Source organism: Chionomys nivalis, chromosome 13, assembly GCF_950005125.1.
Source record: "Chionomys nivalis chromosome 13, mChiNiv1.1, whole genome shotgun sequence".
Lineage (NCBI taxonomy): Eukaryota > Metazoa > Chordata > Mammalia > Rodentia > Cricetidae > Chionomys > Chionomys nivalis.
Window position 1 is genome coordinate 9,185,540 of NC_080098.1, and position 288,358 is coordinate 9,473,897.

Sequence of the window (288,358 nt, forward strand, 5' to 3'; positions counted from 1 at the left end):
TATTAGAATTTTGGTGGAAATTTTATTAAATCTGTAGATTCCTTACTGTAAGATATTCCTTTTATAAAGTAAGAACTTTTTACCCCGGTCTCATCTGTGAGGAGAGTTTACAGACTTTTCATTCCAGCCTCCTCCCTTGATAGCAAGATTTTCATTCAATCCCAAAGAAACCTGAAGTACAGAATCTCTCTTTCCCTTCTTAAAGTTGCTAACTTGAACATTTAGATGAGAATCACCTTTATTCTTCTTGGAACTAATAGAAAATGATGAAGATTATGCTATTTATGCAATAATCTGTGAACATGTACAGAGTTTTATATAAATTTAAACCAATTTTTAAAACAAAAGTGAATTCAACCACCATAAAATGGACTCAAAACAAAGTTAATTTATGAGATTAAGAGGTCAGCAGAGGGCTGGAGAGGTGGCTCAGTGGTTAAGAGCATTACCTGCTCTTCCAAAAGTCCTGAGTTCAATTCCCGGCAACCACATGTTGGCTCACAACCATCTGTAATGAGGTCTGGTGCCCTCTTCTGGCTTGCAGGCATACACACAGGCAGAATATTGTATACATAATAAATAAATAAATAAATAAATAAATAAATAAATAAATAAATAAATAAATAAAAGAGGTCAGCAGAATACATACTACAGTGCTGGAAGGCACCAGGGAGGATATTTTAACTGAATGAGAACGATCTGGACTGAAGAATATTATCTGGTTTTACAACAGCTCCCTGTTTATGACAGAGTGGGCCCTGTCTTATCTGCAGCTGAGGAACAGTGGATTCTGATTAGAAAGAAGGCCGCCTAGAAACCAGTAGGCAGCTCCTTGGCTCTTACGCACAAACTTAGACCATCTGAATCGGTTTTATGCTTAAATCGAAGTGCTTTGGTCAAATGCGTAATTTGTCATAGCTTTACATATTTGTTGTAGTAATTTGTATGAACAGAATCACAAGTGCAAATAAAAAGTCATCTACCATTTGTTTAACTGTCTTGGTTTAGAGTTCTTAAAAAGTTCTTAATTAAAACATTGAAACATTCAAAAATATAAGAACTTTTGCATTTATTACTCATTTCTGTTATTTTTAACATTTTGGGGTGTGTGTGTGTGTGTACAGATCAGAAGATAAATTTTAGGTGTTGACTCTTACCACCACGTCGGTTTTAGTTACTTGGATCTAGTTAAAAATTTTTTTCATTTAATTTTTTATATGTATGGGTGTTTTGCCTGCATGTATGTCTGTGCAGACAGTGCATCCCTTGGGCTCACCGAAGTCAGAAGAGGGCAATGAATACCCTGGACCTGGAATTACAGACAGCTGAGAAATGCTGTGGCTGCTGGGAGTTGAACTCAGCAGCAAGTACTCTTAACTGCTGAGCCAGCTCTCCAGTCTATCCCTAGGCTTTAAATTCAGCCAGCCAGTCTGTGTTTTGTTTGTTTGTTGTTGTTTTTAAATTGTGATTTGAGACCTTTCCATTGAAGGTTATTGCTGAGAGGTGCTGACTAATTTTTATCATTTTAATATTAGTTGATCTGGTGGACTGACTTTGCTATTATTTTCTTTATTCCTTATTAGTGTTGGAAGGTTTTCTGTGTTAGACGTGAGGTGTCCTTTGTCCTTCTATTCCCCTCATGAAATTTGTGTTTTTTTGTGATCTTGTGCCTGAGACTCTATCTCCTTGGTATGTAGTTTTCCTTTAAGTGTCTACTACAGTTAATGTGAATTGTTTTTGTGTGAGCTTGTCCTGAAATGCCCTAATTTATCTATCAATTTTACAAGATGGCTTTTCTGGGTTAGCAATCTTGGTTGGCAGCGTTCACTTCCAGGGCTTGGGATATAACCTTTTATGCTTTTCTGTTCTTTAGGTTGTCAATGAGAAATCTGCTATTGGTTTGGTGTGCTCATCTTTGTAGGTGTGTAGGTGTTTTTCTAGTACAGCTTTTTTTTCTGAAGTTTGCTTTGTATTCCTGACAGCTTATATGTCCATTCATCTCCCTAGACGTGGGGTATCTTTAATTAAAATTTCATTGACTATTTTTCCTTTATCTTTGGCATGTATCTCAATATTTTCTTTTATCCTGTGAATTCTCTTGGTTGTATTCCGGAATTCTTGGATGTTGTTTGAGGTCATGCTCATTTTTTCTCTTTTTGATATTTGAATGTTTAGTATTGCTTCATTTGTTTCTGCAATATCAAGCACACTGATGCACATCTGGAACTGATACTGTTTTCTAAGTTTTACATGAATTGGGGCATAAGAAGGCAAAGTCTTAGTCATATCTCTCACAAAATTGAAGTCAGGATTCAGAGTCTGTTTTTAATCCTTATGTGATTGGATGCCTTTGATTTACTGGCATATTCTAATTAATTTCGGCCAATTTTCAGTGTTGTCATAGAAATAATTACGTTGCCTAGATCACCCTGTGGCGCCATCTTCCGGTCTAGAGTAGATTCTAGATTTAAAACTGAATGATCTGCCTTGGTTCTTTAAATTCCTTCCAGTTTCGGGAGCTTCCTTGGACGCATGCGCAGTCTAGCTTTGGCGAAACTACAATTCCCAGAAAGCAATGCCACGGGAGGGGGTGGAGTCTCCTTGTCAAAGGGGGAAATGATTCTCGCGAGAAAGTGAGGCTCTGGCGGCGGCGAGTCCCGGGCGGAGGAGGGCGGGGAGAGTAAGGAGGAAGAGGAGGAGGTGCAGTCCCACAATACCCGGCGGAGGGCGGGTGGGTGGTTAGAGTCTGGTCTGTGCGGCGCTCCGGTCCCCGGCGGACCCAGCTGCCTCTGTTTCTTGAACACGAAGAGGAAGCGATGCGGAGGGGTGGAAAATGGCAGAGCTGCAGATGTTACTAGAGGAGGAGATCCCGTCTGGCAAGAGGGCGCTGATAGAGAGTTACCAGAACCTGACCCGGGTGGCGGACTACTGTGAAAACAACTACATACAGGTGAGAAGCGCGGGCGGGCTGCCGGCGGGGGTGGCCGGGGCGACGGGCAGGCTGGGCGCGGTGGGAGCTGCCCTACTCCGCCACCCTCCGCCCCGGCCGCCGCGATACAGGAAGTGGCCGCCGCGAGAAAATGGGCGAGGAGCAGGGCCGCCGCGGGCGCCGCCGGCCTCGCCGCCGCTCCCAGTGTGCCCAGCCGGCTGAGGTCCCGGCAGCCTGCCCCGGCCCGGCTGTGCTCCCGGCCCGGCTGTGCTCCCGGCCCGGCCGTGCTCACCGCAGCCTGCCCGGACCGCCTGCCCCCGCCGAGCTCTGAATCCCGCAGTCGCCTGCCCTGGCTCCTAGACCCCGCAGTTTCTCTGCCCGGTCTCTGTTGCCTGCAGCCTCTCACGGCCGGGTCGTGCTCCCCGAAACCTCTCCTAGCCAAGTCGTACGCCCTGCGGCCTCTCCTGTCCGGGTTTGTGCTCCCGGTAGTCTCTCCTGTCCGACCAGGTCGTGCTCCCTGCAGTCTTCCCCTGCCCGGGCTCTGCTCCCTCTGCTCTCCGCAGTCTTGGCCGGGCTCTACTCCGTGCCGCCTCTTTTGGCCCAGGTTCGTCCCAAGACCCCGCAGCCTTCCCTGGCTGGAGACCCCGCAGCCTTCCCTGGCTGGAGACCCCGCAGCCACTCTTCCCCTGTCCGAAGCCCTTTCGGAGATCCCGCATTCTCCCTTGGTCACCTTGGTCCCCCACACCTTGCTGTCGCCCCTCTGCCAAATGTGATGAGTCTAGTACCCAGACAGCTGCGAGAGGAATGGGCAGGGAAAAGGCGCTGGGAAAGGAAAAGCGGGATGTGTGAGGGTGGGGTGGGGGTGATTATGTCAGTTCATCCTAGAGGGTGTGCCTTTTATTTATTTTTAAAAAATGTCACGAGTCACATTTATACAGACCCCTCAATCAGGTGCAGGGAGTGAGTCTAAGGGTTTGATAGAATTCATCTTAAAAATCTTTTAATTGAAGGTTTGGAAATCCGCGTGCTTGGCGGTTTTCAAGTCGGGTTTTTCCTCCTCATCATCATATTTACTTCCGCTTTAGGATAATGTATACTCGTTATTATAAAGCACGAATGATTCATAGGGAAATTCATTGGGAAAATGTCTTATAGTTATCTTCCTCCAAATGTTATTGGATTGTTGGATTGACACTCAGTAATGTCATAGTGGTTGCTTTATTTTCTTGACATTTCTTTCTAAGACGAGTTAGTGTAGAGAAGAATATGAATAAAAAAGATTAGCAGACATTATTTAGTCTTTAAATACAATGTGAAATTGCTTACTAATTTATCTAGAAATTCTTGGCATTTTGACTATGACAGATGCTTGCTTGTGTTTATTACTGATTGTAAGTGAATTGTATGCAGTAGTTTGTGGTCTCATGATTGTGTAAGAACTAACAGTTTGCAGGAGATGCAAATGAAGTAGTAGATTTCTTTGTATCGGAGAAGACTAGAAACTCACTTCTGGTTCATAAGGCAAGACCGGAGCAGTCTTTGAGAAGTTAGGGTTAGGTTGCTTGAGACCTGCAGTATGTAAACGTGCCTTCCGTGTGATTATCATTTTCAAGAGCCAGTAGTTTCTGTGCTAGCACATGCTTTAGGTTTTATTCTCAGAGGGAGATACTGTTTTGAGAATTGTTTGAATATTTGTCACTGTCCATATTAGTAACATTTAATCTGGAGCAGTCCTCCAAGGAATTTGTCTTCATGCTTTCTTTTCCAACCTTTGACTTTGGTGATCTGCCGATACACTTGTTGAATGCCTGCTGTGCCTACTGTGTTACTTGTTTTTGAAAACTATATATAGCTGATTAAAACCACATTTTAAGGCCTGGAGGAATGGCTCAGTGGTAAAGAGCAGTTGTTGCTTTTGAAGAGGACCTTGTTTCAATTCCCAGCACCCTCATGGTGGTTCACAACCATCCTTAAGGACTTTTCCAGGGACTCATGGGCTTTTCTCACCCCTGGGGGCACCAGACACACACGGTCTGCCTATATGCATGCAGGCAAAACACTTAAAAAATGAGTAAATCTAATAATAGATACATTAAATACACTTTAAGATCTTACAGAAATGTGGATATAGTGTAAAGATAGAAAAGTGATCTTATATTTTATAGATACTAAAAAATGTGCAAGTTATTTTAGCTTGAAAAGCCTTGAAATTGCTGCATTTTGGGTTCACTGCACTTGTAACTCCAGCTTGTTTCCTGCACTGCAACTCCACCTCCAGGGGACCCAACACCCTCTTCTGGACTACATGGGGACCTGCACAAATAAGTGTATAGACACACCTACTTAAGCACAACCCATCTTAATTGATAATAGCCCTAATTAGGGTAAGTTGTTAATTTTTCTTTGCTTTGTATGTGTTTGTTCTCAGACACACCTCATTCTAGCCCAGGCTGTTGGAACTGTTTAGCCTCCAGGTGCTGTGATTGGAAGTATAGCTACTCTATTTTTGTGAAAAAAGTTTATTAAGGGGACAGGGTCTCATTATGCAGCCGTGGCTGGTCTGGAGTCCAGGCTGGACTACAGAGATTCACTGTCTCATCAAAATTATCATACCTACTGTGAGATATTAATTTTGCTGTGTGAGTTTTATCATGATAATTATTTTGTTGTTTCCTTATATCTCGAGAATTCAGGCCTGTTCTGCTGAGAAGTTGAGGGAGTATTTGCAGTGCTTTGTGCCCTGCTGAGTTTAGTTCTTAAGTGAGTCATTAAAAGCCAAATTTATTAAAAGATTTCTTAAGTTGCCTTAAAAAGGATGGAGTTTAAAAGTTATAAATAGGGCTCGAGAAATGGCTTAGCAGTCAAGAGTACATGTTACTCTCACAGAAGATCAGACCAGAGTTCAGATCTCAGCACCCACATCAGCTCAAAATGCCTGGAACTCCAGCTTCAAGGGCTCTCATGCTGCTTCTGGCATCTGTGGGCATATGCTTACACACACCACACACACCACACACACACACACACATATCTTAATGTTATAGGGAGGTGGGGTGTGCTGTGCATACCTTTAATCGCAGTGTTTAAGCAGCAGAGGCAGGCGGATCTCTGAGGCAAAGCCTGCTCTACAGAGCAAGTTTCAGGACAGCCAGGGCTGTTACACAGAGTAACCCTGTCTTGAAAAATCAGACAAACAAAATATTAAAATTCTCAGCTATTTTTATATTGGTGTTTAGGAAAGCCTTTGCTGTTTCTGTTTGGTGTAAGATTGAGTACATTTTCTCCCCCTGGTAGATTTACCCTAGGAACATTGAGCCTTGAGCATAGATAACTTTAGAGTTATTACTGTTTTGACCTTGGGGGACTAGGAAGGAAAGAAAATTAAATGAGCAGTAGATATAAAGGAAAAGTTGCTGGGATGAAGATTGTGCTGGCTCAGGAAAGGCTAGAACGGTCTTTGAGAAGTTAGGGTTAGGGTACTTGAGACCTGCAGTATGTAAACGTGCCTTCCACGTGATTATCATTTTCAAGAGCCAGTAGTTTCTATGTTACTGTTCCAAGGAATTGGTCTTCATACTTTCTTTTCCAGCTTTTGCCTTTGGTGATCCTAGAACTTCACTTTCTAATTTTTCTGGCTAAAATTTTATCAACTTCATTTGGACTGGCAAATGCTTTTTTATAAAAAAGTATTTTTATTGATTTAAATTATGTGTGTTTCTTGCTCTGTATATATGTTTGTGTGCATGCATCACCAGAAGCTCCTGCAAATTACATTTTAATTCTTAGTCTTACATGCTAATGTGAAATAATCAAGCTCTCATAACATTTGCTTCATTAATGCACATTAATTTTGGAAAGGAGGTAACTTTTGATACTCAGGAATAGTTTGAGGTTGGCAGAAGCTTAACTGTTGGTATTGTACAGTTTATGCTTGTTTATAAGTGGTATTCATTGTTAAAAGTGCTATTCCTGCTTTAAACTTTTTATTTTGAAATGGGGAAGGTGGTAAACACCTGTAACCCAACACTCAGGAAGCTGAGGCAGGAGGATCATAACTTTCACATCAGAAATTTGAGACTAATCTGCCTAGCCTTCACAGCAAGACTTCATGTAAAAAATCTAAAGAAACTTAAAAAAAGTAGTGTTTGAAAAACAGTTTCATTATGTTGACTAAGGAGATTGGCCTCAAACTTCTGGGCCCAAGTGGTCGTGTTTGTGTTCGTTTGTGTTCTTGTGTGTGTGTCCACCAATGCTTGCTTTCTCTTCCTCCTCTGCTTCTGCTTTTCCTTTTGTTGTGTGCCCTTTCCTCCTCATCTTCCTCTTGTTCTTCCTCCCGGACCACAGACAAGCCATCTAGGTTCAGAGACATTAGATATCTAAATAAAGTTCAATAGCTAGTAATAATTCCTGGAACAAACATGAATCTTCAGATTCCAGTACTAAGTTCCTTTTAAACTTGAATTGGTTGCTTTCTGCAAGAAGTTTCCTCAAGAAGAATGTGTGAGCTTAGCAGTGGTGACACACACCTTTGATTCCAGTATTTGGGAGACAAAGACAGGTGAATCTCTGAGTTTGAGGCCAGCCTGGTCTACAAAGTGAGTTCTGGACAGTTAGGACTGTTACACAGAGAAACCCTGTCTTGTGTGAAGAAACTAATTAGAGTAATGAAGGGTAACATAGGTGTCCTTCTTTGACCTTGCATGCTCAATTCTTCTCCGTGGTTTGGCCTAGATTTGCATCCAGCCTACATATATACTCTTGTGTGTATTACGTTCTCTCATTTCTAGATTACAGTCTAAGTTCTGCGAAAATATTTTTTAAAAATTGCATTTACTATTTGTGTGTTTGTACACATGTGCCACTGTCAATTTATGGAGATCAGAGAACAACTTGTAGGAGTTAATTTTCTCTTTCCACCTTAGAAATCCTGGGTATTGAACTCACAGGCTTGGAGGCAAGCACTTTTACCTGCTTAGCTATCACACTGACCCGAAATTTTTACATTTTCCTGATGGAGGAGTTAATTTCATTGGTTAATAAAGAAACTGCCTTGGCCCATTTGATAGGCCAGTCCTTAGGTGGGTGGAGTAGACAGAGCAGAATGCTGGGAGAAAGAAGCCGAGTCAGTGAGTCGCCATGATTCTCCCACTCCAGACAGACACAGGTTAAGATCTTCCCTGGTAAACCAGTTTGTGGTGCTACACAGAATATTAGAAATGGGTTAGGTCAATATGTAAGAGCTAGCCTGTAAGAGGTTAAAACTAATGGGCCAAGCAGTGTTTAAAAGAATACAGTTTCCGTGTAATTATTTCGGGTAAAGCTAGCTGGGTGGCGGGACGCAGCCCCGCAGCTCCATACAACATTTTCCTGTTGTGGGAGCTGCAGGCTGCGTTCTTACTGCCCAGCTCCCGTCTGCCTGGCTAGCTTATGCCCCAAAATAACAACACACAAACTGTATTCATTTAAACACTGCCCATTATGTCTAGCCTCTTCTTGGCTAACTCTCATATCTTGCTTAACCTATTTCTAATAATCTGTGTAGTACCATGAGGTGGTGGCTTACTGGGAAAGACTTAGCATAACTGACCTGGTGGCTGGCTCCATGGCATCTGATCTGGAGAGCAGAGGCATGGCATCTGCCTCACTTCCCTCCTTCCCAGCATTCTGTTCTGTCTACTCCACCCACTTATGTTCTGACCTATCAGGCCAAGCAGGTTTTTTTATTAATTAACCAACGAAACAACAGATAGATAGAAGACCCACATCATTTCCTACATAATAGTTTTTAGGACATAGTGATGAGAAAGTGTGTACAGCATATGGAGATTCCTTTAAAAAATAGTTTGGCTCAGCTGTAGGTTTAATACATGATTGTTGAACACACAGATAAGGAGAACCAGTCCTGATTGATCCTGCTTATTGAGGATCAATAATCTGTTATAATGTCTTCTAGTTTGTGTTTACTCCTTATAAACAGTCTGTCATAGGGAGTGCCCTTGTACAGATGAGGAATTTAAGACTCAGAAGAGTGAAATAAGTTTTGGTTGGCCGTACTATTAATGACTCAGATTCCTCAGCTGTGACAGACTCCATGGGTGGAATAGTTTGTGTATCAGTTTTTAGGAGTATTACTGCAGTAGGTAGACCTGTTGGACAGGTGTCGGAGCCTCTCAGATCCTGCGCTAGTCTTAAAATGCATTCGAAGTTTTTAGCTGCAATCAGAAGAGCAGGTAGGTATGTGGTATGGAGATTTGCCAATAAGTCTTAGGCTAGCTTTTCACTGAGCTCAGCAGTTAGAGTAGACTGCTTTTCCAGAGGACCCAAGTTGATCCCTATCAGGAGGCTCACATCTCCTGTAATTCTCTCCAGCTCCAGGGAGCTCTCATGCCTCTGATTTGTATAGGTACCTGCACTCAATTGCAAATGCTCAATATACAGGCACATATACATACACATGATTTAAAACAATAAAAAAAAAATCTTAGCTGGGTATGGTGGTGCACACTTTTAATCCTAGCACTAGAGAGGCAGAGGCAGGCAGATCTCTAGGAGTTTGAGTCCAACCTGGTCAACATAGCAAGTTCCATGGCTACCTAGTGAGAGCCTATCTCAATGTGTGTGTGTGTGTGTGTGTGTGTGTAGTGAGATCCTATCTCAATATATGTGTGTGTGATACTCCAATCAAGACTTTTCAGATATTCTCAAATTTACATTGAACTGAAATTTTTATGTTTTTTATATGTACACTGTTCTCACTGAATTTATAGAATGATATTTCCATAGTCTAATATTAGATTCAACCTCTTACCCCAGTTTTTTAAATGTACTTTTTGTTGACTCACAGCTATCTAGGTCTTAGTATTTAACTTCACTAAGAGTAAGTATGTACTGTAAACAGCCGTATCCTGGAGGAGCTAAGCGTGTCTTCTAGGACACAAAGAAGTATAGAGAAAGTACAGTGTAGAAGAGGAATTAAGAGCCTGGTGTGGTAGTACTTGTTTTTAATCCCAGCATGAGGGAGGCAGAGCCACATAGATTTCCTGTGAGTTTGATGCTAGCCTGATCTACAGTCTTTGTGTAGGGCCTGTCTTAAAAAAGAAAGCCAGACCACGACTAATCAGACGAGTACACACACAAAAAAAAAACCCAAAACAAAACAAAAAAACCCAAAAACTTTCAATATTAAAATTACAAACGGAAAAAGAGTAAACATTAGTTTTAATACAAGCTTCCAGACAATAGTTTGCACTAAAATATACTCAGTAAGTCTCTTTGGGATTATTACTAGCGAGAACTGATGGAACTTTTTAAAAATTTTTTAAAAAATATTTTTATTTATTTTTATGTGGAGGAAATGTTCTGCTCTAGGTTTTGACCCATCGTTGCTTGCCTTTGTGCCTGTGATGAGGCAGCACATTGCAGTGGAAAGTATGTAGAAACTGACCCTCAACTCATGATGGCGGGGCGTGTTAGTCAGGGCTCTTAGAGAAAGACTCAATTGCGTGAACATGAATTTCAAAGGGAACACAGTATGGGCTGTGTCTGCTCTGGAGAAGCTTCACACTAAGTAGCTGCCCAGCCCACAGGATCGACTGCCCCAGCAGTCTCAGTGCTGGAAGCCTGGAGTATTCCTGGAGAGCAGTGACTGTGGTTGAGGAGGCTGTGGTCTCTTGTTAACACAGGATGCAGCAGCAGTGAGTAGTACCAGCGGGCTTGATGGGTTCAGCAATAAAGAGCAAAGATGGACTTTTCTCTCAGACCTCTGTGTATCTGGGTCACTGCCGGGAGGTGCTGTTCGTTTTAGGGAGGATCTTTCCCCTCAGTCTTTTCAGAGTGCAGCATTGAAAGGGTAGTAGTAAAAATAACAGTTAATGAATTTTGATGTAAAAAGAAATAGCTGACTTGATAATTTTAATAGTATATACTTATCTTTAGAAAGAAGACTTTGAGATTGTTTTTTGTGGTATCATTATGTTGACTCATCTACTCTTACTCTTGGCTCTACTAATTTTTTTCACTTAGAAAAATTTTCAGGATTAATTGATAGTGTATCAGTGTTTGTAAGAGAATCTGAGAGCAAATAGAACATCCAGGAAGGGTAATGTGTTATTGTTGGTAAGTGTACCGTGATGGCTACTACCTGTAAATCCTGTCACTTAGGCTGTGGTAGGAGGATCATCACCAGTTCATGGCAGTCTGTGTTACAGGGTGAGTTCCAGGCAGCCTAGCCTAGACTAGAATGGGACCCCGACTCAAACAAATGCCCCCCCCCAAAAAAAGCAACTACAAAGCAAGTAACTTCTTTCTTCCTCTATCCCTCTTTTTCTTCCTCCCTTCTATCTCTCTCTTCCCTCTTATGTAGCCCAGGCTGGCCTCTAACTTGTTAGGTAGCTGAGAATGACCTTGAACTCCTGATCTTCCTGTAGCAGCTGTGCTTGGTTCCTCGCAACTGTGTTGTCCTTCAACTTGTTCCCGCCCCAAACTACTACTAGTTGACCTGACAGGTTCTATTATTATTATTTTTTTCCTTTTCCTTTTCATCAGGTAGGGGTGTGTATGTGTGTAGGGAGGGAGGGAAAGAGAGTTGTGCGTGTGCCAGTGTCCATTTCAAGAGTTAGTCTGTTCCTTTCACCGTGGGTTCTGAGAACCTGGTTTTCAGTTTATTATGCTTTCACTGGCCAGCACTTTCCCCGGCTGCACCATATTCAGTCTCTCAATTATTTTTAAATGACTTAAAATGATTTTTCTTTTATTGGGGCTGGGTGGGGGGATTTGTTTCTTTGTTTGTTTGGTTGAGACAGGTCTCATCTTGTAGCTCAAGCTGACCTAAAACTCAGGGCACCCTCCACCCTTTATCTCCCGAGTGCTGCTTGCTGGGACAGTGGTGTGAACCACCACACCTTTTAAAAATGGAATATAATGCTCCAATATGAGGAGAGGCGGCACTGGAGAATGTCTCCCAGCTGACTCACTAAGTGAGTCACTTAAAAAAAAGAAAAAGCAGTCTGTTGGCCTTCTGGCCTGCTTCACAAGAAGGAAATCATGCCTGGTTCTGGAAACCGAGCCAGCTCCCCAGAGCTGGTGAAGTCATGGGTCTTGGAAGAGCACCTATACCCACCCCTTTCTAAACCAGCACAGTCCCTAACTACATTCCAAATAATTTCTTCATACAATATATTTCGATCATATTATCCTTCTCCCCCAACTCTTTCAGATCCATTTTATGTCCTGACCAGTGTGTGTATATGAGCAGGGCACCTCCAAAAGCAAAAAGCAAAAGAAAAGGAGAATATCAAAACAACAACAAAAGATCCTAGTAAGGCAAAAAATGACAACAAAACAAAACAAAAGGTGAAAAAACCCCACATGGAGTCTGTTTAGATTTTTGTGTTGGTAAACTTGGTCAACTACTCTTGGGCCTGGACTTGCCCTGGAGTATAGTTGATATACCCAGTAAAACTTGATTATAGAAAATAGATTTTCCTTTTCTCAGCAGGTTTCAATTGCAAATAGCCTCTTAGTTTGTGTGGAACTTTGTCCATTTCACTTTCCCTTTTGTTGGCTCTTTGACTGGTTTGATACTGTGTAGGTTTTGTGTGTGCCGTCACAGTCTGAGTTCTGTATCAGCCTGCTGTGTCTGGAAGACACTGTTTCCTTGGAGTCATCTGCCACCTCTAGCTTTTACCAGCTTTCTAGCTCCTCTTTTGAATAGGTACAGTTCACATAGATACATTCTAAATATTGATCTTATTTGTAGTCCTCACCTCTCAACAAGGAAACTTCTCTTTGCAAAAGAGGCGCATTACAGAAAATGTCAGTATTTGAGTGCCCAGTTCCAACGGTTACATCTACAGCACAACTCGTGAGCCTAAGGCTCGGGATCATTGTAGAGGAGAGGGTGCAAAGATTGAAAGAGCCAGAGGAACAGGAAGTTTGATGTGGGATTGTTTCTTAGAAATGGCAGAAGCTACACTCGTGAAGTCTCACCAACACGCCTGCCTACAAGTGACCAGAACAGCTAAGGGGAACAAGAAGGGGAAAGCCAACAAGGCCTCAACTCCAGGCAAAAAGGAAAACAAAACAAACAAAAACCCCAAACCTACAGGCAGTTAAGGAATTGGGGAGAAATAGTCTTCTTCAGAGAAGAGCCACTTCTGTGTCCTCTAATTGGTTATCAAATACCAAAGGGCCAGCCCTGAAAACATACATACAAGTAACATAAGGACTAAACAGGTTGTATTTATGTATTTACGAATACACACACATACAGAGACTCCAACAATGAAAGAAAAAGAGGCCATGAGTTTGAAAGAGAGCAAGGTAGGCTGTGAAGGTGGGAGGGTTTGAAGGGAAAAGGGCAAGGTGGAAACGGTAGAACTTTCCTTTTTCCCCCCAAGACAAGGTTTCTCTGTGTAGCAGCCCTGGCTGTCTGGAACTCGCCATGTAGACCAGGCAGGACTCAAAACTCACAGAGGTCCACTTGACTCTGCCTCCCAAGTTCTGGGATTAAAGGCGTGCGCCACCACCGGCTATAACTGTACTCTTACAAAAATAGAAAAGAAAAAAAAGCAACATGTTTTTGTTGTAAGACAAAAAGTGCTTGGAGCAGTCACAGTCTGTCCCTTAACATCAGTTACAGTCATTAGGCCTTGTGTTTTAGACGAGCTGTGGCAGGGTCATAGTCCCTATCCTGGGCCAGCACTCTTCCTCTGACATGTGATAGTAAAGCCTGGTCCCAGTATTTCAGACAGCCCTGGCTGGGACTGTTCCTGGCATGATTATCTCAAGTTGTCTTGGCTGGGGGTGTTGGGAATGGGGGTGGTCAGACAGCTAGTGCCAGCTTATGGGTGCACACCTGACTCTTAAGTAACTTGCTTTGGTTATTTTTCTGTTTTTGTTTTGTCTTTTGTGCCAGATCGTCTGGAACTGGAATTATGAATGGTTGTAAGCCATTATCTGTGTGCTGAAATCTGAATCTGGGTCCTCTGCAAGAGCAACAATTGTGCTGAATTGCTCCAGCCCTCCACCCCACACCTAGCTTTTAAAGAGACTCTTAAGCTTGCCTAATTTATATCCACTGCATTAGCTGATGATTAGACACACTTGCTAAAAGTTCCCAGTTATCTCCTTCTTATCCACATTGAGCTTCTGTTGGTGCTATTGTACTTTTAAAGTAGAAATCTGTGCTGATGAGATGAGATGGCGCATTGGCTCAAAGAACTTGCTGCCAAGCCTCATGACCCGAGGTGACCTTCGGATCTGTGTGGTGCATTGAAATGATTTACTCCCACCAGTTGCCCTCTGACTTCCACATTTACACTATGGTATGAATACATGCAAACAAATAAATATTTTTAAGAAAGGATGGTGAGCTGGGCTCAGTGCTGCACACATTTATCTCAACACTTAGGAGGCAGAGACAGGTGGATCTCTGTGATTTCAAGGACAGCCTGGTCTACATAGTAAATTCCAGAACAGCCAGAGCTACCTAGAGAAACCCTGTCTCAAAACAAAACAAGCCAGGCAGTGGTGGCCTGTACCTTTAATCTCAGCACCCAGGAGGCAGAGGCTGTGGATCTCTGTGAGTTCAAGGCCAGCCTGGTCTACAGCGTGAGTTCCAGGACAGTCAAGGCTTCATAGAGAAACCCTATCTCAAAAACCCCAAAACCAAACTAAACCACAACAAAACAAATCACTGTCTGCTTAAAATTCACTAAGGATTTATCATAAATATACTGCTGTAGTTTGAATTATGTTACCCCTTCAATATTCATGTTGCTGGGGCCTTGGGAGGTGCTTGTCATGGGGGTTCTGTCCTCATAAATGAAGTTACTACTCAAGGTTTAGAGGGAGTGTGTTTGGCTTGTTTGAGACTCACTATATATAAAATAAATGTCTACGGCTTGACTTTTGGGTGGTCTCAGATTTTAAAACTGAAATAAGAGCTGGAGAGGTGGCTCAGTAGTGGTTTTGCTGTTTTTCCAGAGGACTCAGGCTCTTCCCAGCACCCACGTGATGGTTTACAGCTGTGTGTTCCAGGAGACTGGAGCACCCTCTTCTGGCCTCTGCAGGCACCATGCACACATGGACACACACTCTTCCACATCAAATACATTGTTAAATTAATTTCTGTTATTTATGTATTACCTGGTCTGTGATATTTTGTCATAGCAACGCGTATTAAGACCACAGTGAGGTCTGGGAAGGTCTGTATATAATAGTTGGATTTACCTCATTGTTCTTATCTTGCCTGCCATATTGATTTTCTTAGTTACCTTTCAATTGCTGTGATACAACACCATGACCAAAGCAACTTATGAAAGAAAGAGTTTATTGGGGACTTATAGTTTCAAAGGATGATTTTGTGTCCATCATGGTAGTATGATGGCTGGCAGGCAAGCAGGCATGGTGCTGGAGCAGTAGCTGAGAACTTGCATCTGTGATTTATAAGCAAGAGGCATGCGTACATATACACACACACACACTCTGAATGAGATTTTGAAATCTCAAAGCCTGCCCACAGTGATACCACACTTCTCATAAGACCATACTTTAACCAACTGGACCAAGTATTCAAATATATGATTACATGATTCTGTGGGTATCATTCTCATTCAAAGCACCACATTGGCTTTCAGTTTTCCTATTTTTCTGTTTAAACTCACTTTTATATCTTAGTTAATGTTGTTCTCTGACTGAGAAACTTTGTTTCTTTTGATGGATATTATGTACTAGTGCTTTCCTTGTCTAGATGAAAAGTTGTCATACTCTTTCATACATTAATACTTGCTTATTGTGTCTATTCTGGGCTCCTGAGATAAGAGTGACTTAGACAAAGACTGTGCCCTTAGGAAATTTTCAATTAGGGGGACATGTACATGCATGTACATGTACACAACCAAAAAACCGGAAATGAACTAAAAGCTGCTCATTTCAAATAGATCCGTAAGCAGTAAGATGGGAGCTAGAAGATCAGGATTTGGAAGGACGGACTTCTTTAGCTTTGCGGTTATTTTTTTATTTTTATTATTTTTTTTTTTTTTTGGTTTTTCGAGATAGGGTTTCTCTGTGGCTTTGGAGCCTGTCCTGGAACTAGCTCAGTAGACCAGGCTGGTTTCGAACTCACAGAGATCCGCCTACCTCTGCCTCCCGAGTGCTGGGATTAAAGGCGTGCGCCACCATCGCCCGGCTAAGCTTTGCGGTTATTATTACTCTTTGAAAATAACTTCCTTTTTGCCTAAATATTTTTTTATGTATGAGTGCCGAAATGTGTGTAATGCCTGCAGAGGCCAGAAGGGGGCACCAGCTTCCCTGGAACTGTGGTTACAGGTGGTTGTGAGCTGCCCAGTGTTGATGCTGGGAATAGAAGAACCTGGGTCCTTTAGAGGAGTCATGCCTTTAACCACTGAGCCCCTGTGAAAGTGACCTTCAAGCAGAAATTTGCAGGATTCAAAAGATTCCTGCTTTGTGAAGATCTAAGGCAAACAAAGTGGGACTGTTAGGAAATGAGAAAAACATGTTTCTAAGGATGATGTATTGGGGATGGAGAGGGAGATAACACAGAGAGAGAATGATCCAGAGCCATTCGCAAAGGCTGTGTGGGCCACAGACGGGAAGCTGGAGTGTATTTAAGTTTAATGAGGTGAGTTTATTGTTGGAGTGCTTGGTTCACTTCTCTCTCTCTCTCTCTCTCTCTCTCTCTCTCTCTCTCTCTCTCTCTCTATTTGGTTTTCGATACAGGTTTTTTCTGTAGCTTTAGAGGCTGTCCTGGAACTCACTCTGTAGACCAGGCTGGTCTTGAACTCACAGAGATCCGCCTGCCTCTGTCTACCGCCTGCCCTGCCTCTGCCTACCCAGTGCTGGGATTAAAGGCTTGCACTACCACTGTCCTGTTCACTTTTTAAACTTTATTTTATGTACATTGGTGTGAAGGTGTCGGATTCCCTGGAAATGGAGTTACAGACAGTTGTGAGCTGCCATGTGGGTGCTGGGAATTGAACCCAGGTCCCCTGGAAGAACAGTCAGTGCTCTTAACCACTGAGCCATCTCACCAGCTCCTCACTTTTCTTTTGTAAACACGGGATCTCACTATGTAGTTCTGGCTGGCCTGGAGCTCAGTATGTAGACCAGACTGGCCTCAAACTCACATAGATCTGCCTGTCTCTGCTTCTTGAGTGCTAGGATCAAAAGTGTGTTCTACTGTGCTGGGCTTGATTTAATTCTTAAGAATTAGGCTGCTGAGTGGGAAACAGATTGAGGAGGTGAGAGCAGAATTAGCCAGCAGGGAGAGTATAAGCAGGTAGAGAGTATGAGAATGAGGAGTTGTACCATGCATGTTTTTCAGACACACTGGAAGGATATGCTGGTTGCATATGGTGTAAGAGAAAGGAATCTAAGGATGACTCGTGTCTTAAGCACCACCGTGTTCCTTAAGCATGTGGTTAGATGGTAGCAGATGGTTGGGCCCTGGGGGTGGGTTGCAGGGAGAAGAATATGAAGGTGTCTGTTTTGGTTATGTAAACTATGAGATACCTATTAAGCACATGGACCAGTTGGCCATGCTGGAGCTCAGGGAAAAACTATATGTAACATGAAAAAATCATATTCACTAACATTACCAAGATATCATAGAAAAAATTTTAAATATTGAAAAGCTTTCGAGCTCAAGTTGACAAATATGTTTTCATAATTTTTTTCTTTTTCTCTTTTTTTTTTTTGCTTCAAAGCTTTATTGTGACAGGTCTTGCTTGTTGTTTTTCTTTAGCCAGCTGGAGACTGTCTACCAATACTCAAGCCTGAAAATAGTAGTTTGTGTGTCAGTTTTTTAAAAAATGATAAAAAAAATGGTCTCGTTTTACAATAAGTTGTATAGCTGTTTTTTCCTAAAGGCAACAATCACGTAACAAGGACAGCTTTTGTGTATTTAGCAGCATTGTGGGGAGGAATTGGGATAGGGTCTTGCTTATGTATCTGTCGCCAGCTGGCCTGGAATTTGTTGTATAGACCAGGCCAAACTCACAGAAATCCATCTCCCTCACCCTCCCAAGTGCTGGACTGTAAAGTTAAGGCGAATTTGAGCTACATAGGGAGACCCAGTCTGGGGAAAAAGTTTGACTTTGATCTTGTGAATATCTCCTTCCTGAAGCAGACCACACTAAAGAACCTTTGTTATAGCAGGTTAATTTAGTAGACCATGGTAATGGAAGCCTGAATTTTAAATATCATAAGATACTGGCTATATGACTTTAGTCAGAGATGATAAATAATCTTAAATAAGCTTAAATAATCGCATAAAAATTTAACATTACTTGTGCATGAATCTTCTTGGCATACTACTAATAAGTATGTATTATTTTAATAATTTTAGATAGAGGGATTGGAGATGGCTAAGAGAACAGCACTAGGTACTCTCCTGGAGGACCTGAGTTCGGTTCCTAGCACCCACGTTAGGTGGTTCACAGCCACCTATATCCCCAGCTCCAGAAAACCCAACATTCTCTCTTGGCGTCTGAGGGCACTTACATATGCACATACCACACACATACATATAACTAAAAAATAGGAGCTGGAAAGATGGCTCAGTGGTTAAGAATACTTGATGTTCTTCCAAAGGACCTGAACTCAGATCCCAGCATCCATGTCACATGGCTCATAATTGCCTGTAACTCCAGTTCCAAGATCTGACACCTTCCTCTGGCCTTGGTGGACATCTTCTCACTTGTCACATGTGGGAGACATTCAAACTACCACACATAAGTAAAAATGATAATTAAAAAAAAAAAAACTTGAGTAGATATTTAGATCCAGAGGCTTTTTGTTCTGTATATTTAAAAATTTTTCCTGTATCTGTTTTCTACAGGCTGTGTCTACCAAAACTTAGTTATATGGTTAATTTTAGATGTGTTCAAAATGATTTTTAGGAAAGAGTGAGAAATAGATTTTTACTGTAGAATGAAGTAGTCATTTTTAATTTGAGCATGTTTCAATTTGGATTTAAAGGAATCTTTTATTGGACTGGATAGATAATTATGATCACTGCTTCTTCCTCTTCTTCTTCTTCTTTTTTTTTTTTTTTTTCGAAATAGGGTTTCTCTGTGTAGCTTTGGAGTCTGTCCTGGCATGAGCTCTATAGACCAGGTTGGCCTCAAACTCACAGAGATCTGGGATTAAAGGTGTGTGCCACCACCACCCGGCTGATCACTGCTTATTTTTATAGAGGATCTGAATTCAATTCCTGGTACCCACATGGTGGCTATCTCCAGTTTGAGAGGATCTGATGGCCTCTTTTGGCCTTCACAGTCATCAGGCATACATAAATTAAATAAATCTGAAAATTAAAAAGAGAAAAGAAATCTGATGTTGGGAGCCAGTGAGCTAAACACTTTCTCTGAAGCCTGAAGACCCGAATTCTTTCTCTGGAGCCTATATAGTGGAAGGAGGCAACTAACTTTCATTTCTTATCCTCTAATTGCCACAAACATTTATACATCCACAAATAAACGTAAAAAAAGAAACTCCATTGTAAATATCCATGGTACTTATAAATCTCTCTTTTCACCACACACATACCCCTACATCAAAAAATAGAAGTGACTAAATGAGAAAGTAACTGAGGGTATTTTTTGTTTTAGCTGTGTAGTGATGAGGTGAGCAGGCCTGCTTTTCATCCTGCCCGGCTTCTGCACGGCTAGCTTTACACCTGAAATAACAACACACAAACTGTATTCATTTAAACACTGCCTGGCCCATTAGTTTCAGCCTCTTATTGGCTAATTCTCACATTTTGCTTAACCCATTTCTAATAATTTGTGTACCACCACGAAGTGGTGGCTTACTGGGAGAATTTCAGACCAGCTTGGACTATATAGTAGACCCTGTTCAAAAGCACCCTCTCCCAGCAAACAACCGAGAAGGCTCAACGATGGCTTATTTTACTTGAATCTGCCCTCTTCTGTCATAAAATGATTATGTCTGCAAAAGCAGCTTGCACGTAGAAAAGACGCTGTAAGACCCCCTCTTTCTCAGCCATTAGTACTCAGTTGGTTTCTGACACTTTCTAGTTTTCACTCCTCCACAGTGGGGTTGATTGGCAGAGCAGTGGGTTGAAGAATAGAAATAAGGCTTGACTATTAACTGACTGTGTGGGCAGAAGAGGGGAGAGGGAGGGAAAGAGAAAAAGGACTCCAAGGTCTCTGGCTGTATACAATTGTGACATGAGGTTAAGCTATACAGTCTTTGTCTTTTAACGTTAATTTTGATATTCTGCAATAATTTTCTGTATTATAGATCCCTGGCCCTTTTATATCTTTAGTAACTTTTTAGAAATAATTTAAAAAGCATATGTCTTCTACATAGATTGAAAACTATCTCCCTTTGAAAGGAACTTCCAGAGTATTCTAAAGAACCATAGCACAGTGTCTGGAGAGCGAGATGTCTCAGCAGGTTTAGCTGAGTCTTGAATTTAGAAGTTGAGGAAGAGGAGGTTTGAGAGGCACCAGATGCAGATTGTGGAAACAGCAGCATGACAGAAAGTGTGGTCGTGAGACCTGAACAGTGGCGATGCAAGGGAGGGGAATGGAGTTGAGGAAAATGGAAGGTAAAAGGGGAACCCTGGGTTAGGGCAAGGCGTTTAATTTTAATTTGGCTCACATAATGTTAATTAGGGTAGCCAAAGGAGACTTTTGATTGCTTGACTTCAATACTTTGTTAACTGGATCTTGGTAGTTAGCTTCAGGAGGAAGAAGTGGTCAAATAGACCTTGGTGGCTAGTTTGGAATGTAATCTAACTTTTTCTCTTCCTTCCTTCCTTCCTTCCTTCCTTCCTTCCTTCCTTCCTTCCTTCCTTCCTTCCTTCCTTCTTTCTTTCTTTCTTTCTTTTAAAGCAAGGTAGAGGGAATAGGGGAGAAGGGCAAGGCCTGACAGCTGTGTTTGCCTTGCTTTAGTTGGCAGAATCCCTTCAGTCACTTTGAGCTCTTCTGTCTTCTTGCCTTCACTCACTTCTCAGATGCTAGAGTTACATGTGTGTAACCTCACTGGTCTTTTAAATGTTTTGACCTCATTGATATTGTTATTACCCCCCCCCCCTTTATTTTTAGTGAGATGACATCTCATTCTGTAGTCCTGACTGGTTTGGAACTCACCACGTAGATCAGGCAGGCTTCAAACTCACAGAGTTCTACCTGCCTCTGCCCCCAAAGTGCTGGGCTCAAAGGCGCGTGACATCACTGCACTGACGATAGCTTGTAATGGTTTTTGTTACCTATTTTTTGTGGAATCGTGGAAGAAAGAGCCAAATATAGGGCTAATTTATTATGAGGAACTTTTTAGTCTCTGTTAACCTACTGCTATTATCTTTAAAACATTAAAAAAAATTGTATGGGTGTTTTACCTAGGTATATGCCTATGTACCAACTAAGTTCCTGTGGAGACCAGAAGAGGTGTCAGACCCCCCTGAATACAGATTGTTGTGAATTACCATGTGGGTACTGGGGATCAGACCTATGTCCCCTGGAAGAGCAGACCACAGTGACCTTAACCAGTGAGCATTTTCTTTAGCCTGCCATTTTTTTAACGTTATTATATATCCTGAGTTATATATTTTATTTGATTACACATTTTGTACTAGTGTAGATTATGAGCCTATCCTATACCAAAGGAATTTGAAATTTACATTTTTGGGAGAGGGTTAAATTGAGTTCAAGGATCTGAATTTGCATGCCCCCACCCAGTAAAATAGACAACATTGTTTTGTGCTGCCCAGGCTCGTACTTCAGGGATCAAGAATCCAACTCACCAAAGACTACCACGCCACTCCTTGTCTGTTTGTACTTAATGTACAAATTGTGTGAACACACCCAAAGCTACCTGCTTTCTCTGTCACATAGAGATGGAACATGGCACTGAGTGCATAGTCCTAAAGTGGAAGACTGGGTGCTTCTGAAAAGCATGCTGAGATGTGGGGATCCATAGATTTTTATTTATTTATTTTTTATTTTTCAAGATATAGATTTTTATTTATTTATTTTTTATTTTTCTCTGTGTAACAGTCCTAGCTGTCCTGGAACTCAATCTGTAGACCAGGCTGGCCTTGAATTTATAAAGATACGCCTGCTTCTGCCTTCTGAGTGCTGGGATTAAAGGTGTGTGACATCACCACCTGCCAGGATCCATAGAATATTTTAATGCCTTTGAGTTCCCTTTAAAGTTGGATAATGAGGCCTAGCTAGTCCAGCATTTTCAGGAGTTCAAGTTCTGCAATATCTAAAACTACCATGAAGACTTCTTGTGTCAAAGTCTAAGGGAAGGGATGTTTAAAATAGACTGACTACATTCAGATCCCAAGGCCCGGGTACTCTTCATTGGAATTAGACCCGTGTAAGTGACTTTGCATTGGTAAAGTGGGCCTTGTTTTGAGACACCTTCTGTTTTCTTTCAGCCAAGAAATTTAAGAGACTTAGTGGCCAGGAGGATTACTTCTCAGGGCCCACCCAAGAGAAGGCCATCCACATATTTGGTAATGTGTTTGATCTATCAAGTCCCGAAAGAGGGATAGATAGCCCAAACAGATGGGGTGTGTTTCAATCCCTGTGGCCTAACAGTCTAGGTGACTTGTCCTGTGGGTTTCTGAAATGCAGACGAGAGTTGGCTATTATGCTGTAATGGAGTCGGGGAGGCATTCTTGAGGTCTTAACACTGAATAGAAGGTGATGCCTGAGGGAATCTGAGCCATGAGAGCCTAGGAGTTGGGGACTGCAGCCTTGTTAATGAGAATGAAATTTTGACCAGTTTCTGGTTAATTGATCCCTTCTTGACTCCTAGGATTGGTGTGTTATAGAGATGTAAGCTTTCAGCCAATAAACCTCTTTTGAACCTCTTGATTATGGGATTAGTCTCTTCCTACCCTCTTGTTTCAATAGTGGGTGTTTTGAATGAGCATGGTCCCCACAGACTCGTACACTTGAATGCTTGGTTCCCAGTTAGGGGGACTATTTGGGAAGGGTTTGCGGTGGGAGTAGGTGTGACCTTGTTGGAAGCGTCTTGTGTCACCGGAGATGGGCTTTGAGTTTTCAAAAGCCCATGCCAAGCCCAGTCTCAGTTCCTCTGACTCTTGTCTGAGAGTCAGGATTTTCTTGAGAGAATTCTCTTGTCTGAGGATAAAGCTCTTGGCCACTGGGGCACCTTCCTGACCTGCTGGTACCATCTGTTCGGACTTCAGCATCAGTTTTGGCTGCCATCAAGAACAAGTAATAAGACTGTTCTGAGGGAAGGAGTTTAACCTTCATTTTAGCCAAGAGGTCTCTCCCCATGAGGGGATTTGGGGGTCTCAGGGATTATTAAAAAGGATAGAAATGGAGACCCAGGAGCAGGCAAGAAGCTGAGTAAAATGTCTTTCAAGGGTGTGGCCCATATATGCCCTACAAATAGTAGCCTTTTGTTGGGTTCTAGGGTCAGGAAAGCAGAGGAGGTTGGGAATTGGGCTTCTGTGTGGACAAGGAAACCGCTCTGGTGCTCTCCCACAGTCAAGGTTGTCTAGGTCTCCTCAAGTAGACTGGCGTAGAGAAGATGACTTCAGTCTAGACAGTCTGCATTGAGTCTTTTGGTGATTGTCCTTACAGATGGAGTGGGTCCTGGGGGTGGCCTTAGTCTCTGAGGGCACTGTTGGATATGGCCCTTCTGCTCACAGAGGAGGCAGACCTGGGGCTGGAGAGATGGCAGCATTTTAGAGCATTGGTTGCTTTTCCAGAGGATTTGGGTTCTATTTCCAGCACCTATATCACAGCTAACAACTGTCTGTAACTCTAGTTTTAAGGGTCTTACATCCTCTTCTGGCTTCCTCAGGAACTGCATGTATGTGGTATGCAGACATATGTGAACTCCAAACACCCATTCACATAAAAAACATTAAAAACCCCATTTTCCCCCCTAAAGGGAAGCAGGGCCCTCTGACCTGGACACTATTCCTGGAAGAGTTCCCATAGCAGCGAGCAATTCCTATGATACTTGTCTTTGCCTTTTTTCTCCATTTTTTTTTCCTACTTCTGATCTCAGTTATAAAATGCCTGAGCCAAATCATTTAGTGGCTTGCTTGACCCAACAGTCAACTTCTGAAACCTGTTTTGAATATCAGGGACTGAGTAAAAACAATGTATCCTTTAAGAGGTTGTCTTCCTGTGATCTCACCATTGTGTTGGTATACTTTTTATGGCTCAGCCTCTACAGGAAAGCTAAAAGGGCCTCTTTATTCTTCTGGCAGATAGTAGTCATTTGTGAATAATTTAAAGGCTTAACTTCGGTCTTTCGGAGACTAAGACAGAATAGAGATGATGCCTTATATTCCAGAGCCCCATCTATCATTAGGGTTCCATTTAGATGCTTGTATAGGGACCATTGCTGACCAATTGGGAAGCTAGTATTTCTCCCTTTTCCCTTGAATATTGAGTAATTGTTTCCCCTCCAGATAGCATTTTCTATTACCTTTTGCTTCTCAGATGGAGTCAAAGTTGTTTCAAGTAACATCACCTCTTTCCAGACCAAATTATAATTTGTTCAAAACTTTGTATATACTTGTCTCACTTATTCGTGTTACCTAAGTCCAGCCTTATCTTTGTTAGCTCTAACAAGACTCATGCCTATTCAAAAGTGATGTAACTGGGTCATGTGATAGTTATGATTTTAAAATTTATTAGTTACTCATATGTGTGTATGTGTCCATGTGCATACTACAGCACAGCTGTCGGGCTAGAGGACAGCCCGAGGGAGTCCATTCTCTGCTTCCATAGTAGGTGCTAGTGAGCCCACTCAGGTCAGCAGACTTGGCAGTAAGGTTCCTTTTTCCTCACGTCCTTACTGGTATTTGTTGTTTGTTTTCTTGATTTTTGATTTTACTTTTTGCCATTTTGATTGGGGTGAGATTGAATATCAGAGTAGTTTAAATTGGATTTCATTGATTGCTAAGTATTTTACACTTAAAGTATCTATTGGCTATTTCTTTTCTTATTTTTGTTTTTAATTAGCATATATTAATTTTGTATAATAATGCCCTTCATTGTGAAATTTTCATACATGTATATATTTTTGAACATATTTACCCTCATTATTCCTTATTGTTCCCCTCCCACTCCTGATTACCTTCTCTTCACACCTTGGCAGGCCCAGTCTTGTGCAAGTCAGCATCCTCTGGGAGTGCAAGTCTCACGGCCTTGTCACACCTGCAGGACATCTCCACAGCACCCGCCTCATCTCCACTGCTGAACCAGTGGGCGTGCATTGACTTGCCTGTCAGCAGTGTGGTAGTCAGAGTGTCTATGACAGTACTTCCTGTTGTCGACTGGACAAAAGTTAGAGTTATCTGGAAAGAGGAACCTCAGTTGAGAAAATGTCTCCATCAGACTGCTTGTAGGAGTGCTTTGATTTCATTCTCTCCTATTTGTGGCCTGACTTTCTCTGTATTAATGCTCTAGCTAATACTTTGAATACTACATTGAAACAGAGGAAAGAATGTGCACACTTGTTTCTGATTTTAGCTTCTTTCATTTAGTATGTTTGTTATAAGTTTGTATTATAATACTTACTAAAGGATTTTTTTCTTTTTTGGTTTTTCAAAACAGGGTTTCTCTGTGTACCATCCCTGGAACTTGCTTTGTAGACCAGGCTGGCCTCAGATTCACAGAGACCTGCCTGCTGCTGCCTCCTAAGTACTGAGTAAAGACATGTGCCATCACACCCAGCCTGAGGCATATTTTTTTAAAATATTTTAAAATTAAATTTTTTTAATCATGAAGCGTTGTTGAACCTTTTTAGAGGCCTTTTATGTAACCACCGAGATGACCGTGTGGTCTCTTTCAGTGGGTGTTTAGGTGGTTATATATTGAATCTTCCTTGTAGCATTTGGTCATTTTTTTAAATGTAAGTTTAAGTATGAAATTTTCTTTTAGCTGTAAAGAAAGATTCTGGGAAATTGTGCTTTTGTTTTTATTTGACTCGAGGAGTTTTAAGAGAGGCTTCTCTATTACGTGTGTTAGTACTCTGCTCCTGTATGTGCGCCATGCGTGTGCCTGGTGCCCAGATGCCAGAGCAGGGACTTGGCTCCCTGGAACTGCAGTTAAGTGTGGTTCTAAGCCACCAAATAGTTGCTGCGAGATGAACTTGAGTCCACATGTGCTCTCATGACTGTTGATCCATTTCTCCTGTCCCTGATTCTAGGAATTTTAACATTTTATTCCTAATTTCTTCATTGGTCTATTGGTCATTCATGACCAGGATATGTTTCAGTATGTATATGTAGTTTCTGTATTTTCTTGCCATTTTCTGTTTTGTTGCACTGTGACCTGATAAGAAAATTTTGATATTTTGTATTTTTTGATTTGCTTTGTAAACTACAATGTTGCCTATTTAACTTAGCTAATTAATTATCTTTTTCTCACCTTATTTCTGTGTGTGGGCATGTATGTGCCCTGGTAGGAGAGTAAGGATCAGAGGACAACTTGCTGGAATCAGCTCTCCCTTCTACAGTGTGGCTACTGGGATGCAGCTTCAGTCAACAGGCAGCAAGTGCCTTTACCCACTGAGTTGTCTTGCTAGCTTCCAAGTCTAATTTACATGCTTTTTTGGACTGTTGAGAATGAGTGTTCTGATTCTGTTGGGTGGAATATTATGTGGGTACTGTAGATCCATTTGACCTTTGGTGTAACTTAATTCAGATTTTTTTTTTTTTGTTGTTGATTTTTAGGTTGAATGTCTTACCCAATGATGAGAGTTGGTGGAAAACTCAACCTTACTAGTTGTTATTGAATTAGGGCTTTTGTGACCTTTTATGCCCACTAATGCTTCTTTTATGAAATTGTGAGCCCTCAATGTTTGGTGCATATAGACTAACAGTTTTGTATACTTCTTGATGAATTGTTTCACTTATTCATATATAATAAAACTTTTTAAAATCTTTTGTATAATTTTGGCTTGAAATATACTTTATCAGCTATCAAAATAACTATGCCAGCTTGTTTTGGTTTCCATTTGCTTGATAAGTCTATTTTTTGCTGCTCTCTGTGGGTATTTTTGCTAGTTAGGTGCATTTCTTGGCAACAACCAAGAGCTGGATCTGTTTTTAGGTACAGTCTTTTTGTTGGTGAGTTCAGCCCTTTTACATTTAAGGTTATTTTTGAGAGAGGTTTGTTAATTCATGTATTTATGTCGATTTTCTGGTTGATTGAATTATTGCTTCTTCTTTTCTTCCCATTAGTGTTAGGAGTTCCCTCATTTACACTGTTGAATATCCCACAGTGTTGTTACCTTGGTAGATATAAACTGCATTAGTTTGTTCCTGTCTTGATGCCCTTATTTCTCAGTCTGTTTTATGAGACAGAGTTGGAGATCTTCATAATTCCTTCCATCCATCTTCACAAAGTTTATTTAATAAAAAGTTTTATATGAAAATGTACAGCCTCAGTTCTACGTCATAATTAAACAGGCCCTTTAGGGAGGGATGCTTAAAGCTTTCCAAGATTTCTCACATGATGCTGCTGTTTCCGGTGTGAGCACCGTTCCAATGTGATTCTGTTGCCCACTAGTTGCCATTACCACCCACTCAGCGCAGATTCATTGAGGGAGCAGAGCCCTGCAGTATTTCTTGGACATGCCTGCCACTCACTGTTCAACTTCAGTGATAACTTCTTGTCCATTATGTTTTTAAGCTTGGGAGGGTGGACCTTGCTCATGGCGCACCTTTGCAGGTTTGGTGTGATCTCACACTCAGGCAGACTCCAGAATTGACAGGCTGTTATCTCTTCTCATGCTTTTTTGTAGGTTTGGTAATGAGACAACTGAGTTTTTTTCTGTTGAACTTACCTTTCTTGCTCTGTGTCCAGTTCCTTTTCCTGACTGTGATAGTGACCCCATCCATCTGACAGATCTTCAGGTGTAGTTGGCAAATCTAGAGTGGCACAGCTTCCGCAGTAGCTTTTCCTTTGTAGTCCGGTTTCTGTAGCTGGATGCGTTAGCTTCTCAAGTTGATTGATTTATTACTCTCTGATTTTGCATCTTCCCTTCCACATCTTCATTGCTTCCTCAACTATTACTATTAATGTAAAGTGAAATTATGTAGTGAATACTTTATCTATAAATCGCATTGGACTGCTTCCTGCTTTAAATCCTCACTTTAATACACTTTCCTTGTTGGTAAATATCTATATAATTTTTGATTACATGATAGTCAAAATGAGATTTTTGTCACCTGTCATTGGTTCTTTTTGGTTCTAGTTTTTCTTTGCTGTTACAAATTGAAGTGATATGAATATTGTTTGCACTTGCCCTTTTCTTCTGGGCAAATTCCTAGACATGAAGAACACAGATTTTAAGCAGTTGTGATATATGTTGTCTGGTTGCATTGTCCAGTATGTGGACTGTTTTGCAATCATTCTTTTTAAGAAGAACTAAAATTGTTTGGGAAGTGAATTAGTTGATAGCAAAGGAAGAAGTGGAAGGAAAGCCAATATCATGGGCTAAATATAAAATCTTTTATATGAACAGTACATAAATATGTAACATGTCAGGTATTTAGAGGAGTTTGAGAAGGCCATGGAGATGGATTGTCCTTCCAGGTAAAAGATTTTGTCAGTACAGCTGTCAGCAGGGGCCTGAACCTGTCCCCCCTGGCTCTCATGGTGAGCAGTGGTGCACGTAAGACTTCTTAGGGGAATTGAGGCTTGCGTGTTACCTGTACTATGTGACTGAAGAAGGGGAATGGATGGGCATAATCTAGGTCGCATGATGGGGCATTGCTTCCCTGGGCTGGGAGGGACGTGGTGACCAGTGCAGCCTGCACCACCACCAGGGGGTGGTTAGTGAATGCACACTGTGGATGGCGGGCTCTGCGGCCTCACTTATTTAGTCCTCTTGGTTAGGGCCTATCTTGTCTATCAGTGAATTTTGTTTGGTTTATTTTTTGATGTGGGAGGTCTCACTGTGTAACTCAGGGTTTCCTGAAATAGGGTTTTCCTCCATTGTGTCCTAAGCCTTTTCAAGTTTAAATGCTTTGTGATATTGATAATAAAGGGATTATTTGGATTGTAATTATGATACAACTTAAAATTTCAGAGCTGTATTAACAATCTGTCTACTAGAAATGCCAGAAAGATAAATTGACTGTAAAGGTTTAAAAGTGTTTTTGAGAATACAGTTAACTATGAAGATATGTGTAAGTGTAGTTGGAGCTGATTGTTGTGTGTAAGCTTTCCAGTTAAAGACAGACTATGCCACAAATCCTATTCCTGTCCCCATATCTCCAGTGTCGCTCAGTCTGTCCTCAAATTTGGTGCTCTTCCTGCCTCCCAAATGCTTGGATGATAGTTGTTTGCTGTCACTCCTGTTTGTGTTAACTTTTGAGCGGCAGTCATGACAAGGATGACTTTTTTTCTTTTGGGAGTCAGATATTGACATAATAAAATGGGAGAAAGATTTCACCTGAGGGGAAGGAAGTGAGGAAGAGGAAAGGAGTGAAGTAAGGGTGTGGATGGGGGTCGGTTTTCAGTGGAAAGGAGGGAGGAGGGGTGATAGAAGGGTGTGGAAGAGATTGAGGTTGCTTATAGCCAGCAATTTTTTATTTAATGCAATGAAAAGAACCCCCGCCCCCTTCCATTTGAAGAAACTGTGATGGGACAGAAAGGATTTAAGGAAGCAGATGCGATTGAAGGTTTCTACCCCAGCTAGCAGATTCTAATTAGTAAGTTGGATTTCTGCAGGTGGATAAGGAAGGAGGAAGAAGGAAATGGGTAGTGGTTGAGATGGTCACAGAGTTCAGTTATGTCCGGAATTTCCGGCGTGGTTTATTTAAAGTGCGTATTTTAACTGCAGCTATTTTAAACAACTAACTTGCCTTTTAAAGCTGTGTATGTTTGCTAGGCAGTGGTGGCGTGGTGGCCACTTGGGAGGCAGAGGCAGGCGGATCTCTGTGAGTTCGAGGCCAGCCTGGTCTGCAAGAGCTAGTTCCAGGACAGGAACCAACAACAACAAAAAAAAGCTATGGAGAAACCCTGTCTCGAAAATCCAAAAACAAATATTTGATTCCCTTTAAGGACACTTAAAGGACAGGGATGACAAATGGACTTCATATGTCAACTCCCAGAGCCATTAATTAACAGGGAGCCTAATTAATTAGTGTAGTTAATGCTGATCTTAGTTCTGTGGACACATTCTTAGTTGTCTATAGTCTGTGACCCGTTTTGTTTGCTCCTTTGACATGCTTAGGTGATTGATTAGTGATTATGAGGGAGCTACAGACAAAATAACTGGCAGCAGTAATTTTCAGCAAATTTGAGTGGAAACTAATGGTGACTTGAAAGGCATTCTTCAGTAAGGCTGTTACACCCACGCATGGCTTTCTTTTTCTTTCTTTTTCTCTTTTTTATTTTGATTTTTCAGAACAGGACCTCTCTGTTTAGCCCTGTCTATCCTGGATCTCTGTAGACCAAGCTGGCTTTGAACTCAGAGATCCGCCTGCTCCTGCCTCCCAAGTGCTGGGATTAAAGGCGTGAGCCACCACCATCCAACCACACAAGTCTTTTTAATGCTTCAAATTCTGCAAATCAGAGAAAATGAAAAAAAAAATTGTGGGGAGTAAGGTGTCATACAACCCAGGTTGGTTTTTAACTCACTGTGTAACCAAAAATAACTTTAAATTTGACACTTCTAAATTACTCTTGTTTTGAATGCTAGCTTCATAGGTATGCATCACTACTCCTAGATTTCTTTATTTTGGGCAGAGAGGAGGGATATAGCACCCAGGCCTTTGTGTATGCTAGGCAAGCACTCTGCTAACTGAGCTAATCCCCAGCCCCCAAGAAAATGAAGTTTAAAATTTAGTTTCTTTGATGGGCTGAAGACATGACTTAGCGGTTAAGAGTACTTGCTGCTCTGCAGAAGAACTGAATTCGATGTGCAGCATGCATACATGGTAGCTCACACTGTCTGGGCACCAGATGTACATGTACTGTAAGTATGTACACACACATCAGGCAAAACATTCACGCACATAAAAATTACTCCCCAAAATTTAATTTCTTCAATTTTTTTTAAAGATACTTCGTTTTTATTGTTGCCAGTGATCTACATAAAAAATTTCCATTTTCTCTGTAGCATTGCTAGCACTTGTAATATTTAAAAAAATTTCGTAGATTATATTTCTACTTTTCCTTTCTTCCCTCCAAACCTTCTTCCTATATATATGTCTCTCCCTTCTCTACTTCAGATTCATGGCCTTTGAAAAAATCAATCGTTATTACATGCATATATGTATATATATATATATATTCCTAAAAAATAATTGGTTGAGTTCATATAATGTTACTCATATGTATGGCTTTAGGGCTCAGCATTTGGAACTGGACAACCAGTGTTGTACTCTTCCCTTACATTAGAATTTAAAATGGAGGCTATGTAAAATACTGTTTTTGCTTAAGTATGACATTACTGTTTGGGTAAGAGTGCATTGCACTTTACTGTATCAGAATGAAAGGGTTCTTATGTGTAAGTTTATAAGTAGAATAATTTCTATTAGCATTTAATTGACTCTAAATAGTTATATGATTCTATAATAAAGAAAACTGGAAAATAAAATACAAGCTTTTACATGGGAGGAGAGAAGAAATAGATGTTAACCCAAACCTGGCATTTCCTTCCACTCCTGCGTTGGAAAAATGTGTGTGGTCTGTAAACTGAAAGCTAAAGAAACAGGCAGATGAAATTCTAGAATATATTGGATGATTGAAAATAATTATCTTATTCAAGTTTGTCTACCTGACTTTGTAAACAGATGTTTATTTTTCCTCTTTAATTGTAGAAATTCCCGTCTCCCCCAGTTCTGAATTTTAATTCTAGAACAAATGTCCTTGAACATTCTAGACAAATGCTCTACCATGGAAGAAAGTTCCTAGCCTAGATTCTGTGTTTTAATGCAAAAAGACTTTGTTTTCAATAGTGTGGATGACTGATTCTATTCAAGATTGTATTTGTATTCCAAGCCACTAAAAGAGCAGAAAAAGAAACAAGACAGAAGACAGTTTCAAAGAAAAAAAGTAAACTTGCAAAAAAAAAAGCAAAGTTGTTTAAACATCCTAAATAATCTATAAAAGGTGGCTAAAGTTGACAAATGAATTTGGAAACATTGCAGAATTATAAGTTTGTGTGTGTGTGTGTGTGTGTGTGTGTTTTGTTTTTTTCTGAGACAGGGTTTCTCTGTGTAACTAGCTGTCCTGGAACTCACTCTGTAGACCAGGTTGGCCTCGAACTCACAGAGATCCACCTGCCTCTGCTTCCCATGTGCTGGGATTAAAGGCGTGCGCCACCATTGCCTGGCCTATGACCAGTGTTTTAAAGCCAGTTACCTGTAAATTTTTCTGTAATCCCAAAACTCATCAGATTAGTTCCAAGCTTTTTTAAAAAAAATCACTCTCACATCCAATTTATTATCATTACTGTGTGTATATACTTTGCGCAAGTGTGAGGGTGCCAGTGCTGCAGCATGAGGGAGGTCAGAAGACAACTCTGGAGCTGTTTTTCTCCTTTATGTTTAAAGGGGTTCAGGGAATTGAACTCAAGCTTGCACAGCAAGTGCTTTCACCCATTGAGTCATCTTACCAGACTGATTTGGGCTGTCTTTCTTCCCTCCCTCCCTCCCTCCCTCCCTCCCTCCCTCCCTCCCTCCCTCCCTCCCTCCCTCCCCCCCTCCCCCATCCACTCCTCTTTTTCTAGTCAGGCCTTTCATGGATATCAACAAAACATGGCATATCAAGTTGCAGTAGGACTAAGCACCTCCCCTTGAATGTAGACTGGACAAGGCAATCCAGTATGAGGAATAGATTCTTACGAGTCAGCCAAAGGGACACTCACTGTTCACACTGTTAGGAGTGCAACAAGATAAACAGCTGTCACATGTATGTAGAGCCATATGGGCTCCCTGGTTGTTGGTTCAGACTCTGTGAGTTCCTCTGAGCCAGGGTAGTTGATTTTCGTGGTTTTTTTTTTTTTTTTTTTGGATTCTTTTGTTGATGTCCTTGACCCCCTTTGGCTCCTGCATTCCTTCCTGCCTCTCTTCAGCAAGATTCCCTGGGCTAGGGGGCTGGAGAGGTGGCTCAGCGGTTAAGAGAACTGACTGTTCTTCCCGAGGACCCGAGTTCAATTCCCAGCACCCACATGGCAGCTCACAACTGTCTGAAGATCCAGTTCCAGGGGATCTGACACCTTCACACCAATGCACATAAAATAAAGTTAAAAAGAAAAGATTCCTTTGGTTAATGTTTTGCTGTGGATCTCTGCCTCTGTTTCCATCAGTCACTGGATGAAGACTCTCTGATGACAATTGGGTTAGCCACCAATCTGATCACAGGAGATGGCCAGTTCAGCCTGTATATTCGCTATTGCTAGGAATCTTAGCTAAGGTCATCCTTTTAAATTCGTGGGAGTTTCCCTTGCACCAGGTTTCTACCTAACCCTGAAAACTACCCCCTTTCCAATCATCTTTTTCAGTACTCTCCCTCTCCACCCACCGTCCACCCCTCAAGTTCCCATCTCCATCTGTCCCCAGTCCCCTTTCCAGGGAGATGAATGTGACCCTGTTTGTTAGCTAGCCTCTCTGGGGCTGTGGATTAGCATGGCTACCCTTTACTTCACAGCTGATATCCACTTATGAGTGAGTACATGCTATGTTTGTCTTTCTGGGTCAGGGTTACCTCACACAGGATTTTTTTTTCTAGTTCCACCCATTTGCCCTCAAATTTAAGATGTCATTTTTTTTAACAGCTGAGCAATACTTCATTGTGTAAATAAATCACATTTTCTTTGTCCATTCCTCGATTGAGAAGCATCTAGATTTTTCCAGGTTTTGGCTATGACAACTAAAGCTGCTGTGAACATAGTTGAACAAGTGTCCTTGTGTTATGGTTGAGTATCCTTTTGATATATGTCCAAGAATAGTTTAGCTGGGTCTTGGGTAGATAGGTTTCTAATTATCTGAGAAACCACCATTTCCAAAATGGATGTACAAGTTTGCACTCCCACCAGCAATGGAGGAGTGGTTCCACTTGCCCCACATCCTTTCCAACATAGGCTGTCATTAGTGTTTTTGATCTTAGTCATTCTGACTGTGTAGGATGGTATCTCAGAATTGTTTTGATTTGCATTTCCATGATGGCTAAGGATGATAAATGTTTCTCTTTAAGTGTTTCTCTGCCATTTGAAATTCTGTTGAGAATTCTCTGTTTAGGTCTGTACCTCATTATTAAGTTGGATTATTTGGTTTTTGAGTTCATTATATATTTTGGAGATCAGCCCTCTATCGGATGTGGGGTTGGTAAGGATCTTTTCCCACTCTGTAGGTTGCTGTTTTGTCTTATTGACTATGTTCTTTGCCTTACAGAAGCTTTTCAGTTTCAAGAATTCCCATTTATTAATCTTGGTATTTGTGCTACTGGTTAGGAAGTTGTCTCCTGTGTTAATGTGTTCAAGGCTACTTCCTACTTTCTCTTTTATTAGGTTCATTGTAACTGGATTTCTGTTGAGGTCTTTGATCTACTTGGACTTGAGTTTTGTGCAGATGATAAACATGGATCTGTTTGCATTTTTCTACATGTGGACATTCAGTTATGCCAGCACCATTTGTTGAAGTTGCTTTTTTTTTCTCTGTTGTGTATTTTTGTCAAAAATCAGGTGTTCCTAGGTGTGTGGATTTATGTCTTGGTCTCTGTTTGATTCTCTTGATCCACTTGTCTATTTGTATGCCAGTACCATGCTGGTCTTGTTATGACAGCTTTGCAGTAGGTCTTGAGAGCAGGGATGGATGGTGAGACCTCCAGCAGTTCTATTGTACAGGAGTTTTTGTTTTCTATCCCGGGGTTTTTGGTTTTTTTTTTCCATTTAAAGTTCATTATTGTTTTTTTTTTCAAAGTCTGTAAAGAAGAGAGAGAGAGAGAGAGAGAGAGAGAGAGAGAGAGAGAGAGAGAGAGAGAGAGAGAGAGAGAGAAAGCATGCCATTTGACTAGTTTGGTATTTCTGATTTGGGCTTTTTAAATGGAGGAAAATAGCTCTGTATTTGTATAAAATGTGTGTTTAATGAATGTCAACTAACTATTGCTTATTTTTGTTCTTATTTCAGGCTACAGACAAGAGAAAAGCTCTAGAAGAGACCAAAGCATATACAACCCAATCTCTAGCTAGTGTTGCTTATCAAATAAATGCATTGGCCAACAATGTACTCCAGTTGCTGGATATCCAGGCATCTCAGCTTCGGAGGATGGAGTCTTCCATCAATCACATCTCACAGGTATCAGCTTATAAAGTCTTTTAGGTTTATAGTTAGTCAAATGGTAGCACATGTCTTAATTATAAGGGTCATACGTGCTAAGAAATGTGTTGCTAGGAGATTTTGCTGTGGTGTGAACATCTTAGAGAGCACCTACATCAATCTTCATGGTATGTAAGTCTACCTACTGTTCCCTATGGATGGTTGATGTTGTTAAGAGTGGAAAATGCATGATTCACAAGGCTGTTGCTGGTGTAGAAAAAAGTTTTTAAAATAATTTAAAAAATAGTGTTAGGGCTGGAGAGATGGATCAGCAATTAAGAACACTGGTTGTTTTTCTAGAGGACCTGGATTCAATTCCCGCACCCACATGGCAGCTCAAAAGTGTCCGTAACTCCAGTAATGAAGGATTTGATACTCTCACAACAGACATGCAGCAAAACACCAGAACGCTTTAGATAAAAAAGATATCATCTAAAAAGTTACTCCTAAAAAGAAAAAAACATAGTAGTAATGTTTTTTAATACAGTGGTAACAAGTACTGTAATCTATAGACCAGTAAGAATTTATTATCATTATCAGGCATTATACAGCATAAAAGTGTGACGGGCAGTACAATAATAGGTATGTTCACACAGCCACTGCCATGAAACAGATGAGTAATATACTGTTCTTGGACACTGATGTAAAACCCTAGTAGACCTCAGGTAATATGCAGTCTCAGACAGATGTGATGTAATAATGGTATAGGTGATCTGGGAATATAAGATCCTTACCTAGTATTTTACTGATGATTGTAGGCATGATCACTCTTAGCTTTGTTGTGAGTCGAGTAAGCTTTAAGTCTTGAAATAGTCTCACTGTAGCCCTGGTGGTCCCTGGGCTTAACCTCTTTTTAAAAAAGTTATTTTTTTTTTTTAATGTATGATAGTGGCTTACAAATATGTCTGTGTACCATGTGGGTGCCTGGTGCCCACAGAAGCTAAAAGAGGCCATCAGATCCCCTAGGACTGAAGTTATAGATGGTTAGGTTCTCTGTAAGATGATCCAGTGCTCTTAATGGCTGAGCCTTCTCTCCTGTCTCCAGCCTTAGCCCTTTAAATGCTGGGTTCATCGATATGAACCACCATGTTTGCTTATACTGTTTTTTAAAGTTTTCCTTTTATACAACCATAGTCTTTTGAATGCTGGGTTCATAGGTATGTACCACTATTCTATTTTTTGTAAGTCTTCTTCTTCTTCTTTTTTTTTTTTTTTGGTTTTTCGAGACAGGGTTTCTCTGTGGTTTTGGAGCCTGTCCTGGAACTAGCTCTTGTAGACCAGGCTGGACTTGAACTCACAGAGATTCACCTGCCTCTGCCTCCCGAGTGCTGGGATTAAAGGCGTGCGCCACCAACGCCCGGCCTGTAAGTCTTCTTTTTACATTTGTAGAAAAACAACACAAAACTGAACATTTAAGGTGTTTTGTTGTTTTGACTAGGGATAGAACCTAGGGCTTTGTGTATTCTAGTCATGCATTCTACTACTGATCTCCACACCCTTTTTTTTTGTTTGTTTTGTTTTGTTTTGGTAAGCTGCCCAGGCTGGCCTTAAATTTTCTTCCTCACCCTACCTTAGCCTCCTGAGTAGCTGGGATTATAGTTATATCCCACCATGCCAGCCTATTGACTTTTGTTGAGGTAAACTAAATTACATTTAATTAATGCTTATAATAGCACTTGTCAATTTTTACATATTCTCAAAAGGTCATCAGCATAAAGAAAGGAACATGTGCTTTTGTAAACTTTGCCTCCATCCCATCCCTTGTTCTCAGGTTTTTTGTCATTATAGAATAGTTCATATTTTCTGGAAATTTGTGTGAATGCATTCATGTACCTATCCCCTACCATTTTCATCTTGATTTAGCCCTTTTTACATAGCACACTTACTTTGAAATTTACCCATACGGTTCCCATATAAGAGTCTGCTTTTATTGCTGAGCGGTTTCATTTGATTTCCCTCCCCTCCCCCCTTCTCTTCTTCCCTCCCTCCCTTTCTTTTTTTCCTTTCTCTCTCTCTCTCTCTCTCTCTCTCTCTCTCTCTCTCTCTCTCTCTCTCTCTCTCTCTCTCTTTTGTTTTTGGTTTTCAAAACAGGGTTTCTCTGTAGCTTTGGAGCCTGTAGACCACACTAGTCTCAAACTCACAGAGATCTGCCTGTCTCTGCCTTCCAAGTGCTGGGATTAAAGATGTGCACTACCACTGCCCGGCCTGTTGAGCAATTTCTTGTTATCTGTTTGTGTATCTGTTGTTGGAAATATAGGTTGTGTTTATATTTTGCTAACTGCACATTAAACTTCTATAAACATTTATATATAGATCTTCCTATAGTCAAATGATTTTCAATTTTTAGAAATTACATTTTTATTTATTTTTTTTTGTGTGTGGGTGCATATGTGTCTCAGCATATTTTGTTTGGAATTAGAGGTGAATTAGCTCCCTTTCAGTATGTGGGTCCTGGAGTGTGCTCAGATTGTCAGGCTTGGTAGCAAGTGCCTTCATGTTCTGAGTCATTCTCATTGGTCATGCTTTTGTTTCTTTAAAGAAGATATGTGTGTGGAATGAATAGTTTACATGGTAGATGTCTATTTATAAGAAATTATCAGATTTTTTTAGTGTTTACTGTCTAGTCTGTGAGAGATAAGGAACAAGATCATAGGTTTTGTTACTTTTTATGCATTTGTAGAAAGGAACAAGGTTGTTTGTTTTATCTCCTAATAAAATGAATTACTTTGGTTTTGCATTATTTTAAATGTTATCAGTCTTTACTGGGATTAAATTCCAGCTAACTGATGTATTTCCAGTTCTATACATTGTTAGATTTAATTTGATAGAATGTTACGGGAATTACTTTATGGTCCTGAGAATTATTGGTTATGTTTTGTAGTATCTTTGGCTTTGGTGTCATTATTGTAATTCTGGTTTTTATATGAGTAGTTTTCCATTTGACCCTAGACTTTTCACTTGGAAGTTATGAGTGTACACGTGTGTGTATGAGTGTGAGTGTGTGTGTGTGTGTGTGTGTATGTAGATGGAAGTTTCTGTCCTATTCAGTCCCAGAGAAACACACAGAGACTTATATTAATTATAAACTGTTTGGCCTATTAGCTCAGGCTTATTGTTAACTAGCTTTTACAACTTAAATTAACCCATAATTTTTATCTATGTTTAGCCACATGGCTTGGTACCTTTCATCAGTGAGGCATTCTCATCTTGATTCCCCTGCTTCTGGATGGTGACTGTGTCTCTGCCTTTTCTCTTCCCAGAATTCTACTAGTCTGTTCACCCTGCCTATACTTCCTGCCTGGCTACTGGAATCAGCGTTTTAATACGAATGACAAATCTTTACAGTAAACAAGAGCATATCCCACAGCGTGTGTGCATGTGTGTGTGTGTTTGAAATACTGATTAAATTTGTTTGGCAGCTTCATACATGTTTGTAGTACATTTTGTTTACTCTCACCTCCCATCTTCTCATCTCCCTCCACTCATGTCAAGCTGCTGTCGGCCTCACAGGTCTCCTTCCCACATTCATACTTTTTTTGTTTTGTAGTCCTCTGTTTTTTAAAAGGACTGTCTATGTGACCATGAGTTTAGAACTATCCATTGGGATCTTTATGACTGGTATTATTCTTTTGTTTTACGACGGACTCTCCCTAGCTGGCCTGGATTTCACTGTATATCTTAAGGTAGTCTTAAACTCAGGGTAACCCTCCTATTGCAACCTCCTGAATGCTAGGGTTGATTTCTTTAAATAAGGAGATTAGGACATAAGCATGCACAGAGGCAAGACCGTAAAGATAGAAAATAAAGACGAAATGGCCATGTGTGAGACAAGAAGCCAGCCGTGGGGTTGTGGTGGTCCTAGATGACCAGGTGCTGGATTTTTAAGACATCCAACTTTGTGAGGGCAACCCCAACAAATTAGTTTTACTATCTTTAGGGCCCTCACTTTTGTCAACAATTATTGATTTTTTAAAAGTAGGGTTCTGATATATAATTCCGGCTGGCCCAAGACTTGCCATGCTTTTGCTTTACCTTCTCCAGTGCTGAGATTATAGGCTCGCACCATTGCCAACCTAGATGAAAAGTTCTTACCAAAACTGATTCAGGCAGAAAGATCTACAAATTGATAATTGTCATTGAAATGAGAATAGTGTGATTATCAGCAGGACCTAAAGGTCATACAAACATTTAGTAGAGGGGGCTGGATCAATGGCTCAGTGGTTAAGAGCACTGTCCACTCTTCCAGAGGTCCTGAGTTAAATTCCCAGCAACCACATGGTGGCTCACAACCATCTGTAATGAGATCTGGCGCCCTCCTCTGGTGTGGGCATACACGGAGGCAGAATGTTGTATACATAATAAATAAATAAATCTTAAAAAAAAAACATTTAGTAGAAGTCACTTGGTGGACTAGTTTTCTTTTAATGATATGGATACTTAACCTGCATGTATATGTTTGTGTGCTGTGTGCCAACCAGAAAAGGCCTTTGGAGCCTCTGGAACTGGAGTTACAAGCAGTTGTGAACCACTCTGTAGGTTCTGGGAATTGAAACCTGGTCCTCTGGAAGAGCAGGCGGTGTACTTGTTCCTAAGCTACCTCTCCGGCCCCAGATGCAGTTGGTATTTTAAAGGATGGCTTTTCACAGTTGATAGTTTCATAACTGGGGTTTAGTCCACTTGGTTTGATTCCCCAGGGCTGCATAGATCAGACAAGTTAGTATAGACCTGTGAACACTGGGGAATTGGAAGAAGGAGGTTTTGGAGTGAGAGGTCATCCTTGACCACAGCAAGATGAAAAACAGCCTGAGCTATTCGAGACTTTGTCTCAAAGAAGAAAAAACAAAGCAGGGCAATGGTGGTGGTGGTGGTGGTGGTGGTGGTGGTGGTGGTGGTGGTGGTGGTGGTGGTGGTGGTGGTGGTGGTGGTGGAGGAGGAGGATCTCTGAGTTCGAGCCTGGCCTAGTCTAAAGAGCAAGTGCCAGGACAGATTCCAGAGCTACACAGAGAAACCCTGTCTTGAAAAATCAAAAAAAGAAAAAAAAAAGTCCAAACAAAAAACCCAAGGGCAACAAATGTGAAAAGCAAACCACCAAAACTCTAATAAAGTGTTATTTTCTTCTTTGAAAACACCCAGATTGTCTGCAGCACTGCCTCCTCTTCCCCTGTCCTTCCTGTCTGTCCTCTCAACCCCCTTCCCTCCCACCTTTTTGAGACCAGGTTTCATGACATCCAGGCTGGTTGTAGCTTCTGCTGCTACTTTTCTTCCCCTTCTGTTTACTTGTAAATTCTTTTAATTCCATGTGCACGTTTGTGTTTGTAAAGATCTCTTGGAACTGGTGTTACAGAGAATTGTGAGCACCGTGGGGGTGCTGAGAATTAAGCCTATAGGTGTTTGTTTTGTTTTTTGTTTTGTTTTTTTCTTCGAGACAGTGTTTCTCTGTGTAGCTTTGGAGCCTGTCCTGCAACTCACTCCATAGACCAGGCTGGCCTCCAACTCACAGAGATCCACCTGTCCCTGCCTCCCAGGTGCTGGGATTAAAGGCATGTGCCACCACTACCAGGTGACTATAGGTATTTTTTAATGTTAATATAATACATATGGGGGCTGGAGAGATGGCTCAGTGGTTAAGAGCATTGCCTGCTCTTCCAAAGGTCCTGAGTTAAATTCCCAGCAACCACATGGTGGCTCACAACCATCTGTAATGAGGTCTGGCGCCCTCTTCTGACCTTCAGGCATACAAGCAGACAGAATATTGTATAATAAATAAAATATAAAAAAATTTAAAAATTATACTTTAAAAAATATATTACATATGGACAGAATATATCTTTCAATTTTTTGGTTGTAACTGTTTTCTCTTTTAAAGATTTGCCATAGGCTAAGCATGGTGGCACAGGCCTGTGATCCCAGCTACTTGGGAGTCAAGTTCAAGACCTGGGAAAATGGAGCCAATAAATGATGTGGGCTAAAGCCTCATATCAATAGCCAACTTTATTTAGAGCATCAGACAGTTTATACTCTGAGAGTAAAGAGAGTCATATGAGTAAAGTGTCCAAGCACAAATGCAGGCTGCGTGTGGGCGGTGAGCTGCATATGGCAGAAGGTGTTTTTCCACAGCGGCATATGAACAAGTGACAGCCAGTTGTAATGAGTAATCTGAGGTAAAGTCACTCTATCTGTGACACCTGGCAGGGGCAAGAAAGCATAACCCAAATCCCATTACATGTTCTTGAAGAAACTGAGATCACAAGTTCCTTTTCTTGTTCCTTGGAGTTTTCTCACAAGAAACCTTACAGGACTCCGTTCTTGGAGCGTGTTCTGTCACCCTGTGTGTCTTTCTGTAAACTGTGGTAGTGTTGGGGTTGGACCCCGCCTTTAGACTTCCTAGGCTAAGTGCTCTTTCACTGAGCTGCGACCCCAGCCCTTGGTGTTCGGATTGTTGTTACTGTGTGACTGAGACTGCCCTGGGACTGTGCTGCTTCTTCCTCAGACCACTTGAGTGCTGCAAGCCTTAGCAGGCTTCCCTTCCTGTTACTCCTCCACCAGGCTTCCTCCTTCTTAACCCTTTTCCTTCCTTTTCTCTCCCTCCTGCCTCTTCTTCCTCCTAGCTCCTCTCTTCTTCCTCTTTTTCCTTTCTCCCCCTTTCGTACCTCACTCTACCCTCCTTTTCCTTTCTTCCCTTCTTCACTCCTGCTGTCTTTCCCTGCTTCCTTCTGTGGTGTTGTTATTTTTTGAGGCAGAATCTTAACTCTATACTCAGGCTGGCCTAGAATGTGGTCTGTGGCCTAGGATGATCTCAAGTTCACTGTAGTGATCCTGCTTCTGCTGCTCCAGTGCTAGGATTGTGTGTGTGTGTGAGTGTGTGTTTGTGACATAGCTGTTATCATTAGACTTTATTTCACATATCCCTCCCCAAATTGTGTACTCTGTGAAGGTTGCGAAATGCCAGTCAGTATTGCTTGGGATTATAATAAAAGTCCAAAATCTGTTCTGTTTCTTTCCTTGGTCTTCCTTTCTCCAGTGCTTGTATATAATACATGCTACATCCCAGTTTTTTTAAAATCTTTTTTTAAGTTGATATTTATTAAGCTCTACATTTTTCTCTGCTCCCCTCCCTGCCTCTCCTCTCCCCCTTTCAACTCTCCCCCAAGGTCCCCATGCTCCCAATTTACTCAGGAGATCTTGTCTTTTTCTACTTTCTACTTCCCATGTAGATTAGTTCTATGTGAGTCTCTCTTAGTGTCCTCATTGTTGTCTGAGTTCTCTAGGATTGTGGTTTGTAAGCTGGTTTTCTTTGCTTTATGTTTAAAAACCACCTATGAGTGAGTACATGTGATAATTGTCTTTCTGTGTCTGGGTTACCTCAAAATAATGTTTTCTAGCTCCATACATTTTCTTGCAAAATTCAAGATGTCATTATTTTTTTCTCATGCTTGTTTTTTTTTTTAATACATGTGAATAACTATGAATTAATTTATCCTCACAACAGCCTCATTAAAACGCCTAGTGTGGTGGCACAACCTTTATTCCCGGCACTCAGGAGACAGAGACAAGCAGATCTCTGAGTTCCACACTATCTGAGGTTTCATTGTAAGACCCTGTCTCAAAACACAAAAACTCAAACACGAAAGCAAACAAATAGCACCCAATCTCATTACAGATGCAGAGGCTAGATAATTCACTTAGGGTTATGTACATTATAAATGGCATGTTCACCAGACACAGTTGGCCTTAGAACCTGTTATTACTTGTTGTATTATCCTTGTTTTTCCTAGACATTTTTTTTGGTAGGGATAGTACTATACTTTAAACCTAAGGCCTTACACATGGCAAACAAGCACCCATCTACTGAGCTCCCTAAAGACCCCCTTAAACTCTAAAGGCAACCGTTCTCTCATCTGTTCTACCACTGTCATCATCATAGAGAGCCGAAGTCTCTGGGTCTAGGGATTTTTTTTTTTTTTTAAAGACAGGGCTAAGGTCGATCTAGAACTCAAGATTCTCCTTGCATCCCCAAGGATTACAGATGCAACCCATCATTTCTGGATGGTTTTAGTGTTTTGTTTTTAGTTTGCCTTTTCTTCTTTCAGACAACTTTTGAATATTTTATTTAGTGATTGTCACGTGTTTGTGCACGGTAGGTGGGAGGGCGGAGGAGAGAGCTGTCTCACAGGGCTTGATTATGTGTTGGTTTTCTAAGAGGATACTGTGCTGCCACTTGAGGCCTGTTTCTGTTTGGAGATGAGGCTACTGTATCTCTGGATATATATATCTTCTGTGTTACCCTCTCTTAAAATTATTTTCTAAATATTTCTAAATTATTACTCATCTCAGGAAAGTTGCCTCAGTTTTATTTTCTGGTTATGTCTATTTTTTCTTTTTAAGTTTCAGTGGTCAAAAGAATTATTTTATTTATTAGTTTTTGTTTTGTTTTTTTAAATTTTTATTTCTTTGTTCCTTATTAATTTTTTGTGGTTTATTTTTTAGATTTGTTTCAGGTCCCCCTTTCCTTATGAAATCTGGTAGTCATTTTTCTCAGTATTTAAGAATTAGAGACTCAGCTGGGTGGTGATGGTGCATGCCTTTAATCCCAGCACTTGGGAGGCAGAGGCAGATGAATCTCAGTGAGTTAGAGGTCAGCCTGGTCTACAAAGTGAGTTCCAGGACAGCCAGGGCTGTTACACAGAGAAATCCTGTCTTGAAAAACAAAACAAAACGAAACAAAAAGAAAAAAAAAAGAATTAGAGACTAAAATGCCTACGTAGAGCCTTCTTGTTGTTATATTGTTGATGTTCTTGTTTTTATTTTTCTTTTTAAAATAAAAATATTTAAGCACTTGTGTGTTGTGTGTGCATGTGTGTGCCTGTACTCATGTCTGTGTGCATGCACATACCTCGGCACTTGTGTGAGAAGAGGAACTTACTGGAATTGTTTTACCCCATGGGTTCCAGGAATTGAACTCAGATTGTTAGGCTTGGTGACAAAGCCTATTTACTGAGCCATCTGGCCATCTAGCTTTTCATTTTAAAAATCTTTGTACATGTACGTATTATATGTTGATAATATTTTCTAACTACCTTCCCTCTTTTTTCCCATCACCCTCTCATAATCAATTTTTCTAGATGACTTTATTTTTTTATTTATGTATTGTGATTGTGGCGTGGTGGCATGGTATGGTGTGCATATGGAGGTAGGGGACTACGGGAGTTGTTTTCTCCTTCTATCTTTACGTGGTGTCTTGGTTAGGGGTTACTATTGCAATGATGAAATACCATGTCCTAAAGCAAGCTGGGGCTGGGGAGGGTTTATTTGGCTTATACTTCCATATCATAGTTCATTATTAAAGGAAGTCAAGACAGGAACTCAAACAGGGAAGGAACCTGGAGGCAGGAGCTGATGCAGGCACTATGGGTGAATGACTGCTGCTCACTGACTTGCTCTTCATGGCTTCCTCAGCCTGTTTTCTTTTAAAACCCAGGACCACCAATCCAGGGGTGGTCTCACCTGTAGTGTTCTGGACCCTACCCCATCAGTCACTAATAAGAAAATGTCCTACAGCTTGCCTATAGGAATTTTCTTAGTTGAGGTCCTCTGCTTTCAGATGCCTATAGCTTATGGCAAATTGACATAAAACTGGCCAACACACATGGGTTCCACTTACTGATTTCAGGTTGTCAGGCTTTGCCTAACAAATAGCCTTCCCTACCAGGCCACCTCACCCTCTCTTCTGCTTTCAAGTCTTGGCCCGGGACTTGGGATCCTCCTGCCTTTGCTCCCAATTGTTGCTATTATAGGCATGAGCCACCATGCCTAGTTATTTAATAGTAATTCTGACTCAAGTCTTTCATTATGTGTTCCCATGGAGTCTGATTTTTCAGTTCATATTTTCTTAAGAAATTTAATTTGTAGTGTGCATATATAGGTTGTTCCGAATCAAGTTAATTTCGGAGTTGATTGGAACTTTGTTTCAGGCATATTTAACAGAGCTCTGTAGCAGGATTTTGGGCACTGGGCCATTTCCAGAGTCTGGCCTGTTTTAAATAGCAGGAACAGACAAAGGTTGTCTTATTCTTTGCTGAAGGCTTTCTCTGTGTACTTGTCTGTGTACTCTGTGTACTTGTCTTTCTCTGTGTACTTGTCTGTGTACTCTGTGTACTTGTCTTTCTCTGTGTACTTGTCTTGGGACTCTTACACTTTTCCTACCCGTCTCCGTTTGCTATTCAGGGCAAAAGGCTTTAGATTTTATTTCCTAGTTGTTTTCAGCAAATATATATTGTGGTTTTATTTCTATGTAAAAGTCTTTGGTTGAAAGCCATGTTACCCTCTCTGTAGAGGCAGTTGAGGTTCAGTAGGCCTCCTGATAGATACAGTGTAGGTTAAGGAGAGATCAAGTAGTATTGCTATAAGACAGCTCTTCCCTGCCTGCTTTTCTGTGTTTGAACATCGGGACAAGTTTTTGTTTTTGTTTTTTTAAAGAAGCTTATCTGTGTTCTTTAACCCACCAAAGTAACAAGGACAGGAAAGAGAACACATTTAAAACAACATATTTCTTTGTGGTGATTTCACATAATCAAGTATTTGTTTTTTTGTTTTAAAAAGATCTATTTTTTAAATTATGTACATTTGTGCATATATGTACAGAACGTGTGCAGGTTCCCTCAGAGACAGAAGAGGGTTTCTAATCACATGGAGCTGGAGTTAGAGGTAATTTCCTCTGATGTGAATTCTTGGAACTGAACTTGGTCTTTTGCGAAGGCCAGGCCATCTCTCTAGCCCATACAATCAAATCTTAGAGGATACTGTGAACTGAAGTTCCCAGAAAAACAACAAAGCCATGCCTATGTTAAAGATTTACAAAGGCAATTGCCTGGTTAGAACTTGCTAAGTAGGAGGAGAGCCTCAGTGTTGTTGCTTATCTGGAGCCAGATTATCTTATGCTATTACCAGCCAGCTGTTGTCTTCCTCTGTTTTACCTAGCAACCATTCTTGTGACTTCTAGGTTAATTCTTTTCAAATGTACTGTTAGACCACTAACTTTCACCAACCCAAAGGCTAAGAAAGTTACAGATAATTCTCTATCAGATTCCCCACCTTTCTATAACCAACCTACTTGATGTTTCCATCAATATATTTGAGAAGTGCTATCATTTCTTATATTCTTTGTTCTGTAACAATAAAACTTTCATGAAAATGTTACCATATGGGAATTATATGATTTTTTCATATATGTATTAGGGTAACCTGAGTGTGTTGCAGGCCATGGTCTCTCATACTTGGCTGCAGAGTAAACTGTCTCATGTTCTCTTGGATTCTAGAGCAGTTTCTGTTGCTGTTGTTTTAAAGACGGAGTCTCACTGTGTATCCCTGGCCTTGAATTCCTTTCAAAGAGGTTCACACAATCCTTGCTTTGTGGTCCACCATGCTCACCTCAGCTGTGTGTGTGTGGGGTGTGTGTGTTGTAATCAAAAGATAGTTTTGTTTACTTGTAAAATTTACCAGTTTGCTTATAAATTGTGTATTTGGATTTTTTGTCACTTGTAGTCCAGGCTAGCCTCCCATTCATAACCTAGCTAGGGATGACTTTGAACTCCCAGTCATACTGTTTCTATACAAGTGTGTGTATACCCATTCTTCCAGATTGTCCTAGAAAATTGCTTTGGTGATATTTCATTCATTCTTTGAAAACATTTACTTACCATACAATTTATTTTGCCTAATTTCTAACATTAATTTAATAAAGGCTGGCTTTAAATTAGTGTGGCTCAGTAGGTATGTGCACTTACACAAGTGGCAGAACTCATGTTCAGATCCCAGTACCCACATAAAAAGCCTGTGTGGAGCCGGGCGATGGTGGCGCACGCCTTTAATCCCAGCACTCGGGAGGCAGAGGCAGGCGGATCTCTGTGAGTTCGAGACCAGCCTGGTCTACAGAGCTAGTTCCAGGACAGGCTCCAAAGCCACAGAGAAACCCTGTCTTGAAAAACCAAAAAAAAAAAAAAAAAAAAAAAGCCTGTGTGGGCTGGCTAGGTGGCCACCTTAACCTGTACAAGTAGCAGACTCAGGATTCAGCAAGAAGCCCTGTCCAGGGGAGGAGGAGAGTAGAGCAGGGTGGCCGATGTCCTCCTCTGCACCCACATGCTGGGCATGTTCCTGCACACATACTGGCACACATAACAAAGAAAGAGAAAGAAATTGACAGCCAGGCATGGTGGCACGTGCCTTACGGTCAGGAGTCTGGGGGTGACAAGTTTAGGGCCTGGACTGCATAATGAGACAGGCCACCCCACCCCGCCTTGTGTGTGTGTGTGTGTGTGTGTGTGTATGTGAAGGTAGAGAGATGGAGAATATGAATTAGTGAATTAGCTTGTTAATGAATAGTAGTAAAGCGACTATGGATATCAATAATAGTCTATTTCAAAAGTCTAGATAAACAAAAGGAGAGTTACAAATGATTTTTAAAGTTTTTTACCATAAGGAAATAATAAGTGTTTAAATAAATAAACATTTACCTTCATTTAAACATTCAGTTTGAGCACCCATCAAAAAATTAGCACTGTACTGTTAATGTGTATAGGAGAAGAGAGGTTTGGGGTTTATGTCAGTGTGTTCTTTTTTTTTTTCTTTGGTCTTTTTTTCCTCGAGACAGGGTTTCTCTGTGTAGCTCTGGCTGTCCTGGAACAACTTGCTCTATAGGTCTACTAGGCTGGCTTCAAACAGTTTCTCTCTGCCTCCTGAATGCTGGGATTAAAGGCGTGTGACTGCCCGGCATGTCTGAGTGTTCTAACAACACTCATTTTTTGGGTAGAATATTTATTATTTTTTAATTAAAATTTTGTGTGTATGGGTGTTTTGCCTGCATGTATATAGGTGTACCATGTTTGTGCCTATTGCCAGTGACGGTCAGAAGAGGTTCTAACCAGAATTACGGATGATTGTAAACCACCAGGTGGGTGCTGGGACTGAAGCCTGGCTCCTGGAAGAGCAGCCAGTGCTCTTCACTGCAGAGCCATCTCTCCAGCCCCCACCATTGTTATTTCAGTGTCTGTTCACCTTCTCCTCGTATGTTTTCATTAGACAGAACCTGGTGCTTATCAAGCTAGCTCCGAGATGCTGTTCAAAATCCTGTTGCTGGTGGAAAAACTGAAGTTTGAACAGGATTTCCATTATTTTTACAGTACATAGCATGATGTGTATAGGTTCTTACATCTGAGAAATTCTCTATTTAATTTTATTATTTGTTTATTTTTATGAGACAGTTTTTCACTGTATAGACCATGCCCAGCATGAAATGCTTTTATTTTAATCTGGGAATGTAGAATTGGTTAGTTTGATAAATGAGATTTATATTTGTTGTATTTTTTTTTTTTTTTGTGGTCTACCTGCCTCTGCCTCCTGAGGGGATTAAAGGAGTGGGCCACTGCTTTGATCCAGATTTGTAAAAAATTTGAGTGCACTTTGTATTAAACAGTATAGATTCTGATACAATAATCAGAATGGGTGGCTGTGCACACATGTGTGTTTTATATACCAAATCAAAGACCTTGCATATGCTGTCACTTTGTTACTTAGCTTAATTGTCAGCCCTATCAAAATAGAATCTTAATGGGTTAAAAACTGTATAAAATTTTATAACAATTAAGTGGAAGAGCCAGTATTCAAACCTGAGTTTTCTGACTTCATGCCCTTTCGGGGGGGGGGGTGTTAGTGTTAAATCACTGGATCTCATTGTTCCAGGCCCCTTTCTATTGGGATAACTCTTATTAGTGGGATGTACATTTCTGGACAGAATATGATTTGGATTCTTGTGAATCAGAATACTGGATAGGAGAAATTTTCAAGTCATTTAAACTAATATATTCAGTACATGTGTAGTATGTAAGAGGCAGGAGAGTGAGCAAAAGCTGACTTTCAGAAGCATCATGTAGACACATAGGGAAGGTAGGTGAGCCTTCTTGAACTTACTTTTCCCTTGAAGACCAGAACTGTATGGGATGTTCTAGGGGCTAAGAAACTTGTTTTCTTTCTGGGTGCCATCTTTTGGCAGGAAGTAGATAAAATTCATGTGGTTATGTTTTAAAGAATAGATTGGGAAAAGTACAAATTGCGTGTCTGTGGACCAGTTAGAAGACTAGTGTAAGAGTTGATGTGAGAGACATGTAGTAACTTAGGATTGAAGTATTTGAAATAGAAGGAAGCAGGTTTCTGACATTTAAAGGTAATGTGGCAAGATGTAGCAAAATATAACTTACTAGAGAACTGAAGTAGAGTGAGTCTTTAAAAATACACTCGAGCAGATGCATGTGTTTGGTTTATGCTGTATTTGTTTTGAGGCATCACCAGAGGAACAAGAGGAAAGTGTCTATATGTACATTGCAGTTTGTCTGAGTGTGGATGAGTTTACTAAGCAGAGTTGACAAAGAATACATCTCAGATTAATATTGTAAAGTGCCCTCGTGACGGAGATGGAGTAAATATTCAGGACAGTTAGGAAAAAGTGAAAGTAAGTAGTGTCTATCTCTTCTACTTCCAAACAAGATTTCATTGTTTCCCCTTTGAGGAGCTGTAGATTCCTTAATTTCTTTTTTTTTTTTGGTTTTTCGAGACAGGGTTTCTCTGTGGTTTTGGAGCCTGTCCTGGAACTAGCTCTTGTAGACCAGGCTGGTCTCGAACTCACAGAGATCCGCCTGCCTCTGCCTCCCGAGTGCTGGGATTAAAGGTGTGCGCCACCACCGCCCGGCTAGATTCCTTAATTTCATGGCAGGTAGAATTTAACTACAATTAGTGCTTAGCTAAGTTGCACTGCATCTCCTGAAAATGACGAAACTGAGATGTAGCTCAGTGGTGGAACACTTAACTCACATGTGTGAGGCTATGGTTTCTATTGCTCCACCATAAAAAAGAAAGTTTACAACCTGGTGGTGAAGGTGGGCGCATGATTTAATCCCAGCTCTCTGGGAGGCAGAGGCAGGTGGATCTCTTTGAGTTCAAGACTAGCCTTGTCTACAGAGTTCTAGTACATCCAGGGCTACACAGAGAAACCCTGTCTCTAAAAAAGAAACAAAAGAAATAAAAGAAAGTTTAAAGGCATTCTAGGAATACTACTCTACATCTTATAATACCAATAACTTATATTAGGTAGTTCTCAAAATTACTGAGGGAATCAAAGGGTATGAATCTTTTCTATCACAAAAGTCATCTTTAAAAGATTAATTTTATTTGCATTTATATGTATGTATGTATGTTCTCTGTGTGAATGGCATGCGTATCCAGAGTCCAGAATAGGGTGTTAGCTTCTCTGGAGCTATAGTTACTAGGCAGTAATGAGCTGTTTGATGTGGATGTTTGGAACCAAACGTGGACCAATAAGACAGCAATACTCGAGCCGGGTGGTGGTGCCTTACGCCTTTAATCCTAGCACTCGGGAGGCAGAGGCAGGCAGATCTCTGTGAGTTCAAGGCCAGTCTGGTCTACAAGAGCTAGTTCCAGGACATGCTTCAAAGCTACAGAGAAACCTTGTCTCAAAAACAAAAAACAAAACCAAACAAAAATGATAGTAATAAGCATTCTTAAACCACTAAGCCATCTCTACAGCCCTTTTCTCTTCCCTGCAAAATCATGTTCAAACAAAAACCACAAACAACTGTGAAATGTCTTAAGATTTTGCGCTCCATGCAGACAAGCAAGGTAGTTCCCTACAGTTTCATAGATGTTGATAGAGGACACAGGACTTCACTCATGAGAATAACAGAATGTTAGCATTTGTGCCCTCAGCTCCATGGAAGAGTGAATAGGATCAGGACATCCTGTAATAACTTCTTTTATTTTTTAATTAAAAAAATTTGTGTGTGTACATAAATATGTCTCACCATGGAGATCAGCTCTTTCCTTCCACTATATGGGTCTCAGGAATCAAACTTAGGTCATACAGCTTGGTAGCAAAATGCAGTTACCAGCTGAGCCATCTTACTGGCCTTGACACCACATCTTCAGTGATGTAGTTCAACGTGTTGCAAGAATGTCATCTCTAGGGAACACATGTTAGAGAAGACAGACTATTGGAATGTAAAGTGAACTCTGCTTTTACCTTGACACCTTTGCCCTCAGATGACATCTTTAATACACTATACAAGAAGCAAAACCTTCCCAATCTCCAGAGGGATACATTATTTGTAGACCCCAGGACTGTATCCAGTACAACTGTGCTCTAAGAAGAAAATACGGAGCAAAGAGTCAATGCCTGTCTTCACAAGATAGATAGAAACACTCAGGTCCAAGTATACATAAGATTACCTTTTACCAAGGTTCGCCCCTGCTTGCTGTACTTTCTTGATTTCTGGTAAAAGTTCTCATGATTGCACACTTGTTGGTCACTGATAGGGGCCAGTACCAGATCTGTTCTGTTTAACTTAAAAGAAGAAAGACATTATAATTGAGGTTATTACCAACCGAATGCTGAACTCGCACTACCCAGGATTTAAGAACCAGATAGCTGAGTAAATGCAGAATGCTGTCTTCGAGAGCCAGGTGGCTTTCTCTGAGTTCTTGTACTGACTTTCCACTTGGCTTAAAGCATGAATCTAGGTATTGCAGGATACATTTTGCACACATGGCCTTGTCTTGCAGAAGGAATTGCTATTCTGTCATCCAGAACAAACTGACACAAATGCTCCTAGGGCCAAGGTGGTTGTCCAGTGACAACCAGTATTGCTTTAGCTAGCCAGGGACAAATTGCAAATCTAATTGGATGATTTCCAGTTTCTGAATAATTGCCTCAGAACATACCTAATTAACTTAGTAGTTTTCCTGTGGGATTCCTCTACTCCCTCAAGAATAGCCTTTCTTAAACACTTGAAGGTCTCTTATGACCACCTCTAATTACAAGCCACAATGTTCCTTGTTAATCCTTGATTTTTACACAAGAAGTATTCTACAGCTGTACATTCTTTAGGATTGTTTTTTTAAACAACGGGCTGTTTAGAATTGCCCCCTGCCTGCTTCAGTTGGAGAGCATAGGATGACAGTTTCTCTAGTGTGCCATCTTGGATAGCCGTAGGCTTCTCACTTCAGTTCGTGTTATTAGTTCCTTATTTTGGAGAGTGTACCTGAAGGCAAGCAGTACAATCTGTTCTTTTTTATCTGTGCCACCAGTTAGGTGGCATTCATTTGTCCTTTGGAATGATAGGATAGATGTAGGAATGGGGATAGAACGGATACCTGGAGGTATTGACAGGTGTTTTTCATGAAAGAATCAAGGACTTTGAGCATCTTCTTTTCCTAAGAGGCTGTTGTATGAGGTTAAGGAAAATCATAGTCAGAACTGTCTGTGAGGGCTTGAGCAGGTCATGCCAAGTCAGTTAAATTTAGAATGTTCGCATGGTTTGTGGTAATTGTACCAGAGGATTTTCTTTTGGGAAGATCCAGGTGTGATCTCAGAGATAGATCCATATCTCCCTTCTCTTTCCCTTTTGAGATGTGTCTCTCTCCTAGGTGCCGGGTTGTTGACTTACTCTCACTGTCACAGAGTCAGTGTATCACATATCAATATTTAAAGCCTATTGTTGGAAATATGTAGATGCAAGAAGAAAAAGGATATTTTAATTAAACTTATAGAGGTCTTTTTATGCTGGACACTCTGATTCCCATAATGCCATCACCGGGAGCCATGATGAACAGTGTACTTAACCAAGCGAGCATTATCTTCCCTATCTTCTTTGGAGAATTGTCTGTTTACAAACTTTATTTTGCCCCTCTTGTGGTGCTGGGAATCAGACTCGGGGCACACTAAATACATACTCTTCTACTGAGCTATACCCCAGGTCCTCCTTTGCTGAGTTATTGGTTAAGGGCTCAGGTTTTGTTTTTGTTTGCTTTTTGAGGCTGGGTGTTACGTAGTTCAGTCTGGTCTCTTTCCTTAAGTTAGCCAAGGCCTTGAATGTCTCATGTTTCTGTCTCTACCTCCTGAGTGTATGTATATGGTAGGCAAACACTTCCAACCAAACTGTATCATACCTGACCCTTTCTGTATTTTGAGGCACATGTTTTGGGGGTAAGCTTAAGGGCAATTTTATTAAGAGTTTAAAGGAAAAATCCTAGAGCAAGCAAGCTGTAAATTGTGGAAGCTGCCTAGAGGAAGAGAATGGAGAAGTCTTTGAAGAGGAGAAAAAAGTGAGCAGCTTGATTTGTTTTAGGGTTAAACTATGTGGCAGCAGGCAACCACATGGCATAGTGGGGGCTTTAGGGAAACCTATGGTATTAGGGAAGGCACATTTAGAACAGAGACAGAAAGATGATGAAAAAGGAACATTACCCTTCACAGTATCTTAGAAGAGTAGACAGACTTACAAAGCAAAGTGGCTGAACACCGTGTGAGACTCTTGAGTTTTTTTAAGTTAGCTGTTCCAGCATTTAGCAATATAAGATGCTTGTGAGTGGAGAATGTAGAAGGCCACCAGTACCTCAGCTAACAGTCCATTCTTGAGTGACTCTTGTCATTTAAAAGCACATTGTCAGATTGTTACCATAAAAAACCTGATGCTATCAAGGGTTGTAGTAGTATGGCTGGCTGATCAGGTGCTTCTTTTGGAATAGCCAATACCAGACCCTGCAAAAAGAGTCTTCAGGAGTGAGGACCAATGAAAGCTAGAAGGACAACAGCCAGAGTCCTATGGAGCCGGTCTGCTCCTAGCATGTAGAATGCCTCTTTCTAAGACTCGGTTCTGAGAGGAGGTGGTAGCCCGTGGTAGGAATGAAATAAATCATTTTAGATCTACTTTCATGGTGGATGTGTTGTGTTTGGTATGAAGTATGACTGACAGCAGTGGCCAGTGCAGACTTCATTTTTATTAGACAGTGACTCCTTACTAATGAGTATATGAATGCCCGTATGGGTTGATCTTTACTGAATTAATCTTCACAGTTTGTGAACAGCACAGGATTCAGCAAAATAAAAGAATGTGCTCCAGGAGAATTGGGGCTAGGTCCATGCAAATGTCTTTAAGTTCTGCCCACAAGACAGAGCAACAACATTTATTTTCAATTCTGTCTCACCTGCATGAAGACTGAACAATATGGAAGCCTGTTTGACACCTATTGGACGTTTATAGGCTTTGAGCCTGGTTGAATCATCACTGACCCAGGCCCAGGCCCTTAGGGAACCACTGAACCAACAGCTGCAATGGGCCAGGAGGGTTGGCCTAGACCAAATAGAATAGGTGGAGCAGCCAGGCTTTCATAGGAACCTGAGATGCCTTAGGAGAGAGCCTGACTCTATTATCTCCCTCAGAACCCAGGGCCTTTGACATGCTAGAAAAGTGCTCTGCCTCTGAACTGTATTTCTATCCTTAGCTGCATTCTCAAATATGCCTTTTCTTTGTGATGTGAGAAGGTTGTTAGCCCGTTCCAATCTTGTTGTCATTGGATTCCGACAACCTAAATTAGGGGTCTTTTCAACACAGGAATACTTAGTAGTTGTGTCAGGGAGGTATAGGATTTAAATTAGAGGCCACTGCAGTAGAGATTGCTCTTACCAGAAGCATTGGTGAGTAATATCTGTGCACAGAGAGACTTGTATTGAAAGGGGTCAAAATAATGTAAAATGTTAAAGCCACTAGTGCGTTTCTGCACGGACTCTGTGTAGTGGCCATAGAGTTTATGAACGTTCACAGTATAATCATGTATCATACACACAGCAGTTACGTGTATTCAGCAGTGAAGGGCACAGTGGAAGTACATTAAATGGCTTCCAAAGGCTCTACCAAGAAAGAATGCTCACTCGCTTCCCTTCCCCACTGAGAACTCCACTCGAAGCAGGAATTTATCCCTCTGAAGAAGTTGCTTTTCTCTATCCAGTAGTGTCATACATTGCTCAACAGCCGCCTAAAATGATTTACATTTGTTTAAGTGATAGCTCTAATTTTTCTCTGAGGGAGAGTTATAGAGGGTGGTAGAGTCTGTAGGTCAGGGTGATACTGGAGAGAACAACTTTGCACCAGTTCATAGAAGCCATTTCCTTTTTGTTTGGAGTGGTCTGGTGACTTCATGCTAGTTAATGGAAACTTATTTTTTTGGTCCGCCCAAAGTCCCATATACTGCGGAAAGACCTGAGTCAACAGCTATAGTCATACTACTTTTTGGCAGAGACAATAAGGTTTACACCCTTTCATTGACTTGGGCTCAATCAGTATGTAATATCATTGTTTTTAAAGTCTGTCTTAATGTTGCATATTGCTTATGAACAAGGTAGCATCTCTAAATTTTTTTTTGATGAAAATCAGACATGGTGGCTTTTACATGCATTTCAAATCCCAGCGATTAGGAGGTCGAGAAAGAAGGATTGCCTTAAGTTTGAGGTCAGTATGGGCTGCTTATGGTACCCTGCCTTTAATTTTTTTATTTAGATTTATTTATTTTTTTAAATGATTTTTTTCTCACTTTACATACCTATTCTAGTTCCGGTTCCTTTTCCTCCTCCTGCTCCTTCCATCCTCCCTCACCCCACCTCCTTATCTACGCCTCAGAAAAAGTACCCTCCTTTAAAACACAGAAGAGAACATTTCTTGATTTTTTTAAATAGAAAAGTTAGAGCTGACATTAAGAATTTTCTAGATTCTTTGATCTAGTTTCTTATGTTCCAGTTACTTTCAGCAGCGTTTTGATATCTGTCTATATTGTAAAGTCCATAGACTGATCAGCATGCAGATGGCTTATGTTAGGAAGTTTCTCCTAGTGGGACTTGTCACAGGAGACAAGTCTTCTGTAAAAACATGGTTGAGGTGTTCCAAAGGATCGATGGTAATAATTATCCCAACACAGTGTTCCTCCCCCCCTTCCTTTTTTCTGCTTTTCTTCTTGTATTAATTTTTATGTGTATGGGTGTTTTGCCTGCATGTATGTCTGTACTTTGGTTGTGCCTCATGCCTTTGGAGGCCAGAAGATGGCATTCAGTCCCCTGGAACTGTGGTTACAGACAGTTGTGAGCTTCACTGTGAATGCTGGGAATTGAACCTGAGTCCTCCAGAAGAGCAGCCGGTGCTCTTAACTGCCCAACCGTCTCTCCAGCCTCTTTTCCCTCCCTAAAAAAAAATTATGTGTATGATTGTTTGGTCTTCATGTGTGTAATACATATGTATGTGTACATCGTGTGTATGCCTAGTGTCCGTGAAGGCCGTAAGCAGGTATCAGATCTTTTGGCATTGATGTCATAGTGGTTGTAAGCAGTCACGTGTGTGCTGGGAACAGGAACCTCTGCGAGAGCAGTACTTGTTTGACTGCTGGGCGTCTCTCCAGCCCAGTTGTTGCTGTTTTTTAACAAGTTTTCCATACCTTACCTGTCACCTTTCAAAACATTAGCCAAAGATTTGCCTGGCTCTAACAACAGTAGGTAGGTACACACTTTTCTCCTTTACATTCCATTCAGTTTCTAATTGTTATCTGAAAATATTTAGAGCATTACTTGCTCCCCTTCCACCAGATAAATCTTAGTTCTAGCTGCTCATGGGGCAGACCTCTTGAGGCTGTTAGCACGACACATGTTTTTCCCAGCTGGAAGGGAGTTGACATTAACTAGGGAATTATTGAGGCTTTTGTCTACAGATTTGCCTACTCCCAGGTACTCATCCTGAAACTATCTCTTTTTTAAAAAAATAATTTTTAAAGTTTTATTTATTTTATGTATATGAAGCACTATCTGTATGGACACCTGCTTGCCAGAAGAGGGCATTAGGTCCCATTATAGATGGTTGTGAGCCACGGTGTGCGTTCTGGGAATTGAACTCAAAACCTCTGGAAGAGAGCCGATGCTCTCCAGCCCCTGAAACTGTCTCTTAATTTAGCTTCATTATAAATAATAAAATAGAGGATCATTGATAGTTCTCATGAATTCTTTTCAATCTCTGTTAATCAGTTTCTTCCATTCTCAGCAAGCTCTGTCTTTGCCAGTGTTTTCATTCTTACTATCCAAATCCAAATTTAAAGAATCACGGATCAGGGTAATAGATTAATTTAATACTATTTCATGGATTCTGTTGGAAGATAGGAGGCTCTAGGTCAAAGAACACATCACTCATGGCAACTGCAAGAACCAGTATATTGTGCCTGGCATGGTTGCACACACCTTTAATTCCAGCACTGCAAGGTAGAGGCAGGTGGATTTCTGTGAGCTTAAGGCCAGTCTGGTCTACAAAGAATTTCAGAATTGCCAGAGAGCTCTGTAGAGAGACTCTGTCTCAACAGGGAAATAAACAATCAGCATTCAGTATTTGTTCAGGTGACTGAGTCCTGTTCCACTAAGGTGCTGCAAAGAGGACAGGAGATGCCTCCATACAAAGCTGGACACGTTTTATAGAAAGACTCGGGAGACAAAAATGCTGGCAGGTGGATCTTTGTAAATTTGCGGCCAGGCCAGCGTGGTCAGCATAAGCAAGCTCCAGGCTCAACAGGGCTACATAGTAAGAAGTGAGTGTCTCACAAGAAAAACAAAGCAAGGATAAAGAGAATATGTTGCCCATTCAGTCATTATTTCCTCTTCAATGGAAGAAATCAAACCCAGGACCTTGTCTATGCTGGTAACTGCTGAGCCCTTCCCAGCCTACTATCCAGTGTCTGGATTTTGATGACTAAATGAAAGTTTTAAATGTATTTTTATTTGCTGAGGTGGAACCCAGGGCCTTGTACATGCTGGAAGTGAGTTATATTCTCTGATTCTCCACAAATGTATTTTAAAAACAGTTTCATAAGCTCCCACTAGGAAAGCCGAAGCAGACAGGATGTAGGAGGCTGACAGCCATAGCCTTTGCTCTTAAAGGTTTCCTTTCACAACTGCCGTGTGCAGTTCTTTCTGCCTTCAGTAATTTCCATATTTGCCTTTTATACTTGTGTTTATCTTTTAAAATTTGTCAGTCTGTAAAGCCTTCATGTGAAACCTTTTCAACTTGCTTGCACTGCACACATTTATAGTAATTCAGGTAATCTGCGTGCGTCACTACAGCGCTCGTGTCATTGTGCTGAAATCACTGATTTAGTGTTGTATCCATTAGTATAGTAAAAGTGAGCAGGTAGCCCTTCTCTTTCCTTCCACACAGTCCAGATTTCTAAGAGACAATTTCTTCCAACAGTCGCTTTAGAAAATCTATTATTTCCGATTGGAGCCTTAAGGAAATTAATTTACCTAATTAATTTTGAAAGAAGAGACATACTCATTAGAAAATAGGTACAAGAGCACACACCTTTATATCCAGCGTCAGAGGCAGATGGATCTACAAGAGCTAGTTCCAGGACCGGCTCCAAAACTACACAGAGAAACTCTGTCTAAAAAAGAAAATACAGCTCCATGGTCCAATGCATATGGACAGCGTATATATTATCTACTACACCAAATAATATTTTCTTGCTCTATTTAAATTTAAAATATAGACTGTGGATATTCATAAAGAAAAAGTGGCTCGAAGAGAGATTGGTATTTTGACAACAAATAAGAATACATCAAGAACTCACAAAATAATAGCACCTGCAAATATGGAGCGCCCTGTCAGGTATATTCGGAAACCTATCGACTACACAGTTCTGGATGATGTGGGCCATGGAGTTAAGGTAAGCATTTTGTATTTCATAAGTGTGGATTACTTTGAATTTTCAATAAGGATTTTGCATAGAAATTGTGATAGGATTTCTTATTTGATAGATTCCCTTTAGCTAGCAGTTAGCATTTACAGTTTTCATAGAATATTTATTTATTTTAAAGATATAAGTGTATGGTTGTTTTGCCTGTATATATGTATTTGTACTACATGCATGTCTGGTGCCTTCAAGGGTCAGATGAGGGCGTTGGATCCTCTAGATCTTCTGGAAATGAGTTATGGATAGTTGTGTGTGAGCCACTGTGCGAAGGGAATCTGGGTCCTCTGCAAGAACAGCCAGGGCTCTTAACTGAGCCATCTCTCCAGCCATCTAGAAGATTAATTTAATGTGAGTTAAATGTTTCACTAAGCTTGGAGCAGAATTTTTATTCACAGAATAGGCACCACTCAGAAAAACTTGAAAAAGCTGGGCTGCTGAGAAGGCTTAGCAGGTGAAGGGCACTTGCCACCAAAAACCTTTAAACCTGAGTTCTGTTCTTAGAACTTTCATGGTGGAAGGAGAAAGCAGACTCCCCAAAGTTTTCTCCTTCACACATAATGCTGGATTACTTTACAACAACAATAAAAGCCCAAATAGACACAAAACTTGACAAAACCATTTTTTTAAAAAAAAAAAAAAGATTAATTGATTGATTTAGAAAATAAATTGTAAATAATTTGTCCTTTTGTTCCTAAATGTTTGTGTACCTATATGGTTTTCTAACTACTAAAAAATGCAAACTTTAAAACTGCTTTTTAGAAAAGTGCTTATCATGGTAAGATACATATTATCCCCAACTTTTACTAATCAGTTTTAAGTATATACTTCTGAAATATAATCACATTGCTTTTGTAACTAAATATTTTACATCAAGACTTATAGAAGGGTGGGTGGCCAGGGAGAACAGTATATGTTAGAAACTGACATGTTTGGTAGAGTGCTTGCCTAGCGTGAACACAACTCTGAATTTAAGCCCCAGCAACACAGTGGTGGTACAACAGTATTGCGGTCCCCAGCACTTGCATAGGGAGACAGGAGTATGAGAAATTTGGAGCTCAACACCATCCTTGCTCACATAATAAGTTTGAGGTTAGTCTGATCTAAGGGAAACCAATATGAAACTGATGAATGTCACATTTATCTGTACATATACAAATTATACACATACACAGCTACTTTTTTCCCATGTCTTATCACTGCTTTTTCCCTTGGTTTTATGACTTCTGTAAGTTTTCATACTCTTAACTTACTTTTCTTCTATAGGATCATAGTTTTGTGTGAAATTAGGAAATAATACCAGAGTTGGGTGTGGCAGGTGCATCTCTTGAGTTGAGGCTAGCCTGTTCTAGTAAGTGGGTTTTGTGGTTAGATTCTATCTCAGAAGAAATACTACAGGACCAGGAGGCAGAAGGAACAGGGTGACCACAGACTTAAAGACAAGCCTGGTCTACATAGTGTGTTCCGGGTCAGCTGGGTCAAACAAACAAGAAACCTGACCAAACTGACCAACCTTGCTGCTTAAAAAGATCTGAAGAAACTTGGCCGTTCATTAATGATAAATTATGCATCCTAAAATTATGAGGCAGAAAGAATTAAATTTATTTTAAAATGAGCATTTTAAGTATAGACAAACTCTACCAGCTCCTGTAATTATTTTTTTTTGGTCTTTGGTTCATATTTCTATTTAGGAATCTGATTTCTTTTTTAATTAAAAATTTCATACATTGTATTTTGGTCTGTTCTCTTTCCTCCCCAACCTCAACTCTTCCCAGATACAGTTTGATTTCTTAATGACTTGTTAAGTTTATGCTCTCACTGGGCATTGTGGCACACATCTTTGATCCCAGCACTTGGGAGGCAGAGGCAGATGGATCTCTGTGAATTCCAGGACAGTCAGGACTGTTTCACAGAGAAACCCTGTCTTGGAAAAGTAAAAAGAAGGGGCAGGGGAGTGTACGCTCTCTGTTAGGGAAGATGACATCTGATATTGTTTCTTAATGGTGCTTTTGTCATTTAACTTCCTGTTCGGATTTTTCAGAATACATAATTTTAAATACCATATCTAAATAGATTAATCTTATTTTTGTAGCTACCACATTTTATACCCAAGGTTTTGAGTCATACGTGGGCTCCTACAGTTTTCATACTCTTAAGGTTAATATTCCATCTTATTTGCAATACAAATTTTAGTGTTTTGGAATTTGTGTATGCTATACTTGGGCTTTCTTTTACTGAATTATGCATATTTAAATAGAATGTAAATGTACTTAATACATTTTATTCTAAAAGTATATGGTATCTCTAATTTTATTAGAAATTTAAAATAAAAGTAAACTAAAGTAAATCTGGCTAGATTTTGGGAAACCATAAGATACTGACAGGAGAAATCAGTGTGCAGAGTACGCACATGGAGAACAGTAATACACGATGATCGTAAGCCAGCCCTGCATTTTCAAGTGAGCATAGGGAAAGAAGGCTTGAATACTAGTAGAGAAATTTAGAATTATTTTTGGTAAGCATAACAATGAAGAGTTTTCTTTCTTTTTTTTTTTTTAAAGATTTTATTTATTTATTATGTATACAACATTCTGCCTCCATGGATGCCTGCAGGCCAGAGGGCTCCAGATCTCATTACAGATGGTTGTGAGCCACCATGTGGTTGCTGGGAATTGAACTCAGGTCCTCTGGAAGAACAGTCACTGCTCTTAACCGCTGAGCCATCTCTCCAGCCCCCCAATGAAGAGTTTTCTAAATTAGTTTTCAACTTAAAGAGGAATGTCTGTTGTGTATATTGTCTGTGTGGTGAAAACGGGTGAAGACCAAGGAAGCAAGGCAGAGACATTTTACTGGTTATAATTAGTTGATATTTTCTAAGGTAAAGTCTCTAAGATTAACTCTGGATTTCTGGTCAGTTATGGAATTTAGTTTCAGTTTGCTTTCTAGAAATACAGAATACCAGGACTTTCTCAGCTTTAATGATCTCTCAATTATTCTTCTTTTAAACTTTTTTCAGATTTATTTTTGTATCTTGAGTGTTTTTGCCTATATGTGTATCATGTGTGTAGATCATGTGTGTACCACTTATGTATGCTATGCGTGTGTGTGTGTGTGTGCTGTGTGTACCGTGTGTGTTTGGTCCCTCTGGAGATCAGAAGAGGACAGAGATACAGTCATTTGTGAACCACTTTGAATGTAGGTGACAGAAACTGAGCTCTAGGGCCTCTGTAAGGGCAACAAGAGCTCTTAACAGCTGAACTGTCTAGCCTACCTCTTCTGGTTTTACTATTTTTAACAGTACAGACATTAATTTTTTATAGTATCTGTGCTGGACTGTGATCTTTAAACAGCTTCAGTTTTATTAAGATGAATGAGAGCTAATCAGTTACTTCAAGGAAAGAATTTGTCTCATTGCGAGAACAATAGTGTACTCAAAGAATTCTATTGCCTTTGAATTCATATTCCAGGTAAATGGTGAAATTACTCATTCATAAATTTAAATGTTTGGAGGAAGAGAGATTGTAAGGCAATACAAAAGTCTTATTTTGTTTATGTTTAGTTTGGGAAGACTTAAGTAGACATTTTATATACAGTATTGCCAGCTGCTAGCAATTATATTTTGAGCCTTAAGAGTCAGAGATTAATTAGCTGGGGTTAGGGGTCGCGGTGACACACACCTTTAATCCCAGCACTTGGGAGGCAGAGGCAGGTGGATCTCTGTGAGTTTAAGGCTAGCCTGGTCTACAGAGCGAGTTCCAGGACAACCAGAGCTGTTATACAGAGAAACCCTGTCTTGAAAAACCAAAACAGACAGAGATTAATTTTACAACACTTTTCATTTGGATACATAAACTGTTTAATTCAGAGAAAGCTAAACTTGAGCAAAGGTTGAAAGTTACACAGCTGTGTAGTTGCAGGGTTATATAAAGACTCATTTCCCATTTAATTTTATTGTTCCTTTATTTGGGAACAGATTGCATATAAATATTGAGCTTTTTTTGTTTTTGTCTTTGTTTTTACAGTTGAAAGAAAGAAAGATGCAAGAATGCACTTAGAATACCTTTTTTGCACAACTATATATTATGCGATAAACTGTATGCACACATACATGATACACATAGGTCATGCAACACATTAGTAGATCCTATCAAGGGCCTTAACTAAATGTACTACTTCATATCTAGGTGTGTGATATGGTGATTAGCTAGGGTTCCAGACAACAGTGAGAAAGAATCATTTAAATAATGAGGAATACCAAAGTTCTAGTACTGTAGATAAATGAGAAGACATCTGAAATCCTTCCGTAGGATTTTACCTAATGTTGCCTTTGAGGTCATCTGAAAAGTGTGGATACTGTGAGAACAACAGATGTTATTGATAGAAATCAAAATCTCAAAACTTTATAGACAAACTCTAGAAATAGAATTTTTTTTCTTAATGGTATGACATAAGGATTGGCATTATAGAGTCGTGCACATTGTCTCAGGTGTGTTAGCTGGTCATCTCTCACAGAAGTAATCTTTACAATCAAAGTACCATTTCTATACTTTAGAATGTTGGCTGAACTGCTCAATAAGCACATAGCAACGTATAGCTTCCTAGTAGTGTAGGTTTGCTCAAGACTTACATAGTCTAGAAATGAGAGTTTCTGGACTGCAGTTAGAATTTGGCCAAGCTGCTATTAGATGATTTCAGTGTGTGTGTGTGTGTGTGTGTGTGTGTGTATTTTAAATGTTTTTATTACTTGTCAGTTTTATACGTGTACATATCTTTTTCATAACACACCACCCATATATTTTTTTGGGGGGGGGGATAGGGTGTCTTAAATCCCGAACTGGTGTAACACTTCCTTTGTAGCTACTCCAACCTCCCTAATTCTGGGTTTTCAGAAGTATGCCACCATACCTGGGCTATATGATGCTCGGAATGAAACCCCATGTTGCTGCGTGCTACACAGAACTCTGCCAAGTGAGCTGCATTCCCAGGCTTTAGCCAGGGCTTAATGATTTTATTTTGAAACACTGAGGTGTGCTTGACCACATTCTTTTCTGAATTTGAAAACAACTTGTGAGTTTTTATTTTTATTTTATTTTGAGACAGAGTCTTACTATGTAGCTCTGACTGGCTTGAAACTCCCTCCATAGACCAGGCTGGCTTTGACTGAAGACATCTGATTGTTTCTGTCTCCCAAGACCTGGGATTAAAGGCACCATACCCAGCTCCTCCTCAAGCCTCTTCTAAAGCAGTATGCACTCTTAATAGCTGTTGATGTTTAAACATGTGTGTGTTCATTACTTATCTACTTTTTTTTGTAGTATTAAAGATTTAATTTAGAGACTTCCACATATTAAAAATCTTCTGCTTTATTGTCGCTTATTTATGTCAAATGAAAAATTTTTATTTTTAATTATGTGTATATGTGTGTACAGGGTCTGTGTACACATGAGTGCAGTGCCTGTGGAGGCCAGAAGAGAGGGCATTTGATCCCTTGTCACTAGAATGCCTCATGTGGGTGCTGGATGCTGTCACCTGTAGAAGCCACTGCAGACTTAACTGTCGAGATGCCTTTCCAGCTCCCTATGAGCTGTAATTCAGTTGGATTGGATGCATGGGTTAAATGCTAACCTAAGAAATTTTTAGGCCTGCTCGAGATTGGCTTAATTAGTAGTTTCTTTAGAAAGTTACTTCTTTTTAAAAGTACTCATAAGTTAGACCTGGTGACAAAAGCCTGCAATCCCAGCTGCCTGGAAGGCTGAAACAAGGGAATCATAAACTCAAGTCTTGTCTGGACCACAAAATCAGTTCAAGTCCAGTCTGGGAACTTAGTGGCTGGATGTAGCTCTTTGGTAGAGTGCTTGACTAACGTATGCAGTCCTGAGTTCAAGTCCCAGTACTGTTGGAAAATAAGTGTAACACACAAGCATTTCCCTAGTTCCTATAGGTACTTTTCTTCTACAATGTATAAGAAATATAGCTGGATAAAGCTTGTTAACATAAATTCAGTAATATAAATGTCAACCTGTCCTGTTAGATACAACTTGCCTAGAATTAATTTCTACTTTTTCCCCTCTTTTTTGTTTTTGCCAACATAAAGTGGCTAAAAGCCAAGGTAAGACATATTACTTCTCATTTGATCCACAGTACTTCTTCTATGTTGACAGAGGCTGCAGAGCCACTAAAATGTGAAAACTCTTATGTCTGTCTGCTTTTTTCCTGTAGGATTTACATAGATTAAATATGCTGAAACTTAGATCAAATCAGCGTTAGCTTGGCTGTGTTAATATATCCAAGATATATTGACGTTTGCACTTTAGGAACATTAATCTTGCTAACAGTTTCTGCTTTGCTCATGTTTTTACAGTTGCTTTGCTTCCATTGACTTAGAGATAGGTTTCCCAGACGTCATGTGATTTTGTTGTTGAATTATCAGGATAAAGATTATACTTGAGATGAGTATTTTAGCAGATTGATAGCTTTGTGGTTTACATTTATGCACATATAAATGTTTATTGAAGTATTTTAATAATCCTGATTCTTGAATACAAATAAATTTGATATCAGTGAATATCTAATAATTATAAAATCTAGTAGTCTCACCTGTATTTTGCATAAATTGATATGAATAGCACAAAATGACAGGAAGAACTGAATGCAGGTGGCTTTTGAACTTTTAAAATATAATGACAAACTGTATTAGTACTGTCTGGGAATCCTTATTTCACATTCTGTTGTTAAGGAAAAGACATCATGTTAAAACATCAAGAGAACAAGTTGCTACAAAAATAAAATCTTTCTTTCCACATTTTAGCACGGAAATAACCAGCCTGCAAGAACTGGCACATTGTCGAGAACAAATCCTCCCACGCAGAAACCACCAAGCCCTCCTGTGTCAGGCCGAGGGACTTTAGGGTATGAATTTAACTGCATTCTACTAAGAATTCCCGAGACCTAAGTGCATGTTCTCTCTGGTAGTACTACCCTTTACATTCATTTATTTTGTGAGTGCGTGTATGTGCATGTGTGTGCGAAGGTCAGAGAATAGCCGGTAAGGCCCGTGGGTCCCGTGATGATGCTCTGAGTGTCAGCTTGGCAGGATACCTCAGACTGATTCTTTCTTCCCTAAACAGAATCCCAAACGAAATCTTCCTGCTTTACAATCTCTGTCTCTCTCTCTGTCTCTCTCTGTCTCTCTCTGTCTCTCTCTGTCTCTCTCTGTCTCTCTCTCTGTCTCTCTGTCTCTGTCTGTCTCTGTCTGTCTCTGTCTCTCTCTGTCTCTCTCTCTGTCTGTCTCTGTCTCTGTCTCTCTCTCTCTGTCTCTCTCTCTCTGTCTCTCTCTCTCTCTGTCTCTCTCTCTCTCTGTCTCTCTCTCTCTCTGTCTCTCTCTCTCTCTGTCTCTCTCTCTCTCTCTCTCTCTCTCTCTCTCTCTCTCTCTCTCTCTCTCTCTCATGTTCAATGTGTACATAAGTGTGTGTTTAGCCCAGAGGACAACTCCTCAGGTTTTACCCTTAGGAAAGCTGCACACCTCCTTAAAGAGAGGATCTCTTATTAGCCCGAAGCTCACTAATGAGGTTAGATTGGCTGGGTAGTAAACTAGATAGCCTGTCTTCACCTTCTTTGCATTGGAATTGTCGGTCCCACCATGCCAAATATTAATAATCTTTTGTATATGTGTAAATGAATACCATTTTTGTTTGTGTATTAAAAAATGTTAATTGGCTTTACAATTTACTTTAAGTGGATTGACCAGAGCGTTCCTTATGGTGCCTCCACTTGCATTTATGATTTGTTGAATGAGTGGTGTGCTTTGTGTAGTTTGCCTTAGTAGTTAGTCTCCATCTTCTGCTTCTCCTGTTCCATGGCATCTTACACCGAGGACTGTACTCAGGTGACTCTTAAGTGCACAGCTCGTCACAGGCATCTGCATACTGGAATAGCTTTGTGGGAAGCTGGAAAACGTAGTGGTGACTTCTCGTCCCCTGTCGTCATATTAATTGTATCCATATTTTCCAAGATATTTCTGAAGGATTAGTTACTTGGAAATACCATATTAGATTTCTTGCTTTTGTGGAGGGGATCAATTAGCCAACTTTCCTTTTTGTTGTTTTGTTTTTTGTTTTTTCTACCCCATGTAGAAAGGCTTAAATGACTAAGCTGAGTATAATGTATTTTAATATTACATGTTATTAGGCATTAAAGATTATAACCATCATTTTTAGTGATAATGTTAGAAATTTAAATGTGCCTTTCCAATAATTTTCCCAAGAAAGAGCAACAAATTTTATTTTTTGATTTTTCGAGACAGGGTTTCTCTGTGTGACAGCCCTGGATGTCTTGAAACTTACTCTGTAGGCCAGGCTGGCCTCGAACTCAGAAGGATCTGCCTTCTTCTGCCCCCTGATTGCTGGGATTAAAGGTGTGCGCCTAGCCGGATTTTAATTTTTATGTAAAAATAGCAAAATTTGTCACAATTAAAGTTTTTGTTTATATTACTCTTAAAGTTTTTTCTGTTTGTCATTAGAGAGAGAGAGTGTATGTGTGTAATGCTTGGTATGCACTTTTTAGAGGTCAAAGGACAACTTTGTGAAGTGTGTGTGTGTGTTCCCCTATGGATGCACCCTCACCATGTGTAAATAAATGGGTTCTAGGGACTGAACTAAGTAAGGTCTCTAATTTGAGTGACAAGCACCTTTACCCTCTGAGCCATCTTGCCAGTCTTTTTTAAAATTAAAATTGTAAAACAAAATTCTGTTACAATTTATATCTCAGAGATTATTATTATTGTTATTACAGTTATAATCTCAGAGATTATAGCAAATTTGGGAGGGGTACTACTTTGTTTCTCTCATTCATTATCCATTTTTCCATTTTTCTTCTTTAGGCGGAATACTCCTTATAAAACGCTAGAGCCTGTCAAGCCCCCAACAGTTCCTAATGACTACATGACTAGTCCTGCAAGGCTTGGAAGCCAACATAGTCCAGGCAGGACGGCTTCTTTAAATCAGAGACCAAGGACACATAGGTAAGCCTTCTGTCTGAACATTTGAACTCTGAGAGTCTTTGCTGCTGACTGGTGAGTGAGGCTTTTTAAAGATGCAGAATACAAGTGAGGTTCTGTGTTAATGCCAATAGTGGATGTAAAAGGTGAGGGCATTCGTATTTCTGATCCTGTCAAGTTTCAGTTTTTATTTTGAGGTTGTTTTCATTTGTGTATACTATTAGTAGGATATATTTCCTCTTTTTGACAGAAGTACATGCCGGGATTAAAACTAAAGAGTGTTTTAGAGACTGAAGATGTAGCTAAGATGGCATAGTGAGGCACATCTGTAATCCTAGCACTTGGGAGGTGGAGGTAGGAGGACATGAAGTTGAAGGTCATCCTCAGCTACACAGTGAACTTGAGGCTGGCTGGGACACAGGAGACTTTGGCCTCATTTACTAGGAACTCCTGCCCATTATTGAGGGCACAGGGCAAATACTCTTAAATGCTTAGACAAAGGGTTAAATGCCATAGGAGTTACACAGCATAATGGAATCTGAGAGGTCAGAGGAAGAACACTCAGCTTGTTTCTGAGAAAGAGTTCTGAACAGAGCTGGTAAACCAGACTGTGTAAGTGAGATTGTGAAGTCCTAACTTGGTTTATATATGTTGCTGCTGAATTTTGGGGTCAGAATATAGTTCTACCGAAGTGGAGGCGGTATTAGTTTCATCTTATTCAGCCACTAGTTATTTAAATGGTTTTATTAAATACCAGTCAGAAACAAGTAAAACATAGTATTGTTTTTTCTAGAAGCTCATTGTGTTGAAAAAGGAACATCTATTTTTAAAGTACATTTCTAGAATGTCATTAGGTCAGGATTTCTGGGTTATTTACTTAGTCACTGTTACAGATGTAGTGCCATGGCAGCCATAGACAATATGTAAATGAATGAGCATGGCTATGGCCTAGTAAAATTTTACTTATGGTACTAAAATTTGAATTTCATATACTTTTAATGTTTTGCAAAATATCATTTCTCTTTTTGAGTTTTCCCCAACTATTTAGGAAAGAAAAGTTAGCTCATAAGCAAAAATGTGGGCTGATGTTCAGTTTTAGACCACAGGTTGAAATTTGCCACCTCTTATCCCTATGTTAGAAAAGCACTTAAGTCAGAAATTGTAGGTTGAGCTTAAGTATACAACTATTCCTAGGTCTAAATACAAAGTTGAGTGTTGAGCTCCTGGCTTGAATGAGTTGAGAATTCCATATTTAAGCTAGTTTGTTCTATCAGTGGCTTTTTTCTACCTTTTATTACAATGTGATACCCTAATTATAAATTGATCATATTGGAGAATAAAATAGTCTTATCCAGGCAAATCTTTGCTTTGTTGGGTTTGTGGGCATATTGAGCAAACTATTGCTTTTAAAATATAATGTGAGCTGGGCACTGTAGTGTGTACTTGGAAGACAGAAGCTGGAGGATCCTTTGAGATCAGAAGTTTGAAACTAGCCTGGGTAACTAGTGAAGGGCAGGTGCGCTACAGTAACTAGTCTCAGCTAGGACAGACCGTTGACTCTGAGGGAATTGAGGAGAGTTTATCAGAAGCAGCTGTTCTAGTCAGTGAACCCTAACCCTAACTGCTTCTAAGCTTTGTTCTCTTGTTGCTGTGTTAGGCACATTGTCTTACACACTGCTCTATTGTTGTGAAGAGACACCATGACCATGGCAGTTCTTATAAAGGAAATCATTTCGTAGAGGCCTGCTCAGTTTCTGAGGGTTAGTTCATTATCTTCCTGGCGGGAAGCATGGCAGCATGCAGGCAGATATGTGCTGGAGAAGGAAATGAGAGTTCTGTGTCCTGAGCAATAGGCAGCAGGATGAAAGAGCCACTGGGCTGGCTTTGATGCTTGAAACCTCAGAGTCTCCTCCCATTGACACACTTCCAACAATACCACCCTACTCAACTCTGGAAGACCCTTCCCTCGTAACCTTCTCAAGTAGTGTCACTCCCAAACGACTGAGCATTCGAATCAGTGAGCCATGGGGGCCATTCTTATTCTTATTCAAACCACCACTCATTTTCCAGAAAATTCCTTCAGTTTGCTTTTCTATATTATATTTTATTTTGTTTGTTTGCTTTTGAGGCAAGGTCCCACAGTACGTAGTCCTGGCTGGCCTGGAACTTGCTATGTAAACCTGGCCTCAAACTCATAAAGATTCACCTGCCTCTGCCTTCCCAGTACTGGATTTAAAGGCGTGCACCTGTGTGCCCAGCTTGTTTATGTTTTGGAAGTTGTGATACTCCTTTATCAGTCTCCTGAGTGCAGAGATCTCAGGTGTACCCACCATGCCTGTTCCACTTTTCTTTGTGTCAGGTAGAAATTTTAATGCTGATGTTCAGACAAGGGATACTTTACTCCTCCACCCCCTTTAATTCATTCCCCATGTCTTGTACGTTCCCTTTTGTATTATCTGTCACACTGAGTTTTGAGCCTGTGTTCTCATGTTCTGTTATTAGGTTTGGTTGTTAGTGTTCTTTGCTGAGGAAGAAGGAGGGGAAACAAGAGCTTCACTGGTTTCAGACTTAAAGCCTGTAGCCGTATCCAGTGCTGAAGCTGTGTGTGCCACCACAGCAGGTTCTTCATTGTCGGTCACATCAAGCTTTACATAGGCACCTGGTGATATACTCTACTGTGAGATATTAATGCTCATTCATTTTGTCAAGATTAATATTATCTTATTAAGACAAGGTCTCATTATGTAGCCTCTCTGGCCTTGAACTTGCAAAGATCCGCCTGATTCTGCCTTCAGATTCCTCGTGTTAAAGGGCACATAGGGATCTGAGTGCTACTATATATTGGTTCCAGAGTTTGAGAGGAACAGTGAGACACAAGAACAGGTTTACGTATTAGGGTAAAGGGTTATAACCAAGTTAAAATTAATGTTTAGTAACCCCGTTTGTGATTAATATTCTTTAAATGTGATTTTCAAATGCTTCTCTCCTGTGTAGTGGGAGCAGTGGGGGAAGCGGAAGCCGAGAAAACAGCGGGAGCAGCAGTGTTGGGGTTCCCATTGCTGTGCCTACGCCTTCACCTCCCACCGCTGGCCCAGGTATGCTACCTCGTGCTCTCGACTTCGTGTTTATTCGTATTGGATAAAATTCTTTATTAGATTGTGGCTATAGCTATAATAAAGGCGAATAACATATTTTAGATTGATTTTCACAGAGTTGTTGGTTGTACCAGCTGTTTGTGTGTGATACTGTCTTAAGTCAGTTTTGGGCTGTTTTGCTTTTAGTAATGCTTATCTTTGTGAATAGTTAAGATTGATCAGAAGGAAATCTATATTATATTTCATTCAGAAGGTCAGTATTGTTAAACTAATTTATTTGTGACTTTCCTATTTATGGATGAGATTCAGCACCTATTCTAGTGTAATGCAGTGACTATAAGATGAGATTTAAAAATAGGGAAATTTATTTTTCCTTTTTAGAAAGTATATAAATGTAAGATATTCTGGGAGAGCATTCAGTTAACCCTTTGGAATTTAGTCAGTGAAATGGAGACTTTTGAGATAGGTTGTTTCTGTGTAGTTCAGGCTGTCCAGAAAGAAAGACTTTACAGTATTCAAAAACATACATTTGAAAGATAAGCATAATGAAAAAATATTAGAGGAAAAATATTCTTAGCTTCTCATATATTATTGAAGGAGAATAATCTGGGTATAAACAGGTTCATTTGCAGTTTTTGCACTTATGAACTCAAAGGCCTTTTTACTTAGTAAAATACTTTCCATTTGAATGTGTTCTGCATTTGGATGTTTCTTTTTTGTTTGTCTTCTTTGTAGTATGTTGCGTTTTCCTGTCATTTTAGAAAGTTTAATTCTGTTTTCTTATACTCTGGCCTATTTTATTGGAAAACATTTCTGTCTTGATTCCCTGTGAAGTCCTGATTCTCCCAGTGAGCACTGTGGGGGGTGAGACTGCATAGGCATCTGGGAGCCATTAAATTACACTTTGTACAGTTTCAATAAACTCCTATAGCCAAAGATTGCAGGTTGTTACAGTTATTAGATTGTAGATGATAATGCTAAGTTAAAGAATTAAATTAAATCTGAGCTGGGCAGTGGTGGCGCACGCCTTTAATCCCAGCACTTGGGAGGCAGAGGCAGGTGGATCTCTGTGAGTTTGAGGCCAGCCTGGTCTACAAGAGCTAGTTCCAAGACAGGCTCCAAAGATACAGAGAAACCCTGTCTCGAAAAACCAAAAATAAATAAATAAATAAAAAATAATAAAATAAAATAGATAAAAAAATAAAATTTCAAACTGAGTGGTAGTGTTGTCTTCTGGTGAAAGACCTATTTTCATTGTTCTTCATTACCCTGCAGAATGGTCCTGTGTGTGGTTTATAACCAACTTAATGGACTTTTTATTTATTTATTTAGATTGAGGGAAACTAGCTCTTATTGTTCAAAAAATATTTTAAATTAACAGTGTCTCTGATGTCCTTTCACTGCGTGCTGCATGTTTGGAACTCTATTTGTGTTCAGGCAGTCAGAGCCCCGGGGCAGAGGTGGAGACAGGAAGCGAAACATGGAAAGGAAAATGCAGTGTGTGTGATAGAGGGGTTTGCTCTGATGCTGGCCTTTGGCTCATACTTTGGAAAAGTTTGATGCAGCCTAGGTTTTAAGATAGCTGAGGATGTTAAGAAATAACTTTCTTAATATATGCATTCAAATTGTTTTCTAGTTGGGAAGGATTAGACTAAGTTATAAAGAATTCTACATTCTGTAGAGTTTTTTTTTGTTTTGTTTTTATTTTTTTAAAAACTCTTTTATTCTTTGACTCCTTGGGGGCCTGCCACCCAACTCCCAAATAAATACATGAAGACTTTTACTTACTTGTGAAAGCTGGCTTTGGCTTGACTTACTTAGCCAGCTTGTCTTAACTTTAATTATCCCATCTACCTTTGCCTCTGGGCCTTTAACTTGTTTATTCTATATAGCTTTCTTTACTTCTTACTCTGTAGCTGGCTGTGTGGTTGGGAGGCTGGCCCCTTGGCGTCCTCTCCTTCTCTTGCTCCCCCATTCTGTTTTCTTCTATTTATTCTGTCTGCCGCTCCTATTTGTCTCTCTTGTCCAGCTTTTGGCCATTTAGGTGTTTTTGGCTGGCAAAGCAACACAACTTTATAGAGTTAAATACACATAAAAGAATGCAACACATCTTTACATCATTAAACAAATACTCCACAGCATAAACAAATATAACATATACTAAGCTAATATTCCACAGCAACATTCAATTTAGAAGTATGCAGTAATATGGGTAAAAATAATGTGATGTCTTTTATGAGAACTGGATTTCCATGTAGGTTAAATAAACTGACAACATTTACATAGACTGAGGATTAAGCATAGAGGTAGAGAGGGAAGGAGATAATACAAACATGTGGCTGGCAACAGCACTGAAAGACTCTGTGAAAACAACATACTCTCAGCATATGTAATACCTGGAAAACGGTCATTGGAGCCACATGAGATGCCCTTTTTGTGTTCACTGGATAGTAACAGTGTAGGTGTCTCTGTGTGCCAGTCCTGATGGAGATCCGGACATTCTGGTGGAATTTGTTGATGTGTGCACTTTATAGACTCTTGTTACCTATACAGATGAAGCCAGCACCTACTCCAATTTCTCAGTTCAGTTCTAGATTAACCTCAGAATACCTGTTCTCAAAATACTAGTTCTCAAAAAAGATTTCTCCATAGATTTTTGTGGTCAAAGCTTTATTCATTGTTCATATTTTTTGTTCTGTTAGAGATTTTTATTCTAGAGGCTCCATGCAGTTGTCGCTTGACAGCTATGCGCTGTGAACTTGTGTATTAATGCATCTCACAGCTGTGTCACTTTGGATTCGAATACAGTCATTTTATAGGTGTAAGCCACTCCAAGGACAGCTTTTCGGGGTCCTCCAATTTTTAATTTTTAAGTGTGGATTCAAAGGCAAAAACATTTGTAAACCATTTATTCAGAGCATTGACTTTGAGAGCAGCAGGACCAGTCAGTATCGACTGGGAGGAATTAGGTATAAATTTCAGTTCATAGAACCTATCCTAGACCTACTTAGTTAAAAACTCTGATTTAAGATGGGACCCAGAAATCTACATTACAACAACCCTTTCAAGGGGAGATTTTCATCAGCACTGACACTTAAGAACAGTTGTCCTAGGGACATTCAGGGCTGTATTTAGCAGTGCTCATTCATAGGAGTAATAGTTTTTAGTGGTGCTAATAATAGCACCAGTGTAAATATTTAGTAACAGTAATTATTAGCAGATGTTATAAAAATCAGTAAAATATCCTTAACTGACAGTTTAAATTTTATTACTTAACTTGGGTTATTTAGCCAGATAGAATTTTGAATCAAATTCTGAAACTGTTGGCTATGGAAAAGAGGTCGTTTCTGAAGTGGTTATGAAGGACCCATAACTAACAACTTTTATCCCAGACTCTCTGTGGTACTCATTTTGTTAGAGAAAGTTTACATATAAAACTTTATATAGTTGTTCTTTGTTTCCTTGGACGATTGATTCTTGAATACTCCCACCTTCAGTAGATAAAAAAAATCCTTAGGTATTTTAAGTTCCTTATAAAAAAAATGGCATGGTACCTTCAGACAACTTACACATCTATGCTTTATTATGTTTAAAGTTATCTCTAGGTTACTCATCATACCAATATAATGTAAGTGGTTGTCACTGTTTCGGGAGCACTCTGAAATGCACGTGCAGATTACATGGAGTATTAGCGAAAGAAACAGCATTTGGGATTGTGCTTATTGCAAAGGGTTAAATCATAATGCTCCATGTTCACTTTTGTAACTCTTCCTTCACACTGGCTGTTCCCCTTGTTTATACACTGGAAGTAGAGCTAATTTGATTTTCATCTTTTTCTTTTATTTTGTGCTGTGGGCTTTATAAGGTAATAAGAACCCCCATCCTGCCCCTTTGTTCTGCTACTTCGGGTGTTTGTTTATAATGCTTTGTTGGTTGCCTTTAACTAATGCTTTTCAGCAGCCCCTGGCTCAGCTCCTGGGTCGCAGTATGGCACAATGACCAGGCAGATTTCTCGGCACAACTCTACCACTTCTTCGACATCTTCTGGTGGATATAGACGAACTCCCTCTGTGACTGCCCAATTCTCTACTCAGCCTCATGTTAATGGAGGGCCACTTTATTCTCAAAATTCAAGTAAGCTTGTGTTTTGCAGGCATACAGCAATAGTACAGCTCCTTTTGAAGGAGCTTATTTGATCTGGAATTCTTAACTGTGATAGACAACAATTTAAGCCATGCTCTTTCATGTTTATTTTTGCTTTTGAATGCTAATTCTTGAATAAGCATCTTAAAAGCAGCTGCTATTCACTTATTCTCCAAAGTTCGCTTGAATATATTTAATCTAGCCAAATTCACCAAATGCTTTAATGTGCTATTAGTATTATTACAATATAATTTGAACTAGAGAGCATAACGGTCTGAAATTTTATGGGCATGATTTTGATGGTTCAGTAGTGATATAAAGACACCAACATAGTCAAAGATTATTTTTAAAAACAGTAATAAAAAGAAATTGCTGACTATCACTTCTAAGGTCGTGGACTTTTTCTGAAATGCTTTCAATTGAAAACATTTATAGTGCCTGCTTACTTTCTCCTTTTGAATAATTCAAATGGGTGGGAAGGATTTTCTTTTGATTTTCTTCTGTTCACTTCAAATTGCACATCCCAATACTAATTACAGCCAGTGTTTAAAATCTTACAGGGTTAGAAAATAGACATAGAATTAGAAAGAAATTTGTTTGAATATCTGAGGATAGTTACTGAGTTCACTTTCCATGTGAAGATGCTAAATCCAAAAAGGAAACAATTTGAAATAAGTATGTTGTCCAATATTTATTTTTGTCATGAAGATGGTGGGTATGGACTGGCAGGTTTTTCTATGGCAGCTTTTTTCCACTTTAGAATTTAGAACTGAATGTTCTATAAAAAGAATGACGATCACTCTGCATTTACATGGGGATTTTCTTGGTTCTTTTATTTATATTTGTGTTGTGTGTGTGTTTATGCATTCATTCACTTATTATTTATTTTTGACACAAGGCACTGCTTTGTAGTCCTAGCTGGCCTGGTGCTGCTTAACTCTTACTGGCTTTGAACTTACGCGAGCACCACCATGTTTATCTTAAGTGGACACTGTCCATTTTTTTTTTTTTTGTTAAAATTTTTGAGTTTCAGAGTGATTGGTTACAGCAAATCAAAAGGTACTTTGTCACAAATGCCTATATTCAAAGAGTACCCCAGGTTTTTACAGCCTTTTTTCAGACTAGAATTTTTATTCAGGCTACTAAGAGATATTAAACTCTTAGCTGATATTTACTTAGTTTACTGGGTTTTGAATGGTAGCTTAGTGTCTAAATAGATAACAAATCAATCATTTATCTCAGTAGGTGTTTTTTTTTATTTGTTTGTGTTTGAGACAGACTGTCTGAGAACTCACTGTGTAGAACAGGCTGACCCTGGATTCAGAGGCCTACCTGCCTTTGTTCCCTAATGCCTGGGATTAAAGGTGTGCGCCATCATGATGAATTAGCTGTTCATCCCACTGGTTTCGGGAACTTCCTTCCATGTTCTGCCCTTTTAGATCCCGTCTTTATGTTCATTACCTTCCCACACACGCACACTTGTCTTTTAATTTGCTCTGCAAATAGGGTTTTTATTTTATCAGTCCACACTTGTCTAGTTGAACTTGTTTGTGGGACTGAACTCTTCCTTAGTGAGTATCTGTGTTCTTTTTGAAACTGGAAGGTCAAGTGTGTTTTGTTTTATCCAGCTGTCCTTCAGTGTGAACTGCTGGTGTAGTGTTATGGCGTGTGGCTGTGTTAGTGTTGTGATGTGCACATTTCTCTCTGTAGATGTGCTGGTGACGAGCATTTTCAGAGCACATCTCGTCTTTCTTCTCCCACTACTAACAAGCATGCCTAGCCACTCAGAATTATTTGGCTAAGGGGAGGGAGACTTTTAGTTGTTTCTGTTTGTTTTAAAATCAGTACCCTTTAACCCTTTAAGGAGTCTTTCTGTAACAATGAAAGACTAGTTTCTGATAGTGAGCCGAATGCTGTTTTTAAATTTGTATGACTTTTTGCACATATTGTACTAATTTTGAACTTGGAACCTCTCACATTTTTACGCTTATCAAAAAATTTATATCGTGCATTAGATGAAAATTATTTTGATAAAATGCTCTTGGGAACCAATAAAGTTCTTTTCCTTGGTTAATGTAACATCACTTGTTGGTGGCCACTGCTAAGGCAGCTCTTTCCATTTAAACCAGTTGACTTTCTGAGTCCTCTTTAGCAGTTGCTGTCTTGTTAAAATGAGACAAAGCGTCACTCTTTCACACATTTGTTAGCCAAATGACATTTAATACCAATTTCCTATAAAGTATCTCCTGACAAAGGTAATGTGTTTCCAACCAGCCAGGGTCTCACTTGAAATTAATATAATGCAAATAATTGCACATTTTGACTGATTAGAGAGAGATTAAGTTTCCTTTTTCAGTATCCATAAAAAAGACCATCTTTGATAACTTCCCCCGAGAAGCTGAGTAATCAATCATAAGGTACATGGAATCAGTTTAGGGCTGATTTCTTACCCTAAACTGATTCCATGTACCTTATGATTGATAAATAAAGCTGCCAACTTAAAAAGTAACACAAATCTTATTCTGTTTTCTCATAGAGGTGTGTAAATTTAGATATGTAAGAATCTTCTTTAAAGGGAACTTGTGACTGATAGATTGATTTATCGATGTATTTATAAAGGTAATCAACCGCTGTTACGCCTTAATTTGGTTTAAGATTTGCAACATTACATTAAAGCTAGACAAAGCTGCTAGTATATAGAGTTACAGCAAAAACAGATTTCTGGAAGGCGTTGTAGGTATTTAATTGTGACATATTTTAGAAGTGTTTCTTTAAAATTTGAAAAACATTGTGCTAAAATAAATGTTATATAGTAAATTAAAAAGTTCCCCAATAATGTAATGCTAGGTTAAAATAAATGCATTTGTTACTGTATGCTCTTACCCCGTGAGTGAGCGCAGCTTAGCTCCAGATTCTGTGGGGGAAACTTGAAGAAGGGAGCAGGGTTTGTTTGTTTGTTTTTGTTTTGTTTGTTTTCATTTGCAGACTGTTCTTGGCATACTTATTTGTGTTTGTGGTCTTTGTAACTGACTTCTGCTTTTTGTTTGTTTTCTTTTCTTTCTATATCTGTTTTATTCCCCATACTGTGTCTTGCTGCCAGTTTCTATTGCCCCACCTCCTCCCCCTATGCCTCAGTTGACTCCACAGATACCTCTCACAGGCTTCGTGGCCAGGGTGCAGGAAAACAGTAAGTCTGGAAACACAGCTGTCAGATTAGAGGCTGTCTTCTCTAGCATGCATGGCTGATGGTCACCTTTTTCTTTCTTCCTGAGAAGCTAATCTTACCTTGAAGAATAGGTACAGATGTGCGGTGCTGACACTGAAGAGCACGGGCTTCCGTTCTTTCCTCTTGTGTGCATGGTTACTGACCCCTATCAATTTGAAAGTGAGCTAAGACATAAGATCCATTATTTGCATATTTTCAAGCAAAGAGTATTGAAATACAGGAATGCAAATCCCTAATAGTTACTTGGAGAATTAGAAACCCTTTTGCAGCTGGATATGGTGGTGCATGCCTGTAATCCTAAACCCTTAGGAGGCTGAGGTAGGAGATCTTCATGTGTTGGAGTGTACTGTGGGTTATATAGTAAGACCCTGTCTTAAAAAAAATAAAGAAGCCAAAACAACAACATTTGTACTCCTAACAGAATTGTCAAGATATAATTATACTGTACAAGTATCAGAAAATTGAGACAGGGCCTGTACCTCCTCCCGTAGTGGCACAGTATTTTAGAAAGGGACTAGTGCTTTAGTAGGTAAAGGCCTTTGTCATCAAGCTTAGTGATCTGAATTTAATCTACAGAACCCACATGGTGGAAGGAGAGAACCTACTTCTCTAAGTTCTCTGATTTCCAGACATACACAAAACAAATGTGAAAAAAATAGAGAATGATGATAGATTCTGATCTTTATGAGGCTTCATTATTAAGAATGAGTCTTGGAGCCGGGCAGTAGTGGCGCACGCCTTTAATCCCAGCACTCGGGAGGCAGAGGCAGGCGGATCTCTGGGAGTTCGAGGCCAGCCTGGTCTACAAGAGCTAGTTCCAGAACAGGAACCAAAAAGCTACGGAGAAACTCTGTCTCGAAAATCAAAAAAAAAAAAATGAGTCTTGGAGTCTAGAAAGATGGCTCAGTGGTAAGAACACTTGTTGCTCTCGCAGAGGACCTGGGTTCATCTCCCAGCACCCACATAGCAGCTCACAACAGTCTCACTCCACTTCTGGAGGACCTGATGCTGTGGGCTCGCGCTCGTGTGATGCACATATGTACATGGTAGGCAAAACACTCATATATAAACAATTATTTTGAAAAACTAACCTCCAAGAATAAGTGAGCCATATGCATGTTGTCTGTCTGAAGGACTGACAAGGACGGTGGGGTCTGCCTCATGCCCTGGCCAACAGTGACCTGTGCTGGCCTGTGAGCTTGTATGCCAAATAGAAACCTGTCTGCTTTCTTAAAGTTTTATCTTAGTGAAGACTAGGTTCAATAACTTGCATTAGATATTTATAGCGTGTATATTAATCTAGGTAGACTGCATCATTGCTCATTACATTTGAGGTTACAAAAAATTCTGCATGCCCAGAGTGAATATCGTGTGGCAAATGGAAAGTACAGTTGCTGAATTATTCAGTGTCAAACATTGAAATTAAGATAGTATTTAGATCTAATTTACTTTATTTGGGATCTGCCTAAAAATAAATTTCAGGATTGTTTGAGTAGTAAACAACCTATTCGAGCAGCTCATCTCTCAGCAAAGTACATTTGTTTCAAATTCTATGTCAGCTCTTGCTGACTCTTAATTCGCTTCTCTCATTCACTCCCTTCCACCATCTTTATTCAGTGTTACATACTAGGCTCTGGGAAGGATACAAACAGTTTAAGTCAAAGTCTCTTCCTTCATGTGACATATAAGAGGCTTATTGAAAATGTAAATTTAGAATTTTGAAATTTCTGAGTGCCTTCTTCAGTTTGAAAACCGTGTGTTCAGATATTTAAAATTAAATGAATCTAGGTGTTTAAAACTAAGTGGTAAGGGTAACTTACTAGTCACTGCTGCTCCTTTCCCCACCTTTTATGCTCTTGGCAACTGTATCCAGGGTCTTGTCCATGCTAGGTCAGTTGTTTTAACAATGAATTGCATTCTTGTTTGCTGGGTTCTGGAATGTGTCGCTCAGGCTGGCCTTGCAGTCGAGTCCTTCTGCCTCAACTCCTAAGTAATGTGACGGCAGGTGTGTTCATCATGCCCAGTGATAGTAGAAACTAAATCCGTCAGAGAGTGAAAGTGCCAGATGATCTTTTTACATTGCTCCATTATGAAGAATTGCTAGGAAATAATTTTAGTAGCCATTGAGCTTCTTGGGTCTAGAGATCATTGACTAATTGATAATTGAAAAGAACAGAAATCCAGTATTCATATGCATTATTGCCAAACAGATTCACAACTATTTTTGTTCTTTTTAATAAACACATGATGTTGAGTCGTTATTCTCATACCACTGATATTCCAAATTTATTCCTATTTTGTTTCTGCACTCTAAGTATTCTATGAAATGCAAATATTTTATGTGCTTTTGAAATACCTCTGGTGCTTAGACGAAGTGACAGTAAAGGCATGTAGTGCTTAATCTAATCTGGCATAAGATATGAGCCCCTAATGACTAATGCCTTTCATTATTAACATCAGAAAGCCTTTCTAGAGCAAATATGAATAGTGGTAGGTAAAGCATTAGGGCAGAAAGTTGAACTGGCCAGACTTTTTCCATAAAATTAAAGATAAGTCAATATATACTTAACGACAGTTGAGTGCTAATCTTCAACTAGTGCTTGTAAAGGTAAGAGCGACAGCAATTTAGGAAAACCAACAGATACGCAGTTCATGCATGAAGCCAAATGAAGGGTATGTGCTGTGGTTATTTGATGTCAGGATGGGTTCATACCTCTTCTCTTCCTCCACACCAGAAAGCTTTATGGAGGATGTAGGTACAGGCAGAATCATGCATGTGGTGGACAGCAGCCCAACTGGAGACTTGGTAGATTGCTCTCAGTGAGCATCATCACATAGAATTGATTTTTTTTTATTATCTTCTTCATTTCAAGAATAAAAGTAGAAATCACAGAATTTAACTAGTAATGAAGTAGGGCCCGTCCTTTGCATGCTTTAAAACGTGGGGATATTTTCAACACCCTGTCAGGAAGAATAACCTTTAAAACACACATCAGTTATATAATAATGTTTTCCTTCCTCCCTTCTCTCTCATTCATTCTTTAAAAACAAAACAAAACAAATCAAGAGCCTCTTTGTAGAGCTATGGATGGCATAGAATTAGCTGTGTAGACCAGGCTGGCCTTGCACTCACAGAGATCAACCAGTTTCTATTTCCCAAGTGCTAGGATTAAGACATGCACCACCTTGTCTGATTTTTTCCCCCCTCTCCTAAATTTTTAAAGGAATTTGGGGAGAGAGGTTTGAGCATTAGTTGTGTTAGCTTTGAATTTCTAATACTAGAAGATTGGTGGCCCGATAAGTACAATTCTGGTCCCACACACCCATGTCACTGTTAATACCCTTGATTTTTTGAAGCATGTGTACACACACACCCTAGCAGCCATCTAGAATCTGAAGTGTGATTCATTTTTATTGTTTGTTTATTTTTGTTTCTTTTAAAATTACTACATCTTCAACATTTTATGTTTAAATCTGAATTGTGTTTAAGCTAGAAAATTGGATCTTTAGGATCTGATCTCATCTCATGATTGTTTTATTAGTCATGATGCAGAATCTTAATTTTCTTTCTGCATTAAATTTTGACTATGAATATAACATTCCTTTAAACATATTTAAAGAATGTAGCTTTCTAGTTGGAAATTATTTTTTTGTTGTTTTTGTTAAAATTTAAATAGAAAACAAACAAACAAAACCTTACACAAAGATGCAAACCTGATACTACAAACGTGGCTTTTCTCCCTATTAAAGCAAATTAATAATAATTAAATAAAAAATATGTCCACTTGAGATGTAGTTTCTAGGGTACTATTAATAGCCAAAATTAATATATGTAGTAAAAATTAATATATGTAGAAAATTATATATAATTTTTATGTAGTTAAAAACGATCAAACCTCTAATGTAAGATATTTAGCGGTATTCCAAATGACAGGGTCCATTAGGCTATTAGGCCTAGTGGAACATTTGTTTTGACCTGAGTCTTAAGATAAGGAAAATTCTTTACTCCTGTATTTCTTAGGAAAGTAGGATACTGTATCCTAACCTCTTGCATTCATTAATTTGTAGTCCTTTTTATGCTTAATTTAGCTCATTTTATTATTGCAAAATTGTGCTTAAAAGCAGTATGAACTTTAACACACCAAGCTTTTTTTTATTTCTAATCACTGCATGTTTTATGTAGTGCATGCTGTCTGAGTTAGACTTTTGTTAAAATTCTGTTCATTAAATTTTTTTTCACTTAGATTAATTACTTGTTTGACTCCTTTTAGTTGCTGATAGCCCAACTCCACCACCCCCGCCTCCGCCGGATGACATTCCCATGTTTGATGACTCTCCACCTCCTCCACCGCCTCCTCCGGTGGACTATGAAGACGAGGAAGCTGCAGTAGTTCAGTACAGTGACCCCTATGCAGACGGGGATCCTGCATGGGCTCCCAAGAACTATATTGAGAAAGGTGAGGTACTGCCACTGTGGACTGATTTGAAGTCAATAATGCAATTACAGAGTTTATTGCTGTGAAAAAACCCAGCATTTTTTATCTGTCTTACCAGTCAAGACGGCGCTGCATATGCCTTGTGTTCTTCAGCAGTATGCAAAGGATTCTTTATGTTTTCAATTTAAATTCTTAGATTTCTTTTTTTTTTTTAAACAAAATTTCTTTATTGAATCTTTGGAAATTTCACATCATGCAACCAGTTCCGCTCACCTCCCAGTCCCTTCATATTCTTCCCTCTTACCCTGAAGCAGCTGTCCAAACTAAAATTAAAAAACAACAAAACAAGCAAGCAGACAAAAACAAAAGAAAAAATAGAACAACAAAAGCAACTTCTTCGATCCTCCATCTTTCCTGCCTCTCCAACACCTCTTCATTTGACCATATAACTTTACTTGTACATGTTCATTGCAGGGAGTCACTGGTCTCACTGGAACATCTCTGGGATATCCCAAGGCTGCCCCAAAGTCTTGGAGATGCCGGGGTTATTGTTCCATAGGATCAGTTCTTTCATGAGCTCCAGCAGGTCCTAGAGTTTAGGGTAGATGCTAGTGTGGGCCATCCCCAGGCCCACAGTCGTAGTTGAGCTGGTCATTCTGGGCCACTGGGACTGTTAGATGTATGCTTCTGACTTCAGATGGATTTGACTGTGTTTTGTAGATCAGTTAAGGCACAAAACTGAACTAAATGACTTTAAGCATTTCCCTCTGTCCCCACTTTTTCCCTGTCCCTTCTCTCTCCTTTCCGTTTCCCTCTTGCCCCCCCCCCTTTTTTATTCAAGGCCAGGTGTAGCTTAGATTTTGTTGGCTATATTGATTCAGCTGTTTTGCAGCTCAAAGTCAGGAGTTATTATATATGTGAGGAGATGTAGTTCAAAGTTGGGTGTTAATATGTGAGTAGATGTAGGTGTGTTCAGTAAAACTTTACTTACAAAAACTGGCAATGGGACGCCAGAGAGATGACTTAGAGTTTGGAGCATTTCTTGCTCTTGTAGAAGACCCAGGTTTAGTTCCCAGCACTCACATGGTGGCTTACACCCATCTATAACTCCAGTTCCAGGAGATTTGATGCCTTCTGACTCCTGGCACCAGGCACACATGTAGTACACATTCAGATATGCAAACAAAATCACTCACACAGAAAATAAGATTTAAATCTAAAAAAAATGGTGTGGTGGGTTAGTTAGACTTGCCAGTGGGCTATTATTGTTGACTGCTGTTGTAAATCAAAGTAACATTTAGCGACTTAAGCTAGGCATGATTGCATATACCTGAACCACAGCACCCAGGAAGCAGAGGCTGGAGGATCATTACAAATTTGACAACAGCCTCATCTGCATAGTGATTATCTCATCCTTCTGCCATGGGCAAGGAAAAGATTTAGTAGGATTATTGTCATAGTTAGGATTTATGTTGTTGTGGTAAACAGCATGATTGAAATCAGCTTGGGGAGGAAAGGGTTTGGCCGAAACCTGCAAGTCATGGAGGAGTGGTTCCTGGCTTACTTCTCTAGTTTGGTCAGCCTACTTTCTTATTGCATCCAGGACCTCCTGCCCAGGAGTGGCACTGCCCACCGTGGGCTCTGGTCACCCACATCAATCACCAGTCAAGAAAATGCACCACAGACTTACAGGCCAATCTTATGGAGACATTTTCTCAGTTAAGAGTCTCTCTTCCCAGATATGTTCTAACGTGTACAAATTAACATAGGACAGCAAGTACACATATATTTAAAGTTGTAATAGCCACTTTTGTGAAACTTGTTTAATTTGGACCAACAATTTATGACATGACTTCTTGTTCTTATTGCTAACTCAAATTTAACCTAATGTATACTGATGTGATCCTATTCTCTGCGTTAAACTAATAGATTTAAATTCCAGATAGCCTTACATATAGGAGATCTTGATTAGATCCAGGAGAATAGAATCAACATCAGATTATCATTAATGGTTAAATAGCGCTAAGAGAAATCATGAGGAAGTATATACATTGAGATAAGACTGTTACAGAGGAAACCTTGAAAACTGTGGTTCATTACCTTTCTGAGCCATTTGCATAGGAGGATCTAAGAGCATGAAGTGGTTATCATTTTGTTCAAAGACTTGACCGTTTCAGGCATTTGTCAGCCAGTTTAAAGTCAGTCTGTAGCACTGAGTCTCACCTCCTGTGACTCTAGATACAAGAGTATTACCAAAGACTATGTGAAGAGGTTTTCTTAATTAGTAATTGTTAACCCCTTGCAAATCACTTGATCCTTTTAGCTTGTTATTTAGCCAGAGATACTTTTGATAGTGTTGTATTTTTAAGCCTTGATGTACTATTGAGATCATAATCAGCATACTGTGATTTTGCTGTAGAACTAAAATGGAAGAAACTGGGCTTGTTGGATCTCCTCACTACAGTATTTTGTAAGAAGAAAAAACTGCCTAACTTAAAATGTAGTTTCCCTATTTCACTAATTTAGAGTTTCTTAAGGGCAAAAATATAAGCATCATGTATGCTCATAAAATTCCTTTTTTTTTTTTTTTTTTTTTTTTGGTTTTTTGAGACAGGGTTTCTCTGTGGTTTTGGAGCCTGTCCTGGAACTAGCTCTTGTAGGCCAGGCTGGTCTCGAACTCACAGAGATCCGCCTGCCTCTGCCTCCTGAGTGCTGGGATTAAAGGCATGCACCACCACCGCCCGGCAAAATTCCTTATTTTTAAGAAAAAAAGACTGTTATGAATATATGAAGTAAATAAAAAATCACATAAGTTATAAATTTACTATTCATATATAGTTGAAAATTACATGTAATTTTAGAATTATGTTATAAAATGAATTTAAGGGAATATTTAAATTCACAAAACAGTTCAAAAAGTAGTACATAAGTTGTTTGACCTTTCTATAACATCTGGAAAGGATACTTTAACTAGAAAGGAAGGGTATTTTGAACTTGTATCACACTTTCTGGGTTTTTCCCTTACTTTTCCATTTTTAAAATTAAACTTTAAAGTGAGACTTTTTTTTTTAAACCTGAATGTATCCCTATCAATTAGCATAGAATTTTGAATAAATAGACTTACCTCACAATAAGATTTATTAATGTGTGGTATGGTCAAAATAGGTATGGTACTTTGCTTAGATACTCCATGGATATTTGTCTGAATGAATAGAAATAAATCCTAAATTTAACGCGTGGATCTATGGGAGTGTAGGCCTCTAATCCTAGGTCTTGGAATATTGAGGCAGTGAGACCAGCCTAAGATAAATAGTGAGGTCTTATCTCAGAAAAGCAAAACTAACCCACCCAAATTCCAAGATTTTAAAATTGTGACTTCATTTATTTTTTTGGGAAGGGGCACATGGCACAGTCTGTGTGTGAGGGTCAGAAGACAACTAACAGTCAGTTCTCTCTGCCATGTACTTGTTTTTCCTGTACTACATAGATGTGTATTACATTTAAAAATTGAAGGAACTCTTGGAGACAGCACTCTCATGTCGTCCTTTGTTTTCTCCACAGTTGTTGCAATATATGATTATACAAAAGACAAGGATGACGAGCTGTCCTTTAAAGAGGGTGCAATCATCTATGTCATAAAGAAGAATGATGATGGTTGGTTTGAAGGAGTTTGCAATCGAGTGACTGGACTCTTTCCTGGGAACTATGTTGAATCGATCATGCACTATACTGATTAGGTTTTTCTTTTTTCTTTTTTTCTTCTCATGTAGGTTATTACTCCGTCATACTGTGGGACTATATGGTTAACAGAATTGTCTTAATGTTTAAAATGTGCCCATATTTTCAGGACAATGTTTTATTGGTATATTTGGATGTCTACCTGTAAGCATACATTTTAGAGGCAGTTCACATATTGCTCAACAGCAGTTTATACCAGAGACTGCCTGTAATTGATTATGCATATGTGTTCACACCTTGATAACTTTATGACCAGCCTAAACATTCTGGGGATGTGGGTTATCATATTTAACAAATCATGGTTCAGAATGCACCATTTCATGTTTCAGTGCAGCATGGTCACTAACATTATGTCAGACTAATAGGAAAATCAGAAAACTTAAATGCTGGTGCTGGTCATACTTTTGATTTAAATTCTCATTTTTTAAGAATACTGTGTTTAAAGCATGCATAAAATTTTATGTATTGAAAGATACTTAACAATTCAAGATGCTTCCAATTTGTGTAACATTTATCTGGAGTACTCATATTTGAGTCTCTAAGTTCTTCATGTGAAATGAAAGATTATCTGTAATGTTGTAATTTGTATCTAAGTTTTTTAATGAGTGAAATTTGCATTATAAATTTTTCCATTCATAAATACATAAGTGAACCAAAGGATTTTGTCCTCTCCTTTACTGGTTTGCTTTAAACATGTGTGCTCGTGCACATGCATGCACATAGAATCCCAACACAAAAGGTTTATTGCAGAATTATGGTCCTATTTTCTCAGTGTATTAGCTTGGAAACATGTGTCCAAACAGCATCATGTGACAGAATTTTGCAGATTTTGGAGCTAAAACATTTTGTCAGAGTTAGCACATCATTCTGTAGGTAAAAATCCAAAGGGATGCTACACATTTCCTGTGGTTTTGATGAAAATGAATTTACACTGGTTCAATAAAAGGAAAATCTCTCATGTATTGTAAAAGCGAATGCAATTAATTCGTGGATAGGCATATGTAACCCATTACACGGCACTAGCAACATACAATTGGAAAAGAAAGTAGGCCATGTATTACTCTGTAAACAGGTAATAGGAGGTTTGTATTGTAACTGAAATGCAACACATGCACTTTGTGTGACTCCTTGATTTAAGGGAGGGTGAGAGGGATATTAGGGATATTTCTCTTGTATATAATGCTGTACTGCTTAGGATATTACAGTAGATCACACAAGTGTGGGTTTCTATGTATTGAGGATTACAGACTTATGACAGCATAGTAAATGATGAGAGCAGTACAAAATATTTCTGAAAATTAAAGACCATTGTTTCTACCAAATTATCAACTATTTCATATATGTTTTATTTACCTTTGTTATTTTTAAAGTATGTCATTAGTGATCAGATAGCTATATTATGCCTTTTCTTTTTGAAGCAGAATGTTTTCTTAATTTGTAAATAACCTGTTGTCTAAATTTTATCTACAGTCTTTTATAATAAACTATGTTCCTCTATGAAAAAAGTTGGATATTGTTAAAACATAACTAATGTGGATTTAAATTTAAGTATAGACTTCAAAATTCTCTGACCTTATGAAACAAAGACAAACCACTTGAATTTTAACGTTGATTATTTATTTGTGTAATGGCTTTCCATGTGGGCATTAACAGTGTAAACAGTGCCACACATAACCATCAGGATACCTCGATTAGACTTTATAGGATTATAGTGACACTGGTTTAATTACATTTAAAAAGTTTTCTGAAAAACTTTGCCAATAAAAAAAAATTGCCCATCAATAAGGTTGAAATTATTTCCTAAAGTGATTTTTGGTTATCTGCACGTGGAGCAAATAGTGTTTCACAAAATTCATTAGGCACAGTCTGGTAAAATAGCTGCCGGGAAGATCAGAAAAGTTTGTCATTTATCTCTTGTGAGCACACTTTCTGAAAGCTGGATGAGGGCATCCCTTTCTGTGGATGGTCTAAGTTTCCTGATCTCTCTCACTGCTTCATGGCAGTACCGCTGGGCGAGGTAGGTTGTTTGTTGCACGCCATCACTCTACAGGAGACAAGAAAAACAGAGATCACTGATGAGCTCCAGGAATGCTGCCACAATAGATAAAACACAGTGAGATTAGATGAGCTGTACAGTTAATAATCATACTATGTCCTGATGTTCTCTTCCTGGCAGGTGGCGGCTGCTTCTATATACTTTGCATCCTTTTTCATACGGGAACATGCTGTAGTTTGGTTAGCGCACACAGAAGTCACCTCTGTCAAGCAGCCAGCCATTTTCTGTTACCTTTACTGAAGCATTAGAAGTTTTTCAGAGTTCTATCTATATAAAAGATTTTCCAGTTTTAAAATACAAACCCAAAGGGTTTGTGATGAAAATGCCTTTCATATTGGAAATGACAGCTCATCCCCAGCGTTTCCTAATCTAATCATGGCATCACTGTCTTCAGTTGGTCTGTGGATTACCTTTACTATCATAGAGGAATTACTTTTGATTTCCTCTTGTATGAGGACACCATTGCTCATGTCCTCTCTGTGCATTAAAGATAGTTACATTCTGGAACTATGTTTCTAATGTTGGTTTTTTCTAGAAGCCGGACATTAATAAAACATTTTTCCCTCTGTGGAATTAAGTTGTATAATAAAGCACTTCCTTTCCATGGTTCTCTTATAGTTTTGGTTGGGAGACTAGTCTTTAGTGGCTGAGCCATCTCTCCAGCCCTTCTCCATGGCTTTCAACCACTGTTACTTAGAATATAATATTCCTAGTATATGGCTGAAAAGCTTTGCTCAAAACAAGAGTTTAGTTTTCTGTGCCGTCTTGCAAAGCAGCATGCTCTCTCTTGCTCGATGTTTAAACACATACACCTGCACAAATAACCCACTTCAAAGGGTATGTGAGAAACCACTTTATTTTCTTTTTGAGACAGTATTTCATTATGTACCTCTGGCTGGCCTCAGACTCACAGAAATCCACCTGCCTTTGCCTTCTAAGTCCTAGGATTAAAGGTATGTACTTTTATTCTCTATGTGTGACTTCATCTTAGCTAAGATGTAGCTAATGATCTAACTTAGTAGAGATCTCCAGGTTCCCATAAACACACATTGTTACACTTGTTCTTACTGATCCCTCATGCTGCTGCACCCAGTCACCACTTCTAACTGGTCCTCTTTCTCAGTGTTACTCTTTTCTGCTTTTATGTAAACATTCCATTTACTCTTTCTCCCTTTTTTTCTTCTCTTACGAGCTATACATGTACAAATTTAAATCTTGTCTGTTTATGAGAAATGATTTGTTTGAGACTGACTTATTTTGCCTGACATAATGATCTCTAGTTCTGTCCGTTTTCCTGCAAATATCATAATTTTATTTTAAAATATTTTCAAAAAATTATGTGTATTCCTGTATGTGGGTATGCCATGTAGACCAGATGTCTCTGCTCCTGGACATAGAGTCACAGGCAGCTGAGCTACCAGGCATAGGTGCTATGAAGCAAACATATACGGTAGTTCTCTGCTGACTCCCACAGTGGCCACAGGAGTTTCTGTTCCCTTTCCCTGCACCCTCAACAGCCTTTATCATTACTTCTGTTCTTGATAATAGCCATTCTGATGGTGGCTAAGATGGAGTCTTAGTTTCAACGTGCATCTCCCTAATTGTTAAGAATGTTGAACACATTTCCAAATATCTGTTTAGTTCATTAGCCTACTTAGTAAATGCTTAAATTAGCATTCAATTTTTACATTTCTTTATATATTTTGGGTATTAAATTTATAGTGTGTATAGTTGGCAGTTTTTTTCTATTGTGTATGCTGTCTGTTGATCTTGCAGAAGCTTTTACATATAATCCCATTTGCCAGTTGTTGGAATTATTTTCCCTTCTATTTGAGTCAAATAATGGGCTGGAAATGAGATGCTCAGTGGTAGAGCACTTGCTAACGTGCAAAGTTCTGTTTAGTATCTAGCACCAGGGAGGGTTTTTTTTTTAAGTCTTGTTTTAAGAATTTGTTATCCTTATAGATTTTCCTATTTGAGTTTTTAGTGTCTTTTTTATTCACATTGTCTTCTGCTCAGTTTTAATCAACTCTTTAGTAATCCTGAGTTTTCCACACATACTTTACTATAAGAACCACAATAATTCACTTGAGACTTTGATTAGCTTTCTATAACCATGTTTTTGGACACACCTGAGCATGTACATGTACACAGACTTGTCATCATTTTCTAAACAATATCAGTTGCATTTATATCACAGTTAGCTATTATAAACAATCCCCAAATGGTTTAAAGTATAAAGCAATATTCTGACATTTGATATAAGTAGCTTTAAACACTCATGCATCTTTGATATCCAAGGAGCAGTTCTGTAACCCTCAAGGGTACCAAATGATGGCTGCACTATTTCTAAGGCCAGAGCCCCTCTGATGGATACTAGATTTGAGCCTTTTATAGCACTGTCAAACACTCACTAAAACACTGGAAACATAATTACTTAGAATTTTTAATGTGTTATACTTGTTATTAATACTTGTTTGCTTACTGTATTCCATGTATATAACCCGTAGCTTCCAGATAACTATGAATTTGGAAACCGATCATTCTTTACAAAAACACTGAATTTATGTGTTGAGTGTGTGGGTGTGGGCACATGTGGCGGAAGAGGAAAACTTGCAAGAGTTTTCTCCTTCCATCATATGGGTCTCTTGGGTCATCAGGCTTTGCAGCAAGTACCTTTACCTACTGGCACTGGAAATATTTATCTCATTGTTTATGGAAATTATTTAAAAAAATAAAACTTGCCGGGAGGCAGAGGCAGGCAGATCTCTGTGAGTTTGAGGCCAGCCTGGTCTAGAAGAGCTAGTTCCAGGACAGGAACCAAAAAGCTACAGAGAAACCCTGTCTCGAAAATTAAAAATAAATAAATAAATAAATAAATAAATGAATGAATGAATAAAATTTGGGTATCTGTGAGAAAGTTCCGAAGATATGCAGCAATATGTTTAAAATAAGCCTCTAGGTCCTGAACAGAGTAAATGGTTCTCCCTTTGAAAGAAAAATCTTCATGAATGTATAGTTCACTATGCTGGTTTCAAATTGTGTTCAATGACCCACTTTAGTAGGGAAGGCTACTATAACTGTCTAGTTATAGGAAGGAAGCTTTGAACAGGGCTGGGGCCGGCCCCAGACAGAGTACAGTAATGATACTCATGGACACATCAAAGCTTACTCTAGCCTAGCAGGTCTCATTGGCCTTGACTGCATAGAAGTATCACTGAAGGGAAATCTAATATAATAATTATATTAGTTGAGCTTTCTTCGGTTAATGAGATGGCTCAGTAGGTGAAGGAGCTCGCTGCCATGCTTAAGCGAATCCAATCTCTTAGGACGCACATGGTGCAAGATGAGAACCAACTCCTGCAAGTATAGTGCACAGGCACTGGAATTAATGTAAAAGTAGATAAGCTGGTTTTTTGGTTGTTGTTATTTGTTTGTTGTTTATGAGCTCCTTTCCTAGTTTTTGTCAAACTAAGCAAGGGTTGACCAACTTGGCTCTGTATCTAAAAAATTTTTTGTAACTACCTATGTTGCCTTCTGTATTTTTAAATGGTCTTACCAGTGTGTGTGTGTATGTGTGAAGATGCCTCAGTTAGTAAAGGTGCTTAAGGTGCCTGCTGCCAGACTTGATTGATCCCTGAGACACACATGGTAGGTGGTGCACACCTTTAATCCCAGCACTCGGGAGGCAGAGGCAGGCGGATCTCTGTGAGCTCGAAGCCAGCCTGGTCTACAAAAGCTAGTTCAGGCAGGATCCAAAGCTACATATAATCCCTGTCTTCATAAACAACAACAACCAAAAAAAAAACCATCACCAACAACAAAATCTCTTACCAATTGCCCTCTGACTTCCACATGCATACGCACAACAGTAGTCTTACCTCTAATACATACTGTCGGGCTCTGTCCACATCCCCTGGCAAGCTGAACCGCCTCATTATCATCGCATTCATTTCTGGGAACTAACCAAAAGAAGGGAAATCTATTTATTATTCCTGGATGAATGAAGAATTTTAATACTTGTTTGTAATTATATAGAAAAATTTTCAATGGATACTGGAGATAGCTCAACAGTTAGGAACACTCGGTGCTCTTGTATTGGGTGTCAGCCACATCATGCAGCCTACCATGCTCTTATAAACTCCACCTCCATTAGACCTGACACTCTGCGGGTCTCCAAGGGCCCTGCACACATGTGGTGCACATACAGACAAGCAGGCATATACGCATCAAACACCCTAATGTTCTATCTGTTGTCCAGTTTTGAGTGCATTTCAGGATTTCAAAGTACTGTACTTTGAGGTTCCCTCGGTTCTGATTCAGTAGGATATGAATTGAGAATGCCTTGTTAATGAATTTCCAGGTGATGTTGATACTGCTGGTCTAGGACCACTGCTCTAGGATGGGGTTAGGAATTAGAGACTGTTGACTGCCACTGTAATCATCTGCTTGTATACAGGGCAAATCTGATTATGCTGATGTCATGATTACTAGAACTACCCTGATGTTTTAATGCATAGCAAAGCTGAGATCCATTGGATTAGAGGAGATGGAGGTTATCAGCCAACCAGGTCAGTGTCCTGAATTACAAGATCAGAGGGTTTGGGGGTCAGGTCAGCATGTCAGAGCTTTGGTTTCATTCCCTAACACCACAAGAAACAAAATCTCATGGACTTGGAGACTTCATAGGGGAGGAAATTGTTTTTTCTGCTTTTCTAGGTTCACTGTTTGGTCCAAGAACTAGCTCACTGTAGCATCAAATAGGAGGAAAGGGTGGACGTGCCGCAGGGTCTGATGGCTGGAGCAACCCCAACTCACAACAGCCACGGTCTCCCCGCCTGTGTGTAGGTATACGATATGAATTTTTTAAAGGCCTTAACAAAAATGTCTTCTGTCCTTTTCATTTCTCAGCAGTTATTTAGGAGAACGGCTACCATCACTAGGAAAAAGCCAGCACAACACAAACATCACTTCTAGGCCTAGGTTCCATGTCCAGGTTCTGCCAGCAACCACCCTAGGTTGAAATTTCTTAATTTTTAGCAGCCTGCAGTTCCATGTAATAAGAGGGAGGGTGTGCCTGACCCCAGACATTGATGCTTACAGCATTTTCCCTGGCACTGTGCCTGAAGGACAAAATAAGTTGTCCTATAACAGTGACCATGGAATTTGCAGAAGAAAATAGGGCTTACAGAGAAGCCCTAACCAAACAATAAATGGTATTCTTTCCCTAGAAAGGTATGTATTTGAAAACAAAGTTGTCAACATGTAAAGGCAGCTAAAATGCCTACAGAATTTAAGGAGTCAGCAACTTAAGTAAGAATGTGCATTAGTCTTTTAAGAATAATTTTTTATTTATTTATTTGTTTGTTTGTTTGTTTGTTTGTTTGTTTATTTATTTATTTATTTTGATTTTCGAGACAGGGTTTCTCTGTAGTTTTTGGTGCCTGTCCTGGAACTAGCTCACAGAGATCCTCCTACCTCTGCCTCCCGAGTGCTGGGATTAAAGGCGTGCGCCACCACCGCTCGGCTTTATTTTTTAAATATTTTAAAAATTAGGTCTTTTAAGAATAAAAGCATAGCCGGGCGGTGGTGGCGCATGCCTTTAATCCCAGCACTCGGGAGGCAGAGGCAGGTGTATCTCTGTGAGTTCGAGACCAGCCTGGTCTACAAGAGCTAGTTCCAGGACAGGCTCCAAAGCCACAGAGAAACCCTGTCTCGAAAAACCAAAAAAAAACAAAAAGAATAAAAGCATATTAATAAAAACATATAAAGAAACAAATCAAGAAATAAAGCCAGATAATTCTAGTGGTTAAAAAGTCAAATCCTTAGGCATTTCTTTCAGTTTTTAAAGACTTCACCCCCACCTGGCTATTTCTAGGCTATATCCTAAAGCAGATGTGATGGTGTCTTAGACATCTAGTAAAATTACCCTGTTTTTGATACATGAGCTTTTCTTTTATAGTATGAGTTATGTGTGATAAAATATGCTGACATGTAGTTTCTCTGGTGCTTTTACTGTCAAAACACCAAGAAAACAAAATTTTAAAGAAAAATAAATTGCAGTGAACACCAACAACTACATTCCTTCTTTGAAATAGCATGCAAATTTTAATATGCAAATATCAAACTTCTGGAAGTCTCCCCCATTCCCCCACATGTGAGGGAGAAGTGAGAAACATGAAGATGGCTCTTGCCCCAGATTCAGTGAGAAGACAATTTTGATGACTGTGTCCTTTGCTTGCTCACGCTGTTTTACAGTAGGAAAGCACCTGTGCGTGAGTATGATGCTAACCCTGAAATCTGCTCATAAAGCTGCAAGGGGGATTGATCACTGCACTAGCGTGAGTCGGCCCCAGACCTGGAGAATTCTGACACCAAAGAGTCACCACAATAGCATAAGCCTGAGCATCTGGTGCAGGGGCTGGTGATGGCAGTTGGAAATATGGCTGCAGCCTGACATTCAGGTCTAGTGATTTATCAAGTAACAAGCAGATGAAAGGAAAGCTTTTAAAAAGAACTTTTAAACTAATGTAATCTCACCCCAAAAGGAAAATACTTCTATTTTGTTTCTGAGTATTTCACAAGCATTTCTCATGTCATCAAAACATAATGTGACTATAGAAGACCTTTGCTTAAGTATAAATAGGAAGGAGCCATGCTACAACATGGAAACACCATACTAAATAAGCAAATACTTAAAAAGAAATGTTTAAGAAAAACCTATAACCTCTGCATATATTGGAAGTCTATTGGTGGTTACTTGGGGCTAAAGTAAGGAAAATGGGGGAGTAGCTACTGATGGGTACAGAGTCTTATGAGGCTGATGGTGCCTGGAACTCAGGTTCAGTTCCCTAGCATGAGAACTGTAACTCAGTGACATTGTTTTTGTTAAATTTTCTGTATTCAGGATTCCTTTATACAGCAACCTTTCTCAGTGCATTAAATATGGAGTCTAAGAATCCACTAGTGCTACTTTGCTATTCCAGGTGAAACGAAACATCACTATCTGTTTAATTACTAATGCTACAAGGTGGGCACTCCAGTTACTGCTCAGCTGCCTGTTCCCTCACAAAGTACTCAATGTTTTCTTTCTAAAGTAAATAATTCACAGAGCGATGACTACAAAAAACAAGAAAGATAATGTGACGATTAAAAAAAATACATAGACGGAATAGAAAGCCAGATGATTTTCTCCCATTGTTTTCCAACATGAGGTATCACTGTGTCTTACTCATGTTCCCATATTTGTGTGATTAAATATTATCTTTAGGGAAGGGAACCAGCAAATCTAAGCAAGAAAAAAAAGACAAAATTGCTAATCAATTCTTTACTTGTTGGGGCATCACAAACAGCAAAAATAACTGCCAGACATTACTATAACCATACTTCAGAAAATGAGCATTCAAACTTCCGTGGAAATTCATATCATAAAGCCTGAGACAGCAAATTCAGGTAGATGTTACTGTGTTACTGTACAAGGATTCTAAAGAAAAAGGATGGAGACTTGTTTAGGATAAATGGATTTCTTATTTTGGTGTATAATTCCATTACAGACATCTGCCTCTGGCTCTGGTTTGTACTTGTGAATAAGGTCTTTCACAATGTTTTTTAATTTTTTGTTTGTTTGTTTGACAGAATCTCAAGTGGCCCAGGATGGCCTTGAACTCACTATGTATTGAATTTCTGGTCTTTTTGCATCTACCTCCCAAGTGCTGGTGATGGAGCCCAGTGATTTGTGCATGCTAGGCAAGTACTCAACTGAGCTCAAGTTTTTGCTCTTGAAGAAAACAAAATATTTATACAAGAATATACTTAATCACTGGACCTCTTCAGAAATCCTGAAACGTGTGTGTGTGTGTGTGTATCACACACATGCACACCAAGAATCAAGCCCAGGGCCATACACATGCCAGACAATCTCTACTACTGAGCCACAGCCTCCTGAAACACCTTGACCATCAGGAACAAATGCCTGAACTATGGCCACCAGGAAATTCTTCTCAAAGGTATCAAAAATAGGAGAATCAGTTAACTTAGCCCAGCAAGTTCTAATATCAAGCAGCATTAAAAAGGCAAAGGAAAGCCAGGTTTGGTGGGCATGGCTATTATACTATGACTTGGGAGGCTGAGGCAAGGAGACTGCCACCAGTTTGGAAAGGCCTAGGATCTCAGAGCAAGACTTTCAGTGTTATGCAGATGGATTAGTTCAAAGACAAATCTGTGGACAAGACACCAGTCCAAGGAAAGGTTTACAAATACCTCACAAGTACTCTAGTGAATGTGCTTGTGAATCACTAACAATAGTGGATACTGTGTGCAGTATATCTTCAGTGCTATGACATACCAGTTACCTGGTCTGTGGGTAGACCTACTGGGTACTATTATCCACACTGTTAGTTGCAGGAGCAATTCAAGTACAGTAAAATGAATGCCACTCTTAGAAGACTTGGGAAAGAGGGCCTTCTGTGCCATCTACCAGATGTTCCATTTTGGCCAGACATGAGCATCATTTTCATTTATAGAACAAACAGTTATATACCACAAAGCAGAATTGTGAGATCAGGATCAATGTAAGAAAGCCTCCTTTATAAACTAAAATAAACACAGTTTTATTAAAGCAAGATACTATATAATCCTGCATTATTTTCTGAAATTGATTTACCCAAGTTATTTTAAGCCCCATGAACTTTTGGCAGATTTCTTGCTAAGAAACTCTTCTTAACAGTATAATCCATAAAAGATCCTAAACTCAGGGTTTTGAGAACAATTTATGAATACATGCTTGATTAAGTATAAATATATATTTGATTAACTTTTGGTCCATTTGCCAAAATGTGAAATGAGTCCTGTCCAGAGATTGTTCCTGCTCAGCTTCATCATGTGTTTCCTTCCGGAGGCTGCACTATGCCCTTCTAACTCTTTTTCCCATTGCCTCACAGGCAAACCAAGAAAAGTGCTGTTTGGTCAGAATAACTGGGTGACTTGTGACTCTGGGATTTTCCAGTAAGCGCACATAAAACCACAGTTTGGGTAACATTCTGTTCCTTTTCCTTGCTTCTACTTCAAGAACAATTAACCAACCAACCAACCAAATATAAAGCCTCAGCAATTTCCCATCTGCTGCGTATTATAGACAGGTCAATCATAAGAGCTGTGCATTCTGTTTCTTTTCTCATTTTGTCCCATTATATATGAATGCATATCAGCTATTAATCCTTTGTGTAGAGGAAAGTAAACTGGATCCTTTAGAAATGACGTCATGAAACAATCAAAGGAAGCCAGTCTATTCCATCTGTTTCACGGAGCTCATGAAAAACATTTATAATTGTTGAGATTTCTAAAAGCAGAACAACCCAAAACTCTTCATAGACTAAGTCAGGGAACGTTTACTCATGCACATGAACCTGTGAGTGAGATGATGAAGGCCTGGAATTGTATAAGAAATGCTGGCCAATGACTAACTTTTCTATTGTCGGATATACCTTCATTTATTTATACTCACATGACTCAGGAATACTGTATATGTGCAGGGGGTTATGGCCTAACCTAAAATGTTCCTCACTAAAGCTTTAATGTACAAAAGGTTTTCTTAAAATGTTTTTTCAACTTGGCATACATATTAATAATCTTCCTGAATATTGGGCTAGTGAGTTAATAAGTCTCTGTCTCATGGGAAAAGGGACCCACCATTCATAGCATGTATATATTTTGTTGTCATTTTTTTAATATCTGAGTTTTGTTTTATTTTTTAAATATATGTAGCCAAACTCATGATCCTCCTGCATCAGCCTCTGGGTGTTGGGGTTACAGGTCTGTGCTATTATATCTGAACTGCACACCTTTCACTTAACTTGGCCTCAAAATTGTGAGAAGATGGAGCGCAGTAATGATGACAGAGGTTTCTGAGTGCCCCATCGTCTCTGTTCAGTATTTATCCTTCAGTTGACTGAGAATGTCCATGGCCTCCAGGCCCCATCCAGGCATCAGCCTCCTCTAGGATCAATCACTATCACTCACAGTAGCTCTGCTAGAAAAGAGGGTGAAAATCATCTCTTCCCTTTCTCAAATCAGAAATTAGTCATAAGGAAGGTCATTGGATTCAATATCAAAATGGAGCTATTTTGTTCTAGAGATATTATTACTTACATGTTAAAGAATTTATGAGAAGAATGATAAAAATTTGTCGTCCCCACCTTGGTTTTTTGAGACAGGGCTTCTCTATAGCTTTGGAGGTGTCCTGAAACCTGCTCTGTAGACCAGGCTGGCCTCAAACTCAGAGATCCACCTGCCTCTGCCTATCAAGTGTTGGAAATAAAGGAGTGCGCCACCACCTCCTGAAAATTTTTAAAATTTTAGAGCAAAAAGGTAGTTGGTGATGATCACCTTATTACACTAATAGCCAATTAAATACCACTCAGATGAATATTTGTTTTAAACACACCCCATTACAGCTATTGGCCCATTTATTCCAAGTAGCATCTGGCATAGCCAAAAGCATATATATGGCTAGGGTCCAGAAGATGCTGTGAAAATGGCTGCTTTGACAGTCATTGCAGCATTTTTGACACTTCCTAAGCATCTCATGTATATTTATGAACAACAGGATAGCAGCTTTACTTACTTCCTTGACAGTCTGTCAATCTGGAAAAGGAAGGAACTATGTGGTCCTAGTGCATTGACTTCTTCACTTCTGAAGCAATGGCTGAGGCTCCAAGGCTTCTCTCAAGGTGCAAAAGTTCCATTAAATGCCTAGAACTTACGAATTTCTCACACTTAGACACCCTTGGCACTTCCTGTACCTTTAAGAGGCTTTGAGTCACACCTCTGTCAACCTTGCAACACCCAAAACATATTAAATCCCACTAGCCCTTTCTGATTTACAAGATAATGAATATTACATCAACTGGCTCTTACAACAACTAAAGAGATTACAATCTGTGTTCACTGATAAGGCTTATAGAAGTATAATTACACCCTAACATCTCAGTTAGGAAACCAGGATAAAATCTGTGGTCCCTTATCTAAATGCCTCCAGCTGTTCTTTTGCTCACATTTCATCAGCTGTGCCTAAAGGCACGGCTCCTCAGCAGTATTTCAAAGACAATATAACCTACCTGCTGGCAAGCAAACAAGACAGGGCCAGTGGCTAAGCCTAGCTTCAGGTCTGCGGAAGTTGGCTTGCCCATCTGGTCAGAGCAGGAGGTGAAGTCCAATACGTCATCGATGAGCTGGTGAAAGGAGAAATGAGTCACGCCCATTGTCCTCCCTGCTTGAGCTCTACACTGAGGGCAGTGCCGGCTGTGCCTACCCTTCACCATTCCCACAAACAGGCAGACTGACCTGAAAAGCTATTCCAACATTTTTCCCATACTGATAGGCAATCTCATGCACCACTGGATCGGGGCAGCCCAGGACAGAGACCTGAAATAAAAAACAGATTCTGGTAAGCTGGGGGCCGGAGAGATGTCTCAGCGGTTAAGAGCACTGACTGTTCTTCCAGAGGTCCTGAGTTCAATTCCCAGCAACCATGTGGTGGTTCACAGCCATCTGTAATGAGATCTGGTGCCCTCTTCTGGCCTACAGGCAGGATACTGTATAAATAAATAAATAAATCTAAAAAAAAAAAAAAAGATTCTGGTAAGCTGTAGCATCCAGACACAGGCAGCCGACCCTGAAGAAAGAGCCACTTACACATCCCTTAAGAAACAAGCCTATGTTACAATCGGGATGCTGGCACCTAAAGGAGACCAAATACATTAAAAAGTGGTGTTTTCTTTTTATACAGTTTTGAGAATAGAGTCCAGGACCTCATGCAAACTAGGCAAGCACGCTACCATCCAGGCACAACCCTAGCCCATTTTCTTCCACTTATTTTAATATTTGTGAGTGTGCGTGATGTGTGTGTGTAGAGTGTGGGTGCCATTCTGGTGTCTCTTCTCCAGCTTTAAATGGAGTCAGGGACTGGATTTGTGTTGGCAGGCTTCCTTCCTCCTTCAGTTCTTTCAAACAAGATACAGTCTTCCAAAGAACCATAAACAAAATTTCTAATAAGGTAAGCCAATTTTTCTGGTATACAAAAAGGTCCCATTGTGTAAAATGCTGGCTCCCAGCAATCAGTGCAATTGTTGGCTTTAATGACCTCTGAGAAGTCACCCTCATTTCCAGGGTAGAATCTCATCTATACAACATTGTCAAGCACCTCTTCACCAGTGGGTCAGTTTTGGTGATCACACTTTTTCTCGTGATCCTTCTACCTCCACCTCCTTCAGCAAATAAAACCGGTATGTATGTGCCACCACAACCAGCTACCCTTTTTCTCAATGCAGCTGTTTCTTGCTGTTTGTTAACAGCCTCAACCTCAGTCTGGACTTACTGTTTCTTCATTATGAGAAGGATCCTCTCTGGATCTACTGTTTCTATCCCTCTCTCATCAGAAGTAATTTAACTGTACTAGAACTGTTTGATTATACCCCCCACCCTTCCAAAAAGGAGAGAAGTAGGACTTCTAAAGTCTCAAACAGAATCTAGTTAGTGCTGAGCATGCTAATCTACACTACTTCCTGCTGCACTGTTGAGCATGCTAAGCAGGCTCAGCCACATTTTCAGAAATCAAGGACGGGGAAAGAACAAGAGGGGAACTGGGGAGACATTCTGCTCAATTTGAAAGGAAAGTCTATGCTGAAGCTCAGCAAGGAAGCCAGATGAAATAGGTCACTGGTGATAAATAACCACCCTGCCTATTTCTTTGGTTCTCTATTGGAGACCACATCCCTCCTACACATCAGCATGGGAAGGTGGGACAAGCTCTCCAGAAGCCTGCAAGGCTGGAGTATGCCTCTAACAACTACCAGTGACTTTATCTGCTGGCTGATCCTTCTGTTCCTCACCTGTAAAGTGTACAAATCAAACTCTTACCTCTTTAGAATGGAGAAATTTGCCATTAATGACTCTCCTTCAGTGCTGTGGATACAGCTCAGTAGTAAAGCATTTACCTAGCATATTGGTTTGGGCTCTGCACAATAGGCAGAATAAAAGAGGAAAAAGAAAGAAAATGACCCTCTTGTTTAGCTGGTCATGGACATGTACATCTATAATTCAGGCATTCAAGAGGTGAGGCAGGAAGACTGCAAAATTGAGGCTAACCTGGGCTACACAGTTGAGTCAGAAAACAAAATACCCCCCTTCTCTTCTCTGCATCCACAGGATGCAGGCAGGAGGATCTGCTAGCTATAATTTTTGCTGTTTTCCCTTTTGGTGCTGAGGATCAAGTCCATGGCTTTGAAGTGCTCTAGCACTCTGCCCACTTCAGCCCTGGCAATACTTTCTGATGACTTAATAGAGTATGCAGCTGTAATGCTGGCAGATCAGGATTCAAAAGCACAAACCAAAAAGGCCAGACAGACACCTGAGTGAATAATAAAGTCTTAACTGTTTTCAAAGGCAAAGACCTATAATCCATGGCCTCTGAGGAAGGGCTCTTTTCAACTATTATGTGAGCCACATGGAGGTCAATTTAGAAAAGAAGTCAAGATACACACCAAGCTGGGTCAGAGTGAGAGAAAGACAAGGTTCAGATAGCTGGATATGCTAAACTCAGAACAAAATGATCCCACCCCCCAAGCAGAAAGAACTATTAATGAAGCAATCTGCAGTAGTGAGACTAATGCTGTCTTCTCAACATAAAGTCAGATACCCAGAAACAGAAAGTTCCTTCAAAAAAATAAAAATAAATGGAAAAAGTCTTTTTAAAGTCAATGAATTATCACTTGTGGTACACGGAATTAGCATTAGAACTTACTTAGGTTTCACAATAGCTCATAAATACTTTTGTGGCTAATGATGATAAAATCTAACCAATTCTGGGTATTCATCATGCACTATCCTAAAATTTCTTATTTAATTACTTATGAGCTTTGAGGACTGAGGTGTTGAATATTCCAGGAGTTACATAGCTAAGACATGCAGAAATCAGAACCTAAATCCAAATGCCTGATTCTAAAAAGTGTTCTCTTAATCAGTCAACAATGCTGCTTCTAATGACACACAACTGAAGCCAGAAGGGATCAACAAAGTCGCCCAAGCCTGCTAGCACAAGCTTAGGTCTGTCTGCACGGTGTCCCTTCCTGGCTTATATATACTAACCCAGCAATGGACTCCTTATTGACTCAGAGTCAAAATTTTTCTTCAGCTTGAAGATCACTGTAAAGAGTGCTGGTTCTCCTACCTAGGTTAAGGGACAGAAAAGAACTGTCACAAGTATAAAATCAGATACAATATGGTACAATGAACAAAATGGCAAGAAGGCAAGCTGTATGACAGTGCTTGTATTCAGCACCAGAGAGATCCCCACAACTTCCTGGAGGTGGGTGGAGTATGAAAGATGATCAAAGAAAGAAGAGCTCAACTGTTTTACCTGAAGTAGATGCCACTTGAGGACCATCTATAACATCATTCCCACAAACCTCATCTCAGAAAGACTGAGAAGCACTATTTGAACTGGAGGGGGCAAAGTTTGAGAAGAATCTCTTATCTTTGGAATGTATACTCACACCACTGTAAGATTAGAGATATTTTCTGATGGGTAAATAGTATGTATTATCATCTTATTTGTTTAAAATAGTGTAGACACTGTGGTGGCATACATCTTTCATCCAGCACTTAGGAGGCAGAAGTAGGGGTATTTTTAACAGAGGGTTCTAACATAGAGTTCCAGATCAGCCAGGACTATGTAGTGAAACCCTTGTCTCAAAACAAAACAAAACAAACAAACAAAAAGGGTTAGAAGGACTGGAGAAGACTGCTCTGTAGTTAAGAGCACTGGCTGCTCTTCCAGAGGACCTAGGTTCAATTCCAACATCCACATAGTTGTTCACAACCATCTACAACTCTGGTCTCAAGGTATCTGACACCCTGTTCTGAACTCAGTGGGCACTACAAACACACGATGCACAGACACACAAGCAGGCAAAACACCCATATACATGAAAATAAAAACATTATAAACTACTGTAGAGACTTTAAGTCTGTACCATTATAGATAAATATGCTAAACAGGTAGAGAGAAAACAGATGCAACACAGGCTGTGTCACAAAGATCTAGAGGCGACACTAGGGTCAGGGATCTCAGAGATCCAGGCTGAGGCAGGAAGATCATGGGTTACAGGCCAGTTTAGAATTCAGGGCAAGATTTTACCTCAAACAAAACATAACAAGCCTCCTGCAAATACACAGTATAAATATATAAAATACATCGACAATTAAAAACAAATAGATATGAAAACAGACCTTAATTATAAATACTCTTGCCCCAAAACCTGGCAACCTGGGTTTGATCTCTAGAAGCCAAATAAAAGCTTCTACAAACCATGTGCTGTGCCATTTAGGTACCTCTCCAAATACTTATATAATAAAAAAAAAATCAAAACAAAATAAAAAGTCAAATAGTCCTCAATGATCTGAACATTATTTAGATTTACTCAAATGGCTGACAGTAATGCACATGCATTATGCAAGGAGATCTGATGGTATTTAACAAAATTACACATATACTGCCTCGAAATTTACACCAACACACACACACACAGTAGTTTATGACTGTCTAATACTAGAAACCTAAATGTCTGTATACAGGAGACTGACTGAGCAAGTGATTTTAATATCATTCAAAGCCTCAAAGCAGTTTCTCTAGCCAGCCCCCTCTCTGAATTTTAGTATTTCTTTTGGTCAAAACATAATAGGTAGATAAAAAGGGGTGGGGAGGCAAGTAAGGGGAAAATGGTGTCTTTAGTAGACCAAATAAAATTCTGATAAGCTTCCTTTAAATTCTCACAGCATTATGGACTCCCAAGACTTCTGTAATGATCTTCATCTCCAATGTTTTGTTTGCTTGTTTATTTGTTTTTACAGTTCAACCACAGTTTCCCCTCCCTCCCCTATCCCCACACACTCCTTGCCATGGCTACTACGGACAGAACTCCCATGGATATCAGCTTGCCATAGCACATCAAGCTGCAGCAAGACTAGGGCATCATCTCCAAATTCTTATCTCCCCTTTGGCACATCTAATTTCCTGTGCATGAATGTCTTTGCTCAGATGTCTACATCTTAAATACCAAGAACACATAAAAATAGTCATTTTAAATACTTTCCACCTCTGGGATATTTCCACCAATGGACACCCAGAGTGCCTGCACTATGATTTTATCGTTATTCTAATAGGCATCAAGGACACAGTGAGCACGCCTCCTTGTGGCTGGCACAAACACTTCTTTTATTTTTTGGTTACTTTTCTTTCTTCCTGGTCCTATGTAGAGATGCTCCTTCGTGCCCAGAGAATACTCATTTAGTGTTTTAGAAGTAACAGCATCTCCACCTACTGCTAGTAGTTCGAAATTGCAGTGGTAAACCTATGAAATTATCAACGAATTTCTCTCAACACATGAGTAGCTCCCGAAAAGGTAACTGTTCCTTTTTTTTTTCCTTTAGTTTCTTGCTATGCATCAGGTCTCAGGCAGTTCATATATCCAGAATGTGTTAAAGCCGGACTACAGAAGATTTCTAGTGGTTATATAAAAGTCTAGTATCTTTCAGGAACTTGTGAAAAAGGTTTTCCTTCCCCTGCCTCTGGCAGAAGAGACATAAGCCTCTGCTAACATACCCCTGTGGTTGCATATCAAAGTCCTTGCTGGCCTCCAGGCTCTGCTCACACTGCTCACAAGGGCCTGTTATACATTTAAAAGTCCAAGTTACTTCCTTTTCTCTCTGTTCTGGACTCTTCCAAATGCTCTGTATATTTTCTGGCCCATAAGTGTATGTTTTTTTAACTGAATTTCCCCCCCTGGTTTTTGGAGGCAGGGTCTTTCTGTGTAACATCACTGGCTGTTCCAGAACTCATTCTGTAGACCAGGCTAGCTTCGAACTCATGGAGATCTGCCTGCCTCTGCTTCCCGAGTCCTGGGATTAAAGGCATGAGTCACCATACCCAGTGTGTATATGTTCCTTGTAGCATGGCAAAATAGAGGCATTATCATCAAGGGACTAGTAAAAGGTTCTCTTTTAGTATAATTTGCTAAGAACATTCAAAGGCGATAGTTTACATTTGACCTTATGTGTCTCTCTTATTGTCTTGATTGTACAGGGCTATTAGACAGGACCACTGCGTGCCCAGATTTCTCCACTAAACCTGTTAGTCTGAGACATGCTTAGATAAACAATGTGTTGTTTTTGAGACAGATGTCATCTACAGCCCAGGGTGGCCTTAAACTCACTATGTAGCTCTGTTGGTCTTGAGCACACAATCTTCCTGTTTCTGCTAGGGTATAGGCATGCGCCAACATGGCTTCTCATAGGATAGTTTACGGAGAGACTGTTCTGTATGTGTGAATTAACAATGATTATCACACATTTTAATACACAGATTAAAGACACTGATTTAAACATTTGGATAAAGCTTAGAGGCAGAGAGCACAATACAAAGAGGAGGTGAGGAAGACCAGGGAGACTGCGAGAGGAAGATGTTATTACTCAATTTATACTCTGAAAGTTATAGCTTTTGTATAGGAGACATAATTGGTTAGGTCCACTATGTATATATTAACAAGTATATAGAATACTAGTGGAATCTAACAGTTAAAACAATTGTCTCCTAGGTAAATATATATGTGATAATTTATTTTTAAGAGTAACATTTCAGAAACAATGGGTGAGAACAACTATGACAGAGAGCTGCTCAGAATGCCACATTGTTCTGACTGGGAAATATATTGACTTAACATGTAACATGCTTCAGTATGGACACACAGGTGCCACAGCCAGAATACAGCCCCTGGAAACACTTCTCTCCTCTCCTGGGTTCCAGGGATCTAACCTCAGGCTTGTGTGGCAAGAGCTTCCCTGCTGAGCTATCTTGCCAGTCTAGACTGGCAGGAGTTTTGACTGATTCTTGGGGGAGGAAAGATGAAAGAAAAGTTCATTATTTCCATACCAAAAGAAGACAACAAAAATGAAAACACGCCGGGCGGTGGTGGCGCACTCCTTTAATCCCAGCACTCGGGAGGCAGAGGCAGGCGGATCTCTGTGAGTTCAGGCCAGCCTGGTCTACAAGAGCTAGTTCCAGGACAGACACCAAAGCTACAGAGAAACCCTGTCTCGAAAAAAAAAAAAAAAAAAAAAAAAAAATGAAAACACATCAGAAGTTGTCTGGGATGCAATCTTTCCTCTGACTTTTTGAGACTTTAGGATGCTATTTTAAGATTCTCTAATTAGATGTCTAGGAGATTAGCTACCAAACAGTAAGTGTGGGCTTTTTTCAACTTGAAAAAAGACAGAACGTACATACTGCTTTACAACTGTTGGCTATGAGACTGGCCGTCTTCTTGAAGGTCTTTTCAAGGTAGTGGGCAAACCTTTCATTCTCATTTTCTTTCGACCCTAGCTGAAGAAATTCACCTATGAAGAAGGAGAATGGTTACTTGAGATATGCTTTTTACTGCCTGGCTAAAACCAGGATTGAATAAAACAGAAAAGTCAGAATCAACTTACCACGCACCAAATCTTCAATAACTTGGGTTAAAATAGATATAACAGCTGTGTTTCCAATCCGTGCCAGAGCTACGGAAGCTGCAGAAAGAATTAAATCTCCGGCAAGAACAGCCTGGAAAAAGGAAAAAAAAAACCCTTTACAGATAAAAAGTTCACAGCTCTTTCAGTAGTTAAGCACCTCCCTAGCATGCCCAGGTTTGATCCCCAGGATCCTAATGTGCCCAGAACAAGTTATCAGCTATATATATGCAGTCGGTTGTATGGTATAGCCAAGTACACCGTCTACAGATGCACATTACTCTGCGTATCTGAAGATATGCATCAGTACTACTCCTGCTACACAGAAATGTTAGAGTTCACAGAAATTTTCACTTAGAGAATGTAATTTTTTTAAAAAGCTAGGTTGTCTTCCAACTTGTTATGCAGCCAAAGTGAACTTTGAACGTCAGGTTTTTCTGCCTCCATTTCCTGAGTGCCGGGCACACCCCATTCATGAAACATTAGGGGTGAATTCAGGGCTTCTTTATATGCTAAGCATGTGTTCTACCAACAGAACTACATCCCTGCCCAAAACAATCATTTTAGTATTTATCTGTTCACTATTATCTGGAATAGCGCTGTTTAATATAAGCTTACTAATTATCATTTTGTACAACTCATTCCCATTAAAGCACAGCCAGCATAGGAGGGAACCCGATGCTCTAAGTAGGTGAGATGGCCAATGGAGGCACAGGTGCGGGTGAATGTGTGCTGATCATAGAGGACCTGCACATCCTCCTTTCCATGTGTTCAACTGCATTCTCTACCCATAATTTATAAATCCTCAACTCCAAGCCCCTATTTTGCATGTTCCCTTAAAGCAACGCTAATAAAATGAGAAATATGCTTAAAAATAAATATATAGGGGCTGGAGAGATGGCTCAGAAGTTAACAGAACTGGCTGATCTTTCAGAGGACCCACGGTTTATTCCCAACACCCACATGGTGGTTTCTAAAATGTGTTAACCCGCTACCAGGGGATCCAATGCCCTCTTCTGACCTCCTTGTACACCAGATACACAAGTGATGTACAAATATACATGCAGGCAAAACATGATATATATTTAATATATCAAACATAAAAATTTCATATATGTGTGTATGTGTAAACCAAATCTTATTAGAACCTCTTTTAAAAAGGTAAGTTTTGATAGTAGAACACTATTTCTGAGATTTTTCTTTTTTGTAGTTTTTATTTGCTTTGATATTATTGAACATGCAGCAAATAACACATGCTTACGGGTTCAAATGAATGTAGGCAATCTGAGTCAAACAGAAAAATGTAGGATTCCCCAAGAAATACCATGAAGATGCCTTTCCTTATAACTAGAAGGAATTCTAATGAAACGCACAGTTAAGAAGGAGAAACACCGAGTTTGTTTTTTGCTGTCAAGCACTGTTACAGAGAAAACACAGACACTTCTTGGAAACTCCAAAGACCACGTTCAAACAAGAGTGTTTTATAAATCTGAAATGCAAATGCAATCCCATAACATGTAATTTGGTAAGAAATTATTTCCAAAGCAACAATAAAACCCATCATACCTTTTGTTCACCCCAGATTTTATTAACTGTATGTTTTCCTCTTCGAGAACTTGCGTCGTCAATAACATCATCGTGAACCAGACTAGCAGTGTGGATCATTTCTGCAACTAAGGCTATGGCGCGCTGGTTGGCTTGCACATCTCTAGTTAACAGAAAGCAATGCTTTTTAAACAGACGCCTCCTACAACCTTCTCAGCAATCATCTTGTGAGAAGTGGATATCGGATCTAGGATAAAGAATTTTATTTCTCTAAGAGAAACTGCATAAAAATATTGGCTGTCCTATAAAGCCATTTCTGTTATTTGGAGAACATTCTAATGATCTAGAGACTCAGATCATATATAATGTTATATATAACACTAGAATTTTCACTTTAAAAATGGTAAACATCAGCCGGGCGGTGGTGGTGCATGCCTTTAATCCCAGCACTCGGGAGGCAGAGGCAGGCGGCTCTCTGTGAGTTCGAGGCCAGCCTGGTCTACAAGAGCTAGTTCCAGGACAGGAACCAAAAGCTACAGAGAAACACTGTCTCAAAAATCAAAATAAATAAATAAATAAATAAGGGGGCTGGAGAGATGGCTTAGAGGTTAAGAGCATTGTCTGCTCTTCCAAAGGTCCTGAGTTCAATTCCCAGCAACCACATGGTGGATCACAACCATCTGTAATAGGGTCTGGTGCCCTCTTCTGGCCTGCAGGCATATACACAGACAGAATATTGTATACATAATAAAACAATAAATAAAAAAATAAAATAAATAAATAAATAAATAAAAAATGGTAAACATCTTAAAAGCCTGGCCATTGGGTGGAAGAAAATCATCTCTCTGTCCACAAGAAGAGGTCTTGGTCAGATGTCCAAATTTACAATCAGTTTACAATTTTAGGGCTGGGACCATTGAGTGGACCAGGAGCTAAATAAGCCTGACAAGCTGAGTTCAATCCATAGACCCCACAGTGGAAGGCAACTGACTCCTACAATGGACCCCCACACGCACACCTTAGGATGCATGTGCCCATACACAGAATGCACGCACGCGCGCGCGCGCACACACACACACTAAAAATATTTTACAAAATGTGGTTTGTATGGTATGAAGGTTTTGCTTGTTTTTAATGTATAGTGTTTTGCTTGCATGTATGCTTGTGCACCACACATGTGTCAGCCCAAGGTCAGAAGAGGATGTCCGATCCCCTGAAACTAGAATTATTGGTATCATAAGCTGCCATGTTAAATGCTGGGAACTGAACTCACGTCCTCTACAAGAACAAGAAGTGCTCAAACCGCTAAGTTGTATCTTCTGCCTCAGTATGAAATGTCTTAAAGAACCAAATATCAAGAGTTTGATGGGCACACGGCCACACACAGACATACACACAAACACACAGACACACACAATATTATCAAAATATATCTTAAAGAACCAAATGCCACTATGCACAAAGCTATCTTAAATGAGTATGGTATGACCAATAGCTTCTTTTTAACTCATATTTAACTTCGTAAGAAATCTGAGTTCATTTCTCCTCATAAATTACAGGATAAGAACTCTCAAGATGACACAGCGATGTGAATTTAACATTGAAAAGAAATGCTCTAATTTCTTTTTTTCCTGAACAGGGACTATGTCGAGTCGTGGGCTCTTAAGCCATCTTCTCCCCTCTCCCCAAGAAGCTGTGACTGCAGCAGCGCACCGCTGACTTCTGGCTTCTTCTGAAGCACAGTCGTTTAACACCATGTACAGGGACTGTAAAAAACTGAATTTCAATAAAATCAAACTGGAGAAATACAGTGGTATTTCTTTTTATACTAAAAACATAACATCTGATTCATGTACTAAGCAAATGTTTATCATAGGGTTGTATTTTTCTGAAGGGAGGAAAGAGGCACAACAAATGGCCTTTTCTTTAACGATCTCATCTGAACATCTGCATAAGCAGTGCTCATTCCAATTCCTTAGGCTCAGCAGAAAGTCATGACAAACAGACTCATGAAAATGATGCAGGCACTCACGATACCTAGCAGCCACCATGCGAGCATCTTCTGACCTTATTTAAACAGGACTTTAAAATGGGATGATGTGCTGCTTTGTCTTGCCCAAAGCTTTATGTCAGGAGCCATTTCCCCCCAAAATTATTGCAGGGACCATTGCCCTGGGGAATTTGCAGAGAGCCCCACACCTTAACGGTATTTAGAACTGTTTTATTGGCAGAGCCTATCCCACACCCAATTATCTGTTAACAGAGAGCTACCTGTTAGCGGAACCTGCCCCACATTCCAACTATCTAGAGAACTAGGTGCGTCAACTTGTGACCGATCATAACCTCCTGGCCAACGACCTCGTGACCGGTTTGGATCCTTCCTGCCTCTGCCCCCATCCCAACCCAAATTCCTCATCCAGGGGCTATATAAGCCACAACCATGACGCTAATAAACGGAGGCTTTGACAAGAACTCTGCTTGGCCTCCTTCCTGTCTCCTGCCCATGTCTTTTAGGTAGCGCCTCTCTGGGACCCTGGAATAACTGACCAGCCAGGCGGGTTACAATCCCTAGACTAATGACCCGCCGAGGCAGTCTACAGCTTTAGAACCCAGTCTTAGCCTCTTAACTGCTTCCACCCCAACATCAACTATAAGATGCTTGTTATATTAAATATAATCATATACTATTGTATAAATTATTAATTGCTTTTATAAATAATAACTTATCTAATATTAAATGCTATATATTAAATTTCACAATTTAAAGCATAGTAGCTCCAAGTATTTCTAGATCACAGGAGACACTTTCAAGGAGGAAAAGTCAAGAAAAAGCCATAGTAGGTACAGTCAGATCATCACATAAAGCCAGCCCAGAGGGGCTGCGGACAGCATGGCTCCCGGGAAAGAGGGCTCTTGACACATGAGAGGCCTTGGGTTTGATCTCCAACACCAACACCAGACACTGCATTGGTGAAAGAGAAAGTCAATGTGCAGGTGATTGTGCTGAATGTACCAGTTTTGGAAGCAGACATCATCTAGGCAAATTTACTTGGCTCTATTTTCTTTGAGTTAATGCACAGAAAAATATATGTTTTAAAATATAAACATTTTTCTAAAATATTATCTCAACTGGATTTCAGTCTAACAAAATACATACTTTTACTAATTAGTGGTAGAATTTATTTCTAAAAAAATCGAGTTTTGCCATGTATTCCCAAGCTGAGCACCATTTCCACTATGAGAAGCTATGTCAACAAATAGGGCTCCTACCGGAAGGATGAAAGAGTGAGCACTCAACAAGAAGCCAGCATTATCATAATTTTATCCTTTTCCCTATACAATTACATTTTTATGGTTTCTAGCTTATATCTGGAAATTATGGCCACTGCTTACCCTGAATGAAGCATGATGGTGGGACTGCTGACAGTAATTTATAGACTACCAAAAAAGTTAACACTGTCTTTAAGGGGACAGTTGCAGAGCCAAGCTGAGTCATGCCTCGGGAAAGCCGATGCTGTTCCTCTTTCCTGCTGGGAAACAGCTGTCACACCTTCCCAGCAACTGGAAGAGGTGGCAGATAACACAGCATGAGAAACAGGCTTGAAACCTGGCTGCACCCTCTATATGCAATGACTCAGCAAACCCTTCAGAACCCTTTCTCCTCTTCATTAAGTTATCGAGGAAGATGAAACAAAGCAAGATCCTCTCTCTCTCTTTTTTTTTTTTTTTGCAAGATCCTCTTTAAAAAGAAAACTGTCTTCAATATAAGAGTATAGGAAGGGCTGGAGAGGCGGCTTAACGATTAAGAACACTGGCTGTTCTTCCAAAGGTCGTGCATTTAATTCCCAGTAACCACATGGTAGCTTACAACCATCTCTAATTAGATCTGATGCCCTCTTCTGGCCTGCAGGTGTATATGCAGGCAAAACACTATACATATAAGTAAATAAATCTTTTAAAAAATTGCTTAACAAAAGGGGATATAGGAAGAATGCCTTCAAACTTGACCTTCTGATCCATCATCTTATGTCAAAGAACATGAGTCCATTGGTACAATAGTAGCAAATATGTTATGTAGAATAACCAACTGATTTCTGAGTGGATCTGAAGGCCAGGACGGAATTCATATCTGATAAAAAAAAAAAAAAAAAAGATTGTGAGCTGGGCGGTGGTGGCGCATGCCTTTAATCCCAGCACTTGGGAGGAAGAGGCAGGTGGATCTCTGTGAGTTCGAGGCCAGCCTGGTCTAGAAAAGCTAGTTCCAGGACAGGAACCAAAAGCTACGGAGAAACCCTGTCTCGAAAATAAAAAAAAAAAAAAAGACTGGTTGGGGAGATCATAGGTACCACTGGGGAAAACTACTGCAGCATCACTGCCCCTGCTTCCCCCTTCCACACAAAAAGGTAATAAGTAAAAAGCAGAATGTGGATACATACTGAATTATCAAACATAGGAACAGAGGAGAATAAGAAAAAGGTCGGGCCATGCAAGGCAATGGGGAACACTTTTCCTTTTAATATTTCCTTTAATGCTAAATGTTTATCTACACTCAAGATTTGAGGGCTACCAGCTATGCTTTCTTTAAACATTTCTTTTCTGCACAATGAAATCATAAGAAAGCAGTCAATCCAAGGTGTATGCATGCACTACCCCTGATAATAACAGAACAGCACAAAATTAGATCAAGTTTGGGGTAGCTGCCTATGTTTATAATGGTTAAGTGAATAACTACATATCTTGGAATCTTTATTTTCTAATGGGCAAATAAACTTGCTGTGGGACAATGGTCTGTACCCTGTCACTTGTATTATTTTTAATAAAATGCTGATTGGCCAGTAGCCAGGTAGGAAGTATAGGCGGTTCAATGAGAACAGGAGAATTCTGGGACAAGAGTCAGCCTGCAGCTGTCACCCAGACACAGAGCAAGCCAGATGTGACTGCCTCACCGAAAAAGGTACCAAGCCACGTGGATAACTCAGACAAGAATTATGAGCTAAGTTCTAAGAGTTAATAAGAAGACTGAGCTACTAGGCCAATCAGTTTATAATTAATGTAGACTTCGGTGTATTTCTTTGGGACTGAACGGCTGCAGGACTGGGCAGGACAGAAACCTCAGTCAACAGAAATCGGTCAACAAATGGCATGGGGCAGGGACAGAAATATCAGTCAACATAAACTGGCTTTCAAATGTTTCTATTATACTTATTTGCAACTCAAGTTTTCTACTATTGACATCTAAAAGTCTGAAAAAGAAAATGTTTATTTAGTGAGTCAGTCAGAATTGACACATGGTTTAGTAAATTCTTAGATGCTGTTTCTTAAATGAGCAATTAACTAATAACTTTATGAAGGACAACTTTCCAAAAGAAAAGAACAACAAAAACACAGAATAAAGTAACTCACCGGGAGTTATTATAATGAATATTACATGCTCTGGCCATTAGCACCACGATAATCGGTCTAACAGCTTTTCCTTTGCCATCGAAGTAGTATTCAGACATGTCCTTCAGTTCTTTGGTGGAGATGCAAAGCTCCTGAAATATATTATCTTCTTGTTAGCACGGCATTACAATCATGCAGACCAGATCTTTGTTTTCTTCAAAACTTCAGTTTTATTTTAGTGTACTCATTTCAATTGAGAAATTCAACACACACACACACACACAACCTGGCTTTGCACCAAGTGGTGTGGTGTCAGTATTAGGGCAGGTATTGGTACCTGCCTCATGATAGCAAGTGACAACAGGACAAAGAAAGGAACAGAGAGCTACAAAGCAACTGGGAAGGCAGAGGACAGTACAAAGTCTTGTACCCTGTAAAGATCTGTCACTTGTACTGGTTTAATAAAGCACTGACTGGCCAGTAGCCAGGCAGGAAGTATAGGCAGGGTGACAAGAACAGGAGAATGCTGGAAAGAGGAAAGGCTCAGTCTGCAGTCATCACCCAGATGCAGAGGAAGCAAGAAGAGAATGCCTCACTGAGAAAGGTACCAAGCCACATGGCTAACACAGACAAGTTAAGATGTAAGAGTTAATAAGAAACCTGAGCTAATAGGCTAACCAGTTTATAATTAATGCAGACCTCTGTGAGTTTCTTTGGGACAGAATGACTGCAGGATCGGGCAGAACAGAAACCTTTGTCAACAGTGAAGTGTGGGAGCCTAGGAAACACCAGAAGTATCCTGGATGGGGAGCCAGCAGATAAGAGGACAGCTAGGTCAGAATACAGATCAGTGACTGAGTCTATGTTAGCAGAAGCTATTCCAAAGGTTCATGGTTTGCTTGACTGTGGGAAACTTCCTACTGAGTCAGGGAGACAACTCATTACCATTATCTGACTTATGTCCTTGCTGTGAAGTCCTGGAATCTAAGACCTACCAAGTGCTGGATGATAGACAAACAGTTTAAAAAGATAGTATATCCCCACGCACAGGCCCAGAGTGAACCACCCTGGATTCCAAGGAAGAAACATGGTCCTGCCTAGTGCCATGACGGACTGCGTGGAGCAAAGAGACCCACAAGTAGCACCCCCTGCCCCCACCTCAAGAAAAACATGGGTAGACGGGGCACTGTTATGGTGAGCACAGATACGGTGTGTTATGGGAGGGAGAGGAAGAGAGAGAGAATGGCTCATGTCCTGTGGACAGAGGCAGATCTGAAGAAGTGAAGGTGGTGAAGGGTGGGCTGAGGTGGATGGCTTGGTTGCCACTCAGTGACATGGTGATGTCTAGGTCTGGGCTGCTGCTAGGGCTCATGCCTAGGTTCATGGCCCTTGTCTGTGTTGATACCACTAAAGGCAGAGAGGACAGGACTGTAGAGTCCCTGTAGACAGGGACATGGATGAGTCAGTCCTAAGGGCATGAGAGGGGCATAACTAGTACTGCCTCCCTTGTTTGCAGTGTGGTGGTGGGGGCAAGGTGAAGATGCCTGGGCACCAACCCTGTTGGTGGAGGTGTGGGTGAGCCTGTCCTGAACTTCTGAACATGAGAGAACTATCCAGACTACACATTTTTCATGTGACAGCATGGATGGGGGAGAGAATCTCTCCTCCACCCCTCAGGTGGGAGAGCTGTCCCTGCGTCCCATCAGCTGCAACACTCAGGAGAGAGGTCCCTACATCTCGACTGGGCAACGCAGTGTCGAGGTGTAAGTGTGGGAAAACCAATCCTGATGATGTGAAAGTCAGAAAACTAGCTCTGACCTTGCTCGTAAGTTCAAGGGGTGAACCAGCCATGGCAATGCTGGAGAACTCACCCTGGTGGTAAGGACTGGGGAGAGCTGGCAGGCTGACCAACCCTGTAAATCCGGGCCCAGAACCCGAGTTAAGTGTTGGCCCACCCCGACATCCAGCACAGGGGTGTGTGTGTGTCCCGTGGACACAGGGCTGTAGGATCTTCATGACACAAGGCGGCAAGGGGATGTCCTGGAAGAGGCCCAGTGAGGGCCCAGTGTGGCTAGTGTAACAGAGACGAGGGGCCTCTAACCAAACCAATGATCCTATGCAATGAACACCTGCATGTAAAGATATATGGGTAAAGGGGTTTACTGCGGGACTCACTATGTCACTACAGCTTCCATGATTAGATTTTCCCCTTATGTTTTTTTTTCCTTTTTTTATCTTAAATTTTAGTTTGTTTCATTGGGGGGAGGGGGGTTTGCAGGGGCAGAGGGTGGATGAGAGGGTATGGGAGATGGGTGACATTAGGGTGCATGATGTGAAAGACACAAAGAATAAATAAAAAAAAGTTAAAAAAATCATTTGGATTTGTTAATGGGACATGCCTATGATACACCATCATATTGTACTCTACATACTTTGTTGGAGCTCCTTCTGGATTTAAAATAAGAAGGGATAATTGATCCTTTCCAGTAATACAACAAATGTAGTTTATATGGCTTTAGTTTGAAATCCTTAAATATGATTACAAAAATATTTAAAAAATATTTTTAAAAAATATAGAATATTTTAAAAGTCTCAAAGAAATCAGGAATAGATGAAACATACCTCAACATAATGTTTACAAAAACAAAAAGTCATTAATGTTACTCAAATGGGAAAAAAACTCAAAAAATAATTTTTCTAAAGGCAGAAGAGACAAGGGTATTCACTTTCCTCTCCTTATTCAATATAGTGCTTGAAGTCTTGGCTAGCTAAGTAAGATGAGAAAGAAATCAAAGGGACACAAACTGAAAAAGAAAAAGTCAACTATCCCTATAGTTTGCATGATCCTATATATAATACTCTCCAGACCCTCTAAGAAAACTCAGAAATGATAACAATTTAAACGCAGTAATAAACTTGACCCCTACAGTGAAAGTTCTATAGCAATAAAAGAGACACTAGAAGGTGGAAGGATCATTCACAGATAATGAAAATGGCTATACATCAAAAGCTGTCTATAGATTAAAAGCATTTGTGCTCAAAATTCTAATGACATTCATTTTCAAAATTAATTTATGTATTAATGAGTACTAAGCATGTACCTGTCTGCCATGATAAATGTGCAGGTTAGAGGACAACCTGTAGGACCTGCTTTCTTTTCCACGAGTAGTTCCTGGGGAACCTAATAAGTCAGGTGGCCAAGCTCGGCTGCAAGTGCCCTAACCCACTGAATGATCTCCCTGGTCCTCTAATGGCATTTTTAACAGAAGTAGAAAAACAACCCTAAAATCCATATAGAAGCACAAACTATCCCAGAGGTCAGAGCAATGATGTCAAATTATACTACAGAGCAATAGTAGCAAACAGACACTGAGGTAAGTGGAATAGAATAAAGAATCCAGAATTAAACCCGCTACGCTACAGATACCTGATTTTTAACAAAAATGCCCAAAATACAAACCCTTCAGCAAATAGTGCTGGGACAGTGGACATATACACGCTAAATGATAATACTAGATCTCTGATTCTTACCCCACACAAAAGTCAGCCAATGGATCAAATACCTTAATGTTATTTGAGATACGGTTTCATAGAGTAGCCTACCCTAGCTAGAAACTCACTATGTTATCCCAACTAGCCTTGAACTTGCAGTGGCCCTCTTGTCTCAGCTTACCAAGTGCTGGAATTGTAAGTGTGAGTTGTTGGCTGAGGCCACTGTTTGTTCCTGGCCACTCACACTCGAAATAATCACACAGAAACTATATTAATTGCAATACTGTTTGGCCAGTAGCTTAAGTGTATATCTAGCTAGCCCCTATCTCCCAAACTAACCCATCTCCATTAATCTGTGCAGCACCATGAGGTCGTGGCTACCCGCAAAGTTTTGGAGGGTTCTGGTGGAGGCATCTGCCTCCTGTGGTGGCTACATGGCTCCTCGTTGACTCTGCCTACTCTCTCTATATTTTTTTCAGCCTGGCTATATTCTATTAAGCCATTGGCCGAAAGCTGCTTCTTTATTAACCAATTGTATACAGAGGGGAATCCCACATCACCGAGTCACCATGAAACGGCTGTATTGTTTGGTTGTAATCCTAAAATGTTACTCAATTTCAGTAAAATAAACCCTTACCTTTCTAATGTCTTCATACAGACCTTTCAAGTCTCTCCAGCCAAGTTGAAAAGGATCAGTGTATTTCTCACCACTCTGTGTTTGACTACAACAGCACACTGCTGGTGTCCGTTGACGGAACCTGAGGTGAGTGAAGATGCACACACGACTCCAGTTTTAAGTATTACATGCACATGCGTATTTATATGGTGAAAAATGAAGCTTAGACTTGCTAGAAATCAAACATGAATCTGAAAAGATATCATAATTTAGAAACACACAGAATTCTTATTTGCTAAATAATACATTAATAGGTCATTTTACTGAACAGGACCTTGAGAGCCAACAGAGAAAGACTATATTATATTCATTGTATTCTGAGTAGAACTCAACTGGCAGAGATCATATAAAGCAGACTATCAGGGCTTTTACTTAAATATATTTGTTAATTTGTTAGCCTAGGCTAAGGAAAATGAAAATAGAAGTTTACTGTGATTGTCTTTGCAGCTCCAAGATAGATTATAAACTTACTGTGATATACTATGCACATTTGGGAAGGCAGATGTTAAAGTCTTCACTAGGCTAAAATAAGGCATCTATAAAACAAAAGGATAAAGAAACTTGTAAGAATATTCCTGGAAAACTTGTTCATAACAACAACTATCCCCATAACTCACAACAAATGTTATCACTTAGTTAGCCATTTATAAGAGGGTGCTAGCCCTAAGAGAAAAAGGGCAGTTAGAAGCTCGCTTTCCCTATTATGAAGGCAATACACGTCCTATCAGAACACAGGAAATCAGACAAAAGCAGGAGTCAGTCCTGGTGTTGCAGGTTTGTAATCCCAGCTACTCAGGAAACTGAGGCAGGAGGATCCCAAATTGAAGGTTGGCCTGGACAACAGTGAGTTCAAGGTTATCCCAAGCCACTTTTAGTGAGATCCTATCTCTAAGTAAGAAAAGAGAGCCAGGGAAAGCTCAGTAGAAGAGTAGTTACCCACTTCTCAAGAGGCTGTAGGGCTAACCTCCAGCACTACCTCTGTACCAACACATTCATCCCTCTAAAAGCTGGGTCCACATTTATTTCTAAAGCAGAAGAGCCACAGCAAAACAATTTCCTCCTATTTAACTAAGACTGTTCACAGAACAGGGAAAATTAGAGTATCTTTTAAATTCTCAAAACACACAGATCCAAAAGCATCATGGGGGATGGTTAGGAAAAGATTTTAACATTAAGGAATTGACATTTACACAGATGCTGTCTATGTTAATTTATGGTTATTACACATATTTGGAAATAGTGCTTCTGAGTAAGTAATGTCTAATAAATGAATGGACTAGGTGTACTAGCCCAGTGGTAGAACACGTGCTGTGTGTATATGACAAAGACAACCCACCACCAACCTCAAGGGCCTTTGGGTAATATGATCAAAGATCCAGCAATCCCGGGGCAAGAAAGGGTAGACCTGTAATCCCAGCACTTGGAGGTCAGGGAAGCAGATGGACCACAAGTTCAAGGTCAACCTGGGATACATAAAAAGGCTCAAAGAGAATATCAAAGAATTATAGTACACCACTTCCAAAGAACTCAAAGGTGGTAACAAATACTGATTCTAGCAATTAATATTACTATTCTTTAACGACTTTATCTTTATTTTGTGTGCGAGGATGTTTAGCCTCCATGTATGTGTTCTAGTTTACGAAGTTCTACAGGGATATAATGAATTTGTGACACGGGCATAGGATCATCTCATGCTGGTATTCCTCAAGAAGGGACTCTGGAATGCCAAAAAATGCTTGAGGTCTTCCTCAGTTTCCAGAGAAAAGTTAGGGTAAATGATACCCTCATACCTCAGACGTTTTTCTCAAGACAAATGTGCTTTCTATAACCCCAAACATGCTGGGCTATGAAGCAGACTCTCTTGAACTGTAAACTCTTAGCTGCTATCAGAGGAGCTATGATAATAAAATGAACCTTGTCATGCACACTGCATTCAAGTGCTCAGCTGCCTTGAGCCCTCTGGTTTCCCGCTTTGGTTCTCCTGGCATTGATCAGAAAGCAATTTGGCCAACTTCGCCCAGTATGTCTGTACACCACATATGTGCAGTGCCGGGGAGGCCAGAGAGAGTGTTGGATGCTGGGAACTGAACCTAGACCCTTTGGAATAGTGGTCAGTTGCTCTTAACTACCTCGCCATCTCTTTGGCCCTGTATATTACTATTCTTAATGACAGGATGAAAGGATTTTTAAAAGTACTACTTTACTAATCTAATCTGGCAAAGGCTTTTCTATAACGTCTGTGAATAAAGCTACTTGACAAAAAGGATGAATGTGAAAACACCTGCTTCTTAGCAATGATGTCTTATGTTTTAAAACCATTATTTTTTTTTTTCCCACAGAGCCTAACAACTACTGTTTTGTTTATTTCAAGACAGGGTATCACCATGTATTCCAGGCTGGCCTTGAACTCACAGATTTGCTGCCTCTTACTCCTGAGTGCCAAGATTAAAGGTGTGTACCATCATATCCACACCTGGTCACAACTACTTTTTTAAAATTACATCTATCCATTTATTTTGTGTGAAAATCTGTGCATGCATATGCACATGCCGTGGCAGATGTGTGGAGGTCAAAGACAACTTGAGGAAATAAGTTCTTTCCTTCCATCATGCGGGTCACGAGGACCAAACTCATGGTCAGGCTTGGCAGTTGGGCACCTTTACCCAGCTACCTAATCAGCCCACTGTTTTTAAAGCTAGGAAACAGATGCCAGAAAGTCAAGCCTGAAGAACTGACTTAAAGGCATGATTACGATAATAAGAGAGAAGTAACTTCAGAACTGTATTCCGTGTCGTCTCACTAAAAACCTCTATGTAAGCACTCAGAGACAGCACAGCGTTTAGAAACATGTAAGCCAGTGGTTAAAGCTGTTGTTTTGAACCAAATAAAATTTGTGTGTGGGGGGAGGGGGATTCTTGTTATAGTTATTTTTGGCATTTATTTTATGATTTTGTTTGAATAAACATATATTGTTTAAACTGTATTAAAAGAACAGAAAATTTTGACTTTGCCAAGCAGTAGCAAAGAAAACTGAGGTCTGTTGTTTCCACTACTGAATTATATTTATTCATTACATCTAAATTACTAAGAATATTTATGACCTACAGATAACTGTAGTATCCCCAAAATTATAGTAGTTCTCTCTTTTGATTTTATCATTATAGGACAGCCTACTTTCCCCCCTTTAGGGATAGAAGTTTTGATAGGTAGCATAAGCTAGCTTTGATCTCATAGTCTGGCTACTTCAGTCTCCCTAAAAGCTAGGATTTCAGATTGCCGCTGCACTCTTTAGGCCACCGACTTCTGTTGGACTTCCTAAGTAGTTAATTTACACAAAGGTGATGCTTTACTACAGAACATATAACTAAGGACTGCTCTCCACCCCAGCCAGGGTCTTAAGATAGTATCTTATTGCACAGCCTAAGTTAGGATCCTTATGCCTTAGACTCTCAAAGGCTGGGGTAGCATGGAGTGTACCACTCTGCCTAGCAAGTGGCATCTTAAAGACTGTTGTTAACTGTATAGTCTTCAGAGGACAGAGCTCGGCACAAATAACAAAAATTTCTGGCTGGGCCACTTTGTAACATCTTTCTATCCATAATTACTCACGGAAAGAGATGCTGAATCTTAGAGCGTAGATAAAATATATATGTTTATATATATAAAGTATACATATATTATATAAAACATATTATATAAATATAATACATAATATTCACAAATATATTTTATATTCATATTTATAAATATCATATATTTATAAATAAATATATTTATATATTATATATTTACAAATATTTATAAGTATTATATATAAATATATAAAAACATATAAAGTATAAATATATTATAAAGTACTTAGCTGAGAATACAATATACAGCATGCATTTATTTTTATTTACTTTGCTGTACTGGGGCTCATCCCAGAACTTTGCCAATGTCCGACAACTGTTCTACCACTGGACTACAACTCTCAGCTATACAGAAAAATTTAAGATAGTATCTATTCAATTACACCCTCAGCTCCATAGCCAAGATTAAAGACAGTATCTATTCAAATCAAATTGTATTCTGTATTCTACCTCAGGGCAGCATTTCCAAAGGGAGAGAATCACAGTATTAAAATGAGGCTGTGCAACCAGTTCTGTGGCTCACCGACCTTCTACTTCCACTCCATTCCCTCTTTTCCCATCACTTACTCTCTTTGAAAGTCAACTCTGCCCCTAAAGATGAACCTTTTTTTAAGGTCTCACACATCCCAGTCTGGCACTGAACTCATCAGTAGTCACGGATTACCTTAAACTCCTGATCCTCCCTCCTATCTGCCGAGTGCTAGCATTACAGGCCTAGCTAAGAACTGACTTTTTAAAACAAGAGAATAAGTTCAATATGAATCAAAGATAGAGTTGGGTGTGGTCACTCAGGTCTGCAATCTCAGCACTGCACTAGGGAAGGGGTGGGAACTAAGGCTGGACAACTCCTGTGCATCTGAGGCCATACTTGGCCACATAATGAGTTCCCGGCCACAGTGGGCTACAGAACAATACCTAACGCTGGAGAGCTGAAGTTGGCTTAATTACTGTTGCTCTTTGTTCTTAACGTCTGTAGTCCTTGAGAGACCAGAAGTAACTAAAGCACTCATGCCTGAAGCAGACAGCTGATTCTAATATATTTATAGAGGAAAATGAACATGTTGGCACCATCTATGTTTGCTCAAGGAGACAGATATGGAAGCCAATGACAGCTTCTTTCCAGAAAAGCACCTTTTCCATGGATGAGGTTTCCTGATGAGCATCTTTTTCATCTTCCTTCCTTTATTTTTTTTTTTGTTAAAGCAAAAAGCCAAGGCAAAAAGTATGCAGCGGCATCTTATGGTGGATGCCACCCTTCAAAACATGTCCACATCTAAGGAAATCAAAACCAAGACCCAAGGCTTACAATCTTGAGACAGACCTTGCAAAGCCTGTCGTCTAAGACTCTCCCTACACACCTTTCTTCTCTGCTGGGAACCCAAAACTGTGAGCCTGTTCCACCTTGTCTGAAGGTCAGAGATTTTGAGCTTACTTTTGCTCTTTCAAAGTTGTTTATATGAGGTGTGACTACCTAGGGTGTAATTACTTGGTGTTCTGAACATTAAGATGGCCATAGAGGTAGATCTGCTCCACCCTGACCAAAGGTCAGAGAATTCAAGCATACTTCTGCTCCTTCTTTGGAAATAGGTTTGACTTAGCGAGTGGCTGCCAGCAGGATACTTAGTCTAGGGTGGGGTGGGTTCACTGCCCCAAACATCATATATTTTTCTTAAGAAATAATGGTTTGGGACTGAATAAGCATGGGTTGATTCCGGACTCTCTGAGCATGGCGGTCAATGAAGACTGATGAGAAGCCAAGGACAATGGCACTAGGTTTCGATCCTAATACATGAACTGGCTTTGTGGGAGCTTAGCCTGTTTGGACGCTCACCTTTCTGGACGTAGATAGAAGGACCTTGGTCTTCCCGCAGGGCAGGGAATTTGGACTGCTCTTCAGTATCGAGAGGGAGGGGGAATGGAGTGGGGGGAGGAGAAGAGGAGTGGGGATAGGGGGAGGGAAGTGGGGGGAGGGGGCAATATTTGGGAGGAGGGGAGGGAAATGGGAAACGGGGAGCAGGTGGAAATTTTAATTAAAAAAGAATAAAAAAAAATAACAAAAAAAAAAAAAGAAATAATGGTTTGATGTCTCAAGTACTGAAGCAAGTAACTGTCCTTTTTATCATGTTAAAGCAGTTCTTTTGCCTTCTTTCCCCCTTTCGTATTAGGATATAAAAGTGTATTGAAAATTAAACACTAGGCAGACTCAGGCAGAGTTCGGCATTAAGTATTTGCTGAATTGCTATCTTACCTCACAGTTCTAATCCTCACGCCCCTACCCTGGAACATAGAAACCCACCGTGGAAGGGATCGCGGCAGAAGTCACCCCAAAGAGATGGCTCACGACATTCTCTTAAATATTATCTTTTCTAAGTAGATAAGCTTGCATTTTCTCTTTAAATTCTTACTTGGATAACTTTATATATGCATCCACTTTAGTACAAAGCAGGTATTTATAAATGCGACATATTTCATATTGGTATAGCATTTGATAAGTACATTGCCAAATGAAGCATAAGAAATCTTACTAAAATCAGAAACCCAAATTTAAGGGATGGGTTCTTTGTAGATGAAAGGTGAACCCTCATTCAATTACTGTGCGGCAGAAAAGGTCTCCAAAACGCAAAGTGAAAAACTCTAGCTTCAAAAGTCAGTCTGAGAATGTTGTCCGGTAATGCCAACGGCTGGGCTAACTCCACTCACACAGAACCAGAATACATTACCATTTACAGTGCTAATCCGATGGGGAGAAAAACGAAACCGGAGGCAAATGCAGCAGGGGAGGATTTCGAGGACTCATTCTTAGATAATGATTTTACTTCGAGGAAGTCATAGGTCTCCCATGCCACCCTCCAGCTCATCTCCTTCTAGTGTCCTTCCAGCGCCTTTCAGGTGTGTTTTCCCTCCGAAACACCTGCAGCACTGAATTCGGGTCCACCCCAACTAGCATCAACCTTGCATCGCCGCACACCCTTCCCGAATCCTAAGGCTAACTGCATCCGAAATTGCTAGGAAAATGAGAGCAGAGGTCCCTTTGGCTCTGGCTGTGTCTGAGGAAGGAACTGCGTCGTCCCGACACACCCGGTCTCCGTGACTAACAGGGCTGCGCTCCGCCGCTCCCACTTCAGCCCCCATGTCCCCCGGGGGCCGGGGCAGCTCTGCACTTCGGGCCCCGCGACTGGCCCCGCACCCCCGGCGTCCCTCCCAGCGGACACAGCGGGCCAGGCCCGGGCGCACGTGCGCGTCCTCCCATTCATTCGGTCGCCTGCTGTCATTGGCGCGGTGACCTCTACGCCGCCGGCAGAGCGCGTGTCCTGGCCTCACCTGCGCGCGGGTGTCCGAGGCGGCGCGCATCCCGAGCGGCCCCGCACAGCCAGGGCGTCCCGGCCGCGGCCTCCCGGACGCCGGCCTCCAGGAGCAGCCCCGCCGCCAGCACCACCAGCGCGTAGCCATAGTACGAGTCTGAAAGTCGCGGCAGGCAGTGGCTCCGCCTCTGCCCCAGGCCCGGACCCGGAGCCGGAAGCTGGGCACCGGAAGCGCGCGGTGGCACCTTAATCCCTTCCAGTCCCGCAGCGCGGTCTCCCGCTCGCTACGACTCTCCGGCTGCTCGCTCCGGCCCGGAGCCCCGTCCGCTTTTAACCAGAAATGTGCGTCCGAACTGTCGTCCCTCTCGGGACAAAGTGTCGAGAAATCGGGTTCCGGTCCCTGCTAACCCTGAGGCTACGGTTTCCGCAGCGCTCCTCGCGCGCCGGATCTGCCAAGTTCTCGGTTGACTTTTGCACTCCGTCTCGGAAGTGCCAACTTCGTGTAATTAGTCTACGATGGTTATTGTGAAACAGAAGCTAAGTTGGCCTCTTCCTTCGGCTTTTGGACTCTGTTCTGAAAGCCTTAGAGAGTTAAGGTCTATAGTTTGGCAGTTTGTTCACACCTGGATATGTGAGGCCCACTCTTGGGTGTAATGAACTACACAGAATTCATTTTTTTTTTCTTTATATGAACTCGCCATGTAGACCAGGCTGGGTTCAAATTCATCATCCTTCTGCCTCAGCCTTCTGGTGCTGAGGTTACTGACATACTCTGCAGTGCCCAACACTATTTGCTAATGCATACGAAACAGCCCAGGACACACATGGGTTTTGTTGTTACTGTTTGCTTTGCTTGGCTAGCTGTTGAATTTATTCTGGTGTTTAAACAGCATGTGTGTGTGTGGGGGGAGGGGATTCGAGACAGGGTTTCACTGTAGCTTTGGTGCCTGCCCTGGAACTAGCTCTTGTAGATCAGGCTGGCCTCGAATTCAGCTATCTGCCTCCCGAGAGTAGGGATTAAAGGCGTACGCCACCACTGCCTGGCTTATAACACTTTGATGAAAAGATTATACATGCTCATAAGTCAATGAAAGGCAATGCAAATACCAGGGAAATTGAAGAAACTTACTGTGCTCCCATGTTAACTCTTAGGAAGAAATAAACAGTTGCAACTTTATGAATCATACTTTTTTCTTGTTTTGCTCCATTCTTAGGGTTCCATTCAAACATGGAATGAATGAGTGAATCAATGAATGAATGAAATAACCCAACAGGTAGATTTTGCCAAGATAATAGCGTAGCAATAAAGAAACCCAGAGGCAAACGTTAGGTGGAGCTCAGGGAATTCTGTAGAAGAGGGTCAGGAAGGATCGGAACCAGAGAGGTCAAGACACCATAAGAAAATGGCTCACAGAATCAACTTACCAGGGCTCTTAGGGGCTCGCAGAGACTCAATCAGGGAGCCTTTATGGATTTGACCTATGTCCTCAGCATATATGTTATGGTTGTGTAGCTTGCTGTTCCTCTGGGACTCCTAACAGTGGGAGCAAGGCCTTCTCTGACTGTTTTGCCTGCTTTGGGGAACCGTTTCCTCCTATTAGGTTGCCTAGTCCAGCCTTAATAAGAGAGGATGTGCCTAGTTTTATTATAACTTGACAAGCCATGTTTGGTTGATACCCCATGGGAGGCCTACCTGTGGATCTGGGAGAGGGTAAGTGTGTGTGTGTGTGTGTGTGTGTGTGTGTGTGTGTGTGGTGGAGGTGCTGGGAGGAGAGGAGAGGGGGAACCACAGTCAAGATGCAATAAAGGAGAGAAAAATAATTTTTAAAAAAGAGTGTAGTAGTACTAAACACTTCATTGGTTTATCTGACAATGATCTGCCCAGTAGGATATTGTTGTTGGCCATCTTTTTTTTTTCCAATTAGGGAAACAGGAATAAAGTCACACGGGGAAGGATAATCCACAATTCTGCCAGGCATTTTTTGTGTAGAGATTATTCAAAATAGATAAGACAAAAAATTCCAGTAGGTATCAATTACAAATAGCTTACTGGTTAGGGATGGGACTTTGTATCTACTCCCCCTTCTCAAGGATGAGATTTTGTCTGGTTTGAACCTGTGCAGGTCCTGTGCATGCTGTCACAGTCTCTGTGAGATCATATGTGCATTAGTCCCGTTTTCTCTGGAAGATGTTGCTTCTTGGAGCCATCTACCCTCTCTGGCTCTTAGAATCTTTGAACCTCCTTTTCTGCATAGATATATTAGTCTTGAGGGAAGAGATTTGGTAAAGACATCCCACTTAAGACTGAGAGCTCCAAAGTCTCTCTCCCTCTGCACATTGTCCAGTTGTGAATCTCTTCACCATCTACTGAAAGAATTCTCTGATGTGGGTTGAACAAGGCACTGATCTATGGGCACATCAGTGTGTCACTAGGAGTTGTTTTATTGCTGTGTTCCTCTAGCAGAATAACAGTAGTAGGCTTTCCCCTGCACTCATGACTTATCTAGTTAGTAGTGTCAAGTGTGAGTTCCATCTCATGGGATGGACCTGAAATTTAAAGGAAAGTAGGTTACTTCCAATGACATTTATGCCACGTCTGCACCAGTATATCCTGCAGGCAGGTCACTATGTGTCACGGTGACAAAAATAACTGGCAGAAACGATTCATGGAAAAAAGAGCTTATCTTGACTCATGGTTTCAGAAGTTTCAAGTCCATGATAGTCAGGAAGAGGTAATGGCATAGTCTCTCCCCATCATAGAGAAAGCCCAGAGTAGAGAGAAGTATGGGCTGCACCATAAGCCTCAAAAGCCCACCCTTAGCAACTTACTTCAGGCCACCACCCAAAGGACCCCAAAACAGGCACTCAAAATGTGAGCCCGTGGGGACACTGCAGATTGGAACTGTAGCATTCCATATGAGGAAATAATGATATCCTTCTGGAAGAGGTTTACCCTTGCAGCTTTCTTCCACCAGTATTCTGTTTTAAAACACTATTAAAAGATTTTTTTCATGCCTTAGGAAAATTCTGGGAGATATTTTGGACTTGTATCTATCTGTCTCAGAAACAGGTGACTTAATCCAGCTTGTAAGTGGTAGAAACACAGTGCGTAGTTCTGTTCCATGGACTCACAGCAACCACCAGATGAGATTCAAGGCATTACTCCCTGTGTGCAGGTAAAATTATTGATGGATATGCTGTCCTGTAAATTTATTTTGCATATTTCCCTGCTATTAGCATATTGAGACACTAACAAGATGTGCCTAGGAGAATATCATAACATATGACTAGCTACTGTCATTTCTTTCTGTGATAAGGTTAGAAATGAGCTTTTAAAATGTGGGATAGGATGTGGCTCAGTGACAGGCCACTTGCTAAGGCTTGGAGTTTGATCCCCAGAACTACAAAAACAACAACTAATCTAATTCTCTCTCCCCCTCCCCCTCTCCCCCTCCCTCCCTCCCTCCCTCCCTCCCTCCCTCCCTCCCTCCCTCCCTCCCTCCCTCCCTCTCTCTCTCTCTCTCTCTCTCTCTCTCTCTCTCTCTCTCTCTCTGTATCTCTCTGTTTTTTGTGTGTGTACTTTGAAATAAAGTCCCACGTAGACCTTGAAGTCAGCATATAGAGGGTGCACTTAAACACCTGATTTCTCTACCTCGGGCTCCCAGGCGTTGGAATCACAGGAGTGTGCTGCAACCCTCGCTAAAACTAAACTTTTAAGAATGGAACTAGAAAAGTCAGGATAACACAAAGTAATATTTTTGTAAATTTCTAGAGAGTTTATAAAAAGATGTAGCCCAAAGTTAAGTAGCCTAATGTGAAAGTCTCAGAATGACAGATTATGATTTTGCCAGAATAATTCTACAGTTGTAAAATGGCTGAAAATGAATTAAATCTAGATTCACTGGGGTCCTGGGTAGTGGCTGATGTAGCAAACTATAAGCAATTAAGGTACATTGTAGAAATGAAGCAAGGTCTTGACAAGTTCAAGATGTGGACTAGAAGTAGGAAAAGGGAGAGAGTCCAAGGAGACTTCTCTGAAAGAACTTGTTGGTTTTGGGAGTTGTGCTGGTTCCGAGGACTATGTTCTAGGACCAGCAGTAAAGTTTAAAAGGTTGATGTAAGCATTAAACTAGGAAGTGTGTGGAAAGTGCTCGGTCAGTTATTGCAATAATTGTTACATCAGGCTCTGGTTTGTTGGCTTAGTTAATTCCTTGTTTCTTCTAAGTACTGCAGGCTAAGAAGCAAAGTCATTCGGGTTACTAGAATTGGAAAGGCAGAGCCAGACATGGTGACAGGCATGCCTGCCTTTTAAAAATTGAATTTCACTTCTGTTCTATTGATTGAGTTTATTTTCATCATTGTTCTGTTATTGTTACAGTCCTAATATGCTATATTATAGTCTCAATTTTGATAAAATAACCCCAACTATAAAAGCTGCTATTACGAATAGTTGACACAAACTTTCCCTTTTCGGCTTGGTTTCGGATATGGGCAGACGAGCTTGGGGATGGAAGAGGCTACCTTCTTGGAATTATGTGAACAGGTGCTTCATGTTTTCCCATATCACAGCTTTGCTTTTAAACATCAACCTGAACCCTATAATAGGTAAATATTTTTTTGAGGACAGGGTGAAAACTAGAGTTCCAGCAAAAGACTCCATGTTCTGGGTATATAGTGTGGTAATATCTTCACATTCTTAATAATAATTGATGTAGCTTTAGTTACAAATAAAATTTTAACATTTCTTTATTAAATTTATTTATTTTACCATGTGCACATGTGTGGACAGTGTGCATGTGGCAGTCAGAGGACAACTTCAGGGAGCTGACTCTCTCTTTATGCCATGTGGGACCCGGGGACCGAACTCAGGTTGTTGGTTTGATAGCAAGTGCCTCTTCTTTTGAATCCATGTTTTTGGCTCACAAATGGAAATCTTTTTTTGTTTTGTTTTGCTTTGTTTTTCGAGACAGGGTTTCCCTGTGGTTTTGGAGCCTATCCTGAACCAGCTCTTGTAGACCAGGCTGGTCTCGAACTCACAGAGATCCGCCTGCCTCTGCCTCCCGAGTGCTGGGACAAATGGAAATCTTTAACATTGTATTTCCCACAAAGCTGCATTCCTTTGTCTGGTCAGAGAATGTCTGTGTGGTGGGCCTGCTACCTTCTACCTTGGGATTCTGACAAGCAGGGCTTCAAGGTAATTTCTCTAGTTTCAGGGATGAGTTACTCGGAAATGAGTTACCCGGAAATTGAGAGGCAAGTCTCCGATAACATGTTAGGTATGTGAATTTTTAATGTAGAAGTAGTTTGGAATAGGGAAAAAATTTCTAGTTCTGTGGGAAGGTTTTGATCTTCATAACCCTTTCTCTTCTATTTAACCTTTACTGAAAAAAGAAAAAAAAGAATCGTAGTTCACTTTGGTTTAACTCCCTCATGGATTCTACTTCTTTCACTTTTCTTAACTGGACATGAGAAATGTCCATCATAATAGTATAACTGACTATTTCATATATCGCTTTAGGTTGAATAATTTTGCTGTTGTCCATTTTTCTTACATTACTTATTTCTATTCCTTTAATCTTATTTTGATCCTCTGTGCCCATGGAAGTCAAAAGAGGGCATTAGGTCTCTGGGTGCTGGAGTTACACATGCCTATGGACCCCGGATGTGGGTGCTGGCAACCGAACCCAGGTCGTCTGGAAGGGCAGGCAGCGAGGCAGCTTAACCATTTAGCCATCTCTCCAACTGCTTCACTCACTTTGAAAATGATTCCCATATTCTTAAAAGCTATATTATACAGTATTAGGAAATTCTAAAATTTAAACTTCTGAAAATCTGACAATTATAACTTTTGTAAAAATTTAGAATTTTTTCTTCAACTGTGGTCTCTAATTTGCCACAGCCTACTGCTTCAGAACCTCATGGCTTTTGTTAATATTTCATCATTCTGATGAGAAGGAAAGGTTAATTTATTTAAATAAAATACTAAACTTTTGTGTATTTAAAGATATGCTTCCTGGGTATTGTGGCACATGCCTATATTATCAGCACTCAGGAGACAGAGGCGAGAAGGTTATGAAGCCAAGGCTAGCCTGGGTTCTACAGTAGAGACCCTATTTCCGAAAAGCCCAAACAACAGGAAATCCTGCTGATAATCTTACTATTCTTAATTTATGAGTTTGTTTTAAGCAAGTAGCAGAGACAGGTGTTTTTTTATGTTTAAAATTGTTTTGAGATGGGTGGTGGTGGCGCACGCCTTTAATCCCAGCACTCTGGAGGCAGAGACAGGCAGATCTCTGTGAGTTCGAGGACAGCCTGATCTACAGAGCTAGTTCCAGGACAGGGTCCAAAGCTACAGAGAAACCCTGTCTTGAAAAACAATCAACAAAATTAAACAAAAGAACCCTCTAAATCCAATTAGTTCTGCCTGTTGGTATGTCAATGATCTTGACATGAACTCATCCTATTTCTGTTTACAATATTTGTATAACTATGCAAAATTATTTTGTCATATTGTATGCATGCATGCATGTTTCAACCTCTGTTTAAAATATTTTGTACATTGATACAATTTTAGGTTATATTTATCATATTCTATTATACATTTCTACCTCTGACTAAGGTACTTATACATTATTTACATTTTGAGGCCATTATCTTCATTTGCTGCACAATTGTTTAAAGACTGTTTAATATTCTAATATGAAGTCTTAGTTTTTGAGTTATATAGGTATTAAGAATTACAGGTCAATAGTCATCCATGTTTGTCACACTAATCAGGTTCTTTAGATACACAGAGATTGTATTTTGCATAGATAGATAATCTTCAACCACTCCAAAGAACTGTAGAATATGGCATTTAAATAACTTAGGGTTCTGTTAATGTGAGACACAGTTGCTCCTGGCAGCACCAATTTATTTCTGAGAGAATGTTGAGCACCGAAGACACTCCACCTAGAACTTGTTTTCTTCTTGGCAAAACTGGCCATTGGGTAAGGAACTGCCTATGCCTTAACCACTGACAAAATGCATGGTCAGACTGATACAAGAAAAAGATTGTCAAACCTTGCCAAGATCGGGTAAGACGGTTTTGAAAATCTGTCTACCTCTGAAAATGGTCTGTCAGTTACTCTAGACCTTAGCCAAAGTTGGTTGCTCCAACCTTGCAAATGAGACTTTGGGTGACTGTCCAGGTAGCTAGTTGTCTCTGTCATCTACTGCACATTTTGTAAGCTGCTTGATTGCACTTCTGCCTACTCAAGTAATATTATCTCCCTTTTTAGGTCTTGGATGGGGTTAAAGACTAGATAGTCATAGTTACTTTCTTTTTATGACTTAGCCAAGACATTTCTATTACAAGACTTAGACTTCTTCGGATAAAATAATTATTGAAACATTTAGCATATGTTTTTTGCTTAATATTGTTTATGTTGGTTGTAATTCTACTTTTTATACTTGATATCTGTTTTTATTGTATATAGTTTTGTATTGGGTTTGGAACTCTCTTATTTAGACAAAAGGGAAAGGCTGGACCAGGTTGGGCGTGCCCTTAGGTACCAAAATGGTGTGGGCCTGCCTGCTCTTTCTCTCCACTCTCACATCTGGATGCTGAATTCTGTTTCTGTTCCCCATTGTGATCTGTGAGTCTTCCCTTAAATAAAAAACCCCTTATTATACCTACCCTATTTGGAGCTAGTGTGGGATTACTTTATTCATGTTCCCCTTCATCTAGTGCGTTCCCCTTCAGACACATGTAGCAGAGGCTTGAATGTGTATTTCTCCCTTCAAAGACTTATTGTAAAAGTCCTATTTTAGGGCCTGGAAAGATGACTCAGTGGTTAAGAACAATTCCTGTTCTTGAAAAGGAATTTGGTTCCCAGAACCGACACTGGGTGGCTCATGACTGCCATCACTGAATTCTGGCTCCTGGGGATCCAATACTATGGGTCCCTATGTGCACACACACACACACATGCACGCACACACACACACACACTCATGCATGCTTGCATGCAGGCATGCACATATAGGAGAGAGCCAGAGAGATCAAGCCAGACAGAATAAAAGAATGAAAAAACTTGTTTCAGATTCTATCATGTGTCAGATTAAACCATATGTCTTATAAAATATCAGATGCTGGCTTTCTTGTTTGTTTGTTTATTGTTTTTTCTTTTTGTTTTGTTTCTTTGAGAAAAGATCTATATAGCCTTGACTGTTCTGGAACTCATTATGTAGAACAGATCACCTCGGACAGAGATCCAGATGTCTCTGCCTCCCAAGTGCTGGGAGTAAAGACACGTGCCATCATGCTTGGTTCAAATGCTGTGTTTTAAATTACAGCCGGGTGTTATACGGGTATTGGTCCTGATGACATAGGTTTTATAAATCAAGATTAGTACCTTTGTCTTTGTCCCTGGCTTTTGAATGTTCCTCATCCAAACACTTCTCTAGACTTCATCTGTCTTCTTGTGAAGCAACTTCTCAGTCAAACAAAGTAATTCTGCTCCACCGAGCAGACACTGCAGTAGTCACTGCCTGGTGGTGCTTATGACTAGCGAAGACAAACGTCTGTTTGGTGTTCACCGAAAGCATCAGACCATAAGACTTCGGTATTGAACTTTTGCTCACACAGGAAGGCAAAACAGACAAGGGAAGAGCTTGGGAGTCCGAATGTGCCAGCGCTTTGGTCTGTTACAACCATATTGATATTCTTTTCAGTAGCTCTCCTCAGATATGTATCATGGGTTAGTATTTGAGAGCATCATAGTCACTTTGAGCTTTTATAGTCCTTTCTCTGATAAAGAAAAGATCCAGCACAGTAGAATTTAAGAGATAGAGCGCACACCAACCCCATGAGACCTGTAGCCTCCGTCTCTTAGCAACATGTCTAAATGATGCTTTTAGGGTTGCCTATGATGCCCATTACACTGCATCCTCATTTTACCCTCTGGGTACTGAGCGTCTGGTCCTTTCCCTCCCCTGATCCACGGCAATGAGTGCCCAGTGCTTTCATTACTGGCCTCACGCTCTGGCTACACACAGCTTAATAAAGAATGACGCTCCACTCCCCTGGCCAGGGAGGTCTCCTTTAGAAAGCTTTTCCAGTTAGGCGTTGGTAGAAAGTTGGAAGTTTGTAGAGTGACGGTGAAGTTGACATACTCACAACGGCAAAGATGGAAACAGAACCAGTTCTAGGACCTGGGTGCTCAGAACCATGCTTAACATGCGCTACCTGGGACTCTGCACTGAATGGCAGAGGAGATGATGTATTTTCACTAGGCAATTTTGTTATATAAAGTCCGAACCTTCTATTGGCAGAGTGGGCTGGGTCACTTCCAGGCTGCCTCCATCCTGTAGACAACTTGGCTGTCAATGGGAACCAACCCATATTTCTTTCTATAGCTATGACCATGAAACCCAAGTTTGTATATTCTGAAAAAAAAAAAAAAAAACCAAATGACTTGCTACTCTTTTGACTCCAGGAGAGCAGAATTCTAAGTTATACAAATGCTCCTAATCTGCAATCAGGGTAGCAATTGTATTTGTTGCTATGTTTTTATTTTGAGTCAGCGTCTGCTTCATAGCCAGGACTGGCTTCCAATTTGATTACAAGCATACACCACCACACCTGGTTCCAGGGGATTACTTTGATCCATATTTGTAAGTGCAGATTACAGTCCTTACGAAAGATCTTTTGTCTTGAGCTCTTTGTAATGGCTTCATTAATCTGTCAGGTTTAAGAAATCCGGACCTCTCTGTGGCCACAGACATTATTCAATTCTTACCAAATTCTAAATCTCAGAATTAGTCTTTAATAAAACTATGCCATCATGCCTGTCTGTATTGTCCCAGGAATCTGCATAAATAATGTCTGGGCTTTGGCTGGGGACCAGAAATTATGGTTTTACAACACTGATATAAAGTCACAAAACTTAAACCAGAATGAATTGATATACGTGGGGTGAGATTTGAAGTAAAGTGTTTATCTTCAGTTTCAAATAATTCCTGAAGAACGTTTGAGGTCGCCTTCCTGGAAGTCCCCTCCCCCGCCTTCCTGCTGCACTTTCACCTTCTGGTTTTTCTTTTCTTTTTTACATTTTTTTAATTGATATTTATTGAGCTCTACCTTTTTCTCTGCTCCCCTCCTTGCCTCTCCCCTCCCACCTTCATTCCTCCCACAAGGTCCCCATGCTCCCAATTTGTTTTTTGTTTTTTTAAGTTTGAACCATGACCAGGCACATGTGCATGTGTGTGATGTGTGGTGTGGTGTGGTGTGGTGTGTGTGTGTGTGTGTGTGTATGTGGTCATGGTTCAAACAAAAAAACCAAAACCCCAAAATGCAAAAAGTAGACTGGGGGTTTTTGTAGTTCAGTGATAGGCATTTGCCTATGGGCAGACACCTCTGCATTCCTTCACAACACTTCAGAATCCACCAACCAACCTACCCACCCACACAGAAAACCAATATTAGGGCCAGAGATGAAATCAGCTGAGGCGTATAAAACAAATGAAGATCTGCTTTCTTTCTCTTTCTTTTCCCTCTTTTGCTTTTTCTGAGGATCATAGGTACTGAGAAGGAAAATAGACCAACAAGACTTAAGAAGGCATAGGAGCTTAAATCGTTTAGAAAGTCAAACAGTGTTGACACCATACAAGTCTTATAGACTATTTCTAGAAATACTGTTTTCAAATAAACTTTAATTTTTAAAATTTGAGCCTTCTGAATACAATAAAACGAACCTAGAATATCATTTCAGTGAGCCAGGACTGCAAGATGAAATCCACTCAGGTGGAAACACACACGTGTGTGCTTGGATGTATACAGTTAGTCTGAAATCCTCCGCTACTTTAGTGGATGTGAACATAGTATTTACAACAGTGAAGAGTTTTATATGATTTTTAGTCGGAAAACAGTTTACTAAAATGATCAAGATGCCACGGCAATAGAGTACCAAAACATGGATGGCGCTAGAAATGACCCCAGGCGCTAAGAGATATCCCTAGGGCATGTTGCCTCTTTTCTTTTGCAAAGCTTTCATGAGGTCCGACATGAAATCTTGCTCGCCGCTCCCTGATGCACCGGGGAGTCCTTGGTTCTCTTGCCTCTTGGGGGGCATTGGGGGCTTTTTGGGGGGCATTGGAGATGACTTGGTCGTCTCCTGGGAGACACAGGGCGGGGGTGGTGGCGGGGGTGGCAATGCAGAGCCTTCAACAGCCGCAGCCCGTGGGGGCGGTGGAATGAAGTCCGGTGGCTCCTCCAGAAAGCCCGGTGGAGGTGGGGGTAACTCGCTTTCGCTGTCCTCCTCGGGCGGAGGCGGCGGGGGAGGCGGCAGGAAGTCCTCGGGCGGGGCGGGGAAAGAGCAGTTGCCGGGGCCCTTGGACTTGGGTGGTAAGGCGGGGCTGCCACAGGTGTCCGAAGATCGTCTTAGTGGAGGGGGTGGTGGCAGGCTGGACTTTGGGCCATGGTTCTCCTTGGCTGCTGCTGGGTAGTGGTTACCCAAGCCTTGCTTCTCCTCCTTCAAGAAAGTGACAGCAAAGCTTTCATGATTCTTGACAACACATCCATCATTTGACATTGACGCTGAGAGGGATTGCCCCATTCCCTCCCACACTGGGACTGAGTGTGCTCGCGAGCTCACCTCTGCTCCAGGTACAGGACTGATTGATAGCCGATGCCTTTGACACCATTAGATGTGAACCCCCAACCCCCACTCTCTGTAACTGGGCATCTCCGTTCCGCCACATTCACTCTAGGAAGTGTTTACTATCTTTAGATCAGGCAAGTCCTGCAGAAGCTGATGGTTTCTCTAAAGTATTAGTGAATCCTAACTCCTTGTGGGGTTCTCTCAGTTTTATTTCCAAAAAGACCTCATTCTCCAGGCAACTCAAACTGAAAGCCCTAAGACTTCCTACTCAAGACCTAAGACAATCCATCAATGTACTGTCATATAAAGGAACACAATTTTAGGTGTATGTGTGTGTGGGTGCGTGCATATGTGTGTGTCTACTCTGCCCCTGTGGCACACCTTTGGTGGCATAGAGGTAATTAAGGGGCATCTCAGACTTCACAAGGTCTCCTGGTTTAAAATCTGGCCAAGAAGCTGTGAGTGGAGAGCTCCCAGACTCTAGAGGTAAACCCCACTAGTACCATTTTTGCTAAATGGACATAGGATTAAGCTGCCTTCTAAATACTTATGGCTATGTCCTTAGGTTAGTGCCGCTCTCAGTCCCCATTAGAGAAACATCTTTGTGCGGTAGACAGCAGTTAAAACAGAGACTCTCACTGTCATGGAGCATGTCAGTGGGGTGCTCAGTCATAAATGGAACATCAAAGGGACACGCCCTGCCCCCAAGGCTCAGTTCCCTGGCACAAGAGGGGACAGAAAGACTGTAAAAGCCAGAGGTTGGGGAAGACAAGGGTGAAAGTGTGTTCTGGACCACGACCTGCATGCTCTGAAGCTAGCTGACATTCCAGCACAGTTGGGACCCGTGTACGAGCTCCCACCCCTAGCTGAGGACCTACTGACAGTTGATGGCTACTAGGGGCGGGAAGAATCAATTTTTTTAGGGATATGGTCCTTGGTAGATTGGCCACGGCCCAGTGTATGGCCCTAAACCCGTGAGTATATAGGCAACTCTGGACTCAGTGGGTTATGAGGAAAAAAAGAACACAAAGTTGGGAGGGAGGTATGTGTGGGAGTGAGGGGTATCTGGGAGGAGTTGGAGTGGGGGAATTGAGGATAAATGTGCTCGAAATACATATGTGTATAGATGGAATTCTCAAACAATAAATAAAGAATATGATATAAAAACTCTTTGCTTAAATATTCTGTTTGGTTAGAACGTAGAAGTGAAGAAGCTAAGAGAAATAATTCTGTCTGGGTATTTACAAACCAGCCATGAAGGATCTCTTCCTGGTAGAGAGCATGTTCTATTGTTTCCTTGATTATGGATGCTATTCTACTTATTACTGTTCCCAGAACAAAGGTTCTGGTTTCCAGACTGTGGACTTCAAAGGAGGAGCCAATAATAAGCGCTACCCACTACCATAGAAGTTTTCAAAAGGGAGTAATAGGAAGCGGGACACCTGGTCTAAGCTCTTTACCATTCTCTTTTTATCCTGTGGGGGAGGGCAATGAAAGTCAGGTAGAAATTGAACAGCATCTGCCTTGGATTATAATGAAACCAAGGGCGATAAGCCCTTGATGATTTCTTAAAGTAAAACCACGATGTATGTGCTGTTTGTGGAGGTCCGAACACTTGACTTGGTTTGAGTCTCTCTAGAGTCTAGGGCATCCGGTTCTGTCAATAGAAGTCTTGACAATGATAACAACGGTGCATTTATGGAAATTCAACATCTCTAGCAGTTTCAGGCGCCGAATTAAATGATTATGTTTTAGGGAAAACCATCATCACTTCAATTTACACTTTATCAGCTTCTGTTTTATTTTTTTTTCCTCTGCTTAGCAGCCTGAACCACTGAAGATTAAATCTAGATTTTTTTTCTACTTCCAATGAATTTCAATTATTTACTTAGCATGCTAAGCTAATTAACTTGTGATAAATTTATTAAAAATTTTGGATCAGGCGGCTTGGGTATTGCTATTGATATAGAAATGATTTCTCTTCTGGGATTCTTTTATTTCTTTGGCTTTTAAAAATACCTCTTTTCTTTTTTTTTTTTTAAATATTTATTTATTTATTATGTATACAATATTCTGTCTGTATGTATGCCTGCAGGCCAGAAGAGGGCACCAGACCCCATTATAGATGGTTGTCAGCCACCATGTGGTTGCTGGGAATTGAACTCAGGACCTTTGGAAGAGCAGGCAATGCTCTTAACCGCTGAGCCATCTCTCCAGCCCCTAAAAATACCTCTTTTCAACTAATGTTACAGAAATAGCGAAAATGTAAGCAGAAAGAACACTGCATGGAACACTGTCAGGTCTGCAGAGATTAGAGAAACAGCTTTGAAAAGTCTGAAATGGCTTTCAGAAACGCTAAGGCTTTCAGTAAACACCAGTATTCATGTCTACCACTGAAGGGGTTAACGAAGTAAATTAGTGAAACTGAACCCACAGACTGTAGTATGTGGGTGGCAGGAGAGCGCCACCTACCTAAAGCTGTTCAGAATCACAAGAAATGCTCAGTAGAATTTAGTCACCTGAGACATATGAACTGAATTAGTAACTAAATTACAGTCAGCTTTGGCTTTTATATAGATTTAAATTAATCATCACTAATCTCTTTTATAGAAATAAGTTATGGAGAAATAAGTTATATTATCCTATATAGCCTTCCTATCTATCTATCTATCTATCTATCTATCTATCTATCTATCTATCTATCTATCATCTATCTATCTATCTATCTTTCCAGTGCTGGTGATGGAACCCAGGGCCTCATACCTGCACACATGCTGGACAAGTGCTGTACCACTGACCTGCCCCCCACTCTTATGTGTGCATTTTCTTCCCTGTCACTCTGAGCACAAATTCAAATCATTAACAGGAAAATAGAAAGTGCACATTTTATAAGTGGACCCCCTTTTAAGAATCTTCTGATTTGGTTTTGGGGTTCACTTGGCACTTCATATAGGGCTTCTGACTAACTTTCAATTGCTCTAACTCATGAGCAAAATAACTGAAAATCCCAATGGCTGAGTGATCATGAAGGCCACTGCTAGAAGAAATCCCTCTGTCATAGACAAACATACTTCGGATGTCACCAAGTGGCATGAATAACAGTTCATTTTAACTTTCGCCTCTAGCTTAAAGGTAAAATATGAAGCCATTTCCTTAAATGAAAGCTAAGTTGTTAGAACTTTCTTTGGCTTTTAAAAGGAAAAGGTCCCAGAACCTGCTCATAGTCAGGGCAGGGTTTTATGGGTTTATGAGTCCCAGTTGGCAGGCTTTGAGTGCGTCTGTGATTTACCTTAGTTATTTCAATTTGTGTCTGGGCCACTTGGAGAACACCACCAGCCGAAGGTGCAGCCCGGGGAACCTGGCCATTGGGTTGGCTAGTGCCTGTTTTAAGTCCTGAGGGGAAGTAGAAAGAACAGAAGAGTCAGTTTTAGAGTTATTGAAGTAAAATCTGCAAACACAATGCACCTTGTTTCCTAAAGCGAAAAGGAAACATTCACAAAGCCTTATGAAAAATCTTAGGTCCACTTTGGGATATGTCTCTGTGCTTACGAGTGTGCTTTGTATGTGTGAGGACGTGTTAGTCAAAAATCAGAAGGCTTTCAGCAAACACTAAGATTTTGCAGTGGCCAGCAGTCGATGGGCAGATGCATACCTGATAAAGGCAGAGACTTAGAGTGCTCGGCCCTAAATGGGACATCTTTGTTGCCCTTCCCCACTACGAAGGTTCAGGGAATACTGCGGAAGAGAAGGGGTAATGAGTGCCAGAGTTTAGGGTCAGGAAGATGGCTCAGTAGTTAAGAGCACTGGCAGCTCTTCCAGAGGACCCAGGTTCAATTCCCAGCACCCACACGGCAGCTCATAACTGTCTGTAACTCCAGTTCCAGGGGATCTGACGCCTTCACACCAATGCACATAAAGTAAATGAAAAGGAAAAAAGAATGTCAGAGCTGGATGATGGGGAAAAGTGCCATAAAATGCTGTCTTCCAGATGTGGCCTGAGTGTGGCACTCATGACTCATACCAAGTTTACCTGCGCAAGAGCCCCACGGATGGGGAGGTGTTCCTATGCCTTACTTCCTGACGAGATTTTGGGGCAGGGAGGGAGAATTCTGTATTAAAAATGTGTTTTTCCAAGAACTGGTGGATATCCCTACATCCGAGCACATAATGACAGCACCAATTGGATTTAGTGATTTCTTTCTTTCCTTCTTTCCTTCTTTCCTTCTTTCCTTCTTTCCTTCTTTCCTTCTTTCCTTCTTTCCTTCCTTCCTTCCTTCCTTCCTTCCTTCCTTCCTTCCTTCCTTCTTTCTTTCTTTTTTTTGAGACAGGATTTCTTTGTGAATCAATCCTAGCTGTCCTGGAACTAGCTCTTGTAAACCAGGCTAGGCTTAACTCACAGAGATCAGCCTGCCTCTTCCTCCTGAGTGCTGGGATTAAAGGCGTGCACCACCACAGCCTGACAAATTTAGTGTGTTATTAAAAAAAAAAAGAAAGAATATATGAATTGAGAGGGGGCTTTACTGGATGGATGGGACATGGATAGGACCAGGTTTCATTGTATGCATGTATAAAATTCTCAGGAATAAAGAAAAATGAATATTAAAAATTGCTGTTTGAGTTGCTAACTTGTTTCATGAAATGATTATTAGGATACAATTTCCAGTGATTTCTGAAATAACCCTAAACATACTCCTGCCATTTTTGTACTATGAATTTGTGCAAAGTGGCATTCTCAGCACTAACGTTTATAAAATCAGAATATAGATCCATTCTAAGAAACATTGACGATGTCCTATGCCTTGCAGTATCAAATATCCAGTCAAGATTTGATTCTCCATGTAAAAATTAAATAAACACATCCATATTTCATTAGTAAGTAAATTTTATTAAATCTCCAATAAATGGTAAAATTATATACATACGAAATTGTTTTAAGGTGACATTCCTTATCAGTAAGTGCTTGCTTTCTACGCCGCCTTTCTAGCGGACACTGTTCCTATCTGTACTAGGGAAAACCTCTGCCGCATTCAGTTCGCTCAGCCGTGAAACAGGGTCGGATTCTTACATGCGGTGGAGCTCTTCCAATATGGGGCTCTGTATCCAGGATCCAATCAACCATTGATCAAAAGCGTTCGAAAAATAAGTGACTTTACTGAACATATGCAGGGTTTTCTTTGTCACTATTTCTAAACAATACAGTATAGCAGCCATGTTCTCGTAGTGTGCTCATGGGGTTCCTAGACTCTGTCACAGATACCAAGGGGCACCTCTATTTGTAAAGCAGCAAGCTCATTAGGTACCTTATCTTAGTGGCTCAGTCTTCTCAAAAACACAGACAAACCAAGTTTGTGTTACCTTAAAGTGTGATGCTCAGCCTTGGGTACGAGACTCTAGCCATCATGTCTCTGAGAGAAGATACGGGCCTGGTCCCGTATCTGGTCTGAGTATTCTGCTGGGTACTAATGAGCCTTGCACAAATAGGATATTTGTATTTTGGAAAGACACATCACCTTAAAATCACAATCAACACCTTATGTATGGGTCTATTGTAAAAAGGGGCCGAAGCCTTGTGAAAAGTCACTTGTAACGAGACACATGTGGAGCGCATAGATTCCAAACGGTGCCTAATACGTTTATTTTGCCTTTATTTTATTTTGTTTTATTCTATCTTATTCAGCTTATGTCTTTCTCTCTGTTCTTTGCATGTATGCACATGTGTGTGTATGGGTGTGCTCATGTATGCAGGCATGTGTGGAGACCGGAATTGATAGCAGGGTGCCTTCTTTAATTGCTCCTTCACTGATTGATTGAGACAGGGTCTCTCTCTGATCTTGGAGCTCACCGATTGACTAGACTGGATGTCTAGCAAGGCCCCTAGATCCACGTATCTCTGCCCCCTACTGCCTAGGGTCATAGACTTGTGCCACCTTATCTGGCTTTTACATGGGTGCTGAGGATCTGAACTCAGGCCCTCTGGCTTGTACAGAAAACATTTTACCTACTTACTTAGCCAGCTCCAAAATACCGCAGTGTTTGCTTTGACCCAGTGTATCTGATGATAGACATGAACTCTGAGCTTGGTGTGTGCATGTGGACCTCTTCTCGACTTTTACCTGTAGTAGTCTGAGCTGGCGTTGCTGCCCCAGCAGTCCCCAGGTTCGTCCACCGAGAGGCAAGTCCAGCTCTTGCTACAGCTTTCTGGTAGTTGTCATAGAGGGTCTTTCCATACTAGGGAGGGAACAGAGTGGAGGAAATAATTCCATTTATGTCAAAAGTTTGCCCTCAACAGCTAGATATATATTGAGAGAAAAAAGTACCATTATTCTGCTGTTTCAAGTTCCTTTTTTTTTGGGGGGGGGAGCGTGTATAACTCGTTGATTACTTTTTCACAAGTTAAATAATTTTCTAGATTAGCAGAATTAGCGAATTCTCCCATTTACAGCCACAACATTCTAATCAGCAGTCTTAATGTAGCTATTTCGTGGTGCTAACACTTTCCTTTCCTTGCTTCCTTTTATGGTGGGACCAACCTCAGCCTCACCCAGGCTAGGCAAGTACTCTACTATGAAGGCACACAATCTCGAGTTTCTTTATTGCACGCTATGTTTGCAGTTCTCTCTGTGAATCTGAAAAGTTGTTTGGAAGTCAACTCTGCTTCTCAGGCCACTGTACAGGTGCGTGTTTGTCCAGTCAATCCTATAACAGAGGTGAGTGATTCCACTACCGAGGGGCACGAAAGCAAACAGACGAGACAACATCTGTACCTGGGAGTGGCAAATGCTGGCCTTAGGTAGCAAGCTTGTTGGCTAACCCACAGTCTCGCGAGCTGAGGGCACTCTCACCTTGGCGATTCTTATTCCCATAACCCACTGTCGGAGAGTTCTTGCATCATCGCAGCAGAGGTATTTGATATACTGAGATTCCTTCTGGATCTGAGGATGCTACATAGAAGCAGACGTGAAGGCAATTAATAATTTCGATTTATTAAGATTCTAAAGCACCTTTCAAGAAAACTTAAAGGAAAACTTTGACAAATATGATTTACTGAGACGATGACTAAAATTACTGGCAGCAGTTGTGGACCAGGAAGCGAGAGGTGCCATGCTGAAGCCCAGGCTGGCCTTGAACTCATGACCTTCCAACCTCAGCCTCCACAGTAGCTGAGATTACAGGCGAGCTTTTGACAACTGCTAAACTGGCAGCCCTGCGGCACAGGAGTGCAACCTCAGCTGCTAAGGAGGCCGAGCAAGGATCACCAGGTTGAGATCTGCTTGAGAAACATAATGAAACTTTGTCTCAAAAGTAAGAGGGACCAAACAGGCTGTGGGTGTAGTTCCTTGGCGGCACACGTGCCTAGTGTGCACTTATCTCTAAACACTATTTTCAAAACAGAAAACAAAGGCCAAGCTTTGATCAGGCTCAATCAGCCTGCTGTATGATTTAATGTATATCAGTAATAGCTATTTCTCCCTTTTAAATACTGGAATCCTTCGTGTCTGTTACGTGTTTGTTCCTCATTGAAAACGGAGTTGCTTCTCTACCAGATAAAGGAACTTACCTAATAGACATTTTGTGTCACAACACTAATGCTTAGAAAAATTCCTGCCTTGTTCCTCCTGCCCACAAATCTAGCTCAGGGGTTATTTCTTTTACTGAGAATTCAGAGTTTTACAATGATCTCCCTTTCCTAACAATGATCTCATATCCACAAGGGCACAATGTGGCAATGGGTGTGTATGTGTATGCAGGGGTTATATAGAGTGTGTGTGTGTATATATATGGTATATGTGTTTGTGTGTACAGGGATTTTATATGCATATATAGTGTGTGTACAGGGTTATATATATGTATATATAATGTATGTGTATAGGGATGTATGTATACATAGTGTGTGTAAGGGTAAGATTCTCAGCATCTCTCTCTCTTGATTCCCTTGTCCTGTGGCTTTCATTTCTGTTTGGCTCTGACTGAACTCTCTATTAGACGGGAGCTTCACCAGTCTTGTTTGTTGCTGGAGGTCTATGATGCTTAGCACATGCCTGGCGTGAGGTAGAACTGCAGCCTGAATGTATAAATAATTGTTGACAGAAACAAATAAGCATAGTGTTTATTATTGTATCAGAAATATTGAAGCCATAGGGTAAGAAGCTGGCAACCAAACCTGAGGTCTGAAATGAGTGTCATGCCAGTCTTCATGGGCGAGTATACTTCTATTACATTTTGTTGTATTAAAAAAGAACCAATTAAAATCTCTGTGCATGTGTGTGCACGCGTGTTTCCTCAGTGCTCAGAGCAGCTTGCTAGTCTTGCCAGGAGAAGCATAAACGATGGTACTAAAGTTCAAAGAGAAGCCAGCATATTTGGGAGCTTCTGCCTCTGGCTGCCACGGGCAGAAACAAAGCTGAAACACCAACTCCTTTCTCCGACACTGCCTAGACCTTTCTACTCTCGCATTTACACACTTGACAGCCTTCAGAAGAGTGGCCAGTCTCAGCGGTGATCTGAGAACATGGCGCTGTGTCTTTGAGCTTCAGTGGACCTTGAGGGAAAGATGTGGACTGGTTGTCCTGCTAGCCTTCTGATGTCCTGCTCCCCCAAACCCTCCCCGCGAGACACATAGACTGTAAGAACTTGGAAAGTTAGTTATTTCTGGTTTTAGAAATGATAAAAGCTGATGTTTGGAGAGCCCCCTATATGTCTGAATTTATACTGAGCCACTGAAGACAAAAACTAGATTTTAAAGATATGTCAGGAAAAAAAGAAAGAACTCAGAGAACGTAAAGAACTCTTGTCTGTGGTCTTTCATGGCAACTGAGAAATGCTGATCCCCTTAGTTGGATTGCTTTCTTGCATTCTTCGTTTAGGCCTTTTCAGCCCTCAGAATTTGCATCAGCTTGGACCCACCAGAGTCCTCTTTCCTGACTCCACCCAGTATTTGTTACTGTAGTTCTGCAGTTGGGCCAGCAGATGGCGGCAAATACTTTTGGATGGCTGCCGCACACCGCTTTGCTCTTGTGTTCAAAGCTTACTCGTAGATTCTCAATGAAGTTCTGTTTTAGTACTGTAAACGTAACTCCAATGATCATGTTCTCTGAGGACCTTAAAATTGGAAATATCAGTCAAACCAATTTGTGTAGTCCCACAGCAAGAAGGATTTGTTGCATTAATTAACCTAAAGGTCAGATTGGTAAAACTGTGAGTCAGGCACTTGGTAGCTGGGTCATGGCATTCCACAGATGCCTGCAGCATTCTCAACAAAGAAATCTGCAAAACCAGATCAAAGTGCTTGTCCTTCAGTCAGAGCCACAGCTGCTTGGCCTAGGGCAGAATTCTTGATCTGAGAGGGGTGAGCGGTCTTCTCAGCAATTGACATTTAGGGGTGAGCGGCTCAGCAGTCATTAGGGTTTGCTCCACAGTCCTGAAGACCAACATGTGGACCCCAGCGCACACATAACAAGCTGGACACCCCACAAGCACTGCACTCCAGCTCTGAGTAGGGTGGAGACAGGAGGATAGCTGGGGTTCACAGGCTTCCAGGGTAGCTGAGAATCGAGACCCTGTCTCAATGGAATAGGCAGAAAGTCTTAGAAGAAGAAGCCAAAGGCACTCTCCTGACTTCTGTTTGTGTATATTTGCACACATTTGTGCACATATATGTACATAGATATTGCAAACATGTAAAGAATTATGTAAATAGCATAATGAAAACAAAAATGTCTAATTTTCCCTTCTGTGACATTTAGAAATTTGGTATTGCTGCCTTGGGCTTATGTCACTATTAAATATTCCTTTTACTTTTGGTTTTGGTATTTATCATACGAGTCAAGTTCTCAGAAGCACCCTGCAGACTGTGCTCGCCATGAGATGCACCGATTCTTTGTGAGGAAGTGAGGAAGTGTGCATTCCACTTGAGCAGTGTTATCTTAAGTGTGTAGTTCACCTAACAACAGTAAAATATGGACGTACCCTGAAATAAGAAGGCTTCTAACAGAAAACAGAGGCTTCTACATTCCGTCCCATCCCCAGCTTTGTGGTTCTGAGGTGAGCTAGCTGCTGGACACCAAGTTCACAATTTGAAATTCTTCAGACTCTGTGATGATGCCTCAGAGCCTGCCACAGGGCTGGTTCTGATCACCTCACTTAGGGACTCACTTCCTTACAACTCAGACTATGGATGGGAAGTCATTTGCCAAAGGGCTTAAAGAAAACACTGGGTCAATGCCACTGGCTGGAATGTTCCTCATGATCCTGTTGTTCCTGAACTCCAACAAGAGATGCTTTTAGGGCATGGCATGGCATATAAGGTCAAGGCCATCACTGAACGTTCTTCCTAAAAGGGATCCCAATGTCCTCGAAGCTTACAAAATGAGCAAAAAGAGCACTGGGCAAGGTTAAGCAACTTGTCTCTGGCCAAAGGTTAATGTCAGTATCAAAGCTAGATAATAAAATGAAAAATAAAAGCCCCTTTTGTTCAGCCCCTGGGAGCTGACAAATATAATCCCTGGGTATCACACCATAACTGGGGAATGATGGCAGAAGAAAATGTCAACAAAAATGTGATTATTCTCTGATTTCACAATAAAAGTTTTAAAAAGGCTGAAAAACTTTTTGAGTGAGTGTCAGAATGTTTGGGGAATGCCAAGGAATTCTGTGGAAGGTTTGGAAAAAGATGGAATCTAGGGTGGGAAGGCACTATAGACAAGGGCTCTTTGCAGAGGCAGTGCTGTTTCTAGGCTCTGGGAACCACTGGGCATTTCAAAACAGCAGTGGCTCTGCAGTTGATATGGAATGTGAACCTGAAGGAGGAATGTGAACCTGAAGAAGAAGAGCGAATGGGAGACATTGGTGCAAAATCAGAAGGACTTCCGTCTCAAGGATCAGATGAGAAGTGAGAAGATGAAGGGATTTCTCTTCCATAGCTTGGTGAAGCAGATGGCTACTACAGATTCCTGTCTGCTGTAAAAGAAATGTCGCCCTGCCGGGCGGTGGTGGCGCACACCTTTAATCCCAGCACTCGGGAGGCAGAGGCAGGCGGATCTCTGTGAGTTCGAGGCCAGCCTGGTCTACAAGAGCTAGTTCCAGGACAGGCACCAAAGCTACAGAGAAACCCTGTCTCGAAAAACCAAAAAAAAAAAAAAAAAAAAAAAAAAAAGAAATGTCGCCCTGCTCTGTATGAGACCTGTTTGTAGGCATCGTCAGGGTCAGACGTGGTGTAGGAGGTTCTTCTATGTGTTGCTTTCATTGGTTGAATAAAAAAACTGCCTTGGCCTTTTGATAGGGCAGCCCTTAGGTAGGCAGAGTAGACAGAATGGAATGCTGGGAGGGAGGAGGGCAGAGAGAGATGCCATGGATCTCCTGCCTGGGACAGATGCCGGTTATAATCTTGCCGGTAAGCCACAGTCATGTGGCAATGCACAGATTGATGGAAATGTGTTGATTTGGGATGTAGGAGTTGGCCAATGGGAGGTTGGAGCTGGTGGGCCAGGCAGTGTTTAAATGAATACAGTTTCTGTGTGATTATTTTGGGTGTAAGCTAGCTGGGCGGGATGGAACAAGGGGCCCTGATCCCTTCAACAAGACGGGGTCATATTGAACTAGTGTGTGCTCTAAATCCTGTGGCTCTCCTTCCTTAGAGAAGAGGAGAAGAAACAGACACAGACATGCGCAGTGACGATGAGCTGAGCGTGTGCCAATGCGCAAGGGCACTGGGCCTGGAGCAGTAAGACAAGGGATGCGGGGGCACTGGGCCTGGAGCAGTAAGACAAGGGATGCGGGGGCACTGGGCCTGGAGCAGTAAGACAAGGGATGCGGGGGCACTGGGCCTGCTGCAGTAAGACAAGGGATGCAGGGGCACTGGGCCTGCTGCAGTAAGACAAGGGATGCGGGGGCACTGGGCCTGGAGCAGTAAGACAAGGGATGCAGGGGCACTGGGCCTGCTGCAGTAAGACAAGGGATGCGGGGGCACTGGGCCTGCTGCAGTAAGACAAGGGATGCGGGGGCACTGGGCCTGGAGCAGTAAGACAAGGGATGCAAGGACTACGGGAAATTTCCAGAGCCTAGGAAAAGGCACAGAACAGATATCTCTAGATTTTTCTAAAATTTACCTCCGCTTTTTTCTTTGTTCCTTTTTGAGACAGGGTCTCAGTTGCCCAGGGTGGCCTTGAACTTGTGACCCTTCTGTTGCAGAGTCCTTAGTGATAGAAGTCACCATGCCAGGCTCTAGTGCTGATTTGTGTGTGTGTGTGTGTGTCTGTCTGTCTGTCTGTCTCTGTCTGTCAGTTTGTGTGTGTCTGTGTCCTATGTGTAGGTCAGAGGAAAACTTATGTGAACCAGTTCCCTCTTACCACCAAGGTTCTGGATATTAAACTCAGGTTGTCAGGCTTGCATAATAAGTGTTTGTTCCCAGCCCTGATTATGATTTTTATAATACAAGAGCACTAAATCTCTGTTGTTTTAAGTCAACTAGTTATTAGTGTGTTAGGGAAGGAGTGAATAGGAAATTACTATAGGGTGGTGGGACCATTAGTTTGGGAGGGATTGTTGAGAGAGGTAAGGGTGGAGAGGAGCCGTTGAGTTTCTAGTCACTACAGGTGGGAGAAGGTGAGAATATACTGCCACAGATTTGGAATATTTTGCATACAGGTAATGGCTAGAGCTGTGGCTAGGAATCTGAATTCTCAGAGAACTCTGCAGTATGGTACAGATCACACTCCAGCACAACTAGGCCAATTGTATATGGTCTTTCCTCTGTTCTTGGCTGTAAACCAGAAGCTTTCTAGGAATTGCAGCAGAAACCCTATTTACAGGAAAGGCATGTTTTAACTACCTTGTGCAATCTTTGTGGATGATGTTTTTGCCTTATGAGATTGTAGTCCCACCCTAAGGTACCTTTGGAACTACCCTACGCTCTCGTTTACTGAAAAAGAGAAGGGTTTTCTCAGCATGAGAGTCACTAAGATGGACATGACTCCCACAGCCACGCTGCAGTGTGTTCTTATCACTTCACTGAGATCCTCTTTCCCTCAGTCCTGTGCTTAAATGTATGCTAACTTTTCTTCTAAGTAAACCCCAACTCTACTTCAAATAGTCACCCCTTAAAATCCTTTTGGCAGCCAAGTCAAGGATCTGACTTCATCTGAGTGGAGGTCTATGAGAATAAGGAAAGGCACCAGGTTGTTGGCATCCTCCTGGGTTGTGCCATCACCAATAGTGGGGAAGAGCAGCATCGGAGCCACACTACTGAACTCTCATCCTGATTCGGCCACTTAGAGCTCAATCTCAATTCTACTTTCATGAACAAAACGCTTTGTAACTGTTCCCCATTATCTTCACAGTCCTTTCAATACGGGCAGTGGGCACGGGTGCGCAAAACCCAGAAGGAGGCAGGGCGCTTTCCTCGGCTCTCCTCCTTCTGACCTCCACCTTAGAACTCAAGGGTCCAGTTCCTGGAGAGTTTCCCCTCAGTCACAATTGCCCTGTCACATTCATTTATGTCTTTTGTCAAATGCCACTATTCTCCCCTGACCACCCCGCCCAAGGGAACCCTGGCCCTAGTAGGCTCTGCCCCTTACCCTGCTCTGTATCAATTTCCCAGCTGTATTATTTTTTACATGACAACACATTACATTTTTCTTCATGGTCAGTCCCTCACACTGACCATAAACTCGATGGAAACAGGGATTATTGTACATTGTGTTTACTTCTGTGTTCTCTGCCCCTGGAATGTGCGCAGAAGATAGCTGCCGTACAATAATTACTGAATACACGAGTAAGGGAATGAATCTAGCTTTCTGTTTTGCTTTAGCCCCTTTTTAAGCCATGGTTCTGGGTGCCAATGAGTACAGATTTCTCAACAGCTGCAATGCCCGTATTTGAGGCCATGCTATTCTTTGGTGCGGGTTTGTATTGTGCAGTACTGATATCTGATGGCTTTGACTTCTACTAGATGCCGGAAAGTAGTATCTGGTCCCTGTTCCAAGTTATGAATACAAGATGTCTCTAGACATCACGGCATGTCTGCCAGGAATCAAAAGACTATGGCTGAGAACTACAGGGATGGTATCGTGCCGACTAGGCTGGCATGGGATTCACGATTGCTGAAATTATTGAGGTTACATAGTAACAGAAAGACCGGGAAATCTAAATAAAAGCTACAAAATACTGAGTCCTTAATGAAGCCAAGAATTCCAGGCAATTATTTGATTATAATAAGCAATGGTAATTGTTAATGGAGAAAATTGAATATGATTAGCTATTATGATATTAAACTAAGAACAAATGCAAACAAACTTATTTAGGTCTTAAGTCCAGCGTTCTGGAGGCCAAAAGACACTCAATACATCAATGAGGGTGTAAAATAACTATCTACTGATCTGATGGACTGAGATGCTAACTTAAAACATATAAGCTACATCAAATTTCAGATAATACATATTTCCTCCCAACAATATGCCCCTTAAAAAGTTTCAGAACCTAAACCTGGCATGGTGGGAGCCACCTGCAATCCCAGTACTCGGAAAGTGCAAGCAAGAGAATCAGGTCCCTAGGATAGCCTCGGCTACACAGCAAGAGAATCAGGTCCCTAGGATAGCCTCGGCTACACAGCAAGAGAATCAGGTCCCTAGGATAGCCTCGGCTACACAGCAAGAGAATCAGGTCCCTAGGATAGCCTCGGCTACACAGCAAGAGAATCAGGTCCCTAGGATAGCCTCGGCTACACAGCAAGAGAATCAGGTCCCTAGGATAGCCTCGGCTACACAGCCACCTTGAGGCCAGTTTGGGATACATGAGACTTAAAAAAAAGTTTTACAACCTGGGTAATTCTTTCTAAGTTTTAAAAGTCTTTTCTGTATTTTCTTTTCTAGGAAACATTGGCAAGATAATTTCAAAAAACTTTGTACAGTAGAACAAGAATAAAATAAGTAAAGAATTGAAAACTGGTCTGTTTTGTTAATGGAAATTTTAAATTGTTTTGCTCAAAATATGGAACTTACATTTCTTGAATTGATAAAGGCCCAGAAAGATTTAAAATTTTAGGATCAGACAACAGGCTTTCAAGTACACAACAAATTGATAGATATCACATCACTTTGTTATTTTGGTTTAAAACTACACATTTTATGATATCATACTTGAGATTTAAGAAATCACATTGACCACTTTTTCTTAGAAGCGAGTAATAAGTGAAATGGCTCGGAAGTCTAACTCAGTAACTCACGACCTACCTTTAGAACGAAGCAGTGGTCGGTGGGAGCTTTGTATTTCAGTTTGCACTGAACCCCGTAGTAAATGTTAACGTTTTCAAACTGTATAAAGCATGCCAGGTCTCGGGATGTCTGAAAGACAGGGAAACAATCTCTCTGAGATGGTAGTTACTCATTTCCCCAGATTCTTCTTGATGCTGCAACAAAGGGTTTAACCTCCGTGGATAAAATAGGGAATTTAAAGATATATGGACATCTTCCCTGCACAGTTTTCTTTAAGTCAAACCTACATAAAAGACCTCAGACAGCTGCTGTCTGCCCCGCAATGGGATGAAAGATGACATTGCTGTCCTAGTGTCTGCTGTGGACTGTGGGAGTCAGAACAGGCTGATCGTGTGCTGTTGCTACTGATCCAATCATGGCAAGATGACCACTGTTGGAGACTTCGCTATTTGAAATCAGTGACAGTTTGTAATTGACCATTAGAAAATAAAAGCAAGTTCCCTCAGGATGAAGAATGAGAGCTAAATTCGATGCTCTGTAAATCAGCACACACTCCACACTCTGTCCTGCTTTCTCCTCAGGCTGGCAGGGTTGCCATGGAAACAGAGACCTCTCCTCTGTGGATAAAATGTGTTGTGAAGATGGCAGTCTCTAATCTACACATTTGGTTTCACTTGGATCACACGCTTGTTCCATTATTCGCCTTGTCCTTTCTTGTATGCTCCAGAACCCCCATCTAGATGTTGAATAAAGAATGTAGGTCACCATACAGGACAACTTACCCCTTTATGCATGGCAGAGCAATCTTCTTTTATATTTTTAAGGGGTTTTGAAGTTTTAATTACAAAACAACATGCATTCACCACAGTTAGATTTATACAGTACACATTTTCTTTTACTAACTTTCCCTGTCTCTTGTTTATTAATTTCCTCTTAGAGGTAACACACATAAAATAGACTGATAGATAGATGATTAATAGATAAATACGATGAAAGAACATCATTTAGGAGTCTGTCTATCTATCTATCTATCTATCTATCTATCTATCTATCTATCTATCTATATCTCATCTATCTATAGGTCTTAGGCATAGATGGACTCACTTATACCTATATTTATATATCCGTATATACATATTATACATATATACACATATGCACATGTGTGCACACATATTTATGCATGTAATTGTTTTCTCAATGGGGATGGAACCCAAGGTCTTATGTGCTCCAGGGAGGTCTCTACTCCAAGCTCAAACAAGGACTGTACGAGCCAAAGGCAGCGGCGACTGAACTGCTCTCTGGACTCAGCAGGGCAGTGGCATGCGTGAACTCCCAGCAGGTATGATGTTGTGCACAAGACCTGTGCAAGCCAAAGCCAGACAAAATCCAAGTATGGGGTGGGGAAGCGGCACAAAGCCGCCGTGGGAGGAAGAGTCAATTTTCTTTAAGGGTATCACTCCTGGTAGGTCAGCCATGCTCCTACCTGAGGATGGCCAAACCCCTGAGGATTTGAAAAACAAAAACAAGAAAAACCCCAAAAGTTCAGAGATTAGGGAACAAACGTAGATCTGAGAGGAGTTTAGGGAAGGGAGGTGAATATAATTGTATGAAATTCTCAAAAAATTAATAAACATATTAAAACATTTAAATCACAAGAGAGACTTCACTGCAAACACTGCTTCCTGAATGCGTTCCCTGCCTTGTTGGGACATAGTTTCTAACTTTCCAGGATACACGAATGGCTATTTGACTCTTGATTTCTACACAATATTCCATTGCATAGATAAAACTGGTTAACTATTGTGCTGTAGCTGATCGAGACTAATCCAGCTTTTGCCATTATAAAAACACGTGTAAGTGAGTAAATATTTCTGTGGAGAGACCACCAAAGGTGCAGCTGCTGTCCAGTGCACGGGACGTGGTAAATGATGCTCAACTCGGCTGTGCCGTTCCACAGTCCAGCTCTTTGTTTCCAAGAAGAAGTCCCCTTTTCCCACCTTCCTCACCGACATTGTCAGTATTACTGATTTCACCAATCTCAGTGGAGGAAGTAATAGCTGCTAACTTGTACTGGTTACACGGAACAGCTTTCACTAAGCTAATTTGGCGTTGTTTTTTTTTTTTTTTAAACTGGGAATTTTCACTTAACAAGCTTTTTTTTTTTCCTGCACACATGTTTAGCTTTTTCTTGATTTGTTAAAGTCTTTACATATGATGAATAGTTACATTTGTTCATACATGTTGGAAATGTCTATGTAGCTAGCCCTTAAAGCCTTGTTTGGTATCTTCATCTATAGAGTTATTTAAAACAATTCTGTGTAGTCAACACTGCTGATTTTCTCCTTTGTAATTTTGAGTTTTATTCTTGATTAAGAAATGTCTTTGTGCACTGAGATTAAGAAAATATCAACTCACATTTTATTTTATGGCTTTAGAATAGTTTTTCTAAAGACATCTTGATGGAACTAGGATTTGAGCTGGTTCGTCGGCTGGCGTAGAGAACTTTTGAAAATGGGTGTGCAATTGTTTATTGTCTTGGGTTCTACACTGTGTCCCCACTACTGTATGATTCTGCTCTTCAATTCCCCGCATAGTTGGCTCTTTATCTGTTCATTAACTGCTTTCTTTTCATTGTAATTGGATGTTTAACCCACTGATCTGAGAGATCAATGGTTTTCACAGTTTTGGAAGGGGTCTTCTTTCAAAGTCAGAAGTATTTCTTTCTGATTAATTTTGAAACCAGTCTTGGAATTTTAAGTAAGAAGAATGTAACTGTAATTTCCATAGATTGATAAAAAACAATTTCTATGTTAATTTTTCTAGTTTATGCAATATACATCTTGAACATTTTTGCTTATTACCATATATTCTACACTTGTCACTCCTGCTCTGCAAGTCTTAAATTATGTCTCATTTGCATATTGCTTGTATAAACCAAAATGATCTCTTACTTGGCCAGTTTGTTCAGTCACAGTCATTTTCCAGGCGAGTGTATTGTATTGTGAGACAAGAACGCCGGTTGTGGACAATGTGCTTTTGTCTCTTTTCCCAGTGACTGTCCTGCTGACTTTCCTCTGGCCTCCATCCCAGTGTTCATGGTAATGACCAGATACTTTGCTCAACTCTAATATGAACGCAGCTTGTATCACTCAGTGAACTGTCTGTCCTGGGCGTATTTATATGTCTTATATTTAACTGCTTAGGACATATCTGCTGTAAAGCAAAACAAATCATCTGTGGGACATATTGCGTGTCTAGTGGGACGATGCTGCATGTCCCGTGTGAGACTGGAGCAAAGGTAGCAGAGGTAGGAAGTATCGGGTCAAAGTGGGGTGACACCTGCCTACATCAAGAGTTACCCACAATAGCCACAGAGAGAGTGGGATCGCCTCACTAGTGATGACCACCTGTTTTGGGAGGTGGGTAAACCTTATTAGAGGAAATATGCACTCCATAAATATGTTCTTTGTCAAAGTCCTGCACTTGGCTTACCCTAGACAGGGGTATATTTTAAAGTTTTTAATAGGTAAACAAAAATGAGCTGTCCCAATTCTCCAAGAAAAGTCTCAGCAAAGGCTAAAGATCAGAGCCTCTGTTAAAATTAGATTTAGTATAACAATTTACCTTGTTTGTAGATTTGAGCCAATAATCCCAGCTTGCCAGGCAATATTTAATTGACATCTAAAATTCTCTGATAAATTAAGAAGTATAGCAAATTCAGTGAACCTCTGATAACAATTCGACTGTGCAGAAGATAAAATTTAAAATTCAGTGTAGATTCTAAGACTTGTAACACCACTAAGAATTTAGATAAAATAAGTTTGATCATAATGACTGCAGAACAAGGGGGTTGATATGAAGAAAAATTCAGAATAGTGTAGGCTCGGTAGGAGGTAACTTTACCTGCTGAGCCATCTTGATGGCTCATGTGATTTTATCTTTATACTCAAGAGAAAACTGTGGAAAACTCAAATGTACGTCTATAAGTTCCTATTGTAGAGCATGTACTCGAGTAGATTTTGTAGTACCACAGAGTCCACAGAACCAGGGTGTAGCTAAGATTATCTTCTCTTGTGATTGTAGCAGTTTGTACTGGGAATGGTCCTCAGAGGCCCACAGGCTAACGCACCACCAGGAGGCAGTAGGGACATCAGGAAGTGGGGCTGGTTGGGTGCTCCCAAAAGGGGGCTGTGGGACTCTGGCTCCTCCTCTCTTTTGCTTCTGCTCTGAGGTAAGGCCTTCCTCTGCCACATTCCCTCCCTAGTCCCTCAAAGCAATAGGATGATTTCCAAAACTGAGCCAAAATAAACCTGTCTTTAAAAAAATTACTCCTTTTAATTTTTGAGATTATAATTACACCATTTCCCTGCTCTCCTCCCTCCAAATCCTCCCATCCTTACTTTCTTTCAAATTCATGGCCCCTTTTTCATTACCTGTACAACATATATATGTGCATACACATATGCAAAGGTCTCAGTTTGTATAATGTTATTTCTATGTAAGTTTTCAGGGCTGACTATTTGGTACTGGAAACCCAAGTGGTGTGCTTGTCCCTGGGCAAGACTATTTCTCCACTCTCAACATTCCTAGTTGCTGTTATTCTTTGCATAGGGCTGAAGCTCCTTGGACTTTCCCCTGTCCACATTAACCACGACTATTGTCCTTTTTAAAGAAAGGAATATTTCTTTCTATGTGCATTGGTGTTTTGCCTGCATTTATGTCTGTGTAAAGGTGTCGGATCCCCTGGAATGGGAGCTACAGAGGTTGTGAGCTGCCATGTGGGTGCTGGGAATTGAACTCAGGTCCTCTGGAAGAGCAATCCGTGCTCTTAACCTCTGAGCCATTTATCAAGCCCCTACTGTCCTGTTCACGCATGTTTATGCAGTCGTGCTGGTTAGACTTTATGGGTGTAGCTTTTGATATTCATAGGAGACACAGCCTCACAGCAAGCTCCTTGTTCCGTTGGCTCTTACAATCTTTCTACTCCGTCTTCTGTGATGATTCCTGAGTCTTAGATGCGGGATAAACATCTTCTTAGATCCGATTATCTCAGGTGTTTTGTTATAGTAATGAAAAGCTGACTGACCTTTGTCTTTCCTTTGGGAACATAATAAATTCCAGAAGCCCTTAGAAGAAAGTAGCGCCGTTTCCAGGATTTCTTCCCATCTTCTTTCAAATAAAGAGCTCCTTCAAGTTCCGGTACAATGACGGATGTGCCACAGAAACTTTCCTGAAATTGGAATCCAGAGGCATAAAACACATGTTCTGTTCACATTTAAATAATAGTCCCTGTTTAAGTCAATTCTGTTGGAAATGGATTGAACACATTTTCTTTAGTTTATGCTGTCTGCTATGGGGAGGAAAGAAGAACACAGTGTCAGGGGTCCAGGGTCCTGGCTTCCATGCCAAAACTTCCTGGCCACTGAGCTTTTACCTGTGGATCACTAAATCTCAGTTCCTGTCTTTGTAAAAATGGAGTATTAGTTACATTTTGTCTGTGAGTATAATCTTATATTATAAGGTAAGTATTCAATAAAGCCTTCTAATGTTATGATAAGTTGGAACATAAAAATTCCTTTCCACTTAAGTAAGGGAACCCCTAGTCAGGCATGGTGGCTCTTGCCCATAATTTCAGCACTTGGGGAGGCTGAGGCAGGAGACTTGCCATGACTATAAGGTCAGCCTGGGTTAGTAAGTTCTAGGCAAGCCTGGAATATACAATGAAACCCTATCTCAAAACAAACAAACCAAAAAGGAGAGTTAACATTTTATTGCCATTAAGTAGTAAAATTATATAATTCTTATTCTTATTTTTTTTTTTTTGGTTTTTTTTTTCGAGACAGGGTTTCTCTGTGGCTTTGGTGCCCGTCCTGGAACTATCTTTTGTAGACCAGGCTGGCCTCGAACTCACAGAGATCCGCCTGCCTCTGCCTCCTGAGTGCTGGGATTAAAGGCACCACCACCTGGCTAAAATTATATAATTCTATAATAAAATAAGTTAGTATTTTTTGAAAAGTTTTTTTGTTTTTGGCTGTTCGAGACAGGTTTCTCTGAGTAGCTTTGGAGTCCGTCGTGGAACTTACTCTTTAGACCAGGCTGACCTTGAACTCACAGAGATCTGTCTGTCTCTGCCTCCTGAGTGGTGGGATTAAAGGTGTGCACTACCACTGCCTGACTTTTTAAAAAAGATTTTATTATTTATTTTTATATGTGTTCAGCCCACAAATTAGTATTTTATTATTGAAAGTTTTTAGACATGAGAAAGGCCATTATTAATATAATAATAAAGAGAAAATTGCGCATTCTAGGTATAAATTTTCAAAACATAAAACTTGCATGGGAATGTATAAACCGTCATAAATTTCTTTTTAAAAAGCAATTAGATCAATTATATATTATTCTATCTTTTTGCTCCGATACCCAGTTATTGTTTTCTTTCAATAATATAATTCTCAGCCAGGCGGTAGTGGTGCACGCCTTTAATTCCAGCACTTGGGAGGCAGAGGCAGGCGGATCTCTGTGAGTTCAAGACCAGCCTGGTCTACAAGAGCTAGTTCCAGGACAGGCTCCAAAACCACAGAGAAACCCTGTCTCGAAAAACCAATATATATATATATATATATATATATATATATATATATATAGTTTCTCAGTATAGTTTTAGAAAAACAAAATAATTTAATTTGCGTCCTCCAGAGCAAACCTCTGTGCAGAACTAGAGAACAGATCTCTCCACCTTCCTCCTGGTGGCACCCCAGCTCAGTTATTAGTTGGCTTGTCAGTCATCTATTAAGAGTATCTAAATATTTGACCCAAAGCTGACAGCATAACAAGGAAGATTTCTCATAGCATAACAGATTTTGATTTTTATTTGCATTCAGCTATACATGGTTTTGAAATCTAATCCAAAGGACTATTCATGCAACTGTATCCATTCATGAACAAGCAAATGTTCTATTATAGATACATAATGTGGGATTCCCCTCCGTATGCTGTGAATATGTTTTATTGCCATTGGTTAATAAAGAAGGTGTTTCAGCCAGTGGTTTAGCAGAATAGAGCAAGGTGGAAATTCCAAGCCACGTAAAGAAGGAGTATACACAGAGAGTTTGGATTATGCATATTATTGTGTTTTCTTTGAATTTTTTGAATGTGAAGGAGCTAAGTACAGAGACATTTCAATGTACAGGCTGCTAAGCTAAACCAACATGTATGTTTTAAAGGTGTCTTGACTTCAAAATTTGGGTCTAAGGATTTGTTGCTTTGTAAAAGAGCTTTTGTTTCCATGGAGGATGAGAACTTGTGGTTTCTTTCCAGACTAATGTGGTTTGATGAAGCAAGACCCCCTGAAAGGTTGCCATGAACACCCCAAAATACTTTGTCCAACAAAAAGCAGGAAGCAGTTTGGAGAGAACTATGCCCCAATTCCCAAATATTGTCTATAAATGTTTGTTTACATTTAAAGGGGAATATGATATAGAGATGAATACTTTGTATTGGTATGGATCTTGGTCTATCGATGCAAATTTAAGGTCAATTTTGTTATATGTATATTTCTGCTCTTGATTAGGGTATTGTCTTTGTACAGCTCATTTAAAAGTGTAATATATAATTAAGAAATACAGGTTAATAGATAGTCATCTATAATAGTCAAGCTTATAGTCATGTTAGGTTTTCTAGATGTACAGAGATACACTTCAGATGGATAGTTATTCTTCAAATCTTTCAAAGACTAACAGAATATGGCCTTTAAAATGTTTTTAGAACTTAGGACTTTTCATGACAATGAGACATCTTCTCCTGGCTGCACCAATCTACTTCAAGAGGATGATAGGCATCAAAGAGGCTCCTTACAGAGTTTGTTAGCCATTTGGTCTAGAAACTGCTCTTGTCTGGACTGCCTGATGTTATGCTGTATGAACTGAATATGCAGGACCCACAGGAAAATGACTGCTGAAGTTGCCTAAAGAAGGTAAGACAGTCCTTCATGATACCTGCTTCATGGAAGAGTCTGTCAGATATTCTGCAGGACACAGAAAAAAGCAACTGATGAACTTTGCCATTACAAGGAAGAACAGATCTTCAAATTTCCAGCTTCATGGAAAAGTATGCTGGATACTATGGGGCTGTAGGCCAAAGGTAGATGCCCCAATGTTGCCAAAGAACTTTGGGTGACTGTCTAGGCTGCAAGACGTCTCTGCCAACTTTAGAGTTTTGAAAGTTGCTTACAATAAAGTTTTTGTTAACTTAAGTAATATTATATCCTTCTAGAGTCTTTGATGGAGTTGAAGAAAGATAGTTATAATTATAAAAGATAGATTAGACATAAAACTTTAGACTCACAAATATAGGACAGATGATAGAGTGCTTTCCTTAATTTGTCAAATGTAACTGGATTAAATATTTTAACTATAATTCTTGCTTGCTAACTGTTTTTGTTGTTTGTAATCTTGCTATGTTAAAGTTAAAACCTTCCTTTTTAATTAGACAGAAAAGGGGAAGTGATGTGGAATTTCCCCTATGTATGCTGTGAATAGGTTTTATTGCCGTTGGTTAATAAAGAAGCTGCTTTGGCCAGTGACTTAGCAGAATAGAGCAAGGTGGGAATTCCAAGCAGATAGAGGAGGAAAGAAGGCAGAGTCAGGGGAGACACCATGTAGCCACAGAAGAAGACAGATGTCCCTGAACCTTGTCAGTAAACCATGAGCCTCGTGGTAATACATAGAATAATAGAAATGGGTTAATTTAAGATGTAACAGCTAGCTAGAAATATGCTTAAGCTATTGGCCAAACAGTATTGTAATTAATATAGTTTTTGTGTGATTATTTCGGGTCTGGGCGGCAGGGAAGCAAACAAGCGGTCTCTGCCTACAGACAGAGAATTTCTAATCCTCTTGTTTGGGGAGACCTGGTGTTTTTCATCATTCTAGAGCAGTAGTTCTCAACCTGCTGTGATCCTTAATGTGGTTCTTCCTGTTGTGGTGACTCCCAACCATAAAATTATTTTCATTGCTACTTCATAACTCTAATTTTGCTACTGTTGTGAATTATAATGTAACTATCTGATATGCAGATATAGTTTCATTGTTACAAATGGAACATAATTAAAGCACAGTGATTAATCAAAAAGCAATATTTAACTGCATATTGTGAAATACATGAAGATAGCTTTAATAATTCAAAAGAGAGATAGCATAGTTCAGGCGACACAGTCATTAAAGTTTTCTATGATTTGCTAATATTTGCATCTACCACAACTGAATATAAAAAGGCCAATCGGCATCCTATACACACACACACACACACACATATATGTACATGTGAAAACACACACACACACACATTTTGCAGTAGTTGATGATCATACAGTACATGGTTTTACATGACCCCATAATTAGAATGCATGCAGTGTTGTTTTATCTCCAATGCTGCTGCTTTCAGCAGAGGAGCTGCTCTCTACACACGTGACTGAACTACATACACATGTTATGAGGCCAATCCTGTCACACACACCTGTATGTTCAGGGTGTATGTGATGGGTTTGGACTGACGATGTCTTCACATATGTGGGTGGACCTGCCTGGAGACAAGCAGAGGAGCAGCGTCTCAGTACTAAGACCGTCAGAAATAGGTGTTTTCCAATGTTCTTAGGTCCTATGAAAGGGTTGTCCGACCCCCGGGCTGAGAATCTCTGTTCTAGAGTCTAGCGGCTGGAAGCAGAAAGGACATCTCATTTTCATTGTTGGACCTCTGTGGAAATTCCCATTGCATTTGCAGTCCGGAACCAGGCCTGGAAAAACATGTTCAGGACCTTGGAAATGGCAACAAGGTCAACCTGCTCTGGCTTTTGTTTAGACCTTCTGGAACGTGACGGTGATGGAAACACAGGAGGTGTACCCATTGGGGAACAGAAAATGGCCCTCCTTAGTGTCAGGAAATTGGTTCCATAGGTGCGTGTTCATCAGCAGGTGAACTTCCAAGAGACAGGTCTAATAATTTCAGAAAGATCAACATACATTTGGAGTGAATCAAGTCAGCTTGCCTGGGGCTCTAGGATGCCCGTGTGTCACCGAGACCTGCAAGAGGGCTTCAGTCTTTAGCATTGTTGCCTTAATAACTTCCAGTGACGTCTACTGTCAGGGAACTTCTGGGATGTGCCCAAGTGGTGACCTTCAAAGGCACTGGGCATTTATCACCTGTGTGGATCTCTGTGATGATCCCATTTGCTACATGATACCATTTGCTATTGAGGTGCACAGAGGCAAGTTCCAGCCATTAGCACATGAACTACATGATAGGAGCAGAGTCACATCCTAAGTGACGTCTCTGCCTTTAGACCTCACACTTGAAGAGCCTCACCAAAGACAATGATTTGGAAATCCATACATCTGAGTCCACAGAACCCTTCTGAAGTGAATTGTATATGTCACAATGAGTTTTATGAGGATTTGTGTCTTTTTAGTGAAAGAATTCCTAATTCAATTTCATAAAAACAAACCATTTTGTCTAAAGTCATACTTCTTTACAGGTGACTCCAAAAAGCCATTGAATCATCTAAATGGCTATCACTTGGTAATAACTAGCATTTACAAACAATTTTATGGAGCGTTTAGGATTTTCCATTGTCGTGTGGGGAAATAATTTAATAGGTCCAGCAAACGTCCTTTGCATTTCTCGCGCTTTACGAAGTGAGGCTTACCTCCAGTAAGTATTCTTTGTTTTTAGCATTCATTTTCTCATTGGTTTCCTTGTTTTCTTTTTTCCCCTTGTTATCCAAGTAGAAATTCTAAATAAAACATAAGAGATCAGATCAGCAAGTATTCATTACTTTGATGGATACTGCAAGGAACTCGTGATCTTGCCGGAGAGAGAAGCTGTTACCATACGAGAAGATAAACAAAACAGAACTGTAGTGACTCATTAGTGAAGCAACAGGACCAACTGCTGCATCACCCAAGCTCAAGCAGGGTCTTCATTCCTGCCCAGAAAGCAGAACAGAAGCTAAGCAAAGAGTGTGACACTGTTTAATTGTTAACTTCCATAGGTCAAGAACCTCATTGTCAAACACTGAAAACCGTGAGGCACTCAGGAGAAGCCCAGGGCTGGGGTGAAGTCTGAGCCCTTGTCCAAGTTCAGCAGGAGAACAACTCTGGTCAGCAAGTGCAAGTCCTTAGGTCTCGGGGATCTATGTCTGTTTCAGGTGAGGAAAGTCAGGAGCACATGGATGTTAGAGACCGTAGTTAAAGGGAGTGTCGGAAGCTCAAGAGTGGGACACCTGGCTCCTGATACATGATGTTTGTCTTGTTAGCTACAAAAGACTGAATTAAAAATGGGTGCTCAGAGCTGGGTAGTGGTGGTGCATGCCTTTTAATCCCAGCACTTGGAAGGCAGAGGTAGGCAGATCTCTGTGAGTTCGAGGCCAGCCTGGTCTACAAGAGCTAGTTCCAGGATAGGCACCAAAGGTATAGAGAAACCTTGGCTTGAAAAAACAAAAATAAACAAATAAATAAATAAATAAATAAAAATGGGTGTTCAGGAGGGCAGGACCATTTTTGCCTTGAAGCGTACCCAGGACCACTCTGTGGAAAAGGGAGGAAGGCACAACGTGAACCAATCTCCTGGATCTGTCTGAGATTGGCTCCTGTATTATCTTACACAGATCCTGACAAGAGGATAGGCTTCACAAGAGGATAGGAGAAAACACACCTACAGAGATAATTTGGAGAATCTCAACCATGAATCTGCTAAAGTTCTGTGATGTCAAAATTCTCTACAGTTTCTTTATGTTATTTTGAATAAGTACAACCTCACAAATGGCGACAGAAAGATCACTTGTCCTACATGGACAGTAGAGCTCATGAGGTGCCTATTATTAATTCTTGTATCTCAGCTCATCATGGGCCTTGAACAGGCCATTTCTCACCATTGTTTGTAAACATTAAAATAAAGGAGCAGTCAGTACCTAAGTATGCACATCCCCTTTGTTCTATTAAAAATTGCTCTGCAAACTTTGAAGCCTACAGCTTATTCAGGGCTTATTATTGCTGTTAATCACATTATTTGTTTAGTAGTAAGAGAGAAAGTGAATCAAGGTGCGGCAGTTTGAATGTAACTGGTGCCATAATCTCATAGGGAGTGGCATTATTAGGAGGCATGTTTTTGTTGGAGTGGGTATGGCTTTATAGGAGGAAGTGTGTCACTGTGGTTGGGCTTTGAGGTTTCCTATGCTCAGGATACTGCCAGTGTCTCAGTTAACTTTCTGTTGCCTGAAAGATGCAGGACTTTCGCTACTCTAACACTATGCCTGCCTGCCTGCACACTGCCATGCTTCCGGCCATGATGATGATGAACCAAGCCTCTGAAACTGTAAGTGAGACACACCAAATGTTTCTTTTATAAGAGTTGCCATGGCCATGGTGTCTCTTGACACAATAGAAACCTTAACTACGGCACAAACAAGCTAATGCTGAACTGGATCATCATTTGAACTGTATACAGATTTTAAACTAATTATTGAATTGTGTCTATTGACTCTGAAGTTCCAGAGAAAAGACTTTCCTCCCATATAGATCATCTACAGATCATGAGTGTACCTATAAGGTCAGGACTACCATCTTCTCTTGACCTCAGTATTCCACTGCTTAGCCTAGTGGAATGAGAGCTGTCTGGCTGTGGTCACACTATGGTTCTATTAATACATTCATTTGCACTCAATACTTGTTTGGCTATTACACTTACTGTATTTGTAATGGTGACTTTGAGGCTTACATGTTCCATTAAGCTGGTGTTTCTCCAATTAAAGTAAGGTGTCTAATTGTTTAAAAAGTTGCAGAAGAAAGATGGGATTGGATAGATGGCTCAGCACTTAAAAGTGCTTACTGTTTTTGCAGAAGCTCCAGATTCAGTTCATAGCAACCACATCAGATGGTTTATAACCACCTGTAACTATAGTTTTAGAGGATAAGATGCCCTCAGGTCTCAGAGAGTACCTACGTATACATGGCTTACATAAACTCCTGAGGTGCACACGCACGCACACACATACACACACACATGCACACACAAATAAAAATAATAAATTAATATTAAAAAACAAGAAAGAAGAAAAGGGTAGACTTAACAGCAGCTTTCTTAAAAATTATTAAGACCACCATTTGACAAATGGAACTGCATAAAGTGAAAACCCATAAAGCAAAAGATACCATCACTCAAGAAAAGAGGCAGCCCACGAAATGGGGAAAAGCTTTACCAATTATACATCTGGCAGAAGGTTAATATTTAGAATATACAAAGAACTCAAAAAAACCAAAAAAACAAAAAAGTAAACATCAAGAAAACAAACAGCCAAATTATAAAACAGGGTTTGAAATGAAACAGAATTCTCAAAAGATGACACACTGAGCTGATAAATACTAAAATATTTCAACATTCATCAGGGAAATGCAAATAAAAACTACTTTGAGATTTCTTTTTAATCTAAATGGCTAATGTCGAGGAAAACACTTGACAGTGGTGAGGATTCAGGGAAAGGGGACACTTTCTCACTGCTGGCGGGAGTCAGTGGAAGTTCCTCAGACACTGGAAACAGATCTACCACAAGATCCAGCTATACTACTCTTGGGTAAATTCCTAAAGGATTCTGTACCTCACTATAGAGATACTTGCTCATTCACGTTCATGGGTGCTTTATGCACAAAAGCCAGGAAATGGAAATACCTAAGATGCCCATCACCTGGTGGATGATGAAAATGTGGTCTATTTGTGCTGTTTAAAAATATAGTTTGCAGGCAAATAGAGTAAGGCTGATCCAGGGCTTTCTCAGAGGCTTTGATGAAAGGACAAAGGGACCTAGTTCTGTGTCCTTGCCTAGGGGCAGATTTGGCAAGATCCATTCAAGGGATAAAGGTTTTGGTTCCTGGCAAATTGGCGTTCCCCCTAAAGAGACTTAAGTTATCATCAGTTCCAAGGCCACCGTGTGCCTGCTCTGTGCTGCAGTTGAATGTTCTGTGTTCCTTCTGTGCAAAGTTGCCTGATTAGCTTCCTGTTGACTTTGTTCCATTGTTTGATGACATTACTGACTCTGTCCCATCTTCCCTTACAGATTTTACATAAGATGAGGTACTTTTTGACAAACTTACTTGGCACAAGACACAGCTTGTGCAAGACCTCTGAGCCCAGACTTTCCTATCTTCTGACTCTCTGGCTGGTCATAGAAGAATGACTTGCTTGATGGTTGAGGTCAGTGTACTGTGGTCTAATTCATACGGTAGGACTCACATCATGAATGGCTAATAGAATATATTTATTGAACAATTTTGATTTAAGTAAAAGTGACTTGTAATGAAGTCAATATAATCTTACTTAAAAATAGTAATCACAGTTGTATTCCACTTTAAATGATAGTATTATGTTTAATTAGTAAACGTTAACTTTTCATGAAGTTAAGGAATTCCACCTCCAGACCTATTGGAGTTGGGCCTTATAATTAGGTTAAACACTGGCAACATTATTGTCACTGTCAGAATAGAGGAAGCTTTATCTCAGATACCACTTGTGAGTGGCAACTAGTTAAACCATGTTCAGATAGCACACTGTTAGAGCCGTGTTTATACCCTTGCATTTTATACATCATTTCCTTGACTCCAACTTCAATATAACCTGCCATGTAGGGGGTGAAGGTGGTGGGACATTCCAAACCATTTTTGGTATAGACAAGTCTGAATCGAGAGTCATAAGTGAGATCCGTGAAACTGGATTTGTTTTGGTTTTGTCTTTAACATGTCACTGGTTATTGTCTGCTAACTCCCTTCATTGCAGGACAGGGCTTTTAATGGTGCCCATTTTCACGGAACTGCCTCACTGCTGAAGATTATAATGGCAAATGCTCTATTATTTCATAACAGATGCAATAGCTTTGTAAGTGCAGAAGTCCGGGTCACTCACAGTGAGTTGCATCGAAGGCTTCTGGTGATGTGTGAAGCTCTGCAAGGACACACCTGCATCAGTTTCTACATCTTTAACCTCCATTTCTAAACCTGATCCGCTGAGATCAAGGATAGCTTTTTCCACAATTGCTTTCTCACTCCTTAGGAAGAGAAAGTGCCCTGCACACCCACAAGGACCTCACTGCTCTGGGTTCTAAAGCTCAAAGGCCTGAACAAAGGAATCACTTGAAGCACTGGCATGAAAAAGTGCAAGACTCATAAAAACCCCTTTGAAAGTCAAGTGATTTCTAATGCTCTGCTTCCCTCACAATGGAGAGTACCTAATTATCTAGTTGGCCAATGGATGAAAAGAACATCATTGAGACTTCAGTAGCTTTTAGCTGACAACCTGGAAGGAGTTCAAAGATCAGAATGGTATTTTCCTGTTCCCATCCATTTATTAATGTGAACACGTTTTCTCAATGTGTTTTATCTGTAAAAGGTAGTTAACACCTGTTCTGATTAGGTTTTTGTCAACTTGACACAAGCTAGTGTTATCTGGGAAAGAGAACCCTCAGTTGAGAAAATGTTTCCATCAGATTGCCTGTAGGCAAGTCTCTAGGGTGTTTCTTTGGTGATTGATGCCAAGGGCACACTCCTCTGGCGGTGGTGCCAACATTTGGCAGGTGGTCTGGGGTGGTATAAGAAAGCAATCTGAGCAAACCACGAAGAACAAACCAGTGGCCACCACTCCTCTGTGGTGTCTGCTTCAGTTTCTGCCTCTAGCTTCCTGGCCTGACTTCCTTCAGAGATAGGCAGTAATCAGGTATGTAAGCCAAATAAACCCTTTCTTTCCCAAGTTTCTTTTGGTTTTGGTGTTAATCACAGTAATAGAAAACAATCTAAGACAATATCTATAAAAAGGGAAAACAGGATAATTGATTCAGAACATTCATTGATTAATTTTGTAGTTAATTAAGAGGGATGGGCCTGTAAGATATATTGGTACAATAGTGGCATAAACCTTGTAGGACTAATTAACCAATATTATATTTGAGATAAGACTTATTCCATGAGATGGAGCCCATACCCAGCATTGCTTGGGTGGCCAAGAACCTGGGATTACATAGGTCAGGGACTTAGGGGAAAACCAAACACTACTCTTCTGCTAAAAGAACGTAGCAACAAAATGACTCCTAATTATTAAGTTGGGGGTGTAGCTCCAGGCCCCTGACATCCATCCCAGCCCCCAGGCCTGGGAGTTGTATTTGTCTGGACTCCAAATCCCAGCATGCCAGGTCCTGACCCCTCCCTGTGTGTGTAGGGGTCAGGACCAGTCCCACAGGGTATTTAAGTGGCCTCCTAGAGGAGAAACATGTGGTTTTCGGGTCTGCATAGGCTCCCTGCTGTCCTGTCTCTCCACCATGCGCAGCATCATTCTTAATAAAACGATAAGCATTTTGATTTAGTTTGATTTGACCTAATTGGATTTTTTGCACCAGTGGAGCTGCCCTTTTCTTATTAATTTTTACTTATCACTAATGACATTCTGCTGTACTCATAGATCTGTGTCTTTATCAGCCGCCTTAGAGAAGCCTCTTCCTGCAGCAGATGGGAACAAATACAGAGATCCAGTCAGGCAATATGCAGAGAGTGCGAGACCTTGAAACATTCAGCCGCAAAAGAGATGTTTCCATCAAATCCCTCTCCTCGGGGCTCAGGGAGCTGTGTGGGAGAAGAGCCAGAGAAAATGGAGGACATCAAGGAATCAAAGTCTTCTAGATACAACCTTCGGATTCACAGAGACCGTGGCGGCACGGACAGGGCCCGCAAAGGTCTGTACCGGATGCGATCCTAGAGCTGGAATCCCTAACCCAGATGCTATCCCTTAACTGATAGCCACTTGCAAATGATTTGTGAACGGATGTGAGAGAGAAAATGAGGACCAACTGATCAGCATAAAAATAAACGGCAGGAGCATGAGGAGTCTGGGGAGAAATAGAGGGAGGATGAGTCTGTGGAGAAAATACAGTGGGAATAGCTCAAGGCGGGAAGAGAAGACACAGTGGGAAACGTCCAAGCATTTTGAGCTAGTTATGGTGTAACTGAGTGTAAACTGTGATGCTGGCAGGCTCGCTGAGCGCAGCACATGGTTTGAGATGGGGATGGTGGGAAGGCGCTGCAGGTGCAGGGACCTCTTGGAAACTGTGATTCCTTCTGCTCACTTTGACCATGAATTCACTTCTCCAAAAATGTAAAACACTTCTTAAATACATCTGATGGGAGTCAAATTGCCACAGAACAGGATTTAAAATCTATAGGGTTATTTTATCTGTTGAGATTTAAAATACATGGACCTTTGCTTTCTTCATATCTACTTAAAACACTGATGAAAAGTTTGAAGCTAAGATACGGTATGAGGATTCGACTTTGCAAACTCCATTTTAAAGAAGGGGCTTCATCTTAAGCCATATAATGAGCTGGGGGGTGAGCAGATCTCAGCTCCAGAAATGTGCAGGGATAGTAGAAATGTAAACAGATACCCTAAAAATAGTCAATTAAGGAGATAGGGAGGAGGACCATAAAATTTAACGAGGTCCAGATGTTCTTGGGAGGCATCCTGTCCTTGTTATACCTTGTTAGTAATTATGGCTTTTTGTTAGGTTTTTGCACCAAAAACTGACCAATGATTTCAGAAACTACCTTACCCTATGCCCTCCTTAGCAAATCCCAAGACGACAGGACCTGAACTCCCCTAATTATGGCGTTTCTGCTTTAAAAGTCCTACCCTCCCAGGGCTCCCTGCCACACTTTCTGCACCCACCAAGCTGGGGTGCTGGAAAGGTTTTGATCTAAGCTTGAGTTTGAATTAAAAACCCTCATGTAATAATCTGAAATCCAGCTCTGTGATTCATTTGGGAACCAGAAACTGGGCATAACAACAGTAGTGTATGTCTGTGATACCAGCACTCGGGATGATAAGGTATGAGGAAGTCTGTGAGTTCAAAGCCAGCCTGTGTTCCATAGCAAGCTGTTGACTCATAAGAGGTGGGAGTTGGAGAAGGTGTCAGCAGATAAGTGTGTGAGGAGGTTTTTGAGTTTTTATACTTTCAAGAGTTATACACATATATAGGTTTGAGCTCCATTTATAGAAGCAACCACCAGCGGGGGTTGACCATATGGCTACGTGGGAAGAGATGAAGTAGCAGGGGAAGGAAGTCTTCTGAGATGGAGTGGAACATCATAGCTATGGGTAAGGACAGAGACTGATGGAGATAGAAACCCAAGGGCATCATGTGAATGAAAGTTTAGTGGGAAGAAAATCAAACATGACCCCACTTAAAAAAAATATTTATTCATTATGTGTACAATATTCTGTCTGTGTGTATGTCTGCAGGCCAGAAGAGGGCACCAGAAGAGGGCTGTGAGCCACCATGTGGTTGCCGGGAATTGAATTCAGGACCTTTGGAAGAGCAGGCAATGCTCTTAACCTCTGAGCCATCTCTCCAGCCCCAACATGACCCCATTTCACAAAATAAGGAAAAGTAAGGGAAAGAAAGGAGGTAAAGATCTGAATACTGACTGCCAGTGGTGGGGAGTAAATACTGGGAGAAGGTACGGAGAGCCTTGTTAATGCCTGCATCTTGAAGGCATGAGCTGAAGGGAAGTGATCACTTTGTAAAGTCCATGGGTTGTACTGATAGGATATAACAGTGCTTCATCAGCCAGCACGGCAAGCTGTATGTCTCCTTCCTCCTCTTAACAATGGACACACTGTACAATTCCTGGACAGCATTTTCATGGACTCAACATAAAAGGTGTTTTGTGAAGAAGCTATGCACAATGGTGGTCTTGAATATAATGCTATGGTTGTTATATAGATGTCGAATCCTCAGACTCTTGTAGCTCAGTGTCACTAAGTAGCTCATTCATGGCTAACGGCATCTAAGAAAAGGAAGCCTGGTTGTACATTCCTGTGGCTCTTTCCTCATTTCCTACAGATTGGAAGATGAGCTCTTAGGAAAAGCCGCCTTGGACACGGAGATAGAAGTCAAATGTTGAGGGTGGCAGAGACAGTCCATTCTTTTGTCTGGATCAGCAGATGAAAAAGAATTAAGATTTGAATTTGCTTGAAATTTGGACTTAGAGGAACCCTTTGTGACAGCCCCTGATATGACACCCTTGCTGGTTAGTCAATGATTAGTCAGTAGGTTGAAAATTGACATTTCTAGTGTTTGACATTTCTTAATTGCTTTGTTGTGAGTTGCCATCACATATCCCAGGGAGGACCCCAGAAAACAGCACAGGACAATTATGTGATGGTTGATTTGGACTGAGAGACACTTAGGATATTATGAAAGTGCTCTCTGGTCAAGTCTGTGAGGCCATTTCTAGAGTCAATTACGCCATGAGGACTCTGACCTAATGAATGAATTAATCCTCTGATGGATTCTCAATCTGAATAGAATATTGGGAAATGGTAGAACTCACACACACACACACACACACGCACGCATATGCGTGTGTGTGTGTGTGTGTGTGTGCGTGTGTTTGTAGGTGCCAGTTGTAGGAAGTAGGTCACTAAGGCTATATCTTTGGGAATCTATCTTGCATTAGCCTTTTTCTGTTACTACCCTATTCTGTTTCCTGTCCACCATGACACGAAGTCCGGCTCCCCGTATCCTCCTCACCACAATGGGTGGAGACCTCTGCAACTGTGAGCCAAATAAGTCCTTCCTCCCTTAAGTTGTTCCTGTCAGATATCTGGCCATGGCAATGATAAAAACCAACGCAAGGGGAAAGGACGTTTTCCCATAAGCAGCCTGCCTCAGACTCCCAATCCTGCCCTTAGTAACTGGAGAGTCAGTTTCCTTTCTGGTAAAGTGAAAAGATGTCTGGATGACCTTGGAGATCACTTCATCTGTAACAGTCTTAGAATTTCCTTAAGAGCTGTGATTGGGACAGGAGGGAAAGATAAGGACCCTTTATTTAAAGACACACTGGTACCTGATATTGTTAAACAAGAGTTCAGCGTGTATATACTGCTGAGTTAGCCTTGTTCTATGGTGCCTGGGAGGACTATGAGACTAAGTAGTCTTGTGTGGATATGAACTCTGCTCCACAGAGAAACCCAGCAAAGGAAGGATGTAGAGAAGAGAGGAGAGAATCCCAATATGGTGAATCAGAGACAATGGTGGCCCCTGACCAGAGGGTCAAGGCTACATTTTGCAATGATGAACGCCTTTTAGGGTTCCCTATAAAGTATACTAGATGGGTGAGGGAGGCAGGCCATTTGGGGTATTAACCCCTTTCATGTTGCTGCCTCTCTGAGTAACTCAGCTAAACTGAAGATTCAATCCCAGCCTCCCTAGACTGTCTGTGATGACATGCAGCACAGACTGGCATTCTGGTTCCCAGGTGACTCCTGCTGCTTGAGGCCACTCTCAGAAGGGCTTAGATGTTTTGGTTGCACCCTGGTATGACTTGAGGGGTGCTCTTTCAAATATGAGAGCAATGAGTTTGTTCCAATTGCTTAAGGACATCACAATAAATCGTATTTTCTCCAAGCAACAGTGCAGCAGGGAACCTGTGAAAGACAGGATGCTTGAGGGCAGATTACAAAGGTGCCGCAGGGCTTCTAGGCTGAGAGAAGGAATGGCCATCCTGCAGCATCAGCAAAGTGGGGCAGTGTCTCCAAGGAAGAGAGTCCACACCATCCTGATTAAATTTACACATTTCTATTTCCTGGACTTTATTTTCTCTTTTCTACAAAGTGTAACTGCCATAGAAAAGGTAAAACAATACTAAATGTTTTTCTTTCACAAGTTCTGGTTCAAACTGTACATAAATATTTCTCACTTCATCATTTTTTTTCTTTAATGCAGGTGAAGGGTCTCAGACCTCCCAGTAACACTCCTTTAGTTATCACAGTATCAATAAGCAATAAATATGAACTACAAAAACGTGCAACTTTGCAATAGAAAAATTAACAATCTGTAGTTCATCATGACACATTGGACTAATGGAGCCTAATAAAAACTCAAACCCCTGAAGAGGGTTAGACAAAGACAAATAGATATGCTTTGGATTGTGAAATAAAAGAAAAATAATAGAGATTTCTTTCTAAATCTTTCAAAGGACTCTGAATTTCTAAGTTTGTGTTTATTTGAAAAAAGCAGATTTGTGAGATTTTCCCGAGATTGTGGCTTGACCGGTATACAGGTGACAAACACAGTTTCATGAGACTTGGGCCATCTTACCTGAGGGTTTTTAAACACAGCATATTTTTCCTCTTTCTGCAAGAACAGTACTTTGTTTTCTGTGTCTCTTGTCCAGTCTGATAAGATTTCAACAACGTTTTCATGGTCTTCAAAAATTCTCTCTGATGAAATAAAAGATAATTCAGATGAGAGTCTCTTACTGAGTTAAGGGCAATCGTTCACAAGGTGTCTAAAGATGGGCAGCTCTTACATACGTGGGTCTGAATTTATTCAGCCAAGGGCACGTGCTCTGAAAAATGGTTGGTGTCTGAACTTGGGTAAAGTTAATTACCCACAAAAGATCATGGGGGGCTCCTGCTCTTCTCCTTCTCCCCTTTCTTGCATGGCACACCTCCAGGCCCCTTGTGTGTCTTGTCCCTGATAAACTATTTCCTTTCCTGAACTAGCCATTGTCTCTGCAGTCCCCCGTAAAGAGGTAGGTGAGCTGGAGATTCGAGGCCTGCCCTGTGAACTAACACCTCTGCCTGCAACAATAGTGCAACATTCCTGCTATATAAGACGTCAGAATTTACTTACAGAAAAACATACATGATAAAAATTAGAATACAATAGTTATCATGCTTTTTAGTGCTAACATTTTGTTTTTCATTTTAAATTGTTCTTGCCAGAGGTAAATCCGGTCATCCTGGGAATGAGTAAAGAGCAATGAGTGCTTAAACATTGCGAGGGAAACTGTGAAACTCGTAACTTGTTGCTCTAAAACGCTAAAGATAATAAAGGAATACATGAACCAAGCCTGAGAGTGACAGGAGCTTTCCCTTCCCGTGTTTCCCGACTCACAGAATTGAAGGACACTTCAAGACTTAGCTCTGCTTTGTGTTTTGAGATAGACTCCACTTTGCAGCCTGTACTGGCCTGGGTCTCATCATCCTCCTGTCTCAGTCTCTCCAACGATGGGATTACAAGCATGTGCCACCATGCCTGGTTAAGGAACTGTTTTTAATATGGACCATTTTCTATAGAAAAAAAATTTCTCTAAAACCTCAAAAGCAGGTAATTCTGGATTTCATACATCCCTCTTGGGAGGCAATGTTGCCCTAAGGATGAGTGGAAGGAATTTATTAAACTGCAGAAAGAAAAAAGGATAAATAAAGAAAGAAAAAAAGGAAAGGAGGAAAAAAGGAAGGAAGGAAGGAAGGAAAGAAGGAAGAAGCTATCAAATTATTTCATTGCCCTTTGACCCCTGAGACGGAGCCTCTTCCATTAGCAAAGTGTTAATAATTAATCAAATTTGGAGGGAAGAAAGGGAAGTGAGCATTGCCCCACGGAAGCAATCTTTAAAGGGATATTAGCTGACAGATACCCAGGGCTTCCTGCAAACTGTTGAACTTCCTAAACATGTAGCTAAATGAACCACATTGCTTTTCTTCCCCCTTTGGAGTTACTAGCAAGGTGACAGTAATAAAGTTTATATCCCCCAAAGCCTGGCCACCCTCTACCAACCGAGTGTCTGCCACAAAGAAGTAATGAAGCAAGCACTCATCTCACATGAGGGTAGTGACATGTCGTTCCTTGAGATCTTGAAACAAATGTATAAACAGACAAAGCCAATAATAAAACAAAAGCCATGCTTTGGAAGTACAGCTAGATATGGGGAAGAGACTTACCAATTTGCAATTCAGGATATATTTCATAAAGACACCAGTCCACATTGCAGTCACAATGGGTTTTTTCAAAAAGATTGTCCAGAACATCCCGCGCCAACTGCCGCTCATCTACCATCAGTGACTTGGTGCTGTTATCGTCCATGTGCACCTTAACCACAAGCTGGAGATGAAGACACAGAACAGTCAGTCAGTTTCGGCACCTGGGACAGCCTGCTAAGCTGAAGGTCTCAGCATTGCTATCACTTCTGTAACTGTGTATTAGGAATGCGCCGTGTGAACATCTTGCTAGGCTGTTGTTACTGTAGCTCACAGGGTTCAGAGTTTGGTAAGATGGTAGATGACTTTTCTCAACCAGCAGTAGTGGCATGATTGTTATAGACGATAACCAACCACTTCTGATTGAATTTAAAACCTGCTCTATAGGACAGAACTCATGCCTGGCACTATAAACTGGATAAGAACCCAAGGCTGAGGGGATCATGGGCCCCATAGGAGAACCTAATGTTATTATTAGACTGAACGGATGTAGCATCAAACTGCCTTCTAAATACTTAATATTTTTATTCGTAGAACAATGCACCTCTTGACTTTCATGAGGGTGTCATGACTCAATTGGTCAAAGTACATAGAATACGTGACTGTGGAGTGCTTAGCACTAACTGGGACATCTATACTTCACCCCTCCCTGTAAGGCTCAGAGAAAGAGTGTAAGAGCCTTATGTTGGGGCAGATTGCTGTGGAACAGTGCCTTCTGGACAGAACAGGATTGCGGCTCATAAGCTCACAGCAGCTGCAGTTACTTGGATAAAGTTTGCTAAGGACAAAATTGCAGCACAGGAGGGGCAGTCACGAAGCCCCACCCTTCCCTAAGAGCTATTGTCAGTTGATGTCTTGGGAGAGGAAGAGTCAGTGTTCTTCAGGGATGTGATCCCTGGTAGGTTGCCCATTCTCCAATGGATTGGCCTATCATATATACATACTGGCAGCACTGACTAGTTTCAGTGAGCTGAAAAAAATGGGATCTGAAGTTGGGATAGGTAGTGGTAGGGGTAGTTAGAAGAGTTAGAGAGGGGACTGTGGGGGGTGGATGTACATTGTATACATGTCTAAAATTCTCAGAGGGCAAATATCAAATATTTTAAAAGTGGAATGCATCCCCAACCTCACTGTGAATTCCTTTATAGATTAGAAACACAGAGGTAGAAAAATAAATTCAAAACCACAACACAGACAACAAGCAAGGCCCTTGGCCCAGTTTCAAGTCCCTGTATCCTGGTGGGGAGGACAGAAAACAGCACCAAAGAAGCGCTGACGTCCTGCTTTCCCAATATCCTTCCGTTTCTTGTTCCTATTTTGCTTTCAGGGCTAGCAACATTTCTTGGTTAAAAGGTCTCCCTGTATCTTGTGACTGAAGTTCCTTTGGTAAAGGACTTTTTAGGTTAAAAGCCTGTGCACGGCAACCTCAATAAGCTAGGTTTTGCCATTGTCCCCAGGATGCCAACTAAAGGGACAAATCAAAGTGAACAGCAGAAAGAGGAGATTTATTCAATAAGACTACACTGGGAAGAAGAAGAAATAAAGGGGTGCAGTAGCTCTTGAATCACTGTTTAGGGTATCGGCAAGAGGTTTAAGGTTTAAAAAGGGGGCAAGAGATTTGCATAATTAGACAGTCCTGGTTAAGGCATGGCCTTGCCCACCATGGACTTGTCATTGTTTGACTCCAGTCTGACTCATAAAGTGTTGTAGCTGCATGAATTCTCTTCCTGAGGAAAGGTCTTCCTCTAGCTGTGTCCATTTGAGTCAGCCTAGAATGACCTGAATAAAAGAGTATCGACTGAGTAATTGTCTTTATCAGCTTGGTCTGCGGACACGTCTGTAAGGATTGTCTTTATCAGCTTGGTCTGCGGACATGTCTGTAAGGATTGTCTTGACTGATGCAGGTTGGCCCAGCCCACTGTGACCTGGGGAGTCATTCCTCAGTGAGGTGATCCTGAGATGGATAAAAATGCCAGCTAATCATGAATGAGCCTGTGAGTCAGCCCGTGAGCAGGCTACAAGCACCGTTCCTTCCATTTCCGGCCTTGAATCCCAGCCTGACTTTTCCTCGATGACGTTCCCTGATCTGGAAGAGCAAGTCAAACCCACCCTTCCCTTCCCAAGCTTGCTTCTGGTCAGAGATTTTTAGCCACATCAACAGAATGAACTAGAACTGGCTGATGGCGCCGGAGTTCAAGCCTTTCTTCTGCTCGCTGCATGATGTTACCAGTGAAATTTGAGTTCTTTGAGGTCCATTATTTCAGTAGTCTGATGGCACAGGGAGGGGACACGTGTTTCTTTAGGTACCTCCTTGCTTGTCACGATGATTACATCCCCTTTAACTTGGGTAGAGTCGGGTTTGTTTTGCATTTCTCTGTGGAAGACATGCGTGTTGCTCTTTGCTGAGAATTAGTGTTGTAGAACAGTTACCTGTCCTAGGAAACACCATTGGCGTTAGTGCTTTGAAAGCTCCATTTCTGATAGAGAAAAATACTGACATTTGACCATACTTCGTTCCTGCTTAGAGATGCTCTAGAAAGGGAAACATATGTTGCCTTTTCCTTTCATTTTTATAGTGAGGAAGATATTGCTAAACAACATACTTTCAAATGTTGGAAGGGACTTCTTTTTGGCAGAAATGATAAACTAGCTTTAATCCATATGCATTTAAGAATATCCATAATTGTAAAGTTTAGAAAACATGACTGAACAGGAAGAAATCATTTTTACGGTTCTTCACACCACATTGCAAGCAGCAGAAAGATTCTGCACCAACATGGAGCAGTACTGTAGCACGGCAACGCTACGGAATTAATCACATGATCGTCTCTGTAGCCAAATGATTCAGTAATGAAATCCCATTTTCACTCACAGATTGTTAAATGGAAAATATTTTAGTCCTAAATCATGCAAATTACTTTTTTGAGTTTCTATAATAAGATCTGCAAATGGAATTTCTCTGTCACAGAGCTTTAGAATAAACTAACAAATAAGTCAGATCGTGTTTCCAGCTTCAAAAGCTTGGTGGCATAAGCTATGTACATCATTTGTAATTCAAAATAATGTCAGCATACCACCAAATCCTTAAGAGCAAATACTTCCGATGAGGGACCCATGTTTTTGTTTTTGTTTTGTTTTTTATGAGACAGAGTCTCTGTGGGTGGCTCAGGTTGCCCTTGACCTTTCGATCTCCACCTCAGCCTCCAGCACTAACTTACTTCAGTCCTTTCAAGTGTGTGTGTGTGTGTGTGTGTGTATCATTTCTATTATTTTGTTAGTGTGCTGTTTTCCATACAGGGTGTAGTCTGAAAGAATATGTATGGCCAGAGAGGGTTGGGCTTCTTTCCTCCCCCTTGAGGAGTGCTTTCCTCTGCATCTTCCTTGGGTCTGGGCAGACTGTGCCTTGTGTTTGCTGACACAATCCATAAAAACTGAAAGGGGCAGAGCTACGTTGTTTCGGATAGATGGCCGGGAAGAGCTGACAGGGCTCCCGTTCTCCACAGACCATCTGGAGCAAGCAGACTGCCTCTGCTCCTGTCCCATCTTCTGTAAGAGACCCTTCTCCTTTCATTTCTATTTTAAAAATACACAGTGTGGCCTTCATTTATAAATAATCCACTGGCTTGAAAGTGTGAAATTATGATTTTTTAAAACTTACTCATTCTCCCTCCATCCCTTCATCTCTCTCTCGAGGTGAAGAGGATCAATCTCAGGGCCTTGCATTTGTTAGGCAAATGTTCTACCACCGAGCTATATCCCAAGTACCTAGGGTTTGAGACAGGGTCTCATGGTGTGCCCAGGCTAGTCTTGAACTTGTGATCCTCCTGCTGCAGTCCCTGCTCTTATTCTCTTTCATCTGTACTCACAGGCAAAGCCAACCACGCCATACAGTGTCTCCGCGCCTGCTGTTTATTTGTAGCTCAAGCCAACGCACGCTCAGCTGTGCCAGAGGAATCTAGAGTAAGAGCTTGCTTGGTGGGTCTGTAATGGGAGCATGGCCACTAGTATAATTTTGGCAGAAGAACTTATTTATGAGGAGGCTCGTTCTTGCTGAGCCAGCACACAGCCTCTGAGTGTGGGAGGGACACACGTGGGGTACTGAAGGAGGAAGAGGACACACATTTAGTAGGCCAGATGAACCATGGCGGTCAGTGAGTAACAGTGTCACAGCCTGGTCACCTGTGCACCCACACATCCCTACAGTTAATCTCCCATGCCTCGGCCAGTATGGTCTCATTTCGAGCTCCCGAGAGGCTTCCTACTGCCTGTAAGGTAGATCCCAAACTTCCCTGCTACCTCTCCCACTTCAGCATCAGTTCCTTCCTTTGCTCTTACTAAGCTGCTCACTGAGCTGTGCTCAACAGACTTTTATTGTGTTCCAGCTCATCAAGCTGATTTTTGCTTGAGGATAAGATGCTCATTGCCTCATCAAAGCTCATCCTTGTTTGGGGCTCCCCTTTACCACTGCCCCATGTACTTAGCTGTTTCCCGCAGCGAACTTTGCTCAAGATCTACTTTCTCAGAGGGGTTTCATTATCCACAGGACATTCGAGGAGAGACTTAGGCACTGTCTGCCACTTCCTCTGGCTTCCAGCTCATGCTTCTGGGTTTTTAAAGTGTAATAAATAATAATAATAATACTGATGACAATGATAGATAATCATCATGTACTACCCATTAATTTGATGATAGGTAATCATCATCATCATTGTTATTAGATAAAGTCTTGCTGTACAGTCCTAGCTGGGTCTGAATTTACTGTTGAAGTCCAGGGTAGCCTTGAATTTGCAGTCCTCCTGCCTCTGGATCCTGAGTGTTGGATCAGAAGCACGGGACACGATGATGAACCTCGTTTAATTTTCTGCACTGCACTTGCTAGAATTTGCTCAACACAAGTAACAGTCTCACTGGGCCTTTATCATTGCACACAGCTAGTACCTCCTCCAGTGCATGGGGTGCGTGGTTAAGAAGACAGTCTCCAGACCATGGAGGTCCAGAGGGGATATACGCAATGAATCAGTGGGTACTACACTGGGTGGTGATAAAAACACTGAGGAGATAAGTGGAGAAGGTAAGAGAATTTTAGGGAATAGTGTGCACAGTGATGAGGACAATCTCACTCAGGTGACTGAATACTTAAGGGGGACAGAAAATAGTCCAGTAAGAATCTGGGTAAGAGAAGGAGAGATGGGTAGGTACAAAGGTGCCACAGCAAGCGCTTGAGGAGTGCTGGAGGAGCAATTACAAGGCCAGTGTTACAAATGTGTGTTACAGTGTGACAAATGCGTGTGGGAGGGCCGAGGCTAGGGAGATAATGGAGACAGAATGGACCACTGTGAGGGGTTTGGCTTCACTGTACAAGATGGGTAGACACCTCAGGCTCTTGGACTATGGAGACAAGAGCAGGGGAGGCGAACTGGGAGTTGAGCGGAAAGGCCCATCTCAGAAGCTGCATAGCAGTTCATCTCTCATCACTTGTATGGGTGTGGTATATATGTTGTTATTTTTGGGAAATGTCCCTGACAGGCTCATGTGTTTGAACATTCATCTATCCCTGATTCCTGACAGCAGACACAATGTGACCACTGACCCTGCACTCCTGATACTATAGCCCCCAACTGTCTTGCTTTCATGCTTCTCTGCTATGATGGACTGCACCCTCAAACTGAAAGCCAAAACCAACTCTTCCTTTCTAAGATTATTATTGCTGGATATTCATCGCAGCAGCAAGAAAAGCGTCCAGTCGGTCATCTTCGGTGCTTGTTACAGTGAGGAAAAGCTGATACACATATAGAACTGTCAATTCTAGAGCTTTGGAAGTTGCTTACAATGTATTTTCTGTTAACTTAGATAATATTATATCCTTCTGTGGTCTTTGATGGAGTTGAAGAGTAGATAGTTATAGTTTTCCTTAGTTATTATGATAAAAGATAAAGTAGATATAAATATTGCAACTTTAATTCTTGCTTGATACCTGTTTTGTTATATGTAATTTTACTATGTTAAAGTTAAAACCTTCTTTTTTATTTAAACACAAAAGGGGAAATGGTGTGGGAAGTCCTTCTGTATATGTGTTGTTTTTATTGGTAAATGAATAAAGCAGCCTCTCTCACCCAATGGCTTAACAGAACATAGCCAGGCTAGAAGATCTCTCTCTCTCTCTCTCTCTCTCTCTCTCTCTCTCTGTCTCTGTCTCTGTCTCTTTGTCTCTGTCTCTGTCTCTCTCTCTCTCTCAGAGAGAGAGAAGGCTGAGTCAGAGATGACATGGAGCCTCCAGAGGGCAAAGATGTAAGATGCCAGTTGGAACCTTGCTGGTAGGCCATAAGCCTCATGGTAAAATATAAAATAATGGAAATGGGTTAATTCTAGATGTAAGAACTAGCTAGCAATATACTTAAGTGATTGACCAAGCAGTGATTTAAATAATAAAGTCTCTGTGTGATTATTTCAGGAGTCTGATCAACCAGGAAATAAACAAGCACCTCACAACTACACAATGCTCTACAAAAATGTTCAAAAAAATTATAGGCTAATTGATAAAGTAGGAGTAGGAGCAGATAATGCAAATTTTATACAAATTTGAGACTAGATTAACAACAAAACCAGTATTTGACTCCTGGGCAGACAACCAGGCAGGCATTAGATCTAGAAACTACTCACTCAATTGACATAAAATCAACAAAAGAAATTATGGAAAAGTGAGGCCAAGGGATGCTGAGGTGGTATGGGAGGCTTTTCTGTCTATGTGTTGCTTTTATTAGTTAATTAATAAAGAAATTGCCTTGGTCTGTTGATAGGGCAGAACTTAGGTAGGCGGGGAAAACTAAATGGCATGCTGGGAGAAAGAAGGCAGAGTCAGAGAGATGCCATGGATCCGCCACTGGAGATAGACGTGCTAAAACTTTGCTGGTAGGCCACAACCTCGTGGTGATATACAGATTACTAAAAATGGGTTAAACTAAGATGTAAGAGTTAACCAATAAGAAGTTAGAGCTAATGGGCCAAACAATGATTTGATTAATACAGTTTCTGTGTGATTATTTTAGGTCTAAGCTAGCTGGGTGGCCAGGACAAACAAACAGCGGCCTCCCTGTAACACCGAGGTCTGACCCAGTTAAAACATGCCCAGAGGGTGTGCCACCTGCTATAAGCAGACAGCTACAGAAAGCCCCAGAGAGCATCTCTCAGGGAAGGGAATCCAGGATGGACAAATTTTTAAGTCTCACAATGAAGCTGAGAAGGCCCTTGTCTAGGTAGTAGCAAAACCAAAGACTTTTTCCTTTCTTGTTAAAGAGATTTGTACTCCCACTATCCTGGCTCATGGGAAAATAAATGTGTAAACCAACAGAAAGTCATGCATGTACTAAGGAAATGCCTCGCCTGTTAGGCATTCTTGCTCTTTCTTACCATAGGGAGTTCTTTGCCATAATACCAGCCAGTAGAAAGTCTTTGCATGGGGACATCTCCCTGGACACCTGCGAGCCCCTCTAGAGTCAAGTCTCTTGCCAACCCTAAAATGGCTCCCTTAGTTAGGATATATACTTCGCTGCTCCCGTATCCACCCTTCCTATATCCCAACCATCCCAATCCCCCAAGCTCCTCCCATCCTCCCCTGAGGAGAGGGAACCTGAAATGACCCTATCCTATACTGATGAATATCTTACATATCACCTTAGAACCTTCATCTGGCAATGGATCGAGGTAGAGACAGAGACTCAATTTGGAGCAACGGTCTGAGCTCTTAAGGTCCAAATGAGGAGCAGAAGGAGGGAGAACATGAGCAAGGAAGTCAGGACCATGAGGGGTGCACCCACCCACTGTGACAATGGAACTGATCTATTGGGAGCCCACCAAGGCCAGCTGGTCTGGGACTGAATAAGCATGGGTTGAAACTGGACTCTCTGAGCATGGCGGACAATGAAGGCTGATGAGAAGCCAAGGACAATGGCGCTAGGTTTCGATCCTAATACTGGCTTTGTGGGAGCTTAGCCTGTTTGGACGCTCACCTTCCTGGACCTAGATAGAAGACCTTCGTCTTCCCGCAGGGCAGGGAATTTGGACTGCTCTTCAGTATCGAGAGGAAGGGGGAATGGTGTGGGGGGAGGAGAAGAGGAGTGGGGATAGGGGGAGGGGAGTGGGGGGAGGGGGCAATATTTGGGAGGAGGGGAGGGAAATGGGAAACGAGGAGCAGGTGGAAATTTTAATTAAAAAAGAATAAAAATAAAAAAAATAAAAATAAATAAATAAATATTTATATGTTAAAAAAAAAAGAAAGTCTTTGCATGAAACAGAAAGATGCAGTTCCCTATCTAGATATCACAAATTAGCTAAATGATGCTATACAGAGAAACTTGTTTCATTTCACTTTGTCCAGAGAATTCTTTGAGGTTGATAACTATTTGGAAAGTACCACTTTAGTTTTCTTTCGATGATACTGTTAAAGCCAGGATCTTGAATGTGTGCAACAGGTGATCTATGCTGAGCTCCCCAGAGGCACAGGAAAATTTGATTTATCTGCTTATCAGTAACTATAATATGATAGTATTAACTTAACTTCACCTTATGCAGAATGATGGATGACTTACCTTCTTAACCTTGGCTTCCTTCAGTTTTTCCAGCGCCAATTTAATTTTATCAGCCTTTGCTTGGGCTTCTGCTTCCTCCTGTAAAGGGGCAAGACAGTCAAAAGAGTCTAATAAATAATACCAGTGGGTAATTGCTTGTTGGTGTTAGTGTCTGGTTGGTTTACAGTAACAAAATCATTAAATTTTACATCTTTAATTTTCAGGATATAAATAAAAGCCATGACTAAAATATTCAATTCAAGGGTACAGAAACTGTTGTTTATCACCATAGTAATTTTATCCTAAAAGATGAAATTATTACCTCCTCAACTGTATAACACACCTAGAACATGCTGTTCTGTGCTCAGTTCACAGAACAGGGGACTGTGTTAGCTTGAATGACCAATATCCCTGTAAACTCATGTACTTGAACTCTGAGTCCCTAGCTGGTGGTGCTGTTTGGGAAAGGAATGGAACTATTAGGATGTGGACCCTGGCTGGAGGAAGTGCATCAGCGGGAGTGGCCTCGTCCCACTCCCAGCTCACTTTTGCTTCCATCGATCGATCGTGTGCATGGAAAAGTGAGCTTCCTGCTCTGCCAGCTGCTGCTGCGTCTCCACGGACAGGATGGACAATCCCTATAAGCTAACGTAAACTAGTCCTCTCGTAAGCTGCTTTGGTTGTAGTATTTTTATCAGCAATGGAAAAGGAACCGATACAGGGACCAACCTACAGAATCTATTAACACACCTATACTAAGGGAGTTGAGCACATCATAAAATCATATTCATCCTCTTGGATCATGATAGCTATTTAGAGGGGGATTCATAGCTTTTATTAGAAACTTAAAAAGGTTCTTAACATCCTACTTTCTAATACTAAAACTGAAATGTAACCTTACAAATCACAAAACCTCCAAAGCAAAGCAAAACAAACAAAACACCCCACTGGTGAACACACATGAACAACAGAAAAGACTGGGAGGTATTCTTATGAGCTCAAATTCTGAAAATAGGACTATTAAGGCTCTCTTATCTATCTACCTGTCTGTCTGTCTGTCTGTCTGTCTACAATGATTAGGAAGTGAAGTACCCTGGCTACATCCCTACTGTTTGAAAGTAGAATTTTCTCTTCTCATACCACTGGTTGTTGAAATACTTTCGACTGTCAAGGTGCTTTAAGACCACATGAAAGTGAGGAACTCAGTAAGCCTCCACCTGTGCATTCAACTTTTAACTTTCAAGGAATTCGCAATCCCCCTGAAACCTCGAGGAACTCTATGCTAGGAGCCTCTGCTCTATCTTAGTCACCAGTTTAAACATGATTTTAGTAGAGTAAACGTGGTGAGGCAATGCGTGTGACAGAGATTTGATTCATATTTAAAATTATCGGAATTCCGAGGGTCACCTGCTATTTTCTATAATCTTGGCTAGAAACAGGGACAATGAAACACATAAACCAGTTTCTTAATCCATGAAAAATTAACAACCATGTCTTCCAAAGTTTGCGTATTATTAAGGAATATGCACATGGGCATATAACTTACAGTCAAACCATGGTAAAGATTATATTTGGTGCTAACGTGTTCTTCATACACACTTGCTACAGTTTAAATGTCCTCATCCAAACTGATGTTGAAGTTTAATTTCCATTGTTGCAAAGGATTAAAAGGTGGGACAAAGAGGTGTCTTTAAAAAGCAAATGCGTCCACTTGGGAGGCAGAGGCAGGTGGATCTCTGTGAGTTCGAGACCAGCCTGGTCTACAGAGCTAGTTCCAGGACAGGCTCCAAAACCACAGAGAAACCCTGTCTCGAAAAACCAAAAAAAAAAAAAAAAAAAAAAAAAAAGCAAATGCGTCATGAGCAGAAAAAACATGCAATAATACTCCCCTACCTCCAGTGCTAAATAAACCTTTGTTTTTCTATATTACCCATCTGTGGTATTCAGTCATAGCAATAGAAAACAGATTAAGACAACATTGCTCATGGAAGACTCTCTGAATTTGCAAGAAACATACACTATCCTTTTTCATAGTACTTCAGAGGTCTAGGCATACAAACTTATGAATGTAATTATTGCTTTAAAGAAAGTTCAAGGTGATGGGCAGTAATAAATAGCAATGGTTCTGCCATTTTGAATCCTACACACTTTTTTGTGGGATATTTGCACATTGTGTGAAGATGCATTGCTGGGATTGGTGTAATAAAAAGCTGAATGGCCAATAGCTAGACAGGAGGGATAGGCGGGACTTCTGGCCAGAGAGAGAACTCTGGGGAGAAGAAAGGCAGAGTTGCCAGTCAGATGTAGAGCAAGCAGGATGGGCAATATGGAGATGAGGTAACACCACATGGCAGAATGTAGATTAATATAAAAGGGTTAATTTGTTATATTTGTTATAAGAGCTAGTTGAGAACAAGCCTAAGCTAAGGCCAATCTATAATAATAACAATAATAATATTTGGGAGCTGATTCATTACAATACTTACTTTAGAGAGAGGTTCAGGAGGAGGTGGAGGTGGGGGTGGTGGAAGGTCTAACATGGGTTCTGCGGGTGGAGGTGGTAAATCATCCTCACAGAGGCTAACACCAGCTGCAGCAGCACTTGCTCCATAACCAAGTGAGGCTGCATCCCGGTCTTCTGATGCTGCGTGATGCTGATTCTGAGAGGACTCTTTCTGGGCCTGGATGGTCCTCTGCTCGGCTTCACTTATATCCGCTACCAAATCTGCCATGAGAGCATCTAAGTCTTGGTCTTCCAGAGCATTTAAGGACTCTAAGAGGAAAAATAGGATTAATGGGGTTTAAAAAGTAAAAGCTAACCATGTGCATTTGGATAAAACAGAAAGCAGTTACTTTTTTTTAAAAGACCAATATGTACCTAGGTAGGAATCATTATTTATGATTGTTATAATTGTTGTGATACAATAGGAAAGATTGAAATCTTTTATCCAGTAGCACATACTCATAAATTGGAACTCCTGAAATAATTACATTCAGCACTTCATGTAAGGGTCTAACAGGAAGTAAAGAGAGAACCTGTGCTCTGCAGGGGGTGCCTCACTTCAGCTCGGAAGTCAGGGTAGAGCACAAGAGCAGATGCCTGCATAGGGGACTCTTGAATATTTCAGTGCAAAAAACCTCGGACTTAGGAACAGTAGAGGAGGAGAAAAGTGGAAATGAAAGGGAAAGCACTGTGATCAGCTGGGTTTCATCTCCCTCTACCTGACCTAAGGGAACCTTACATTCTCAAGTGCAAGATTAACAAGTCACAGATACTAAAGAGCAAAACCAATGAGTCCAAATAGTGTGGGAACTGCAGCCCCGAGTTGATACCCCTGCCCCCATTTGAGGTGCTTATCTGCAAGGAAAACATAATAAATTCCCTCTGCTCCTGGAGCGGGGAAGGAAGGAATTTTGAGTGCATGGTGACCGGTCCTTGATCCCTGCCAGGGTCAGGTTACAGTCCCTTCACAGCCCCCTCCTCATTTGGTGCCATGGTATAAAACCAGCCCAGCAGACAATAAAGAGAGCTGTTCCACCTCAACCTCCTGCTCTGTGTATTCATTCAACCTGGACACCCTCCGCCGAGACTCTTGGTTCCAGCCTGTGCTGGCGCGGCAAAATAGTAAAGGTTTTATGATGACAGTGGGTCGGTTTGAGTTTATAAGAAAGAATGAACAAGGCTTTTAGGGAGATGGGGAAGGAGGAGAGTTTGTTAGGACTTTGTCCAAGTGTGAGATTACTGTAGAGGCCACCCGCATGCTCAGCAAGTTGATCAGATTGCCTGGAACAGCGGGAGTGCTGTGCACTGGGAACCATGCAGCCACCACATGATGACTGGGTGAAGAAGCGATGGACGCTGTGCAGGATGGCCCAGAACGAGGAAGTGGGAGTGTTAGAAAATGAGCCTACTTAGCAAAAAGCAGAAACCGCCATGAACTGGTTCATTGCCAGATATCACCAGAGCCATGTAGCACTGATGCTCATTAATATCTTATTAATATGCCAAATAATAAAAATTTATTGATATAGCTTAAGTGTGTTGCCATTGATACATTATATTAATCAATATGGAATGACCAGAGCCATGTAGCACTGATGCTCATTAATATCTTATTAATATGCCAAATAATAAAAATTTATTGATATAGCTTAAGTGTGTTACCATTGATACATTATATTAATCAATATGGAATGACCAGAGCCATGTAGCACTGATGCTCATTAATATCTTATTAATATGCCAAATAATAAAAATTTATTGATATAGCTTAAGTGTGTTACCATTGATACATTATATTAATCAATATGGAATTAGACAGTGAGAAATAAAGAATGAGAAATAGGTTCCATTCTTTTTTTTTTTTTTTTTTTTTTTTTTGGTTTTACGAGGCAGGGTTTCTCTGTGGTTTTGGAGCCTGTCCTGGAACTAGCTCTTGTAGACCAGGCTGGTCTCGAACTCACAGAGATCCGCCTGCCTCTGCCTCCCAAGTGCTGGGATTAAAGGCGTGCGCCACCACCGCCCGGCTAGGTTCCATTCTTAAGTCTGTCATTCTCTGAGTGACTTTGGATGAAATATTTTTACCTGTTTTAACAATACTTTAACTGAGGGCAATAAAAATGCATTCTCAAAAAACTTAAAATTATACACATCAGGAATTTGGTGGCTTTATCCTCTCCCAAAGTCAGCCCATCAAGGAAACAAGTCAGAGTATCTTGTCTCCTTGTTGCTACACCCTAACATGACTGTGCTTAGATATTTATGAGTTTCTTTGACTATGTCATCTTTGGTACTTTTTGATACTAGGAACTAAGAGACTAGAAAACATAGAGTTGACTTCAGCAGCGGAAACACTGACTAAACTTAAATTTTGGTGGAGCTGATGATAAAATGTTCACTTGTAGCACTTCCAGAGGCAGAAGCAGGCAAATCTCTGAGAGTTCAAGGCCACCATGGTCTACATGGAAAGTTTCAGGCCAGCCAAGACTACATAGTGTGAGACCCTGTCAACAAAACAGATAAAGCTAGAAAATCCTCAAATGAAAGACCCGTTGGAGCCCATGTGTGCAAGTATCTGTTAAGTGTGGGTGCCATGAATCCACAAAAGTGGCCTAGTCTGTGGAAGCTTCATGAACATGGTAGACATGGACGGTGTAAGAAGTTTGGGAACAGAAGAGTGAAGTAAACAGAGGGCACTAGAGCCAGGAGGTGGCGCACACCTTTAATCCCAGTAGTCAGGAGGCAGAGGCAGGTGGATCTCCGTGAGTTTGAGGCCAGCCTGGTCTACAGAGACAGGACAGGCTCCAAAGCTACACAGAGAAACCCTGTCTTGAAAACAAACAAACAAACAAACCTCAACAGGAACAGCAACAAAACAAGCAAAACAAAAAGGACAAAGAAGAGCTCACAGGAAAGGGTGTACAATAATTGACCTAGAGAGAAGGTTACTGGTGCCTCCAGGCTTTTCAAGAAGCCACTGCGACAGGAACAATGAAATAAGTGAGAAGGGGAAGCGGAAATGGGGACTTTGGGTTCCCTGAGGGCTTCTTTGCTCCTTCCCTGAGGCTGGTTTCTGTTGGGGGGTGCTTCTTTGCTAGTTCTTATGCTTTGGTAGCCACTGGAAGTCTTTAGCAACTCTTTCTCCAGAGTTCCAGTGAGGCTGCTCTTGCAGCACAATGGCTGCATGTCTGGCTCCAAGAGTTCCAGCGAATTCTTACAAAGTTGAAAATGATTTCAAGATTTGTTATCATTTCAACAAAATCAGATCTAACAGTTCTTTCTGCAGAAAAATGGAAAAGAGGATCCTGCTATAAAGGAAAGCTTTATCTTAGAGAAAATGGAAATTTCAAATGGTAAATTATATACAAATATGTATGCAAAATAAAATAATGTATATAGAATAAAGCATATTTTGAATCAGTTCCAATTTGTATATTATCAATTGTTATTAAATTGTTATCCTTGAAGAGACATTTTTATTAACATTTTCTTGACTTCTTAGTAATAAGAAGAAATTTTTCTTTTTCAAAAGGTGAGGTTATCCTGAGACTTTCATAAATGGAAGATGATCTTTCTTTTAATTACTGGCAAAAATATCTAACAGACTTTATTAATTCAAGTAGACATAGTAAAATACTGCCCACTGTCCAGGGTTTACACACTATATACCATGATGTCCACATTTCCTTAGTTTCATGGCCAGGGTACAGTTCATGGAGATTTCAGTCATCATTATGGCTTCAATTTGCATAAGGAAACAAGTTTCTGTGCTTACCATTTAAGTCCTTAAAGCCCACACTGTAGTTGAACTCTTCTCGGGGTGGCTTGGGTTCTGGAGGAGGAAGAGTATCCACTCCTAGACTCTGTGAAAACAGATCCCACAGTTTCTGTGCGTGAGTCACAAAACCAACACTCCTGAAGCCCCAAACACTCATGATTTATACATTTTCTCTCCAAATATGCTCTTAAAGATTATGCTCGAACTTAAATGTTTTATAAGGATTTTTTTCTATCATAGAAAATTTCAGTTTAAAAATTATAAGAAGTATTAATAAAAAGACTGTGTGAATTGAGAACAATGAGAACAAAATAGCTCATTTTTCTTTTCTTTCTGTGGGAGGGAGGGTTAAAGTCAGCCCTGGCTGTCCTGGCTGTTTTGGAACTCACTTTGTAGACCAGGTTGGCTTTGAACTCAGATCCAGCTGTGTCTGCCTCCTGAGTGCTGGGATTAAAGGAGTGCACCACCCACCCCCTGGCAAAAGTAGTTAATTTTTCTAAGCAACAGAGAGACTTTATTGTCATCATGAAGGCACAAACTATACATAATTTATAAGGGCTTACACAGTGACATCAAAGAAAGGAATGGCCAGTTATCTGGAAAAGAAATTTTTCTACAAATCCTTTTAGTTATTTGTTTACTAATTATTTGTTTACTCCAAGGAAGTTAATGTTCCTACAGTTCCAATAGGGACTGATAAACGCCCCCCCCCCCCCCCCCCCCCCGGCCCAGGGCCTTGTCTGTGTTAGCTACTGCTTTATAATTGAGCTGGATTCCCTGCATACAGGTTTTGCTTTTGTTGATTTTTGATATTAAAATCTCATTATTTATCTTGTTGCCAAGCAGAAATTGAAATATTTTCCATTTTAAAATATTTCTTTTTGTTTTGTATCTTCTGTGTGTTCTGTGTTGCTTAGATGTGACTTACATTTTAAGATTATAAGAACTTTTATCTCTGTTTTCTCTCCTTTCATATGCTTAGATCTTTGATTCATGGAACTCATCAACGTATAAAGGATGAGCTAGAGTTACAGATCTTAACAGATGTGTTATCCCAAACCATTTACTTTTTTTTTGTTTATTTAGAAGGCTGCCTTCACCAGGATATGTGGGAGGGGGTGGGGAACACAAATAGAACATGTTACTCATGCAAAGAACTGGAAAAAAGTGAATTGGGATTCTTCCTATGTTGCTTCAACTTCTCTGTAAGCTTGAATTTTCTTCTATATTACAATCACATTATCACATTTCAGTCCACTTTAATTTTTGCTTATTTTAGGAAACTGGGGACACCAAGGTTTATCCATCCCTAATTATGCACAGTGGAGTCAATCTATTCCTGACTGTTTTTCTCAGATATGTAGCCTGTGGCTTGAGAGGCTTCCATGCTTCTCAGAGGGAACTGAGTTCTTACAGTTCATTCAGAACGTCGTAACAGTCCTTTGAAATACAGTATTTCCTTAAAAGATGGCACAAAAACGTCTTAGCCGGTGCCATTTTCTCACTTAGTCTCTATGAAGGTAATTACTAGGGATGTTGTTCAGAGGTGGTTGCTAAGGCACCACGGGAATTCCTCCCATGGACATGGTAAGCACAGATGTTGACATATCTGTGCATGTGTGACATTGTATTAAACCATGTGGACCAAAGGTGCAGAAGCAAGAAAACCCATTTGTCCCAGCTCTGTCGCAGATGTACCAGGGGCACTGATTTCTCACAGCATTGTCTCAGACGCACCAGGGGCACACGATGTCAACCTCCGACATCCTTTTGAAGGCAATCCCTGCCACCCCCAATACTCTGCAGGTTAAGAATAGGACTTTACCTGGGTCAAGAGGTCCATCTCCCCCAGCAAAGTGCTGAACATTTGGTCTATGTCTTCATTTGATTCACCCATCTGAAACAGGAAGATACCCAGACATTAGCAGTCTCTAAGAGCTTATCAGAGAATAAATGTTGCACTTTCATTTTTTCCTCTATGATCAGGCATCTGTGAAAAGAACTAGGTGGAGAAGAAGGTTCTGCTTACTCTGAAATTCCACTCCTGACCATCATCTAATCTGATGTCCAAGGTCGAGCTAAATTGAGGGACTTGACACAGAGCAAAACCTGAACTTGTTTTTCTAAACAAACAAACAAACAAACAAACAAACAAACAAACAAAGCTTTGTTCTGGGAGCCACCTTGCCTTAGGATTCCTTGTTAGAAAGAGAGAAAACCTTAAGCCACTCTTGATGGCCTACTTGTTTGCATTGAGATACACCAAGGAGATTGTGACGATGTTTCCAGAGATGAATGGATTAATCCCTTGATTGATTTATAGTAAAGATAACACTTGTACAGAGTGAAGAAACTGGACTAAAGTTTCTGAGATTGTGAGTCAAAATAATATTTTCCCTCCCTTTGAACTTGTTTTTCTGTCACCTATTTGGTCACAGCGATGAGACAGCTACTAAGATGCCGTGACATCATGCCAGAGGAATGTAGAATTTAATCTCCATTTAAAAACACATTAAAATGTAACTGCATTTTAAAATGTCTGTGATTAATTGTATTTACTGAGTGGTCCCCTCCTTCATAAAAGTATCTGTGGAATAACAATAGCTTTGCGCATATTGACTGACAAGGCTGGATTGGAAAATGAAGAGATAATATACCCATCCTTCGAGGACTGCGTGGCAGGATGTAGTGTGGCAAAGGGCGTTAAATGTAAAATGAAAGATTCACTCGAGCATTTCCTAGTGTTCTAAGCACTGTAAGACACTGTAAGACTAATGTCACTCGCAGCAGCAATAGTCTGTGAGGGTAGAGGTCAGTGTGCATTATAGTCGGACCTGCTAATCCATTCTTGCTCCCTCTAGGCAGAAACATTTGAAAAAAATCTGCACTGAACATATCAACACTTTTTCCTGGTAACATTACCTTATAACAACTATAGCTATACAGTGTTCAACAATGATATTAGCCACTATGGTCTTGATACATTGCTTGGTGGTGGTGCAGCCGTCTTGGTTTGTGCAGGTCTTTTCTATGAGTCTAACCATGCGTCGCTCAGAACTTCCCTCCACTGCTGACTGTGATCCAGTGGCATTGTAAGTGGCCTAGATAATTAAGAGCACAGGAGGATGTGTGTGCTGTGTAAAATGTAAAGGAAGTGAGGATCCTGGGATTTGGGAATCCACAGAGACTCCTGGAATGAACCCCCACAGGCATTGAAGGATGGCTGTAGTTCAGCCAGAAATATGTACTTGAACATAGATACACACATGCTTCTGTTTTCTTATGGACACAAGTCATATATACAGAGAAATGATGTCATGTAAACACACAATGTTTACTACGTACTTACAATTTGGCTTTCATGATGATCAATCAATATGACTTAACTTTTTAAATTTAAATATATCCATCTTTATTTTCCTTCAATTGATTATTTTAAACAAATATTATTTTTCCATGCATTCATGGTTCAAAAGAGTAAGATTTTTGAATGCTTTAATTAACATAAGGTCAGGTTCAAAAGAGTAAGATTTTTGAATGCTTTAATTAGCATATATGAATTATAATAATAGTAGGTCTCATAATATTTTTACATGTTCTCCTCACTGTATTTTGATTGTATTTACCCATTCAGTACCCTCTCAAGTCCCCCTTTAACTCCTGATAATCCCTTTTCTTTTCCTAAGTAGTCTATTTTTTTTTTCTTTTTTTTAGTGTATGGCCCAATGAGTTTCATTAGTGTTGTTTGTAGCGACATAGATACTTTACCTGTAGCTACACCCTGAAGAAAATTTCCCTTCCCATCAACCACTAACTGTGTAAGTCCCCATGGAAAAATGGGTCCGTGAGCCCTTCCCGCTTCTATTACAAGGTAGGGGCAGTTTTGTGCAGACCGAGTGCAGTTAATCACAGCTGCTGGGGGTTCCAGAGTGCATCAGCCATGACATGCCTGGAGGGCAGGGTTCCTTCTGATCCCCACACGCTCTTCCAGCTCTTGCATTCTTTCTGCTCCCTACTCCCCTAGACCCCAAGTCTTGGAGAGGGTGAACTCAATGCCGTTTTTATGGCTGGGCATTCAGCAGTCATTTATTCTTGGTATCTTGAGTTTCCAGAGTAACCGCTGACTATCACATAAAAAAAATATATATATCTGACCAAAGCTGACATAAACATTAATTTATGGGCATAAGTGTGACTTTTTGAAGACAATTTGATGGGCATATTCTGTCCATTTGGGAAAACAATCACATAAAGACCAATCACGTACCCAGCCATGAGGTTTTGCTCAAGTTTCTGGTAGCAGACATAAATTCCCTTCCATGGAGCCAGCATCAAATCCAATCTGATAGCAGTTGTGTGGTGATTTTAATAAGAATGGCCCCCATAGGTTCATAGGTTCATGTTTAAGTGTTTGGTCCCCAGTTAGTAGAACTGTTTGGGAGGGTTAATAGCAAACCTACTCTACTACCCTAGTTAGTATGCTCCCCCCTCCAGCCTTGTGTTTGTTGTCTCAGAACGTAAGCTCTCAGCTACTACTCCAGTGCTATGCCCATTGGCTGCCATTCCCTGCATGATGGCCATAGACCCACCCTCTCAAACTGTAAACAGTCGTAATTGGGGGTTCTCAGTTAAGTGCCCCCACTTCTCTCTGATAAGTTTGTGCTTTCTTTCCTTTTGAAAAAATAACTCATCAAGTCTAATTTGTACCGCCCCATGTACTCATAAGTCAGGAGTCACCCACTGGAGAGTGATCAACCTGTCTGTCAGGAGTTATCCCTTAAAGAAAACTGAGTCTCCCTCTCCCAGAAACTATCAACTACCAATAGGTCCTCAGCAGGACAGGGGCTCATAAGCCCCTACTTTCCTCCATGTTAGAATACCAATTGGTTTGATCTTGACTGTAGTAGTGAGATATGCCATAGATGCAATAGTGGCGTGAATGTTATGGGAGCAACCAACCACTTTCTGCTTGGATCTAAGATCCAAGTCACAGGAGGAAACATACGCCTGGAACTGTAAATCTGGCCAAGAACCCACGGTTTGGGAGCTCCTTGGCCTCAGGAAAGACCCTAATTCTATGATTCTGCCAACTGGAATAGCATCAAACTATTCTCTATATTCATATCTTTAGGCTCATACAAAAATAGTACAGTTGTCAGGCCACATCAGGGAAGTTTCTTTGTGCAGCAGACAGCCTTCAGGAAAGAAACTCAGCAGTCAAAGTGCAGCCCCTTCCTCAGTTTGAAGAGGAAAAAGTAATGTTTTCCTTCTTTCATGATACAGAAAACTCCCTAAACACAGGTACTGACTATGTGCAACAATCATTTTGCGTTCTAAGCTTGGCATCTTTTCCATCATGGGGTGGATAAGTGATTTGAGACTTGTCTGAGATATGTTAAGTGTCTAGACAGCCCTTTGTGGTTACATGAGGATACGCCATGTGGATACAGAGGAGTCATGACGCTGGATTGGCCAGCACGGGCCAGGAAAAAGGATTTTGTTAAAACAAGAACAAACCTAGATACTATGGGGCAAGCACAATAGAAGCAGACATTCCTACCCCAAAGAATCTGGAGTTCACACATCAGGGACAGACAGATACATGCTATATCAAAAGAAGCATTCATTGGAAACTCAGAACCACACCCTTGAAAGTAGGCAGACAAGCATCAGATACAGAACTGAGAGGTAAGGCAGACTCGTGGACCTTGTCTACATGTGTAGGTCTAAAGTTAAGAAGGAATCAGACTGTGTTAGTGAAGGATGCTGGGAAATGTTTTTTGCTATTTTACGCATATAGTAGGGAAGAGGTCTATGGGTGGACCCCACTTCTGATTAAAGACAGGATTCTATGTGAGGGTTCATTCAAACAGAGTTTTATTTCCCCCTAAAAGTATGTCCAAATCACCCTTTCCTGCACTGGTCTGGATGTGGCTTGTTTTCTTCTGTAGAGTTACCAAAGGAATAGAACATTCACAGGTGAGGCTTGGAAGATGCCCACGTGATGAGGAGCTGCCCTCGGAAGGCCTTAACACTTTTCTCTCACGGTAGATTACTTTACGTGAGAGTGAGTTGTTACAAAGCAAAATCAGCCGCACTGGCAACTTCTCTGCCTTCTTGTCTTACTGTGTGATGTATTCTGCATGTGTGTCCCCCCCTGTGATGCCACGTACTGTTAGAACTTTACCAGAGCCAGGCAGACGTCAGGGCCATGATCGTGAATGCCCACAACTGTCACCTAACACGTGCCATTTCTTTGTGAAGTACCCAGACTCAGATATTTTGTTATAACTAATACTCTCCCCTTTTCAAATTTTCTACAAAATGGAGGAAAATAAGTAAGTGAATAAAATATTTATGTTTTTATCGACTGTGAAAATAGTTATACTATTCAAAATCTTAGAATGGATCTTTCATGCATTACTTTGATGAGGAGAAATTAGCAGAAAAAATAAATTTATACAGTTGCTCATCTAAATTCATTTTATTAGATTCTTATGTGATATAACTTGTGAAAAACAAAGGAATCCTTCAAAAATAATTATTATTAACAGGAAAATTGTGTTTTAATGAGCAAAGCAAGCTATTCAAAGTGGAAAAATACTTATTGGCAGACAGTATAAGCTACCAATCTACGCTACCATGAACTCATGTAAAGCAAAGGTGAAGTAGGTAGTAAGGACCTGCCACCATGTAGTCTCTTAAACCAGTGACTGGAAAACACACTGAAATGGAGAAACGTGGCATCTGTGAGTCAGCAATACCCACCAAGTCCTGAGACTTCAGTTTCTCGGTCAGCACACGCTACTGATACACAATGGGTTAAGAATGAGACAGAGAGAGTTACTCACCCAAGATGGAAACAGCTCAGACCAACATCCCTGGGACCCACAGAAATGCTCCCAACGTTCATCTGGCTAAGACTTCCCCTGCTCTTGCACTTTCTTTGCCTCTGCCTGCCTCCCCCCCCCCGCCCCCACTGTCTCTATTTGTCAGAAGACATCACCATCAAAATCATGCTGGAAATACACATTCACAGTATAATGTCTAATGAGTTACATTTAAGACCTTTGGGTAAATCAGACATCTGATTTAAGAGTATTACTATGTTGTCTGTCTGGCCTTGAACTTGGGATCCTCCTGCCTCAGTGAACTAAGAGCTACGGTTTTAGGTGTGGTACATCATTTTTAACTTTAAGAGTCTTTTTGTATAAATTTTGTTAATCTATAAATGCAATCATCTTGCATGATTACCCTTTCCTTCAAGAAAGCCTTATTTCTGGAAGAGATGGCTCAGAGCCACGGATAATTCATGTATTACACACACACACAAGTATGAGAGAATAAGACTGTCTACGTGTGGTACTTTCCAAAGGCCAAAAGAGAAAACGCCCATCCATGAGGCTGAATGTGTTATTGGGGTTAGCAGCCAGCAACTGGGGTGGAGAAGCTGTTGCAATGAGGCACAACATTGCAAAACAAGTCATGTTCACACCATGACTAGGTGGAGTTAAAAATCTTTTCATGAGTATGTAATTTCTGGGTTCTTTTTGTGTCTTGGGAAGACTATCACATTGTTGGTAAAAAATTGGAGCAGTCCTCATTAGAGTTATTATACTATTCTTATTTCCTGGAGAAAGATGGGTGTGCTGGAGGAGAAGCATATCCAGATTAAAACCCAACATTTCTTAGTGCCAGTGCTATTTTCCTAATGCAAATATCTCCTAGGTAGGTAGGGTTCAAAATCAAGCTTCTGGTTTTCACCCCCAAACTTCTTTTTTTCCATATAACTAAATTTCAGTCATGTATACTTGAAAACCCTAAGTACTGTGTTACATATCTTTAACAGGACATATACTTCCATTCACTTCATGTGTTTAGTTCAGTCTGAATGCAGTCTTCATTGTCTTTTACTTAGTAGATCCAGGCATGATTTCAGATCAGTCAGGGCAGCCAAACTTGTTGATAAAAGCCAACTCAAAGTTCCTCAGGTACTTCCATGCAAATGGCTCCCACTTAATGTTTCTTCTGCACTCCCTCCTCTGGAACACCCCAGGTTTGATGAGGGACTGTTTGTTACTCAATGGTCTAGATTTAGAAGTTGGTTTTGTCCTTTCCTCTTCCGCTTTCCCACCCAGTGAGTCAGAAAATGTTCTGGATTTTCCTTTAGAGGGCTTCTCCTTTCCTTCACTCCTCCTGCCTGGCCATAGTGGAAAGGCTCATCTCTCTACCCCTTGACCTTCTGTTTACCTTGACTTCCTGTTCTCACCGACACCATAGACACTGATTTCAAATACAGTCGTGAACGTATCACTGTCCTGCTTAAACACCTTCCATGACTGGCCACAATGGAGTGGATTATCAGGTGCCCAGTGAGTCTTCAGAATCTCTCAGGAATTTCTCCCACATACCCCTCAAGGCTCAGTTCCTGCTATTTGGGGCCTTTGGTGCCCTATGAATAGACTTTGTACCACTTTTTTGTCTCCATACACACATTCCCCATAAAATCCTCCGTTTATGCTTCCTTCATAAAATCCTAGTTATTCGAAATTTAACTTTCATGTCAACTATTTAATGGTGTCGATTAGACATTCGCTTTCCATTGTCCTCGGTATACGGTCAATTCTAGCCTCAGTGACCACCTTGAGAAGGTACCAAACCTCGCCGTGCTTCAGCTTCCTTGTCAGCAAACCGAAAGAATACTAGCACACCGCACTGCCACCAGTCCTCAGCCACAGCATTTGCCACACAGCACTAGGCTCCTTTTGTACCATCTTAGAACCCTTCCGAATACTGGGAACTACCAGGGAGTAGTTGCTAAGGATCAGAGCTTACGGTTTTTGTCTTCCAAAATGTCTTGCTGAATAACTGCCCTTCCAAACAGAAAGCTGTGGGCTAGCATACAGTTCAGAAGCTACACACAAGCTCCCTACCACTTGACTGGGCCTGAACATGGTTCCTGTGGAGCCATATCAGATGTGTGACACGGCTGGGCTGGACGGTCCTCAAGAGGTCACCGAATTCCATCTTTCCTCTGATGTTAGGTCAGCTAAACAGAAAGTCAGCTTTAAAGAACTAACAAAACAAAACAACTTCTTTATTTAAGAGAAATCTGTGTGTATGTTTGTGTGGATGTATGCCACGTGTGTGCTAACGCCAGGAGAGGGTGTTGGATCACCTGCTGCAGCCACAGGTGTTTGTGAGCCACCCCGTGTGAGTGCTGGAAACTGAACTCGGGTTCACTCTCAAGCACTGAGCCGTCTCTCCACCCCAGAATGTCTGCTTCTCACTGCTGTCATGGGACCCTTGCTTTGAAGCCAGGGGTCTTAGTTGCTTTGAGAAGAGTCCTATCAGCCATGAGGCAACCTGACTGGCAGTGCCAAAGAATCTACTTCTTTTCCAAACCAACCCGAAGCCAATCAGTTTTTACAAGTAAAAGATGACCCAACTGCTATTTAATAAATAAAATGAGTCACTATCGTTACTCAGCAATCTGAAGGCTATGACAGGCAACTGCAGGCCAGCCTGAGCTATATGGCTATACCTTGTCTCCACTGCCACGAAGGATCAAACAGACCAACAGGCCGGCTATGGAGATTTGTATCTCGAATCCCAATACTCAGGAGGTAGAAACACAAGTTCAAACCCAGTCTGGTGCTGAGATCGCAGATGCGTGCCATCATGCTTAGCTTACATCCTTCTTCTTTAGAACATACATGTAAAAATTTCCTGCTACGAACTAAATTTTGAACGAAATAAGAGTTTTGATACATTTAAAATTAAAAATATTTATAAAACATTTCATACCTCAATTGAAATATGCATTTTTGTTTTGTATTGTTTTGACAGTGTCTCATGTAGCCCAGGCTGGCCTGAAACGTGATGTGTGGACATCTGACCCTCTTGGCCGCTACCTCTCAGGTGCTAGGATTACCGTTGTGCTTGGCTCATGTGATGCTGGGGATCAAACCCCGGATTACACACATAGACGGCAAACATTCCACTAAAGAGCTATACCCCCAGTTCAGTGTTTTTCTTATAAGAAAATAAAAAAAAAAGGATAGTGCTTTTTTCATTTAGTTTATTTTGGGAGGCGGTGGTGTAGAAAAGTGATCCTAGCAACTTCTGTGTAAAATCAAAATGCTGTCAAGATTTTTCTCTTGTGACCACCAAATTTTGAATTTATAAAGAGATATATTTGGCTGGGCAGTGGTGGCACACGCCTTTCATCCCAGCACTCGAAAGAGGCAGAGACAGGCGGATCTCTGTTAGTTCGAGGCCAGCCTGGTCTACAGAGAGAGTTACAGGACAGGATTCAAAGCTACACAGAGAAACTCAGTCTTGAACCTCCCACCACCACCCCCAAAAAAAAGAAAGAAAGAAAAGAAAAAAAAAGGATATACTTAGTAGTAGCAAGTACCAACGAACATAGCAAATGTGTTGTTTACATATTTGTAAAGGAGTCCACCTGCCAAAAGCCTGCTATCTGGTTTCAGGAATCTGTTGGTGCTCTAAGCTAACTTAAGGGGGTGCAAAGTGCATCTCTTCCTTTGTGCGTTTAGCTTGATGGCGTCTTAACTTGGACTGGAGTGCTGACTGTTTCAGGCAGGATGCACACAAAGGACCTTGCAGTCAGGGGCTACAGCTCTGGCAGGTTAGAACTGAGTTTCAATGTTTCTTTTGAGCAGTTGCAATTCATCTGCCAAGGAGGAAACCCCACTGTTGGTGCTTTTGCATGGCTGCAGGAGGGTGAGAAAAAAAAAAATCCTCAGTCCCACCTGTCTGACAAGGATAAAAATTATAGCTGATAAAGATTAGCCACTCTCCTTCGCTGCCTGGACTTTCTTCTGGCACCTTCTTCCATGGTGCCACATAATAAAGCTGCCCCCGTGTCCTAGGCAGAACATTTATTTTCCCAACCTTACAAAAGACAAAACTGAGGTTCCCAATCTTTAAACAAGACTGCAGCTTGCCAGTCAACGAATATATATTATACGGTTAGAAGCTTAGCCCCCGTAAGACTTCCTGTGTGAGTTTCTGTAACTGGAATTATCCTCAGTTTATGCCAAAGATTAAATAGTTAGAAGTTATTTGCATGCCATCTTTTCATGTTGAAGATGGTCAAAGAAAACAATCATATTGTTAGACATTACAGGTGAACACTATTTTGAGTCTATGATTAGTTTGTCAGAGATGAAATAGAACAAGAAACAAAATTTAAAAATCTGAGGCTCTCTTAGTAACAATTTTCTTTCCTGTTTTTATTATTTTTAAAACTAGCCTGCTGTCAATAGCTTTTCAAGGAACATAATAAAAACACATTACAAGGACAGGTTACAAAGAAGAAGCGTTTTTAAAAGCGACTTCTGTGAAATTGAGTGTGGCACCACAGGCCTGTAATCCCAACACTTGGGAATGGGGGCAGCCTGGGCTACACAGCAAGTTCTAGTCAGTCTCAACTACATAGTGAAACCCATTTTCAAAGAAAAAAAGAGAAAGAAAAGAGAAAAGTTCACGGCCGGCATCACACTTGGTCAGTGATATGCTTGATGTGGAATACGAAGTGCGGAACTCAGCCAAGCATATGTGCTGGCAGAAGCTATGAGGCTGTTACTTGATAATGTGCTTGGAAAACAACTTACACCGTTGAATTTGACCTAATTTCTTCAGGTTTTTTTTTTTTTTTTTTAAATGTAATGAGAGCTGCTCCTGAAGAGGAAGTGGTTCACGGAATAGCACAACACGTGGTTTAAGGTTGCTGCAATATTTAGGGGAGGAGGAAGGAAGCCAAGGTAGCATGAAACAGGAAACAGAGATATCTTTAATGTAACAGAGAAGGCAAACTAATTTAACTTGGCAGAGAACCAAGACAAAGGAATGTAGGGGGGATTGGACCTGCTTTGTACAGTATGCTGGGGATAATGAAAACCTTAGGAAGCCGCCGAGATTGCTGGACAGTCACTGTGGTCATGAGACTAAGCACGCTCGTCACAGGGGAAACTAATATGGATCCTGCATTAGTACTTCTGTGTGCGGTCATGTGCAGTAGCCCCCTCTCACAGTTACGGCATGGGACAGTGAGATGGCAAAACATTTGTAAAAAGACAGTTGTCCTAGAATGGTTTTCTGTAACTTAAACGTGGAGAGGCTGCTCCTAAAACCCTAGAAGTTGATATGTGTGCATGTCTGCATACTCACAAACACACATGTGTGCATGCACATGCACACACACACACACACACACTGAGCAGCAAGATGAGCTATTAAATTTATTTGTTTATTTTAAATTGTGTGATTGTGTAACTCAAGTTGACCTCAAACTCCTAATCCAGAGCTGGTACTACAGGTGTGAACCATCAAATTCAGGAGGACTACGCTCAAATGTACTTATTTCCAAGTTGCTTTGTCTTTATGTGAATTCAAGGGGAGGGGAGGGGATGAACAGAGTCGGGCACTTAGCCAAGTCAAACTCCCCAGTGGTAAGGAGAAAGATGACTCAATCAAACGCCAACTACTTGAACACACCTCAGAAGGGAGGCTGCGTGTAGCATGGGAAACCAGGCCAGCTAGCAGGAGCAGCACACTCCCCCATCCTCCCATTCGAAGGCTTTTCTGGATCTCCAGAAGACAAGTTGTAGGCTCATTTCAGTTTACATACAGGGTGTGAGAAGAGCTTTCTAAATCGTGGGATGTTTTTTAAGTTCTCTTTATTTCTTCTTGAATGTCTGTATAAGGAAAGGGAACTGTTTTGACTTAGAATCTATTGTGACATAAAACAAAATTGATAACATAATTTAGAATTTTTTGAGGAACAAAACTAGCAAATATTTATTGACTGACTTTGTAGATAAAGTGAGCATATTACTTTTCAACAACAAAGACTCCCATGAACAGTCAAGAATACCCATTGGCACATGCCATGTGTTTCTTTGCACTGTACTCCAGTTCGACTTGTGTTCCTGTCACGGCACCGTACTGTTTGGGCCAAGATTACCAGTGACCCTCATGTGGCTAATCTGATGGTTAATTCTAAGCATCTTACACAGGACTTAGTTCTGTGGGTCACCCCCTCCATACCTGAGGGTTCCAGATCAATAGACTCAACCCATCATGGGGCAAAATTATTTTTCAAAGAAACGTGTGCCTCTTCTGAAGCTGCGAAGAACAATGTGGATCATTGCAGTCTTGCTGGGAGACCAGCCTGGTAGTGGTCCTTGTGCTTGGAGTGGTATGGGAGGGTGGGGGTGAAGCAGGTGGGTGGGGGTGAAGCGGGAGGGGGGGTGAAGTGAGAGGGTGGGGGTGAAGTGGGGGGGTGAAGTGGGAGGGGGTGAAGTGGAAGGGTAGGCGGTTACTTTCCCTATCTCCACTTCACAGGGACTTCAGCCGGGGCTTCCCTGTGGTGAATCCCATGGGCTTTTAACGCCATCATCTGTAGCAGGTCACGCCAAGGGGGAGAGCTGGGGACAATGTTATGCGGACTCCTCTTGTTCCAGGCTTCATAACTGTGTCATTCTGTTCCCACAGTTGAAAGGTCTAGGGACAGATGGCTGTGTGGTTCCAGCCCAGCTGGTCAGCTGCCCTAGGCCCTGGGAGTGGAGTGTACTCTTCCGTATGTAGTGAGAGCAAAGGTTGTGGCTCTCTCAAGTCTTACCCTTTGTTAAGAAGTGCTGCCAGAATCAGAAACCACACAGGAAGTTACAAATGAGGCCTCACTGTGGAGCGATGTGGGGCTTAAGCAATCTTCTGAGCTATCAATCATTAAAACTAATTTGGCACTGGAACTGTGACATTTGCTATTAATCCTAAGACTTGGAAGTCTGAGGCAAGTGGATTACTGCGAGTTTGAAGCCAGCCTGAAGAACACAGAGAGTTTGAGACCAGGCTGCACTATGAAATAAGATCTTGTTTCAAAACAAAACAAAAAAACCGAAAAAACAAAAAACCCAAACCAAATCAAAACAAAAAAAAAAACAAAAACAACCAAACAAAAAAAAACCCCAAAAACCAAGCCAACAACAAAGAAACCCCAAATAAGAGAATTTTGAGCAACTACATTAGAGGGAACAAGTAAATCGTCTCTGTCACGTCTACTGATCGTCCCTGTAACCTCTACCGAAGAGAGGTAGAGTACCATCTCTACTGAAGATGGAATTCCATACCTACTCTCCAAGGAAGAGTTATGCAGCTAGGAGAGTAGGAAACAGCTAGGAGCTGTTAGTAATCATAAACAAGGAGCTGGTTAGTCATCAAAAATTAAGTTATGTAATTGTAATTTAGTTATGTTTCATGTAAAACATTATTTGTTATGATATCCTTCTTGCTTGAAATATTTGTGTGTGTATGCACATGCGTGTGTTCGTGCGTACATCTCTGTGTGTACCCTGTGTGTGTACATGCATGCATATGTGTGTATGGTGTGTGTGTGTGCACGCACATATGTACTGGGGATGGGACCAGGACTCTGCATATACTGAGTATCACTGAAACGCAACTACAGGCTCTGTTAACTTTGGCTCTTCATTTCCCACGTGTTTTTCAGAAGACAGCCTCCAATACTGTATGGATTCACATTCCAGAGAGCTGGGCTCTATTCCTGCTAACTTGGCAGCCTCCCCTTCCAGCTTCTTCCTCAGGCTTCTCACCCTCCCTGGTCTCTTAGTTTCTCTGGCCTCAGGGTCCACTGGCCTCCCTCCCCACCCCCACCCAGCCCAACCCCAGGGGCTCCTGCCGACTCCTGGAGTGGTAACCACTGTCAGCACCTAAGTCAGGGTGAGGGTGCTCTGCTCTCTCTCCCACAGAAACAGCAGGCTTGTCAGCACCACCCTGCCGCTCCACCTCACTGATTTTTATCTCTAACGCTCTGCTTATTGGGCCGCCCAGCTGCTCTAGAGCACTGTAAGCCTGTGTTGTACGTGTGCTTTGCTGCGTGTCTGGAACATCTGTTCCCAGCTCACCTAAATAATCATCTCACTGCACGGAGACCTCCCCAGACCGAGCTCAGGTCGTCTCTTCCCTACCACCCTTCCCTCCCTGTTTACAGTCTGTGTCCCCTCATCACCTAGAATGTAAGTCCAAGTAGAGTTGACTGTTTTTGCTATAGTACTGTTATAGCTCCAGTATAGAACAATGTAGATTACGATAGACACCAAGTGAATAGTTGTTAAATGAGTGAGCTCCCTGAGGAGTCCAGGCTGTTTTCCTTGTCACTGTGTCCCTATGGTGACTCACACTGACCACCTTGGTTGTGGAAGGACAAGTTAGCAAGTTAAAGGAGAAGACAGAAGTGGAAAAAGAGAAGAAGATGAGTTTGATTGTGTCCCTGTTTGTGCTGGGCTAGGGTGCAGGTCAGGCTGTCTTTGAACTAATGATCCTTTTGCTTCTGCCTTCTGGGTCCTGGGATTACAGACCTGTGCTACCATTTCCTGGCTCTTGGGAGGATGGATTTGAAAAGAGAAAATGATGCCACGGCTACCTTGGTGGCTGGTGGTGGTAATAAACAAAGGCTGTTGACATCACTACCTTGGTGGCTGGTGATAGTAATGAACAGAGGCTGTTGACATCACTGGGTAAATGATGCAATGTGACATTTATCAAATTACTGTCTCACTCTAGGAGAGGTGAAAGGGAAAAGGTTGGATGAGACTCTTCAAAGGTCAGCAGATTCGGAAATCAAATTATGTGGCACATATTACTTAACACCTACAAAGGGGACATTTTAAAATGAAAACCATCTAATGGAGGCCTCTTTAACCAGATGTTCAATTTAGTGATGGGGCAATGTCATGTGTGTCCCCTGACAATTGACAGTTTGAGGACACAGCATCTCTTTAGAACTGCCTTGGAAGTAGCGATCTTGCTCTACCTCCAATCAGAGCAATCAGCTGGATAAGTACAATTTGATGACACTCTTCGAAAACAAAACAGTGGGTGTGGACTTTTAGTTTATTTTTAGACATAATTTCAGTACATAGCCTGGATTGGTTTTGAACTCACAATCCTCTTGCTTCAGTCTCCTGAGTGTTGGGAAAGAACATTTCAACTCTTCAAATTGAAAGAAAGATATTATTAAGATAATGAGAAAACTGAGTGTAGATTATGTATCAGAAAAAGATGAATTTGAATTTCCTGAGTGTGATTATTGTACTATGGTGTTTGTACGTAGCCACCACCGTGTGACGGCTGTATCGTGGAAGAGCGTGCCTTCCTTCTTCACAGATGGACGTTAAGGAAACTAGAGGCTTGCAAACAAGGAATGATGCTGGGTGAAGGATTGTGGAAGTTTACTTCATTATTCTTCTTTGTTGGAAGTTTAAAATGTTTCAAAATAAAATTTTTAGGGGGAAAAGAACCAAATTAAGCAAAAGCAGAAAGGACGAGGGACGGTAGGAGAAGGACGAGGGACGGTAGGAGAAGTAGAGGCAGGCAGAAGGTGTAAAAAGAAAATCTGTCTTGGGCACCGTATATTATTTTATCTACTTCTCATAGAAACCAGGTGAAGTGATGGAGGTGGGTCATCTTTCTATATGTTGTTTCATTGGTTAAGTAATAAAGAAACTGCCTTGGCCCCTTTAATAGGACAGAAAATTAGGTAGGCGGAGTAGACAGAACAGAATGCTGGGAGAAAGAAGCCGAGTCAGGAGTCGCCATGATTCTCCCACTCCAGACAGATGCAGGTTAAGATCTTTCCTGGTAAGCCAGCTCGTGGTACTACACGGAATATTAGATATGGGTTAGATCAATATGTAAGAGCTAGCCAATAAGAGGCTGGAACTAATGGGCCAGGCAGTGATTAAAAGAATACAGTTTCCGTGTAATTATTTGGGGGCATAAGCTAGCCATGTGGGCGGCGGGTAGCGGGACACAGCCCGCCGCTCTTATTACAACAGTGAAGGTGTGGTCAGGAGCGTGAGTGACGTGCCTAAGATCCCACAGTGCACACAGAAGGTGTGGCCAGGAGCGTGAGTGACGTGCCTAAGATCCCACAGTGCACACAGAAGGTGTGGCCAGGAGCGTGAGTGACGTGCCTAAGATCCCACAGTGCACACAGAAGGTGTGGCCAGGAGCGTGAGTGACGTGCCTAAGATCCCACAGTGCACACAGAAGGTGTGGTCAGGAGCGTGAGTGACGTGCCTAAGATCACACAGTGCACACAGAAGGTGTGGTCAGGAGCGTGAGTGACGTGCCTAAGATCACACAGTGCACACAGAAGGTGGGGTCAGGAGCGTGAGTGACGTGCCTAAGATCACACAGTGCACACAGAAGGTGTGGTCAGGAGCGTGAGTGACGTGCCTAAGATCACACAGTGCACACAGAAGGTGTGGCCAGGAGCGTGAGTGACGTGCCTAAGATCCCACAGTGCACACAGAAGGTGTGGTCAGGAGCATGAGTGACGTGCCTAAGATCCCACAGTGCACACAGAAGGTGTGGCCAGGAGCGTGAGTGACGTGCCTAAGATCCCACAGTGCACACAGAAGGTGTGGTCAGGAGCATGAGTGACGTGCCTAAGATCCCACAGTGCACACAGAAGGTGTGGTCAGGAGCGTGAGTGACGAGCCTAAGATCACACAGTGCACACATGGTTGGATGGACTGTCATTCAACCACTCCAACCAGCAGACAAGCTGTGTAGACAGTGACTCATGGCAGAAGCGTGTGAGTAAACCATAGATGGAACTTACTTACGTTAACATTAGAGGAGACAAAACCACACCTTTGCACACGGCCATGACGACAAAGGCATGTGTCAGCGTGCAGAGTCAGACAGAAATAGGATTTTGTGGAGCCATGTTTTCACCCCAAAGGGGCTCCTTCACAACAGTGACTCACTCCGTCTGTCCCCTGGTGGAGGGTCATTTTGTCACAGCACTTCCCCTAGAACAGATAGACTGAGCTGCGGCCAGGGTCTGCTGAGGCCTTGAGAGCATCGCAGTTTGGTCAAAGCAGATGAAATCAGTCTCGGGTCTGGATTCTGTTTTTCCTGGGAAGCTCAAGCTCTTGGTGATCACGTGAAAACAATCTCTTCCCTCCTGACTACAAACAGAAGTGGGAAAGGAAGAAGAATACTATTTTTTTTTAAATATATTAAATATATTTTCAAGGAATGCCCTAAGAGTTTGTTAATGTACTGGAAAATTTTCATTGTTACTGTGCTGGGACTTAGTGGAATCTTGAAAGGACACAGCCTAGTGTGAGGTGATGGGCTCACTGGGGGCATCGCCATCAGCAGGGAAATCTGGTTAGTCCCTACGAGAAGCTGTTGTCCAAGATCCAGACTAACACTCCCCACTCCCTGAACTCCTGTCTCACTGTTTGATACTGGACACACTCCCCCTGCCAGTTCTCATCCAAGGTCAGAAGAAGGCCCCACCTCCAAAACCGTGACCTAAACAAACTTTCATTCTTTATAATTGCTCAGACCAGGGCATTCTGTTATAACCTCCAAAAATGGGAAAATACAAAAAGGGGAAAAGGTTGAAACTTTGGCCTTGAGTTTTATGTTTTTCTAGTGCAGGAAAGATTTCCCTGTGTAAAAAAATTCCCTAGTAAAATTCCCAGATCTCTAAGCCTGGGAATATTAGTTTCAAATGGCTTTTCATCTTCCAGGTTGCAGAGGGGATATTGTCTAAACAGTCATAACAATCAGCAGTCACAGTCTCATCTACTGTTTGAGTGCTAAAAGCCAGGCATGGCCACTAGGCTTTGGCAATCTTCACCAGAGAGACGATGTCTCCCAAGCTTTGTATGAAAACATCAGACAGTCCCCTTAGAGCTGAGACAACCGCTTTAGCCAGGGGAGACTGCCAAACTTTGCCACAAGACTACCCTAGGACTGATGGTAATTCTTTTCAAACAGATTTGGGAGGGAGGTGGTGTGGGGAGGGATGTTCCATACCACATTTGGGTGTGAAAGTCAAAGAACAACTTTGTGGAATCAACTCTCTCCTTTAACCTTTCTGTGGGCTCCGGGATGAAGTGCAGGCAGCCAGGCTGGTGTGGCAAGGGCCTTTGTCCACTGAGCCATCTTGCCCACTCATTTTCATATTTTAATGCTGCTGAAATTAGGAAGATTCATATGGTAGATTACAAACATTGTTGGTCACTGGTAGGTGTTACCTATGTTGAAATTGTCCTTAACTACATATATATGGGAACTGAGACATGTCTACCATCTGACATATTTGTTGCATTTTTATTGGTAGTTGTGAGTCAGTCTTCTGTTGCTGGGAGAAATATATGTAAGATAGTCAACCTAATGAAGAAAAAGGTTTGTGCTGCTCACAGTTTCAGACATTTCAGTCTATGATTGTTTGGTCCTGTGGCTGCACAGTGCACCACAACAGAAGCACGGGACAGAGGAAGCTGTTTATGTCTGATAGTCCGAAGCAGAGAAGATGGAAGTGCAGGGTTCCAACATCTCCTTCCAGGGCACAAAGCCCAGTGCCCTCACATTCGCACTAGCTGTGCCTGCTAAAGGATCAGGGCCTTTACAGTAGTGCTCCAGGCTAGGACACAGCCCTTAGTGTGTGAGCCACTGCGAGACACTTATAAAACTCCAGCTGTAGCATAGTACACAGTATAAACTTGGATTCAAAACCATTACTTCAAAAGCTCTCAACTGAGATTCACAAGGATGCGCCACCAAAATGCAAAGATGCCATTCAGGAAGGACTGCTGTTTATAGGCCAGCTCATCAAAGAAGTAGAAATTTCCGAAGCACTCAAGTAGTAATTCTCACTTTTGAGAGAGGTTGGTGGGCTGACTTATCCATTATGAAAGATTACCTATTGGTACCAAATGCCTACATAGCCAGTGCCTCTGACTGACATCCAGGAAAAGCAAACTTCTAGCAATATGTAACAGTTCAACTAATATCTAGCAACTCAATACCAAAACAAACCTTTCTGTTTAACTAATAAGATACATAGAAAGTATGCGTCACTCTGTAATAAGCCTAAAGGTCATATGGTAGACACGAAAGCCAAGACTATGGCTTGGGTTGGGTAATGAACAGCCAGTGCTATCCTGGCATGCTCTGGCCCATGGTGGCATAATGTGTCATGTGGGAGTATGTGACTGAGGGGACAGAGGAAATGGGAGAGAACACAGCAGAAGTGGAAGGTTCTCTGTCCTGAGATTCTCTTGATTCTCAATGTCAAGACGCACCACACACGCCTTGTCTGGACTGTACGTCGTCCCAGCTGATGCAGTCAAAAGGAAATAATCTACATTGATGGATTAGATCTGATAACAATGTTGACTGTTCTCAGATGACAGCTGAGAAGTGACCTTTCCTGTCACCCTAGCTGATAACCTTCCTTGTGGAGGAGTGTGGAGGAAGGTAATCGAGCATCTGCTAAGGTGAGTCATGTGGGGGATGACTTAGTCACGTTTCTATTGCTGTGGCATCCGTACTGAAAGCAGCTTGGAGAGGAAGGGGTTTGTTTGGCTTTGTATTCTCAGACTATTGAGGAAAGCCAAGACAGCAACTCAAGGCAGGACCGTGGAGGCAGGAGCTGAAGCAGGAGCTATGAAGGAGTGCTGCTCACTGGCTTGCTCTCCAGGCTCTCAGTCAGCTAAAACCAAGGACCCATGGGTAGCACTGCCCACAGTGGATCCTCTCATATCAATAATCAGTCAAGAAAATGGGCCACAAACTAGCCCATAGACAATCAGATGGAGATGTTTTCTCAATTCCAACTCTTCCTGGAAAACTCTAGCTTGTGTCAAGTTAACAAACAAACAAAAATCAAAAATCCTAATGAAGATGGGGATACAGCTTGATGGTGACCAGAGCACATGCTCAGCTTGTGTCATCCCCAGGCCACTTTTGAAAACTGAGTGAAGAAATAGAAGTAACACAGGCGGCTTTTTTGAGAAAGCAGCAACTGTGAAACGTTATCGTCTCTGTCATTCAGATTTTTCCCAGTTAGTTTATGGCCCCAAACAGCATCTTTCACATGAATGCACCATGTTGCAACTTAATCCATTCTATTGCTGGAAACTGTAGCTTGCTAGTACCATAGCTTGGCATGTTACTAGGCCTGAGTCTCTGAACACCAGTCCTTCCATTACTAGGCTGCGGCTAGTGGCGGTGTGGGAAAGTCACAGGTTGAAAGTAAGGGAAGGCACTGTACTTTTTGAGACTAAAGGAAGCACAAAGCACACACTTCGACTTTGTGGTTTATATTGGAACTGCTCAGATGAACAGCCAGGATCCCGCTAGTTGCACTGAGGATACACCTAGGACTCCATGAAAGAACACAGAAAGCCTAGGAGCTGGGTTTGTAGATACGTCATGGAGGATGCTGGAGTAGGGACACCATGTAGGTTCTAATTAGTTTCCAATGACATCTTAGGATTTATGACACACAGAAATGATGGGTGCACAGGCATAAATAACATAAACAGAGAGTGATCTTTATGTTATTGCCACATAAACTCACTTGCCTACCTAGCAATTACCAGGCATTTTGTACCATAATATATTTTAAATTATTTCTTTTATTTTTGATATTGAAATATAATTATGCCATTTCCCCCTTCCCTTTAATACGCACCCTTGCTCTCTTCCTGTACTATATTTTCCTTCTTGACTCAGTTATCCATTAGCTAAAGAAGTATATGTGGAGTACAAACTCTGTCAGGTTGCTGGTGTCTAATACTTGAATAATTGTTATGTGAAGGAATGATGTGAAAGTCTAAAGATCACTGACTTTGAGTACAAAAACGAGCACGAAAGACGTAAGATAATAAAGACCCTGCTCCTGACTGAATCTGAAATGTACCCCATAAACTCAGAACATAAGTGCTGCCCTATAGCTACTAGCACTGCTTTGGGAGGCCGTTGGATGGGGCCTGACTGGTGGAAGGAGGTTACTAGGCACAGGCCTTTAAACCTTGTAACCTGGCCCCTGATCGAAGCCACAATCTCTGTCTGCTTGCTGATCTAAGACGCCATCAGCACTGCTCCTGCAGGGCCCGAGCCACTGCCATGGCAGCACCACTGGAATGAACTGGAACGCCCTGAGACTGAGCCAAGATAAACCCCTCCCCCCTTAAACTGTCCTACCAGGTACTTCATCAGAGCAGCACAAAAGTCACTAACATAGGAGCAGACATGGAAGATTGACAAGTCTCCTGGCATAGGGAGCTGGGGCAGCACCCGAGAGGACGTGCAGAGTACGCAGCTGTCCAATCATGGGCCTGGACTCTGAATCTTGAAGGAACCATATTAGCTGAGCTTTTACCATGCAATGCTGAGAAACATCACCTCAACACAACCCTACGTTCCTTCACCCACGGAAAGGGGCCAATTCACTGGGTTTCATGGTCGTTAAATAAGAGACTATGTCCACAGCCACATTTGCTTACTAAATGCCTATTGTGTTGATCTTCAGCTAGTGGTGGCAGTAGACTCCATCATTACGGCTATTGCCCCTTTACTTACAGTCCAGAAATCTCAGGGGGGTTATACCACACACCAGAGAGCACCTGTGTATCCATGCAGGTGAGTAAGAAAGAAAAAGCCAAAGCTAATCTTTGGTCTGTGTGTTCTGGTTTTCTCTACAACGGTGGTTTTCAAAAGGCAGGTTCTTCAACCACCAACAGCAAAATCATGCAGACACGTTAGAAATGCAAATCTCAGGCCTCATCCAAAAATGACAAAACCAGAATCACTGGGCCAGGAGGTTGAGCAGTTTTTGTTGTAATAAGCCCTCCAGGGTGTCTCTATTGTACACAAGACGGAGAATTGCTGCTCTGCCGGTAGACAGGTAATAAGAGTTCAAAAATAAATTTGAATATAGAATGTAAAGGGATGAAGAGAACCATTAACTTCAGCCAAGAGCTAACTTGCTTCTTTTCTGTTTTATATTGACGACAAGGAAGAAGGCATCCCTTACACCCTTTGTTGGCTCAATGATTTAAGATGCATTAGAAACCATCATATATTTTATTATTTAGAGTACAGGATGACAAAGAATTGAGTTTTAATGTATGTGCTAGGGATCAGGCTCTTTCTAATAATTGATATTCCCGTCCTGGGTAACTGCATCAACTTTTTTTATCTTTGAGACAAAGAGTTTCACTGTGTAGTCCTAGCTAACCTGGAGCTCACTGTGTAGAGCTGCCTCCAACTCAGAGAATCCCCCTGCCTCTCCTCTGCATGCTGAGACCAAAGGCATGTGCCACCACAATAAGCTGTGTAGTTTTAAAGTTAATATTCACTGGTCTTTTTTTTTTTTTTTTTTTTTTTTTTTTTTTTTTTTTTTTTTTTTTTTAGGATGGTGAGTGTTTGCAGAGTCCCCATCACACTATAATTGGGACAATGACAGCTCACAGTTTTAAACTTGGCTTCTTATTCTTTGACAGTTCTCCCATTAAGAAATTATGTGTAGAGGCGTCTCCGCCCATTCTCCCGAGTCTGAGCAGGTAACAGACTGCTGGGCAGATTGTAGTCTGACACGAGACAGGATGTGACTGTGACTGTGAAGGTCACCCGGGTGGGCTCTTCAGAGCGTTTCCTATCCAGACCTTTCATCTAGGAGCCAGGAGGTTTTGCTCCTAGAAGCTCCAGTCACCTGGAGCACTGTAGTAAGAGTTCCTGCAACTGTTTAAGTTTTTCCAAAGAGGCCTTTACAGATATCGGGGAGCTGGGACAAGCCAGCCCTGTGTACTTGAGTTCGGAAATCCACAGAATCAGTGATTCATTAAAATTATTCATTAAGCAGCTAGTTTATGTGAAAACTCTGTACATAAAAACGCCAGAAGACACCTGAAGATGAACCCTAACACACAGTAATCATAAAAATATTAATCATTTCATGATGTCTTTTTTCTGTGAATTGTTCTTTTGTTGTTATGGCCAGCTGATTTTCATAAAAATCACTTTACAAAAAATTTTGACAAGATTTATTTCTCTAAAAGCTTCATGGATTCATATCTATATTCCAGATAGATTGTGGATGTCATTTAGAAATGTAATTATATCAGAGAACCAAAAATTGAACAAAATTTCTTTAAAAATAAAATGTTAACTTTAAAAATGTCATATGGAGACTCCATCAAGATGTGAAGAAAGTATTAATTTTTATTAATTATAGTTAATTATCATGCCATCACATTATAGAATATATGTCAGAATCTGCTACTGATTTAATTCAGTGTCTTCTGTAATAATTATGAGATATTTGTCATGAAAATGTAGAAGTCTATATCCTTGAATAAGCCAACTAGCTAGCTAGCTTGGGTATGAAGCTCCACAGTAACTTTTTATTGCATAGTAGTTTAATTAACTTGTGCATGAAGTCTAACAGCCTCCAAGATAGGAGCAAATCTATGAAGGAAAGAAGATTATTGGCTTGTCTCTACATGAGTTTCTTCCATAGCCTTGTGAAGGATACTTACATACAGTTTCTTAGAGGGGTATTTAGTAAGGGACCACTTTTTATTTAATTATATTTTTTCTCCACAGTTTTCAATGCAACATTTTTCATTTATATTTTTTTTTCTGCTTCAAGGAAAGCCAGGTTAAGCCTAGCTAAAGCCACTGAGAAAATCCAACCAGCTTCCTATAATACCCTAACCATTCCTTTGAAAGGATGAAGTAACAACTAAAGATCATCAACTATTTGAGAAAAAATAAGATGAGGAGGGAGACCGAAAACCAGAGGAGTGATCTTTGAGTAAACATGTGAAGACACAGAAGCCAGACTTAAACGATTCTGACTCCTAACTGAGGAGAGTAAACAGGTGAACACATAGAAGCCAGACCTAAACAATTCTGACTCCTAACTGAGAAGCTATGGCAGGCAGTGATGTTGGGACCCAGTTTGCTTCAGGAGTGTGATCCTCGCTAACTTTCCCACGGTCCAATGGTTGGTTCCACATCTCTGCAAATAAGGGCAACACATAATTTATGAGAGGAGGAAGAGGAGGAGGAGGAGGAAAGGGAGGAGTAAGAAGGGGAAGAAGAGGAAGGGGAGGAGGAGGAGGAGGAGGAAGAGGAAAAATTTGGAGGGGAATGGGGGCAGGGAATTAGGAAGGGTGGCAAAAGACATCATACGGAATTCTCAAAGAATCTAACTCTGAAATGTTCCAGTGTACCTTACCGAGAGATGGAGCATGCTGTGACAAGAGTGAGCTGTTCTTTAAAAAGCAATCTGAAAATCAAAAGCAGCACAGCGACATTGCTTATGAGCACAATGAATAAAATAAGGGGCCTTGACGAAGGCTCAGCTGGTAGAGTGCTTGCTACCCAAGCAAAAGGACCGAATTTCCAGAACCCATGTAAAAGCCAGTGTGATGGCACTGCAGTGCTGGGGCCGTGGGAAAGGAGGGTGCCAGGTGGTAACTGGCCCACTAGTCTGGCTGCATAGGCCAATTCCAGGTTCAGATACCCTGACTCAAAACCGAAGATGGAGAGCCACTGAGGAAGACACCAGAGGTTGGTTTCTGGCTTTCACACACATGTGCATCTGCAAGCACATGTGAACATGAACAGACACACATATGTATACCACACACAAACATCCATATACACATATACACATACAAGTTATAGAAGTCCCCCAAAGCAGATAGTCATACCACAACAAGCAGAAGGTCATGGCTGTATATTTCTGGGTGGGGTCACTGAGGCAGGGTTACAGGGAACTTATCTTACAGGGACTGGAGTTGGAGACAAATGGCTGGTGGATTCCAAGATGGATTCCTTGCACAAAATAGAACTTTTTAAGCTATTATAATAATATATACCACTGATAAATGTAAAGATAGCTGAACAGTATGCCTTAGACAGTATGTAAAGATGGGATAATGACGAGTGTCCAGTTTGACAGAAGCAAATTCGACCTCAGGGCCCTAGGGAAAGACCAACTTAAAATAATTCACTAAATTAGAATATTAAATGACACTGGAAGCAACAGTGCAACCTTTGAGTTTGTAGGGGAATCAGGAGTTCAAGGTCAATTTTGACTAATATGGAATTTGAAGGCAGTTTGGGCTACATGAGGCCCCTGTCTCAAAACCCCGAACCAAACCAGAGCAGTATAAAATGACTCAATATATGACCATCTTAATGGTAAGTGGACTGGTAGGTGGAATAATCACTAGTTATTGCTGATTTTAAGAAAGCCTCTTAGTAAGATTGAAATGGTTGTGATTTTTTCCAACTTGATAAAAAGTATTTACCAGAAATGAATGGCAACCATATTTCCCCTGTTTGTGTGTATGTGTGTGTGCACATGTGTTGCACATGTGAATGTGTGTGTGCCTGTGTGTGTATGTGTGTGTACTTGTTGATGGAGACTGACCCAGGACCTTAGGAATGCTAGACACTGAGTCCTCTTTCACTAAGCCATATCCTCTGTCCTTTTTTTTTTCATTTTGTGATAGGGTGTCACTAAATTACCTAGGCTGGCCTTGAATTTGTTCTGTTTTAGCCCAGGTAAATCTTAAACTGGTGATCCTATTGTCTCAGCTTCCTGAGTAGCTGAATCATAGGTCTGCACAACCAGATCTGACTTAGCCAACCACTATGCGAATTGTAAAGCATCGTCCGTTCCTCTGCCAAGAGTCCCAACGTATTACTCTTCTCTGCTTTTACTCTGGTGGTCACAGTAACAGTCCAGGAAAAGGTCTTATTTTATCAGCTATACATGTTTGGATTTGACAAGCTTTCCTGTTTAGTCAGACACTAAGTATTTTAGATTTTGCAGGCTGGATGGTCTCTGAAGAGCCTACTTGAGCTTGTGGCTGTAGAAGATAAGATGCCTTAGACAGTATGTAAAGATGGGATAATGACGAGTGTCCAGTTTGACAGAAGCAAATTCGACCTCAGGGCCCTAGGGAAAGACCAACTTAGAAGCACACGTCTGTGAAATGACTGTCTGGGTAGAAGAGTCAGAAGAAAGAGTTGAATTAGTAAGTTTAAGACATGAGGCAAATATAACTACTTCAAAGTATTCTGATAGAGACAGAAATAGATGATAGAAATGGAAAGGACAAAAAGATCAAATTTATAGAAGCAACTAGGCTGTGAAACACAGAAACAATAAAAAGCTCACTAATTCTAGATAAAGTATAAAGATATACAATGTAGAAGATTTGAAATAACAGAAAGAACTAATGCTAATATGTTTTTAAATTTTTAATCCAGACTCTAAGTTAGCCTGCAGATTAGCTGGTTTCATTGTGGCATCACCACACGCATGTGTCATTAAACTTTGTTCCCCTCTTTCCTGCGCTGATGGACATCAAGGCTTGCTCTATTCCCTGACTTTTTTGAATAGGGCAGCTATGAATGTGGATGTGTAAGTATCTCTGTGGAGGCTCACAGCTTCAAGTTTATTCCAGGGTGCTAATGCTGGGTCACATGCTAGGTTTAGTTCCAGGTTTTTGTTGTGGAGAGACTGCATACCTGTTTCCATACTGACTGCACAAGTCTAAAAGCCTAGTAGAAGGGCATAAGACTGCCCTTTCCCCTACATCCTTGCCAGCATTCGTGTGCGTGAACTCTTTTAAGTGTAGTATTAGGACAATTTCAATCTAGAAAACAGACACATACACACCCACAGCGTCATTAAAATTAATTAATTAAAGTTGAATTGCACACTTGAACCTTTGGCTCTGTTTGTCTTCCCTGTTGCCCATAGTGCTGTTTTGACAAGGCCTTAGTAAAAATACTAATTTTACTAGTTAATATTAATATTTCACAAATATTAATCATGATGTAACTTAAACTATATTCTGAAGTAAGTGTGCTAACAGGTTTGCCCCTTGAAAATACAGTTGCTTTAGCTGTGGTCTGGAGTACCTTGGGGTAAGCCCTCCCTGGCCTTTGCCTTATGCTGTAGTTGTCTCTGTTCTCTGGGGTTTTCAGGGGCGACACTGCAGTCGTTCTCATCTAAAGTTCCTTCTCCTGCCGTGCTTTTTAAAAACTTTATTTTTTATTGATTCTTTGTGTCTTTCACAATTTGTCTCGATCCCAGTCATTTCCTCTCCCCTTCATATCTGCCCTCTGCCCTTGCAACTTCCCAAAATAATAAAATAAAATTTAAGAGAAAAAATAAGAAAAAAGGAAAACTCAATCTTGTCATGAGGCTGTAGTGTGACACAGTGGGTCATATGCATTAATCCTTTTGTCAGCATGTCTTTACTTGCAAGTGTTCAAAGAGTCATTGATCTGGTGAGACCTCTGGTTTCTGCTATACTACCTATGCTGGGCTGTAGCTGATATTTCATTTACATTTTAATAAATAAAGCTTGCCTGAACGGTTGGTGACTGTTTTTTATAGTACTATTTAATAATATCCTTCCCAGAAATATGTGATCCCTCACTGGAACCCCTCTTGGATATGCTGTTGTTGCCCCATGTCATGGAGATCCGGCAGCTTTGGGTCTGCAGGACGAGCCTCTTTATGTGCTTCAGCAGATCACAGGTGGGGTGGGTCTTGGGGTGGGCCAACTCTTAACTCTGGTTCTGGGCCTGGACAGTTGCAGGGTTGGCCAGTCTGCCAGCTTCCTTTGGTCCTTACCAGCAGGGTGAGCTCTCCAGCATTGCCCTGGCTTGTTCATCCCTTGCAGTGGGGGCAGGGCCAGTTCTCTGTCACAACCTAAGGACGGGCTCTCCCACACCTGTACCATCAGGGCCAGCTCTACTGTGTTGCCCAGCTGAGGTAAGGAGGAGGGACAGCTTTCCTGCTCTTATGACTTCAGGGCCACCTTGCTGCACTTTTAAGTCCTGCAATGATGCTTCCTATGGCATGCTTGCATTCCCAGGATAGAATCCCAGCAGGGGTTAAGATAAAACATGGCTGCCCACCAGCCTCTTCACCAGCCCACACAGAATTCCCCTGGCTTGCGGTCTAGTGAGATACGAGTCTGAGGCTATCTTGGGAGCTGAAGAGAAAGCCAGAAAGAGGATATGAGACAGAAGGTCATGCAGGGATGCAGGAAGCAGAAGAGACAAAAGGAGAAAAGGTTCTGAGAAGACAAACTAACAGGCTGACTCCACAGCTGTGTGTATCTACAAACGTCAGGCAGAGATTCACCAACTGAACTACAGGCCAGAGCCACTTACACACGAGCATCCTTCCCCCCAGATAATCCCTTCAGTCCTTAAAATAAAATACATAAGCAGACCAGTTATCCTTATTTATCTTGACCTATAGGCCTAAGCATCTCCTACAAGAACTTTTACCTATCCTCGAGAGAGCTGATTTGTCTTGTCAATCTTGCCTTCTCTTTATGCTGTCCCCCTCCTTCCCTTCTTGGTTCAGGTCTTCATGGTCATCGTGACAGCCCATCAGCATAACTATCTCTCTACCTACAGACTCTCCTCCCAAATCAGCAGCTAGAAACCACGTGTTCTTCCTAGATGCGGTTTAGCTTCAGAAAGCTTTTGAACAAATCTGTAGTCTGAGGGATTTACTCTGAAACTTTTCAATGTGGCCTTAAAATCTGTCTGTTGTCTAATCTTTATGAACTCTTGGATGTCACTGTTCAAACGTCCACGTGGTTCTCTCATAAAACCTACCATTAATAACTGTCATAAAAATCATCCCCAGCTCTTTCAGTGGACTGAATCCAGAGCACAGTTGGCTTCTGAAGCTTTGTGTCCTCTCAGTCTCTCCTTGAATGCAGATGAAAAAAAGAAATTCATCTAGTAAGAGTGTGGGGTGGGAGGATATGTGGAGGGAGTGGGAGGAGGGGAGGGAGTGGGAACTTTAATTGGTATGTATACTGAAAAAAAATAGTTTGTTTTCTTTTTTAAAAAAATAAATATAAAAAAGAGTGTACAATCCCATGGCTTTTGCACAGTTTTAGGTTGCGCAACTACCGCCACAATCTAATTCTGGAACACTTTCTTCTCCTTTGAAAGACTCTGTCCCCACTCACCCTACCTCACTCCTGCCCTAAGCAGCCACCGAGCTACTTTCTCTATCCGTTTGTTGATTCTGAGCATTTCATACAAATGGAGTCATACAGTGCTTGCTCTTTTGTATCTGGTTCCTTGCACTCAGTTCACCCAAACTATAATATGGATAAGAATTGCATTTCCTTTTAATTAATGGATATTTAGGCTGATTCCTGTTTCTCCCCAGCCTCATCAACATCTGCTGCTGTCTCCTGTCTTTTGATTACAGCTATTCTCATGGATGTGAAGTCTCCCATTGCTTTTGATATGCATTTCTCGTAGCATGCTGAATGTATTGGCGTATACTTAAATAGGCATCTCCATATTTTCTTTGGAGAAGTATCAGTTAATGCCCTTTGTTAAGTTTTGAAGTAGATTATCTTTTTTATTTTTATATTATAGGAATTCTTTAAATATTCTGGCCAGCGGTCTTTCTTAGAGACATGACCTGGGTTTTCTTCCATGCTCTACGTGGCCCTTTTGCTTTTTTGAAGACACTGTAGCAGAAACAATATTTAAATTGGTTGGAGACCCAATTATGTGTTTCTCTTTTCTTGTTTGTGGTTTTGTATTTTAAGAAATAATTGCTTCATTTAAGGTCATGAAAATCTAATCCCATTTTTTTCATTAAGAGTTTAATAGCTTCTTTGCTTAGGCAAATGACCCATTTTAAGTCAGTTTTGTTTTTGTTTTTGTTTTTGTTTTATTTTTTCAAGACAGGGGTTCTCTGTGAAACAGCCATAACTGTCCTGAAACTAGCTCTTGTAGACCACGCTAGCCTCAAGGTCACAGAGATCCGCCTACCTCTGACTCTGGAGTGCTGGGATTAAAGGCGTGCACCACCACTGCCCTGCCTTTATATTATTTTTAATACAAAATGTTAGTCTTAATTTTTTAAATGGATGCTATGACAAGGTCCCCTTGTCTCTTCTGCCCAGGTTGGCCTAGGAATCACTATGCAATCCAGGCTGAGCCTTTTGACCCTTCTCCATCTCTTTCCCCAATGTAATAGTTTACTGTTCCCTATTCATCAAAAATAGTTATTGATTTGTATAAATTTTTGTATTAGTTAGCCATTATCTGTGATCAATGGAAATCATAGGAATAGGTTATGACAAAACTACAATCCCAGTTCAAGGGAACTTCGGGTAGATTTATGATTTAGCCTTAAGGAGCCAGACACGACTAAAGTCAGTTTATACTGAGGCCACCCGTAGGAACACCGCTGTTTAACCTGCCCTAATCTCTAATCTCTGCCTTAAACACACATGGATGCACACACACACACACCCAACACACAGGAGCACACATGCATACCCACATACAAGATCACCAAGGTGCACAAGGCCCTGAGTTTAACTCCTAGCCCTGAAAACAGCAGCGGCAGCAATAAAACCCCTGAGTTCCCAAACAGCAGAATCTAGAACCAGCAGATCAACAGAAAGTAAAATAAATTTTAGAAGTTATGTATTTCATGCGTTTTGAACTTAATATGCAACATTCCTGCTTTAAATAGGAAATACCAACACAGGCATTTCTTTTGGATAACACGCTAATAGTACTTAAGTACATGACCAACATTGGTTTTCTCCGTCTCATTTGCCTGTTAGTAAAACGTTCTACCGTCCTGTAGAACTGAACTCATTGTCTCTGCAGACTCCTGGGCAGCACGAAGGAAACCCTACAGCAGAGATGCCAGCCCCAAATGAAATTTTCTCTCGTGGTTTCATCATGTGACATCAAATTGTGGCTACACTGCATTGTTCTCAAAAGTCAGCACTCACCAGGGACAACTGTACCTTGAGGCCTTCCTCTGAGATGAGGGAGTCTGTCCTGCAGTCCATCCCAAGGCCGGGTGAGTAGGATATCTGAACCATGAAGGTCAGAAGGAGGCAAGCATCAGCTCATTCAAATGCGCACCAGTCTAGAAAGGCAGACCGATGGTGAAGGACTAAGGAATGGAGGGACTAGAGCTTCTGGTCCAGGCACAAACTCGCCTCTCCCCTGCTGGCTAGAGAAGATGCTCATCCCCAGAACACTGTTTAGTAGTCACCCCCATGTTCTTCCTCCCACTAGACCTCCGCTTACAGGAAAGTGTCCAAGGATGCACCTTCTAAGATCCACACCTGACCCACTCAGGTGAATACCCAAGACAGTTGCTAGCAGGTCCCTTTTCATACTTCTGACATTTTAATTGATAAAATTAGGCACAGTAAGAGCAAGAATGATAGATAATACTAAAAGAGAATGATTATAAACTACACTATAAGGAAAGTGCCAGCATTATTGCTCTTGTGCTTAGGAGCCATTATCAAACAGAGGTCACCTGGACACGTGCATTCTGATAAGGAAAACTTTTGATCTGATAACCTAGACACTAGCTCAGTGACTAGCGGGTGGGTACTATACACAGTGTGAACACCCTGGACAAAGAGATGATGGCATGCTGGCAGGACAGTGGGAGACTTCACCATCATACTCAGTACTGTGAGAAAGACAGCATTTATAAATTATTTTTGAAAATTTTTATCTAATATTTCCAGATTATAGTTACCTATAGGTATCTAAAACTGTTGAAAGTGAAAATGGTGTAATCTATTTGTTTTCCCTTAATACACCATTTGTCTTTTAAATGTATTTTCATTCATTCTTTGAGAATTTCATATGTGCATATAATGTATTTTGATCATATTCATCTTCATCTCTCCATTCCCTCCCAGCTTCTCTCTCTCTCTCTCTCTCTCTCTCTCTCTCTCTCTTTCTCTTTCTCTCTCTCTGGCTTTCTGTCCCTGTCTCTCAACAACCCACTGAGCCCCATTTGTGCTGCTCATGTGGCCCCATAGGTCAACCATGCTCTACCGAATGTTCCCACATGTGTAAGCAATCATTCACGTCACCTCTGCAGTGTTTTTTCCCCCCGCAGTTTTTCCATTCGTTTAAGTATTACATTTTGCATAAGCCAAGGTCAAGATCCTTGTCTACCTTCCAACAGTCTGCCCTTGGCTTCAGTCCTGCAGCAGCAGTTTGCTTAGCACCTCAACTAGGTTCTCTCTCTTCAATTTTTAAAAATATTTATTTTTATTTCTATGAGTATATATGAGCCTGTGTGGATCCACATACATGTGCAAGTGCAGTGCACGTGTGTGTGTGTGTGTGTGTGTGTGTGTGTGCAGGAGGTGGCAGAGACCAGAAAAGGACATTGGATTCTTGCAACAAGAGTTACGGGTGGTTGTGAGCCACTATGTGGGTGCTGGAAACAGGAGGCAGGTCCTCTACAAGAGCAGTAAGTGCTCTTAAGGGATGAGCCATCTCTGTAGCTTCTCCAACACGTAATTTACTATGTATGATACATGAACAAATTTCGCACCTCTCTTCCATTGATACTAGACATAGCACTGCCAATGGCACTTAATGCTCAAAATATGCTTGTATTACTGGTGTGCCCGCCCCTGTTAGAAGTGATAGAAAGCATACACAGGGAACAATTATTCAGGTCAGACAAACCTGAAAGGAAAAGTATTGGCTCTGGACTCCCAAGGCCAAGTTCTTAGCACAAAGGAGATTTATTTGCCTCAGAGGGACAGAGGAAGGAAATAAGAGAAAACACAGGAGATAGAGGGCTGGGGAGAAGGGGAAGGGAACAAGGAAAAGGGGACAAAGAGTATTTGTCCCAAGGGGACAAACAATTGCCTCTGTATAGAGAAGAGACAGATGTGACCCATAGGAAAATGACTGTTTCTGAAGGTACAAGGGGAACCCCCATGTTAAGATGAGGTGTTTAAATTTAATTGGGCATGGTATTTAGGTGAGCCAAAGGGGACTTGATTGCTGGACTTTAGTACTTTGATGATTAAACCTTGATAGTCAACCTCAAGAGGAGGAAGTGACCAAATAAGGGAAAAGACCTTGGGGCTAGCTTTAGGAATCAGTCTAATGTTTTTAGCAAGGAAGGGGAAATGGGAAAGAAGAACAAAGCCTACCAGAGCAATGTTTGCCAGACCTGGCCTTCAAAACCTACAGCATGGCACTTACTTTCCAGAACCATCCTAGACGGTAATAACATGATTCCAGTCCTTCAGATTTTCAGATAAACTAACCTGAAAAAGGTCACAAGGGAAACGTGGAGCTTGCCTGTGCCCTAGCTTGTGTATGCCCTAGCTTGGCTATGCCCTAGCTTGCCTATGACCTAGCTTGTGTATGCCCTAGCTTGTGTATGCCCTAGCTTGTGTATGCCCTAGCTTGGCTATGCCCTAGCTTGCCTATGACTTAGCTTGGCTATGACCTAGCTTGCCTATGCCCTGGCTTGGCTGTGCCCTAGCTTGTATATGCCCTAGCTTGGCTCTTCAGTTCATGTTCACAGTCGCCATCCACTGCCTCCCAAATCATGGACTGTGAGCACCATGAAGAGGAAGTCAGTGCTTCCCTTACTCCGACCTCTGCAACCATACCCATCTGTCCAGGGCAAATATTACCGACAGCATGTCCGCTTTTTATACCACTCTGTGAGTTCAGGCAGCGTCTCGCGTCTTCATCTAAGCATTTGTCCTTTACCTTGCACTCAGTCAATTCACCTACTGGCTGGATGACCCCAAACAAACTTCTCTGCTGGTTTAGCTTCCTTGTGTGTAATACGGCAATGAAAACAGGGATATTTTAGATAACAGTACAAGCCTGAACATCACTTTAGGATTTTGTTTAAAGTAAGGGATGAACATTCATCATTAATTTTTCTACAAGAATATATTTTGTATAATCAAAGAAACATCTTTAAATACTAGTTATTTTTTAAATTACATTTTTATTTATTTTGTATGCATGTGTAGAGGTCAGAGGAAAATTTTAGGAGTCAATTCTCTCCTTCTACTATGTGAGTTCCAGTATCAAATTAAGGGCTGTCAGGTTTAGAGGCAGGTACCTTTACCCACCAAGCTTCCTTACCAGTTTCATTGTGCTGTTTTGTTTTGAAGTTTCTGCAATGGAAATGCACCATTGATGTATCTGACTCCCTATAGGAGCTTGTGTGTGCCACAAATTCTTCACTTTCTGAATAGCCCTGACTTCATGTACTGCTGGGGGAGAATGCTCTTGTACTCTGTAAAGATTTTGTCACTCATACTGGTTTAATATAATGCTGATTGGCCAGTAGCCAAACAGGAAGTATAGGCGGGGCGACCAAATGAGGAGAATTCTGGGAAGAGGAAAGGAAGAGATGCAGACACCAGCCAGATATAGAAGAAACAAGATGAGAATGCCTCATTGAGAAAAGGTACCATGCCACATGGCCAAACATAGACAAGAATTATGAGTTAACTGAAGTTGTAAGAGCTAGCTAATAATGAACCTAAGCTAACAGGCCAAATAGTTTATAATTAATAAAAGCCTCTGTATGTTTCTTTGGCCCTGAATGGCTATGGGACTGTCAAAGCGTAAGAGCTGCAAAATTGGTTCAGTTTAACTCAGTCTGAGCCTTTCATTCCATAGCCAGAAATCCAGTCAGGAAGACGAATGGCAGCATTTTCACTACTTGTTTACTCCATAAGTCCTGAAAGGGGATTTAAAGATACATAACAAGAGAACAGAAAATAGAACAGGGTTTAAGCAGCAGCTGAACTTGGCCACAGCTGTGGTTATGAGTATCAAAGCGGCAAAAGTGGGAGAAAATGGTTACACCACCAAACAAGCCTTAGGATATATCAGATCAATTATTTTAAGAAAATCACTGATTTCCCATTGTTGGTAGAGAACAATGCTTCAAAGCACTAACTTCTAAGAAGGCGAGCATCTGGTTCACAGTCTGGTTTCTTTCCTTTGTGCCTTCCAAAGTAGTTTAACATTGCAAGTGGGACAGATCATTTCAAACAAACCCCATTCTCAAACGAACTCCTTCCTTTAGAAATGGTTGCTCTGTGGTCCACTTTGCCTTGTGATGACCTCGTCCAGGTTGCCAACACTCTTCACACATCCCTGTCTTGGGAAAACTTTGCATCTTTGGTGACCGTCCTTGTCGGTTTGGGCTCACTATTTGAAAATCTTACCAAGCTTGGAAAAATATTTGCTAAACAATGTGTTTGCAGTGAAATCAGCTGGGGTCAAACTGGAAACTTCCTGCTGTTAATGAGCATGCCCAGTGCTGGAAGGTGCCAGGCAAGGTATTGGGAGAGGAGGATCAGCAACAATTTAACCTGAGTGCTGCAATACTGACTTTATAGACAAGAAATGCCCAGTGCTGTAAGCAACTGCTTTCTTAATGAATCTAAGGCCCATTTCCATGAGAGGTAACACATGCCTGCTACTGTAAACCCAGTCAAAAGCAGGTGGCCAGAGAGGTCACAGGACACATGGGAAAACAGCATATGCTTTGCTAAATAGACATGTTGTTAAAGACTTTCTAAATATTCATGTTTATATCTATAGACTAGCACAAATCTTAGCTTTAATCAGAGAAGCCTCATTTGGCAGTAGGCAATCTTATAACCCAACACAGGGCTAAGGATGAGGGATGCGTGAGTACTCAGCCTTAAAATGGACCATCCACATCACTCCCTCTCAGGCCCAGGGAGAGGAGGACAGACTGTGATATCCGGAGGATGGCGAAGAGCACTGTAACTTGTCATGGCTATGACATGCCTTTGCATCACAAACACACCGAAGCTCTGACCACTTGCAGAAGACATGAAAGCAGGGACAGCTATCTGGGAAGAAGGAGGCCAGCAGGCGTGGGGGTGGATAAGAGAGAGTGACAAGGGAATAGAACTATGATACAGATTAGCCAGAAACTGCCCCAAATCAAAAACTAATAAAAAACTGTTTAACATATACAGACTCTTTCTCCCTCCCCTCCTCCACATTTCCCTCTTTTTGGTATGAGATTGAATCTTGCTATTATATAGTTTAGGTTAGTTTTCAAGTCTCCATCCTCCTGCCTCAGCTTCTGAGAACAGAGATTACACTTGTGTACCACTGTACCCTGCTAATGCAGACTTCTTTTTTTGTTATTACTCTCTAAATAATACACTGTGACAGCCATTTCTATAACATTTGTGCTGTAGTAGAGATGTTAGGTAACCTGGAGATGATCCAAAATACATCTGAAACTTGTCTGGGCTCGGTGCAACTACTACACCATTCTATACAGGGGACCTGGACCGCCGTGGATTTTGGTGTTCAGCGGCATCCTGAAACCCCATGGACAATGAAAGATGACTATACTAGTGTTCATTTCCCTTGCACAGTGGTGCTGCTACACAGGAGAGTGAAGCAAAAGAACAGACATGTTGTGTATGCTTGGCTTCTACCTGACATCCTTTGGCTGAAAGACACGCTTCATGGCTGGCAGGAATCTGAATAATACAAGTTTATTTCAAATATGAACACATATGTGGGAGATACTTGATTTATTTTAAGGAAAGTTCTAGGGGAAATTTGTTTTCATTTTGTTTTGTTCTGAGGATTTCAAACAAGTCAGATGCTAGTCCAAGTACTTTTGCTCTGCTCCGGTCTGATTCTAAACAGATCTAAACCCGTCTTTATCTGACTTTGATCACTGTTCCTTCTCCTTACTCTGCCCGCACCATTTCCAACAAGATATTTCCACTTTTAAAGCACTTGAGTGAATTCGGATGAGGAGATTTGACAGCAGTGTGGAACCCGGGTGGCATAACCTTCAAAGGCTCAGTTCAGCGCTTTCTTTCCTTCAGCTGGGTGCCACAGGTCTCAAGACCACAAGCGTGGGGTGAGGGGTGGCTAAGCATTCAAAATAGGAACCTGGAGGGGGACACTTCAGATTCAAATGCTAACAGTTGAATATCAAGGACTCTTTATTTTTTATTATTATCTTCTTTCAAAACAACGAGTAGAAACAGATTATCAGTTTCCCGCCCCTCTGCCCCCCACATATACACTCACACTCTTAAGTCCACAATACCATCACTATATATATATATATATATATATATATATTTTTTTTTTTTTTTTTTCTGAAGGGACCAAGCATTTGTACAAACAGTTTCTAGGACAGAGACTCCATTATCTGAACAGGAGAGGAACACACTGTCTTCTCTTAAAGGTTTTTCAAGCTCTTCTCCAGGAGTCTCTAGCTGTGTACCCCAAATCTGAATCTGTTCTCTCCTGAGAGGTGAGTTTGTGTTTGGGGTAAAGACTCACTGCAAGGAGATGCTGCTGATGACAACATGTTGTGTTTGTGAACCAGTAGGTGAACCAAAATAAGAACAAAATGAAAGCCGACAAGCAGGGTTGCCCAGGGCAACAGATCACATTTGGCCGGATGTGGGTTTTAGAGCGGCATGCTCTGCTGTTAATTTCTAGTTATTTTTCTGTCCCTGTCACTTGTAGGCAGAACACATAAAATATAAGGTATGGAGGAAAAGGGTGGGGAGGAAACATGAAAAGGAAATAAATCTGAGGTTGGCTTCGCTGCTACAGTGTTAACACTTGGGATTTAAAACTGGGCACACCTTTAATCTCAGCACTTGGAGGCAGAGGCAGGCAAATCTGAGTTTGAGGACAGCATGGTCTACAGAATTAGTTCCGGGACAGCCAAGGGTACATAGAGAAACCCTGTCTTGAAAACAAACAAACAAACAAAATACAAAACCATTGGGTTTTAATATGAACTCGAATCAGATATTAGAGACAGACGATAGCACATACTCTTCCCTTCCCTTTGCGTTGACTGACTTCAGAATTCACCCAACACCCTCCATTCACCTGCATGTATGCCAAGCTGCCCTGTCCAACCCACAGACACCAGCCCCAGCTACTCGGCACTAGAGCTGTGGCTAAGCTCAAATACGCTGTACACACAAACCCAATGGATCTGGGGAACTTTGAAAAAAATCACAGTTAATAATTTTGCTCTTGCTTAAATTTGCTATAATTTTAAATAATTAACACCCACTAGATGATATTTTTAGATTTTTCACCAAATATGTGTTAGAATTAATGCACAGTTACGTTTGGCCATGTTTTTATGTAGCCTCTAGGGGATTCAAAGCTCCATGTGTGGAGTGTGCTGTATTTTTGGCGAGTTCTGACCTGGAGTGTTCAGGATTACCTAGCCTTTGATTCAAGTATGGCTGGACATGGACAGCACATCACATGAATACAATCTGAATATTACTCACCGCTGCACATTTCCTTTCCCACTGCATTTGGCTCCAGCTCTGTTACACGGTGTCATGTGTCTGGTGTCTGAGGCAGCCTCCTTCCTCCCGGCCCCCAGGACATACCTTCTCTTTCAAAACACACCTAGGACACCAACACACACTGCCTCCTCCCTCACCACTGTCTTTCCTGCATGAGTTTTGCAACTAGCAGTGCATATTATGCATTTTCATGGGTTTATTTGTAGGCCGTATCTTCACACTGGGCTGGAAACTTTTGGGCATGAGGGATCATATTTTATATCTTTCCCACTGGCACCTGGTTGACCCTCAGTAGATAAAAACAGTTGAAATAAAGCCAGAATGTGGTGGCACATGCCTTTAATCCCAGCACTTGGGAGGCAAAGACAGGCAGAGATCCCTGTGAGTTCGAGGCCAATCTGGTCTACAGAGTGAGTTCCAAAGCTATACAGAGAAACCCTGTCTCAAAATCCTCCCCCCCTCCCAAAAGAAAGAAAAGAGAAAGAAATGGGAAGAAAAATCAAAGTTCCAACTACATTGCATTGAGAAAAATTTCATCTAAAACATATACCAGCCCTAACTCCATAAACTGACTTCAAGGATAGGAGCTCTTGGGATTTCCACCTCTGTATTCAGTCATTGCGCTACACTTCCTTTACTAACACGGCCCACACAGCTTCATCTCTGCTTGTTGTAAACCCCCAAATTCTAAACACACGAAGAACGAGTCTTGGAGTTGCTGACTCCCTCTATCCAGTTAGAGAACTGAATCAGAAGGAGAGCAAGAAAAGAAGGGGCTGTGGTGATAAAGACGGTCCAGTCCGTCCCCGAAGACGTCTCTAGCCTAAGATGAAAACAACACCACAAGCCTAGCAGGTTCTAGCAGGTTCTAGCAGGTTCCTTGACTTCACCACTAGCTGTGGATGCCAAGAGTGGAGATAAGGGGTCTGTTAACAGCACGGATACAGTAGTCGTAGAGAAACTCATCAGAAAAGTAGTTGCAAAAATATGTGGCATAACTAGGAAAATATTTCTTGGGATCTCTTTCATCCTGTCCCATCTACACAATTCGTCATTTTGAGACTACAGTTTGGCTGTGGAGACCAGGGGGAGCCCTGAGGGGTCGAGACCCCCAGGCTGAGAACCCTGGTCTATGTCAATGTGGTCAATGACATTTATGGGCATTCCACCAGTCCTACCGCGTCACAGTCACACACCTTGATACCTGTTACCAGCTAAGTGAAGTGTTGGCCGTCTCAGGCTCCATTAGCAAAGCTGCTTCCCAACTCCAGCCTTTCAAACATCTCACCTCTATCCTTGATATGTTTAGTGGCTTCTAGGAAATCCTTGGTTTGAAATTTAGCTGCTTGGGGAAACAATAAACAGATTTTATTCCAAATCTGGCTTTAGATTTTGCAAACAGAAACTCTTTCACCTCTGGGCACCAAAAGCTCTGTGTTGGGGAAAGTCCTCACCCTGCCCCCTGGAGACCGTGTTTCTGTGCAGCAGTTGTTGAAGTCTGTGTCATGGACTAACGATGTGCGTACAGGGTTCCTCGGGGTCAATTCCTTCCTTTCACACTTGTTAAAGACAATTTAAGTTGTCCTGACTGTCCAAGAAGTGAAACAGTGCTGATTATCTGACTGAGTTCTTAAATTGGCAAGATTAGGATGGTTTGAGTCTTCGGGAACCCAGAGGTCCTTATGTCCCATTTCTTAAACAATGCAATCTTGTATAAATTTTGGAGACTCTTTAACTTCTATTTTTAATTTGTAAAATGGGAATAATAAACAGTATTTTTAATGCTTTCTTAGCTCTGTATAGAGCAAGCAGGTGTATCATGGTGACCACTTGGTACTTCACACTCATCCCCCAAATGGAACTTCGGTCACCTCTTCTCTAACTTCCCACCACAGCTGGCGGCAGCCTCACATTCCAGATGTTTAGGATAAAACGTCCAAGGACATTTTTGGGGCCTACTTCTCTTATACCTCACATCTACAGCCAGAAATGACGGGCAGGTTCAGAGGTGTTGACTGTATCTGCTGTCTCTGTTCTAGGAGATGCGGAGAGGTAAAGACCTGTTAGGATGCTGCCAAGTTCTGTTCTCAGTAGTGGAAAGTCACCGCTTGATAGGGAAGAAAGGAGCAAAGGGAGACATCATAGGGGAGGGTCTGGTGTGGGGGGTGGGCAGGTGAATCATGGGTCTCCCTTTCATAAGTTCAAAGGATTGGCTATTCATGGAAGTTTGTTTTCTTGTGTTTTTGTTTTGTTTTGTTTTGTTTTGTTTTGTAAGCCTGTCCAATTTAGCAATGCTAGGGGCATGAGCTTTAAATTTTAATTCCAGAGTGAGTTTTATGAGACTTGTTTTATAGTGTGGTTTATCCTTTCAATCTTGACAGAAGACTGGGGTGACGGGAAATGCGAAGTGTACAAGGGACTTTTAAGTAATTTACAACATTTTGGGAGACAGAGGATTTGAATTCTGGCTTGTTATCTGATTGTAGTGAGGATGGCAGCCAAATCAGGGACTAAGCTCTGTAGTGAGTGTGTGAGCACCTTTGTTGTAGTTCCTTCGACCCATCCAGAGAAGGCATCGACGACAGCTGAGAGACACCTGTATCTCCTTATAGGCGTCATGGCAGAAGTCTATCTGCCAGGCCATGGGCTGTCGGGAGGCCTGGAGTTTGGTGAGAGGGCAACTGAGGAGGTTTGATGTTGGATGTTTGGGCTTTTTTTTTTTTTTGGTTTTAAGGAGCTGCCCATCTCAGGGTTGAAGGGGAACGCGAGTGTGTAGGAAGAAAATTTGAGTTTGATTAGATAGATGAATTAAGGAGTGCATGTGTGATAGAACCTGGGTGACAGGGCAGGAGTTGGGGTGATAGTACGCAAAAGGGAGAGGGTGGATGAAGGTCTGGTGTGTAGGACTATTTTTGGGCTAGTTTATCAGCATTTTTTTGTTGAGAGAAAGAAGGGAAGAGAGAAAGAGAGAGAGAGAGAGAGAGAGAGAGAGAGAGAGAGAGAGACTATTAGTCTTTTTTATGGATTACTGTTGTGTTGGAAGAAGAAAGGACAGCATCCAAAGAGTCCTGGACAAGGGACACATTGATTATTGGAGTCCCCTTTTGAGTAAGGAAGCCTTTTCCCCTCCAAATTAGAATATGTAAATGAATTCTGTTCTATGTGTATTTTGAGTCTGAATATACATTAGCAGAAAGATCTTTAGCTGGTGTTAGGGCTTGTGTAAGGGCAGTGGATTTGGCTTGCTGGGAAAAGGCTCCTAGGGTTAGAGGTTTGGCTTTGACAAGTGTGTATGTTGTGGGAGTTAGAGGTTTGAGGAGGGACAAAGAGGCTCGTCTTAAGAGTCCTTAGTACTCTTGTAAAGGAGTTGAGCAGGAAGGGAGACTTTGGGGATCCACATTCAAAACAAGCTGAAAAGACCTAACAGGCATTAGAGCAGTCTCTTGGTGGCTGGCATGAACTAGTTTAAAGGAACCATTTTCTGTCAACGACAGAAGCTAGAGTCATCTGAGAGGAGCATTGAAAAAATGCCTATGCAAGATCAGGCTGCAGGAAAGCTTGTAGGCTTGTATTGTTATTAGTGATTGATGGGGGAGGGCCCAGCGCATAATGGGTGGGGCACCCCAGGACTGCTGGTCCTGGGTTCTACAAGAAAACAGGCTAAGCAAGCCACAAGGAGCAAGTCAGTAAGCAGCACCCCTCCATGGCCTCTGCATCATCTTCTGCCTGCAGGTTCCCGCCCTGTTTGTGTTCCTGTCCTGACTTCCTTTGATGATGGACAGTGATTTGGAAGCATAAGTCAAACAGACCCTTTTCTCCCCAAGCTGCTTTAATCCTGCTGTTTCCTGACAGCAATAGTAACCCTGTCTAGCAGACATGTTCAGGAGAATTGATAGGGCCTGGTGTCAGATGGAAAGTCCTAGGTAGCCCTAGGTGAGCTAGCATGTTTGGGCCTTAATCTTTAGAGACATGATACCACAAGTAATAAGGTGTTGAGAAGAACACACACCATTATAGATATAATATACATTACACACACATATATATAAGTGCATACATATCATTATATAATATAGGTATTTATGAATATAAAAAGTTATAATTTGTGTACATAAAATTTTCATAATAAAAATTAAGGGAAAATACCCAATTATGGCTCACTTGTTACAGTGTCACCTTTAATTTCTCTCTAGCCTAGCAGGATGTTGTTACTTGGACAACAATCTTCCAGCCCCTGTGCGGGCACATAATGCCACTGTAATTAAGCACTTAGCTCCTGCCCAGCACACAGGCATATCTTTGATGAGTCTGTGATATAAGACCAAATCAGAAAGACTTCCACTAGAGTTAGAGAAAGGATTAGGTTTACTACTTTGTTGATTTAATCAAGTCAGAAGGCCAGCAGAGAAATTTGAGTATAATAAAGATAAGAAGGAAATCATGATTAGGCCAGAGGAGATTACTTTTCAAAAGATAAAGGCAATAACTTGAAAACTGAGGGTGATATCTCTCTTGTCTTCCATCTATAACAAAGCAAGTGTGTCGTTGTGTGTTTGTTCTGCTTGGTTGTCTCTCATCATCCTCCTGCCTCGCTCTGGTCTGCTGTCAGGACCTGCTATGTGGTCACACAGAACACAGCTTCAGTCACATGGAAATTATCACTGTCTGGTTTTCTCCCCAGTTTGAGGCTACAAGCGCACTGAAGATTGGCTCCATCTTTTCCCTCATCTGAGCCCTGGCGCTTGACCGAGGGTGGTGTTATCAGGCTTGCCCAGGTCAGTACCAGCTCTGTCTGTTTCTCTCTATGCACACTGTTTAAACTCTCTGCTCTTTCATTTGTCAGTGACACAGTGGAGTAGCAGTGGTATCAGTCTAGACGAAGATGGATCAATTGAGTCATAATTCAGCCATCTCAGTGTCCGGTACACCACACAAGCCAAGCATCCTTAACTCTGAAAAGCTCAAATCCCAGATCTTTCAAAATCTGAAACATTTCAGAGCACCAACATGAAGCTACAAACTGAAAATTCCACACCTGACCACACGTGATAGTTCAGAGTCAAAATACAGGTATGGGAGACTGGAGAGATCACTCAGCGGTAAGTTAAGAGCACTGGCTGTTCTTCCAGAAGACCAGCACCCACACGGCAGCTCACAAGTGTCTGTAACTCCAGTTCCAGGGTATCCGACACCCTCATACAGATATATGTGAAGGCAAAACACAAATGCACATAAATAAATAATAAAAAAGGTTAAGAAAATATACAGGCATAGAACCAAGCTTATTTAGCCTTCCCAAGGAGGGGCAATACCCATCATCCCTGTTAGCTGAAATATATAAACTCTTTCATGCACAAAATTATTTGCATAAGGTACCATCCGTCTATGTGTATAAAATGTGTATGAAACAAATGAATTCCATGCTCATAATCAATCCTCATGATATCACATGTATACGCAAACATTCTATCCTTCGTCCTCCAATATCCAAAACATGAAACTCCTGGTCTCAAGAACTTGGATAATAAAACAATAAGTTCAATAAGAAGCAATAAGTATTATATACTACTGCCACATGATGATCAAAAAGAAACCCAGGCTGACAGAGAAAGAAGGAAATGGGTCTCATAATATGGTTCTCATTGACCCAACTTCATAGTCAATGCTAAGGAAATGTGTGCAAACTGTCCTGCACTGAAGCTGCATTGTCTGCACTGAGAAGTTTGATGGCCTGGTGTGGTATTTTATCTCCCTTCCTGCCTTAGAATTGGGACCAATGAGCACACTGGGTTTGGGGGCTTGAGACATTTTGCTGGTACCCCTGAGAAGTGGAATTGACTTAGCTGGCATGTTTTGAACCTGAACTATGGTGACAGAATTTGGCAGTGAAGTGGGCATACAGTGGTGAGTTCTAGTCTCTAATCCCCCACTGTCCTCAGGCCCTTGCCCATGAAGGACAATACAGGTTCTTGAACTGGTGGAGGTGGCCTTGTGTCTTCGTGCTGCCCTTCTCTCTTCCCTAGAGAAATGTATCAAACTGAAACGTTCAGTCCCAAAGTCAGATACATAAAGTTGCCTCTGAAAGCCATGCCTCCTGATAATTATAACTATACTTTAGCATATAAACATCCTAACTAGACAACCAATTTCCCCACCAAATACCTTAAATCTTAAAATTTATGTTTATTTTATATTTGCAGCCATATAATGCCTGAACTTTAACAGACTTGTCATTTGGGATGAGATAATTGACTTAAAAAAACAGATATATTTTCATACTGAAAATATCAATCATGCTAATAATAAACATCGTTCCATCTCAGGGCTTCACCTAACCTCATGGGACATGTCACAGTTTAAACACAGACCTACCAAGAGATTTATTCAGCGTCTCCGGGGGGGGGGGGGGAAGGCACCCAGCTACTTAGAGAAAATTATACATTTTTTCTCATATGTAGAATTATACAACATGCATAAAATTACCTTTAGGTTATGTGTATAATAAAACAATGTCTTATTTTTTAAATTATTTTATTTCGAAAGTTCCTAAGATCACTCATGAGGCCCTGTAATATTACGGTGTGATAGACTAAAAAAGCAAGGAAAAAAACCCCAAAACACCCTGTAGAGTCATTAAAAGAATTACTTATCAAAATAGATAAAATGAAATTTAAGAGGACTAGCAAAAAACAGAAATAAAGGAAAATAACAATGCTCTTTGAGAAATTAAAGTAGCTTAACACAAACATTCATGGCCATGAACTTTATAAATTGCTCACCATGTAATTTTGAAATATGTAGAGCTTTTCATCTATATGGGACATAAGGTGAAACCACAGTGGAGAACTAACTAGTATCCGCTCTCAGAAAACAGCACTTCAGAGAAAACATGCCGGGTGGATACAGAGCCTAGCAAGTATTGTGTGTAATCCACTACACATTTCAAAGTTACACTTTTTCAAAAGCAGTAACTTGGAACTTTTGAAATGCAACAGAACGGAATGTTGGCAAACTTCCTTAGAGACCAGAAACTGCTTTGCTTCTTAGTGGTATTTCTCAGAAAGAAAACCCACCAAAAGTGTTTATCCTTCAGTTCTACTCTGTTAACATACCCTCCTCTTCCCTCGGGGACCGGACACAGGGCTACAGGCAGCGTGGGCTGCACAGCCCAGCTGCAACCCCAGCCCTTTCACAAGCACAGTTACAGCTCCATTCTAACATGGTATAACCTCATTTACTACTCGAGTTCCAGTGTGGCTTAAGCAATGTAATTTAATTAAGTTCATCCTTGTCTAGCTATAGTATCCGATGTGCAGTAACAACCTGAGTCTCCCAAGTATCGGGAAAGCCACAGTCGTCTGTAAGAACGTACAAATTAAGAAGGGATAGTTTGAAGATGACATTGCATTTTGGCAGCTCTTTGAGCAGACAGGAAACATCACCAGGAGGGACAATGCAGAGGACTCTCCCTATCTCCTGCTATCTTGCTAGCCAGCATTCCTCTCAAGGCTCATGAGCCTGTGCTTTAGTGAGGCTTAGTCAAAAGCCCAAAGTTTCCTTTCTGAAGTTTCGTGTTTTTGAGTCCCAGATTTTTGAAACAAGTAGCGCCTTCCTTGTTTTTGTTCATACCACACTTCTCTCATATGGAGGATCCACCCACCGCTTCTCGGCATTCCTTTCCTCTTGGACTTCGCATCTCTATCACAAAAACTTTGGACCGAGATGCAGTGTGGCTCCAGGAAAGCGCGTGCCACTCTTCAGCATGGGGTGAAATACATTCCCCGAGGGAAAAAGAAGAGGTATAGGTGATAAGTCTTAGCGGGCGCCTGTACCCGGGTTCTTGGGGATACAAGGACATTCTATCTTCCATGATTTACAATATTTTCTACACCTTGACTCCAAAATAAATTAGGAAATCCGTGTCTGGTATTCAAACTCATCCTCACCACATTTTACAGAGAAAAGGAGACTATTTAAGAGTGAAAAATTATGTTCAAAAAAAAAGCAGAACCACAGATTCTCAAAGTTGTAAATGAAGGGAACGCTTTGAGGTATGTATTCGCCAATTCTCAAAAGTCTCAGACTAGCAATTAACGGTGCGGTGGCCTAAAATGTTCCCGGGGGTGTCTTGTCTCAGGCTACTAGTTCAGCTCACGGGTCCCAGGCCTGAGACAGGTAGCATTTCCTAAGCAGGAAATCTGTTACATCGGAAAAAAATGAACAGGGGCAAGAGAGGAGAGAACTCTAGACCCAGCACAGGTCAAGTGCAAGGGCTGCGCACTGGAATTGGAGGTGCGCCAAGGAGCCTGGGTTCACGTGGCCAGTGCGAGGACCTGTGTCGCGCGGGTCCGCTCCCATTGGACACGCGGCGTGGCCGCCCGAATGCCCGGAGCTGCGGAGCGCTGGGCTGGTGTGCTGCTTACCTTGACGGCTGACGGGGCTGCACCGACAAGTGCCGAGCTGCGCTGCGATGCACCGGGTGGCGCCGAGATGCGCGGGGCTGCTCTGAAGTGCAACCGGCTGAGCTGAGCAGAGCAGAGAGGCGCGCGCTTTTCTTCTCTAGGCTGGGACCGCCTGGAGGCCAGGACGCGGGCTCGAGGAGGAAGTGCAATGAGTTCTCCCCTCCTGCGCAGACTCCTGGCTTTGCACCAAAGTTCTTGCAGAGCCTTGAAAGCAGACTCAAAGCTCCGCCTCTGGAGCTCCGCAAGTTTGGCAAGTTTGGACCCCTTTTTCAAGCCCGTGTCCCCCACTTTGAAAAAAAAAAAAAACACTTCCCTCTCCGAGGTTAAGAGAAAGCCGCTCCTTTTCTCATCCATGTGGGTTTTTGTGTTCTCCGTAAGATAAGGACTAAGATTAAGTCCAGATGCTAGTCTGAGGACTTAATGACAGAAGTTTCAGGCTAGCTGAGAAACTCCCTATAGGAGAGTTCACTGGTTGATAACACCTACAGGCAGTTAGGGGCTGGGACACTCCTGAGGAGGTCAACACGCCAACCCCATTGTATAGACAACTTTGAGACTTCAGGGGAACAGATGTGAAGAAGGAACCATCCACCTCAAAAGTTCCTCTTTCTGCCCCATAAGCCCCCTGAGCTTCTGCGCAGTCTCGACTTCCCCCAAGACTGCTGTTCCTCATTGTTCTACCAAAAGGACGCTGCTTCTGTTGAGGTTGGTCTCCTGTTTCTTTTATTTTCACACAACGTGGATCAATTCTGATCTATTAGTTCCACAAAAGATATAGAGGACAGCTTATTTTGCAACAGCCCCTGCAGCCCTTGCTGCACTTCCGCTATCCAGCCTTTGTGCAAGACTTCCTGGGCCAGCTTGGTAGGGTGGACAGAGAAGTGGCCTGGGGGCCCGTTGGGAGCACCAGAATCTCTGTTGGTGGAGGTGGAGGAAGGGCACTGCAGGGGTCTGTTCTCGGCCATCTCCTTGGCAATTCCTCTGATGTAAAATGTGCAGATCCTCCGTAGATCTTTATTTTATTTTTTAGACAGGATGTCACCGTCTAACACTGGGTGACCTGAAACTTGCATTGTACATCAGGCTGGCTTTGAACACACAGAGATTCTCCTGCCTCTGTCTCCTGAATACTGGGATTAAATGCTGTGCCACCATGTCCAGCTTCCGGGTTTTGTTCTTTGTTTGTTTGTCTATAGTTTGTATAACATAGGATTTACTGGTACTCATTTCTGAGTGTTTGGGAAGATTTGAAAACACAGACACTAAAATCAGTTATGATTTTAAATGGCGATTGAATTAATCTCTCTTCCTCTACATTGCTGTGTCTTGAAGGGTTTGTTATAGAGCAAAGTGGTGGAAACATGAAGACATAGGTAAGGTAGATAAATTAATTTCAGATAGCTCCTGTATTCGATGGGAAATTGTATATTGCTTATCTAAGAACATTGTAATCAGCACAGCAGCACAGTTGCTGCTTCGCTAGATGCACACTTGGCAGAAAATAGCCAACACACTTATTTAGCACGCTGAGTAACGGGGTTCTGAGGAAATAAAAGACGAAAGATAGTGCAGTAGCAGGTCGCTTGTTCGCCCCAGCCGCCCAGAACCAAACTAACCACACAGAAACTGTATTAATTAAATCATTGCTTGGCCCATTAGCTCTAGCCTCTTATTGGCTAACTCTTACATCTTAATTTAACCCATTTCTATTAATCTGCGTGTCACCACGAGGTCGTGGCCTACCAGCAAAGTTTCATCACACCTATCTTTGGCAGTTCTTTATCCATTAATTAATAAAAGCAACACACAGACAGAAGGACCTCCTTCTAAGGACCTCCTTAGAAGAGGAAAAATGGTCGGAGAGTTATTTTTGGCAATGAGAAGATAAGGACCAGTTATTCAGAAGCTGGAAAAGCATTCCAAGAAAAGAGCAATGGAATACATTGAGTCAAGAAGAGATGGCTAGGAAGAAGTCAAGGCTAGAGCAGAGTGGAAGAGGCAGGCAGTGGTAGAGGATGAGAAGAGAGTGTGAGCAGGAGCCAGATCAAGCAGGACCTTGTGGTCAGTGTGGAGGACTTTGGGTTGTATTGTAACTGCAATGGACAGCTAGGAGAGGAAGATAGCAACCAGGTGCTGGCTTGATTGTGTTAGAAAACATCACACAGACCAGTGAGTTCTTACAAAGCAGTTGAATGGGAGGCAGAGGTGAGAGATAGAAGAGAGGGAGGGAGGAAGGAAGGAGAGAGAATGTGAATGGATTTAAATTAATTTTCTCCTTACTGGTTTGTGGCAGCAGTTCAGATGAAATGATTAAAAACGATGGTAGCCGAACCCAATGTATGGCTTTAACCCTATAACCCCAGCACTTGGGAGGTTAAGGGAGTAGGGTTGTAGGCTCAAGAGTAGTCTGGAGTACATAAGACTTTATCTCAGAAAGAAATACAAATATTAACATTAAAATAATGGTAGTTTATTTGAATAGTATCCTAACGGCAGGAATTGTGATTTGCTGATGGGCTCAGGGTAGATGTGGGGAATGCCAGAGGAGTTAGAAACTGTGATGGAGTCACTATTGACTCTGGGACTAGACCAGAGGTCAGTCTACATAGAAAGGTCAATAGGAAGCACTCAAATGAGCCAAGCCAAAGCTTTGTCTTCAAATCCTAAGAATAACAAAAATATGTTAAACAAGACTTAAAGCTGCAGATTGGAGGATTGTGTTCTAGAAAGAAATCATCCATCCTGGCCGTCACAAGGGAACTGCTAACACGAAGAAAAGAATGGATATGGGAAGATTTCCAAGAAAGTTGGGAAAGAAATGATAATGGTTTTGTTTGTTTGGTAGCCATGGAAACACAAAGAAATGGGTGCATCAGGAAGCTATTTACAGACTCTGCTGGCAGGATTCTGTGATAACTGGACATGAACAGATTGAGGGGGAAGGATGAAGCTGGATCCTAAGAAGATGTTCCTATTACGATGGTTGACAGATGCCAGGTGAGGAAATTTGGAGAGGACTCTTTGGTCAGGAGAAGGTAATAACATTTATTTTGAGTCAGTCAAGTTTGGTAAGCCTGTGGCACAACTATGTGGAGACATAGCTGTACCAAAGAGGAAAAGCTACTGATATACTGAACATATACAAATCTCCATTATGCTGAAAGGTGCTGTACTATAAAACAGAAAACGCTGCAATATTATGTCATCATATAAATTTCTTAAAACTCAACCTCATGTGTGAATAATGGGCAAACAGGAAGAGCTCTGGAGGGGCTAGGGAGAGGTAGAAGTGGTGAACGTGTGTTCAGTGGTAACTCTGATGGATGTGTGTGTATCAGAACTGAGAAAACCACACATTTGGAATAACTGCAGCTTCCTGTGTGTTATTTATACCTTAATACGATTGTGAAAATTTATTTTCTTCTTGTTTTCTCTTCTTCCTCCTCCTCTTTTTTTTTTATTTATTTGTTTCTTTGTTTCTTTTTCTTTTTCTGGTGTGCTAGGGACTAATCTCAGAGCCTCACACTGTGGGCCACCACTGAGCTACACTCTGGCTTCAAGAATTGGAATGTACTTTGGAAACTCTTCCCTAGTTTACTTTAGTTGACCTTCCATTGCCCTTTACTCTTCATTCTTTTTCTCTCTCTTTGCTTTTCATTTTATCTTCCCCTACTCTCTTGTCTTTATTCTTTCCAGTCTTGGCTTAGATAGCAAAGGAATCTGTTCAAAATGGAAAATTCCGTATGAACAATTCTGTGTAAATAATTTCTGACTCAGGAAAACTTGTGCCGTTGTTTTCAAATTTGCCATCAATGCTGTAAGTGGGGCCTAGTGTAGTCAACTGACCAAGCAGAATTGCTGAGGCTTGCCAAACATGATGGCACTAACCTGTGATCCCAGTATTCAGGAGACTAAGATAGTGGTAGGAATTCAAGGCAAGCTAGATTTACCCAGTGAAACCCTGCTTCAAAACTCAACAAACAGCAACAACAAAAAACTTCATAAAAGCCAAAAGAACAATTTATAGTTCGGGTTAAAGAATAAAATAATTCATTAATGAATTTTTAATTAGAACCATATGAAAATCTTCCCTCCTTTTAGGTTGTAATTTGTTTTTCCCTAAGACAAAAAACAAATTGTCATTCTCTCCTGGAACTGTGCTCACATTAGTCAACAAAATGGTATTTGATAAAATTATTTCCACTAACAGCTTCCCATTATTGCAGCTTCCTTCTTATCTCAATTCTAAGACACTTTTCATTGTCATTTAAAAGGAAATTTTATCTGACTTTTTCCTAGGCCTTGCTTCAGGCTGGTATGATTGTCTGCCATTCGAATCGCAGGGCGTGGTTCTCAGTGAATCTCTGTGGGCAGGGCTACACAGTGCTGGATTGGGCACAGCAAGCAGGCAGGGCTATGTTTGCCCTAGCAAGGCTGCCACTTAGTTTTTAAAGAAGTACTTAGCATTTTAAGAAGCTGTCCTTGTCAGAAATGGATTACAGATGTGGAATAAAGACAAATCCAGATTAAAAAAAAAAGACCTCTAAATGGGTTACGGTGTTGGATAAATGTACATAAGTTTGGGAGAGAAAAGAAAAAGTGTATAGAGAGTTGGAAAAGAAGGAAATCATTTAAGAAATAAAGCAAAGTCTTTAAAGAGACAGAGTATAGACAGTCATAGATTAAAAGGAGTAAAAGTAAGCCACCTAAAGATAGATTATACACAGAGAGTCTGGATTATGTATAATATTGTGTTTTCTTTGAACGTTTTTGACTGCAGAGAGACATTTAATTCTGGGAACTGTTAAACTAAGCCAACATACATACTTTAAAGGTATCTTGATTTCTAAATATGGGTCTAAGGATATGTTGCTTTCAAAAAGAGGTTCTTCTTTTGTTTCCACAGAGGATGAGAACCTGTGGAATTTTTCCAGACTAATGTGGTTTGATGGACTAGTACCTCTGAAAGGTTACCATGAACACCATCCAAAAAGACTTTGCCCAGCAAAAAGCAGGAAGCAGTGTGGAGAGATCTATGCCCAATTTCCCTAAATGATTGTTTATAAATGTTTGTTTACATTTAATGGGGGATATGCTATAGAAATTTGCATTGGTATGGATTTTGGTTTATTGATACAAATTTAAGGTCAATTTTGTTATACTGTGCATATATATTTCTGATCTTGATTAAGGTATTATGTTTGTCCAGCTCATTTAAAAATGTAATGTATAATTAAGAAGTATAAGTTAATAGATAGTCGTCTATTGTAGTCAAGCTTGTAGTCATGTGTTAGATTTTCTAGATGTGTAGAGATATATTTCAAGTGGATAGGCATTCTTCAAACTTTTCAAAGACTACAGAATATAGCATTTAAAATGTTTAAGAACTTAGGACTTTTCATGACAATGAGACACATCTGCTCTTGGCAGCACCAATCTACTTCAAGAGGATGATGGGCATTGAAGAGGCTCCTCATGGAGTTTGCTAGCCATTTGGGCAAGAAACTGCTCTTGCCTGCACTGCTTGATGTATAACTGGACATGTAGGACCTGCAGAAAAATGACTGCTGAACTTGCTTAAGTGTGAGATGATCCTTCGGGATTCCTGCTTCGTGAAAGAGTCTGCCAGACATTCTGCAGGACACAGAAGAAAGTGAGTGACAAATTGCCAATATAGGTGGAACTGTCTTTGAAATTTCCTGCTTCATGGAAAAATCTGTTGGATACTATGGGTCCATAGACTGAAGATGGATGCCCCAATGGGACAGAAGAACTTTGGGTGACTATCCAGGCAGCAAGATGTCTCTGTCATTTCCAGAGTTTTGGAAGTTGCTTACAATGCACTTCCTGTTTACTTAAGCAATATTATATCCTTCTGGAGTCCTTGATAGAGTTGAAGAATTTATAGTTATAGTTTTCCTTAGTTATAATAAAAGATAAAATAGATATAAATATTATAACTGTAATTATTACTTGATACCTGTTTTGTTACATGAATTTTACTATAGTAAAGTCAAAACCTTCCTTTTTATTTGAACAGAAAAGGGGAGGTGATGTGGGATTCCCCTCTGTATCCTGTCTATTAGTAAATAAAGAAACTGGCTTGGCCTGAGAGGGTAGAACAGAGCTAAGCAGGGAAAACTAAACTGAATGCTGGGAGAAGGAAGGCAGAGTCAGGAGAAGCCATGGAGCCACTGCCAGAGATGGAGTGCTGAAACTTTGCTGGTAGGCCATGACCTCATGGTGATGCAGAGATTAATAGAAATGGGTTAAATTAATATGTAATGGTTAGCCAATAAGAAGCTAGGGCTAATGGGCAAGCACTGATTTAATTAATACAGTTTCTGCACGATTATTTTGGGAGTCTGGGCAGCTGGGAAGCAAACAAGCTGCCTTCCTACTACACTCTACTTGCTACATTCTGAGCACAGGTAGGTGACTGTACTGTCCAGGTGTTGAGCATGGAGGACATTGCTCCCTCTTTGGAAGCCGGATGGGAATCTAGGTACTTGTCCTCTGGAGTGACAATCTTGTCCTTGTAGTCTCAGGCAAAAGCTAGGCAAAGCCTCTCAGGTCTCTTATCTAGTCCTGTTCTCTCTTGGCACTTTCCTTCACTCAAACTTTACCTAACACACAGGTGGGAAAGCTGAATTCTGCTCAGTTGCGTAGGATTTCACATATGTTTTTTACATTTTACATGGCTCACATCCATTAGTCATTTTCTTCTGCAACACAGAATCTTGAGTAATGTGCCCAGTTAGAGGGATTTGCATTGCAGACTCCGCAGCTAGTCATGGCCATGGTAATAATTTTGGTCCATGAGAATGAAGTGAACGCATCATTTGGAACTGTAGAATGACTCCTTCCTGCTGTTAGGAATGCAGATCCAGTTACTGCTCTCTTCCACCATAAGATGCTCCTGGGTTCAGAAGATGGATAAGAAGATATTAGAGCAACAAACTAGGGAAAGTCTGGGGTTTGAGAGTGCTATAAGATGAGTGTTTTACAGGTCAAGGCTGTTTCCTATGAGATAGTCTGTGAGGGAGTAACCCTTGTGTAATTAAGTCCCTAATGTCATATTTCTTCCTATCTTCTCCATGGAGCTCAGTTTCTGAGTTTTTGAAGTTTAAGAAACAAGAATTTGGGTTGGGATGTGGATGGCTCAGTCGGTGAATCACTTGTTGTGCAGGACCGAGTAGTAGATTTAAGATTCCCCAGAACCCACATCAAGTAGTATGCAGTAGTGTGCATTTATAATCCCAGCGTGCCTGAGGTGGTGTAGGAAGCATGGACAGAAGAGTCCCTGGATCTCACAGCCCAGTCGGCCAGGTGTAGGCAGTGGTGAGCAGCATGGGATCCTGCCTCAAGCAAGGCGAGTGGAGAGAACTGACACCCAAGGTTGTCCACTGACCTTCAAACGTGTTCTGTGGTACTTGAGTGTCTACATTCACACAGACCCACACAGACAGACAGACACACAGACAGACAGTCAGACACACAGATACATACACACACACAGACACATACACACACACAGTGGGGGGAAGAAAGGGAGAGAGAAAGAGACAGCGATAGATAGACAGACACAGAGAGAGGGGAGAAGGGGAGAGAGGGAAAGAAGAGGACAAAGGAGGTGGGGACCAATGACCTAAATTTTTCTAGGCCTTACAGGCTGAGAAGCTAAGTCTTTAACACATAGAACTTGAGGAGACACTTATCTATTAAACTGTACAGTGAAGCTAGAGTCTCACTCATTCCGATATTTACACATATGTTAATATATTAACACACACTATATATTTAACACACACGATATGTATATCGTGTGTGTGTGTGTGTGTGCATGCATGTGTGTGTATCAGAGGAGAACTTGTGGGAGCTGCTTTTCTTCTTCCACCATGTAAATTCCAGTAATCAAACTCAAGTCAAAAGGCTTAGCCACAACTTTTAACATGCCGAGCCATCTTGCTGGCTCACATTTATATGTTTATATAGGTGTAGAAGAATTTTGATTTATATCTCCAAATTAAGTGTTTTTCTTTTCGTAGTAATTGATTTTGTTACACACCAAAGGCCTCATATTTAATAAATCCTTTTTGTCAAAGTTTTCTCATGTGAATGAATGCAAAATAAATGTTTTAGTTCAGGCCCTCGGACTGAAAACTGTTTCTGTAAACCTTTCACTAGAATGATTTACTTTAAAAACTAAAAAGAAGTCATTAGGCAGAAATCAGGCAAAGCCATGTTAGAGCATTGCATTTATACTTTCATCTATAGTCACTCTGAAGATGAGCTAAGAAAATCTGTGTAAGTCACTTAGAAGTTATTCAAGGCATTTCTAAATAGTATTTCCTTCAACATACATTTAAATCTTTTCCAGAAAGATACTATGTGACACTATTCCTGGGGAGACATGAACAACTGTCTCCTTATTCCAGAGAGGAAACTGATGACAGACCAGAGCATGGATGCCACCAAAGTTCAAGCTGGTGAACCAATGAGTTTTATCAGAGTTATTTGTAGAAATATAGGTGAGGGGTTACTTACAGCACCAGAAATGACTCAAAGACAGATGCCTCACCAAAGCCCACCCCAGCATGGAGGACAGCTGATGAAAGTGGGGGACCTGGAGCTCCCTGCTTAACCTGGAGTCAGTTAACAGGTTGGTGACTATCTTTTCTGGGTAGTTCAGCTGGACTCTGCTTCTTCCAGTCCACTTGACTAGTCTGAGCCTCTTTTAGGCAGATGAGCTTGTTTGAGAGTCTCTCAGTCATCCTTAGTGTTGCATGTATGGGGAGCTAGGGACTTACTGAATCTTGTCAGTTTCAGGGACTTCCTGAAACCTTTGAGTGGCTTGCTTCCTGAGCTTAAGGTGCTTCCTGCAGGGTGGAATGTTCCATCTCCCTTCTAATATCCCACATCTTAAAGAGCTTCCCTTGAAGATGGGCAGCTTTACCCTGGAGGATATTGGTATACAGCAAAGTAAGACTCATTTCTTTATTAAGCCAAACTTGCTGTATTTTTGTTAGGACCATGTGTCTTCCACTTTTGCCTCTCTTCTGGCAATCTCCTGATGTTCTTGTTCAGTGGCAGGGTAGGGACTAGAGACGGAAGCTGGCAAGGGTCCACGGAGTGGGTTTCAGCTGTTCTTTCTGTGGTAACACATCTGTGTCACTATGGACAAATGCACTGAAGTCTATGACGGCATAGGCTGGAGCAGTGCAGTTCACTTGACCAACTCTAACAAAGAATTTTATCATTTAAAACCCACAGGACTTTAATTACATCTTTTCTTGAAGCAACAATAATTTACAAATCATAGACACCTGTTTATTTATTTAAAACTTTTAGTAGATGAAGTTATGTTTATGATATACATAATGACATTTGGTGGTTGCAACATTACAAAATGGCCAAATTAAGCTAGTAAATTAAACATACACATAGAATCAAATACTCATTTTTGAGTGGTAGAAGAAAAAGATTTCTCCTAGGAGATTTTCAAGTTCACAGTATGTTATTATCAATTATAGTCACCATGCTATACAATAGAGATCTTTAGTTATTCACCTCGTCCCCTAAATTTTTCTATCCCTAGATAATATCTTTCTACCTGCTGTATCCCCTTTATGGTTTTCACTCTTGTCTTTCTAGTGACAACTGGGTCAAATGAATGTGTGTTGCTAAGGGACCATCACGGCTGTCACTCACTTGTCTACTCTTCTCTGCTATCATTTAGTTCACTGAGGTAATCTTTTTTGTGATGCCTACGAGGTATTTGTTGTAGGCTCCTGTTTAATGGTTTTGTAGTTCTCTTTTTAGTAGATCTGTCTCAATTGAACCAGTATAAAATCTTTCCTACTTTACAGCCAGTTAGAGCCACTAAATTTATAGTTGGTTTCTGTCTTGGAGAAAAGCAAGTAAAACTCAATGGTGAGAACCACGAATCTTGTGCAGACAACATGAGGATGTCCCTGACGGGATTGACAAAGGCCTTCTGACTTTTCACAGTGGTGAGATTCAGACACACACTAATTAAAATATTAACAAAGAACACTTGTCAGGCTGCACTTGCTTTTGATATCAAATGATTCACTATCAAGGCCTTTAGCCAACAGATTGTTGGGGTTTTCGGAGCTAATAAATGACCCTCTTCTCTTTCCTCCTTGGATTCTCAGACAGCTAAAGGATGGGCATAAAGAGCCTACAGCTGATGGTGTACAGCAATAACAACACAAATAGCAGCCATAAAATCAATAAGTCTGAAGTGTAGAATTTGGTTCCATGCTAGGTTCCCAGTTCTTAGTTCACCTGGTGCCGAACCGAGCTGGTGCCGAACCGAGCCGCTGCCTGTGGCCCTCAGAGAAGCACGTTACAGTCATCCGAGGAGCGCATCAGACAGAGCAGACACTCAGCTCCCCGTGCCCGGGCCAGTTAAAGCACATTGTCAGGGGGCAGAGGAGGGCGTCTATAGTTCTAAAACGTTCCCCACGTAATTCTCAGGGAGTACAGAGTCTCTGAGAGTGAGATCCACCGGGCCTGATAATTACTGAGGCAGGAGAAAGAGAGAGCGGCTTGCAGAACACCTCAGGCTTAGTGCGCCTGAAAATGAGAAAATCCGCATGGGGTGAATCACTCGGCTCAGTGAGAGAAGAGTGAAAAATGAACGGCATTTTTTGTCAATTTCAGAAAAATTCTCATTTTATCTCATATGGCATTTACTCTATTCTTCTGAGATCTTTATTGTACATGTGTGAAATATGTTTTATTGTGCTAATATATCTCGGGCTCTTTTTTAAAAAATAGATTTTAATCTTTTTTTCTCTTTGTGCTTTGGTCTTTTATTTGATTTCCTAGTTTATTATTTGAGCTTTGCAGTCTTCTGCTAAACATAATTAATTTGCTCCGTAACTTCTATTCTAGAATTCCTATTTGATTACTAAAACCGTTTGGTTCTCTATAGTGTCCATTTCCATCAGATGTCTTGAACATATTAATCCTAATCATTTTAAAATCTATGTCTGATATTCCCAGGATCTACACTTTCCTGAGAGTCTGTTTACTCTGAGCTACCTTGCCATATGGACTTACTTGTATGTGCCTGGATGCCTGGCTTTGTTCGTCACTACTTCTGTTCTGTGAGGCCAAGGTTGGCTCTAAACCCACAGGATCCTCCGCTTTAGCCTCCCCAGTGCTGTGCTTTGCAGACTATGCCATTGTTTTGTGATTTAAAAACAAGCAAAGCCCATGTTTTATTATATTGGTCTTCTGGAAAAGAGCACGCATGCACGCACACACACACACACACACACACACACACACAATTCTCAAATCCTTGCCCACTATGGGCATATAGATTAGATAGATACATGAAAAACTTAAGGTATTTCGATTATTCTGTAAAGACTGTGAATACAAAGCTAGTTTCTTCTGCATAATGATAGTCTCTTTAGGTTAGTTTAGTTCTATAGATAGATTATAAACGAAGTGATATTGTGTTTTGAGTTATAGTTGTAGAATTAAAACAAACAGACAAACAGACTTTGGGGCTTGAAAGATAGTTCACCTTGATAAAGTGCTTGCTGGGCAAGCATGAGGACTCAATCCAATCTCTAGACCCCACATATAAAGCTGGGCACGTGCAAGATATGCTAGTACAACAGAGGCACAACGCTTGTGGGACTATCCAGCCAATAACTGATTTGACTGAAGGCCACTCCATGAGATGGAACCAATATTTAACACTGCTTGGGTGACCAAGAATCAGAAGCTAGAAGGGACTTTGTAAAACAAAATAATTCCGGTACAATAAAAGGAAATAGCACAGTGATAACCTGACAGCCAACGACATTCTGCTATACTCACAGATCAGTGCCTTGTTTGTCTATCCACTGAGATGCTTCCTCCTGAAGCATATGGGACCAGATGCAGAGACCCACAGTGAGACACTACGCACAGGGTAGAACATTCAACCCTAAATGGAATGTCTCCATCAAATCCCTCTCCTCAGAGCTTAGGGGAGCCTTGGAAGAGGAGATTGAAAGACTGTAAGAGTCAGAGGGGACAGAGACACCAAGAAAACAAGGTCCTGTAAATCAACGTGAGCAAAGAGGCCTCAGAGACTGAAGCAGGAAGAATGGGGCCTGCATGCGTCTGCACCAAGTCCTCTGTGCTTGTGGCTTTCAGTTCAGTGTTTGCATGGGATTTTTGAGTGAGTAAATGAGAGGATCTCTGATTCTTGTGTCTTCTCTTGGGTTCTTTTCCTTTTGTTTGCTTGTCTTGTTCAACTCCAATTTCAGTGTGATAGCTTTTGTGTTATCTTATTATATTTTGCTATATTTTTAAAAATGATAAATAATTGAAATAAAACCCTGCCACTATGGTAATGCTAGCACTGGAATTGTCATTTATACCTGCTGGGAGAGGGAAACCAGTTTTCTCCAGCAGAGTGACACTGGGTTTATCAACCACTCCAGGAGAGGCCTCATGTTCAGGAGGACTTGACTAACCTATAACTGAACTTCACAGTTTATTATTTTTTGTTTGTATGCTTTTATTTGGTTACAGTTTTGTGGGTTTTTTGTTTTTGTTTCTTAGATGTGGTTTTGTTTCCTTGATTTTGGGGGGGAGGTGTTGTATTGGCTTTTTGTTTTGTTTTTGAGAAATAACTTTAAGTTAGTTGGGTAGAGAAGGGGAGAGGATCAGAAGGGACTTGGGGAAGAAGAAGAATATAATCAAAATATATTTGAATTGAAAGTTGTTTTGAATAATGAAAAAGCTGGGCATGTGTGTGCTTGTAACCCCAGTGTTGTGGGATCCTGTATATGACTTACTTGGTCTCCATGGCCATCTATCCTCCTTAATCAGCAAGCTACAGGTCAACCAATACAAGTCTTGTCTAGAAAAATAAAGTGCACGGTCATTCTGAAGAGGAATATCAAAGGTTATACTTGGGTTTCCACTCACACGCAGACACATATATATGCACAGACATTCGTACATTTATAACCCGTATACACACACACACACACACACACACACACATGCACACACATTTTTATGTGTGGCTCATGATTTTAAACTTTGAGAATAAACGCTTAAATTTTGAATCTCTAAATACTCAAGTAATCCAAGGCTTTCATATCCTCAAGTGACTTAAAGTTCAAAGCATCATATTGGCATACAGGTAGAATGTTTGGAATATTTAGAATATCTTTAAGACTATAGTTTCTAAAATAGGAAATTTTATGCTATTAAAATGGCCTTTTACAGTTATGAAAAGAAAAATTGCAAATGTCCAGTAAGTATATTTTTATAAAAGGTTTCCTACCCATCAGGTAAATGCCAATAAAAACTACACTGACTTTCTATCTTGCACCGGTCAGAATGACTGTCATTAAGAAGGTAAATGACATAGAAAGCTGGTGGGAGTGTGGAGAAGCGGTACTCATGTTAACTGCTGTCGGGAACATGAACTGGTGAAGCTGCTATAGATGGTTTGAAGGTTCCTCAGAAGCTGAGATACCACAGCCTGTGAGACCAGCTCTCTGGGCTGCACTCAGGGCGGTAGAAAGAATGCCTTCAGAGCAGCGGGGCTTAGGAAACGGTTTTATTTGAGGCGCTTTAGGAATAAGTTTCTATCTATCTGAGGGAAAGAGACTCACATACATGACCTGAGGGTCGTGTTCTTTTTATTTATAGTTCTTATTCTCCAGTTTCAGTTCTCCGGCTCTCATTCTCCCGCTCCCTTTCTTCCCAGCTCCCTTGCTCGCACTGCTTACATATACATTCAACAGCAAACTTTTGCAATAAGGGAGTGAGTATACATGGCAATGCCTGGCTTCAAGGTTCCTGGTGCACAGGCTGTGACCTGAGGTCAGGGGCACAGTGCCTGGTGAGACAAACTGGTGAGCCATTTGTGCAGGGAGGAGGTTTTCATCATCCAGACCTGACAAGAGAAACTGGCATAGTATTTTAGGTGGTTTTGTGCTAATAACCTTGGTTTAGGTACCCACAACTCTGTCCTTGTGTATGTGAGTAAAATTTTAACTTACGATCAATTTACAGAGACTCTAAATCTGGTTTGAAATTTTTCTGAGATTTTTAAATCAGCTAAATTTTGTGGCTTGTCTTAGACTAGGGAGAAATTGCTGTTTTCTTATGTTAGTCTGGGTAAAGAAACTTACAGTCCTCAGGAAACAATAGATCTAGTTATAAAGCATATCCTAGTATATTTCTGTTCATCAAAATTATACAGATTAATGAGTAGTCATCTTCCTATGCACAGACATATGTGCCCATAAGACTGAGATGTAATCATGATATTACATGTACAAATTACATAAAAATGAACACAATGGGGAGATTCCCCAGCTGTTTTTGCACATGTGAATTTGCAGACAGAAGTGGCCAGTTTCCAGAGTCTGTGGTCCTGTTATCCTTGCTTGATTGGGGTTCTCCCCCCATCAGAGAATAATTCATCTGGTGGGCTGACATCTGAATTATCAATTCCCATCTGCTGCATTTGCGTCATGGCCCACAACAGCTTGTGACATTAAGACTATCTTATATTAGTATTGTACCACTACTTAGGACATCCTCCAAAGAACCTATGTCAGCAATCTCTTGTTCCTAATTGCCTTCTTTTTGCTTCTTAGTATTTGGTGGAGTTTTGCCATCTGCCAATATTTCTTAGGAAAATCAAAAGTATTTTAACAGTTAACCAAGCAAAAGATAATTCCAAGGGCAAGTCAAGTACGGTACATAATGAAGACCGTAACTTTGTGTGGTTAAAAGTAAATAATAGATAGTAGGAAAAGTTGAGTAACGATTCATTTGAAAGTCAAAATCTCTGAGTTGAGTTTTCTGGTTGCCCGGAGGAATTTTTTAATTAATGCGGTTGACTGATCCAGCTCTAAGGAAGATAGATGAAAATAGTCTCAGAATAGGCAGGAGCTTCTCTTGGTAGGTGGTAGAAATACATTACTACAGTACAGTCTTCTACTGGTTTCTCTGTGGGTCAGCACGTGTTTCTCAATGACAGACTTGTAGAGCGACAAGGGACAGTCCCTGAGTGCTTCCCGTCGTTGGATGAGCCTACAGGCCTGACAGATGAGTCTCTGCTTCCACTGTTTCTAAAGGCAACCAGCAAGACCTGTGTCATCATTTCCTCCCCAGCAGTAGCAGCTGGGAGGGAAGGAGGTGATTCAGGGGAGCACTACAAACATGCTGGATGAGAGCGCTCACAAAGCTTTTAACCAACGTCTTCAGGTCGAAAATTAAGGCAATCGATGCATTTTGAATTGACTTTTTGTACAGCAGAAGAGATAAGGATCTGATTTACTGTTTTTCTGGGTTTATATTGTTTTTCATCATCATTTCTTCATAAGGCTTTCTTCCAGTGTTATGTTTTTAACATCTTTGTCAAAATATTTGGTGGCTGCAAGTGTGTGGTTTGTTTCTAGTTTCTGCTCTGTCTTTGGCCTACACGCCTATTCCTGGGCCAGCATCGTTCTCTGTCTCTGTTCTTGTGGCTCTGTGGTGTAGTCCGCAGGCAGGGCTGGGATGCCTGGGGCACTGTTCTTTCTGCTCATGATTGCTTTAGCCTTTTGAGGTCTTTTTATTTTTCACTTCCACATTAACTAATTTTGTTTTAACTAATTCTATGAAGAATATCATTAAAATTTAACATGTATTCTGCTGAATCTGTAGGTAACTTTCGGCAATATACTCATTTTCATATCAATTCTTCCAATTCATAAGCTTTGGGGGTGTCTTCCTGTTGTCTAGTGTCTTCTTCGATTACTTCGGTGCTTTAAAGTTTTTGTTGTAGAAGTCTTTCACCTCCTTGGCCAGGTTTATTTCTACACATACAAGTATGTTTCCTGAAACTATTACAAGTAGGACCTCCCTTTCTTCCCAACAAGTTTATTATTGGTTCACACAACATGCTTAGTGTGCATCTCGATACTTTGCTGATATCGTATTTTAGACTTGTCTGGTGGGCTCTTTTTTTAATTTTATTGATTTTTTATTGAGCTTTACATTTTTCTCTGCTCCCCTCCCTGCCTATCTCCTCCCCTTCAACCCTACCCCAAGGTCCCCAAGCTCCCAATTTACTCAGGAGATCGTGTTTTTTTCTACTTCCCATGTAGATTAGATTCATGTATGTCTCTCTTAGGGTCCTCATGGTTGTCTAGGTTCCCTGGGATTGTGATTTGTAGGCTGGTTTTCGTTGCTTTTTATTTAAAAACCACTTATGAGTGAGTACATGTGATAATTTCTTTCTGGGTCTGGGTTACCTCACTCAAAATGATGATTTTTAGTTCCATCCATTTGCTTGAAAAATTCAAGATGCTGTTATTTTTTGCTGCTCCATTGTGTAAACATACTACATTTTCTTAATCCATTCTTAGGTCAAGGGACATTTAGGTTGTTTCCAGATTCTGACTATAACAAGCAATGCTGCTATGAACATAGTTGAGCACATGTCCTTGTGGCATGATTGAGCATCCTTTGGATATATACCCAAAAGTGGTATTACTGGGCCTTAAGGAAGATTGTTTCCTAATTTTCTGAGAAATCACCACACTGACATCCAAACTACCAGTTTGCACTCCCATCAGATATACAGGAGTGGTCTCTTTACCCCACAACCTCTCCAGCATAAGTTGTCATCAGTGATTGCTATCTCCTGTTAATTAGTTTTCATTGTTAGTGATGTTAATTTGTGTGTTTTTCCATTTTTTGGGATTTGCTGCTATGAGACCATCAATTGTGTTTTTGTTGGTGTGGCCAACTTCCTTGAGTTGGAGTTTTCCTTCTAGTATTTTGTGTAGGGCTAGGTTGTGGCTAAATATTGGTTAAATCTGGTTTTGTCATGGAATATCTTGTTTTGCCCTTCTATAGTGATAATTTGATTTCCTGGATAATTTGAGTTAAGCTTTTGTTAGATTTAATGTTTTCTTTGACTGATGAGTCTATTTCCTCTATTGTATCTTCAGTGCTTGAGATTCCCTCTTCCATCTCTTGTATTCTGCTGTTTATGCTTGCATTTGTGGTTCTTTATTCTTTGATCAGCAACTAAACATCTAGTCTTGTTCTATTTCTTAGTTATTGTGAGTAGGTATAGTCATAATTGTGCATGTTCAAATGTCTCTCTGATGTACATGCATAATTAATATAATACATATAATATGTTATATAATGCTAGTAGTCAGGCGTTTATACTGGCCTGACCTTGGGGTATATGTCCTCAGCTGTAGCTACTAAGAGCACCTCTGTGTACATTCACTATGTTCCCTTTTAAAAGGGCCCCACCCACCTCCCATCTCTCTCTCTCTCTGCTTTTCTGCCTGCCTCTCTGTTTCTCCCTTCTCTCTCTTCTGCTGCTCTGTCCTCAGAGGCCAGTCTCCTCCCCCCTCCCCCTTCCCTTAACTAAAACCTCTCCATGTGAACTCTGTCACATGTCCTCTTTCTCTCTCATGCCACATTATTTTAAATGACAACATTGGTTCCCTGAACCAATAATATTTATCTATGTAAATATGTAATTATATAACATATATTGTTTAAACTAATTCTATGAAGAATATCATTCCCAAATCTACATATTTGGGAATATATACTCAGAAGTTGTAAAGCTTGGTCACATGGTATTTATGACTCAGGTTTCCCTTTTTAAAGTCTGTCCTGGTTCCCATAGATCCTCCTTTCCCTAGCAGTTCCTTCCCCACACCCACACCAGTATTTGTTGTCTGGGTTTTTTTTTTTATAAGAGTTTCTCTGTGTAGCCTTGACTGTGTAGACCAGGCTGGCCTTGAACTCAGAAATCTACCTCCTGAGTGTTGGGAGTAAAGACCTGTGCACCCACTGTCTGGCATCTGTTTTTTCTTGGTGATGATTATTCTGACTAGGATGAGACAGAATTTCAAAGTAGTTCTAATTTAAATTACCCTGATAGCTAGGCTTGTTGATAGTTCTTCTTTCTTTTCTTATCAGACAGATGCTTTTATTTTTTTACTTATTTATAAGGACTATTTTTGATTTGTATTTTTTTAATGAGAAGCTTCTTTTCTGTGTCAACTTTTATAACTCAAAAAATTACTGAGCGTTTAGGACTCAGAGCTTTGTTTAATGAAAAACACTTTTATTTATTTGAGAATTTTGTACATTAATACAGTGTTGTGGAATATTATTTTAAGTTGTGTTACATCTATTTATGCTGTGATACATTAGTTTTTAAATTGTTTTTATTGAGCTATACATTTTTCTCCACCTCCTCTTCTTTCCCCCTTTCTCGCCTTCTATCCTCTCCCATGACCCCCATGCTCCCAATTTACTCAGGAGATCTTGCCTTTTTCTCCTTCTTATGTAGAGCCTTGTATGTCTCTCTTAGGATCCTCTTTGTTATCTAGGTTCTCTGGGGTTGTGGACTGTAGTCTGGTTTTTCTTTACTTAAGGAACATTAATTTAATGATGCAAAGATGGTGCAGGAGAATTGTCTGTATTCTGTCAACCATGTTTTAAATAAACGCTGATTGGCTGGTAGCCAGGCAGGAAGTATAGGTGGGAAAACCAGACAGGAAGTAGAGGTGGGGCAATAAGAACAGGAGAATTCTGGGAAGAAGGAAGCTCTCTTGCAGTCTTGCCCAGACCACTGAAGAAGCAGGATATGACCTACCCTGCTGAAAAAGGTACTGAGCCATGTGGATGTGTTGCATTCTTTATTTAAAGATTTTTTTTAAAAAAAAACTAAAGATTTATTTATTTATTTATTATGTATACAGTGTTCTGTCTTCATGTATCTCTCCAGGCCAGAAGAGGGCACCAGATCTCATTGTAGATGGATGTGAGCTACCATGTGGTTGCTGGGAATTGAACTCAGGTCCTCTGGAAGAACAGTCAGTTCTCTTAACCTCTGAAAAATCACTCCAGCCCATGTTGCTTTCTTTTATGCTGCATTTGTTAACACTGTAAAGCTGCATTACTTTGCCTGTCTAAAATACCTGATTGTTCTAATAAAGAGATGAATGGCCAATAGCTAGACAGGAGAAAGGATAAGTGGGGATGCTATGCAGAAAGAATAAATAGGAGGAGAAATCCGAAAGGAAAGGATCAAGAATATGTATTTAGGGTTGGCCACTGGGGTTGGATAACCTGTCAGGGCACTCATCCCTGGAGAAAGACTGACTCTTATTCCCTCAGCAATCATCAAATGCCGTAGCTATTCATCTAGGAGTAGGGCCCTGTAAGATTTCCCCATCTATGTTGTCATGTTCTATGGTATTGTCATGTTTTCAGCTTTTATTTGGGTAAGCATATCTTTGCTATGTCATGAGTGCCGTTTCCCTGTCGTATAGTTAAGACACTATCTCTCTGCAGATATCCTGGTCCTCTGCCTTTACAACCTTTCCACACATTCTTATGTGATGTTCCCCAAGTCTCAGGTATAGAGGTTACATTGTATTAATTTGGGTTGGGCACCTGACAGTCTGCTGCTGTTCTTTGTATTTTGACCACTTTGGGATTTCTGTAGCAGTCTCTATCTATGGCAGGAAAAACAAAAGTGAAACCTTTTAAAATTATTTTTATTGAGCTATACATTTTTCTCTGCCTCCCCTCCCTTCCTCCTTTCTCCCCTTCTACCTTTTCCCTTTATCCCTATGCTCCTAATTTACTCAGGAGATCTTGTCTTTTTCTACTTCCCATGTAGATTAGATCCATGTATGTCTCTTTTAGGGTCCTCTTTGTTGTTTAGGTTCTCTAGGATTGTGGACTGTAGGCTGTTTTTTCTTTGCTTTATGTCTAAAAGCCACTTATGAATGAGTACATACTATATTTATCTTTCTGGGTCTGGGTTACCTCACTCAATATGTTTTTTTTTTCTAGATCCATTTACTTGCCTGCAAATTTCAAGATGTTATTATTTGCAAAAACTTTTTTTGATGGGGGGAGAGACATACACTTATCTTTGGGTATAAGGATAAGTTTTTAGAATGCAGATAGAAATTATTCTGGTTAGGAAAGTTGCAATAGTAGGTTTTAATGGAAAGCCTCTCTTCTAGGGGTTGGTCAAGGGAATCCAAATCACCCCCAAATAGCAAAGGCTATTGTTGATGCCCTTGGCTCCTCCTAGAAGCAAATTGGAAGATCCTATTGTTGAAGACGTCATATACTTCAGAATAAGACTTTGAACAATTGATCTAAAACTGATTGTTTCAAGCATTTTTAAACATTTATTGGCTATTTGTATTTTTCCTTTTGATACTGTCTGTCAGTTCCTCTTCCCATACACCGATTGGATGATTTGTCTCATGGTGTCTATTTTTATAATCCTATAAACAGTCTAGATTTTAATTCCCTGTCTGATATGCATGGAGCTCTCTTCAGGCTGGTGATGGTTTCCTCGGTGTTGTAGGAGCTGTGCACTTTGATCTGTCAATCACGGATTCTTTCCTGTGGTATGGGAGTCCTTTCCACCAAGTCCTCCCCTGTGCTGATATCTTGAAATGTTTCTTTCTGAGAGTTTTAGGGTCTTACATTGAAATCTTTGATCCATTTTAAAACTGTGTTTGTGCAGATGAGGTTATAGATCTAATTTAATTCTTCTACACCTGGCTATCCAGTTTTCTTATCACCATTTGTTGAAGAGGCTGTTTTCTCTTCCTATGCATGTTTTCCATTCCTTTGCCAAAGACTGGGTGGCTACTGTATGTGGGATTATTTATGGGTCCTCCATTGTTTCTCCCCAGTTGTTCACTGTGCTCTCTTTAGTAGCTTTCCTTCTTTGCATGTCAGGAGCCTCTGCGGTCACATTTAGTTTTGCACTCTGTGGTCAGCCAAGTCTTTCCACCCCTCCCGGGATAGTTCATACCCTAATTCTAATGTGGGGAACAGGGGTGTCTCTCAAATGCATTGGGAGTTGACCAGGCAACCAGAGTACTGGAATCTGTACAGGCAGACCGGACTGTATACTTTCAGAATCTCCTAAACATTAGTCACCCTGCCGGAGGCTGAGTGGGTATGCCTGTGGAGGAAACTTACTCCCTCGGAGCTTCTCTGGGAACCAACAAAGCTCCACTTACACTGTGCTGCAGGGAACCAATCTCACAGCAGAGAGATAGCTTCAGAGGTGTGGATACACAGGAAAATATCCTAGTAGAAGTCTGAAATCCAGCTGAGGTTTCAGGCCTCCACTGAAGGTCTTGGAACTGTATGGATTAACCTTAATTTTGCCATAAAACAACTGCAGAAGCTTTCTCTACCTCTCTTTCAAGTTAAGCAACAATGAGTTGGGGTCTGAGCTTGGTGGGAGCCCTACTGAGTCAGAGGAGAGGAACTTCTGAAACACTGATGTCAACAACTTGCCTAAGTAGTGCCCAGCCACAGCTTTAAATTATGCCCCCAGAGTCCCTACCAGCTCTTGCAACCAAAGTGAGACTTAGTTTGAATGATCTGCATGTACCACTCAGCCTGTTTTAGGTGTCTTGTGGCACAGGGATAGAAGTTCTGTATTACAGATAATGAACTCTGGTTAAGGCCTGAGCAGCCTGACCTGTGCTGGAGGGCTGGGAGGCTCACAGAAGCAGGCCCTTTGTCATCATATTTATTCCATGGGTCTCACTGGGTCTCATTGGTGTCCAGTGGTTGGAGGCCGCTGGTCCATTTCCCGGCTTCTCTGACCCAAAATATCACTCAGAAACTATATTATTTGCCGTACTGTTTGGCCAATACTTAAGCATATTTCTGGCTTACTCTTTGTCTTAAATTAATCCATCTACATTAATCTGTGTATCGCCACATGGCTGTGGTTTACCGGCAAGATTCCATCTGGCATCTGTCTCCGGCAGGGCTACATGGCTTCTCTCCACTCCGCCTTCTTTCTTCCAGCATTCAGTTTAGTTTTCCCCACCTAGCTCTACTATGTCCAACAGGCCAAGCCAGTTTCTTTATTCATTAACCAGTAAAAGCAACACATATACAGAAAGACTTCCCATGCCAGTGTCCCAAAGCTTTTCCATTGACTTCTCATATCAACAAGAAGGTTTGCAGTGTGGAGCTGACAAAGGGTTTTGATCAGTGTTAATTGCTGAGCCACATTGGTCACATCTTTGCAACAGATGGGGTCCAGGCTGCAGATCCAACAGCTAAGGTTTCTCCCTTGCCCAGTGCTCCATGCTTGCTTTAGGAACAGCATTGCTCTGTTTTCCTAGCCTTTCTGCAAGGCGATCTTTAACTGGTGGTATATCAAAGGGTGTTAGAGTTGTCACATCTTTTCTCCCTACAGAATCTATGCTATCAAACCACTCTACAATTTTAAAAAAGTATAATTATCAGAAAATGATAGTGACTAGGACTGTGGAGAGAATGTAGTCTCCAGCTTAGCTGGGGAAGATGGTGGTTATATATGCCCAGTGCCCTTTGCTTGGGGCATTCTTGCACAAATTCTGTGTACTGTTATACTTAGTACTTAGGACATTAGCAAAAGTACCTAGTCCTCTGCTCTGATACCTCAGCTAATGAACAAAGGAAGTGAGAAGAGCCTTCGTGACTAGAAAATAATCAACTATGTTTTTTTTTTTTAATATCAAATTGAAACGTTTAGCCCCAAAGCCACGTGAAAATGCCTTCTTGGTTTCAGTCATAAACAAGCACTTATTGGAGACACTGAATAAACAGCACGTAAAGAGAGAGCCCGTGTGTGGCTGTGAAATGCCACTTTGAGGTGGGGCTGGTAGAATTGAGGTTCTAGTCCCCAACAATGAACCAGAACTTGCTGCAGCTAGTGCCTTTGCCCTGTGTGGGACTTATTCTCAGCTACACAAAGTGGCAGTGTGCCTGCCAGCCACAGCTCACATTGGCAAGGATACAAGAGCACACTCCTTCTGTGAACACTAAAGTCATTGAAGCTGAAATGTTTTAAAACATGAGTATAAGATGAGTTTGCAGTATGGTTCCTTCTTGGAATTTTCATTCAGAAGTCATGATTGCTAAGTAATAAAACATAATTACTAGTTCTTTCAATAAGGTTTCCCGTGTAATACTGGCTGGCCTGGAATGAGCTATGTAGACCAGGGTAGATTTGAAATCATGGAGATACACCTGTTTAAGTCTTTTGAGTTCTGGAATAAAGGTGTTCACCACAACATCCAGTTTCTCAGTGGCTTTAGTACAATGTCTCATTTTATATATTTAATCCTGTAGGAACTAGTTCTTTAGGAAGTGGCTTCCAATGGAGTATATTTCAATATTCACGAACTCTTAGTACTTAGAGTCTTTTGTTGAGGATATAAACTATAATTGGTTACATAGTAAATTACTTGTTGAAACACTGGGGATGCCAAGTCATGCACATTGTATATTTACAGGAGCTCAATTCCTAGACATAAGAATTAAAAGTACTCAAGGAGACAATTAATCCCCCCCATACCCACTGGTTTCAAGCTACTTCTTTCAAATATGTTTAAGTGGTGAACTAAAGTCCCAGTCTGCTATATTAAAACACCATAGGTAGGGTAGTTTGAAGGCATTAATTTCTCTTACAGTTATCGAGGATAAGAACCCATGATTAAGGTCTTGGATGACCTGTGCTCAGGTGCCAACACTCTTCTTGGCTTGAAAATGGCTTCTTTCCCACCATATCCTTTTGTGACCTTTCCTGGTATCATTTCTTGTATGGGCATGAATCTTAACTGGTTAACCCCCTCCCCAAGCTTCCCATGTTATTTAACTTTATTTCTTTTAAGGCTTAATCTGCAAATGTAGGCAGACTAAAGGGTAAGGGCTTGGGGAGACAGGATTTTTCTTTGTAAGGGATGGAGTAGGGTTCACAGATGATGCTTCATCCAGAGGTGATGTGGGATTTCCCTCTGTATGCTGTGATTGCCACTAATGAATAAAGAAACTGTTTTGGACCTATAGCAGGGCAGAACATAGCTAGGTGTGGAAAACTAAACTGAATGCTGAGAGGAAGAAGGGCAGAGTCAGAGAGAAGCCATAGGGCCACTGCAGGAGACAGAAGTTCTTAAACTTTGCTGGTAGGTCATGACCTCATAGTGATACACAGATTAATGGAGATGTAAGAGTTAGCCAATAAGAAGCTAGAGCTAATGGGCCAAGCAGTGATTTAAATAATATGGTTTCTGTGTGATTATTTCGGGCTTAAGCAGTTGGGAACAAATAAGTGGTTCTCTTCTACTACAAATTGGTGCCAACGTGGTTGACTAAAATCCACATAAAACCTGAGAAAAGGAATTCTAGACACAAAAATACAGAATTTAACACAGCTTCTTGCTATTTGCTGGTGGCTTGCAGCAGATCCCTTAAGAGAGGTTTCCCTGATTCAGCTGTGACTATTTTGAATGCTGGCTTTCTGGGCCTTGCTGCCAGCATGATCTCTGGCTCATTTGGGAAATGATGGAGCATTTGGATGGGGTTTGTGAGCAGACCACTGTAGCTTGCTTAATGGCGACAAGAACCATCTGTGTGCCTGAGAATGGGGCTGTGTGCATGGCTCTCAGAGGCACCATGCTGGACTGGGTGGGCAAGCAGGAAGTACTGTATATACCATAGTAATGGTACAGTTTAAGTTTTAAGAAGTGCTTAGCATTTTAAAAAGTGCCCCTGGACGGTAAAAAATTACAGATATGCAATAAAGACAAATCCAGATGAGTCATAGTGTTGGATAAATGTAGGAAGGCTTAGAAGAGAGAAAAAATGAGTACATAGAGTCATAAAATAAAGTTAATGCTTTAAAAAAATCTGTAAAGTCTTTAAAGAGACAGAGTACAGATAGTCATAGATAAAAAGGAGTTAAGAAAAATAAGCCTTGTAAAATTGGGAAATTCACAGAGAGTCTGGATTGGGTATATTATTGTGTTATCTTTGAATTTTTGACTGTGAATGAGCTAAGTACAGAAAGACATTTCATTGTATAGGCTGCTAAGCTAAATCAGCATGTATATTATAAAGGTATCATGACTTCCAAATTTGGGTCTAAGAATATGTTGCTTTGGAAAAGAGGTTCTTCTTTGTTTCCACAGAGGATGAGAACCTATGGATTGTTTCCAGAATGGTGTGGTTTGATTGAACAATACCCCCTTGAAGATCACCATGAACACCACCAAAAATTACTTTACCTGATAAACAGCAAGAAGAAGTTTGGACAGAACTATGCCCATATTGTTTTTAAATGTTTCTTGACATTTAAAGGGGGATATGCTATGGAGATGAATACTTAGCATTGGTATGGATCTTGGTCTATTGATACAAAGTTAATGCTAAGTTTGTTATATGTAATGTATTTCTGATCTCGATTAAGGCATTGTGTTTGTGCAGCTCATTTAAAATGTTATATAATTAGGAAATACAGGTTAATAAATAATAATCTATAATAGTCAAGTTTGTAGTCATGTTATTAGATTTTATATATGTACAGAGATCTATTTCAAATAGACAGGTATTCTTAAAGCCTTTAAAAGACTACAAAATATGGCATTTAAAATGTTTTAAGAAGTTAGGACTTTTCATGACAGAGATACATCTTCGCCTGGCAGCACCAGTTACTTCAAGAGGAAGATGGGCATCAAAGAGGCTCCTTATGGAGTTGGTTAGCCATTTGGGAAAGAAACTGCTCTTGCCTGAACTGCTTAACTAGACATGCAGAACCTTCAGAGAAATGACTGAAGGGTGAGATGATCCTTTGGGTTTCCTACTTCATGAAAGTGTCTGCCAGACATTCTGCAGGACACAGAAAAAAGTGACTGACAAACTGCCATTATAGATGGAACTGTCTTTGAAATTTTCTGCTTTGTGGAAAAGTCTGCCGGATACTATGGGCCTGTAGGCTGAAGATGGGTGCCCCAACATTGCAGTCAAAGTCAGTGAGGTGTCTCTGTCAATTCTAGAGTTTTGGAAGTTGCTTACAATGCACTTCCTGTTTATTTAGGTAATATATCTTTTTGGAGTCTTTGATGGGGTTGAAGAATACATAGTTATTATTACAGTTTTCCTTAGATATGATAAAAGATAAAGTAGATATAAAAATTTATAACTGTAATTCTTGCTTGATACCTGTTTTGTTATATGTGATTTTACTATGTTAAAGTTAAAACCTTCATTTTTTATTTAAACAGAAAAGGGGAGGTGATGTGAGATTTCCCTCTGTATGCTGTGATTACCATTAATGAATAATGAAGCTGCTTTGGACCTATAACAGGGCAGAATTTAGCTAGGCAGGGAAAACTAAACTGAATACTGGGAGGAAGAAGGGCAGAGTAAGAGAGAAGCCATGGAGCCACTGCCAGGGACAGAAATGCTGAAACTATGCTGGTAGGCCACAGCCTTGAGGTGATTCACAGATTAATGGAGATGGCTTAAATTAAGATGTAAGAGTTAGCCAATAAGAAGCTAGAGCTAATGGGCTAAGCAGTGATTTAAATAATATGGTTTCTGTGTGATTATTCCGGGGCTAAGCAGCTGGGAACAAACAAGGGACTCTCTCTTACTACACAGAGGAACTGATAATTCAGATTCACATACATAAGCTGGTTGCCTTTAATAGCTGTGTAGGACTTTACATTTTGTTGTGAAAACTGACTTATAGATTGTATTGTAATTGATGCTTTATAACTGGGCAAAGATCCCCTCCATTAGTATGAGGCTGCCCTCCCTTTTACTGAGGCTGTTTTTCACTTGTGTGCTTGTCAACTCGACAAATACTGCTGTGTCATTTCTTCCCACAACATGCCTCATGTTCATGTATTGACGAGTTTGTCTGTACCAGAAACTGGCTAAAGTTTTATTGCCTGGCTTATCTTAACCTGTATAACTGTATTAGGTGGATAGATTTTTATGCTCTTTATAGTGTTCTAGAAGTTTGTCTGACAAAGGCCTGATTCAAACATTGGCTACTGTTATGGTATGAATGTAAAATGTCCCCCAACCTCATGTACTTGGACACTTGGTCCCCAGCATGCAGTGCTGTTTTGGGGAGTCGTGGAACCTTTTGGACTAAGGCCTTTGGAGACGGGCCTTGAGAGTTCATAGCCCAGCCCTATGTCCACTCCCTTTCTCTGCTTCCTGATCCATCAGCTGTAAGCAACCTTCTACTGTAGGCAGAGCTTCAATCACCACACCATCCCTACATAACTGAACTCTCCCCATCCATGAGCCAAAGCAATTCACTCCTTCCTTATGGTGTTTTTATTCATGTCTCATCACAGTGATGAGAAAAAGTGAATACTATCTCAAAGCTTGTCACCTTAATTACACTGCATTGGAAAGAATCACTGTGTTCAGGGGCTTCATGGAACAAGAAGAGATACAGCATTGGAAGAGCCCCTTTGGGTGATTCTAGGCACTTTGTCTTCTTCCTTTTAACTGGTGATGATATTATTCATAATTATTTAGCATAGATCCCCCCAATGAAGTCCCTACATCTTGAAGTTTAAAATAAATTTTAATGAGAAATATTTTTAAGGAATGACCTTGAAACCTTGGTCTTGTACAACCTAAATAAAAGCAAAAAAGTACTCAGGTCAGGTACTCAGGGGACTTGAAGCTTAGCCTGAACACTTTGGTAGCCATATTCAAGTTCAAGTAGATCTGATGGTATCATTTTGGCACTTTTACCTCTGTTCTTCAAGTGAACCCCATCTTAAAATTTAAGTTAGTTCTTTCTGGCATCTCTTGATCTACCGCACCATACCGTAGCGTGACAAACAGGTGCTACCTGCCACATAGAAGTATAGAGTGACCCCATAAAAGAATGAGGTCAGCAGATAACCAGAGCGTATGCTGATCTCTGAGTGGACTTTGAACATGGTTTAGGACAGCTTTGGGGAAGTGCAAGATAAAAATAGTGCAGGGAAGCACTAAGTTCCAGAGAGTTTGGGGCCACATCTACCCTAGATGGTCTGTCTGTGGCACTGCTACTTCCTTGGTTTCTATTAAAACCCATTTGGTCTGGGAAAGGTTTCGTTCGTTCATTTGATTTCGTGTTATAATCTATTACTTTCATTTCCCTTATTTTTGAAGATGTGTCATCACCCTGAACAACATGATGGGAAGTACTTGTCAAAGGGACACATTGCACAAAATATGTAATTAACTATTTTCATGCTGAGTTTGATGTGTACTCATTTCAAATGACAGCTAATTTAAAATGGAAAGTAAAATTCCACAAGTAGAGTTCCTCCTTGAAATGACAGGAGCCCAACAGTCTTCGGATCTGTTTGCAATTCTCTTTTTCAAACCACTGATTGGAGATTTTTTGTGTTATAATATGGTGGACAACTTGTAAGTGAGCTTAGACAACACATACGTTTAACAATGATACTTTGAACACACTGAAGTCTTTTTATGATTTTGATGATTTGTTTTTGACAATATCATCCTGTACACAGCACACTGTGATCACATCACCCTCCTACGCTCTCAGCTTCTCCCTCTATATGGACCCTTTCTTCCTTCCAAGCAGCCTTCCTCTTCTGAAGTCCTTCTGCTTTGGCTCTCTCCTCTCTCTCTCTGTATGCAAGCAGTCACAGCTACTATGTATACATGATTACAATGGTCATGCTCTATCTAGAAGACAGTGCCCACTGCTGATGTAAGGATAGGGCCTGCTTGTTCTTTCCAGCCACCCAGCTAGCTTAGCCTTGAAATAACCACATAGAAATTATATTAATTAAGTCACTGCTTGGCCCATTATCTTGAGCCTCTTATTGGCTAACTCTCACATCTTGATTTAACTCATTTTTATTAATTTCTATGTCACCACATGGCAATGGCTTACTGGGAAAGATTCAGCATGTCTGGCTCTGGCAGCTCCATGGCATCTCTCTCCTACTCTGCCTCTCTTCCTCCAAGCATTCAGTTCTGTCTTCCCCACCTACCTAAGTTCTGCCCTATCAACTAGGCCAAGGCAGTTTCTTTATTCATTAACCAATGAAAGCAACACACAAACGAAAGGACCTCATATACCACACTGCACCCTTCCTATCATTTGGTTCCCATAGTCCTTCCATCCCCTCCTCATGTGTATGTGTGTGTGTGTGTGTGTATGACATATTTTTTGTGTGGATCACCTGTTTATTGGTGAGAGTGGGGTATTGAAGTCAACAAATTAACTATTTTGTTAAGTCCATATTTGTTTTATGAAGTCAAATATACACCAAGTGGTGGCAGTGCAAGTCTTTAATCCCAGCACTTGGGAGGCAGAGACAGGTAGATCTATGTGAGTTCAGGGTCAGTCTAGTCTATAAAGTGAGTTCCAGGACAACCAGAGCTATACAGTGAAACACTGTCTCAAAAAACAAACAAACAAAAAGGCAACACAAAAAAGAAGTCAAATATACACTGATGTTTGTGCATAAATGTTTAAAATTTTAACTTCCTATTGGTGGATATTTACCTGAGATATCATCATCTTTAGTTCTTTGGTTGAGAATTCAGCCTAAACTTGTGGCTAGTTTGGTTTGAGTTCTGTTTTGTCAAACATTAGAATTGCTAGACTTGGTTTCTTTATTTCTTTCAGTATTGGCACTTTAGCATCTGGAGTGGGTTTGTTGAGGAGGAGGGTGGTCTGGGGGTTGAGGTTCCAGGGACCCCTTACCTGTCATCCCTGGGAGCTAGAGAGATGATGCATTTCTATTAGCTTGGCATAATTTAATCCTAAAGTCATGGCTATCACTTCTTTCATGCAATAACTAGACAGGCCCTATTTTCTAGCCCAATCTGCTTGTCTCTGATGAGGAAACTGAGACCATTACCATTCAATTATTGTTGAAAGGCATTTTATATTTTAATAGTTGTTCTTTTGCTCCTGGTGTAGTGTTCATATTTCCCTAACAGTTTTGTTTAGTTTCTGCTCTAGTTTTGTTTATTCTTTCCTGTGGCCTTATGTGCTTATCTTTCTCTTCCGAATGCAGGATTGCTTTGAGTGTCTTTGGCAGGACTTGCTTGGTGGCCGTGAAATCCTTCAGTTTGTGTTTATCACGGGAAATCTGTCCTTCTCCTTCATTCATGAGGGACAGCATCCGTGGATATTGTAATCTCGGATAACAGCTATCTTCTCAACTGAATTGCAGCATTCCATGCTTTCTTCGTCACGTGTTTCTATCCAGAGGCCTGCTGTTTCTATGGCTTTGCTTTTATATGACTTGGTGTTTCTTTCCTGCTGTTTTCCATTTACTTTCTTTATTCTGAATACTCAGTGTTTCAACTATAATATACCTGAAGAAATTCTTTTATGTTTCCCATTAAAAATGGAAGGCCATTTTTTACACTAGTTTTGAAAAATTTCTGCTATGATTTTATCCAGTATTATTTTTATTATTTTAGCATGAAATTCTTCTCATTTTTATAAGGCATGGTTTATAGAGTTGGTCTTTTAGTGATTCTCATCTCATACATTTGGCTTATCTTTTCTTACTTATTCATCCTTGTCATTGTCCGGATGGTTCTGCTTCATCCACCGTTCTTCACACCCTTATATTCAGCTCTCCATTTGATCTACTCTGTTGGTGAGACCTCTCACTGTCTTTTTCCCACTTACTAAATTATTTATTTCTAGTATTTCAAGTTGAATAGTTTTCTTCCTAGTGTTTCCTGTTCTTTATTGAATTCCATTTTAATATCCTATACTGACATCATGTTTCATGCAGCTGTTTGTTATTTTATTCTTGAACAAATTTAGAAGTTGACTCACACCCTCTTTGATTCCTTGAACATATATCTTTCTTTGAGATTTAATCTAATTCTTCCACACTGGAGGCCATTACTCTGGGATTAGTAATTTTTAAAAGCGTTATAGTGTCTTGTTTTTTTATATTTCTTTGTTTTTTACTTTGAGGTTCATGTATCTAGGATTGGTTTATGTTTTATTTTTTTAGTCACTTGTACTATTTTAGTGTGCCTTCTTCATTTAAGTAGAACAGTGCAGTAGGTTTGAGGAGTTGTTTTTTTTTTTTCACTGAATGAGATATAGCCCAGTAGTTAGACCCTCTGTGGGCCCATGCATTCGGGGCATCAGGCATGATGCCTAGTACCACACTGAAAACTGGAAACTGTCTGCAGAAGCAACCACAGCCTATGGATAGGCCCCCTATCAAAATACAGCAACAGTCAATTAAAAAACAATTCCCTTCAATACCATAGTTTTAGGAAGTCAAGAAATGTAGCTAGTACAATGTTTTTGTTTGCTTGCTTGAGATAGGATCATACCCTATAGACCAGGCTGGCCTTGTACTCACAAAGATCTGCCTGCCTCTGCCTCCTGAGTACTGGGATTAAAGATAGGTGCTACTATGCCTGGTGATAGTGTTATGTTTACTAAGATAGTTACTGAGAGTTTAAATAGAAAGACAATAAAGAGGTAATAATAAAGATTCATATTAGGATGATAGAGGAAAATACAGAGGAGGCAAAGTAAACAGAAGGAGGCAATAGAGACAGGGAGTATATGGGGTAGTTCTGGCTAAGTGAAGAATGAAAGAGGAAGAATCCAATTTTCTGGTGGCTAAAACAAGGGACATCAAACTCCAGGCCAGACTCTGTTCTTTGGGAAGCTACAAAAAGGACAAAGAAACAACAAAGAGAGAGAATGGGAAGAGAACGGGCCAGCGCTGACCCACTAAACTGACCTTAGGTACTAAATGAGAGACATAGAAAAGTGAAGGAAGTGAGCCGGGTGCAGAGCCTAAAAGGGGGTGCTGCTTTCAGTCTGGCCTTTAGGGCAGTGATTCTCAATCTTTTTTTTTTTTTTGGTTTTTCGAGACAGGGTTTCTCTGTAGCTTTGCTGCCTGTCCCGGAACTGGCTCTTGTAGACCAGGCTGGCCTCGAACTCCCAGAGATACACCTGCCTCTGCCTCCCGAGTGCTGGGATTAAAGGCGTGCGCCACCACCGCCCGGCTAAACTTTTTTTTTTCGATTAATTATGCAAACTAACGTCAGTCACACAGTCAGGCACAAACACAGACAACACACACAGACACAGCTGGGATTTGAACCGGCGAGCTCTGGCTCCCATCCTCTCGGCCAGCTCTCCGACCGTTTCAACCGTTTTTTTTATGCTGTGACCCTTTAATACAGTTCCTCATGGTGTGGTGACCCCAATCACAAAATGATTTTCTTGCCACTACTGCTATGACTTGAAATGTAACTATCCGATATGCAACTCCTACAGGGGACATGACCCACTCCTCTAGACGTTATTTCCAGAGCTCCCGGATGCTTGGTAAGCACCAGCATGTCTTAACAGACTGATGGCAGGTGGTAGTCACGCATCTAGGTAGCCTTTTGTCTGGTAAGGACGCAAAAAATGGAGGCCTTCCTGAGGTGAAATGTGTTTGGGAAAGCCTGGGTCTGTGTTCCACTTCACACTGTGGCTAAACAAAAATTTATTTCCTTGCTAAATATCTCAGTTCTGGCTCAATTTTTTTAAGTCTTGCCAACTAGAGGTAGATACAGGCAGCCCAGGGTTTAGAGTGCAGCCCCATGATGTTTGCGCTGGGCTCTCAGAGTGTTTAGTGCTCATCTTTTCTCCTCTGGGGCAGCCAAACAGCTGACTTGTGTGTACTGAAAAGAAACATTTTCTTGGTGTCTCCTTTTTCTGTGCATCTGCCACGTGAGCTTTTGTCTCTCACATCTTCCTCTCACGCTGCTTTTTAAAATGTCTTTTACTGAAATATGGTGCAGTGGCTCCAGCCCTCTCACTCTGAAGTCAGGCTAATCTTTCTGGAATGGACTGAACTGGAAAGTGCTTGGGCCTGCCTCTCCTTCCGGTTTGCTTTGTAGTTTCCTGTTTCACTTTGCTCCTGAAACTGAAGATTGCTGTCACACCCCTCTTACAAGACTGTTCTCCAGCTGTCTTCAGTTTATTCTCCGTGTCTTTGTACCATCTACCATCTCCTGAAAATACAAATGACTCTTTAAAGTGCACAGAAATATATGTAACGAATATTCCTAGAGGCACTATTCAGTAACCTCAACATCATCAGTAACAGAAAAGATAAATACATGCTGGTATATTCATCAAATAGAACACTTCACAGTGATGAAAGTCAGTGGGTAACAACCAAAAACATCAGTGCGAGCACTTCATAAAAATAACACCATGCCTCCAAAGGAAATTTCACATAATATAAATGCATGCTATCATCTATGGAGAGATGGATGGGTCAAACTAAAACCTTGTAGTATACAAGAATATGACAATACTACTAAAATCATAACTAATAGCAAGGAAATGATAAACACAATTAAACTGAAACCTTCTAGTGTACAGGAATATGACAATCTACTAAAATCATAACTAATAGCAAGGCAATGATAAACACAATGGGGGCAGACTGCGTGAAGTCCAGTAAGATGTAAAATCTCTGAAGGAACAGGTACTGTTCATCTTTTAGGTTAAATGTGGGATGCTTCAGGTTTTTTCTATTAACTTATGAATTCTTTCAACTCATAAATATGTGTATATATAAGTGTATATCACATATACACACATATATCACAATATGAATGAAATAACTCATCAGAAGTATACTGCAGCTGGTTACTCCTGACTTGGATTAAGAGCCAGAGTCAGAACTGAACAGAAGAAACAATGCAGTGTGCAGGACAGTGTTCAGTGCCTCCCAGTGACTCTATGATGGTGTAGATACTGATGTCAGTGATACGTGTGAACAGTGTTCACTCACACTCTTGGGTGTATGGAGAGCAGATGCTGAAAGTCCAGCTTGCAATGCCTTTGAGCTACACTTACCTAGAATGCTAAAAGAAGACATTCAAAAGGTTTTTCTTTAAACTCTTCTGTGATTTAACCAAGTTCCTCTAGTTCCTAGTTTCGTGTTCCCAAACCATTGGCTCCTTTCCCACATTGGCACAATGTGTTTTTAGGAGAAATGTTTTTAAATAGCTGGACATTCTCAGCCCCTTTCTCCTTCCTCATCTATTTCAACATCTCCAAGTTTGGTTCCTCTTCTTTGTCTTCTATTTATTGGTATCTCATGCTTTATACAGTCACCACTTTCTTCTTCCTGTTATTATGAGTGCTGAGTTGAATTTTCTATATCATCAGATATTAGGGTGAAGCTTCTAATCAGCTTTTTGATGCTGTAAAAAAAAACACCTGAGGTAATTCTCTTACAATGAGAAAAGTTTTATTCTGGTCAGCAGTCTTGGAGGTCCCAGTGTAGGGTTGTCTAACTCATTGTTTCTGGATATGTGTGGTAGAGCAGTGACTCAGGTAGAAAACGTACCATGAGTTCTTGATATATATTAATCATTTTTATTTTAGAATGCTACCTCTTTTCCTCATGACTAAGCATGGATTTGCATTAATAAGCCAGGCAAGCTTCTTCCTTCCCCTCTTGACCCAAGTTTAAAATGAAGGCCTGTTGGCAGACTGCTGATTCATTTCCTGGCCATCCAGACATAGATAATCACACAGAAACTGTATTAATTGCAACACTGCTTGGCCTATTAGCTCATGCATATTTCTAGCTAGCTCTTACATCTTAAATCAATCCATCTCTATTAATCTGTGCATCACCACCAGGTCATGGCCTACCAGCAAGGTTCCAGCATCTGTCTCCTCTGGCAGTTACAGGGCTCTCACTGACTGCCTATTTTCTCCCAACATTCAGTTCAGTTTTCCCGCCTAACTCTATTCTGCCCTATCACAGGACAAAGAAGCTTCTTTATTCATTAACCAATAAAAGCAACACATATACAGAAGGACTTCCCACACCATTTCTACTTTTCTGTCCAAATAAAAAAGAAGGTTTTAACATTAACATAGTAAAATTACATAGAGCAAAACAGATATCAAGCAAGAATTACAGTTACACTATTTAGTCCTTTTATATTTGACAAATTAAGGAAAATATTCTATCATCTATTCTGTTTTTGTGAGTCTAAAGTTTCATATCTAAATTTTCATTTATCATAATTAAGGAAAACTATAATTATAACTATCTGTTCTTCAACTCTATCAAAGACCCCAGAAGGATATAATATTACCTAAGTAAACAGGAGGTGCATTGTAAGCAACTTCTAAAACTCTAGAATTGACAGAGACATCTCACTGCCTGGACAGTCACCCAAAGTTCTTCTGTAAAATTGGGGCATCCACCTCAGCCTACAGGCCCATAGTATCTGGCAGACTTTGCCATGAACCAGGAAATTTCAAAGACAGTTTCACCTGTATTGGTAATTTGTCAGTCACTTTCTTCTGTGTCCTGCAGACTCTTTCATGAAGCAGGAACCTTGAAGAACTTTTTCACCTTCTTTAGACAAGTTCAGTGGTCATTTTTGTGTGGGTCCTTCATGTCCAGTTTATACAGCATACCATCAAGCAGTCCAGGCAAGAGCAGTTTCTTGCTCAAATGGCTAACCAACTCCATAAGGAGCTTCTTTAATGCCTATCATGTGATTGAATTCAACTGGTGCTGCCAGAAGCAGATGAGTCTCATTGTCATGAAAAGTTTTAAATTTTTAATTTTAAATGCCATATTCTGTTAGTGTTTGAAAGTATTGGAGAATATCTATCCATCTGAAATATATCTCTGTACATCTAGAAAACCTAACTAACATGACTACAAGTTTGACTATTATAAATGACTACCTATTAACTTGTATTTCTTAATTATACATTATGTTCTTAAATGAGTTGCACAAACACAATACCTTAATCAAGAGCAAAAAATTTTGGGAATATAGACATAGTTCTCTCCAAACTGCTTCCTTGTGTTTATTGGGTGAAGCATTTCTAGGGTTCATGGAAACCTCTCAGGGGTCTTGTTCTATCAAACCACATTAGCCTAGAAGGAATCCACATGTTCTCATCCTCTGTGGAAACAAAAGCAGAACCTCTTTATCAAAGCAACATACCCTTAGACCCAAAATTTGAAGTCAAGATACATTTAAAATATATATGTTGGTTTAGCTTAGCAGCCCATACAATTAAATGTCTTTCACAGTCAGAAAATTCAAAGAAAACACAATAATATACATAATCCCGACTCTGTGTAATTTCCGTCTTTATGTGACTTATTTTTCTTTACTACTTTAATTTATGACTAACTGTACTATATCTCTTTAAAGAGTTTGTTTTATTTTTTAAAATGATTTACCCCTTTTTTAACTATATTCTTTTTCTTCTCTCTCCCAAGCCTATATACATTTTTTAAACACACTGTGCCTTGTTTAAAAGTCTTTTATTTCTGAATCTGTCCTATTGTGTATCTGAAATCCTTTTCTGTCCAGGAGTGCTTCTTAAAATGCTAAGTGATGTGGCTAGGACTAAGACTGCTTTGCCTTTTGGCTCCACCCAGTCCAACATGGCGGAGGTCCGTTCAGTGCCAGCTCTATGAGCTGTGTTCACAGACCCATTTCCAGGCACACAGTGGGTCTATGTTGCCATTAAGCAAGTTGTAGCTCTCTGCCTGCTCACAGACCCCATTTAACTGCTTGACCTCCTGAAGGAGCCAGAGCTGTACATGCAAATAGCACAAACCGGGAAGACACTGTTTCTTAAAGAAGCTGCATTTTTTTATTATATGCCATGTAGCCACTGCGGGAGACAGATATTGGAAGCTTGCCAGTAGGCCACAACCTCATGGTGGTGCACAGATTAATAGAGATGGGTTGATTTAAGATGTAAGAGTTAGCTAGGAATATGAATAAGCTAATTGGCCAAATGTGTTTCAATTTAATATAGCTTCTGAGTGATTATTTGGGTCTGGGCAGCCAGGAAACAAATGAGCAGCCTCCACCAACAAAGGCCTTGCCAACTTTTCCTTCCACCAGCAGCTTTACAGCTGATGGACTAGCCCAATGAGTTCAAGATCTGATCAGCACATGTTACACAATGGTTGTGGGTCAATCAGTCATCCCGTCATTCTTCAAACTGACCTCAAATAAATGAGGAGGACTCGTTAGACTTTAAAATACCCTCAAGGAGAATCTGGGCTTCAGCAGAGTCCCCACTGTGCTGTGTCTGAGGGTCTTTCTCTCTGTGTGCTTGCTGTGAGTGTTTCCTCACCCCCAATAAAAGCCTATCCAATACCAGAGTGTCAGTCCTGAAAACAGGCATACAAATACCCTTCCATAGACAGAGGTGTTGGACTATGTGTCTAAGAATACATATATAGCAACAGTAGCATATATATGTAATAACAGTTCATGAAAAAGGTTTTTAATTGGGAGGAGAACAAGTAGGGGTATAAGAGAGGGATTGGAGGGAGGAAAGGGAAGGGAGAATGATGTAATTATTTCATAATCTAAAAAATAAAAGACAAATTTAAGAGACCGTCTTCATTGGCAAAAGGAAAATAAAAAGAAAAGGAAGCAAGACAGAGAAAGACAAATACCACACTGTCATTCATTTGTGGCAGTTAAAAAGGTTATCTCACTGAAGTAGAGAGAAGAGACAAGATCACAATAGGCTGGGTAGGGGAAGAGGAGAACAGAGAGGCTAGATAAAAGGATATCAAATACAGTTAGATGGAAATGGTTTTAGTGAACCATGGAACTGTAGGGTGACTGTAGTCTATAACAGTTTGTTACACAGAAATAATGTTTGAAGAGATGCAAATTCTATTTGATCATTTTATATATTATATATATATATGTATCAGATGATCCTTCTCTATCCCTTAAATACATAAAACATCATAAGAAGAGCTTAGCATGATGTCTCATGCCTTCAATTTCAGCACTTGGGAAACTGAGAATAAATGATTACCATGAGTTTGAGGCTAGTCTAGGCTACATGATGAGTTCTGGGTCACCAGGGTGTTCTGTCTAGAGAACTGTCCATATGATGGTTGTTTCAAATGAATATTATGTAGTAAACAAAAGTAAAAGGGCAAACCCAAGTATCAGATAGAGAGCATCATCAGGTTGGCCACTTATGACACCCATCAGGAACTGGCTGGAGAGCCTTGTTGAAATGGCAATGCTGGAATTTCCAAGTGAGAGAGACCTAGGCAGAGTCTTGTCTGTAGACAGGACTTCTCATAGCTTCGGGATTCTTATCCCCACTTAAGGCATTTGTGTATCACAGGAGAAACAGCAATAACCTCTGTTGGAAACAGTTTATCTTACAACTGTTTTCCAGCTGCAAGGTTTTCAATATCCTACTTAGCTGTCAACTGTTTTCAATTCTTCCTATTAAGAGAACCAGGGATCCAGTGGGACCCAGGATAGAGTCTTGGAGGACATTTGAAATAAGAATGCTTGAGTCTTAGACAAGGTAGCCTGTCTTCTTGGATAGCTGTCAACAGGCATCAACAGCACTTGACACTTTACCAATATAATTTATATTACAGTGGGCTACAGAGTGAGACCCTGTGTCAAAAAACCTGGCATGATAATAAAAATAATTAATATTCTCTGTCTATGCAACATTAGATATTAAACTATTTCTTAATTTGGTTCGGAATTTAAAAAGTTATACTGTAAGACTCTTATGACCAAAGCAGTACGTTCAAGAAGGATTTGTAAAATTTGGCAGAGTGCTTTTCAGGACTCACACCCCATTGAACTCACATCTAAAAAAAAATGTTTATGATTCAGGCTGCCATAAGGCCGAAGCAGAAACTTAAGGGAGCAGGCCTTAAATCAGACCAATAGGGTGTGTCAGGAGCAGCTGTGTTCCTGTAATTAGGAGATTTGCAGGAAGAACTGATGACTGTCCTCAAACACCGTGGATACAAACGGAAGTGGCTCAAGCCTTCTGGAAACCCACAGAGACATTTGTAAGTGGTTCTATGGAGGAGCTTTATGCATTTTCACCTCATGAATCCTCTGATAAATATTTATCATGGGCAAGTCTGTCTGACAGGAGATCAGAAGACATAGAACAAGAGGGATGCTTATTGTTTCTCCAGTTTTTCATATTGATTGTGGTGACATTAGTCATCATATTTTTTGTCTGTTTTTAAAGCATTTCTGTCTCCAAGTCAAAAATTATCTCATCATATGTTTAAGACTCTTGTCATCAGCAAAAGTTTTTTTTTTTTTAAAGGATAGAATTGGTTTATCACTTCGTTTTTAAAACATAGAATTGATACTATCATCTCATTTTACTTTTTTTGGGCTGTTTTTGAGGCAGGGCCTGGCTTGCAGTACAGGTTGGCCTTTAGTTGATGCTCCTGCATAGGCTTCTCCAGAGCTAGGATTATGGGCGTTGATCACCGTGCTCCTAGGAGGAGGGCTCTGTGAAACAGAAAGTGAATACAGGAAAGACTGGATGAATCTCATCATGAGACCTTTTCTTCACAACTGCCCTGCTGCAGCACACATGGCTCCCACTCGCTCGTAGCTCTTGACTTGAACTTGTTTGCAAATTACTTGCCAATATCTCTCATTCTTTTTCATATCCACCATCCTAAGCACAGACCCGACATCCTCTCAGCCAGGTCCCCACTTCTGGAGAGTTATTTGCACAGAACAGAGCTTTATGAAGGGTTGGACACACCCCCTCCCTCCCTAAACCACAACACTGTGTCTCAGAGAAAACAATGAGAGTTTGCTTTAATTTCCCCCTAAAAAGAAATGCTATCCTCACTCATCTGTAGGAGTCTAACAGTCATTTCTCACCCACAAAACTTTCCCTTAGGGACTCTGTTTCTCCCCTAAATATAGCCCTTGTTAAAGCTTGGAGAAATCAGAGCTGTAGGCTCACTCCACATAGTAAACTCCTAAATCAAATTTTCTCAGAAGAGCGTAAAATCTTTGTGCTAAATATGCTTTCATCAAATGAGAAAGTGCAAATTTGTATCTACATAAACATTACCAAATTGCATTTCTATATCCACTTTGGTCTTCAGTCCTTTCTCATCCATTTTGATTGAGGCCTTCTATATTTTTGGGTTCCACCTTCCCGGCTCTAGCCATCTGTATTGAACATGTACAGACTAATTTCCTTATCATTATTCCCTAAGTGATAGGACATGATATTTATTCCTCTACTTATATTGCATTAGGTAGCATGCAAATCCTAGAAGTGTTTTAAATTACACAGGATGTGCATAAGCTGTATACAAATACCCAGCATGTTATATGGAACTTGACCATCTGTGTTTCAGACACTGGGGTTCCTGTAATCATTACTCAGAAGGTACTGAGGGACAGCATATATGAAGAAAACCTGTTCCCACACAGTCAGTTGATGAAGGCAGGAGGATTTTAGTAGCTCACTCCTTCCTTCCTCTCTTACTCTCTTCCTTCCTTCTCTCCTCTCTTTCTTTCCCTCCACCCTTTCTTTTCTCATCTTTTTAAATACATATCTTTTTGTTATATATCTTGGGCTCTCCACTGTTTTTGCATGCATCCCCATGATAAAACTTGGAGACAACGTTTGCGCATCACTAACAAAGGCTGCTAGGTTCCTTGCTGTATTTATCATCTAGAATACAAAGCTCATGGTAAGTACTCGAGCAACATCTGTTGAACAGGTGAAGGATGGAGGCTGCAGAAAAGTTGTTGCTTTGCATCCTGCTCTTTGTGACTCAGCTTTATGCTCTGAACCTCACCAGTGATGGTGAGTAGAGCCAGTCCATTCATTTTAAACACCAGGGGTCCTGTGCTCCACACATATGTCAAAATGTTCTTAACCATTAGTGACTGTACACATTTTAGTTGTTCCTATTTCTTCCAAGTTAGAAAGTTCTGCAGAGAGCTTTATGCCAATTTCTTTATGTCTACATGAAAGAATTATTTGGAGATCTATTCTTAGAAGTAGACATTCTGAGTTATAACATATGTACATTTCCAACTTTAGCAGTCATATTCTAAGATGACCCTATGACTTCTACTGAGCAAAAGCAACGAATGTCACTCCTTTAATGTTATTATATGGTAAAAGCGAAGGGGTTATGAAGATGTAATTGTGGTTCATCATACTATCCCTTTTCATATGTTTGGGCTTCATTTGAGAATAATTCCACAATTCATGGAATCTTAACTCCCTTATATAAAGTGATATAACTTTTAGAAATAGCCTATATACATTTTCTATTTACTCATTTATTAATTCAGTTATTTTTGAGACAGGGTACTACTATATAGCTAAAACTGACCTCAAACTTATGACCCTTTTGCTTCTTTCTGTAGGTGTTGATATTGCAGATGTACACCCACACACCCGACTTCTATTATTTAAAATAATACTAGACTACTACTCTAGTAAAATGCTATATAGATAGTTATTATATTGTATCATTTAAGAAATAACAAGAAAAAATCTTTATGTCCAGTAGAGGTGCAATTCTTTTTCTGAATATTTCCACATTTGGTTGAATCTGTAGGTGCAGAACTCATGAAACAAAAGGCTGGCTGCATACTCTAAGAGATAATTGTGGTGGCCCTATTCTGCTCAGGTGGGTTCTTGGGAAGCTAGTCTAGGGTTGAGAGTAGAAGCAATAGATCTACACTTCTGGCTGTCTCACCCCAAGAAACAAACACCCTCTCCCCACTCCCTGTCCTGATCATCTGTGAAGAGCAACAACTGTGTGAGCTGGAGCTTTGGTTTCTCTTGAGTACAAGGATTTGAATACTGCCAACTCTGCCAAGCTTGGAAGAGGACTTGAACAGTCTGCTCCCCCCAACTAGGCTGATCCAGATAAGAACCCCTTGACTTCAGCCTTTTGAGGGCCAGCTGAGCCAAGGAAACAGATAAGAAATAATGTTTATTACCTAAAAAGTCACTAAGCTTGTAATTTATTCCCCAGTAGTATTACCCAGCTGCTCTCTAGCGTGGGTCTTTTGATTTATGCCCTGAAAGCAGGAAACAGGGAATACTGTTTTCAGACTTTGTAGATGCTACGGATTTTACAGCTGTGAAGTTGCATTATCCTATGCATCTAATTTGCATTTTCCAAATTGCTAGTGTGTGACTTGATATGTGCTTTCCATGTTTCCTCTTTGCTGGCGCCCTTTGTTTCTTGTTTATTTGTAGGCTTTCTTTATCCTTGTCCTGTCAGTGTTATGTATATGTATGTATCATGGTCTCCGTCTGCAACGTCTTCCTCAGGATCACATGTGAGCAGCTGGTCCCAGCATGCGGCACTATTTTAAAGGCCATGGAGACTTTAGCAGGTGGGACATAGCTGTCTGGAGAAGGACACTTGGGAGGGATTTTAAAGATTATACCTGCTCCTGGTTTGGCTGGCTCTCTAGTTTGTAGCTGGCACCATGTGAAGATGCTTCCATCACAAACCCTTGCCACCACACATAGAGACAATCTACATGCCTTCTGCCTCATGATGAACTGAAATCCCTCTGAACTCATGGGTTCAAGCAGACATTTCCCTCTCTGTGGTCTGTCAGGTACATTGATATTTACTTCAGCAGTGTTTTATAAAACTAATTTGCAAAGTAGTAGAATTCATTTCGGTATTTCATCATATTATATTTGGTTTACCCTTCAGTGTTTTCCCTGGCTCTCCTCATACTTCTTGTTGGTTTCTTCCACCCCACTCCGAATAGTTTTGTTTTGGTGTGTCATATATCCCATCACTGTCTCTCATCCTCCCATTTAGACTTTTCCCCTCCCTTCTCCCTCTCATTGCCCTATTTCTAATTTCATGTCACACACACACATATATGTACATATATATATATTCTACATATGAGAGACAGTATTTGCCTGTCTATATATATGTGTGTGTGTGCATATATATATATATATATATATATATATATATATATATATATATATATAGAGAGAGAGAGAGAGAGAGAGAGAGATTCTACATATGGGAGACAGTATTTGCCTTTTTGAGTCTGGCTTATTTCACTTAATAAAAAGATTTTTAGTTCTACTCATTTTCCTGCAAAAATCATGATGTCATTGTTTGCAGCTGAATGCAATTCCATTGTTTACATAAGCTACATTTTCTTTATTTTTTTTATCTGTTGAATGACCTCTATGATGGTTCCACAATTTGCCTGCTGTTAACAGTGCCACAATAATATGAATGAGCAGTGACTCTGTGATATGCTAGCTTAGAGTCTTTCGGATATTTTCACCCAAATTGTGTGTACATAAACATATATAAAATATAGTTATACATAATAAAATATTACCTATAATATATTACAAGCAATTATATGTTATTATATTATGTCATATAATTATCACATAAATGTTATATATATTGTTTTTAATTCTTTGAAACTTTTGTATATGAGTGCTATATTTACATCACTTCACTCTCCTCCCTTGATCTGCTCTTACGTTCCTCTCATTCTCTCTTGATTTCATGACTCTCTTTCTTACAATTATTGTCACACACACACACACTTGTATATGTGGGCATACACATAAATATGCATACATGCAATCTACTGTGTCCATTTAGTGTTATTGAAGTTACCAATACCATGTGTGTTTTTAGAAATTCCCATACTTATTTCCATAGTGGCTAACCCAGCTTTAAATCATTGATTAGATGCATATTTGTCAGGGATTCTCTCCCATTCTGAAGGCTGCTTCTTCGTTAAGTTGCTTTCCTTGCTGTGCAGAAGATCCTTAATTTCATGCAATCTTCTTTGTCCATTTTCAAGGATTACATTTTATCCTTTCAAAGTCCTCGCCCGTGTCTATATCTTAATGTGTTTTGCTTATGTTTTCCTTGGTCAGTAGGTTTCAGAGTTACATTAAGAACTTTGATTCATTGTGAATGTATTTTGGTTAGGGTAAAAGATGCAGGATGCAAACAAGTCTTCCTCCTCCTCCTCCTCCTCCTCCTCCTCCTCCTCCTCCTCCTCCTCCTCCTCCTCCTCCTCCTCCTCCTCCTCTTCTTCTTCTTCTTCTTCTTCTTCTTCTTCTTCTTCTTCTTCTTCTTCTTCTTCTTCTGTTTTTCGAGACAAGGTTTCTTCGTAGCTTTGGATTCTGTTCTGGAACTAGCACTTGTAGACCAGGCTGGTCTAGAACTCACAGTGATCCGCCTGCCTCTGCCTCCCGAGTGCTGGGATTAAAGGTGTGCGTCACCACCACTGCCCGGCATCAAAACTTCATCCTTTTCACTTGGATGGCCCGTTTTCCAGGTGCTATTTGTTGGAAAGGCTTTCTTTTATCCAGTGTGTGTTTTTCACACCTTCTTCAAAGATTAGGTGGCTGCAGCTGGGTGAGTTTGTTTCTGGGTCCTTTGTTCCTTTCCATCGATCTGCACATCTGTTCTGTGCCGGTGTAATGCTGTTTTGTTTTTGTGGTTCTGTAATATAATTTGGCCTCAGGCATTGTGATGTTTCTAACATTGTTCTTTCAATTTAGGATGACTTTAGCTATTCAGGGTCTTTAGTGCTTCTGTAAAACTCTAGGACTATTAATCATAAGGAATGGCCTTGTTCTGGGAAGAGGAAGGGGTAAGCATCTTTGGAAGTAGAGCAGAGTGAACTTCTTATACCTACACTGAATGGAGATTTCAATTTACATTTTTCTAAGTTTCCACGGCCAACTCTACTCCCAAATTTATAATAGACATGGTTCCTCTTCACATGTTAACATATTCAATAAGTTCATTCATGTTATCAACAAATACTTACTATAGGAATTATATTGTGGTGGTTTGAAAGAAAATGCCCCCAAAGGGAGTAGCACTATTAGGAGGTGTGGCCTTGTGGAAGTAGTGTAGCTTTGTTGGAGAAAGAGAGTCACTAGGGAGAAGCACAATTAATAAAAACTCGGCCAGTTAACTTCCTGCTGCCTGTGGATCCGAATGTAGAACTCTCTGCTCCTTCTGCAGCACCATGTCTGCCTGTACTCTGAAGCTGTAAGCCAGGCACAATTAAATGTTTTCCTTTATAAGATTGGTCATAGCATTTCTTCACAACAATAGAAACCATAACTAAGAAATGTACCAACTTATTAATTTTGATTTATGAATGTGTGTTTATTATGTCCTTTATGAGTAGGTATCTGCAGAGTGCAGAAGAGGGCATCGAATCCCCTGGAGTTGGAGGTATAGACTATTGTAAGCTATCTGACATGGCTGCTGGGGTCCAAACTCAGGTTCTCTTGCAAAGCAGTAAGTGCTCTGAGCTGCTGAGGTGTCTCTCCTAACCCCATACTTATTTTTTATACATGATTTTTCTAACATATAGCTTCAACTTTGTGTTGCTGTGACAACATATCTGATGTAACACCTTAAGGAAAGAAGGACTTATTTATTTTGGTGCATGCTTTAGGAGATTTCAGTCTGTCATGATGAGAAGGGTGTGGTGGCAGATCATCTCCCACCATGACAGCAAGGGAAGAGGGAAGAGGGGGAGAGGAGGGAGTGTCTTGTTTAGGCTCTGTTTTAGGTCATCGGTAATCCTCAGGTTGGGGGATGGTGCTGAGAGTGGTCTTTCTTTGTTGGTTAATCATCTCTGGAAACCACTTATAGGCATATAAACTGGACACATACCTAACTAATTTCCCAGACACTTCTCGGTTCCATCAACTGACAAGCAAGATTCACGGGGCATGCGTTGATCGACTTTGTTCCAGTGGGTGTTGATTTTATGTTTTATGTCTTTAGACTGATTTTCATGCTCTTAGTTCACTGATGATAGATTTCTGAAAAGAGCAGCCAACTTCCTAATATATCCAGTGTAATGCAAGATACTCTGTTTTCTGTTTTTTTTTTCTCTTTAGGGGAGCCCCCCATCCAAATAATCATATGCAGAGTCTTCTTCTCTCTTATGAATATCTAGGTTTAGCTTGACTTGTTTCTCATCAGCTTTTCTTAAACTATCCTGACTACCTTTTGCTTCTGGGCTTTTCTCTATTTCTGTACATCTTTTCTTTCCTTCTTACTGTGTGTGGCTGTGTGGCTGGATGCCTGGCCCTTTCTTTTCTCGATCTTTGATCCTTTCTTCCCAGATTTCTCCTCCTATTTATTCTCTTTACCTTCCTGCCTCACCTATCCTTTCTCCTGCCTTGCTATTGGCTGTTCAGCTCTTTATTACACATCAGGTGTTTTAGACAGGCAAAGTAACACAGTTTTGCTGAGTTAAACAAATACATCATAAAAGAATGCAACACATCATTGCATCATTAAATGGATATTCTATGCATAAACAAATGGAACACATTTTTTGTTTTAATATAGTATTTTCTTTTTTATTACTTAAAAAATACCAATCCAAATTTGCACTCCCTCCCCTCCTCCTAGTCCCCTCCCTCTCCCTCCACAGACCCTCCCCAACCCCTTCAACCCAAAGGGAGTGCCATGCACCCTGCCCTGTGGAAAGTCCAAGGCTCTCCCTACTATGTCTAGGTTGATCAAGGTTTACATCCAAAGAGAATAGGCTCCCATGAAGCTGGTACATGCAAATAGAGACACATCACAGTGTCACTATCAGTGACCCCTCAGTCTGCCCCAGCTGTCAACTCCCTTCAGGAGGGGGGTTTGGTTACTAATATTCTACAAATGTAATTATTTTGAAGTTTACTTTGACTCTTGATTAAACCAAGACAGCCCTTGTTGGAAGTCTTATCTGAAAATGCTCTCTGGCATATTGTGGTTTACAGATTTCAAAAATTGACAAGCTCAGCTCAGTCAAGAGACATAATTTAGTTCATGTTGACTTAAAGCAAAAGATGTGATGTGGCGCAGCTTATCCCATGGACGCAATGCAGTAGAGGTACAGTAAGAAGGGAGCTGGAAGGGTGAGCACTCTAAGCTCGGCTAGCTCCCTACTTTCTCTACTCTCTTTGTTTTGGAGAAAATAAAGTGCTTTACAGCCTCCAACTACACGTTCTGATCCCATTTATACAGGCTCATGCATGCTTCCCTTCTACACCCCCCCAAACCCCCCCCCACTCTTCCTTTCTTCCTCTACAACCTCCATAATCACATATTCTTGTATTCTTGGGGAAAGGAATGCAATGGGTCAAACTTCATGCCCAGTTGTTAAAACAACACAGCTAAGCGTTGCTTAAGCATCTACATGCACTTCTGAATTAGCTCTGTGTTCACGTGGGAGCCGAAAATGGTATTTTATTTTTGATTTTCAGCTGTGTTCTGAGAACGATCCAGCTGGCTTGGGCAGAGAGATTTGTGTTATCCTCCAATCCTCCAAATATTACTAAAAATCTCCCGAATGCACCGAAGCATCCTGGGAGATGAGTCCTCCTGAATGGCGAGAACTGCAGAACTTCTCATCTCAGTGATTCGCAAAGGAACTGGACATTCTGCCTCGGAATAACCAACTGAATGTTGACGCTGTCTAAATGCAGAGAAATGGCACGCGATTCACATTCAAATCAGCAACTCAGTTTCACAGGCATTATTTAAAGTTGTGATATTTTTGATATCTTCTTGCTCAAAAGTGGTTGCATCCTTTACAAAAGAGATTCATTTTTATCACATATTTTAAAATAGGTTTTTAAGAGAGTCACATACATTGCTAAGCTCAGGTAGTGGGTACAGAAATGTAATCTTAAAACCTGCACGCCTCTACTTCCACGTTTTACCCTTGGGAAAGTGAAAACCATGTGCAAAGCCTGAGCAACAATTACCGTCACCGTCTGTTGTTGCTCCAGATGTCGTCAAAAACTCTGTGATTTTGGTGTCTTGACTTTGAAAAATATTTTCCTTTCTTCCATTGAAGGGCATCTAGGTTGTTTCCAGGTTCTGGCTACACACTGAGACAATGGGGATGTTCTATCAGGAACTCACCAAGGCCAGCTGGCCTGGGTCTGAAAAAGCATGGGATAAAACCGGACTTGCTGAACATAGCGGACAATGAGGACTACTGAGATCTCAAGAACAATGGCAATGGGTTTTTGATCCTACTGCACGTACTGGCTTTGTGGGAGCCTAGGCAGTTTGGATGCTCACCTTACTAGACCTGGATGGAGGTGGGTGGTCCTTGGACTTCCCACAGGGCAGGGAACCCGGATTACTCTTAGGGATGATGAGGGAGGGGAACTTGATGGGGGAGGGGAGGGAAATGGGAGGTGGTGATAGGGAGAAGGCAGAAATCTTTAATAAATAAATAAATAAATAAATAAATAAAACATAAAAAAAAGAAAAATATTTTCCTTCTAAGGCTTCATTTCTCTGAAGAGCCCTGGATCTTCTGTGATAGTACACTGAGGGTAAATTTCTACTTAAAGTGTGTCTCTTAGGTAATTTTTTTAAAGCAGTAGAAGAATATGCCTATCATATTCAGATATGATGCAAAATGGGTTGAAATGGGAAGATGGCAAACTCCAACTGCACTGATGCTTTATAATATTAGAATACAGTAAATGGGAACCTGGCCTCCAAAAGATAGAAGTTGGACTATCCTCTCCTTGATGTTTACGGGTCCTTCTCTGAAAGCCTGACTTTCATTACCCTAAATGTGCTCTGTTCCTTTCTCTAGGACACTAACTCAAGTGGTCATTTGAGCATCATAATGAATCTCTCAGGTTCTCTCGAGAGATCTGAAATTGCAATATAAGGACTGGGGGAAATTTGTTTTGTGCTGTGAAAAATATATCTACATAAACTGATTTCAAGAGCAATAGCAATTTCTTTTATGATAACAAGCATTGCAAAACAGAAGGGCTAGAACTTGGAACCTCACGGAGGAGATGGATGTGGAGTAGACCCCCATTCATCAGTATGAAGGGACAGTTACTGTAACAGAGGAGCTGTCTACAGAGGTGGCTAAGCGACAAATGAAGGACTGCATAAATGAGACATCCCCAGCTCTGGGTCAGCCCTGCCTCCTGCAGTGCCATCAACTGCTGCACGGGAGTCTTAAAGCCCAGAACTTGGCACTCCCTTCTCCTGGGTGATGCTCTGATTTCTTTGCTGTGTTTGTCAACTATATATACTTCTTAGCATTTCTCTTTCATTTGCCTGACTCCCAGATTTTCCCACCGAGGAAGTCAGAGCCAACTGAGATTGGTCAGAACTGGGCCCATTTTATTTATCTAAATCTGCCCAGGTTTTATCAAAGCTATGCTTTTAAGAAGCCTTAGTGGTTTTCTTGCTCATGTTCTCCCTCCTGCTCTTCATCTGGACCTTGGGAGCAGAGGGCCTTGGACTTCCCACGGGGCAGGACACCTTGACTTCTCTTAGAACTGGAGAGGGAGGGGGGAGGCAGACTTGGGGGAGTAGGAGGGGAAAGGGAGGAGGTTGAAATTTTTAATAAATAAATAAAAACGAAGCCTTAGTGGCTAATGTTTTCATGAATTAATGCTTTTAAATATCTAGGAAGCAGATCATCATGATGCCTTTATAAATATACCAGTGCATAAAAAACCTATAAAAACAAAATCAGCATGTAAATTTTGACAAAAATAGCACAGAAAGAAAATTATAGGTTCCTTTATTATGTGAATATCTGTGCAAGTGAGAACTGAACAAAGAAGCTACAAGCAGTGAGGTTGGGGCAACGTTTTTGTTTTAAAGGTTTAGTATTATGGGTGCTGTTAACACAACCCACTATATTTCTAAGTCAAAACGTAAAATGATATGATCACATTGAGAGATATAGATATCCTTAAAAATATTCTTGAGTTGTAAGAGTATTTTAATAAAGTAAGAATAAATAAATACTTCTTTAGTGTAATAGAAGTGCATTTCTCAGGACAGCCTGGTCTACAGAGTGAGTTCCAGGACAGCCAGGACTACACAAAGAAACCCTGTCTTGAAAAACAAAACAAAAAAAGCTGATATTTTATATTAGTATTATTTAGTTATGAAATATAATGGGAATACTAGGTCTTGTGATCATAAGGATATTTGAAAATATTGCTAGGGAAAGATTTAAAAGAAGACAAACAAGGATAGTATGGATGTCATCACTAGATGACAGAAATTTCCAACTGGTCTGATCTTATATGACTGCCCTTATGAGCGTATTCCCTGGTTCACTGACATACTGTTACATAGCTCTTCTCTAGGGAAGTACACAACATGCATATTTATAGCTAAATATTTCTCAATTTTTTGCTGAACATGTTTGACTGTATGCTGAGTCATGCATACACAAATATAAAAAACTCACATAGAATGAAATCTATATGTACAGTCTCACAAGGTTTTCCTATCTCTGTATATTCAGAGAAGCACAAAGCACACTTGCGAAGTGCGAGCGACTCCAGCGAGACGCACTCAGATGTCTTGCGGAGCTGGTTGCTAGAAGAGGGTGCGAGAGAAACTGCAGCTTGACCCTTAGCCTCTCTAGAGTGAATTTATCTATTTTTGTTTTAGGAAAACATAAAATTGGAAGTGAAGTACAGTGATATAGTATGTGAAAGACTACAAAAGGTAAAATAAGATAGAAAGTATTTCTAGATTTTAAGTTTTTAAAATAATGTTTTATTTATATTTTTAGCCATTGGTGCACGTTGGTCATATCCATATTTACCACCGTCTCCCTCCAATGGCTCTTTGTGCCCCTTACTCTGTCTCCCTTGTGCCTTCAAGCCCTCTCTCTTTTGGTTATTAATAATCCCCTGAATTTAATTAGTGCTGCCCATGCATGTGGGGCCATCCACTGGGACACGGGCTACCTGCCACAGCCATGTCTTCAAAGAAGAATGACTCTCAGCATCCACCAATGGTGTGAGGCCTTAGGGGCTCCTCCTCCAATGCTGGAATTTTAACTGCTTTGATCTTGTGCAGGTCTTGTGTAGGTACCCGTATCTGAGGTTATTGTGAGGGTTCCACTTCAGCATGGGTTAATCCACTGGTGAATCCATACTTAAAGGGCTATGAGGAGCTGGGCCGATTAGAGGAAGTATATGGAATATTCCTTTACACTGTGTGAATATATGTTGCTGTGACTGGGTTAATAAAAAGGCTGACTGGCCAAGAGCTGGACAGGACAAGGTAACATGGGAGAACAAGACTAAGGACACTGGGAAGAGAAAGGGCAGAGTTAGGGGAACTGCTAGTCAGATGCAGAGAGGAAACAAGAGGTGCAAAATGAAGGAGAGATAATGCCATGTGGCAGAATGTAGACTAATAGAAATGGGTTAATTTAAGTTGTAAGAGCTAGTTAGTAATAAGCCCGAGCTGACGGCTGAGCATTTATAATTAATATTAAATCTTTACGTTGGTTATTTGGGAACTGGCAAATGGAAAAGAAAAGTCTGCCTACAGAAGTAGGTTGCTGAAGTGTATCTT

General features: G+C 40.9%; 3 protein-coding genes across 15 annotated transcripts; 1 reads left to right on the forward strand and 2 right to left on the reverse strand.

The window, feature by feature from the left end:
• Positions 1-2,701: 2,701 nt before the first annotated feature.
• Positions 2,702-88,286, forward strand: Abi1 (abl interactor 1). 12 transcript variants are annotated; one of them, XM_057786988.1, is made up of 11 exons: positions 2,703-2,950; positions 35,070-35,237; positions 58,668-58,844; positions 64,963-64,977; positions 65,677-65,777; positions 67,747-67,887; positions 70,858-70,958; positions 74,916-75,092; positions 78,202-78,288; positions 82,599-82,784; positions 86,325-88,286. In XM_057786988.1, exons 1-11 carry the CDS (start codon positions 2,834-2,836, stop codon positions 86,498-86,500), a joined length of 1,446 nt encoding a protein of 481 aa, XP_057642971.1. In that variant the 5' UTR covers positions 2,703-2,833; the 3' UTR covers positions 86,501-88,286. The 12 variants fall into 12 exon arrangements, with proteins under 12 accessions (XP_057642973.1, XP_057642974.1, XP_057642971.1 ...); XM_057786989.1 differs by having other exon boundaries at positions 74,919-75,092; XM_057786990.1 differs by lacking the exon at positions 64,963-64,977 and having other exon boundaries at positions 2,702-2,950.
• A 114-nt stretch (positions 88,287-88,400) lies between these two features.
• Pdss1 (decaprenyl diphosphate synthase subunit 1) lies at positions 88,401-125,409 on the reverse strand. 2 transcript variants are annotated; one of them, XM_057787001.1, is made up of 11 exons: positions 125,164-125,409; positions 118,682-118,746; positions 118,172-118,292; positions 114,064-114,194; positions 108,682-108,823; positions 107,098-107,209; positions 106,895-107,004; positions 99,898-99,978; positions 99,672-99,785; positions 92,439-92,519; positions 88,401-88,545 (listed from the first exon to the last, which is right to left on the reverse strand). In XM_057787001.1, exons 1-11 carry the CDS (start codon positions 125,290-125,292, stop codon positions 88,405-88,407), a joined length of 1,227 nt encoding a protein of 408 aa, XP_057642984.1. In that variant the 5' UTR covers positions 125,293-125,409; the 3' UTR covers positions 88,401-88,404. The 2 variants fall into 2 exon arrangements, with proteins under 2 accessions (XP_057642984.1, XP_057642985.1); XM_057787002.1 differs by lacking the exons at positions 88,401-88,545; positions 92,439-92,519; positions 99,672-99,785; positions 99,898-99,978 and adding an exon at positions 102,717-102,781 and having other exon boundaries at positions 106,891-107,004.
• A 10,340-nt stretch (positions 125,410-135,749) lies between these two features.
• Positions 135,750-237,380, reverse strand: Apbb1ip (amyloid beta precursor protein binding family B member 1 interacting protein). The gene is made up of 14 exons (XM_057787621.1): positions 237,189-237,380; positions 191,511-191,582; positions 189,683-189,770; positions 185,894-186,180; positions 183,429-183,506; positions 174,808-174,967; positions 173,180-173,301; positions 162,695-162,781; positions 157,082-157,225; positions 152,011-152,121; positions 143,629-143,727; positions 142,900-143,014; positions 140,076-140,179; positions 135,750-136,657 (listed from the first exon to the last, which is right to left on the reverse strand). The coding sequence occupies exons 2-14, from the start codon at positions 191,580-191,582 to the stop codon at positions 136,142-136,144; spliced, it is 1,983 nt and encodes a 660-aa protein (XP_057643604.1). The 5' UTR covers positions 237,189-237,380; the 3' UTR covers positions 135,750-136,141.
• Between the last annotated feature and the right edge of the window lie 50,978 nt (positions 237,381-288,358).

Excerpts from the sequence above, each read along its gene's own strand:
- Abi1 (XM_057786988.1), top strand. The coding sequence starts at position 2,834 with ATGGCAGAGCTGCAGATGTTACTAGAGGAGGAGATCCCGTCTGGCAAG. Across the intron at positions 2,951-35,069 it reads GTGAAAACAACTACATACAG|GCTACAGACAAGAGAAAAGC; the intron begins GTGAGAAGCGCG and ends TTCTTATTTCAG. Across the intron at positions 78,289-82,598 it reads GGCCAGGGTGCAGGAAAACA|TTGCTGATAGCCCAACTCCA; the intron begins GTAAGTCTGGAA and ends GACTCCTTTTAG.
- Pdss1 (XM_057787001.1), bottom strand. The coding sequence starts at position 125,292 with ATGGCTACGCGCTGGTGGTGCTGGCGGCGGGGCTGCTCCTGGAGGCCG. Across the intron at positions 99,786-99,897 it reads ATGTTGGAATAGCTTTTCAG|CTCATCGATGACGTATTGGA; the intron begins GTCAGTCTGCCT and ends TCCTTTCACCAG. Across the intron at positions 88,546-92,438 it reads CCCGACAGTATGTATTAGAG|AGTGATGGCGTGCAACAAAC; the intron begins GTAAGACTACTG and ends TGTCTCCTGTAG.
- Apbb1ip (XM_057787621.1), bottom strand. The coding sequence starts at position 191,582 with ATGGGTGAATCAAATGAAGACATAGACCAAATGTTCAGCACTTTGCTG. Across the intron at positions 189,771-191,510 it reads AGATGGACCTCTTGACCCAG|AGTCTAGGAGTGGATACTCT; the intron begins GTAAAGTCCTAT and ends CTGTTTTCACAG. Across the intron at positions 136,658-140,075 it reads CACAAATTGAAATAACTAAG|GAGGAGAAGCAAGGCTTGGG; the intron begins GTAAATCACAGA and ends ACTTTCTTGAAG.